Below are 288,358 nucleotides of genomic sequence, written 5' to 3' on the forward strand. Positions count from 1 at the left end.
ATACTGAATAAGACGATCACGACCCTTTACTGAGTCGGCTAATAAGCGGCATTCACCTCTACGGCCAATCTGATAGGTAACTTTAACGTCAGAAACAAACGTTGAAAGTTCCTTTTTGAATACATTAAATTCAGAAGAAATAGTTACCACAATAGGTGGAACTTTCTCCTTTTTTAAAGATTTTATATTTTGTATAGTTTCATTATTAATAACTTCCATTTCACCAGCTTCTTGCTCAGGCAAAATATCAAAAGGATTGTCACTACAGACACTCGATGTGTCGAAAAGAGATGCGTCTCTTTTCCTCCCCGCAGCGATGCGAGGTTTCTTTTTCCGTCCAGCCATTTCAGGTGATACGAAAAAAGTTAAAACATATGTTAAATTCAAAAGTAGGTAGTCTTGAGAAAGACTGATGGGAAATAACTTTCAGGTAGTCTTTAAAAGACACACTGACAAAACACAAACTTTGAAGCTATAGGCAGTCAAAGACCAGTCCACAAGCAACCGAAAAAATGTCTGATCTGTAGGACAGTTCAAGACGCACTGAGAAATTTGTGTTTGATTTGTATAAGAGCCCTCCTATCAAGAAGTAGGAGAGGTGTCGAACCACCATGAAAATATTTTTTGCCCCCAAAAACCTCCACATGCCAAATTTGGTTCCATTTACTTGATTATTTCTCGAGATGTGCAAAAATTTGTATTTCATTAGTGTGGAACCCCTTCCTTCCAGAAAAAGGAGGGGTGTCGAAACATTATGGACATGTTTTTTACCCCTAAAAATATTTTCCTGCCAAATTTAGTTTTAATATTTTGGTTAGTTTTCGAGAAGTGCAGAAATTTGTGTTTCATTTGTTTGAGGGGTATCGAACCATTATGGACATATTTGTTACCCCTAAAAACATTCACATGCCATATTTGGTTGATTGGTTCTCGAGCTGTGCGAAATTTGTGTTTCATTTGTATGGAACCCCTACCTTATAAAAGAGGGAGAGGTGTCAAACCATTATGGATATATTTGATACCCTTAAAAACATCCATCTACCAAATTTGATTCCATTTACTTGGTTAGTTTTCGAGATGTGCATAAATTTGTGTTTCATTTGTATGGGATCCCTCCCTTCCAGAAGAGGGAGGGATCTCGAACTATCTTAGTCACCTTTCTCGGCCCCTAAAACCCCTATATACAAAATTTCACACCGATCGGTTCAGTAGTTTCCAAGCCTATATGGATCAGACAGACAGACATATGTTTATATATAAAATAATAAATACATATCTTAAAAAATTTCCTCATTTTTAAAGTCACAACATTTGTACAGTTCAAAATGACACCAAGATATATTTTTGAAGTTTGCCCCAGAAAGAACGACGAACAAATGTAAACGGAATACATCAGGTTAGGATGAAAAATCGAATCATTATTTCATAGAGGAAATTTTTCTCCACAACTATCATCAAACTACTCTTGATCCGTCAAAGACCTGAAAAAGTCTAATGCTAAATCGCTTTTTTAGACGATATCATGGGCGCAACTAAGGAAAATTTCTAGAGGGGGGTCTAGTTTTCATACATGTTATTTAAAAAAAGAGGTAAAATGTGCATATTTCATACGTATAAAATAGTGTCGTAAAACTAGAAAAAAACATATCAATCGGGGTTGAATCTCCGAATAGAATTATTCTATTATTAGTATTGAATATATTTTGATCACAGCGTCAACGTCAACCTTTTTCAGCACCGCTGATTCGATATTGAGGAAAGCTAGGTTTAGGAATCGATCCTGGGTGCTGATCGTTCGAGGCCACGTTTTCGTGGCATTACTGAGAAGCTTCTCTCCGCACTTGTCGAGCTCACGGGAACCGTCAACGAAATCTGAAGCATTATATAGATCATGGGTTTCCAATTAGTGCTCTGTGAAGCTTTTGCAAGTGCTCCACGGCGGCCCAGATTTTTTGCTCGGCGAACAGTTTTCTAAATCAAAATTAGTAGAGCGCCGGCCTTTTAAAAACGATAAGAAAATTTGTACATAAAATGTTTGTAATCCAAAAACTTTTTGAAGAAAATGCATGACATATTGAACTCCGGTGTTGACCAATATTTTTTTTTAAATCAAGTCTCAGATAAAAAATCACAGAAAGTCTAATATTTAAAAAAGTAGGAGGGTGGTATCCAAGACACGACCGCATAGTTGACATAGGACTACAATAGTTATATTTCCTTTTGAGGCTCGGTTCAATTTTGGCACACATGTGCCAAAAACGAGCGATTATGTTTATTCACATTTTTCTAGTTTTCTCGATTTTTTTTAACCAATTTAAGCACAACATCCCCCAAAAGAAAGATATTTTGGTTCTTTATGTTGCCGAAGCGGATGGAATCGTTAAAACGGTTCCTGAGAAATGACCGGAACATGTTCCGGTAATATGATGATCATAATCAAAGCAGCCTCTAATTACTTGGATGGTAATATCAGTATCTAGGTCGTCAGCCCAATATCATCAAGCGACACCTCAAACGACTTAGAACTATAACTAGTTTATTGATGGCCATATCTACTGTTAATGTCGTCTTTGGCCGTTCAAAAAGTAAAAAAAAGTCATGAAAAGAGAACTGTTCATTTTTGGCATGGTTCGATTTTGACAACAGAAAAAATTCTGGCGTGTTTCCAAAATCGAACAGGGTCTGTATTTTTATTTTAATATTGATGAATACTTTTCATTATAATACATATAGAATTTTATAAACATGTTAACACTCAATTCAGGTCAATTTGAACAGTTTATCAGTAAATCAGTTTTTTTAATTGGAAAATAGAAATACAAATGTGGGAACTCTAATATCAAGATGAAATGAATTTGGTTTTCCTCTCGCCACCACGGTATGCAAATAGGATTGTCATATTGAATTAAATTCATTTAGCTAGCAAAATATAATCATCAGTACAGCTCGTTTAATTACCTTTTGAAAAATCTGTACGGGGCGTTTTGGTTTTGGGTCTTTTAAAAACTCTATATTTAGCTATTTCAATAAACCTAAGAAAAACGGAGTGTAGAGTTCAAAACTAAACAACGTATTTTATCTGTACAATGCACCGAATTTATATAGGTACTCTGCTATCTACCTCTACCGACACGTACAGAATTTTGTTGTCTCCGGTGGCGCAGCGTATTTTGCGGCACCCGAATAATCATATCGCCGGCTTCGTACAACACTGGCACAACTCAAAACTATGCGAAATCTAGTTAGGTTTCATCCTACGAAACCTCGTTTCAAAATTCCCAAAAAATCCAGAGTTATGAGCAGAAGTGCCTTTGCTGCACAAATTGGAATTTCTCCATAAAGTTAGTAAAAATAAGGTTTTAACTTGGACAACGTGCTCATAATATGTGCATAACAGACCTAAAAGTGTTAAATGAGGATAGATAATCTTTAACTTCAAAGTTTTCTTGAAAATCGAAAAATAAATTTTCGCCGCAAATTTTCAAACGCGTTTTTCGAAACTATGATTTTTGAGTTGTGCCAGTGTTTCACGAAACCGACGACATTGAATACTGATATTTGCTACTTCACGAAACAAGAAGAAGGAGAAAACAATTCAAACGGCAAATCGATTGTGTTCCAGATTCCAAAACGACACCTACGCGTTAACCCAACTCACCTTACTGTGCGTCGACAGCAGCAATGTAATCTTTTGGCTTGGCTGCACACAAATGAATATCGAGTTCTTCTGCACTGAAAGATGCAAGTGACCAGCGCTCTGTTCATACATTGCTCGGTGCAGTACAGTTGCCTGTACCAGCATGTCTTCCTTCAAGACATCAGTTTTAAAAACATTCTAACAGCAGAACGTAAAACTGCCTGATAGTGGAGGTGGTTACGAAATTTCCGAAAAAGCTTCGCTTTCAAAATAGTATAGGCTCATAGAAACAAACGTTAGTTGACCTATTGGGACGGGGAGATTCTGTCAATTTTTTTTGCCGCTGTTATACGGGATATCAAGCAGGCAGTTAGTGTCTACTCATGAAGTCTGTGCCAGGCGTGCTTGCATGTGATTGGTACATCGTCGTGAAAATTCGACCTTCAAACTTTTATGAAATGTTCACTGTTTAACAATGAAGTGATAACAATAACTGAAGAATCACAAAATTGTCCATCGTTTTATCAATCTAACGAAATATTGATTATTGTGATCCATCCTGTGGTTACATCAGTATTACCGTTTAAAATCTTTCATTCCAACGTTACACCTTGGTTTTAGTTTCCGCAGAATGTATCTCAATCAGTGCTGATAAAAGTCATTTTCCCCAGCAAAATTCTTCGAAAATTACAGCAAATCATTTTCAATTTTCACTTCCAATTTCGTCCTAGATAACCGTCCTAGATTTTCGTCCTAGTAACGTGCAGTTATACTCAGATGAAATAGATCGCGCGCATCGTTCACGGTTACGGAATAAAATTTGACGACAAATCCAACCAAATGATCTTCACTTCAAAGCGAAAAAGAAAAACAAACAGTCCACTCAACCAAAATGAACCGCACCGAAACACTTTTTCACTGACACTGACCGATGCCTTGACAATCTTCGTTAACTGATAAAATGATTTTGTTGTCTTGCTTTCATCGCATGAAATATAATGAGGTGTTTTGACAGTTCACTTCCATGCAAAAAGCGGGAAGGGAGAACTCTGAAAGGATTGTAAAAAATAATGTTTATGGATGCTTTTTTTCACTTTCACTCAAGAGTGTCAACAAATATCAACCCTGATCTCAATATAGTGCGGTTAGACGTAGTCCTACGTCAAAAAGTTTGCTTCGAACATATCCTTTACGATTATTTTCGAATGCAATAATGCAAGCAATGTACTGCGTCAACCTTGCGGTCGTGGCTTTGCAATCCAATCTTCTAATTTTACCTTACCAGATGAATACTTGATTAAAACTAAGTAAATTGGGCTTATAATGATTCTATTGATTGTGCTAATTCTTAAACAACATTTTAATACTGGACTTTTTGAAGTTATTTTTTTTAAATTACAGAAACAATTGTTTTTCACTCGACAATAGCATGCCATGAGTACAGGTAGTCATCAAAATTGAAGAATAGGGGAGAGGGGGGCTGCTTCGGACACTTTTTCTTCCATGATTTTTAATATTTTTATGTTATCTTTTAAAAATATCTGATTTCATCCTGGCTGTTGCTTGGACATCAGAGTATCATATCAGCATGTTAGTATTGTGCGATGATGCGATTTCGATTGATTTATTTGAATTTTTCAAAATTGCTTTTTTGTTCGAATTTGCCCCGTGTGTGGGGTAGTTTCGAACAGTCCTGGGGCACTTCCGAACAGTGTTGAAAAACTTTTCTAGATTAATGAAAATTTTGTGTTTTTCAACTATTTCTTCCATATAAACAGAGACTGAGATCAGATGCTTTGCAAACTTCGAAACTCATCTTTTTATTTCAAATTTATTTCATAAAATAAAAATCGAGCAAACTGGCTATGAGGGGAAAGGATACAAGAACTATGCCATTTTCTCGGCAATATTTGATTGGTTCAAAGTACAATGGCATTCGTGATTGTTAAGCAACAGCAAAATTGTTTCACTTACGCTGCTTTCTGAACCTCATTCAATTGTTCCAGAACATTGAGAAACAATTTTTCAATCGCCTTGGCATACGGTACGTCAATCCATAATTCATATGGGAACTTTCAATCAAATATTTCTCTAGAAATGTTTCTTCCACGTTTGCATATATTTTGGTTTAAATTTGAATTGAAAAAACAGAGCGAAAAGACTGTTTTTGGAAACCAAATTTATTGTCTACAAAAAAGTTATTTTACAAAGTTACTTAGAATTAGTTGATCTACAAGTTTGCCAAAGAATGCTTACAATTATTTATGCAAATAAAAACAAGTTAGTTTGTTTTTATTTCGTTGATTTTAGGATCACCCTAATTTTCATTTGCACATAAATAGAGGACTATGTATACGAAACAACTTTTTACAAAAACTATGGCTTCAAACCGCAAACCAAAATCGCAACGAAAAGCTCATGTCCGTCTAATTTGCGTTACTGTACCACTGTGCAATGAGTTTAGTTACCTTTTTCACCACAAGAGGGGGTGTTCCCTGTCTGTCTTCACGGAAATATATGGGAAATTCGAGAGTGAACTATATTGTTATTTTAAGATATTTGACGTTTGTAAATACTTGTTGATCTGAGTTTTTTGACGAGAAGCTTTCTGATTTTTCTTTGATTTCTTTGATTTTTCAGACGACAGACCAAGGTACTTCTTTCAATTCCGCAGGTATCAGAAGCGTGTCTGACATTGTTCCGTTAGAAACTCTTCCCAGCTCATCTTCGTAGATGCTTGCTCTATCGGTTTTCCTTTTGTAGTTCCGAACCATTCTTAGGACTGAGAATAAGTCTAAATCGATATTTGTTAATAAATAACAATCAAACACAAATATGGTAAGTGTCCGAATGTGCCCCATGAACGATGTCCGAATATGCCCCACCACCGTTCGAAGACAAATCATAATTTTACCTAATAAATAAAATGTTTGCTTCCCCGTTGTTATCACGTTTTTTCATTGCATATTAGTTACGAACTAAGGCGGTGTACTTAAATTTTTGAATCGTTCACAAAGAAATTAGAGAAATACTTACAACTTTAAGCTCGAACGGTTGAAAACATGAATGAAAAATGGCACTGTGTTGTTTTAGTAAGTAATAAACAAACAAGAGCTATCAAACTATATGGTAGATGTTAATGGAAGGGCTGCCAACTTACTTATATTTTTAGTTTGGTTGGAAATTGCACCATTTGTTTTTTTAGGCTCTGTCCGAAACTGCCCCCTACTCTTTTCAATTGTAAAACAAATACACTTCTCCATTCATTTTGAATCAGAATAACCGATTTCAATTTGATTACGTTTGGCACCTGGGTATTTTTGCATGTGTTGCTTGATTGAAGATTAGGACAACGCACACTGGGAAAAAATGAACCAGAATTCCCACTAATTAGAAGCCGCTGAGCTGGCAAACCTGAAATATAGCATTTTTTATGTAAAATTGGACAATAAATCGATTGGTGATGTTTTAATTTTGTGCAGGGCACGTAAAATGGTCTATTTTACCCCTTTTCACCCTATTTTTGCGTATTTTGGAAATACAGACCTTTTCCGTGCCCTGCACTGAATGAAACCATCACCAATCGATTTATTGACCAATTTTACATAAGAAATGCTACATTTCAGGTTGCCAGCTCAACGGCATTAATTTAGTGGGAATTTGGGTTCGTTTTTTCCCAGTGTGCGTTGTCCTAATCTTCAATCAAGCAATGTACTCTCACGTCACAGTGGGGTTTACTGCATCAGTAAGAGATCGAAAAGCGCCAGTCTTACGAAACAAAAAGCCAGCCACCCAACAATACTCTCTACTGAGTAAATGATGACGAGCGATAAAGTGTACAAGTGATACAAAATAGCTATTTAGAAAGGCCGACTTATACGTCTTGCGGTGGTGTAATCGGAAACGCATCTGACCGGAGATTAGAAGTTGTGGGTTCGAGTCCCCACCTGCTGGACTATATTTTTCGTAAATTTCTGAATAACTATTTCCCCAGTTAGTACATTTTTCAATCGTCAGCTCCACGATTACTGCTTGAAATAGAAATAAAAATAGCTTGACTTGCATTATAGTAATTAAAAATAAGAAAGATAAATAATTCATGACGGACCAACACGTCAAGATGTTGCCGTTGGTAGAGACGGCAACAGACTGGCGCTTTTCGATCTCTTACTGATGCAGTAAACCCCACTGTGACGTGAGAGTTACGAAACAAAAAGTCAGCCACCAAACAATACTCTCTACTGAATAAATGATGACGTGCGATAAAGTGTACAAGTGATTCAAAATAGCTATTTAGAAAGACCGACTTATACGTCTTGCGGTGGTGTAATCGGCAACGCATTTGACCGGAGATTAGAAGTTGTGGGTTCGAGTCCCCCCTGCTGGACTATATTTTTCGTAAATTTCTGAATAACTATTTCCCCAGTTAGTACATTTTTCAATCGTCAGCTCCACATTTACTGCTTGAAATAGAAATAAAAATAGCTTGACTTGCATTATAGTCATTAAAAATAAGAAAGATTTGTCTGTAATGTATCAAAATGTGAAAATCACAAAACTTCATTATCTTACAAACTACACAACCGATTGAAACATTATTGGTATCAAATTAACGGGTTAGTGAAGGGTTTAGTAAAGAATTTTATAATGATTAGGCATGTGATTCAAAAGTTGTGAAAAGAAACATGTTCCGATGACTTTTCAAATTCATTCGTTTTCCCAAAGATGGCTGGATTAATTTCAACAATCTTAGTGTCAAATTGCCAAATCCAGAATACTTCTCCACAAAACTCGGTCTTGAGCTGCTACTCTCCAGTCTCCCCTTACACCCGCTGCTATGGCATCCTCGTCGACAGCACACTTCCAGCGCGTGCGAGGTCTGCCTAGAAGTCGTCGGCCTCTATCCGGTTCTCTGCTAAATATTATCTTTGCCGGTCGCTCATCCGCCATCCGTGCTACATGGCCAGCCTACTATAACCTGCCGTGTTTCATCAGCTTGACAATATCAGCGTGTTTGTATACTTCGTACAGCTCGTGATTCATGCGCCTGCGCCATACCCCATTCTCTAGTTTGCCTCCGAGTATTGATCGCAGGATTCTATGCTCGAAGACCCCAAGCGCTCGTCGATCGGCCTCCTTCCACGTCCACGATTCATGTCCATAGAGCGCCACCATCAGAGTCCTAGAGCGCAAATTTCGTACGGATCTGTAGGCTAAGGGATCTAACCCAAGCAGCAAAATTTGTTTCGATTATGAACTTTGTGCATCACAGTAGCAAATTCTTATGCGAAATTAAGTTGCAATTACATCTCAGTTTCTTATACAATGACAAAAAAAGCGCAGGAGGTGGAGCCAATTGCAACATTTTCGTTGTTTCAACACAAGTTTCAAGAATGAAACCGCAATGTTTATGAACTAATGCATGGAATTTGAAAACAACATGGTAAATGCTGCATGGTACAATTTCAGCTACGAAGATGCATCGTAGCAGCAACTAGGGCGCAATAGAAACTTCGTGGCGTTGTGGTAAGATTGTAAAATGGCAAATGGTCAGAATGGAAAGAGATTGTCTGTATAGCGATATATATTTAATTATTTTAAGAAATTTGAGGATTCAACTCCAGTTATCAATTTCTATTCACTTTTCTCGTTTGTACTATTTACGTCATTTGCTGTAGAAACACTTGCTAGTTCATGGCTCAGTTTTAAATATTGCTTCCCTTATCATGCTAATGGTCATTACCAGTTTTAATTTTGCTTTTTCAATTCGTCAGTACCTCAGCGTGATAATGAAATTCAAAGCAATTTATCACATTTCGTTTTAGAGACCCACACTTTTTGGACGACTTCTAGTCCAAGTACCCAAAGATTACAACGCAGTAAAAGAGCTCATCTCAAAAACAAACATAAGGCAAACGATCGAGCAAAAGTTGCTGAAACATGGCTTCAGAACAAGACAGCAACTTTTAGAAGTATTTTTGTGTGTTTGTTTTTTGTATCTCGCAAGCATCACGTTGGCAACCTATATGCTCCACCCACTAGATCTATTCAGTGAAGGTTAGGTTTTCAAATGCCGTTTACACGTTTCAACAAAAAATCCAACCTCGCGAATTACGTTGTTGGTGTGAAGATTTTTGAAGCAGCGATGCAACTTTAGTTGTAGCTTGTTTCTTTACAATTTCATCGTAGTAACAAAAAATGTTTCATAAAACCTCGGAATTTCATTAGCGCAACAAACGATCATAATTTATTTTTTTATTATGTTTCAATTGTTGCTTGGGAAGCTGACCACGCAATCCGTAATAAGCCCTATTCGTCGCCGCAATCCGCCTCTTCAACTCGCGGCTCACCTCGTTGTCACTTGTCACGAGAGTACCAAGATAACCAAATTCGTCGACTACTTCGAAAGTATTCCCATCCATCTCCACCGCAGCACCAACACCCGCAGAACTCTGCCACCATGTACTTCATTTTGGCAGTGTTTAGGGTGAATCCAATTTTCGCAGCTTCCCTTTTGAGAGCCGTAAAGGCCTCCTCAACTGCTCTACGGTTAACACCAATTATATCAATGTCGTCCGCGAAGCCCATAAGCGTGTGAGACTTAGTGATGATGATGCCGCTCCTCTGCATCTGCCCTTCGTATCGCACCTTCCAAAGCTATGTTGAACAGCAAGTTCGAGAGCCCGTCACCTTGCTTCAGACCATCCAACGTCACAAACACGTCCGAAAATTCGTCCGCTGTCCTGACGCATGATGTGAAACCGTCAAGCATCGCACGTAACAGTTTAATTAGTTTTGTTGGGAAACCATGTTCTAGCATTATTTACAAAATCTCGTTGCGTTTCACTGTGTCATACGCCGCCTTAAAGTCAATAAACAGATGATGCGTCTGAAAGTTGTGCTCTCGAAACTTGTCGAGAATCTGTCTCAAGGTAAACATCTGGTCCGTTGTGATCGCCCCACTCGGAAACCACATTGGTATTCTCCAACAAAGGCTTCCTGCAGCGGCCTCAGTCGCTGGAACAGGATGCGAGAGAGAATTTTGTAAGCGGAATTGAGGAGGGTTATGCCTCGATAATTACTACAGTCGAGCCTATGTCCCTTCTTGTAGATAGGGCATATGAGTTCTTCCAACCAGTCCATAGGTAGTTGGTCCTCAGACCCTTAGGATAATCTGGTAAATGGCACTACACATCCGCTCGCTCTCAACTTTGAAAAGTTCGGCCGGTAAGCCATCCTTCCCAGCGGCTATGTAGTTCTTCAGCTCTTTGCAAGCATTCTTCACCTCATCCAATGCTGGTGGGTGTACAGCTTGTCCGTCCTCCCCAATTTATATCCTGTTCCCCTCGACGACTCTCCTACCTTCGTCACCGTTCAACACCACTTAAAATGTTGCTTCAAACGCCTGGCCACCTGCGATTTATCGGTAATCAGGTTCCCCTATCATTGCACATGGCAGGTACTGACACGGTCCAGTTCCTGATTCCGTTGATCGTTCTATAGAAGCTCCTCGTGCCGTGCCTGATCTAGCAATTCTCCGCCTCCGCGAGGACGCGATCGTAGTGCTCATGTATCTTACGGCGATGAAGCCTCTTTTCGGCAGCTCTTGCCTCCCGGTATTTCGGTGGCGCGTTACACGATTAGCTGTTACTAACGTGTTGGCGTAGGCTGGTTTTTCTCCTCCGTCACCTCTAGACACTCAGCATCGAACCACCCACTACGCATGGTTCCCGTTGTCATGCCTATCACTTCTCGCGCTTTTTCGCTGACCGCATCATGGATGTACTTCCACTGCTCGTTCAGGTCCACTCCAGCTGGTTAACCGATCCGTCTATCAACTTTCAGAGTATACTCTGCAGCAACTCCTCCCGCTGATAACCTCTGGATGTCCAGACGGATCTTCCTCGCCGATCTTGATTTAAATACGTTGGACAACCGGGCGTGAATCTCGCCTACTACGAGATAGTGATCCGAGTCGATGTTTGGCCCTCAAAAGGACTGCACATCTATGACGTCTGAAAAGTGCCGGGATCAGCATGTGGTCGATCTGGGAGCAGGCCTCTCCATTGGGGTGTCTCCAGGTGTGCTTCCGAATGTTCAGACGTGCAAAATGGGTACTACAGATGGCCATTCCCCAGGCCGCGGCGAAGTTCATTAACCTCAAGCCGTTGTCGTTGGTGCTAGAGAGAAGGCTTTCCCTACCAATAACGAGAAAAAAGAACTCCTCTCGTCCGACTTGTGCGTTCGTATCTCCGTAATTCGTATCTCTGTAACTGAAGAATCTGCCCTTGATCCTCAATACGCATAGACGGTCATTTAGGCCTCCACCTAATAACACGCTTCATTTAGTTTCCAAGTAGCACGAAACCGACGCCCGTTCTGCTCTGTCGCCGCCAGTGTAGTAGATGTGATACGTGAAAGAAGTGTCCGCGGTCGGATCAACCGTCGAACAGCAGTAGTGAAAACCCGCGTCCAAAAAAGTAGGGTCGCCCTACGAGACCAGTACTGCTTTTGTACGCAACGTCGATTCAACAGCCATTAGATCAGATTAGAGGGGGGCCGTCTGGACAATTTAAAAATAACAGACGGTACGACCAAGCCGTCGTATAGAGATATGGTAAACTGTATGAAGGTAGGAATAATTCCAAAGAACTACCCGAGCACAGAATTATTCATGCAGCTGCTGATTGCAACGCAAAAAGCTATTCTGGCTGAGGTGGTATAGCAACGGAAAGAAAAAGTAGAACCGAAATTCGGTAACTGCTCATTCAGACCAGGATACCTAATTCTAATATGCAAAAACCGAGAAATATCTGACTGGATAAAAACCACTACTCCCAGTATAGTTCCGTGGGTTGGGGCAGAGCTGGTTGCGGTTGATGAAAACAAAATTCCGGAACCAGTAAGATAGGATTTTTCCCTATGAGCGCAGATGATAGCAACGAAGAAATTCTTGCTATCCTAGATGCGCAAAACGAAGGGCTAGTAACTGACAGTTGGAAGATATTCATGAGAAAAATTATTAATAAACGACATGTAGAACTTACGTTCAGTGTCGATGGAACAACGTTGAGGACTCTCAACAAATGCGAATTTGTACTAGACTACAAATGTAGGAACGCTCCTATAAAGAAAAAAGTCCCTATAAAGTCACAGGAGGAAAAAATGGACGTTGACCAAAACTTGGAGGCTATCCGTATTAAGGTACGGACCCACGGAACAGGTGACGAAACAGTGGCAGTAAATGCTACTAGTAATGATGTCCCTGGAACAAATGGAGTCTATAATGCGGTAAGGACTCTACCTAATAACAATGAGGCCAACAGTATCAGGACTCGTGATGAAACTACGATGGAAACAACACTTATCAGAAAGTCCCAGGGCAGATCGATGTCCAGAATACTGAAGGGACTTATTCTAAAAGTAAACGTAACAATAATGACTCTTCAACAGGCAATTAAGACTGGGGAATAGTCACTGTAAACTAAACAAAAAACAATAGAAATGGCCATCACATCTAACAAACATCATAGCATCAATTTCATCCAAGAAAATCTCCATCATGCAAAGGGGGCTAGTGCTGTTCAAAGCTAACTGGATATTGCTTTTATCCAGGAGCCATGGTCGAATAAAGAAAAAATTCTAGGTCTTGACATTAAATCGTGTAAGTTAACATATGACGAAACACATCAGTATCCCAGGGGTGCTATCTTATCTGGCAACAATATTAAAATGCTGCCTATTACAGAATTGATTAAACGTGATATTGTGGCGGCAACTATAGAAATTTCCACAACACATAGAAAAACGGAAATCTACATAGCTTCAGCATATTTTTCTGGAGACGTAGACCAGGCGCCTCCACCAGAAGTTTCGGCATTCGTGTCATTTTGTAAAAAAAAAACAAAATAAAGCGTTTATCATAGGTTGCGATACAGTGTGGAACAGCAACGATATAAATAGAAGAGGTGAGTGCCTGCTAGAATATATAACTAAAAATAATGTAGATATTAGTAACAAAGGAACTGATTTCACTTTAATGAACTCAATATGACAAGATGTTACGACCCCTTGGTCGGCGCATCTCACCTTTTTTTCTGTATGGACTTCCTCACTGCGACCAGAATCGTAGTTCTATTGGCAGATATACCCGGGTGTCTGCTGTATCCCGCACTTCTATTATTAGCAATACCGCTATTGAGAAATAGTATGCTTATTATTATTGTTTATCAGTGCTTGTGTGTAATGTGATACTCTTCCTTTTACCCGCTTACTGTTCTACTATACCGATGCTCGTTCCTCTTGCAAATATCACCAATTATAATTCCCTGGAGAAGTTTCGTAGTGCGTCCTTCTGGCCAGTTTTCAGTTTTATTAATAAGAGGAGCTTATGTATTGTTAAGAGAATGTCACGCAAAGGTGTTATAGATTTCAGCGTAAAGGAAGAGTAAGTGGTGGGGAGCCTGAGAATTAACCCATACTTTAAGTCCAGTTTTGACATCGAATGGCCTGATTCTACTAAGATTCGAACCCACGACCATTCGTTTGACAAAGCGGACTTTGTAACCTTGCAGCTCCTCTCGCATCTCAACTTGCATCTTAAGTGCTTTGGATTAAGCAGCGGTGGGGAGAAATGTCATCGCGCCTTGCTCTCGGCTGTTTTCGTTTGTCATCTTTCGTTTTGGAGTGTCATGCCGATTGGAACATTCTAGAATCGTACGGTGGCTATTAAACAAATTGCTCGAAATATTAAATCAATTAAATTATTAGTCAATAAAATTTTCTGCATAAATTATTAGTGCTTAACTTAGCTAAAGCTAAAGTGTTAAACGATACGTGGTAACGAGTGTAGCTTAAACCCTAGAAAATCAACTTATTATGTGAATTCATTAAAGGTAACCTAAAAGCTAGGGGATAAAGGAGAGGAAATCAGGGACATCGTGCTAGGACAGGAAGGATTAAAAAGGATTTTTTTAAGGATAGAGGGAAAAGGAATACTAAACGTATGTTACAAGACTATAGTGTATAAATTAAGCACACTCTTACTTTCAATTATACCTTTGTAAATAAATATTTAATTTCTGTTAAAAATACAGTTTTGGTTAATCGGAAACCGTTCCTTTTTTTCGCCTGCTCTTAGATGTAACACTTTGTAGTAACACCCTTTCGGAAAGAATACACAGTTGGCATGTTTCCAATGAAGTATCGTTATCCGACCACAGACACATTTTATTTGAATACAAAATATAAGATATTCTCAAAGAAACGTTCAAAGATCCCAGGAAAACTAACTGGGGGCTATACTATTCCAATCTACTAGCGGAAGTAAACTTCCCGGAAAACACCATAACCACACACAGAGAACTTGAAAAAGTCTCTGTTCAAGTAACAAATAGAATCATTCAAGCGTATAATAACAGTTGTCCGAACAGGACTCGATCAACAGACAGGGATGTTCCATAGTGGAATGCTAGATTGAATATTTTAAGGAAACAGGCACGAAAAGAGTTCAATCGAGCAAAGCGTACTTCACAGTTGGATACATATAGGAAAGCTCTTACTATTTATAATAAAGTAATAAGAATATCTAAACGCAAAAACTGGAGGTTACTAGTTTACAGAAAGTTTTATCACAGGATCACTCTAATGGTTTGAGCACTTTGAAATATAACAGTGGAACATACACTTTCACCGCCACAGAAACCTTAATGTGCGACTTCCTTGGAATGACATAATAGATCAGAAACGGTCAGCATGATTGATTCTGACGAGCCCAATGTTATTGCAGGTGCATTTGGGCCAGATACGACCAGAGAGCATATACAAGATCCAGTAAGTCGCATTTTTACTCACGAGAAAGTTACATGGGCAATAAATTCGTTTGAACCAGATAAGTCGCCAGATTCTGACGAAATTCGCCCAGTCATGATTCAGGAAAGTAGAGGGAGTTTAACTTCATGCTTAACTGAAATGTTTAAAACAAGCCTGAGACTAAAGTATTTTCCAAAAAGTTGGCGACAAGTTCGTGTTGTCTTCATTCCCAAAGCTAATAAAAAGGATAAAACGAGCCTAAAATCGTTTAGACCAACTAGTCTTTCGCCGTTTATACTGAAACTGATGGAAAAGCTTATTGATAACTACAGTGTAGAACATAAGCTAAGCAACTGGGTCACTTTTGCAAGTATTTATTCAATCCATATGTTACTCTAACAACAAGTAATTACACACCATTTTGTAGAATCTCGTTGTGAAAAGTTTCGTGGCAGCACTGTTCGAAAATATTAATATAGACTGTTCCGAAAATTATAAATACATCTTCTTTCTTGAATAAAACAAAAAAAAAAGGATTTTTCGGGTTATTTTATTCTGAAATATAAATAATAAGTGTTTTCTTTCAAGTTTCAATTCAACTTGGGATTATTTTTCGTAGGATACGCGAGTTCTCTAACTTTTCTCTTAACACTACTCATAAGCTTTTGCACAGTGTGTTCTCCGACCATTCTTACCACTTTAAGCCAATCTTTTTTAAATTTTTCAACATTGTCCGCTGGTTTGACATATTTTCTCGGCTTTGCCTTGGTCAAAGCCCAAAAAGTTTCAATAGGGCGAATTTCAGGGCAGTTTGGAGGATTCATCTCCTTTGGGACACATGTGACATTATTTGTTTTATACCACCCTTGTGCATCCTTAGAGTAATGGCAGGAAGCAAGATCGGGCCAAAAGATTGGAGGATTGTTATACTGCTTAACCATGGGTAACAACCTTTTCTGCAAACACTCTTTCACGTCAATTTTACCATTCACTGTGTCATTCGTAATGAATGGACGAGATATTTTCCCACATTCACAAATGGCCTGCCAAACCATTACCTTCTTGCCGAATTTTTCGGTGTAAATGGCTTTCACTGGTCCAGGGACATCCTTTCCCTTCGGTGATGTACAAAATTGCGGTCCTGGCAGAGTCTTATAGTCCAGTTTTATGTAGGTTTCGTCATCCATGATAACATACCCCATTTTTTTGGTCAGAAGTTTGTCATAAAGCTTCCGAGCTCTCGGTTTCACAGATTCAGCTTGTTTTGGATTTCGTTTTGGCTGCTTCTGTTTCCGACGGGTCTGCCGACCCATTCTTCCCTTGGCACGCATAACGTTACTCGCCGAGGTTCCAAGCTTTCTCGCCAAGTTCCAAGGATGCCGCTTGTAGTATTCCTTAACCTTTTTGTCCATTGTGGGATCAACAGGCCCGGGTTTTCTACCACGTCTTGGGGCATCAGTAAATGTGCACTCTTCACAATACTTCCGCAATGCGGTTTGAACTGCTCCGACACGACGAAGATTTTTTTTTAAAAGAAAAGATGGCGACTTATATAGCACAGTCGTGCGCGAAGTGCAAAAAGAACATTAATTCTCGAAGTGGAAAACCGTTACAGTGCGATGGGAAGTGTCGGCAGTGGTTTCATAAGGCATGTGCTACAGTGTCAGATGCGGAATATCGGGAAATCCAAACCGTTCCCGATAAATTTTGGCTTTGTGTTCCCTGTAAGGAAAGTCGAAATAAGAGCAGAAGAAGCACACTGAACATGGCTGATCAAACACTGTCCACTCTGCAACCAGTAACTAACACCGCTGCTAGTTCGTCAGGATTAGAGGTCATAATAATACGGATCGAAACGAAGCTTGACCAATTAATCAGTTGGCAGAAGGAAGTCGTTTCCTAAGTAAGAGGTATCCAAAATACTCTCGAAGAACTGCGAACAACGACGGAAACCCTAATGGACGAGCAGCAGCAATTGCGTGATGATAATTATGAACTGCGTAAGCAGCTAGATTGGTGTGAAATCGAAATCGATAGACAGAAACAGGAAAAGTGGAAGAAATCTTTCGAGATCTCAAATTTCCCAGTAACAGAAAATGAAGACCTGGGGAAAATCGCCGCTTATGTTTGTCAGGCGATCGGAGTGAATCTTGAAAGTGATGATGTGAAGGAAATCTTCAGGGCACCCAGTAATATGTCCACGAAGTCCCAATTTCCTCCATCAATTTGTGTTAAATTGTGCAACAAAAAGAAGCGAGATGAAATTATGGCGAGAAAGAAAGAGATGAAGGAGCTAACAACTGCAAATTTTAATATGGGTACTCACAATGCAAAAAACATCAACATCTTCATAAACGAAGTGTTGACGAAACGTAACAGATATTTGTTTAAACAAGCAAGGGATCTGAAACGAAACGGGAAAATAAAATTTGCTTGGTTCAGGGACGGAAGGTTGTTGATCAGGAAAACGGAAAAATCAAAAGTGAAAGAAATACTTTCCACTCAAACACTGAATGAATACGCTAAATGATCCTAACCTTCACCTACAGTTCCAACCAAGCACAAGAACAATAAGCTCAGTAAACGAAGTATATTTTGCCAACCAAAACAGTTTAGAAATTTTCTATTTCAACGCAAGAAGCCTAAAAGAAAAACTCACCGAATTGGAGTACTAGCTGGATGAACTGCCCAGTCCGGTTGAAATCATCTCGATTACGGAAGCATGGTCGCATGCAGATACGGAAATATCCATGTCATTACAAAACTATAAATGCTTCTTTGCATCACGATCGACAAGAAGAGGAGGTGGTTCAGCTCTATTTATCCACAAAAATATCCAATGCAAACTTGTCCGTGGCTACTGTGATGAGTATAACAGCATTGTTGCTGTCGAAATCGGCACTCGGAAAAAAATCACTCTTGTGAGTATATACAGACCACCTCAGACACTAGCCTCAAAGGTAGATGATTTCTTCGATCTTCTAGATGACTTTCTTTCTGGCCAACGTGCCAATACTTTCGTGCTAGGGGACTTTAACTTTGACTTGAACTCTGCAACGCCCGTTGTGGAGAAATATAAAAACATAGTGTTTTCGAATGGTTTTCACTTTTGTGACTCAACACCGACGAGATACGATGCATGCTTAGACCACATTATTACAAACAATACCAATATCGGGATCTCACTGCAACACCTGCAATATAGTCTTTTCGATCACAATGCGATATTTGTTGAGATCAACCATCCAACTGATAATGAACCTACACACCAAAAATTTTTTTATGGTTCAGCAAATTAAATTGCTGAAAGTGTATCAGCAAATCACTTGTTTACTTGATCACAGCATCTTTTTCAAAAGTCTACTGTAATTCAGTTCTACAATTTACTGAATTTCGTTCAGTAATTTTATTATTACTGTAAACCAGTATTTCATTGATAAATTTACTGAAAACCAGTTATCGATTCAGTGATTCGCAAAAATACAGCAAATCTATTTGCTGAACAGAAAACAGTAAATGAATGTTTGCTGGAATCCAGCGAAAGAATTGATATGTCAAAATATTTTACGTCAAGCTGACATTAGTAAAACGCGCCAAATCGCTGTGCAGCTGGTACGGGATCATCTCTAAGCTCCTGATAGCGGAAATGGGACCATAGCTAAGTCACTGTTGGGCTAGATGAACTTAAAGGTTGAAATGATAATCATACATCTCTAGCTCAACAGTAATTTGGCTATGATCCGATGGGCGAATGGAAGCTGGTGCCTGAGGGAAACATGGTTCCCTTGAACTAACTGGTTAACCAGTAAATTGATTTATGCTTTGCTGAACGTACAGCAAATTATCATAGCTGACAACCAGCAAGTTGTATTATGTTTTACCGAACATGCAGCAAACGGCCTGTCACTTTTATGAAATTGAGCATTACTGAATAATTAGCAAATTTCATTTTGCTGAACAGATTGCTGGAAACACAGCACACCAAAAATCAGCAAAATTTTGCTGGTTTCCAGCAATGAAAATTTGGTGTGTAAGCACTGCCAGCCCTATTCGAGAATAAACCTACCAGCTGTGAGTGAGTTCCTGCGTGAAAACCAAATATCAACATGCTGCTGGAGAGATGTCGAGAGCAATTATATTTCTCTTATCTCTGGTATCCAGGAAGGTGTCTCACGAGCGTCCACACACATCAAAATAAAACCAGCAAATTGTACACACTCAAAGCCGTGGGCTGATCAGGAGATGAAGATGTGTATACGAACCAAGAACTATTGGTACTCGAAACATAGACGTGATCGCTCGGATGAATTCACTCGACATATATATGGTATCTGGTGCAATAATGTGACTGAGATGAAACGAAAGAAGATGAAGAAATATTACGCAACAAAATTCGATTGTTACAGGGGTAACATTATTAAAACCTGGGACACCATCAAGGAAGTTCTGGGAAAAAAACCAAAACAATCCCACACAGTCACACAAAGTGGTTCTACGGTCGCAGAAAAACAGTCTCTGGTTGATGAAGCTAATGAATATTTTGCTTCAGTTGGAAAGTGTCTGGCTGAGAAAATACCCTATGCAGCACTGGACCCTATCTGCGAACAAACAAGTGTGGCGTTGGAATTGGAAACTGTATCTACTAATCATATTAAACAAACGATTGATGCTCTCCGTTCGTCCCCGTCGACCGGTTCCGACCAAGTTCAGGCGAATGTTTTCAAGTCATGTTCCAATGAAATAGTTGATGGAGTTACAGATGTTATTAATTCATCAATTATGCAGTCTGTTGTACCATCCGATCTGAAAGTGTCCAAAATCGTTGCTATCCCGAAGATACCTATGGCAAACACATCTGCAGATTATAGACCAATTAGCATACCCTGTGTCACAGATAAGATCTTGCAGAAAGTAATCAACAAGCAACTACTTGACCATTTAGAGCGCTACCATCTACTTTCTCCGAAACAGTATGGGTTTCGACCAAAATCGAACACACAAACTGCACTGTTTGACGTTGTTTCGGAAATCCAAATGCAATGCGATGAGAAGAACAAAGTGGCTGCAGTTTTTCTCGATTTGAGTAAAGCTTTCGACACATGCGACAGAAAAATTCTGTTTCGACGACTGAGTGAGTTAGAAGTAAAAGGTCGATCAATGTTGTGGTTCAGAAGTTTTCTCATGAATCGCTCACAATTCGGTTATGATAATCCCGTTAGTAGCTCAAATAGAGATGTTGAATATGGAGTGGTTCAAGGAAGTAGCAATGGGCGATATTGTATCGGTATCGGAAATATCGATACTTTTGAGACGATATTTCGATTTTTTGGATCGATACACAAGCGTCCGATACTCGACCGTATCGATACTGAAAACCGCGATATTTGTATCGATATTCTTTTATGCATACGGACCAGCTAGCTGACATGTAACAAGGGCTAACATCTCAATGTGTACACGAGATCACCGCCACTTTTGATACGCTATGTTATGCTGTCTGTCAGCGTCAGTGGAGCCCACACATCGTAGAACCGCTGCGATGTTGGCTGCGATAAAGCCAGGGGGAATCTATCTGTCAAATATCGTGAAACCGTGACCAACACATTTGGCAACAAGGCGTCTGCATGTTTTGTTTTTTGTCGTTTTGATCGAAGTAAAATGGAACGTTCTCTTTTAACAAAACTCGAGAAATCGCGGAAAACTTCTATTAATAATGCGTTCCGTAGTGAAATTTTGGAACAGCAACAAGTTTTTAACGAAAATTGGTGATGTTTTATCGTCACATTGGTAATTTATCTAACGTCATGGACCAACAAACTTCATGGACCAGAGTTGATCTGCGATAACGCACACATATATGAAATTTGACAGCGGTAAATCCCCCCTGGATAAAGCAAAGCAAATCGGATGGAGATGCCAGCTAGTTGATACGAGCTGAAAACCACTGAAAAGCTGCCACTGTCAGTATAAGTATCGCACAAGTCTATTTGACACTCGAATATTTGGCACTTTTTGACAGATAAAAATGTGGTCGAAGATAATTATTTGTCACTCTCCAATTTTAACATGAGGCAAACACGGGCAAACAACAACCATGATGTCAAATAAATTTGACCATTATGTCAGAAGGTCAAAAATTTGACCATTAGACAAAGAGTGTACTACAGGCTTTAGATGGAGAAATAGATAGAGAGAATGTTGTGAGCCAAACGAACTGTCAAAATCTGAGCCAATCGCAGCATAGGGCCAAATTCGAAATTTGTTTTACTTAAGCCACACATTTAAAGCCAAAAAGGAGTGCTCAATAATAACGTGTTCTCAAATACTTTCAAAAATAGGCATAGCTCTACGTTGCATTATTAAGGCACAAAACTTATATTGTTTCTCTGACAATTGATTAAAATATTGTTTGTTTACATTTATACTCAGCTTCATTTGTTTTTATTTCAATTAATTCTACTTTCTGCGTTAAAATGCATCCACAAACCCCTCAAACGAAATTCAACGTTATCAGAAATGATGTTTGGCTTCGATTTAGTTGGGCTATAACCCAACGAGCGGGAGCCCAACTAAAACGTAGCCCAACTAAACATAGCCCAACGAGCGAAATTTGACTGTATTTTAAAAAACAAATATAAGTTTTCTGGTTACACTGTTCAGATCGAATATTTGCAAGCCGAAACTAACTCATGCTTTCCGTCGACACAAGTTAGAGTACGAGTGAAAAATAAATTGCAATATTTATTAGTTAGAAAAATTCAGCGGTAGACTTCACTATCTTATTTTCGCTGACATATCTAACTTTTTTATGTCATCAACTTCCTTATCCATTAATATGAAAGTGTGTCAATAATTTATACAAATAAGACGGGAGCTTCACAGCCCATTGGGCTTGAAGATATAAGTTGTTTAATTCATTTGTTTGCCAAAGCTCAGAATTTCTGCATTACCTGTATGTATTTGTTTGTGAAGTCATTTGATTCATGCTGCTCTAGAGAATGCGGATAGATACCAGAAAAACAACAAAAAGTCGGCACATCAAATTTTCATTGCTGGAAACCAGCAAAATTTTGCTGATTTTTGGTGTGCTGTGCTTCCAGCAATCTGTTCAGCAAAATGAAATTTGCTAATTATTCAGTAATGCTCAATTGCATAAAAGTGACAGGTCGTTTGCTGCATGTTCGGTAAAACAAAATACAACTTGCTGGTTGTCAGCTATGACAATTTGCTGTTCATTCAGCAAAGCATAAATCAATTTGCTGGTTAACCAGTTAATTCAAGGGAACCATGTTTCCGTCAGGCACCAGATTCCATCCGCCCATCGGATCATAGGCAAATTACTGTTGAACTAGAGATGTATGATTATCATTTCAACTTTTAAGTTCATCTAGCCCAACAAGGACTTAGCTATGGTCCCATATTCGCTATCAGGAGCTTAGCGATGATCCCGTACCAGCTGCACAGCGATTTGGCGCGTTTTACGAATGACAGCTTGACGTAAATTTTTCGACATATCAATTCTTTTGCTGGATTCCAGCAACCATTCATTTACTGTTTTATGTTCAGCAAATAGTTTTGCTGTATAATGGGTTCAATGATGGCAATTTCGGTCACGAGTTTCTTTAAAACACGTTTTATTATGTCAAAGCCAACGTTTCAAGGATATATTTCCTCGTCCTCAGGGCAAAAACAAAACAAACAAGTTCTCGTCAAAATATTGTGCATTCGTGTAATTTCGTCAAAATATGGTGCATTGCTGTATTTTCGCGAATCACTGAATCGAATACTGGTTTTCAGTAAATTCAGGGTGGCCACTCAATATCAATTTTCAATTTCCCGGTTTTTCCGATGATATTTAGTGGAATTTCCCGGTGTTTTATTTTTAAAACATATGAGAAAAAAATCAATTTTCACATGCTTATTTGTGCCTTGCAAAAATAGTGTTACAAAACAATGAAAAACATTCCTCCTTCATCGTGTTTAGCTGTTTGTCGACTTTAGCAAGTACCTTCATGGAGATCTCCTGCACAATTTTCGCCCTCTTTATCTCCAAATCGTTGACAATCTTTGCCTTCTCGCGCTTTTTTGCTTCCTTCTGCATCTTTCTCTGTCAACCTTCTCTCGAGCTTGCAGTGCTTCTGTATCAGGATGCCAATGAAATGCGTGGGATAAATTCAAGAGTTGGGGCATAGAGTTTTTTTGTCTTCTAGAAAAATGTCCTCAGGCAAAACTACAAGCGGACTTTGGGAAGAAGAGCCTCAGAGTGACCAATGAAAAAAATGCACATGAAACTGTCTAGATGCATTATGCAAAATGCATGAAACGTTGAGATCTGTTATTTCAAAACAATTTTTTTTTCGAAAAACTTCGATCTTGGGACTTTAAAATTTTCGAGCTGGGGTCAATGTAATGTATAAGAAATTTTCTCATGGTCCGTAAAATAAATTCAACTGACACTCTGAATAAACAATTTGAAAAAAAAAATAATTTAGCTACTGTTTGTTTTTGATATAGAAAAAATCTGAGAAATCTTTAACAAATAGCTCTTCAAGGTGGCGTCTTTCCCCAACAAAATCAAGTAGTCAAAAGGTCCAACACAGAATGAAAAAATTTTTTTTGCTGCTTGTGGGTAAAATCATACCAAAAATCGGGAAGTACAAACCGGGTAGCTCCGTTCCGGTCCGGGTCGAAATAAAATCGAGACTCGAAGTTTCCGGTCCTATTTGACTTTTGACCGGATTCTCCCCGATGCGATGTCGAACACTATTCACAAGAAGTTTCAATACGCCTCCCGCGACGCTGATAACTTTTTGACTTCTTTAAAATCTGACAATATATGTTACGGAACAGTAAATTTATCCACCTGATCAAGCCTGATTTTATTTGACGCAGATCTTGCTGCGAAGCCGCTGTCGACTTTAACTGAAACCAACAACCAGCTTTCCCCTATCCGGCAGAATCATGCCAGTTAGGTAAACATAAAAAAAACAGGGTCTCATGTTGACATTTCCTCAGAAACTGTTGAACAAATAAAGCGGCAGACATGAAGGAGGATAATTTTCCCGGCGTGAAGCCTAATTTCCCGGTTTTCCCGTATTTTTTTCCCGGTGATTTAAAATTCCCGGCTTTTTCCCGCTTTTCCCGTTTTTCGGTAAAGTGGCCACCCTGAGTAAATGTATTTATCAAAAATTCAAAAAATGATCTCAGCTATAGCATCGATACTTCTGGTATCGATACTTTTTGACCGATATTTTGAGTATCTCGATACTTTTGGTTCTTCGGGTATCGATACTGAAGTATCGATACTCTCCGTCGTATCGCCCAATGCTACAAGGAAGTACATTAGGGCCAACCCTGTTTAACTGTTATGTGAATAACCTGAAAGATGTGCCCCTCCGTGGAACCCTATTCATGTACGCTGATGATATTGTGCTTGTCTATTCAGGACTAACGTGTGAACAACTCCAACAAGCCATCAACGACGATTTTCGTATGCTACAAGATTGGATGAACCTACACAAGCTGACGGTGAACATAGCAAAAACCAAATACATGCTGTTCAAAGTCCCTAAGGGTTTTACTCTGGACATCTCCTACAACGGTAATGATATAGAACGAGTAGATGAATTTATGTACTTGGGGGTGTGGTTGGACAGTGAACTCAAGTGGACCCCGCATATTACTAAAATGGGTGCTAAACTTGCACAAGTAGCAGGTGTATTCAAAAGAATAAATGACGTAGTTCCATTTGAGATTAAGCGAAATCTGTACTATACACTATTTCACAGTCACCTAGTATATGGTATACTTATCTGGGGAGCAGCAAACAAAACAGCAATAAAACCTCTGCAAGTCATAAGTCATCCAAAACAAAGCAATTAAAAGTCTTTTTGGGTATCCTCGGAGAACACCGACGGAGTTTATTCATGCTGCAAATCAACTACTGAAGGTCGAGAGTGTTTATACTACCATCGCTTGTCTGCATATTCATCAAATTCTTCGGGGGTCTGTCCATACTAATACCGTCCTAAGCAGAGTTTCGGAACGACACCAGCATCACACTAGAGGCAGAGACAACATATCCACCAACAGAAGTAATACTACCAGGTTAGGATAACACTCGGTGTTGAATAAAGCTACAGCCCTCTATAACAGTTTAAGTGAAGAGCTGAAATCGCTCGCTGTAAATAACTTTAAATCACGGCTGAAAAAACATTTACTAGTAAATCAATTCTCAAATATGTAGTCTAAAACCATACTGCAATAATCTAGTTTATAAACTGTACGGTAAAATTTAAATTTAAATAATGTCCGTTCTTTCGATAATGTTCTTTTATTGTTGTAAGAAAAAAAAGCCAAACATATGTTAATTGTCAAGCTAGTCAGTCTCTATGAGCCCAAGGCTCACAGACATCATTATTTGTAAATAAATAAATAAATAAACTTATACCTTCTTCTCTGGCTAATTTTCTTATAGAAAGACCACTCACGGTGCTCCATTTGTGCACAATTCGCTTTCTTTGTTCGGGAGAAAGGCCACCCATTTTAAAATTTCGCACTAAATGTTAGAAAAAATGACAGCATCTGTTTCTTCTGGATGTAGACAACAGGACGCAGCCAACGTTTGGTTGAATACTGCACGTTATTTAAAATGACGGTTGATCGTATGGGGTATTTATAATTATCGGAACGGTCTATAAAGTGCTCAAACTCGTGCGACATAAATTAAGCAACTGCAAAGGGATGCCACAGGGAGGCAAATTTGGTAAACTAAGTGGTCGATATAGGCTATCACGTGGACAATTACTACTGTTTTACAGTTCCTAACTTTCATACTTGATTAATTGATCAAATATTGTTGTATTTAGGAGTCTTTAACATTTGCTGAAGTATTGAGCAAAGTGATTCATAGAAATATCACGTAATGTGTAGAGTAACGACTTGAAACCAAAAATAGTTGAATTCATTCAACAAGGACGTACCCACAAAGAAGTAAGTGAACTTTTTGGTATTCACAAGTCAGTGGTATCCCGCCTACTGAAGCGATATAAAAAAAGAAATGGTTGTGACGGCTGCTCGTTCCGGTCGTCCGAGAAAAACTTCTTCTGTACTTACATAATGTTATTTTAAAATAAATAACTGCAACCTCTCTGAAATGATGTAAATAAAAAAAACTTTTTTCGAGCCCGAAAGCAATGAGTGTCGCTTAAATTTATATTTTTTGAGTCTGGTTTGCATACCTTAAACTAGTTGCTTAACTTATGTCCGACACTGTCTATAAAGTTAAAATATCTAAAACTAAAACCTTTAAATAAATACCAGTTTGCTCACCAAAGAAGCAAATCAACAGTAACAACGCTTCATGCGCTAGTAACAAAAATTGAAAAAACAATTGCGTTTCTAGACATCGAAGGCGCACTTGGTAATGCATCTCATAACTTAATGAAAGATGTAATGAAAAAACGTATTTCGACATAACAATCGTCGATTGGATATTTGAAATGTTACAAAAAAGAGAAATAACTTGCAATCATGGAAGCTCAACAGTCACAGTAAAGACTGCAAAGGGATGCACACAGGGAGGGGTTCTCTCACCCCTATTGTGGTCATTAGTAGTTGATGAGCTGTTGACGCAACTAGAATAACAAGGTTTTGACGTAATTGGTTTTGCGGACGATATAGTAGTTATAGTTCGTGGCAAATTTGAGCACGTAATCAGAGATAGACTTCAAAGTGCTCTTAATCTAACCACAATGTGGTGTGAAAAATAGGTACTATCGATAAATCCGAAGAAAACTAATATTATTCCATTCACACACAGGAAAAAACCTCAAATCCCTGATTTGTATCTCAATGGAACGAAATTAGAACTTTCTCTAGAGGTCAAGTACTTAGAGGTAACCCTAGATAGCAAATTAAATTGGAACTTACAAATAGACAAAGTAATAAGTAAGGCTACAAGTGCCTTATGGATTAGTAAAAAAACTTTAGGTAATAAATGGGGATTAAAGCCGAAAAAGATTTACTGGATCTATACAGCTATCGTTATACCGAGAATAACATATGCCTCCCTAGTATGGTGGCCTAAGACAAATGTAAAATATGCTCAGAAAAAGTTGGAAAAGTTGCAAAGACTTGCTACGATTTCCATCACGGGAGCAACTCGAAGTACGCCTTCGAAAGCATTAGATGCTATGTTAAGTATACTTCCATTGCATTTATTTGTACAATTGGAAGCTGAGAAAAATGCACTAAGGCTACAAAAGACAGAAAAGTTCTTTGAAGGAGACCTTAGGGGACACCTTAGTATTCTTAAAAACTTCAAGATCAATGCGCTGCTAACTCAGCAAGACTGGATGGATAGGCAGTATAACTTTAAACGACTATTCCAAGTGACTAAGCCAAGTCGTACTGAATGGGAATCAGGAGGGCCTATTATTCAACCAGGCTCAATAGGTTTTTACACGGATGGTTCTAGGCTGAACAACAGAGTTGGGGCTGGGGTAACATATCTATACCGATGGGTGAATGGCCAACTGTGTTTCAAGCAGAAATACAAGCAATAATTAATCGTGCTATTGTTTGTTTAGAACGACGCAACTATAGACATACAAATATATGTATTTTTTCAGATAGTCAAGCTGCTCTAAAAGCACTGAAATCCGCTTCCTGTACTTCAAATTTTGGAATTGGAATCGTATTCAATTACTTCAACAGGGCTCTAAAATAGTAAAGTGAACCTATTGTGGGTACCTGGACATCGTGGTATTGAAGGGAATGAAAGAGCTGATCTGTTGGCGAGAAATGGATCAACGCAACCATTCATAGAACCAGAACCATTTTGTGGGATCTCAGAATGTGCCCTCAAATGGAACTCAAGAAGTGGGAAAAATCAATAATAGATAACATCTAGAAAAACGAGGGGAGCTCCATAGCCGCAAGGTTACAGAGTCCGTCTAGGTAAGCGGGTGGTCGTGGGTTCGAATCTTAGTAGAATCAGGCCATTTGGTTGCCATAGGACTTTAGCATGGGTTTATTCTCAGGCTTCCCACCAAGTACCTTTCCTTCAATCAGAATTCTACACTACCTCTGTTGACTCTCCTTCTAACAAAAATAAGTCCCTGTTATAATAAAACTGGTGTGAGTAACGTATGAAAGTTCTCTCCAGGGAATTGCAATTAGGCGATATTGTTAGGAGGGACAGAGGCCTCGGTATAGTAGAGTAGTAAGCTTTAAACGGAAAGGTAAAAATTACACACAAGCACGGATATGAATGATAAGCGTATCACTTACTTCAATAGTGATACTGCCAATAATATGAAGTGCGGAGCACAGAAAACACCTGAGCAATATCACAATAGATCTAATCTCTGGTCGCAGTGATGAGTCCACACAGGAAAAAAAAAACTAGTAAAATAATGATACAGCTCGACAATCGAGGAGATTTATATCACTCAACAAAACAGTAACTCAAATACTACTCAATATCTCCAAAAAAGATCTTTGTACCTTCAGTGGCCTTGTGACGGGTCACTGCTCAAGCAAATATTACTCAAAGCAGATAGGTAAGTTGCAAGATGATGCATATCGCTTCTGTAACCTAGATAGAGAAACTTCGGAACATTTACTATGTGACTGCGAAGCACTCTTACAAAAGAGGAAACAATTGTTTGATAAAAACATATTACAACTATTAGACGTTTGGATGACTTCTCCAAATACGGCAGTGAACTTTATTCGTTCAATAACACCTTATTGGGACGATGCCTATAATCAGCAAGTGGAAACCACTCAATCAAATAGTGGTAGGACTCCCTGATGAGGCTTACATCAAACGGGGCCCACCACAATAGATCAAATAACTGGTCGCAGTGGAAAATGTACCCAAGAGGAAAAAAACTGGAAGATACTATCCAAACATTTAAAATGGCGTCTGAAGTTGATTTTTGGCCTCTGGGTATCATACTATTCCACAAATTCTCATATTGAATGATACTTGGTCTTTCTGGGCTGTTGTTCATCAGGGAAAATTTTCCTACTAAAAAAAAATGGAATCTAAAATGATATATAACCGAGTCAGACCTATACATGAGTACAGTGACGTTTTGATTATACCAGAAACAAAAAAAAATTGCATCATATATTTAAAACATATTTATTCCATGTTACTTCCGAAAGGTTCGGTATAGTTATGCTTCTGGCTACCAGAAATTCGTTATTTATAGTGATACATAAATTATAGTGAATACATGAATATATATTAATATATAAAGCAAAACTTGAAAACAAGAAACAGTAAGCGAAAATAAAGAGAAGAAAGAGAGAGACAAGAAAAAGGATAAATGGAAAGAAGAAACATGGAGAAGTAGAAGAGAAAAAAAAGAGAAACAGAAAGGGAGAGAGACATAGTTTCGAATGCAAGGTTCCAACAATAATCAAAATGGTAAAAATACTATGTTAAAAATGTTCCTTGATCAATTACTTGAAAATTCGATCGGTATGATTTAGAGGAACTCAGGCTCTGATATGACACACATATAAATAACATACTTACAAAAGGTGCGTTAGTATTTACGTCGCATACATACAAACAGCATATGAGCCGTTGCGGAACAAAGTGGTCTATGTGCCAAAGAGTAAATTTTTCAGAAGCAATTTTCGAAAAATCTCTGAATAAATTTCTGTTCAACGGATTCTTTCGAACAAAATGTTCTAATATAAAGGTTATGAAGTGGTTTAACATGGGGATACATAAAATTAACAGTTTCTTTGCGAAATCGGTGATTTTATCTCACCAATGTACATAGACCACTCTGACTTCATATATATATTCACTGGAATCCTCGAATCGTTTCGGAACAGAGTGATCTATGTACACAAACTTTGTAAATGACAAAGAAAATGACGGTAACTCGTATAAAATGGCTAGTGTCACATGTTATATAATACATACAGTATGTCACATGTAAGATGTCACGTGTAACATTGTATGTAACACAACATGTTACATATTACATAATATTTCACATGTTACATTTTCGTGTTACAGCACTACGTGTAACATGTTACATATCAAGTGTGACATGTACAGAACAAGTGACATGTTACTTGTCACATGTAATATGCTACATGTTACGTGTTACATGATAGTATTAAACCGATTTTTGTACATGGACCACTCTGTTCCGAAACGGAATGGCCATTCTGTTTCGGACGAAATTTCAACACCGTATAAATCAGCTTTAATGTTCGATTTTTCGAAATTTTCCTTATTTCCCAACTTCAGTTTTTTAAGTAGATGCGGTTTATGCAAAAAACTCATTTTCGAAAAAATGGTCTTTAGACCACTCTGTTCCGCAACGGCTCATATATACACACAACAACAAAAATACACACACATATCAGTTGAGTGTTGAGTTTCTCTATAGCGGACCCAGGTTCAGATGTATAGTGGACAGAAGTCCACTACTGAGAAAGGGAGTCCATTATAGTAAAGCTGCTACACATTTTTAAAACTAAAAATAAAATGTTCGTACGAAACGATCTAATTTCCAAACAGACTATATGTGCATTTATGAAAAACGATTAAAAACCAAAAAACCAGTAACTTTGCATGGATACGATAATAAAATCACATAAAATCAGTCATCGCTTGTACTAGGGGGTCCTTTATTAGTCAATTTAGGCTGTATGGTTTAAAGGTCTCGATAAGACACGAAAGAGTCTACCTCGGGAGGAAAAACCTCTTATAGCGAATTTCTTTATTCCACTGTGTGCGGGCAAAACTGCCGAGGAATAACAAAACGTCATCGCCATTTAAGACGCAAGTAAGAAAGAGATGCCAGACAGTTGTTTACGAACTTAGCACGTGCGTTGGTGGGTTGAAGCTGAAAAAATTTACAGTGCGCTTCAAAATTTTATTAAAAGTCATATAATTTATCAGTCGAAATCAAAATTTTACTATTAAAAGGTAGTAATCACAGAAACAAAATTTAAAAATAGCTTTGGTTTTTCATTTTTGTTTGCTTGAGCTTTAATTTTTTTCTTCGACGGTGGGTGCATTTAGCTTTTGTGCTCTTCTAGCCATTATCCAAAAGTAAAGGGTAGGGAACAAATGACGTACCCAGTATGCCATTTTCGGAGCGAATGAAGCAATAATGACATCCTGCTCATCACGCAGTACAGCTTTCAAAATTCTTTTGGCAACTATGCTGGGAGATACACCTGATGCTGTTGTTGAATCCAATTCTGAAAAGTAAAATACAATATTAGGGTAACGTTCCACAACAAATAGATGATTTTGTAAAAAAACGATATTTTATCACTTGTGGGGTAAAAGAACGTATCAGCCGAATATTTAACGGGTGGCTACTAAAAGTTTGGATTTTTTTGGGGCTCTCTTCCTCAACAACAAACACGCTCAAAAAAAGAGATTGTGATGTAAGCTCTCTTTCCTCTGTTCAAAATGGTTTCTAAACGAAAAGGATTGTACAAGCGCATTGGATAGTTGTAACTGAACTGCACAGAAATTTAGGCAAAACAAATGTTAAATCATTTTTTCGTTGATATGATAAATGTATCGACATGTGAGAAAATCGTGTTTTTATATACATAAGATGAGCAATTCTCGCTGAAATAGGCCACTAGGTGCACAAGGTCTTTCAAATTTGGTATAAATGCGCATAGTTATTAGAGAAAAAATGATAATGCCATTTTTGTTTGATCGAATTTGTTGACGCCTTGGTCATCAAGAAGCGGAACAGTTTTCAGAAAAGTTAAAATTCTAGAAATTCTTGATGTATTATTCGAGCTATATCTCCAAAATTCGTTATGTAAAGTACTACAAGTAGCACTTTTCTGTAAAGAGGAATGATAGGGCTTTCATTTGAAGTGGTCAGAATAAAGACCGCCCTCTTGAATTTGCAGCCATCTTGGATATCAGCAAAATGCAATTTTGACGGTTTTCGCAAATACCGATTTTCCGATCTGAGACCTGCACCTAGTGGCCTAGTTTCAGCGAGAATTGCTCATATACCTTATTCTGACAGCATTAGAAAAAAATCAGAATTTTTATCAATTTTAACAAATTATGGAAAAACGCTGCAAATATTTAGTTTTGAAGACGGATACGAAAACAGTTGAGGTTTCAAACTGTAGACCAATCAGTTTGCATTCTTTGATAAATAAACATCAGCAGTTTGTAATAGATAAAGCGAATCGACAGCTCGGATTCTTATTTAAAATCGCCCAGGAGTTCGACGACCCGCTATGCCTTCGATCGCTATATTTTGCGTTAGTACGGTCACACTTGGAGTCTTCTGCCGTCATTTGGTCACCGTATCATGCAATTTGGATTCGCAGAATTGAAAGCATCCAACGCAAGTTTGTTTGGTAAGCCCTTAGGAATCTACGATGGCTCAACCCACATGATCTACCTCCATTTGAAACTCGCTGTCAATTGCTGGGCATTACAACGTTGGAGAGAAGACGAAAGCCGTTTTCGCTGCCAAGCTTCTTTCATCTGAAATTGATTGCAGTTCTTTGTTAGAGCAGCTTAACGTAAGTGCCCAAGCTAGGCGTTTGAGATCTCGAGCCGGTTTCCTCCGTCGTCCACTAGCAAGAACTGAGTATCTTCAAAACTCACCTCTACATTCGATGAGCGCAATATTCAATGAATACCCGATCAGAAAGACAAAACAAAAATGTAACAAAAGCTGTTAGTTTGTTATGCGAAAAACCTTCCAGGTTGTGTTTTAAATTTGATCCCGTTAGGTGTTCAAATAACAGAAATTATAGCAAAAAATATTCTACTAATATCAAACTCATATCAAACTTTGTTACTAACGTATCAGCTTTCTAACAAAATTAGATAGCATATAGAACACTATAATAACAACCATTGTTATAAACAACAGGATTTGATAGAGACGAAGAAAATGTTATGAAATTTTTTAGTTATGCTCTTCTGATCGGGTACTTTTATCTCTTTGAATTTGGAGAGAGAGCTGAAGTATTTCGACGTAAGTTGCTTCAAGAGCCGAATTGACAATGGATATTCATCTAGCAATTTTAAATATTATGTCTCTAATTATGTTGATTTTTTTTTTAATATCTTGACTACGATTTATCTGTTGTGTAGAATTAATGACTTTCCTTTCAATAGTATTACTGTTTATAATAATAATGACTCGTATGTGTTAATCTCACCCAGCTGGTCTCGCGGTACGATGCTGGCCTAACAAGCCATTCGTCGTAGGTTCGAGTCTCGACTTGGGAGAGACTTTTAGTGTCAGTAGGATCGTAGCGCTAGCCCCGCAATTGTCCTGTACACTAACAGTTGGCTGCGAAGTCTGTGTACAATAAACAGAAGATCGAGTTCCGATACGGAATGTAGCACCAAGGCTTTGCTTTGCTTTATGTGTTAGACTTAAGTTCTGTACGTTATTAGGATTAAGCATTAAAAAGATATGGGGTTTTTATGCCAATTTTTGGCTTTTCCCCATCACCTTATATTTCATGTAGACCTTATGGTCGGATGGAAATGATGCTAAATAAATAAATAAATAAATAAACTGTACAGGATAGCTATTCTCAACAGGATGATGTCACACATCAATGAACATTGATTTTTTGATAGGGCTCTATGAATCGAAATGAACGTGAGATTGCGTTCAACTATTTGCTTACCGAAATAAATCGGCAACGCCAATAGTTACGGAAATTGTAGCATGTTACATTAGCATGTGATATTCAAAATCATCACGGTGAAAGCACCGTTAGGAGTAGACAAATCCTGCCTACCGGCGAACAACATTTGAAAGAATCATTACGTTCGCGCGAATGCAATCGTTTACGATGCTTTCGTGAAACATGCACTTTACATTGATCACATTACACAAAACAAGCAATGCTGAAACGAAATCACACCATACATACCATTTCTTTGCTCCAATTTTTTTCTTGCTTTATTTTTATTATGATGGGTTACTGAGACCAAAAGCGTATAAAGAGTACTTTCAGATATGATTCCCGAATGATTGTTAAGCGATGCGCCTTTTTTCCATTCTTAGTTCCGACAGTGAAATGTTAGATGTTTTTCTAGCATTCAGAGACATTTTTCACCCGTTTTGAGCTAAATTATAATTGAAATTTCTCGAAAACTACAACAGATAGAGAGTTGACCACGTTTTTTGTAAAACATCAAAATAAGTTTACAACAGTACTACTTTCGAACATGTAAAAGCTGAATCTGCGAGAAAATTTTCTCATCTTTTAAATAAACCAAAAGAATCGCTCTAAGTGATATACCATGGAACGGGGTGAAATTGATCAATTTTTATAACAATTTCCAATTAACTAGCTTCATGTACATTTTTTACCGAAATAGTATAATTTTAAAACAAGTACTAGTATGTGCTCCAGTAAACCTTTATGGCTATTGGTGAAATTTCTATCGTCTTCATGAAATAAATTCGATAATACTATAAGGTACTATGAGGTAAATTGGGGTGAAATTGATCACCATTGAAATCCATACATTCTTTTGGCAATGTGGTTTTTTTCGATATGCTAAAGATAAATGATGATTTCTGTACTGAGAAATATCATTTACAGCTAGTTTGGAAACGAAAATAATGATATTTCAGGTTAAAATTTGTTTATTTTGGTTCATGTGCTGCTTGTTGCTAAATTTACTCTTATTTGATCGTCGTTGGACCGATTTCAATTCGGTTTATTGCAAAAGTTAAGAAACTAGCTCTGAAATTAAAATCTTTGTGGTTTCCTGCGAATTCATCAGTATTTCATTAATAGTATTGAATAATCATTGTTGAAAATTACATTTTTTGAGCTTTTATCAAACATCACTCACTTCTCCAAATTTACCGTAATTAACCCTCAATTAAGATTACTTTAAGTAAATTCGATACTTTTGAGTTTTGACTGAGTTAGAAGAATTTTTCGGAAATATGAAAAATTGCACCGGGCATGCAAGGGCTGACTTTGACAGGTATGCGAATCATGCAAAAGTTGCGTTTAAGGACACGTTAACATTGCCTAGTGTTGTAAGAGCAATATCTGTTGATTAGTATTTTTTATCACGAATTTTCAGGTGATCAATTTCACCTCACTGATCAATTTCACCCCATTCCACGGTACTCTTGAAGTTAGGGCCACTTTATGGAAGAGCATCCAAGAAACTTAAGAGTTTAAGAAAAGAAAAGAAACTTAACAGTTGAAGATGAAGTAGAAAAGTTTTTTGTCAAATGTGGCTCTCTATCAACCTCTGAAATACTCCCAACAAGGAACCAATGTTCCTGTATATACGTACGAGTTATTACTAATAATTCATTTGTTAGTGCCATATCAAAAAAATCCCTTTTGAAAAAGAAACGTGATCTTATATAAACGGAATCAAATTTACAAAAACAGTATGCCACAAAGAATTACCTTGATGACTCAATAACTTACTTCCGTATTGTTCGCCAGTACCGGTAAGAGCGTTCACAGATAGAGCGGTTCTGATATAACTGGGTGATATCAGAGTTACCTTAACGTCGTGCTCGCTGATTTCCGCCCGCAAACTATCACAAAAACCTTGCAAAGCATGCTTGGAGGCCCCGTATGCCGAGCGATGAGGAATGCTGAATTTTCCTTGAACACTTGAGATACAGACGATTCTTCCCTGCTTGCGTTCAATCATGGACGGAAGGCAAGCCTTTGTCAGTGCCACTGTCCCGAAATAGTTGACTAACATCACCTTTATGTCCACATCCATAGCAGTCGATAAGCAATCCGACCGGATGCTGACACCACCATTGTTGATTACAATGTCAATATGGCCATGAATTTCCAACACTTCTTTAATTTTCAACGGAAGAGAACTGATATCGGAAAGATCCAAAGGCAAGATCACAGGTGAATGAGTTTCCATAGTCTGTAAAGAACAAAGGAAAGATAGTTAGAAATTTAATACACTGTGGTCTTTTTTACACGGTTGGTTGTACCGCGTTGAAAAAATCCGCGTATAAAAAAACGCGTAATTTGAAAAAATCGCGTAGAAAAAACTCCATTCAATAGAAAGAACCGATTAAAAATAATAGCACGTGAGTAAATATAAATTTGAAAAATGATATAAAAATGGTAACAAAACACACAAAATGAGTTTCCAAAATGAAAATTCATTGAAGAACAAAATAATAACTTTTTTATAATGATTTTGCCATATTTTTAAGCTGAGTCGTATCGTTACACAATTATTAATGTTTTTGTTTTGTTCCTTTTTCCCGAATCAACTGAAATTGCCTATTATTTGATAAGAATAGCAAATATATTAAAAATATGCATTACACTGGATTTTTTTAAGCGTTTGATGTGTCCTCGCAAAAAAGAGTCCCGTAAAAAAAGTCGCGTAATTTTCAACAATTCGTGTAAAAAAAGATCACGTCGTTTTGATAAAATTATCCACCACGTGAAAAAAAAAATCGTGTAAAATAAAATTACGTAAAAGACAATCGCGTAGAAAAAGAATCCAGTGTATTTAGATTGATAGAACAGAAAATCTTATCATAAACCATACGATCGATTTTTTACTTTATTAGATTTACTTATACTAAACTTATTTGATACCGCGTAAAAATAATCTTCCAAATCGCAAAAAAATAATCCACGTTATTGTAAAAAATCGCGTAAAAAAGCCGCGTATAAAAAAACGCATAAAAATAACCCGCGTAAAAGACCCCATTGTAATCGTAAATAAATATTAATAATAAGTTATTTATGCTTGGTTTTATTAGTTCTACAAAAGATAAGTTAGTAACGTTCTAAAACAAAGATCGGTAGCGAAAATCGGTATCGATAGACCAGAAAAGTATTTACGCGGGAATTAGTGTTTATGACGGTGATCTCGTAATATACGTATATAGATATGAAATGAATCGTTGAATGAACGCCAGAACTATCACCTTTCACCTCCTGGGCGAAAAATGTTGCCGGTCGCTTTTGACGCGGTTTTTTACGCAGGTTTTTTACGCGGTTTTTTTACGTATTTTTCACGCGGATTCTTTTGACGCGGCACGTATTCCCCGCGTAAAAAGCGACTTTGGTATATAAGACATTTGCGCGATTCTATCGACGCACCGCGTGACCATCTACCCAACCAAAACCATACAACAAATGTTAACGAATTAATTCATGACGAAACCGCGCAACGAAGGTCGCGCGTCCCCAGAGTTAATTTATGAGTATGAGAGCATGAGAGACATACAAATGTTAATGATGAGTATATGTATCGCGATTTTATCGATGCGAGAGCAACGCGTCCAATCATGAGAAAGCAAATTATTTTGGACCAAGCGAAGTGGTGGGTGGGGTGGTGAGGAGCTGAAATATTAGAAAGTCATCTATTTTACAAAATCTCAAGGCAAAAATTCATGTATGTATTTACTTGAAACTTTTTAGCGTTTTGTATGCTCAAACGAATTTGAATTCTTTAACTACAAAAATAACGTAAGTTTAAATTTTGTGTTTTTAATAAAATTATCCAAAGATTAACAAAAAATAAACCAGAGCGAAAATTGGTGTTCCATTTACTTAAGACTCTTCAGCACTTTGTTTATTTTGTTGACAGTTTGAGATAAATCATCGAACTATTGTCAAGATTCAACTAGGCAATTTACCGCTTCGTATGTCCCTATTCATAGGTATGCTCGTACCCATAGGTGTATACCTGATGCGGCTTTGCCGCTAATCGAGGGCAAGGGACTGTGGCGGCCCCCAAGGCCGGCACTGCTCCCGCAGCCCGAGCCGGCCACCGACCCGCCGTCGGAAGCGGCGGCCACGTGCACTTAAACAACTGATCTGTTGGATTTCCTAGGTCTATTCCAAACATAGGGGTGATCCCCTAGTTTACGTCCGAACGAGCGGTAGCGAGTAAGGACAGCATTCACCCCGGACAATCGAGTTGGCCATAGGCCACGAGTGTGTTGCATCATATGTAGTTTTTACTGTAAACTGATTTAAATGCAGAAATTGAGCTATTGAAAGTTCTCATAGACCGGAAGATGAAAATAGGGTCAGAATTCGTGAAACGGATCACTAAAAATCGCGATGTCTCATTTTTTCAAATAAATATCAGAAACTTCAAGAGTTTCGCCCGGGAAGTTGATTTTTCAATTTTTACTGAATTTGAGTAAGTTTTAAAATTGTTATTATCTTTGAAATTTAGGCCAACATGTTTTAAATAAACATATCTTTAAGAATATTGCATCGATTTTAATAAAATTTTCACAGCAGATGCATCCTAAGTTATAGTTTCTAAAAATATTTTTGTTAGGTCAAAAAAATTTTTTTAATAGTAACTATTTTAAACAATATGTTCAAAAACAATGTTTTGGGGCACTGAAAAATCTGAAAAAAATCCCAAGTATTTTCGACCAAATTTCGAAACTGACCTGGATATTTCGAGTTGGTGATATTTTTTGTTCAAAAGATATGGGGTTTCAAATTGGTGCCGCCACGCATTTTCAAGCGAGAAACGCCGCCAAACCCACCTTTCTTCAGTTTTCGTATCAAAATATGCAGCATATTCACCAAAAGCAATAGTATGGGCGCTCTTAATCCGCTGGTGCGTTTTGTACGGTAGTCCTTTAACTAAATTTTGCATTGTTTTTTAGTAAAGTGTGTAGATAGACTTGCGAGTTGTTTGGGCCATAAAGTTTATTGTCTTCGTTGTTAAATCGGGTAACAGACTAGGCATATTTTGACCGTTCTGCGGCTTAAAATCATTTCCATCAAACTTAGTTTACAAACCTTACAGAAGGAAAACATAAATTACAGTAGAACGTTTCTGTTGTGGTTTCCGGAAAAATAGTACATAGGCGTCGTACACAAATTACGTAACGCTAAAAATCTAGATTTCAGACCCCCTTCTCCCGCTATGTAACGATAGGTAACGTTCGACATGACTCCCCCCATCTGAAATTACGTAGCGCTGATCAGGCTGACCCCCTCTGAAATTTTGAATTTCGAGCAAACATCACAATTACGTAACTGTTTTTACTACCCCCCTCCCCCCTACGTAACAATAAGCAATGCAGACTCAACCCCTCTACCCCCCTTCATGCGTTACGTAATTAGTGGACGACGTCATACTCACTTACACACTTAATCTATCTCGGCAAACTACCCAACAGCTGATTAAGCTCGGCGATGTTTTTAACGAATGTCAGCAATATATTTCGACGAACATTCAGCAAATATATCGATTTACCGTAAACCAGCAAGTATTGACGTTTCGTTTGCCGAATTTGTTGAAAATTCTAGGAAAATAAATAGGAAAAGTGGTATTGAGAAATGAAAGTTTCCAATTTCATTACAACAGTGACTTGATGGAAGACAACGGTGGTGAAAAGAGGTACGAGTTGTTTTTAGCTAAGCAACTAATTTCGATTTCTTCTGATTTCTGACAATTTCAACATGAATCATCATTTGAAGTGAGCAGATCATCCATAGGAAATTAACTCTTTACAGAAAGCAGCATTGGTCAAAACTAGTATCCCTCTGATTGGCAAAACCAATAACCTTTCGGGAACGAACTTTCAGAAAAAGTTGCAGTTTCAGTGTCTACTTAAAATTAACTTTTGTGTAGAATTTATTTGAAACAATCTAGCATTATTTGATTATATGATGATTTTTTAACAATGAAAAGCTTGAAGAACAGCACCAAATATTTGTTATATGCATTGAAGAAAAAAATGGCCTTACTCAGGAAAACATTTGGTGGGAATGATATGCGATTATTTTTAAGATGGGACAATTTGACCTCACATTTTTTTCTGACTTTCTCAAATAAAACATACTTTTTGTTTCCTCAATCGACAGTAAAGCAAGAAATAGAAGGAATCTGATATTTAACTCAAAAACGATGAAAATTTATATGGGACCGGAATGCGATTATGAGCATATGGCACGAAGACTATTTCCTTTTACGGAAATGCTTGTGTCATTGCAGGACAGTGACTTTGTGCATTCTGGAGGCGAATCAGAAAGATCTGAAGTAAAAATGTTGTACAGGACTGGACCCAAGACTGAACCTTGAGCCACACCTGCTCTGACAGGAAATCTATCAGATGTATAATTCTGATAGACAACCTGTAGAGTTCGATCAGTAAGATCATTTTTTAAAATTCTGATAAGAAAAATTGGAAAATCAAAAGTTAGCAATTCCGCAATCAAACCTTTATGCTAAACACTGTCGAATGCTTTTTCTATGTCTAAAAGAGTAGCTCCAGTGGAATAACCTTCCGATTTGTTAGGTTGTATCATATTAGTAACCGATGACGTAAAGGAGGAGTTCTATGAGCTCCTCGAGAAAACGTATGAAGAGTGCCCACAAGTCGGACGAGAGGAGTTCTTTCGTCCCGTTATTGGTAGGGAAAGCCTTCACTCTACCACCAACGACAACGGCTTGAGGCTAGTGAACTTCGCCGCGGCCAGGGGAATGGCCATCTGTAGCACCCATTTTGCACGTCTGAATATTCGGAAGCACACTTGAAGACACCCCAATGGAGAGGCGTGCTCCCAGATCGACCACACGCTGATCGACGGCCGGCACTTTTCAGACGTCATAGATGTGCGGTCCTTTCGAGGGCCAAACATGGACTCGGATCACTATCTCGTGGTAGGCAAGATTCGCGCCCGGTTGTCCAATGTATTTAAATCGAGATCGGCGAGGAAGCTACATCTGGACATCCAGAGGTTATCAGCGGAAGGAGTTGCTGCAGAGTATACTCGGAAAGTTGATAGACGGATCGGTGGACCCGCTGGAGTGGACCTGAACGAGCAGTGGAAGCACATCCATGATGCGGTCAGCGAAACAGCGCGAGAAGTGATGGGCATGACAACGGGAACCACGCGTAGTGGGTGGTTCGATGCTGAGTGCCTAGAGGTGACGGAGGAGAAGAATCGAGCCTACGCCAACACGTTAGTAGCAGCTAATCGTGTAACGCGTCAGATGTGGGAGAAATACCGGGAGGCAAGAGCTGCCGGAAAGAGGCTTCATCGCCGTAAGAAACGTGAGCACTACGATCGCGTCCTCGCGGAGGCGGAGAATTGCTTCACCAGGCACGACACGAGGAGCTTCTATAGAACGATCAACGGAATCAGGAACCGGACCGTGCCAGTACCTGCCATGTGCAATGACAGGGAGGGGAACCTGATTACCGATAAATCGCAGGTGGCCAGGCGTTGGAAGCAACATTTCGAAGTGGTGTTGAACGGCGAGAAAGGGAGGAGAGTCGTCGAAGGGAACAGGATAGAAATTGGGGAGGACGGACAAGCTGTGGACCCACCAACATTGGACGAGGTGAAGAATGCTTACGAAGAGCTAAAAAACAACAAAGCCGCTGGGAAGGACGGCTTACCGGCCGAACTTTTCAAAGTTGGGAGCGAGCGGCTTTGTAGTGCAATTCACCAGATTATCCTAAGGGTATGGTCTGAGGAACACTAACCTGGTTGGGAGGACTCATATGCCCTATCTACAAAAGGGACATAGACTCGAGTGTAGTAATTATCAAGGCATAACCCTCCTCAATTCCGCTTACAAAATTCTCTCTCGTATCCTGTTCCAGCGACTGAGGCCGTTGCAGGAAGCCTTTGTTGGAGAATACCAATGTGGTTTTCGAGTGAGGCGATCTACAACGGACCAGATGTTCACCTTGGGACAGATCCTCGACAAGTTTCGAGAACACAACCTGCAGACACATCATCTGTTTAGACTTTCGAGCGGCGTACGATACAGTGAAACGCAACGAGCTGTGGCAAATAATGCTAGAACATGGTTTCCCAACTAAACTGATTAAACTGATACGTGCGACGCTCGACGGTTTCACATCATGCGTCAGGACAACGGGCGAAGTTTCGGACGCGTTTGTGACGTTAGATGGTCTGAAGCAAGGAGACGGGCTCTCGAACTTGCTGTTCAACATAGCTTTGGAAGGTGCGATACGAAGGGCAGGTGTGCAGAGGAGCGGCACCATCATCACTAAGTCTCACATGCTTCTGGGCTTTGCGGACGACATTGATATAATTGGTGTTAACCGTAGAGCAGTTGAGGAGGCCTTAACGGCTCTCAAAAGGGAAGCTGCGAGAATTGGACTCACCATAAACACTGCCAAAACGAAGTACATGGTGGCTGGCAGAGAGCGTGATAGTTCTACGGGTGTTGGTGCTGCGGTGGAGATGGATGGGGATACTTTCGAAGTGGTCGACGAATTTATTTATCTTGGTTCTCTCGTGACATGTGACAACGAGGTGAGCCGCGTTGAGAGGCGGATTGCGGCGGCGAATAGGGCTTATTACGGATTGCGTAGCCAGCTTAGGTCCCGTAGCCTACAGATCCGTACGAAATTTGCGCTCCATAAGACTCTGATCCTCCCGGTGGCGCTCTACAGACAGAAATCGTGGACGTGGAAGGAGGCCGATCGACGAGCGTTGGGGTCTTCTAGAGAACTAGAGAACGGGGTGTGGCGCAGGCGCATGAATCACGAGCTGTACGAAGTATACAAACACGCTGATATTGTCAAGCTGATGAAACACAGCAGGTTACAGTGGGTTGGCCATGTAGCACGGATGGCGGATGAGCGACCGGCAAAGATAATATTTAGTAGAGAATAGTGATGGGAAACTTATCGATACTTATCGATAATATCGATAAGTGCTTGACATCGATATTATCGTTAATTTTTTGACGTTAACGATAATTATCGATATTATAAGGGTGAGCACAAGTCAGTGCGGCTGGTTACTGGAGGAGACCCAAAAGAAGGAGACCTCACCTACCCTTCCCCAGGAGTTGCTTTTGCCGCTGGGTATTTGTTGCTATTCGACAAGATTCAGCATTGTTTGGGGTGGTGTAAAGGTTCGCCCCGGATGTCACTGAGTTTCTGAGAAATAATGGTAACTAAAAAGGTATTTATAGTTTTCAGTTTCCTATGAACAGATGAATTCGACAACTCAGTACTGGAGAACTTTAATAAAATATCCAAACTTTTCGCACCATCTCATAAAAAGCAATGACACGAAATTGTAATAAAATGCATTTTCTTCGGCTTGCCAACTCTTATAATATGATGGACATGCATAGCGGCAGTCTATTGGTAATTCTCTGGTAATTGTTCAGTTTAACTTGGAACTGTTTAAGTTTAAAGTATCTGTTACCCAACAAACAATTTTTAGTTCCACTAAAAATCCAAATCAACGAAATTGTTGCGCCAAAAAAAGTATCCTGATTTATACAGGGGGTGGAAAAAAATATTGAGATAAAAAAAATTCTCTCGAATTTTAAATGGCCAGAACTTTACGAAAAATGAATCAATTTTAATAACCAGTTTCATTCCACTGGCAAACAGTATTATATTAGTATTACTTGGGAACTTGGTGTGACCATCCTACACCGAAAATGTTCCGGATTTCAAGAGTGTGTGTCAAAGTGTACATTTTTGCAACGCAGAGAACGTTTTAGGCAACTAAATTGTCTATCTAAAATACTTCATTTAAAAAAATCTGAGATCACCGATATTTTCTAAAATAATTTTTTGTTTTTAAAATTATATTTTTTTCAGAGCAGGATCTTAAACTCATTTTTTTATATTTTTGAAGTAGGCTGACCAGATTTTCTCGGGATAAAAACGGGACAAACGGGTTCAAAAAACAGTACACATGTTAACATTTATTTTTGAAATTTTTTTCCAACCAAAGCATGCAAACAATTGGGACTGCTTCGATGAACTTACCCCATCCTGAAGAGTGCAATTTTCAGCAATGAGTTCCTGAAATTTGTCACATGATGATCGAAATTTTGACTAACAATTATCATGGTCTCAACTTTCAATCTGACCTTTTTAAATGTTAATCCAGATAAATTTTCAAACGCAAGTTTGCAAAGTTGCTTGGTTTAATAAGACCTACACACCCACAATGTTCGATTGAATTCTGCTAGAGTGCTGCAAGCTCAAAAAAAATTAGTACCCAACAGGGAAAAAACCGCCAAAATCAACACCCATAATTAATAAATTCATACCTCGATGATTCCTTGGCGAATTTTCAATCTTTGACTACCAATGAACCTGAAATAAATTCTGATTTATTGACAACATATAAACCTATGTGAAACAGAATGTCAGAAAAAGTTCTACGCGTTGCAAAAATGTACACTTTGGCACACACTCCGGAAATCTGAAACATTTCCAGTGACCCTTGGTCACGTCCAGTTCTCAAGTTATACTAGGAATCTAGGACAGTTTTCCAGTAAAATGAAACCTGTTTTGTCTGAATTGATTCATTTTTCGTGAAGTTTTGGCCATTTAAAAATTGACAGAATTTTGCCTGCTTCAATTATTGCCCTTATTACACAACCTTCAAAATGAACTTCGGCTTGAAACTACTCCGTAGAAAGCACTCCCGGCGTAAAACTCAAAGACTTTCCAAAACAAACTGTTTAACTCGTCGGGTAGTTTGAATTATCATTCGCAGTATCGTAAGATTTGTCATTCAAGGCCTTAACACAATGGATACGTTGCGGCTGCGTTTGCGGCAATTTGACAGTTAGCCCATACATTCACTGTCGAATTGGCGCCAACGCAACGCAAACGTATCCATTCTGTTTGGGCCGTTACTATAACCGCAATAACGTTGGCGGTAAAAAAATGGACAAAAATTGCCGATTTCATGGGTTTCAAAATGGCGTCAAAAACAGACATCATGCGGCACTTTGTGGACACCGGGGTATGCCGGTTCTGGCATCTACAACATTTTGACACTATTGGACAATGATCAGAGCATCGAAAGAAAACCCGGTTCTGGTCGGCCAACGACCCTGAGTGACAAGAAGCTTGCTGATAACCAAAAGGATGCTGAAGAGGAAGACCGAGGGAAAAGTGGCTAAATCGCTGCGTGCACTTGGCCGAGAGGTTGATGCATGCTCTAAAACAGTGAAAAAGTATCTGGAGAACATGGACATGCATACAAGAAGCTGCAGTCCCGACCACTGGTCTCGGAGCTGCAGGCAATGACGCAGCGACAGCGGTTGAATAAGATGGTCAAGTCGATTTTCCCGGCGAATCGCGACGTGACAGTGGTGATGGACGACTAGACCTGTCTCACCCTGGATGGCAACGACTAGCAGGGTTCTTCGTATTTTACCTCCCCCACGAAGGAAGTGAGCACCGAGGTAAAGTTTATTTCACAGACCAAGTTCCCCAAGAAGGTGCGGCTGTGGCTGACAATCAGCGAGAAAGGGATGTCAAAGCTACTCTTCTTTCGCTCCGGGCTGGCCGTGAACGGGGAAATTTATAGTACGAAGTGCCTGACAGACGTTGCGTCGTTCATCAAGAAATACCGTAAGCGCGAATACACGGTGTTCTGGCCAGGTTGACGTCGGCCAACTACTCGAAGCGATCGTAGGAGGAGATGGAGCGGCTGAATATCGATGTGGTACCGAAGTCGGCGAATCCGCCCAATGTCCCCCACCTGCTTCCCATCGAGAATTTCGGGGCAAACTTGAAGCGCAAGATCTATTCCAACAATTTTGTCGCGAAAACGGAGGAGGAATTAATAAAAAAAACGAAGAAAGAGCTTAAAAACATGGCTACACGCATGTTTTCGTCCGCCATGGCAAATGTTACGGTTAACTGCCGGAAGGCCGCACGCAAGGACGTAATATTTTTTTGCGAGGAAGCTAACATGATAACCTTGCATGGGAAATTCATCCAACTCAATTATCTGTCATTGTTTCTTTTTCATCACCATCTGAAATAGTTTTTTTTTCATCATCTGAAAAATTTTTTTTTTACCGCAAACGTTAGCTGTCAAATTATTGATACTTATCGATAATATCGATAAAACCCCCGGAATTATCGATTGTTATCGATGTACGTTTTGGGCGATATTTCCCATCACTAGTAGAGAACCGGATAAAGGCCGACGACTTCGAGGCAGACCGCGCACGCGCTGGATGTGTGCTGTCGACAAGGATGCCAGAGCAGCGGGTGTAAGGGGAGACTGGAGAGTAGCAGCCCAAGACCGAGTTTTGTTGAGAAGTATTCTGGATTCGATCCTATCTTAATGATCTGTCGCCATAAAAGTAAGTAAGTACCATATTAGTAACTCTAAGTAACTCTAAGTAGTGGAATGCCCGTGGCGAAATCCTAACTCTTCATTTGCAAAAACTGAATTTTCGTTGATGTGTGACATCATCCTGTTAAGATTAATTCTCTCAAACTGGTTGCTTATCGAAAAAAGCCAACTGATTGGTCGATAACGTGAAACCTTAGCTGGATTCTTATCCGGTTTTAAAATTGGAGTATTTTTTGCATTTTTCCATAATTTGGGAAAATGTGCAATTTTAAAAGTTATTGAAAATTTCAACCATGAACTCCATTGTGCTCTCAGGGAGATCAATATGTTAAAGATCGCATCATCACCAGGTGCTTTTATATTTTTGAAATTCGTAATAATTGATTTTATCTCATACAAGTCAACTTCAATTATTTCTGCAAGTGAAAAATCCTGGGAAGAAATAAAATCAAATTGACGTGTGACTCCATTTTCAATTGGACTCATCAAATTCAAACTTGAATTATGAACACTTTTAAACTGCCGAGCAAGTCTTTGAGCCTTTTGTTCCTTGGATACAAGAAAAAGTTCGCCATCTTTTGAAACTGGAATAGGCTTTAATTTTATTATTATTATTAGGCTTCTTTATCTACGACAGCTTCCAAAAGGGTTTTGAATATAGTTTTAATTTTTCAACTTTAGTCTCAAAATTTTGAGACTAAAGTTGAAAAAAGTTTTTTTTCAAATGTTTCAATAACTTTCGTCTCAAGATGGAGAAGAGCACGATGTTTGATTCGGTGATGGATTACAATTGCAACTCCGCCGCCAGAACCCTGAATAATGGCACATTATTTACTGTTAAAAATTTAAAAAGCTCATTATCATTGGCTTTGAATGAGCGAGCATTCCAATTTAGAATTTTGATTGATTTATTTGCAATCATTGTTGAATTTTAAATTTGATACGATATTGGGAATTGAATTCTGTCTACCTTGCCTTGCCTTAACAACAGCTAAACGGACTGGGCATTCATAATAATTTGGCATATGGTTACCGTTACAATTGGCACAGCGAAAATTTTTACTGACTGACTGACTGACTGAGAATTTTTACTTTTTAAGAAGAGAATCCACAAGTGAGGCATTTCTGGTCCATGTTACAAAATTTACATCCATGGCTATATCTTTGGTAAATACGGCATTGGGTGATATGCTTTTCACCACCGCCAAATTTTCTATACAACTTCCACTTAACTCGCACATTATAGATAGCATGTGCTTTTTCAAAAAAATCAAATTATTAACCTCAGTGCGGTTAAATTGAATTAAATAATTAACAAGGGAAATCCCAGTTCTCGGACTGTTTTCGCCCTGTCTCGTCAGGTTGGATTGCTCCTAGAGGTTCAGACATGACATTAACTATATAACCTGGGCCTAGTGTAGAAATAATGCACTCCGACGTCCAACTAGACAACCCACCCAAAAAATATTCTCTAACAATTTAAGCTTTACATTTTTTTAAAAATTTCAAAGTCACTGGTAAGTTTGCTTCGTAAAGAAATTGAACATTATATTTGAAATGTCACACTAATACCCATTTGCTATAAGTTTTTCATACCAGATTTCAGTATGAACAAAGACAAAATGCGCCGAGAATTCATTAGCAAGACATTTGGCATAAAAAAATCGATAGCAAAAATTTCATAAACTTCTTACTGCGCTTTTGTTCATTGGTTATAAAAGTAAAACTTCGACCGTTTTGAGGCATCAGTTCTAGTAACTGAAATTTTGCATGGAAACTTTTTTCGACAAGTAAAATTTTTGAGCACTACCGATTTTTGAAATTCGATGGTACCATATATAACACCCATATTTCCCACCGGCATTCTGATGCATAATTGGTCGGCGGGCAACCAGACTGAACCAAGCACCTTTTTTTAATAATTGAGTGGGTATGAAAATTTATAATCTCTCTTTCGTGAAAAAACGAAAGCAACAGTTCATAATGATATTGTAGTAAAAAATTTCTGTAGAAGTATGCAAGAAACATACGGGGTGGGTATACTTTTAGCTTTGATAATATTTTTGGCGCTTGGTTCGATTTAACTGCACGTCGACCAATTAGGAAATAAAAAAGGTGAAAAATGAGGCAACATAGATTCAACGAAAAAAAAAATCAATGCACATCAATGTGTAGGTTGACATTGTTAGGTATGTTATTCAATTGATTATTACGCCCACAATGCAAATTAAGCAATCTGTCATTCAACTAATCGCTCATCACTTATCAAGCCAACTTAACAAAGAATTCCTCCGTCAGCTTCATGCATGATGTTGCTTGATAATGTATTTCTTATCACTACTCTAGATAACAATATGGTTTACAGTTTAAATACAAATTGTGATTTTTCCACTGTTAACTGGACTAGTAACTTACCGTATAAAGAGCTAGTAAATCTTTTCGAACTCGTTCCAATTCATTTCTTCGTCTAGCACAAAGCACTACTTTGCAACCAGCAAGAAAGAAAACATGAGCAAGAGCCTCTCCAAGACCAGAGCTGGCGCCAGTAATTACCACTACCTATAATTAAAAAGCTGTTAGCAAAAACATTATCCAATATTTATTACACTACCTTTCCTGGTAGGCACTCTCGATAACGCCTTTCTTTAACAATATCGATTATTTTGAAAATGATATAAGGCAACGTAAATGGCAAACAAATAGTGGAGAACACCCTCCAAAAGAGACTACAATCTGAGCGGCAATTGGATTCCACACGATCCGCCATGGCACGGCTCGAGTCAAAAACTATTCAATAGTGCTCAACAATTACATCACTTCAAAGATCTCATATTTGAAAAGAATTAGATTTTTCTCTCACAGCGAATCAAATAGTTAAGTAATCTACCTATTTCGTAAGGTTAACAGAAACGAAGAACACGCTGCTCAAACTTCTGCTCCATAAACTTTAAATTTATAGGTATTGACACAAATGTTATCAACTTCCTAACATTAGATGCCAGAAAAATCTAAAAGATTTAGGACCATTAGTTTTTTTCTGGCATCTCTGCTGTTTATAGCTTCCGAAACGTCAACGCAATGCATGAGGTATACAAAGGTGAGGAAGAAGAAGACATTTGTCTGTATTAGTAACGAAAAAAAGGTAAACAGAAGCACGTGTTGGGGTTGCGACGTAGATCTCCAAAAACAAGAAAATGCCATTTGGAATTGTGTTCCGCATTGTTTAACAACGCAGGTAGGCATTTTCAGCCGTAAACTGTTATAACCTGTGCAAATTTTTTGAAAAAAATGTACGGAACATCGTTTTTTGGGTATTGTTTTTAGACTTTTACGTCATCACTGTTAACAAAAAAGAAGCCCTTTAAACCCGAGACACAAACCATCTCCGTACCTTTCTATATTCCATTGACGTCAACGTACAGTTGTCGATATCGATTTCGATCATCGCTTTTGGGAAAACAAAATCACGTTCGAAACGTAGGTGGCGTTTCGGTAAAATTGATCATTTTTATTCCAACCGGTCAAATTAGAAAAAAGTATTTATTTATTCAAGTTAATCGCTGGTTGAAAATTCTTTTATACACTTCTTAAAATTTTAGAATTGTTATATTTCGATTTAATCTGGGAAAACATTTACAAATGTTATCCAGCTTTTCACGAGTGGTAATGGCGGATGGATTTAACCACCCCTTTGGCATCACGCCATGTTTCAAGGGCTAACATCTCAATATATGTGTAAACGAAATAGCATAGCACCGCTTCTTTTCATACATCTCTATCTCACTGCTGACAGCGGGCACAAATTAATTTGAGCCCAGGACATGAGTTCATTGTCATTCACTGTTACTCGGTATAGGGATGCCAAAGGCTCGGATTTAACATTTGATGCAGGTTGTCAAACTGCTAGTTCATTGGATATTTCCTGTAAGAAGGTTAGATTTCTGAGATACTGGCATCACTGGGAAAGGTAGAAGGAAACGTTACGGTACAATCTAGTCTAGTCAGTCGTTAATAGTCCGGAGATAGAAGAGGATCGTTCTCTAATAAACTGCTTAAAACTGTAAGCCTACGGTGTTTTAATGCTGGATATCCGATACTTGTAACATGGTATCAGAAGTCAGAAGAATTTAAGAACGCAATGATACACATGTGTGGGTTAATCGCGAAAAATACGGAACGCATTCATTATAAAAAGTGAAGTCGAAATTTCTAGACGCGTTACCTAACCTTAATGTATGCTATTACAAATACTGACATCGGATGATGGGTGAATAAGTGAACCGTTAGACTTATTCGAACACGTATAAGAGCACCCAACAAACAGTTTTGTTGTATAACGCCTTGTTAAGCCATAGTTCAGCCAAAATCCACTGAATAATAGCTTATTAAGCTGTAAATCAACAAAATTGTTTGTTGGGCACCGAAGAGAAACTAACGAACGAGAGACAATTTTATAAGATTGTGTTGGTTGATTTGAGTGAATCGAAATGGAACAGCGTTTGCCACAACCACTGGACTGCTCGAACTTGGCGAAAGATTGGCCAAAATGGAAACAACAATTTATCATCTACATGATTGCTACGAATAAAAACGGAGAAGCAGAAAGGAATAAAATAGCTACCTTTTTGTGGCTGATTGGAGAGAGAGGGCTGGAAATCTATAACAATTTGTTCCCTAACAATGGAGATGTTGACAGTTTGTTCGGTGTTGCTCGGAACGCTGATGCCGTTGAAGTTGCCGTTGCTGTGGGTGCTGAAGGCGCTAATTATTGTCTTATTGTGTTATTGTCTCCCACGTAAAAACATCGCGATGGAGGCATTCAAGTTTAATATGATCACTCAAAAAGAGAAGCAACCGTTTGCCGATTTTGAAACCGCTTTACGCACACAATAAGCCTACTGTGAATACGAATGTGTTGCGTGCCATGCATCGTATGCAGACCGAATGTTACGAGACAGAATCATCATCGGGGTGCAAGACAAAAAGCTTCAACTGAAGTTGTTAGATGGGAAGGATGAACCACTGCTGAAAATTGTGGAGACCTGCAAGATCTTTGAGGCCGCTGCTGAAAACAAACAGTTACTCGACCGGAAAGTAGCACAGCGCGATGTGTATACAGTTGTTGAATCATCACATAGCGGAAAGGACGAGGTTGCTGTGGTTGAGGCAGCTGCATGTTATAACTGTGGTCAACCGTATAGCGTACGTCACCGGCGATACTGCCCAGCGATCAAAGTTACGTGTGATTCGTGTGGGCGTCTCGGGCATTTCAAGAGATTCTGCAGAGCGGCGAGAGCAGTAAACGATACCAACAACCAGGCTAATCGAGGTAAACCTGGCTCGTCAAAGCAGTTTACGACCAGTAACACAGTTTATAGTGTGAACTGGAAAGATGCAGGTAACAATTTATCTAAAGGTCAAGATAAGGTGGGGTTAGACAAAGACAGTGGGCTACTCTCTCGTTATAGAATAAACTCGAACACTATGTCAGATGAGGTTTCGCGCGTCAGGTGGACTAAGCGGTATCGTATCAAGAATCGATTCGTTTTTTTTTTAAACTGGACACAGGGGCAGATGTCAACTGCATTCCGTTGAATATTGCTGCAGGGTTGAATTGCTCTATATGTTGTGGATTATAATTCCAATAAAATCCAAATTCATGGTAAAGTTTCTCTTCCCTGTTATGATGTTGAGAAACAAACCACCCAGGTTGCAGACTTTGTTGTGGTCGACGATTATTTTGAACCTTTGTTGGGACTAGAAACCTGCCAGTCGTTTGGGCTAGTCGAGCGCATATGCTCAGTGCAGTCGATAAAACGTTTTCCGTCTGATCTATCAACTTTCGTCGAGCAAAATAAAGATTTATTTGTAGGTCTTGGAAAATTCCCCGGCACTTGTTCAATCCAACTGAAAGACAATTCAGTACCTGTTTTGCATTATAAAAAGCGTATATCATCTAGTCTTCACGATCGGCTCAAGAACGAATTGACATCGATCGTAAAGCAACACATTATCAGTCCCGTCGATTACCCTACAGATTGGGTCAACAATATGCAAATAGTCGAAAAGCCCAACGGTTCGTTACGTATATGTTTAGACCCTAAACCACTGAATGCTTGCATTAAGAGGGAACATTTTCTAATACCAACAGCAGAGGATATCCTGGGTCGTCTGAACGGTAAGCGAGTATTCACAGTGCTGGATCTACGAAACGGATTCTGGCAAATGGAGCTTGATCCCAAAAGCGCTGATCTAACTACTTTTATGACTCCATTCGGCCGCTATAAATGGAATCGCGTACCGTTCGGAATTAACAGTGCACCTGAAATGTTCCAGAAACGTATGGTACGGATTTTTGGTGATATTCCAGGTGTAGAGATTTACTTTGATGACCTGTCAATAGCGGGAACAGATATTGACGATCACGACAGAATTTTGACGATTGTTCTCGATCGAGCTCGGCAGAACAATATCAAGTTTAATCCGACAAAAATCCAGTACAGGAACAATAGAGCGAAATTCATGGGACATCTAATAACGGAAAACAGAGTTGAGCCTGACCGTTCGTATATTGAAGCTATTATTAATATGCCCAAGCCACAAAGCAAATCGGACGTGCTTAGACTCCTGGGTCTGCTCAAGTACCTCGGAAAGTTCATTCCTAATCTGTCGCAACGCACAGCGGGTTTGCGGAGTTTGACTCACAATAACGTTGAGTGGCAATGGACTGATGATCACGATACAGAGTTACATAGTTTGCTCAACACTACAAGTTCCAAACCCACTTTAGCTATCTTCGATCCCGATGCTCCGATAATTGTTCAGACCGACAGCTCCAAGGATGGTCTTGGTAGTGCTATAATGCAAAAGGGGGCACCTGTAGCTTATGCCTCTAGAACGTTGTCTAAATCAGAACAGAAATGGGCTCAGATGGAAAAATAATTGCTGGCGGTAGTGTTTGCTTGTGAGCGTTTTCACTATTTTCTCTACGGGCGCAATTTCCTAGTACAATCCGATCATAAGCCACTTGAAACACTAGTACGTCGCGATATTGACGATGTGACACCTCGTTTACAACGTATGTTCATGAACTTGTTGAAGTATCCGGGAATGTGTATAACCTATACACCAGGTAAAGAAATGTTAGTTGCAGACTGCTTATCGCGTGCACCACTTACAGAAGACGTTGACTATAGTGAGGAATTGTCTGGATTGGTCCATGCAATCTCCGAAAGAGTGTGTCTTTCACCTGAAAATCGGAACCTATACATGGAAGCTTTGAGAAACGACGAGCGGTATCAGCGTGTAGTTAAATATGTTGAAAATGGATGGCCTTCATACCATAATTTGGATGATTTGAGCCAGTTATTTCACAAGTATCGCGACTGTTTGCATTACGAAATTGGTTTGCTACTCAAGAATCATCGTCTGGTAATTCCAACGGCGTTACAAAAACTCATCTCGAAATGGTTACATGCTCCGCACTTTGGAATAGAAAAAAAACTTGCACGGGCTAGAAATAGTTATTTTTGGCCAGGAATGACAACTGATATCGCGGAGCTGGTCAAAAATTGTGGCGTATGTGAGAAATTCACGCGGAATCTACAGAAAGAGCCTTTGGTTCAAGAGGCTGCTTCACTGTATCCTTTCAACTGCGTAGGAACTGATCTTGTTGAGTATGCTGGAAAAGATTACGTAGTCGTTATCGATGCTTATTCCGGTTACGTGTTTGCTGAAGCGTTACATGAGAAGACTGCTCGGCATGTTGCTGATACGCTGGATCGAATTTTCCTTCGATATGGATATCCTACATACATACGATGTGATAACGTCCCTTTCAACTCGTCCGCCTTCATAGAATATGCCAATCGCACCAATGTTGAATTCGTTTTTTCGAGTCCCCGTTTCCCCCAAAGCAACGGTTTAGCAGAGAAAGGAGTGGCTATAGCAAAGAACATTTTAAAACGATGTATTGAAATGCGTGAACCGGAAAACTTTCAGTATCGGTTGCTAGAATACAATACAACTCCAGTTGCTTCGATGGGCCTTACACCAGCTGAGTTGTTTTTCGGTCGTCAGCTAAAAACGCGGCTCCCAATAGCACGTGAGCTTTTAATGAGAAGCAGTTTGAGCAATACGGATATTGCAAATAAAATGAATCGAAAGTACTCGAACCAGAAACGGTACTATGATCGTTCTACCAGACAACTTCCAACGCTTAACGTGGGCGAGAAAATTATTTTCAAGAAAAACGCGAAGGAATGGAAGTATGGGGTGATATCACGGCAAGTGAACAACCGTTCTTATATTATTAAGGATTGCTTCGGAAACTACTTCCGCAGAAACAGACGTTTTATAACTAGGTCGCAAAATTCAGGCTTCGACTCCATTGATCTCATGCATGAAGAATACTTACGAAGAAACTCTGACCAAATTGATACACCTTCTCAAACCGTTGTTCCTTCCGTCCCAACTCAAGCTGCACACGCTCAAAGAACGCTTCCAATGTTGATTGATATACCCTCAGCTAACCATCCAGATGCTGAATCATCAGATTCATCAATATATTTTGAAGCTAATATTGACTCAGACAGCTCTTTGGAGTGTCCCCGAAATTCTGATTCTTATGATGATATTGCCTCCATGACGCTTAGTCCATCAACGCGAAATGACTCTAAATTTTCATATACCACTAGAAGTGGTAGAGTTTCTAGACCTCCTAATAAACTTAATCTCTGATCAAAAGGCTCATTCCTCAAAATCATTTTCTTTAAAGAAGGAAGCGTGTAAGAAGGTTAGATTTCTGAGATACTGGCATCACTGGGAAAGGTAGAAGGAAACGTTACGGTTACGGAGATAGAAGTCGTTAATAGTCCGGAGATAGAAGAGGATCGTTCTCTAATAAACTGCTTAAAACTGTAAGCCTACGGTGTTTTAATGCTGGATATCCGATACTTGTAACATTTCCATTGAACTGAAACTAGTTTAATGGATTTGACATATAATGGAGGTTGTCCTACTATACTAGTTCAATGGTTTTTTTACTCCGGGTTGTTCTGGTACTTCTTCTTCTGCCTTTGTGGCCACTGTACACCTTGTCACTCATATTTAAGTACTTTTGAATATGACTCGAAGTTAAAAAGTATTGTGTATTTGTATTTTGTATTTTTTTATGTTCAATCAACTTTCAATATTAGGCTAACATTGTGTAGGTTTCGTACACACTTAACTGCATTATGTTTTCTCGGTAAAGTAAAATACCGTACTACTTGAAAACATTTTAGTTTACTGTTGTTCAGTAAAAAAAAACTGAGAAATCGCAAACCGAACGTGTTTTAAATTTGTTTACCGAAAAACCCGTGAGACCGAAAATTTCCGAGTTCAGTAAACTAAAATACTGAATCTCGGAACCTTAAACCGAGATTTCGTCGAACAAAAAATCTTATACCGAGATTCCAAAAAACTAAACTGTCAAAAAAACGCGTGCTTCACCAACAGTTTTTTTTTCGTGTTCCGGTTTAGAAAGAAAAAAGGAGCAGGTTTTGCGGCTGATTATTATTATGTGACTGCAGGCAGAATTGGCCACCATAAGGCGCGACGGGACATTCACGAAACAAGCCGCCAAGTATCACGGCATGCCGCGACAAACCTTGGCCCATTAGTTGTACTTCTACACAGTTCCAAGATATGTTCTAAAAGAGTGCTCGTTATACCCCGTGGGTGCTCATTTTGCCCCAGTGGAGTGCTTATTGTGCCCCACACATCGATTGATTGCTAGTTTTTGATGCATGAATCTAATTTGTGTTTTTCACCACTATACGATGAACTTTTCAATTTGCGAATACACTGGGGTCGCTTTATACGCGGTTGGTTGTACCGCATTTAAGGTGAAATCTCATTGAATCCAAAAATGGCCGACTTCGAGTCACCACTTCGAATTTGCAAAAGCACAAGACTCGGAAATACTTAATGCGTTTCCTATTAAAATGCTATTTTATGTTTGCTTCACCACAGCAAACATAAAATAGCATTTTCACAGGGAACGCATTAACTATTTCCGAGTCTTGTGCTTTCGAAAATTCGAAGTGGTGACTCGAAGTCGGCCATTTTTGGATTCGATGAGGTTTCACCTTAAAAGATTAGATTGGATATATTTATACTAAACTTATTTGATATCGCGTACAAAGAATCTTCCGAATCGAGTTAAAATAATCCGCGTTATTGTAAAAATATTCCGATTAAAAAAACGCATAAAAACGACCCGCGTAAAAAGCGACCCCAGTGTAGTGTACCCTTAATTATAGATAGTTAATTCAAGTTTTGCACTGAAGACAGCTTGAAATTTTTGTCATTTTCCATGCTTAAATCAGCAACCAAGTTAGGGTGCTCATTATGCCTCTATTCCTCCTACCATTAAAACAAATCGGTGGGCTGTTTTTTAGAAAATAAAAACTTTTTTCTCATTACTCCATGATCAGACAACCATAAATGTTTGACTAACCTTTTGTAGTTTTCATGAAAACACATTTTTTTAAATGAGTTTTCTGAGATAATCATTTGTATTTTTTTTGTTAATTTTTTTACTGTATATTTTTTAAAAAGACAAAATTATTACCTGCGATTTTGTCGAAGATGTCACACTGACCAAATGAACTTATCCGACTCCACAAATTATTTTAATTATTTTTACCTACACCTTTTTCAAAAATCAGTCGTCATACAGAAAAACACTAATAGCACAAATGATATCTTTAACCCATAGAAACATGCTGCATCCCGCCAGCTACACCTAAGATGGCAGTCCCATCAGCAGGATATAGGTATCGCGACCCTGGTAAGGTAGCATACCGAAACCTTTCTTAAACCACGAACTAAATTAGTTGTTCGTAATACGAAACGAATCAATCGACAAAGACCTAGGCTACGAACACAGAAAAAGATTAAGATAAACGATTGGAAATTGGGTACTTGGAATGTCCGATCTCTCAATGAACCGGCGCGGGCTAGCTTGCTTACTCGAGAACTACAGCAGCAGGGTGTCGAAATCGCAGCGATTCAGGAGGTTCGGTGGCCAAATTCCGGAGAAAGGCAATTCCGTGCAGTAGACCCTATTGCACGCACTTCTCTCAAGTACCACATCTACTACAGTGGCGGCAAAGCAGCGGAACGGGGCGTCGGTTTCGTAGTGCTGGGAAATCAGAAAACAAGAGTCTTCCGGTGGAGGCCCGTAGATGACCGTATATGCGTGTTGAGGATTAAGGGCAAATTCTTCAACTACAGTTTAATCAACACCTACGCACCGACAAACGACAAATATGATGAAGTCAAAGATGAGTTCTATGACAAGCTTGAGCGAATCTATGACGAGTGCCCAAAACACAACGTAAAAGTCGTCATCGGAGACGCAAACGCACAGATTGGGAGGGAGGAATTCTCCCGTCCGGTCATTGGAAGGCATAGTCTCCACTCGTCAACCAATGAAAACGGCCTGAGGCTGATAACTTTGCCGTGGCCAGAGGAATGGCCATATGTAGCTCCTATTTTCCACGTTTGAATATTCGGAAGCACACCTGGAGGCATCCAAATGAAGAAGCCTGCTCCCAGATCGATCACGTACTGATTGACGGTCGGCACTTTTCGGGTGTTACTGATGTAAGGTCTTTTCGGGACCAAACATTGACTCTGACCATTATCTCGTCGTTTGTAAGATCCGCGCACGGTTGTCGAACGTGCTGAAATCTCGCACAGAGAGGACGACGCATTTCAACATTCCGCGGTTGAAAGCTGATGGCGTGGCAGCAGAATACGCCAGAGAGCTGGATCAACGGATCGCAGAACAGCAGGAAGAAGGAGTGGAAGACATAAATGGGCTGTGGAGCAGTATCCACGGCGCCATCGAAACGACTGCGAGAGAGGTGGTAGGTACGACGCGTGGTTCGATGCCGAGTGCCAGAGAGTGACAGAACCGTGCCAGGAGCCGCTTGCTCACTGCGGCTACGCGTCAGAACAGAGAGAGGTACAGGGTGGCAAGAGCTGCCAAAAATAGAACCCACCGTCGGAAGAAGCGCGAGTACGAGGAGCAGGTGCTCGCAAGCGCATAGAACAGTTGGTCGGCGTGCGACCAGACCGAGCCAAGCGCCATTTTCTTTAAAAGTGAGTTATTAGCAACAGTGGATGTGCAAACTGATAATCTATGTTCCATTAAAGAATGAAATCATTTGAACAGTTCATAGGCGTGTGATAATAAAAAATCTCTGTAGCACTTTGTGAAAAGAATGAAATTGCGTTCGACCAGAGTGAACCGTAAACACAGATATGGCATCTAAAGAAAGTGATTGTTTGTGATTTGAAAGCAAACTTTGCGATTTATTTTAACCAGTAACTAATTTCTCTGCTTGGATAGCTCGTTAATACGACTGTCATCAGAATTAGATAAATAAACAGCCAGGTGGTTTTCGTAGAGCCGAACTTCGTTTCAATGGGCACATCACTTTTTTTCAAGATCTTGTTGAGCCAGACCAAACCAAGTGCATTTAATTTTTATTTGATATTTAAAAAAAAAATTTTTTTTCTTGTAACAAACGTCAGGACTGGGTTAATATACGTTAAATCAATAAAATTAGGCAATACCCGCTTCAAAATTCCAGAGCATTTCATATTGATACTATCTTAACACTTAGCACTTGGTGCGCTTTGGCACCAGGAAATAGAGCAACAGCTTTGCTCACAGACTAACAGACGTAACACTGGAACCTAGTCTCATCGCTACATAAAACGTTCAATTCAAATTTTCAATCGAATAACAGTCATCGCGCGAAAACGTCGTCTGGGGCCCTGTCATGCAATCTTATACATATTTTGTAGTTCCCCATTCGACACATGCAGTAACGCTGGCACTGATGTCGAAATACATGATGCAGCGCGAACACGACAGCAGATGGTGCTAGCACAGACTAACAGACATAACACGTTGAACAAATTTCCAATAAAATCATCGTTTGGATAATTCCAGTACTTTACGTTAGTGACACTAGCACCACAGACTAACAGACATAACACGTCGAACAAATTTTCAATAAAATCATCGTTTGGATGATTCCAGTACTTTACGTTAGTAACACTAGCACCATCTGCTGTCGTGTTCGCGCTGCGTCATGTATTTCGACATCAGCGCCAGCGTTACTGCATGTGTCAAATGGGGAACTACAAAATATGTATGAGAGTACATGACAGCGCCCCAGACGACGTTTTCGCGCGATGACTGTTATTTGATTGAAGATTTGAAATGAACGTTTTTTGTGGCGATGGAGCTAGGTTCCAGTGTTACGTCTGTTAGTCTGTGCTAGCACCATCTGCGTCGTGTTTGCACTGCGTCATGTATTTCGACATCAGCGCCAGTGTTACTGCATGTGTCAAATGGGGAACTACAAAATATGTATGAGATTGCATGACAGCGCCCCAGATGACGTTTTCGCGCGATGACTGTTATTCGATTGAAAATTTGAATTGAACGTTTTATGTAGCGATGGGACTAGGTTCCAGTGTTACGTCTGTTAGTCTGTGGTGCTAGTGTTACTATCGTAAAGTATTGGAATCATCCAAACGATGATATTATTGAAAATTTGTTCGACGTGTTATATCTATTAGTCTGTGAATACACCTTGATAATATTTGCAGGATTTATTTATCGCTCTAAATAAAATAAATTTGGTACACAACACCTAAACCACAGAATAACAGACGTAACACTGGAACCTAGCTTCATCGCCACAAAAAACGTTCAATTCAAATTTTCAATCGAATAACAGTCATCGCACGAAAACGTCGTCTGGGGCGCTGTCATGCAATCTCATACATATTTTGTAGTTCCCCATTTGACACATGCAGTAACGCTAGCGCTGATGTGGAAATACATGACGCAGCGCGAACACGACAGCAGATGGTGCTAGTGTTACTAACGTAAAGTACTGGAATGGGACACCGCCGCTAATTTTTGCTAATAAATCACACCAGTGAGCGCAACTGTTTGAGTATTGCCATCTATTAAAAAATTGCTGAAACTATCGATTTTTTCATTCACACCAGAAGTAGATATCGTTGCTTGGCTAAGAATATTAAAGCGGTTCATCGTCAGATGGAAATGTTGATAGCAGAGCCAGAACAAAATTTTATTGCTTCCATTTGAGCCCTCAAAAATCCTAAACTTATCGGAAGTCAATTACTGGTGACTCCGCTTATCATATTCCATTTTAAATTTGTATGAAGATTTCTAAGCGATAACTTGCTTTTTGCAACCTTGAACCACCTTAATGAGTATTGTGCGCATCCGCTTTTAACCACATGGCTCTCGCCCTAATTTTAAGCCGTTTTCAAAATCAATACCACGGGCTCATGGATGAATGGTAGTAAGACCAGACCGATGTCATGACAACAGTTTCCTGAAGCCGCCACTGATGATGATGGCGCTACTGTTGGAAATATGGTCATAAGCTCCGTTCATTGTGCCGCATGTGTTACTGTACGGATTTTTTGCGTCCTTCTAACTATATTGAATGTAGGGCTATCCGGAACGTGTTGAAACATGTTTGAACGTGACCATTTATGTAGTGCACAAAATCCATGAAACGTTCAAAACAAAACAATCGTTTTTCGCTTTCTGCATTGCTTCACACCCCTTGCAGCAACAGTTAATCTCGCATGAACGGTGCTTAATCGGCTGTTTCGCAAGCACTGACAGCCTTTTGACGGGTAATCGAGCCAGAGAGCCAGAGAAAAACGGCTTCAAGCGAAATGTATGGGAATGACGTTCGTGACAGGGATGTTAGTAAGACGCAATAAAGTTATATGGGAAAAAACATGTGTTTTGATAAAAATAGATTGCGTTTAATGAAAGTAAGTACCAGAAAGTTAGAATAAAATGTATAGAAGACATTTGATAGCTGTATTCTCGGTCAATGAGCAAACTACTCGGAGAAATTTTGATTTTACTACCACTGAAAAAGCGCCATCTCTTGCTATTGGATATTTTTTCAGGTGTCCTATTATCCAAGCGGTGATTTTATTGGAAATTTGTTCGACGTGTTATGTCTGTTAGTGTGTGCCTAAACTATACCGAATATTTGAAATATAACATTCAAACATATATGAACATACATTAACATATGCAAATAACATGAAATAACTATGTTTCAAATATTTACGCGAATTTTTTTGATCGTGGTATAATCGAAACGTAACTGTTCTCATATTAAGGTTTGATTTGACGCATATATCAAGATGGCTTGACAAAATAAATTTTTTTAACTCTTTTAACACAAATATTTAGTGGTTAATTTGTGAGTTCGAAATCCAATTTGTGGTAATTTGTGGTTGAGCGGTTTCCGAGAAATTTTCAAAAAACTGTGTCAAGCCATCTTGAAACATGATTTTGCTTCAAATGAATCGGACAACGATGATATATACATTAATCGAAAGCTCTTAATTTGTGGATCACGAAAATGTAATTTTAAGGTCATAATTACTAGTGTTTGTACAGAAATTTATGTTTTATTGTTCACGTAGTTCTGCGTTTTGTTTATTTTTTTGTTGACGCTGCTGGCCACTAGTGGCGTTGGATATTTTCGGTGTTTGTCACTGCTATACTGAGCGTGCGAGTAGGGAATATGGTAAATATCGAGATTCGGGGAACTAAGCCAACACACTTGCTATTTCAGGTAACCAACCAGAGGCAAAATGAATGTGTGTAAATTTTTTAGTAAAAAGGATACCGGTAACGAAAATGTACTTTCGAAGGAAAGCAATCCAAGATCGACTTGAACTGTCCTACAGTACGGTCGCATTTTACCAACAGCTCGAGGCTAAGTCTTAGACTACCGAGAGATATTGAAATTTTGTTTTTCGCTTTCAACAGGCAATCTTTTCAAAAGACTACCTGTTGAAACGCAAAGTAATAAATTTGTTTTCAACGGTAACGAGTGTTTAGTGAGTAAATTTGGTTTGAGATATTTCTACTTAAACTCTATAGTGAAGTGAAATTTTCCAGTTGTGCCTGGAAGAAATAAAAAAGCTCGCTTTGATGCGACTTCAAGGAAACGTGAGGCATCTCCTCCAAGTGACACTGAAATTTCGACTAACAGGTATGATATTCTTTCTTCCGTTGGGGATCAAGAATTTCAAACTTCTCATACTGAGCATGAAGCCGTTATGAAGAAGGTTAAAGTTCCACCACAGACAGACGTCCAAGCAAGAACCACATTGATCAAAATTTCCGTGTAAATTTTCAAAGTAAATTGCGTTATAAATCACTTGTACACTAGCGCTGCCTGGTGACCTTATCGCTACAATACATTTTTTTTCGCTGGTGTACGAGGCTGGCGGTACTGGTAGCGCTATCTGGTTACGGATTGCTACTACAAAAAACTTTATTCAAGTTTGGAACTCAGCTTGGACGTCTGTCTGCGGTTCCACCTATTGTGGTATTTGAGGTTTTTTGGTACTCGGAGATGTTCAGAATTTGAGCCCCCATTTTGCATTTTTTTAAGCAAACCAACAGTAGTGCTGCTAACCCAAAAATGGGTTTGCAGGACTTGTTTACTATTGAACTATTCAAGAAAATATTTTTTACATGGTTTTTAAATGTTATCGAAGACTTAAAATCGCATTTTTCAAGTTCGGAAGTTTTGTAGACTATGCAGATGGATTAACGGCAGCAAAAATATCAATATTCCAACCGTCTTGCAGGATACGCAGTGGTAACTGGCTGGTTCTAGCTGCTACTGGCTGAGTGTGTGTGCTACGATCACGAATTTAGTTCACATGAGATCGTATCAGCTTGCGATCGTTAATCTAAACGTTGTACGTTCAACAATTTTACCTGGGTCCCAATACCATTGATTTTAACGAAGATTTTTGCATACACATAATTACCTCGGCTATACTGACATTCTACACTAACATCACCGTTCGGAAGGTTTGCGAGGCTGACAACTTTGTTAGAGTATGCACTGATCGGTACTGTCCACAGGGAGAATGCATCTAGTAGGTCCAAGCAGATGAATTCGGTTTTTCACTACGTAAAACTGCCCTCGGCGATGACTGTTATTGATAAAGACGTCGCAGTCAAATTTGAAAAGAAGCTGCAAGGATCCCCTGTTGCAGTCGCTGCTTTTTCCTTAGCTGGCGATGTTAGTGGTTTGCCGATTTTCTCCCACGTTTGTTTGGAAACTATGCTGATGTCGGACCCAGTATCCAACTGTAACTGCACTTTAAAACCATTTAGGTGATTCACTTAGGCATTCACTGACAAGCTTACCGTATTTGTTTTGAAGTTTTCTGATGGTCTGTTTTTATGGTGCGCTGCTTTTGGACTTCGTTTCGCACTTGAACAATAACCTTCGCGGTGCCCAATTGTACCACAATCATTGCACTTGTGATTTTTGTAGGGACAATCTCTGACGAAGTGCATTCTACCACAATACCAACAAGGTGTATCTGGTAGATTTTCATTTATATTGTTGTCTGTTGGATATCTTGGGCGATATTGAGACTGCTGCTTACGGTTGATATACTGCACTGATGATGATGGTACAGATTCTATCATTGCCGTGTCCCGTTTTAAACACAATAAACGTTGGCAGCCTTCCGAAAGATGTTCCAAGGTAACATCGTTGCGCTCCTCAATTTTGGAAAGCAGTCGTGTACGTACCTCACTATTGTAACCACCGTTGTAGATCACAATGCACTTAAATTACTTTTCTTTAATTATATTTTTCTTATGAGTCTATAAATTTAAATGTTAATACTGTTTCAAAAAAATTATCGTTCAAAAATCTATAATTAAATATACGATTGAAGTTGATTTAAAGACATACCAAAATCCAACTCCTAAAATCCCTTCCCAACCACTCCGACAGTAACCGTAAACATTGGACAGCCTGAAACCCGGCACATTTGACGTAACTGTCATCTGTCAGATGAGTCAGCAGTTCCCATCGGCAGAATTGCTAGCGTATAAATACGCTGGAAAACCCATAGAGGTTCTTCTTTCTGGTAACAGACATCCAACTTAGTAGTCGTATAATATAAAGTGATTTTTTATTAATTATAAAAAAGGTGACGAAAAAGTGCAGAGGAGTTTTAGACTTCGGGCGGCTCGCTCGATAAAGTGCAAGACAGGACCAGTGATAGTGCAGCAGAGGAGTTTGGACTTCGGGCGGCTCGCTCGATAAAGTGATTGAAAGGACCAGGGATCGCGCTGAAGCAGAGCGTTGGACTACCCGCGGACAACTGCATGTAGCACGTTCGATTTCCAGCGGCATCGACCCGCAGACCTCACCTTCCGCTGGATGATTGTCGTCGAGAACGCACCCGTGACGCCCTCTTCGATATCAAGCCCGGCGGCTGTTAATCGTCCGATGATCTTCCTAATCAACGCCATCTACGAGTAATTGCATCTGCAGCAGAATCGCGGATTTAGCCGCAAGGTAGCATTAAGTTAAGCCCGCCGGATCCACCCATGCTAGACGAGGTGTAGGGTCGAATCGAATTATCGTTTCGGATGATGAGAATTATAACTATGCTACATTTTCCCCCATATTACCGATAACTATCAACGAAACAGTGATTTTGATTTAGTATCCAGTGTTTAGCGTAATCGTAATTATAAAGAATTTATTTAACTTCGTTCACATTACATCGTGGAAATAATTTTAAAATAAGTGAAGCAACGGGAAATGATAACCCGTCGACAGATGTGATTCTAGGGTGGTACCATGAGATGTCCGTGGATCATTTACTGGAAGATGAATTATTGTTCGAACTAACAATAAGACAAATCGTTATTAGTGACGATCCTTCATTTTCTAGAAGGCGTCGGAGCTTGAGAGAGCATCTGAAATGGGAAAGAGCAGAGAATAAAGTTTTTATTGCGCAGTTAGAAGTAGTCTTGGAGCAGGAAATCGAAATAGGCGACCAAAGTTAGCTGAAGTCTTAAACCTCGTTGTTGGTGGCGACAAATTTGTGAAGGCCAAATGCAAATCAAGACTGTTGCATTTAGGTCATAAATTTTATCAGTTACTCAAGAACACACAAGATCCAAACAGTACTGAACAGTTAAATTCTTTACTTGTTAAATGCGTGGAAAATCTAGAACTATACTTCTATCCAGAATCTAGGGAAACCCTGACAGATAAACAAGATAATGTGGGAGGAAACGACGGTGAAACAACAGATGAAAATTTAATTCCGGACGGCGATTCAGCGAAAAAAGATTTCGAGAATCAAAGTGAGGGAAATAGTTTACCGCCAAGTGTTTTAAATTTGATTCAGTCGATGCAAGAACGAATTAGGGAACTTGAACAACAAATCGCAGAAAAAGCTTGCAGTCGAGATAGCAGCACTCAAACAATTCTAAACTCCAGCCTCAACTACCAACAGAATGCAAACCAGCAATGGTCAAATCACCTACTGGAAGGGAACAGCGCCAACATAGTTTCTGTCACGTGTCACCATAATCCCATTTCAGCTTCCCAGCAAAAAAGTCAGACAACCTGTTCTATTACATCCCAAACAGCACCAATTCCAAGCAGTACGAGCTGCTTTCATAACTATTCTTCAGTTAACACACCACAAGTTCAGCAACCCTTGCACTCGAACCACTATTCTGGGTTTGTACCGACAACCAGAGGAGTAAATGGTTTACCAGATTTGAGCACATTTTACCAACACCCGATAGGTTCCCTTCCTCAAAGCAATTTTAACCCTGTACCTAACCCGACACCATCGTCATTGTTTGCGTTACCAACATCGAACCATTTTCGCAGAAGCCTACCGGTCTCCAAATGGTCGATCAAGAAATATGACGGCGAGGACCAAGGTCTCAAACTAAACGAGTTCCTTGAATTTCTACAAGCTTTAGCTTTAGCAGAACAAACGAGTGAGGTTGAACTCTTTGAGTCGGCCGTTCATCTTTTTTCCGGTGCCACTTTAAAATGGTATATGACCATGCGAACATCAGGACTGCTGATGAATTGGCAGCACTTAGTTTGGGAACTCAAACGTACTTGAATGCATCCAGACTTAGATGCCTTAATTAAAAAGAAAATCTACCGACGGAATCAAAACAGGAATGAATCTTTCCATGAGTTTTATCATGAAATGGAAAAACTTTTCCGCACCATGAGTGCACAATTAAGTGAATATGAAAAGCTCAAAATCTTAGAGCAGAATATGAGGTTGGAATATAAAGAGCAGCTAGCTTTTGTCAATATCATTGATTTGGCAAGTTTAGTTTCAGCGGCTAAGAAAGTTGACGCGTTGCTGTACCCGGCTTACTCCAAGGTCTTTGACGACGAGAAAGCGGTACACGTGGTCGAAAACGCGACTACAAAGAAGAGCAAACAGGTGTCCTCCACCCAACAATCGAATAAAGCAACCTCAGAAACTCAACAAAGCAGTCAGAGAAATCAGACAAGAAATTCTTCTGGCTCCTCACAGAATCAGTCCAAAATCATCTTCCAGAACAATCAACCAACCTATTCCGCGTCGGGTCAAAGTCGTGTCCCGATTACCTTAGAAACCCTTATTGATTCTCATCGCCCACCCTCTTACAATCAGTGCTTTAACTGTAGCAAATATGGTCATCAGTTGAATAATTGTAGGATGCCGAGAGGTGTAATTTGCGAAAATTGCGGTTTCCGGGGCTACCCCACCAACAACTGCCCCTACTGTATAAAAAACGCGTTGTCAGCGAGCGAAAACCGCCGCCCGCTGAATTTTCCTCAATAAATGCGTATAAGAAGACGACGGATGTGCCTGCCATTTTTGAACCAGCAACTGAAGATATCTATGATAAAGATCCCATCGTTTTATCTATTTCCTATCCTAATTCGGGTGATAACCGACCCTTTATTACTGTCGAGTTGTATGGGTGGAAAATTCAAGCTCTACTAGATAGCGGTAGTAATTTGACCCTAATCAATAACTCAGTTTTTTCCAGATTCAGCGCTAAAAGATTAAAGTCTCTCCAAAAACCAATCGTGCTACGCACAGCTAACGGGGAACGGTTAGACATTCTTGGCCAAATGGACTTACCTTTTTCTTTTAATAACAATATTAAAATAACTCCGACCTTAGTGGTTCCTAACTTAGTGGTATTATGTGGCATGGATTTCTGGGAGAAATTTCATATTCAACCCACGATTCAAGACTGTGCTTTATTTAACACAGCCGACGAAACTGTTAATGACACACAAATACGACCTGTAGCTTTATCATCTACAGAGCAACAGACGATGAATCATGTAAAACAGCTTTTTCTTCCCGCACGCTCAGGGTGCTTATCAATGACCCCACTGGCGGAGCACCAGATTTCCATTCAAGAAGAGTGGAAAAATAAACCCCCTGTTCGACAATTCCCCTATGTGATGTCCCCTAAGACGCAGTCTTTAGTAGCTGACGAGTTAAAACGGTTGTTAAATGCAGGAATAATCGAACAAAGCCACTCCGAGTGGTCACTCAACTGCGTGCCCGTGATAAAGCCAAACAAAGTGCGCTTTGGCTTAGACGCACGAAAAATTAACGAACGCACTGTTCGCGATGCTTATCCCTTGCCACACCCTTGTAGAATTCTAAGCCAGCTTCCTAAAGCCAAATATTTATCAACGATTGACCTTTCTGAAGCCTCCCTGCAGGTGCCTCTTGAAAAATCCTCTCGAAAATACACAGCCTTTAGCGTTCAAGGAAAGGGGCTGTTTCAGTACACACGAATGCCTTTCGGACTGGTTAACAGCCCCGCCACCTTAGCTCGGCTCATGGAAAAGGTTCTGGGACACGGGATGTTGGAGCCATATGTCTTCGTGTACCTTGATGACATAATCGTGGTCACGGAGACATTTAAACATCACGTCCAGCTTCTGCAAGAGGTAGCCCGCCGACTAAATGAAGCAAAATTATGCATTAATTTAGAAAAATCCAAGTTGGGTGTCTCAGAAGTTCCTTTTCTAGGATACCTTCTAAGCACGGCTGGACTTCGCACAAATCCCGACAAAATTAAACCCATTGTGGAGTATGAACGACCCTCCACCGTCACAAAACTTCGCAGATTCTTGGGAATGGCCAACTATTATCGGAGGTTCATATCTAATTTCAGCGATACAACCGCGCCCTTGACAGAACTTTCGAAGTCCTCAACTAAATCTATAAAATTAACAAATGAAGCAGAAGAATCATTTTGTGCCATTAAAGAACTTTTAATATCAGCCCCAATACTAGGTAGTCCTGATTTTCAGAAAGAATTTATCATCCAAACGGATGCTAGCGACGTTGCTGTTGCTGGTGTCCTAACACAACAGCAAGAGGAAGGAGAAAAAGGTCTAGCATACTACTCGTACTAACTTACTACACCACAGCGAAATTATCACGCTGCGGAGAAAGAAGCATTAGCCGCATTACTCTCTATAGACGCATTTCGCGGATACGTAGAGGGATACCACTTCACCTTGGTAACGGATCCCTCCGCGCTGACGCATATACTGAGCTCAAAGTGGAAGGTTGGATCACGATGTAGCAGATGGAGTTTGGACCTACAGCAATACGACATGACAGTGGTACACAGGAAAGGAAAAGACAACGTTGTTCCCGATGCCCTGTCACGAAGCATTGCTTCGGTCCAAGACACAACCGCTGACTCGTGGTACAACTCCATGAAGCAGAAAGTTTTAAAAAAAACCTGATGAGTACGTCGATTTTAAGGTGGAGAACGGTTTTTTATACAAGTTTGTTACTGCCAAAGACCAGCCTTATGACAGCCGGTTCGAATGGAAACTAGTTCCACCCCTTCACGATGTACAAGATATAATTAAAAGTAACCACGACGATATCCTACACACGGGATACGATAAGACACTAGCTCGGATCCGCAAACGATATTACTGGCCCAAGATGACCGCCGATGTCCGTGCGTACATTCAAAATTGTCAGACCTATAAGGAAATCAAACCCCCGTTCGTGCCAGTAACACCGGAAATGGGCAAAATGCGCTCCGCTGACGGTCCGTGGCAAATCATATCCATAGACTTTATTGGGCCTCTCCCCCGCAGTCGGAAAGGCAATCAACACTTACTAGTCATAGCCGATTATTTTTCAAAATGGGTCCTGATTCACCCTGTGAGAAAACTAGACAGCTCAGCGATGTGTTCAATTCTGAAAGATCAATGGTTTTATAGAAACTCTGTTCCAGAAGTGATTATTTCTGATAACGGTAGCACTTTCACTTCGAAGCATTTTAAAGAACTCATTGATAGTTTCGGAATCAAACACTGGCTAAACTCTCGTTATCACTCACAGGCGAATCCTGTAGAGCGGGTAAATCGCACTATAAATACGGCTATTCGATCCTATGTTAAGGAAGACCAACACGTTTGGGACAGTAAAATCCCCGAAATCGAATTAATGCTCAACACTAGTATTCATTCCTCGACCGGGTTTTCACCTTACTTTATCATTCACGGGCACGAGCTGTCGGAACAAGGAACCGATCATCGTCTTGTTCGACACAACGAAACACCCACAAAAAATGATAGGGAGGAGAAACGTAAAGAACTGCACAAAAAACATACGACATAGTACGGAAGAACCTAGTTAAATCCTACGAAATAAACCGGGGCAAATATAACCTCCGGCATAATCGAGCGGCCAAATCTTTTGCACCTGGACAACTAGTATACCGTAAGAATATGAAAGCCTCCAACGCGGCAGAGGGGTACAACTCCAAGCTGGGGCGGCAGTACATTCCATGTAAAATAAAAAGAAAAATTGGTTCGTCGCCCTACGAATTAGAGGATTTGTCCGGAAAAAACGTTGGTATCTGGCCCGCGACTCACGTGAAACCCGGATGAAACGGGAAAATTCACAAGAGGAAAACATTTATTAACAACCGCCAACTGCTGAAAAAACCTAAAACGAAAAGAAATATCAAAAATTAACTAATTTTACACTTACCTGCAACCACATCGTGCACATCAAACAATGTAAATAATCAAACATAACTGAGATGGTGTCATGTAGTTTGACGTTTATGTTGGTCGAGAGAGTCGACAAACCAGTATCTGAACGGAGCCCGATTTCAGGGCTGAATTATATTTTCGATATACTTCGTGAACGCGCTCTAAATGCGGCGAAAGTATTTTCGATATTCTTGAACAAAAAGTCTCGAGCAAAATTTAAGAATGTTTTATAAAGAAACCAGAGGTTTATTTAAATATTTCATAAAGAGGTAACCTAGAATCACAATTACGTACAATCTCGACGGAAAAGGTATGAATGAGCACGAACGAAAAGGAGAAGTGAATGGACCGGTACCAGTGAATGAAGATGGATGAATGAGAAAATATCTTGCAATTGTGATAAGGACAAGAAGAAGTTAAAATAAAATTCTATCTCCCCCATTAATAAACATAAATAAATTTAGACACCAAGGGTTGACTGTAAATCATCGTTCGTTGTTAGTTTATCGGTAGTTACGGTGTTGTAAAATGACGTTTTTCTGAAGAACCCTGATAGCCAGATTCATGAGTTTCGAATTTAAAAGAATTATTATATCCATGTTTAAGCAATTGTGGCGAGTCTCACTCCCAAAGATCAGTCTAATGTGTAGCAGAAGAGCTCCTCTTGAGGAAAAATCACTGCTTCACATTTCGTCAAATCTCTGGAAGAAGCAGGCCCATGAGAGCTTGTGGCGGATTAGCTTCCCAATGGCGAGTCTCACTTCCAGAAATGTGTCTAATATGAAGTGAAAGAGCTCCTTCAGTGGAAACAATCATCGCCTTATATTTCGCCTCAATTCTGGAAGAAGTAGGCCCATTCAAACCAATTACAAAAATATGGCGAGTCTCACTCCTCAAGATCTGCCTAATATAAGGGAAAAGAGCTCCCCCTAGGGAAAAATCATTGCCTTATATTCCGTCGGAACTTCGGAAGAAGCAGGCCCTTAGAGATTATAATAGCGAAAATATATCCTAATGGCGAGTCTCACTCCTTAAGATCTGCCTTTTTTTTTTTTTTTTTTTAAAGGTGGCGGGGAAATCTGCAAACAGACACCTGAGAAGAGAACTCAGGGTGTGGGGATGAGACTAGGGGAGAGATGCTGGGGTAGTTACACTCCCCCAGACACCTACTTATCCCTGTCCCGACCCACTAAAACCCCTCCAGTCTCCAGCCCTGGTCTTCCCGGAACGACGGTTAAGTATTACGTCGGGAAGTGGCTTTTGTGCGTGATGCACCCTCTTTACTCTTATAACCTCCTAGCTAACTACCTGGAGACTGGTAATTAGCTACCACTGGCGTGTTGGTGGTTGACCCGCCACACACGTTGCAGCTCCAGAACAATCTGAGAGGCGGCCGCACAGACCGCGTTCCAGATGTCCGGGTCGTCACACATCCTCCGGACTAGATTGTCCGGAGTAGTGCCAGGCCCGCTCACAGCCATCATGTTGCTCCGCGCTCTTACGAAACGGGGGCATACGAAGAAGACGTGCTCAGCAGTCTCCTCCTCCTCCACGCACTCGGGACACATGGGAGACACCGCGTGTCCGAACCTGTGCAGATATTGCCTGAAACAACCATGGCCTGACAGGATTTGTGTCAGGTGGAAGTTCACTTCGCCATGTCGTCTCCCGACCCAGCCGGATATCTCCGGTATGAGTCGGTGCGTCCATCTGCCCTTTGTGGAATTAGACCATTCCCTCTGCCAACGGAGCATCGAGAATGACCTTCTGGTACCTCGTATGCCCCTTGTGTCACGTTGGTCGAAACACTCTCTGTCCTCCTTGATGGCGATGCTGATGGGCATCATGCCGGACAAGACACATATTGCATCGTATGACACCGTACGATACGCACTCGCAACTCTCAGGCACATGAGCCTGTAGGTACTTTCCAGTTTGCCACGGTAACTGTTAGTACCTAGCGCTCTGGACCACACTGGCCCACCATACCTAAGTATGGACGAAACCACGCTGGCAAGAAGTCTTCGCTTGCTGCCATAAACCGCTGAGCTATTGGACATCATACGAGATAGTGCTGCAATAGCCGATGAGGCCCTCTTACAGGCATAGTCGACGTGACTCCCGAACGTGAGCTTGTCGTCCACCATAACCCCCAAGAGCTTCAGGGATCGCTTCGAGGTGATGGTGCAGTCTCCGACTCTGACCACCGCCTGTTGCTCCGATTTACGGTTGTTCACAACCATGACCTCCGTCTTATGATGCGCGAGCTCCAGTTTCCTGGAGCGCATCCAGTCCTCGACCTTGCGTATACAGTGCGCGGCCGTCAACTCGACCTCCTCGATAGACTCGCCGTAAACCTCCAGCGTTATGTCGTCTGCAAAGCCGACGATCACAACCCCTACAGGGAACTTGAGTTTTAACACTCCGTCATACATGACATTCCACAACACCGGGCCCAGGATAGAACCTTGCGGAACTCCTGCGGTAATTGGGACGCACTTCTGACCCTCCTCTGTGTCGTAAACAAGTACTCGATTCTGGAAATAATTTTCCAGAATCTTGTACAGCGACACCGGTACATGGATGCTCCTGAGCGCGAGCGCTATGGAGTCCCAGCTGGCACTATTGAACGCATTCTTCACGTCGAGCGTGACGATTGCGCAGTAGCGTATTCCCCTTCTCTTGCACTGGATTGCTACCTCCGCCGTCTTGATGACGGAAGAGATTGCGTCCAGCGTGGACCTGCCCTTCCGGAAGCCGAACTGGTTACTTGCCAGACCGTGTACACCCTCCGTGTACCTCACCAGTCTGTTGAGGATGATCCTCTCAAGCACCTTGCCCGCGGTGTCCAGCAGGCAGATAGGCCTATATGCCGATGGGTCCCCTGGCGGTTTCCCAGCCTTCGGCAATAAGACCAGTCTCTGCCGCTTCCACCTGTCCGGAAAGAGACAGTCATCCAGGCACCTCTGCATGACTGCCCTGAACAGCCCGGGGGCCGTTTTTATCGCCAGCCTGATCGCCAGGTTAGGGATACCATCCGGTCCCGGTGCCTTGCTCACCTTTAGGGATTTGGCGATCACGATGAGTTCCTCATTCGTAACCCTTGCCTCCTCCCCTGCCTCGACACGGCTGTCGTCGCTCACGGATTGGATGCTCGGCAGGTTGGCCGACCATCTCTGGTCTATGTCTGAGATACTGGAACGTCGGACGTGAGACTCGACCGCCGGAGGCCAAGGACTTGGCTCGTGGCGTAGAAAGAGTCCCTCGATGATACGCTCCAGCATCGCTGGTGATCGCTCTGCAGGCGCCAGCGCGCCTTTAGTCTTGGCCATTACGATCCTGTAGGCGTCACCCCACTTATATAAGATCTGCCTTATATAAGGGAAAAGAGGTCCTCTTGCAGGAAAAATCATTGCCTCATATTGCGTCAGAACTTCGGAAGAAGTAGGCCCATGAACACCAATTTTTTTTCAAAACCATGTAGAATCTGTGGTGAGTCTCACTCCCCGAGATTAGAAAATATGATGTAGAAGAGCTTCAGTAAAGGGAAAAATCACTACCACATATTGAGCCGTAATTCGTGGAGAAGTAGGCCCACAGCTTAATGCAAAAAAAAATAGAAGTCTCTATTTTTTTTTTCTCCCGGCCCGGGGAAAATTGTAACCTCCGTTGTAGATCACATTGCACTTAAATTACTTTTCTTTAATTATATTTTTCTTATGAGTCTATAAATTCAAATGTAAATACTGTTTCAAAAAAATTATCGTTCAAAAATCTATAATTAAATATACGATTGAAGTTGATTTAAAGACATACCAAAATCCCACTCCTAAAATCCCTTCCCAACCACTCCGACAGTAACCGAAAACATTGGACAGCCTGCAACCCGGCACATTTGACGTAACTGTCATCTGTCAGATGAGTCAGCAGTTCCCGTCGGCAAAATTGCTAGCGTATAAAAACGCTGGAAAACACATAGAGGTTCTTCTTTCTGGTAACAGACATCCAACTTAGTAGTCGTATAATATAAAGTGATTTTTTATTAATTATAAAAACGGTGACGAAAAAGTGCAGAGGAGTTTTAGACTTCGGGCGGCTCGCTCGATAAAGTGCAAGACAGGACTAGTGATAGTGCAGCAGAGGAGTTTGGACTTCGGGCGGCTCGCTCGATAAAGTGATTGAAAGGACCAGGGATCGCGCTGAAGCGGAGTGTTAGACTACCCGCGGACAACTGCATGTAGCACGTTCGATTTCCAGCGGCATCGACCCACAGACCTCACCTTCCCCTGGATGATTGTCGTCGAGAACGCACCCGTGACGCCCTCTTCGATATCAAGCCCGGCGGCTGTTAATCGTCCGATGATCTTCCTAATCAACGCCATCTATGAGTAATTGCATCTGCAGCAGAATCGCGGATTCAGCCACGAGGTGGCATTAAGTGAAGCCCGCCGGATCCACCCACGCTAGACGAGGTGTAGGGTGATGCACCCCAAACTGCAACCATCAGGTACACGGTTTACTTTTCCTTTTTCCTTTTCCCCTTTTTGCAAATCGTAATGTATAAAGATTGTTATAAAATAAGTATTCATTAGATAGAATATTCTTTTGATTAAAAGCCCCGTAGCCCTAAAAAGGTAATCTTTTGTCCACGTGCTTTTGTTCCTCCTCGGATTGACCTTCTGTCCGCCCTGAGAAGCCGGAGATACTACAAAATAGTTACACTATCTCCATCTGGTTTTAGTCCGCATACAAACATAAGACATTTGAACTGCTCCTCGGTGAGTTTGCTGAGCTCGAATTCAACGCAGGTTTTGTTTATCCGACATGCATATGTGACGTAGTCTTCGGATGGTTGTTTTGATACTGCAGGCAGCGATAACGTTTACTGATGACAGATTCAGCCGCACCGAAAACCGTTTTCAGTTTTGCGACTGTTGTTGTGAATGGGAAGTCTTTCGGAGCTTTAGGCAAAATGAAACTGATGTAACGTTCATGTTCTGCCGTTCCCGTTTTCCGCATTAGCAAGCGAACTTTTGCTTCCTCGTCTAATCGCGCCGCATCTTTTTGGAAAAGAGCGAAGGTGATGTTGTCTTCCGGACTTGAGCGAAATTCCTTGATTTTATTCGCTAGCGAATCGAGAATCATTTCAGGGCTTGGTGGAACCTGAACATGAATAGATGACATAATGTTCCGAGAGAAATCCTGCTGTTGGTGCATTAGCTGCTGCTGTTGCTGCTGCATGAAGAGCTGCTGCTGCTGCATTAATTGCTGGAAGGACTGGGCGTATGCATTGTCCGGAGCAGGCTGACTCGCTGGATTCGGAGTGTTGTGCAAATTATTCTTCTGCATTCCGGGATACTGTTGGTCTGCTGCTGCTTGCAGAAACCGTTGAAACTGATTTTCTCCCGGTGTCGGCTGCTCCTTTTGGGGTTATGTTCAGCTGAATCCCGTCTTCTGATACACGTGAGTGACGGAATTGCAATGAATAATATAATTCCGCGTTTAACTACTCGTCGCCACTGTTACGATCAGGCATGGGGAAAACACAGCACTCTAATACACATGGGGCCCCTCCGCTAGCAAACACGCCACAGAGGGTATTTCGATTTCCACTCCCGTGCTGGCTCAGGACCGAACACGCGACGCCGTCGGCAAGCCCGAGAGCCGAGTGTTTTAGACTTCGGTTCACCGTACAGCCGAGGGCTTGCAGTTTCGGAAGGCACTCAAGCTTGTTTTACAGACGAATCGGTCGCCACTGTGGGATCGTTATAGTATAATACTAGATAACTTGACGGCAGCCATGGCATAAAAACACCTCGAATTTGTTTTTTATACAAAATTTGTCGATAGAATGTGTTGCAAAACAAATGTAGGGGAAAAATAAAACTACGAGCGTGTGGCTGGAAAATGTAAAATCCGTGCGGTTTGATTACCAGTAATCTCCGTTAAGATTATTTGTTGAATATACTTACGCGCTGATTGCCAAATTTTTTGTTCGCATAGCTTGGCGTCTGACGTCTATGTTATTAGTGACAAAGTTGGAAAGTGGTTTTGGGTTGCTCTATGTAGTTTACATTAAAACATATCGTAAAATCGATTCGAACTCCGACCGCTCAATTATTTCTTGTATGTTTTCAAATATTGGACTCGTTTTGATGTGTTAATATATTTCGGTGTGCAAGGAAGTGTTACTAAATATTATCATGACAATACGCTTTCTTCGCGTATTATTCAAATTAAAGGAAACAACATATAAATAGGTATGCTAAAAGAGGAAAACCGGGCTGTTTCAATGCGACTTTTGTTTAGTATGAGAATGAAACTACAGGATAATTAGTTTAATTTACGAATTGTATAAAACTGATGTATTTCTCTGAAAACAAAAGAACAATGAAAAATTATTTCTGTAATGAGCTATCAATCTTTTCAAAAAGTTCACTATTTAGTTTAACGAATAAAATGTTGGAAAGGTTTCGCTTACTTAACCACAAACGTTTACCAGTCAGTACTAATCCCAAAGCACTGAATGATCTCTCAGCCGAGACTTGAGTACAAGGCACCGCGAGTGCAACTTGTGCCAGAGAATACAAGATTGGTTCGGTTCTTTTGTTGTGCCAGTAATACTGCATGACCGACTCTGATGACGGCATTCGATGACGAAGCGAGATACTTTTTAATTTTGTATCAACTGATTCTATTGACTGATCGGTTGAAGAATCTATTTCTTGGAGCATTGCTTCTACGCGTGTAACAGGAGTTTTTGAAGTAGTTGGACTGTCACAGGATGTTTCTAATTTATTCGAGTCCGTTTTGATATTGTTCCAGATTGTCATTAGGTGCTGTAGACCTATCCTTTTTTGTTCTTCTGTAAGGAATTTCGACTTGACAAAATTAATGCGAGGATCGAGGTACATCGCTGCTAGAAATGCTTTTCCTTCAAATAACACTGTCTGACGCGTTTGCATAGCCAACACTGAAGCACTAGCCCTTTTGCCGCCTTTAATTTCCTCTAAATGTAATATACAGTCCAACAAAATAAAGAAGAAATCCCCCATTACTAGTGTTTCACTTTGCAAGCGAACAGTTGCGGTGTAAACAGGATTGAACGACTCAACAAATTCATTTATGAATTGCCAATCTTCTTCAGTCAATTGAATTTGGCTGTTGTCTTCTATCAGATCTCTGAGAAATTGCTCGTTTGTAGCAAAATACTTCAGCATTATATAAGCGGAATTCCAGCGTGTCTCGCAGTCTAATTTGGGTACGCTCACTCCGCTTTGTTCGAAAATACGACGAAGCCTTAATGTATAAAGAAAAACATATTAGGGGTCTTCACATCGAGCTCGTATACGAATACCCAGCCGTAAACTGTGTATCTTCCATTACTCGTCAATGGAGGTGAGTATTTTTACGGCTGGGTATTTGTTTACGAGCTCGACATGAACACCCATATTATAGTTAAAAAGAGTAAAATGGATACAGTAAATCAGTATTATTTTAGCCTGCACCCTGCAATTTTTTTGTTTTGAGTGACTTAAACATTTTTGTTTAGTTGTTATTACACTAGACGGGTTTTGCGTCATCTTGACTAGGACTAGTAGTACATGAAACCTTTTCAAATAACGATAAGAGCAATAAAAAGTTGAAAAGCAGTGTTTTTTTTAATTGTCCAAATTAAAAAATCTTTTTAATTAAATTATGACAGAGAAAAAGGCCTTGGTGCTCCATTCCGATTCGATGGATTCGATTTACTGATGACAGATTCAGCCGCACCGAAAACCGTTTTCAGTTTTGCGACTGTTGTTGTGAATGGGAAGTCTTTCGGAGCTTTAGGCAAAATGAAACTGATGTAACGTTCATGTTCTGCCGTTCCCGTTTTCCGCATTAGCAAGCGAACTTTTGCTTCCTCGTCTAATTGCGCCGCATCTTTTTCGAAAAGAGCGAAGGTGATGTTGTCTTCCGGACTTGAGCGAAATTCCTTGATTTTATTCGCTAGCGAATCGAGAATCATTTCAGGGTTTGGTGGAACCTGAACATGAATAGATGACATAATGTTCCGAGAGAAATCCTGCTGTTGGTGCATTAGTTGCTGCTGTTGCTGCTGCATGAAGAGCTGCTGCTGCTGCATTAATTGCTGGAAGAACTGGGTGTATGCATTGTCCGAAGCAGGCTGACTCGCTGGATTCGGAGTGTTGTGCAAATTATTCTTCTGCATTCCGGGATACTGTTGGTCTGCTGCTGCTTGCAGAAACCGTTGAAACTGATTTTCTCCCGGTGTCGGCTGCTCCTTTTGGGGTTATGTTCAGCTGAATCCCGTCTTCTGATACACGTGAGTGACGGAATTGCAATGAATAATATAATTCCGCGTTTAACTACTCGTCGCCACTGTTACGATCAGGCATGGGGAAAACACAGCACTCTAATACACATTGGGGCCCCTTCGCTAGCAAACACGCCACAGAGGGTATTTCGATTTCCACTCCCGTGCTGGCTCAGGACCGAACACGCGACGCCGTCGGCAAGCCCGAGAGCCGAGTGTTTTAGACTTCGGTTCACCGTACAGCCGAGGGCTTGCAGTTTCGGAAGGCACTCAAGCTTGTTTTACAGACGAATCGGTCGCCACTGTGGGATCGTTGGCATAAAAACACCTCGAATTTGTTTTTTATACAAAATTTGTCGATAGAATGTGTTGCAAAACAAATGTGAAAAAAGACAATGCTGTTGATTCTTGTTCCTGCATCTGTCTTGTTTTCGGAACCTAGAAGGTGTTAGCTCCACCGACCTTCCAAAGACCCTTTGCAGAATGACTGAGTACTTGCAGCGCATTCCGGAGTCAATTTCCATTCGGTAAGCCCCGTCTCAAAATAATATTAGAATCTATTAGATTTTATTATTATTCTCAGACTTTCAATTCATTTGGCATATCAATATCAAAAAAATTGACCCGTATTTAATATATATATATAGGGTAACTGACGGCTTCGTCAGGTGATATGCGTTGTGGGCAGGATTAAGTTTGCCAAGCTCTACTGCTTATATTCCACTCAGAAACTCAATTTGTGTTAACTTACCTTGAACGTTGAAGTTTTTTTGTTCGCATGAATGAATCACTCCATTAAAAACTCAAACATTTTTATTGTTTTTTTTTTTTTAAATTTAAACTGCCACTTTCACACATCTAGATATTTTTCCCGGCCGAAGAAAACTTCCACGTAACACATCTTTGCCGCTAGCGATATTTGGTTACGATTTTCTCGTGAAATATCAGGGCTAGTAGCAAAATAATAGTGACTTTAGTGACTTTTTTCATTAAAATATTGACCAATTAGAGACCAGATAGCGACCAAATAGTGACCAAAAATATACAAAAGAGGGTTTTGAAATTTATTGTTGAACCATAAATAAACCAAAAATTCTAACTAAAATCTGTATCATAATCATTCAAAATGCATCTAAAATATTATTCGCTTAAAGCTAAATATTAAATCTAGATGAGCATGAGCATGATTGACCGCCCGCGGTTGCTACTCCGTTATTGCCAGATCAGCTGTAATTACACAAAGAACCAACAGATCATGTTTGGGACCAACATGCATCCTCAATGTGTAAAAACAGGTGACCTAAATCTTTATATTAGGCAATACCAGCGCCGGCCGCATCCGAATGCTGGTTAAAGAAGGAGTTTGTATAGGAATATGTTGACGTGATACTCGCTTTATGGAAGCCGAGAACACCTCTGCACTTCCACGAGAAATCACTGGGATGTTGGATAAAGGGGAAGGTATACAGCAGGGTTCGTTTTGGTAAACGATGCGCTAATGTCGGGTTCTTCAGAACATGTGCCGCGTCTACAAGTTTATTACATCCGCCACTATATTTATAATGTGATTCGAACTTATTTAGTTTGACAATGTAACACCGCAACAATAAAACGTACGCGAGGATACAGGATTTTTGACTAAACCGAGACAACCTCAAATTACCGTATATCTCCTCGTAAGGTTATGCTCTTTATACCTAAAACTATTGCGCGTTGTTGATCCATCTGTAGATAATACGACCTCATGGAAGGTACCGACGCGGGGGTTGAAATGATATTTATCGACTGAACGAAATCTACTTCGATTTCCGATGTAATAATTTAGATGCAACGCGCGAGCCGTCTCCGACTTAACGTTGATGGAGATGAGAAAGATATGATGAAATATCTGGGTTCACTTCGCGAAATCACCACACGCCGGAAGTCCATATATCAGCAAAACTCGCCCGGGCTGAATACGCGTTTACACCGAAGCGTTACGAACAACCGCTTTAATCCCCCCGGCCGACACATACGCGCAGGAACTCGGCGTTTACGTCGATTATCTCTTAACAATGTACGCCTAATACGCCTAATAAATATGAAAATTGGCAATGTTCCATGCATCCAAAGCCTCAACAATTTAATAAAAGCAAATATACATATAAGCCTGAATATATTTTTAAATTTATTGACAAAGTGCCGAACTAGTCATAAATATAACAAATTATGTAAAACAACTGGTCAAAAGCTAGAACAATCAAAAAATCAAAGCATATGATTCCTGAGAAACACATACTCCAAACGCTACAAACCACACTAACACTTTGTGGACAAAAATAAAACTTGTTACTGAAACCCTGCGGAAAAAAATACCGCGCACACAATTTCAACGATGAAATCAAAATCTCTTTGTATCTGTTTTCTCACATAAAGTAAAACTAGAAAAAAGCATCAAAATATCACTTTACAATACAGACAAGACAAAACGTATACTTAGCTTTCATCTCTTCATTTTCCAGTTGTTTTCATCGTTTTTGGACTTTTCTTTAAATGGAAGTACAGTGGCAACATGCATGTATGCCTTCACACACTCGTTTAATCCATACAACATTTTATTCGTTGAAAAGAGATAGCACATAAACACTGTAAACGGGGCGATGCATGGTTTTGATCTTATTGGCAAATTTTCACTTCAAGTTTAATTAGATACAAGCCAAATATAATTTGCACTATGCCAATGAATAAATCCCTAATGAGCATTCAATCACTATAAAACTATGTGGAGCAGCTGCTCGAAAAACACTCTCCTTATTGTATGTAATAGCACCACACACTCCACACTTTCAAACCGTCGCCAAGAAAAATTTCAAAAATATGAAAGCATCTGGTGACGATGGAATCTTTAATATACTAATCAAACATCTCCCTGAGAGCACAATGGAATTTTTAGTGAAAATTTTCAATTGCTGCTTCAAAATTGCATATTTTCCCAAATTATGGAAAAATGCAAAAATTACTCCCATTTTAAAACCGGATAAGAACCCAGCTGAAGTTTCAAGTTATCGACCAATCAGTTTGCTTTCTTCAATAAGTAAACTGTTTGAGAGAATTATTCTTAACAGAATGATGTCACACATCAACGAAAATCCAATTTTTGCAAATGAACAGTTTGGATTTCGCCATGGGCATTCCACAACTCATCAATTGCTCAGAGTTACTAATATGATACGAGCTAACAAATCTGAAGGTTATTCCACTGGAGCTGCTCTTTTAGACATAGAAAAAGCATTCGACAGTGTTTGGCATAAAGGTTTGATTGCGAAATTGCAAACTTTTAATTTTCCAATTTTCCTAATCAAAATTTTAAAAAATTATCTCACTGATCGAACTCTGCAAATTGTCTATCAGAATTCAAAATCTGATAGATTTCCTGTCAGAGCAGGTGTACCTCAAGGTTCAGTCTTGGGTCCAGTCCTGTACAACATATTCACTTCAGATCTTCCTGATTTGCCTCCAGGATGCACAAAGTCATTGTTCTGCGATGACACAAGCATTTCCGTAAAAGGAAAAAGTCTTCGTGTCATATGCAGTCGATTGCAGAAAAGTTTAGATATTTTTTCTTCCTGCTTGCAAAAGTGAAAAATCTCTCCCAATGCTTCTAAAACTCAAATGATAATTTTTCCGCATAAGCCTAGGGCTTCTTTCCTCAAGCCAAACAATAATCACGTTGTCAAGATGAATGGGGTTATTTTAAGTTGGTCCGACAAGGTTAAGTACTTGGGACTAATTTATGATAAAAAACTTATTTTCAAAGAGCACATTGAGAGTATACAAGCCAAGTGCATCAAATATACGAGATGTTTATATCCTCTCATTAACAGGAATTCTAAACTTTGTTTAAAGAACAAACTTTTGATTTACAAACAAATTTTTAGACCAGCAATGCTTTATGCTGTACCGATCTGGTCAAGTTGCTGTTCAACAAGGAAGAAAACGCTCCAAAGGATTCAGAATAAAATTCTGAAAATGATTTTGAAGCGTCCTCCTTGGTTTGGTACACTCGAATTACATAGACTTACTGGTGTTGAACCATTAGAAGCTATGTCAAATAAAATTATTAACAATTTTCGACAAAAATCGTTGCAATCCTCAATTGCTACGATAAGCTCTCTTTATAGCCAATAAGTTAGCAATTAAGTTAGTTGTAAGTTTACTTCCCCTTTTCTGACAAGTAGGTTTAAATCCCTACGAATGATAAGTCCTAATTGCGAAAGCAAACAAATCCTAACAATTAAAATTACAAATTTCTAACAGTGTTGAGAAGTCACCATTTGTGATTGGACACACATACTCATTATTTACTAATATTTATCATAAATACTTAAGCTACTAACAAATCCCCCCTTAAAAAAAAAAAAAAAATAAAAACCGTCGCCAAGACAGCGATAGAAAAAAAACAAGAAAAAATAAACACTTTGGTGAATCTAAAAAGCAACGCAATAATATTCAATTTTCACAATTAAATTCACTTTTTTCTGTGGAACTTCACACTTTTCGCACTCAGCACATTTCAATAGAACACCTGTATATATGTTTAACAATTCTTTAGGCGTAAAATAACCGAAAATCACCAAACAATGTGATGATTTCAAAGCAGGAACCAGCTGGCCAATCTTGATCACGGCCCCGCACAACCATCCGCGAACTTTTCCAAGAAAAAACAATTTTAAATTTAGAAAATAAACTCACTCCGCGATAACATCTATAACGAACATGCACAACTAAATTAAACAATTTTTCTTCCGATATAACATGCGAGCGAAAAATTTTTGCGTCCGATTTCGGTCATGGCTTGCTTCGACCTCTCAGAATGTGTTGCAAAACAAATGTAGGGGAAAAATAAAACTACGAGCGTGTGGCTGGAAAATGTAAAATCCGTGCGGTTTGATTACCAGTAATCTCCGTTAAGATTATTTGTTGAATATACTTACGCGCTGATTGCCAAATTTTTTGTTCGCATAGCTTGGCGTCTGACGTCTATGTTATTAGTGACAAAGTTGGAAAGTGGTTTTGGGTTGCTCTATGTAGTTTACATTAAAACATATCGTAAAATCGATTCGAACTCCGACCGCTCAATTATCTCTTGTATGTTTTCAAATATTGGACTCGTTTTGATGTGTTAATATATTTCGGTGTGCAAGGAAGTGTTACTAAATATTATCATGACAATACGCTTTCTTCGCGTATTATTCAAATTAAAGGAAACAACATATAAATAGGTATGCTGAAAGAGGAAAACCGGGCTGTTTCAATGCGACTTTTGTTTAGTATGAGAATGAAACTACAGGATAATTAGTTTAATTTACGAATTGTATAAAACTGATGTATTTCTCTGAAAACAAAAGAACAATGAAAAATTATTTCTGTAATGAGCTATCAATCTTTTCAAAAAGTTCACTATTTAGTTTAACGAATAAAATGTTGGAAAGGTTTCGCTTACTTAACCACAAACGTTTATCAGTCAGTACAAATCCCAAAGCACTGAATGATCTCTCAGCCGAGACTTGAGTACAAGGCACCGCAAGTGCAACTTGTGCCAGAGAATACAAGATTGGTTCGGTTCTTTTGTTGTTCCAGTAATACTGCATGACCGACTCTGATGACGGCATTCGATGACGAAGCGAGATACTTTTTAATTTTGTATCAACTTATTCTTTTGACTGATCGGTTGAAGAATCTATATCTTGGAGCATTGCTTCTACGCGTGTAACTGGAGTTTTTGAAGTAGTTGGACTGTCACAGGATGTTTCTAATTTATTCGAGTCCGTTTTGATATTATTCCAGATTGTCATTAGGTGCTGTAGACCTATCATTTTTTGTTCTTCTGTAAGGAATTTCGACTTGACAAAATTAATGCGAGGATCGAGGTACATCGCTGCTAGAAATGCTTTTCCTTCAAATAACACTGTCTGACGCGTTTGCATAGCCAACACTGAAGCACTAGCCCTTTTGCTGCCTTTAATTTCCTCTAAATGTAATATACAGTCCAACAAAATAAAGAAGAAATCCCCCATTACTAGTGTTTCACTTTGCAAGCGAACAGTTGCGGTGTAAACGTGATTGAACGACTCAACAAATTCATTTATGAATTGCCAATCTTCTTCAGTCAATTGAATTTGGCTGTTGTCTTCTATCAGATCTCTGAGAAATTGCTCGTTTGTAGCAAAATACTCCAGCATTATATAAGCGGAATTCCAGCGTGTCTCGCAGTCTAATTTGGGTACGCTCACTCCGCTTTGTTCGAAAATACGACGAAGCCTTAATGTATAAAGAAAAACATATTAGGGGTCTTCACATCGAGCTCGTATACGAATACCCAGCCGTAAACTGTGTATCTTCCATTACTCGTCAATAGAGGTGAGTATTTTTACGGCTGGGTATTTGTTTACGAGCTCGACATGAACACCCATATTATAGTTAAAAAGAGTAAAATGGATACAGTAAATCAGTATTATTTTAGCCTGCACCCTGCAATTTTTTTGTTTTGAGTGACTTAAACATTTTTGTTTAGTTGTTATTCCACTAGACGGGTTTTGCGTCATCTTGACTAGGACTAGTAGTACATGAAACCTTTTCAAATAACGATAAGAGTAAAACAAAGTTGAAAAGCAGTTTTTTTTTAATTGTCCAATTTAAAAAATCTTTTTAATTGAATTATGACAGAGTAAAAGCACAGCAAGGCCTTGGTGCTCCATTCCGATTCGATGGATTCGATTTACTGATGACAGATTCAGCCGCACCGAAAACCGTTTTCAGTTTTGCGACTGTTGTTGTGAATGGGAAGTCTTTCGGAGCTTTAGGCAAAATGAAACTGATGTAACGTTCATGTTCTGCCGTTCCCGTTTTCCGCATTAGCAAGCGAACTTTTGCTTCCTCGTCTAATCGCGCCGCATCTTTTTCGAAAAGAGCGAAGGTGATGTTGTCTTCCGGACTTGAGCGAAATTCCTTGATTTTATTCGCTAGCGAATCGAGAATCATTTCAGGGCTTGGTGGAACCTGAACATGAATAGATGACATAATGTTCCGAGAGAAATCCTGCTGTTGGTGCATTAGCTGCTGCTGTTGCTGCTGCATGAAGAGCTGCTGCTGCTGCATTAATTGCTGGAAGAACTGGGCGTATGCATTGTCCGAAGCAGGCTGACTCGCTGGATTCGGAGTGTTGTGCAAATTATTCTTCTGCATTCCGGGATACTGTTGGTCTGCTGCTGCTTGCAGAAACCGTTGAAACTGATTTTCTCCCGGTGTCGGCTGCTCCTTTTGGGGTTATGTTCAGCTGAATCCCGTCTTCTGATACACGTGAGTGACGGAATTGCAATGAATAATATAATTCCGCGTTTAACTACTCGTCGCCACTGTTACGATCAGGCATGGGGAAAACACAGCACTCTAATACACATGGGGCCCCTTCGCTAGCAAACACGCCACAGAGGGTATTTCGATTTCCACTCCCGTGCTGGCTCAGGACCGAACACGCGACGCCGTCGGCAAGCCCGAGAGCCGAGTGTTTTAGACTTCGGTTCACCGTACAGCCGAGGGCTTGCAGTTTCGGAAGGCACTCAAGCTTGTTTTACAGACGAATCGGTCGCCACTGTGGGATCGTTATAATATAATACTAGATAACTTGACGGCAGCCATGGCATAAAAACACCTCGAATTTGTTTTTTATACAAAATTTGTCGATAGAATGTATTGCAAAACAAATGTAGGGGAAAAATAAAACTACGAGCGTGTGGCTGGAAAATGTAAAATCCGTGCGGTTTGATTACCAGTAATCTCCGTTAAGATTATTTGTTGAATATACTTACGCGCTGATTGCCAAATTTTTTGTTCGCATAGCTTGGCGTCTGACGTCTATGTTATTAGTGACAAAGTTGGAAAGTGGTTTTGGGTTGCTCTATGTAGTTTACATTAAAACATATCGTAAAATCGATTCGAACTCCGACCGCTCAATTATCTCTTGTATGTTTTCAAATATTGGACTCGTTTTGATGTGTTAATATATTTCGGTGTGCAAGGAAGTGTTACTAAATATTATCATGACAATACGCTTTCTTCGCGTATTATTCAAATTAAAGGAAACAACATATAAATAGGTATGCTGAAAGAGGAAAACCGGGCTGTTTCAATGCGACTTTTGTTTAGTATGAGAATGAAACTACAGGATAATTAGTTTAATTTACGAATTGTATAAAACTGATGTATTTCTCTGAAAACAAAAGAACAATGAAAAATTATTTCTGTTATGAGCTATCAATCTTTTCAAAAAGTTCACTATTTAGTTTAACGAATAAAATGTTGGAAAGGTTTCGCTTACTTAACCACAAACGTTTATCAGTCAGTACAAATCCCAAAGCACTGAATGATCTCTCAGCCGAGACTTGAGTACAAGGCACCGCAAGTGCAACTTGTGCCAGAGAATACAAGATTGGTTCGGTTCTTTTGTTGTTCCAGTAATACTGCATGACCGACTCTGATGACGGCATTCGATGACGAAGCGAGATACTTTTTAATTTTGTATCAACTTAATCTTTTGACTGATCGGTTGAAGAATCTATATCTTGGAGCATTGCTTCTACGCGTGTAACTGGAGTTTTTGAAGTAGTTGGACTGTCACAGGATGTTTCTAATTTATTCGAGTCCGTTTTGATATTATTCCAGATTGTCATTAGGTGCTGTAGGCCTATCATTTTTTGTTCTTCTGTAAGGAATTTCGACTTGACAAAATTAATGCGAGGATCGAGGTACATCGCTGCTAGAAATGCTTTTCCTTCAAATAACACTGTCTGACGCGTTTGCATAGCCAACACTGAAGCACTAGCCCTTTTGCTGCCTTTAATTTCCTCTAAATGTAATATACAGTCCAACAAAATAAAGAAGAAATCCCCCATTACTAGTGTTTCACTTTGCAAGCGAACAGTTGCGGTGTAAACGTGATTGAACGACTCAACAAATTCATTTATGAATTGCCAATCTTCTTCAGTCAATTGAATTTGGCTGTTGTCTTCTATCAGATCTCTGAGAAATTGCTCGTTTGTAGCAAAATACTCCAGCATTATATAAGCGGAATTCCAGCGTGTCTCGCAGTCTAATTTGGGTACGCTCACTCCGCTTTGTTCGAAAATACGACGAAGCCTTAATGTATAAAGAAAAACATATTATAGTTAAAAAGAGTAAAATGGATACAGTAAATCAGTATTATTTTAGCCTGCACCCTGCAATTTTTTTGTTTTGAGTGACTTAAACATTTTTGTTTAGTTGTTATTCCACTAGACGGGTTTTGCGTCATCTTGACTAGGACTAGTAGTACATGAAACCTTTTCAAATAACGATAGCATAGCATAGCATAGCATAGCATATTTGATCGCCCGTGTGTTGCCCGCGATTGACCAGAATCAGCTGAAATTGCACAAAGAACCGTCAAAATGGTGCCTAGGAGTAGCAAGCCATTTTCAGTGTACAATTCCTGGTGATTTTTCTTTTCACTGGTCAATAACGTAGCTGGCCACGCCCAATGCAGACCAATAGAGGAAGGGATATCGGGAGTGTTAGTTTAATACTTGTTGCTACTAGAGACCGAGGAATCCTCTGCATCATCCACAAGTATCAAAGGAAGGAATCGGTGTTAGTGGAAAGGAATTGATCTGGATCCATCGAGGTTGATGGTGCGATCTTTTCTACACAAATTCGCGCCCGATATGGATATTTCTCGGTCTCTGCGCAACCGGCCATCAGAAGACGATATGAATAGAACCGCATCACGATCGCTGTATCGGCATATAGGAGAATCGAAGTTTCTACCAATCGTTATTATCAGCAACCAATCGTTAACAGTCTGTATCACACCAAACTTCGCGTTTCATCCTGTGAATTATTAAAATTTACCTCGAAACGAATGAATTTCGTAAAACGCACCGCACGCCGAATTCAAACTACTACTGCTCAAAGAACCGATAGAGCGAGTAAAAAAACCCACAGGGCACACTCGAGCATTATACGATTTAATGGTCATTGAACTCCGAAACCGCTGTATTAAGATAGTTACACTGAGCGCTGTCAAAATAACGTGCGCGAAACTGAGCTGACCTCCCCGAAGCAAACTATAGCGTGCCCACTACACTCCGGAAACCCTTAGATAAACAAATCTCACCCGGGACGATGATGCGTTTCACCGGGGCATTATGCACAACCGCTCCATTTTCTCCTACCGACGCATACGCGACACGACGTTTCGCACCAAAGCCACCTACTGAGTATAAAAACTGACAAAGCTCCATGCATTCATAGCCCAAAAACTTAAAAAATGCAAAAAAGCATATTAAACAAAACAGAGTTCCAAATTTATTATTAAAATGCCAAAATAATTGCAATCAAAGTTCAGTTGTCGTGAACTATTTTCACGCTCAAAATGATTTCAACATAATTAAATAAAAGTTACTTATGTATATCAACATTTGTCCAAAAGCTAGGGAAATCATAAAACAAGAACATAGACCTGAATAAAATGTCACTGCCCTGCCAGGACTCACAATTGTAGACGATGCATCAATCGCATGCCGCATTGTCATGCTCGAATGATAAATTTTGAAACTATATTGTAAAACTGCCAATTTTGACCTGTGAGAGTGCATCGCACAATCTGGTTTGTGAATATAAAAAAAAAACTCTACCCGCAACCGAAAAGCTACCACACTTTGTGCACCTAACAGATGACACATTTACACTTCTGACAAAGTCCAAAACCCGCTGAAAACCACTACACACAGAGCCTATGCATTCTTAAAATGTTTGATACAAAAACTTATACTCATCTGTTTTATTTTGGTTATGCCTATGCCAGCGAAACAAACGCCGACAAGCACAGCGCAACACTACTCTCTTCGCTCTCTCTCTCCAGATATTATCGTTCTCTTCGCTCACACCGCCATGCATTCCATTTTCGCATGTTAATAACGAATCGCTAGTTAGCGCGACGCACAAAGTAGGCACTCACACTCACGCAACTTAGCTGGCCTTACAATTTTCAATTGCAATTCGAGGAAAAATTATTACTTTCACGCAAGGAACACTGTGTTTTTCACAAAACCTTCACTTTTCTCACTTAGACATAGCATCACAGATCACAACTTGACACTTTTTAACAAGTTTGGCCACTTAATTCACCTATAAATTAATAACTTAAACGGATAGCTTTCGGGGCACGTATTATTAGTTAGCCGTGATGCCAGCCTCCCCCCTGAAACCTTTTCAAATAACGATAAGAGTAAAACAAAGTTGAAAAGCAGGGTTTTTTTTTAATTGTCCAATTTAAAAAATCTTTTTTATTAAATTATGACAGAGTAAAAGCACAGCAAGGCCTTGGTGCTCCATTCCGATTCGGAACTCAATAACAAATATTTTTAGAGCCAAGACGGTTTTTTTAATCGGTGTGACGTCTTGGCAAACTACAACTTTGCCAATTTTGACTTTCTGAAAAAAATATACACTCTCCAAAAAAAAAAATTACAAAAAAATTAAAAGAAAAATAAAAAATAATTATCCTAAAAAGTATATTTTCGACATTTGTTTAATTTATTTTTTTTTATCAAGAATAGAGTGCTCTATTGGTGATTATGAAATATTTTTACATCCAAAACGGTTTTGATTGGCATACACAAAGACAAAATTATTATCTGCAACTTTGCTGAAGACGTCACAAAGGGTAAACAAACCGTTTTGGCTCTTAGAATATTTATAGTCATCAATACTTTGCCAAAACAGCATTTTTAAATAGCTTCCCAAAAATAAGTCATGCTTCACAAAAAAAAAAGCACTTTTAAAAAAGGCATCTTTTACCCATAGAAACGTCTATGCAAAATTTCAGCAAAATCAAAAATGACAAATTAAAAAAATATAACTGGGACACCTTCTGTGGAACTGTTCAAGAGTTAGAGTTTTCAAGGAACGGTTTTCAATACAGACGTTCAATATTTGAACAAATAAATTTGAGATCTATCTCATAGCTGGAAAATATTCAATCATAAAACATAGATAGGTTTAAAAGAGTGATTGTTTCATTTTTCCTAAAACTTAAGTTTACATACAACCACATTAACCTGATCACTCACATATACACATTGATATAGACATACACACCCCCCACACGCGGAAATCACATAATAATTATATTTCCTTCATAATACTTACTGTTTCGTTCGAAGCTGTTTCGAAGTATTTTTTATCCTGTCCAAAAACAGTTTCAAACTTAGTTTCTTTATTGTATCGTGTACGCAGAGCTGCAACGTATGTGCTGCACATCTCACGCTATCTGAAATAGCGTTTGTAATCGCATCTAAGCATTTTTCCTCTTCCAAACTTTCGTCGTAATCGATATATTCGCCCAAATTTCCAACTTCCAAATCATAATCGATATCGTAATTTCGTCTTTGGGCTTCACGGATTAATTTAGAGGCTTTCAAATAATTTGCGCCATTGTCTGTTGTCACCGAATATATTTGTTTGGCGTCAACTTCAAAATCGTTCATTACCCGAAGAATCTCATCTTTCAAAGCTTCAGAAGTTTGCGGAGCATCAAAATCGATAACTGCTAGAGTTCGCAGGACAAACGTAACCTTTTCTATAAATTGCACGCAAATACTAATGAGGTTTCTCCCTTTCCGTGTAGCCGAGTCGACCTTCACGCACAACATCCTTCCTTTCAGTTCCCTGATTATTTCTTTTTTAAATTCTAACGCAGTTTTTCCAACTTTAGCTGGAATGGTCTTACGGTTAATGCTGGGGACCTTCAACGCTTTTGTAAGCATGTCAAGCAAATTAGCTAGGCCTGGTTGATCAAGCATATTAAACGCCAACCCTCCTTCCGTTACCATTTTCACACAATATTCGATAAGCAATTTGTTATCAATCGGTACGGAAACTGCGGGAATCTTCCGTTTTAATGGAATGATTTGGCGTGTTACGTCATTTGCAATCGTTTCGTTAAACACGTCAGCATGCACTAATTGTAAGTGCCTTTTCAAGTTATAAAATTTGTCAACAGTTAATTGTTTTAAACATAAAGTACACCGTGGAAAAGATCTGTCTCCTTCCCTCGTAAAGTAATCGGTGATAACCTTCACCGTATCCTTTGACAACTTAGCACGTTTTCCTTCCGACATAGTACTTCTGGAGCAAATCAAAACAGGTTATTATTTATCAAAACTTTCAACTCAACTAAGTCAATGAACCATCCTCATCCCACTTGTTTTGTATGTAGTGTTAATGAATGAATGGGATGAGAAAGAGAAACAAAACACACATCGTGTTCGAGGAAACGCGTGTTCGCCCCCATTTAGCTGAAGGGCATCCGGCGTGAATTCACGAAGTCAAAACACTCGGGCCGAGGGTTCCCGAAGTTGCCGATGTGGCGTTTCATTCGGGACACTGTAAGCAGCGTTGCCATTGTGCCAGATAAATCTGGATTTTGCCAGATTTCTGTTTGTGCGCCAGACAAACAGATAAACCTCAGAATCTGCCAGATATTTGTAAATGAGCCAGATATTTGCCAGGTTTCATCCGCGTCGTCTTGTAAAAAGGTCATTACTGCGAGATGGGCCGTGCCTGGCCTTTACCTACCAACACCCGGCGAGAGCAAAAAAAAAGGTCATCACTTTCAATTCTGCCAGGAATTTTATCCAAAAATGAGTGACAGATTTTTGCCAGACTTTTTATTTTCGTTTTGCCAGATTTTATTCAAAACTAAGTGGCAATACTGACTGTAAGTTTCAGTTTTGTATTGCCACTGGAAGGGTAATAAAAATGCCCCCGCTGACATTGCTTGAAACACTCACGCGGGCGTGAGGTGGGTTTAGACATGCCTGGTTACGATTCGTGGTAGGCGAGATAACCGATAAATAAAACACGAACCGTACTTAAAACAGATTAAAACTATTTATTAAACAACGAGGTACAATGAATATGCTTGCTACATTTTCGCCTTTAGAAAGGAAGTGATTATTAGCGAATTCCTTTATTCCACCAGATCACCTCGTTTTGACCTGGAAGCGCACTAACTGCTGTCAAAACCCTTCTTTATTCGCTCGATATTGACCCAGTTTTGACCTGGCGTGCTGACCGAAGCGCACTGTAAAATTTGTCAGCTTCAACCCACCACCGCAAGTGCTAAGTTTGTAAACAATTATCTGGCATCTCTTTCTAACTTGCGTCTTAAATGGCGATGACGGTTTATTATTCCTCGGCAGTTTTGCCCGCACACAGTGGAATAAAGAAATTCGCTATATGATCACGCGTTAACTTGCGTCAAACTGGATGACAGCTATCACCGTCACCAGAGCGCTATACTGCCGCTCATGGCAAGTCCGTCCCAATTGCATTTTTGTCAATTTTGAGTTTATTTATGGAATCAATTCCTTTTTTATATCTACTTTCGATAAAACAAATATTTTTGAATACTTCGTTCTGAGGAGTTATGAAAAAAATAGCAAGTCGGTTTGTCCCATAGCAAAAGTGATCGCAAGTCGGTCCCACTGCAAAAATCTTCGCAATTTAACCCCACAGCTAAGAATGATTATGAAAAATGTGATATTTACCACAACTTGTGGTCTTCAGGATTAGAATTGGATGTACCAAGTGATATTCGATAGGAGGTTTGATTGAATTTTACGCGGTCTACATCGTGTGGTTCTAGCTGATAGTACAATGTTATCTTCAAGACAAAGTTTCCACCAGTAGCTTTTTCTAGCTGTTGTTAGTTGACAGTGAACGCTTTAGGTGTGTCTTTGTATTATTAGTTGAAGCATTCTTTAGTAAATACTACTTTTCGTATTTTATCCGTATTTTATGTAAAGACGTGGGCAAGAATTGTTCAATTATTGTCGCGAATTTCGTTTTGAAGAATTTGCCAGTCTATTAAATACTTCGGTTCGCTACTTAGCTGTTTTTTAAAGGAGCAAACATTTTCCTAAGCTATAGGTGTTCTTTCATATTTGCTTCCTCTGCTACGTGGAAGCTGTCCGCCGTCACGAACGTGTGACCGCTCTCAGGAAAATTTAGAACAAGTTTCTACACCTAAACTGATTTCGAATTTATCAGTAGTATCAAATGTAAAAACAAAATCTAATTTTATTTTGAGCGGCGCAGTTGGTACATTGTGCTATGCTTCTCACAAAAAAACTTATTTAATGAAGCACGAGAGAAGGTCATTTATGAATTGACCAGCGATGGATTCATTCCAAACGCAAGCTATAGCACCGCCGTCGATTTGCAGTAGTTTGTTTTTCATCACCGGTCGTAGCTGGCTATGGGACTGACTTGCTATCATTCTGGCTACGTACCGTAAAAGTAATCGCATGTGAGTCCCAGCTTATGATTTTCAACAAATTTTGATAAAGTTTCGGTGTTTATACAAGTTTTATGATGCAAAAGTGTTAGATTGTCATTGCTGTACTAAATTCTGTTGATGGTCTTGATTGAAAATGCATTCAAGTGCAAAATTTCACCCAAAGCGTTACGATTTTTAATTGCTGTTTTCTCGTCAGCACCAAAACGCAAATGGGACGGACTTGCTATGAGCGGCAGTATAACTGCGATGTGGTTTTTGGGATGTCCACGTCTCCAACAAATAGTCATATCGCTATATTTATTGCTCATGTTTTGTAAGATCTGGACCACTTTGATCTTTTGTGGTAAAACAAACGAAAGCAATTATTTTTCAGAGCTATTTACAATAAGAGCTCTACAAAACGGTGGTCATACTTGATTTTGTAAAAACAAGGAGTAACAAAAGTTATTCAGCTTGCATTAAAAATAGATGCTTTTAGGAATGTTTTCATAAAAGTTTAATTATTATCTGATTCGAAAAAGTAGAACCAAAGTTGTCAGAATTCCAAGCGCATTGCAATTTACAAAAGTTCTTGGTGTGTCGAAAATTCAATCTAGACCTTGAGCTTGTTCTTCAAAATGCTCCTGTGGCTTGTACGAAAACTTCATTCTAGGGTAAAAATACTGACTTGTACTTGTGTCGTAAAGAGAGAAACTCTAAACAATTGAGAGAATTGAACGTTGTTTAAATAAACAAACGTTCCAAAAGTAACTTTCGCAGTAAATTATGTTCATTTTTCCAGGCAATTTACGTACGCCATCAGCAATTCACAGTTTTTTGAATAGTTCTTTTGTTGCTTCTCTACAAAATTTAGCGATTAGCATTTCGAAGGCCAAAATTTTAGCGACGCTAACAGTTTCGCTAACCAGCTCAAAAATCAGCGAAATCGCTAACTGAATATTAGCGTCGCTAATTGGCGATTAGCGAATTAGCGGAATAGTGCCCACCACTGTATACCAATATACGTAATAATAAGTTAGCGATTAGCGAAAGTTGCGCTGATATGAGTTTAGCGTTTAGCGATTATCGAGCTAAATTGTCCAGTTAGCGAATTAGCGTCACTAAATTTTCGGTTAGCGGTGCCCACCACTGCATATAAGTATCATCATACCTTATTCAGTGCATTATTTTTTATTTAAAATCAAAGCCAAGGCTTTGATGTGGTCTAGCAGGGGTACATCGTTTTGTTCGCGGCAGTTGATTGCCCATTTTAAGTTTTTCTCCCTTTTCACCACCTTCTTACTGCCTTACCAGGGTTTCTTCATGCGTAAACCCCATATAATCAGCCGTTGTGGCCCGTTCCTCCTCTTGAAAGGTTTTCACAAGGGCGTAAAATTTATTTTCTCGATTGTGTTTTAACAACCCGCTTAGTTTGTTGTGAAACCCTTCTAAAGAGTTGCCTTTGGATTATTGTCCGAAGTATTGTCCCTTGCGGACCAGAATGCGGGTTCGAAACACGGCTTTAACGTTCTGGTTTCCGCACCAGTGCCACTTACCGTCCTTCCGATGTAATACTTCTCAAAGTAATCAAAGAACGGCGCCATCTTTTTTGGCGACGAAGCCCGAATGGCAGTAAAACTATCTGGCGCTTCTTGAACAAGATCTCACGAACATTAGCACCATTGTAATCTTTAATTCTAATTCTAATAATAATAATAATCTAATTCATCTCTGTTTAATTATTTTTTGTTCGAGATTCCCACAGCTAACAAAGAAAGCTGTCTCACTAACACTAATGCATCACACCAATACAGAACCGAATGGAGAACTCTATAAGTGACAGTTCTAGAATGTATGTTATTCACGTCGATGCATTAGTATTAGTGAGCGCTATGATTTTTTTCCAATTTTGTATGAGATTTAAAATGATTATGCATTTTAAACTAAACTTTTAAAACATACTTTCCTGAAAAGTTATAGAAATGATGTTGAAACATGTTTTATTTGTAAGAAATACACAAACATGCTGGGGTTTAGGTAAAATATGCTGTTTCCATCATTTTGCCGGTAACCTTTTTGCACTTTTCGTTTTTTTCTTGTATTTTAATAACGCTTTTAAATGGAGCCGCCTGTGTTTTATACAGTAACAAAAGTCATGAGCTATGACAATTACTAAGATTATGCTCCAACTATTAGGAATATAGCATTTTTATATATTTTAATTCGACATACTGTCGCAATTTTTCATACTAAATCTCAAACAATATCAATTTCTAGTGTGTTTTAACTGGAGATTGACTCTACAACCAAAAAAATTATATATAAAACAATAAACAAAAATGTTGCGAATTCCATACAAAACGCGAAAATTTTCATAACGTGATTTGTTTGTGTGCGTGGATAGACAAAAATGTAGCATGACGCAGCACGAACATAGCAGCAGATGGTGCTAGTGTTACTATCGTAAAGTACTGGTTTCATCCAAACGATGATTTTGTGAAAAATTTGTTCGAAGTGTTATGTCTGTTAGTCTGTGATGTTTGAAAAGCATGGATGTACGTATATTTTCATTTATTTGTATCAGTCTATATAAATTTCAAAAATACAATATAATTTACAGCGTTTGTATACTGAACCTAACATATGTATGTATGAGCGCAAAATAATACTATTATCAGTTATCACTCGTCGTGTAAGCTGAAATGATAAAAAAACGAATATTACTTCATATTATTCACTATGTATTTACTAAATATAATTTCAGTTGGGCGTCGTACACAAATTATGTAACGCTAAAAATCTAGATTTCAGACCCCCTCCCCTCCTATGTGACGATAGGTAACGTTCGACATGACCCCCCCCCCTCCTCCCTAAAATTACGTAACGCTGATCAGCCTGACTCCCCTTAGAAATTTTCAATTTCGAGCAAACATCACAGATACGTAACTGTCTCTACTACCCCCTCTCCCCCATACGTAACAATAAGTAACGCTGACTCAACTCCCCTCCCTCCCTTCATGCGTCACGTAATTTGTGTACGACGCCTTACTCAGTCGTCACTCTAGTGGACTGCTGGAAATTAGGATGAAGTTTATTTCTAAAAGGATTGCGGAATTCGTTCTATTAGGCAACAATTGATAGTAGAGCCTTCTTACGCAACATACAAAAAAGGATCACATTGTGTTGTTAGGGCAGTGCAGAGGACTAATAAGGTTAATATGAAACCAAAGCTATGCTTATGTATATAAATAAGTTATACGTTATTCGTACAAATGTTTTATTTTGCCGTAAATGTAGTCTGTTTTGTGCATCTCAAACTGTTGTTAAAATATACGCTATTTGCAATATTTATTTGGAAAATTTGACCCAGAAAAAAAAATTTACAGTTCTAGAACAGCAATTTTACTTTTTTATTGACTATTTTTCTGGTAATTTCCTGGCCAATCTTCAGTATTACAGTCAAGCCTGTTTTTTTACGAAGAATAGGGACCGCAAAAAATAAATCGCATAAAAAAAATCATTTGAAACTTTACGTGCAGCTATAAAACAATGTTTCCACATCATTATTGAAAAACTATTTTTTTTATACGATGGATAGGGATCGCATAAAAAAAATTCTCAGTTAAAAATAACTCGAAAGTTGATGATTCTAATTTAGAATACCAATGAGAGCAATTTTAAAACATCTGATTGATAAACGTACAGGGGATAGTCAAAATAAGTAGGATAGGCAAAATTTTGATGAAATTTGAAATGCTATAGCTTTGCTAAACGTTATTCGATTTTAATAATTCGAACACCATTGAACTGGAAAACTTTTGAAGTTTCATTTTCTGACCCCAGATCTGGCCTAGGTCACCGGATATAGGAAATATTCCTGAGTTCCGGTAGGCATGTCAAACCTGCTAATTTTTGGATGGATTTGGTAATGGGTTACCTGATAAAAATGCCCATTTGCATCATTGGCATAGATGACAAAATCATTTCTGAAGCGAATGGTTCATCAAGATCCGAAATCGGCCAAGAACTCATCGAGAAATGGCTTTTTTTCATCCGGAAGTCCTCAGAGGAACCTTTAGTAGAGGACATTTACGTTTTTGCACCAAATATAGCGTGTTACACCTCTATCTTCAGGATTTTTTATCAGGAATCTTTTAAAAGACATATCTGAATATAGGCTGCATTGGCCACTTCCGGAACGACCTGGAGGCCCCGAAGGAACCCGTAGTGGGAGAATTCACATTTCTGCATCAAAATATAGCATGCGACACCTCTATCTTCAGGATTTTTCATCAGTAATCATCCAAAAGACATATTTTTTTAAATACAGATTACGTTGGCCACTCCCGGAACGATCCAGATTCCCCGGAGGAACCCGGAATGGGGACATTTACATTTTTGCATCAAATAAAGCGTGCGACACTTCTACCTCCAAGACTTTTCATCAGGAACCATCAAGAAGACATATTTTTGAATACAGATTACGTTGGCCACTACCGGGATGATCCGGATACCCCGTAGGAACCCGGAAATGGGGACATTTACATTATTGCATCAAATGAAGCGTGCGACACTTCTATCTTCAGGATTTTTCATCAGGAATAATACAAAAAAAAAATTCCTAATATTGGCTGCATTGGCCACTTCCGGAACAACCTGGATGCCCCGAAGGAACCCGTAGTGGGAGAATTTACATTTCTGCATCAAAATATAGCATGCGACACCTCTATCTTCAGGATTTTTCATCAGGAATCATCCAAAAGACATATTTTTTAAATACAGATTACGTTGGCCACTCTCGAAACGATCTAGATGCCCCGGAGGAACCCGGAATGGGGACATTTACATGCGCACGCTTTATTTGATGCAGAAATGTAAATGTCCCCATTCCGGGTTCCTCCGGGCATCCGGATCTTCCTTCGGGGCATTCGGGTTGTTCCGGAAGTGGCCAATGCAGCCTATATTAGGAAATATTTTTTTTGTATCATTCCTGATGAAAAATCCTGAAGATAGAAGTGTCGCACGCTTTATTTGATGCAATAATGTAAATGTGCCCATTTCCGGGTTCCTACAGGGTATCCGGATCATCCCGGGAGTGGCCAACGTAATCTGTATTCAAAAATATGTCTTCTTGATGGTTCCTGATGAAAAGTCTTGAAGGTAGAAGCGTCGCACGCTTTATTTGATGCAAAAATGTAAATGTCCCAATTCCGGGTTCCTCCGGGGAATCTGGATCGTTCCGGGAGTGGCCAACGTAATCTGTATTTAAAAAAATATGTCTTTTGGATGATTCCTGATGAAAAATCCTGAAGATAGAGGTGTCGCATGCTATATTTTGATGCAGAAATGTGAATTCTCCCACTACGGGTTCCTTCGGGGCCTCCAGGTCGTTCCGGAAGTGGCCAATGGAGCCTTTATTCAGATATATGTCTTTTAAAAGATTCCTGATGAAAAATCCTGAAGATAGAGGTGTAACACGCTATATTTGTTGCAAAAACGTAAATGTCCCCTACTAAAGGTTCCTCTGAGGACTTCCGGATGAAAAAAAGCCATTTCTCGATGAGTTCTTGGCCGATTTCGGATCTTGATGAACCATTCGCTTCAGAAATGATTTTGTCACCTATGCCAATGATGCAAATGGGCATTTTTATCAGGTAACCCATTACCAAATCCATCCAAAAATTAGCAGGTTTGACATGCCTACCGGAACTCAGGATTATTTCCTATATCCGGTGACCTAGGCCAGATCTGGGGTCAGAAAATGAAGCTTCAAAAGTTTTCCAGTTCAATGGTGTTCGAATTATTAAAATCGAATAACGTTTAGCAAAGCTATAGCATTTCAAATTTCATCAAAATTTTGCCTATCCTACTTATTTTTATCCCCTGTAACTTTTTTAAACATACTAATCTTTCTAACCGCTATCCTTCGTAGGCTAGTAATACGTAACTTTTCCTTCGTAAAACTGGCTCAATTAGTAATTTTTAGACTCAACACTTATGTAATGCGTCGAAATTCATTCTGAAGATCGGAAAAAAATAAATGGCTGGAAATCATGACGGATGTGCTGCCGCTATTCGCATAATAGTCCTATGTAAAAGTTACGAATCCTATGTAAATTTTGCGAAAATGGGTCCATTTTGGCATGTTTTTTAAGAATAACCATTAGAAAAGTAAGGTTTGATTCCCACAACCTCGATTTTGATGTCTACTTTTGTAGAGCATGCCAAAATGGACCCATTTCCGCAAAAAACAAGAAAACATAGGACTTCTACATAGGACTGTTATGCGAATAGCGGCAGTGTGGTCCTTTTTCATATACTGCACGAATAAAATAACCGCATAAAAAAAGTCGCGCAAAAACAATTTTGTACAAAAACAGGTTTGACTGTACATTGGTTGTATGGTACAATCATCGTTGAGTTTTTTGAGCTTATATCAAACTTTAGAGAAATTTTATGAAAATATGTATATAAAATTGCCCCATGCATTCAGAGGCTAACTTTGGCTAGGTACGCGAATCTAGCTTAAGCTTGATATAGATCGATAATGGCGCCAGTTACGTCCTTACGGTCTTAGCTAGAGGACGAGTTTGCCTCTGCATCTCTAACGATAACATTACGGAACGGAGAAGGTCTTGTTATCACCGTGGTGACGAATATTCATACTTTTACCTTTCCCTCTGCATGCTTATAGACTCCCTAATGCTCTTCATTACCGAGCCTCGTTAATTACTTCTGCCAAGTATCGGCAATTTTAATTGCCTGAAAAAGTGTACTCTCATTCTACTGTGGGTTACTTTTTCTTCTTTTTGAATTTATCGTGCGGGAAGGGTCAACTTGGGGGGTTTGGGATGAAGCCTGAGAATAAACCCATACGTAAAAATCTCTCTGACATCGAATGGTCTGATTTAATTTATATTTGACCACAAGACCATCGCTTCTCAAAACGGACTTCGTAACCTTGAGGCTACGAGCTCCTCTACTTTGAAACTAGTGAAAAATGCATTTGATTTCAGTTAATTACAGCTTACCTGTTTTTCCATCCATTTTGCGGGATTCATTTCCATCACTTGATAAAACATTTATTTCATTGATGGTCTAAAAAAGAGAAAATTAAAACATAAGTCTGCAGAACAACAGATGTTATTTAAGGTTTTGACATTTCAATACCAATTAAAAAAAAAACAAAGGTGGTCCGGTCAACTCACATTATTCATTTTGTTGGATTTGTCCAGATTGTTCCTTATTTTTTTTAGCTGGTTCAAACTGATAGCTGAACGATTTACATCCGATACAGGAAACGTGGAATTACGGGACAATGTCACTGTACATACAGTCGGTAAGGAATCATTTGATTGATCATGCTGTTTAATTGACTTTGGTGAAGCAAATTGCTGACCAAGGCTAGAAGGTAAAACATTGACAGCGGATGGAAAAAATACGTTCGACCATAAATTGCAATCGTCTGCTATAGTTTTCTGAGATGTGGATGTTGAAGGTAAACTGCAATTATCAACATTTATCATATCAATCCAATTTCTAGGTGTATTCGAAGGATTTGATAAACAATGTGAACGCAAGTCCGTTGAAGATAAATGTTTCATCTCGTAAGTTGAGGAGCTGCTTTGATTATCCCGTTCGCGATCTCGCTTTGCATGTTTTGCAGGCGACGTGACGGAATGAATTCCTTGTTCGCGGCTCGGTGCATGAACATCTGACAAGTAGGAGCTTTCTCCAGGTTGACAACAATTGACTATATTCGCTTTAGCTATGCTCGTGTTGTTCAAGGGGGATAATCCTAAGGCTGCTCTTTGTCTTTGGGTTTTCTTGAGTATATTGTCATAACATTCAGTCGTGCCCTTCCGCAGAAACAATATAAATAAAGGAACAAAAAATAAAAAGTAAATGAATAAAATAACTGAAGCATAAATAAATACACTGAGGCCAATTCTTACCATTGCGTTCCTTGATTGGGAATTCCCTTTTTGTGTATTCGTAGAAGCGATCACTAAGAAAGAACAGAAAAAAATATGAGAGCCAACAATATTTTATACAATTCAGAATGGATAATGTTATATTCTTAGGCGGAAAATAACTCTCGTACAAATATATGCTTAGCAAATGGTAAAATTTTACTCTCAAAATTGTGATTGGTAATTATTTTATACGTATGCACTAGCAGTAACCAACTAGCGAAAAGTTAGTGTTTTTGTTTGTTAACTATCTATTAGCTTCGGTACGTTTTCACTTCTAGACTAGTTCTAGCTGATCTCGAGGTACGATGCTGGCCCAACAAACCAGTCTTCATATGTCCACGTTGGTTTTAGTTTAGAACGTCGAAAAATCTTCATGCTATTATTTACCGACAGCATATATGTTCAATTTGGCATAAATAAACAAATCCATAACAATCAAAGTGACGATAAATTTCAAGTCAAATGATTAATAATAATAATTATGTGTTATTTCTCAACATTTATTTGCATACACATATATTTTCATTGAAGTTATTCCTTTTTTCTTCCCTCGATCTTATTCATTTTTCGACCCCATCCCCCTTGGCTGACTTTGATAACCACTCTCTAGTGCCCAGGGCCGCCTTTAGACGGTCTTCCGTTGAACCTCTAAAAAGCTTCAATAAGAATTTAAAAAATGTTTATAAAGCTTCATAGTGATTTTTTCGAAACCCGTCTAAAAATTAATTTGGGCACTTAGGGGTTAAGCAAGTATTACACGAAGCGAATATTTGCTATTTTGGGTACGAATTATATTTGCACAAAATAATAAATATTTAAAGCAAATAAATATTTGCTTCGTGTAATACCTGCTTTAGACATAAAACCAGGCTGATATTATAGCCTTTTAATAAAAATAATCTATTTGATGTATTTTATTCTAATAAACACTGTTTCAGACTGCTAAGATTTTATTGTGACCAAATCTACCTTTACGCTTAGAATAAGTACTTGTTAGAACTGGCTGTACGCTTTTTTCGAAGACCTATTACAACAATATCGCACCGCTTAGCCTTGGGGCTAATAGCGGTCTCGATCAACTAGATTAGTTGAGAGAATTCGTTATCGATATCGTTTTTTTGCCACATTTTGCATGTGTAGGATAAGTACAACGATGCACCCGTGACCCAGTGCTGAGTCGAGAGAATTTCCAGCTCGAGAAGATCCTCGACTCACGCTTTTGATTTCGTTTTTGAAAGCAAGGCTCCTGATTTCTGCATTGAATCTACATTTGCTTCGTGAACCGTTCGCTGTGAACTAACGCCAATGTAACACGAACACGGGGGCGTACATGTGCTCGGATGAGTGAAACGATCGATTTGTGTCTTTCCCTTTTCCTGCTGTTTCTCATTATCCGCCTATTGGATACGGTTCAAAAAAATTCAAAATCATATTGATGCTACTCAGTAATTATTTGTATCGGTTCACCGTGGCATTGATAGATTCATCATGGCAAATCAAATCGGGACGAAGACAAAATAGCATTCGCCTCGAATCGTTCACTGAAGAGTTACATACCAGAATTTCTGAGCTTGTTCATACATTCGCTGGTGCTATGAGACATTAACATTAACCTGCGTACATTCTCAGCGCGGGCCGCGCTAGTATGTACACGGCCTTAAAGCGTTTGTTTCATTCGCCACTGCAAATGCTACGATACAAGCAGGACAAACTGTTTTGTTCATACAGCCTGGCAAAAAAAAATAAAATTTTTGTATCTATGTCGTGAAGATTCAATAAAACAGCGAGCATAGTCTCTTGAGAAGACAATTAATTTTGGAAATCATACAATATTTAGTTGAATTTGTTGTTGTTTTGTAAATTATTACAACTAATCATTTGCTCAATTTGCGAGGTCTGTCTCATTTATCTGGAATTTTTGAGAATATTCCTATCCGAATAATCAAATTTCTAAAATAACCGAACAGTTAGTTTGCTTATAAATAATTCTTGTACTCGGTAAATATGGTTACATAAATATTTAAAAATCATTTATTAATCGATGTTTGCAATATACGGTAAATAAATAAATTGTAACTTTCAATTTATTTATCTTGGAGATGAAAAAAAGAATTTGCAACCAACAGATTTTATTTAAAAGGTATAGCGCTTTCTTCAAAGTGTTCTCATTGGTCGGAAGTGGTTTTTCTTAGTTTTATTTTCGGGGTGAAAAATGCGATACAGAGAAATAATCTTTTGCATTCGCTTAAAGATAGGTTTGGACATAGGAAAATGAATGTTGGTTAAGAAAAACACAAAATGGCATATTTTAACAATCTTGCGTGCTGGATTGGCGTGCAGAAATACACTGTTCGAATAATCTACACTTTTCTAAAAGTTAGTTGCTACACGTTCTACGTTTTTCTGGTAACTGAGTTGCGATATGCTCCACATTGTTCGAGAAGCATATCCAGCCAATCAGCGCAAAGCAAACAACAGCGAAAAGGAAAACGACATAAGAAAGAATGTGCTATAAATACAGGGGTGCGTCGCGCATCATTCATTCAGTGTTTATCTTTTGTGAAAGACGAATCGCGAAATACAAGTTAGAAGTAAACGTTAACAGTTGCGTTTTCTTTCGGTGAAAATTACAGTCCACTATTGAAACTACATGATTTTTTGGTCCTTCGAGCCGGATTGTGTAGTTATTCGTGAGAAAAAATAAACTGATCACCTTGTGTGAGGGTGAATTCGAAGTGAAAGTGAATAGTAGAAAGCCAATCGAGGCGATTTCGAAAGTGAAAGTGTTCGTTACTTGAAAGTAGAAGATGGCTACTACTCGCACACCAGATAAGAAGAAAGTGGCGGGTATTGGTGATAATCCTAGTGACACGGACCCTTTGGCTATCAGTGAGCAACTGAAGCTGCAAAAAGAAAAGGAATCGAGAAGAAAAATGGAGAGTGAATTAAAAGTGCTACAAATGAAAAGGGAAGCTGTGGAAAGAAAATTGAGGCGTGTTCAAGGTGCAATTCGGAAATCGGATGAATCGAAGAGCAAACACTTCTTGCAGCTACAAATGAAACTTGTGGAAAGTGCGTACAGTGAATGCAATGAGTTGCAAAATGAAATATATAATTTGAACGTTGGTGACGAAGTGCGTTATGCAGAGGAGTTAAAGTTTATTGAGTTTGAGGGGTTATATTCGGATCTTTAAGTGAAATTGACCAGTTTAATGGAAGCTACGGTAAAAAATGAGTTAGTACCGGTAGTATCAGTGCAACCAGTGAATAATCAACCAAATATCCCTCCACTGAAAGCTCCACTGCCAACGTTTGATGGAAACTACGAGAACTGGTACGCCTTTAAGAACATGCTCGAGAATGTTATGGCCCGATATCAAACCGAGTCTCCTGCTATTAAGCTGTACCATTTGCGCAATGTTTTGGTAGGCAGTGCAGCAGGAGTGATAGACCAGGGCATCAATAATAATGGCGATTATGATGCGGCCTAGGCTACTTTGCGAGAACGGTATGAAGATAAACGAGTTATCATCGACAAGCACATTGATGCGATCTTCAATATACCCACCATGACGAAGGACAGTGGAATCGGATAACGTAAGTTGATCGATACTTGTTCTAAACATGTTGATGCTCTAAGAAATCTAGAGTTACCGGTAGACGGGTTGGGAGAAATGATATTGCTAAATGTCCTTGCGAAAAAACTTGATATGGAAACTCGTAAGGCTTGGGAGCTGAATCAACGTGATGGGCTACCTAAGTACTCTTCAACCATGGAATTTTTGAAGGAAAGATGTCGCGTATATGAAAAAATAAGTCGCACTGCAAAACCTACGATGGAATTGAACAGACAGTCGCGTCTGTCTGGTAAGACGGAATCAAAATTCCACAGTCTTGTATCGACTAATGAAAAATGTCAACATTGTAAGGGTGATCACGAACTATGGAAATGCGATTCTTTTAAAACAACGAACATTAGTGAAAAATACGCGACACTTCGTAAAAGTGGCTCTTGCTTCAACTGTCTGGAAAGGAGTCACATGGTGGCAAGATGTGAATCTGAACATTCTTGCAAGCGATGTGCGAAACGACACCACACATATCTGCATTTAGAAAATGCACAGTCTTCTGAGAGTAAAGTATCGATATCTAATACAGTATCGAAAAAGGACCTTCCCGAGGAAGCTGTAAGCTGTGCGAGTGCATCGACTTCCGATAGTGGATCTGCTCTCTGTGCTAACGTTAATTCTGAACAGGACACCCTTTTAGCTACAGCGACTGTTATTATCTGTGGTTCAGGTAACCGTGTTACTGAATGTCGAGTTGTTCTGGATTCAGCTTCGCACAAAAACTTCATTACAGAAGAGTTAGTATCGAAACTTGGGCTTAAACAGAAGCGAGCAAGTTATACAGTGGCTGGGATTGGAGGCAACCCGATGGGGATCCAATTTAAAGTACACACGCGAATAAGATCTCGAGTAAGCGAATACAAATCACCTTGCATGGAATTTCTTGTTGTCAAAAAGATTACCGGCGAGCTTCCGATGCAAAGATTTTCAGTTGACCATATGAACATCTCTGATAAAATTGAGTTGGCAGATCCAAGGTTCAACATTCCTGGTCCAATAGACGTTCTTATTGGCTCGGGGCTTTTCTTCAAATTGATGGAACAAGGACAGCTTAACCTGGATGATGATTTACCAACGATCCAAGAAACTCATCTGGGATAGATAGTGAGTGGATTTATACCGAGCGGGCATGTCAACATGGGGCATGCATTTTACACCATGGCCAGTGAAGATGATGTCGGTAAATTGTTAGAACGGTTTTGGCATTTTGATTCCTATGACGGCACAGCAGAGCAAGATAACTTTTCAAAGGATTATTGTGTGACTCATTTTTTGCAGACTAATCAACGTAAAAAAGATGGCAGATTTGTTGTACGATTGCCGCTTAACGACAAGCGACAATTATTGGGTGATTCGTTAGAGATGGCCAAAAAGCAGTTTCTAGCAGTTGAACGGAGACTAGATCGAGATCCAGAGCTAAAAAGGCAATACGTTCAATTTATGCGAGAGTATGAAAACTTGAACCACATGATAAGCATTTTACCGCAGCCAAGTGAAGGATTAGGAGATGCATTCTACCTACCTCATCATTATGTGCTGAAACCATCGAGCACTACTACGAAGCTAAGAGTTGTGTTTGATGGGTCGGCTGAGTCATCCAGCGGAATTTCGATGCTGCTATCAATGTTATTAGCAACAGGGTTGACAGAATTACTGATGCAGTGTGCAGTTTGGAAAACAGAAACGAGCTCATCATTAGTGGAATCCCCTTTCTGACGGGGGAAAATCTGGAAGTTATTTTTGCGGATATATGTAAACAGTTAGACCTGAAAGCATCAACAGTTCCTTTAGCTGACCTCAGGAGAATGAGTACTGGTAAGCAGTCGAATGGTAGTGAAAGCCTTATCGTTGCGCAGTTTGCTTTGCGGAACGCCCGAGATGACTTTTATGGTGCTTACCTTCGGACACGAAATTTGAATCTTAGGCACCTTGGCTTTGACTCAGATAGACGTGTTTATGTCAACGAAAATCTCACGGTTGCAGCACGCAAAATTAAGCAATCTGCTGTGCGACTCAAGAAGAATGGTGATGTGGCGACTGTTTTCACCAAGCTGGGAGTAGTATACGTTAAGAAGAACTTCGATAGCCCTCCTGTCGCCGTATACAGCACTGAACAACTGGAGCAGCTAACCAGAAATTAGCTTATCAAGATTAAAGTTTGTTTTCAATTATTTATATGTATTTAATGTATCAACGACGAATATTTGTATTTTTGTTTATGTGTAATTATAATAAGACGAAAATTGTTAGATTTAATATATTAGTTGCCCTTCAGCCCGTTGAAAAATGCTTCCTTAAGTGCCATGATCCAAACTAACAATCACACCAACGCAACAGCGAATATTCCTGGAGCAGTTATGAATACTGTGCTGCTCTCAGGAATGCTTAATATAGTCCATGGTAATGCCCAAAGCCTTTGCGCACGCAGGTTTGAAAAACTGGAAGAAATTAGGCTTGCACTTCAAAACCCTAAAATCGGAATCGCCTGTTTTACTGAAACTTGGTTGACCGATAAAAAAACCGACAACTGTGTATCTATCCCGGGATACTCTATGGTTCGCTGCGATCGTGGTTATAATCGTGGAGGTGGCATCGTTGTTTATTTTCGTTCTTACCTGCGCTGTAATAAATTGTTCTGCACAGATCTGACTGGTGACGCTGAGGATAAAACCGAATGCCTTGGCTTGGAGTCAACGTGTGCAACGAAAGGATCTTGTTACTAGTTATATACAACCCGCCCGAGAATGATTGCTCTCGCTACATGGCTGAAAAAATGTGTGAGCTCTCAGACGCCTACGAGAATATTGTTTTGATCGGAGATCTAAACACTGACATGTTGCAATCAGGTAGAAAACAAAGCAGACTAGCATCGGTGTTTCAGACTTTCTCTTTGGACTGCATAGGTGAGGAGCCTACTTTTTTCCACCACTCAGGTTGTTCTCAACTGGACTTATTCGTAACGAACACTAGCCCGAAAATTCTTCGGTTTGGACAAGTTGGTTTCTCCGGACTCTCACAACATGATTTGATATTTGCTACGCTGGATTTTAAGATAACCTGGACAGAGAAGAAAATCACCTATCGGGACTACGTAAACTTTGATGTTGAAGCCGTCTCACGTGCTGTTTTGACTGTGCCCTGGTCTGAGTACTTCGATATGACTGATGTTAATGAGCTCACCGACTTCTTCAACCACCATATAAAATCCATTCATGAACAGTATATCAGGCTTCGAGAAGTGCGTGCTCAGAAGAGATCCTTGGTTTAATGCTGATATTCGCAAATCTATTGTGGAAAGAGAACTTGCTTACAAGGACTGGCAACAATCTCCTCCACACCTGAAAGACACTAAGCGCCAACTGTTTGCAACACTAAGGAACCGTACCACTTCATTAATACATCGAGCTAAAAAAACTTATCTGGAACATTTCCTGAATGTAGAACTCAACAGTAGTGACTTGTGGAGGCGCGTGAAAAGCCTTGGTGTTAGAAGTAAAACTAAGCATGAGGACTGCAGCTTTGATCCTGATGAAGTAAATGCAATGTTTACATCCAGCTGTGCTCCAAGGCAGCACCATCGTCAGCCTACCGGAAATATAACGACTTCCGCTGAAGCCTTTGGTTTTCGACATGTCGAGGCGTGGGAAGTAGTCAATGCAATCTGGGAGAGTAAATCAAATGCTGTTGGCTCCGATGGTATTCCACTGAAATTTATCAAGATCCTGCTTCCACTAATTATCGAACAAATCACATATTAATTCAATACCATCATAGATACTACTATGTTCCCCGATACCTGGAAACAAATTATTGTACTGCCGCTTAGAAAAAAACCTCATCTGAATGCACTTTCAAACCTGAGACCAATCAGCATTTTATGCACCCTGTCGAAAATATTTGAAAAGCTTATAGAACAGCAGATAACTGCCTACCTTAGAGAGAATAAATTGCTCTCCGAACAACAAGCAGGATTCCAAAAAGGACAAAGTGTAAAAACGGCTGTACTGAAAGTAACTGACGACCTTTATGGCACATTGGATAAAAATGGCATTAGTTTACTGTTGTCAGTCTTGTTGGCTCTTATCTCATCAAACGTACACAATGTGTGTCATGTGCAGGTAAATTTCCACGTAGTGCGGAGCTATATTCTGGTATACCACAGGGATCCGTGCTTGGACCTCTGCTTTTCTGCTGTTACATAAACGACCTCCCCAATGTGCTCAAATATTGCTCGATTCAACTGTATGCTGACGATGTCCAACTGTATACTCTCCAAACGGGTGTACCTGCAGCTGAAATTGTACGCATGGTTAACGAAGACCTTACCCGAATATCATCATGGTCCAGGAAAAATTGTTTGCTAACCAACAGCTCTAAAAGTGTTGCATTGTGGATAAGAAAACGTAGGAATTATCGACTGGATCTGACTGCATTACCACCAGTTATGATGGATGACCAGCCTATAGAGTATTCGACCAGTGCGATCAACTTGGGGTTCCTGTTCCACACTGACCTCTCATGGGACGGAATGATCAACCAACAATGTGGCAAGATTTACGCGGCTTTGCGTACATTGCGTTGCAACACAACATCAGCGTCTACTACTATCAAGTTAAAGCTCTTCAAGGCATTAATTCTGCCACACTTCCTTTTTGGCGACGCTGTTCACGTGAAGCCTAGTGCAACTGCCATGCAAAGGCTACATGTGGCAGTGAACAGGTGTGTACGATATGTCTACGGACTGAGTAGATACTCTTCTGCTACTCATTTACAGGGGAACCTTTTGGGATGCCCTTTGAACGTCCTGTACAACCACCGCTCGTGCATATTCTTGCATAATCTCATCACGTCGCAAGCTCCTGCACCTCTGTACCGAAAATTAAATTTTCTCCGAGGACAACGCCGACAAAACTTGGTGGTCCCTGTAAACACGTCCTCGGGCTACGCCAATTCGCTGTTTGTGCATGGTGTGACTAATTGGAACTCTCTACCTACCTCATTGAAACGTTCCACGTCGAAAGCATTTTTCAAAAAGGGCTCATTAGATTTTTGGAACCGTCAGTAAATTGTTAGATTTAAAATAATTATTAAAGCGTGACTACGTCGACATTCGGAGATAGCAAATTAAAAAGGTTCGCCTTACGCTATTGGACAATAAACAATAAATAAATAAAAAAAAAATAAAAGTAGAGGTACATGAAGATGATACCCGTTTTCAAAGAATCGTTTGGAGAGAAGATAGTTCGCAACCGCTGAAGTTTTATGCTCTGAAAACCGTTACCTACGGGCTTGCTTCTTCGCCGTTTCTTGCGACAATGGCGCTTCGACAGCTGGCTACAACTGGTGAGGAACAGTTCTCTTCCTCCGCAAGTTCTCTTCCTCCGTAGGCTACGTTAGCATAGAGCTGCATGGATTTTCCGACGCATCTGACCTTGCATATGGTGCATGCCTCTATGCACGATCGATTTTTGATGATGGTAGGGCTGAAATGAGATTGATCTGTAGCAAGTCGAGAATATTACCGAAAAAGCAAGGTACGAAGAAAGAAATAACAACTCCGAGAGCAGAGCTTCAGGCAGCTTTGCTTCTTTCACGATTAACGGACAGAATTACCAAATCAATGAGCATCAACTTTTCGTCAGTTGTTCTTTGGAACGATCTCGAATTGTGCTCTGTTGGATACAGAGGTCACCCGAAACGCTTCAGATCTTCGTTGGAAATCGGGTGAAGGAAATACAAGCACTAACGAGTGATTGTGCTTGGCGTTATATGCCGTCAAAATCGAATCCTGCAGATTTGATTTCGAGGGGTATAAAAGAACCTAATCTGCTACTTCACCAAAATCTCTGGTGGCACGGTCCAGCTGCGTTGAACGAGAGGGAATATGAAATTCGCACACCACCATCGATTCCAGCTGAAGGTATTCCAGAGCTTCGGCAGACAGTTTTGATCAACTTGGAAGTTTCGAGAATGAAAATTTTTGATAGAATCAGCAGATTCTCAATTATTCAACGAGCCATGGCGTACGTCGTGCGATTTGCGCATTATATCAAGAGCGGCAGAAAGCACATTACTAAAGGACTTCCCACAGTCGACGAAATGAGAAGCGGCTTGTTGTTGGCTGTACGCTTGGTACAACAAGAATGTTTTTCAACCGAGATAAGGATGATAAGGGAAGAAAAAGACTTTAAGCATTCATTACGATGCTTGAATCCATTTTTCGATGAAAGCGACGAAGTTCTTCGTGTTGGCGGGAGAATAAGGAATGCTCATCTTCCTTTCGAGGCTAAGCATCAACTACTTTTACCGCATGGGCATTCGTTTACACTGGCTATTATTCGACATGTGCATCGAAGCAACTTACATGTTGGTCAACGTACTTTGCTGACGATTATACGACAACAGTTTTGGCCTCTCAGAGCTGAAAGTATAGTCCGGAAAGTTGTTCATAGTTGCATTCCTTGTTATCGACAGAAGCCAAAACGAGCTACACAATTGATGGGAGATTTACGACGCAGACTGACTTCGGTCTATAAGAGTTATCAGCATCAGCTGACTCTTCTGTGTGTGATGAGACATTCCTTTCAGTCTATAAATAACGCTTGCACAGCAGTGTGTGTAGTTAGGGATGAGCAATAGAATAAGTCGACAGCGGAATGTGATACGATATAGATTGTGGAACAGTACCACCGTCCCCCGTAGTTTAATTGGTCAAAACACCATGCCTGAGACAGGGAGATTGCGGGTTCAAGTCCCGTCGGGATGCGGTATATTTTTCCAAAATCTGTATCATATTTCCAGTTCGCTTATTTTTCGTTCTTCCTCTTCTCACATACTGTCTGCTTAATGAATTTACCCAAGTATCGAGTACAGGAAAGCCACATTTTTTCAAAGGTTGGAGTTGATTACGCGGGGGACCATTTTCATTTAGATCTTCAACTTCCATTAAGAAATCATTAATAACTAAAGGATATGTGTGTATTTTCGTCTGTATGGCCACAAGAGGCATTCATTTAGAGCCTGTTTCGAGTCTGACTACTGATGCTTTCCTAGGAGTATTACAACGGTTTGTTAGTAGAAGAGGATTACCCCAGAAGATAATATCTGACAATGCTACAAATTTTGTGGGTGCTAATAACGAGCTCAAAAAATTGGCGGACCTATTTGAATCAGAAGTACACCAGAAGCGATTGAATGAGTTTTGTGTGCAGAGAGGAATAAACTGGTCATTCATCCCTCCTCGCAGCCCCCATTTCGGAGGGATTTGGGAAGCAGGTGTAAAATCAGTCAAATTTCATTTGCGACCCATATTAGCAGAACACAAACTATCGTACGAAGAATTTAATACTGTGCTTTGTCAGATTGAAGCTATATTAAATTCAAGACCGTTGACTCCATCATCAGACGATCCGAATGATTTTGCTGCTATTACACCAGGACACTTCGTGATTGGTAGAGAATTTCAATCGATTGCGGAGCCCTCATACGGAAGTGTAAAATATGGCAGGCTTACTCGCTGGCAAATTCTTCAGGATTTGAAACAGAAATTTTGGCGTGTCTGGTCGAACGATTTTCTACAAGAGCTTCAGCAGCGACAGCGAGATTACAAGGTTACAAAATTCAAGATTGGAGCACTGGTACTGGTGGTTGATGATAATCTTCCTCCATTACAATGGATTCTGGCGAAAATAACTGACCTACATCCTGGAAAAGACGGCCATGTTCGTGTTGTAACACTACGGACCAAGGATTCGACCATTAAGCGGGCTATTAAAAATATATGCTTGCTTCCATTGGACGACGAGATTGACAGTTGAAATATGTTAATTTCAACGGCGGGAGGATGTTCGAATATTCTACACTTTTCTAAAAGTTAGTTGCTACACGTTCTACGTTTTTCTGATAACTGAGTTGCGATATGCTCCACATTGTTCGAGAAGCATATCCAGCCAATCAGCGCAAAGCAAACAACAGCGAAAAGGAAAACGACATAAAAAAGAATGTGCTATAAATACAGGGGTGCGTCGCGCATCATTCATTCAGTGTTTATCTTTTGTGAAAGACGAATCGCGAAATACAAGTTAGAAGTAAACGTTAACAGTTGAGTTTTCTTTCGGTGAAAATTACAGTCCACTATTGAAACTACATACACTAAGGTCGCTTTTTACGCGGTTGCTTACGCGTTTTTTTACGCGGTTTTTTATACGCGGCACGTATCTCTCGTGTAAAAAGCGACTTTAGTGTACAGCAAAATTATTTAAGCTATTTACACAAAATTACATTTGTTGCAAAGACAAATAAAGCTCATATTAATTTAACCACAGTTATGAAAAAAATATTTCAAAGTTCAATACTTTTATTGCTAAAAAGTAGCGAACATACAGACAGAGTTTCGCAATGATTATGAATTGCATAATTACGAATTTGTGAATATGTCCGCCATTTTGTATGTTTCTCTGTGTCGCTTAAAAACATCTCAAAAAAAATTAAAAGAAAACATCTTTTCAAAAGGAACAATCTATTCTATTTATTTGGACGGAACAGTTTGATACCCTCTACCTGTATCTTCCTGGTGACTGTTTCTGCGTCCTGGCCCAACAAGAGCCAACTAGATAAGCTACGAATCAAAGCAAATGACTAAGGTCGTGGACATACTGGAGCGGCCTGCGCTGCGAAGACGGCTCACCTTGCCGTGGATTAATGTACAGTCCTAAGTAGAGCTGTACATTAACCTGCGGCAGAATGAGCCGCCTTCGCAGCGCAGGCCGCGTCCATGGCCTAAGATTCAATCAGAAGCATCCCGACGGGCATGGTTATATATATTTATATATATATATATATATATATATATATATATATATATATATATATATATATATATATATATATATATATATATATATATATATATATATATATATATATATATATATATATATATATATATATATATATATATATATATATATATAATTTTAATTTAAGGAGTAAATGTCGTGCTGAAGATAGAAAATCAAACTAACTGAAAATATGATTGTAGAAACTACGAAAAATATAGTTCAGCAGGTGGGACTCGAACCCACAACTTCCAAACTTTGGAAGTTGTGGGTTCGAGTCCCACCTGCTGAACTATATTTTTCGTAGTTTCTACAATCATATTTTCAGTTAGTTTGATTTTCTATCTTCAGCACTACATTTACTCCTTAAATTAAAATTAAAAAATAGCATGACTTTGCTTAGAGTCGAAAAAAGAAAAGTATATATATATATATATATATATATATATATATATATATATATATATATATATATATATATATATATATATATATATATATATATATATATATATATATATATATATATATATATATATATATATATATATATATATATATATATATATATTGGTTTCTTCCTCAGCAATTTTTATTTGCATTCACCCCGAAGCATCATTGCAATTTGTAATACCATTCACAGTGAATATTCATCGGAATTGATCTGAATGACAAGGCTTCTGAAACGATGTATTCCCATCTGATCGCTCAATATCCCTTCGGATGACTTGAGTAAATCGTAGCCAATACAAGTCAAACACGAAGGTAATCATATTACGTTTTAATAACTATTCATCGCCCACAAGCCACTCGTAACAGTTCAGTTCACCATAGGCATTGTTTCCATTGCTGAGTGAATACACTGTTGCCACGTGTTGTTCGGCAATAATGAATGAATACGAATGCAACGAAGTTATACTCAGCAGCCCTGTTTGAAAGCACCCTTTCGAACAAATTTCTCAGATAAAGATTTTCTCCAAATTTAAGGTTTATTTTTGATCCGAAAAGCATATGTATTTTACACAAAAACTGGAATTATCGGTGCTCCCACAAACCATTATTTTCAAAAAATAAGCCAAAAGATCTGAGTACATCATTCGATTCATTATAACGTACTACACTGCCTATAATCGCATACCAGTCCCACCTGCATTCTTGTCGTTTTTATAGAGAAGTTATGATAAATCTCTATCTCATTATATTATGTCGAAAATATGAGAATAAACCACGCTCAACTACTGAAATAATCTATGCAAGAAAAATAGCTTTACGTGTTGTTTTCGCAACATGATGAAAATTAAGGTGGGACTGATATGCGATTATAGGCAGTACATCTCTGGTGAAAATTTCAAAATTGTCGTGGTACATACTGTACATTTTTGAGTAAGGCCCTTTTGAAGGTCGTAAAGCGCAAAAAGCGATATTAAAAACAACGAAATGCTCACTGTAAAGCACACGAAATAGCTTTCAAAACGATTTTTATACAACATCGTCTTTGGCGACAAATGTACGTACGCTAGCGCTGATGTTGAAAACAAGACGCAGCGCGAATGCCAACCAACGTAATGATATTATCCGAGCGATGATTTTATTGAACATTTGTTCAAAGTGTTATGTCTGTTAGTCTGTACTAAAAGTCTCTCCCAAGCCGGGATTTGATGATACGATAACTAAATGGAGCTGGACTGGACCAGCATCGTACGTCTAGAGCAACTGAGAGGTCAAAGTATGTTTGTAATTACTAAATAAATTATGTAAACTTACAACTTAAGTATCTTTCTCCTGAGTTGGATGCAATATTAGTCAATGGTGTAGTATTTAATCTAGGCGGTTCTAAAAGACTTTCAAAGACACTAGCTGATATTATTGGTTGACGGAGGCTCATCCAACCTGTAATAGATAAAATATTGAAAATCACATTGTTTACATACATTATATTCCTACCTGTACTAGTTGAATTATTCTTTTCTGTAGATTCAGAGATACTGTTTGGTAAATTCAAACTTCTAGAATCGTCAAACAAACTCAATAGCATAAGCTCGTCTTCAAGTACAGTGTGGTCTTCCGCAGAAGCTACTTTAGCAATCGGAACTGATCTACCGTTTGGAATACCATTTTTAGTGTGGTTTGAAGTAGGAGATTGCATTGCGGGTGTTTTCTGAGACATTGACAACTCAGCATATTCAACGTCGTTTTCACTGGATATTATGTCCTCAGCATCATTATCATTTTCTTCAACAGAATAATTATCATCGAAAGCTATCTGAACATCGGCAGTGTTAAGTTTATTTATGTTTTCGTTGTTACAGTGTTGTTCTTTATTTTCTGTTGTACCATTACCCTGCAAAGATTTAGCAGTTTTTTAGATGTGACTGGATAAATAAACAGATAGTCTAATTTGAATCACAACATATCTGCTATACTTTTTGACTTTATAGTATCTAGTATTTGTTAACAAGAAACAAACAGATAATCCAATTTGAATTAGAATATATCTGCTATAATTTTTGACTATATAGTATCTAGTATTTGTTAACAAGATGTGTGTTTGGGGCCCCAAACAATCCTAAACTTACCAAAAGTCGATTGTTTTTTTCTTCGCTTGGCGCATTGCATTTAAAACGTTTGGATATGAAAATTGGTAAGGAAAAACATTTTTTTTTTGTATTTCTTTTCTAGAGAGAGATCATTACTGCTTCAACAGTAAACTACAGCACGTTAAAGTGTAGTATTTTAGATGCTCAACAAGCTTAACGATTTTGCAAAGAAAGCTGAAAAACTAATAAGTCCCTAGAAATGCTATATCTGTTTAAAGTTGAATATGTCGTATTAAATGCTGAAAATCATTCTTTCTGCTAACACCAGCGGTATGCCGGCGCTAGTAGGGTTACTATCAGTAGTGATTAGCAATACTCAGACGGAAAGAATCTCGTGAGTCAAACGGAAAGAATCTTGTGAGTCAAACGACGTCAACAAGAAAGGTAACAATACATTGAGAGGTATTATTTACAATCAGGTACAATAAAGGATGTCTTCGCGGTTTTTGCGATGCACTCTATTATTCCCCAGTACTTCTATCGTCACCACTGATTATACGAGTCGGATGAAAAAGTTAGTCAACATTGTGCACAGGTACAGAGATCTGGCACCTCTGACATGTGGTACCCAGTTGCCAAATTGGCGGTTTTTTCAACACTTATCACTCTCTCTCTCTCAGTATCCCTAGTAGTAACCTCTGCAACTTGTTGTAGATCCTGGATACGCCTAGAATAGTTACCTACAATTAAGCCATTATAAGCTCTCTAGAAAGGGAAATGCAGATAAGTAAGTTTTCTCACACAATTTCGAAATTCAATGCACCAAGCAAAGACAAAACTAATGGACTTCCGATAAATTTTCAATCGTTTGGGGCCTCAAATGAAACAAAAAAACTTGGGTCTGGCTTTGTGAAATTTCTTCATATAACTACGCCTCAGTCCACTAAACATGCAACAACAATCTAATTTTTTGCCCATTCTTTACTAGAGATGGTCGGGTTTGATGTTTTTCAAACCAGTACCCGAACCGAACCCAAAACTTTTTTTTCGTTCAAACCCGAACCCGACCCGAACCCGAAAATTTTATTTCTTTGAAGCCCGAACCCGACCCAAACCCGAAATTGTGAAACCCGAACCCGACCCGAACCCAAGATTTCATAGTCGGGTTTCGGGTCTTCATACCCGAACCCGACCTGAACCCGACATTTTCAAACCCGAACCCGACCCGACCCCGAAAATATTTTTTTCACAAAACCCGAACCCGACCCGTACCCGACACTTGCAAAAATTTTCAAACCCGAACCCGTCGGGTACGGGTCGGGCTCGGGTTTCGGGTTTGAAAACCCGAAACCCAACCATCTCTATTCTTTACCACAGTTAAAGAGTCTAATGCTGGTTTATGTGCAATTGTGGCACCGTTAAATTTGATTATTTTCAAATCGACGTTCTTTGAACACAAAACCACCGGGAAAATTGAGCTTTTCAAACATCTTCTTTCTCAACTGCTCGAATAAAACGTTTCTGCTCCAAAGTCGATGGAATACGCTTTTTACGATTCTCTTGTTCTGGATTCCGATTATATTCTGAGGAGTATGGTGTAATGGTGATTGGTTATTCGAATGTGTCTTGATATTTTTCTTTGTTAAATTTTTTTTTCTCCCCTTAATCTTTCGGTCATTTTAACCCCGTCTCGTTGACCTGGCATGAATATATTTAAATTTACTAGTTGGGACGTTCGAACTTATTCTTCCGAGAGAAAAAAAGAAAAGAGCTGAATGATATCTTTGTACAACAAGAGGTGATGATAGTTATAGTGGGAATCCGAGAGACACACATGTCAGATTGTTCACTCGAGACTGAGCATTATGTCTGGTACAATGTAAATAACAAGGAGAACTCGCGTATCAGAAAAGGCGGAGGAACAACAAAGCAATTTATCAAGTCGAGAATTTCTACAAGACCAGCTCCAAATTTTGTTCATCACTACTTATGCCCGACCGGTTAACAGAGAAGACAACGGTAAGTTCTCTATCCTTCGTTACGTACTTCGTCTCCCTGCAGATCTCCAAAACATATTTATTATATCGGGTGACTTTAATGCACATCTCGGCAGCAGTAACAGAATCTATTACATCTTCAGTTCAATATAAACGGCCTGGAACTGAAGAATATTACCTTACATTGCCTCTGAATAAGATATTACATCACGTTTGCCAGACCAAAATCGGTTCAAGTAACTTGTTGCAAGAAGCAGAGCCGGATTTAGACGCTGGGGGCCCGGGGCAAATTTGTTTGTGAGGCCCTCTTTTCTTAAAACATTTAGAGGTCCTGGAAAGTGACGAGCAAAAAAAACCTTTGAATTGGGGGGCCCAGGGCATTTGTCCCCTTTGCCCCCCCCCCTCAAATCCGGTCCTGGCAAGAAGCTCGCTTTGACAAGCGAGTAGTCGTGGGTTCGAATCTTAGTAGAATCCATTTAGTTGTCAAATGACTTCACCATGGGTTTATTTTCAGGCTTCCCACCACATTTCCTTTCCTTTGAGCTAAATTCTACAATACCCCTGTTGACTCTCCCTCTAACAAAAATAAGTCCCTCTTATAAAAAACTCGTCTGAGTAACGTATGAAAATTCTCTTCAGAGAGTTGTAATTAGTCAATATTGGTAGGATGGAAAGAGACTCAGTATAGTAGTGCCGTAAGATTGAAATAGAAGGGTAAAATCCATACGCAAGCAAGGATATAAATCATAAGCCTATCACTTATTTCAATAGTGGTACTGCCAATAATATGAAAAATGGAGTACAGAAAACACCTGGACAATAGATCAAATATCTCTGGTCGCATTGATCAGTCCACATAGGAAAAATAGCTTGGTGCATTAGAAAAAGCAAATTGACCACATCCTTATGATCATCATGCCATTTCTCAAACGTCCAGACACCAGATGTTTCTTCCATCCACATTGATCCAGTGATCATAGAATAGTAATAAGATTCATAAAACAGAGACAGAATCAAGCACCTTGTCGGACCATAATCAGGGTGGCCAGCAGATTTCCAATTTCAAATTCCCGGTTTTTTCCCGGTTAGAAATTGATGTTTTTCCCGGTTTTAAAACGCAAAATATTTAAGTTCAACTACGTTTATTCTTTGACAAAATAAATTTGTGAGAGGATTTTATTTTAAATATCATTATTTCATTTCAAAATTTGAAAAAGGGCTAACTACTTCGGCCAACATCTACTTGCTGTTGATTTTTCGACTTTTCATGACTGAGGAATGCAACTCGGCCCATTGTGTAAATTCCAAACGAGGTATTATATGGTATTATCTTGTGTCTAGTAGAAAGGGCACACTTAGGGCTTTTCGAAACAAGTAACGTGCAGAAAATGTCATTCTCTCAAAATTTTCATTACTTCATTCAGCTAAAATCAAGATATCATTACGAATCAACTTGTTCATGTTTCAGAATATTTTCACATATACATTTAATTTAATTTATTTTGAACCGTTCTTTGGAACATTTTTTACGTAAATTAATTCCTGGTTTAAATAACTGTTTAACTAAAGCGATATTTGTAACTTTCTGCACTCTTTGGTTGCGATTTTCGCGTTTTGTAGAGCTGGTTTCTGCTTTTTCAAACCTTTATTATATATATTTTTACAAATTTAGAATTAAATTCAAAATTGTTTTGGCTGCTGTTGAGCTTCGGAAACGACAAATTTTGAAATTATTTTCTATCATTTCAAGCCTTGAGAAATTTCATCAATTGTTGATTTTGTCCTTATTTGTGCTTATTTAAAAATAAAATATAAAAATAATTTTTCACTAGTTCTGAATTGAATTTTAAATATGATTGTGGATTTCTTTAAATTCAATTTGGAATCTTCTATAGGGTTTCTTTTTTGGAATTTTCGTCAGATTTAAATTTAGCAACTTTTTAGCTAAATTCTTCATTTCTGACATCATTTTCTCTTTTAAAACTTGATTTTAAATTGAATTGACTTAAAAATTTATTGGACTTTACAAAAATTTCCATATATTTTTTTTTCTTGTTTCCTGTTAATTTTTCATAGTCATTTTTAGTAAATGAGAGTTTTTTTTCAGAGTTTTTAAAATAATTAGAGCACATTTTTTTGGCCCCGAATCGAGATATTTTTTTGCCTTGCCTAAATCTGCAATTAGCGAAATAGCCGTTTTTGGCAATTTTAAATTTGTTTAAGAATAAATTTTTGCATTTTTCAACCTAATTATTACCCATTTTCTGGTGTTCACACACTTTTCTAGATTCAGTTTTGAAATTGATTTTAAATTGATGTTGTTAGTTTCTTTTAGGCTTTAATACAATTTCATTGCTTCTAGAAACAGTTTTTGCCTTTTTGAGCTAAAGAAGAAGTTTGTTTTGTGTTTTCTGAATCCGCGTTCTAAATTTCAAAATTTTCAGCAAAAATCTATTTAAAAAAATTGAATTTATTACTTTTATAATTTAATTAATTTTTTTTATGTTTTAAATTAAAATCTGATTGCCGACTTTTATCGAAGAGCGTTAGAATCATTTGAACATATTTTTTATCTTTCGTTTCTGTAAAAGCTTCATGGCAATTGTGAGCTGAATTATAAACAATATTTCTGTCGTTCAAAATATTTTTTCCGTTTTCTTAAGGATCTCTTGACGCTCAGTTATTGCCTCGGTATATCTTTAATGAGTATTATAAATGAAGGTACTTTCGTCAGAACTGTCAAAATGGTTGCAGATCTCTATTCGTATACGTAACGAAAGGTTCAACAAATGAACGCAATCAATCGTACAAACAAACGCTGCATAATGTAAATAGTATGAAAAATTTGTAAGCTTACGCAATAACATGTACATTATACGAAATCAAAAATAACAGAACACAAAAATTTCGTTCAAGTAAATACTCGTGCTTCCGTTTTTTTTTTTTTGCTCGTTACGTGCAAACGTGAATAGTTTGTATGAATGTACATTCGTGAATTGTACAAATTATGCGTAAAGTTGCAACTCTATTCGATAACTTGCAGTACGAATGTTCTATACATCCAGCAAAAGTGCTGTACAATCTACGAATTTCATGTTTACGAAATGTGCGTGCAGAGAATAACGATAAAATATTTTCAGTGTAGAAAGGACTAATTTGATACCATTGTTATCCTTACGTGGTGTTGTTCCAAGTTTATTTTAGGCGAATAAGGGCCATAACCTTATAGTTTTGACTTTTTTATTTGGAAAATATGTCTTTCTGATTTTGGAGGATCATGCAAGCAATTTGAGAAAAAAAAACAAAGACAGGCTCTGTATTTTTAAGCCTCTAGAATACTATTTTATGTATTTTGAATTAAATTTTAAATTCTTTTCGTTGCCTCTGGTCTTTGAAAACGCAAATTCCTCAAAATCAATTTCTGAAATTTCTGGCCTCAAGACATTTTCTCAAGCGGATTTAAGCTTAACTCATTCCCGGTGGAGAAAAATCAGTTTTTACCTCAAACAATGAACTTTAAACTCTTATTACTAATCAGCTATATGCATAATTAACATAAACTGTACTGTATATTAAACTTCAATCTATTCTCTAACGATGCTGAATAGTATCGTCGTGCAAATTTTCAAGTATAATTGTTCAACTCAAATCAAAGTTTGAATGTCAGGCCGGGAATGGGTTAGGTTACGATTTTTTTTAATTTTTGCTTATTTTCCGTCGGTCTATTTCCGCTACTATTGTGTAAAGCGACTCCAACTAGAATCTTAACTAACGGACCGGTACCAACTTAACTTGACTAACGGACCGGTACCAACGGCTTCACTTTTCCATGCGATAGAAGAACCCAGAGATTTTTCGCCTCAGAAAATCTCCGGAGGATTGAATCTAGATCAGTTTTAATTGATTGTGTGTGGATAACGTCACCACACAACCATCGACACCTATGGCGTTGGGATTCGAACCCAAATCCAGCGTGGTTGGTGGAGGCGTTACTTGTTTCAGGTTTAAGATATTTTTTATCATAGTTTAGTTTTTGACTATTTCAAGTTAACATATAAAACCTTATTGGAATCATTCTTGACTTCTCTGGTCTTCAAAATATTTTTAAGTGATTTGAAGTTTTAACCTTCCCTGAGCTTTGTAGGTTTTTGTTGGCGATTTGTAACCTAAGATTCAAATCTTGTTTCTTTTCAAAGAATGTTTTTACATCAATTATGAATAATTCGGTACATAACTTTGAAACAAACAGAGACATAAATGACATTAGACGTTGATCCTGTAAAGTAGTGATTGTTATGGTGTTTGATCGCCACTTGCTGTTGAAGCCTTAATCAGTGCGAATGGGAAGGAAAACAAATTAGAGAAAAACAATCGCAGCCGAGATTCTTACATATGACGACTGGCTTGTTACACCAGCATCTTACCCCGAGACCTACTAAATGATTTCTTGAGTCTTCCAGTGTTCGTGAGATGGCAAAAATCACAGGAGGGTTGTGTGCAAAGCCACGACCGCAAGTATGAAGTAGAATACTTTTACAAGAAAACCCGGCTGCTTGCGTGTCAGTAATGTTTTAATTTGTTGTTCAATTTAATATCGGATAAGATACCGATCACATCTTGGCGTTATCACTGACAGTGCGAATAAAGTATTCCTTGTGATAAAATAAACAATGAAAAGCTGATTTAACACTCAAAACTAGACGTCTCATGTGTTGTCAAAATGAGCACTGCTACTGCTGCTGCTAAGGGAAGACTGCTGTTGTCGGTGTCTAGAACTATTATGAGCGGCTTCGACTGAAACAGGCTCTTATATAGGGATGAAAAACCTATCGATGGTAGTAGGAAATCATCGATAACTATCGATAGCCGTTTCAGTCGATAATTTCCATCCTTACTCTCATACAGACAAATAGCAAATTTAAAATGGCAAGGTCTATGATTCTGTCGACCGTGCTTGGGAAGCAATAATATTAACGACTAATCAGATCAGTCAAATTTCGCGCTTCAACAAGGATTGACCATTCTCAATAATATAGTTGCTTGTCATGATTTAGACTCGATAATTTTTGAAATTTGATTATGCGAAAAATTAATTTTTATGCTGATAATGAAAGCTTTACGGATGTTGTGCTCATGACTGAAGGAAAAGGTAATTCAGTACGTTCTGAGACACGTAGATAAAGCCAAATATATATGTTCCAAATTTCTTGAAAGTGTAAATTGATTTAAGAGAAAATATTAACTCTTCAATTAGGTTTTTATATCATCCTGAAAAGGACAATTTGTTGTTTAATTCAATGTTTGATAAGATGCCGATCACATTTTTGCGTTATCACTGGCAGTGCGAATAAAGTATTCCTTGGGGGAAAATAAACACTGAAAAGCTTTCCAGAACGTTTTTTTTTTCATTAGATGCATTTGCTAGTGTGTCTGCTATCGCTCAGAGACAGCATTTCACTAAAATGCCACACTGCATCAGCTGGACCTGCTTATCGATATAGATGATCGATATAGATATATCGATATAGATGCTGAGACCAACGTCAACCGCTGCGCTATCCCCGTTGCCACAGTAGTGGACGCTTCCGTTGCCATTGGTATCCGCTGCCCTGCATCACCTGGTCCTGCTATCAATGCTGAGACGCGTTCCGCTATCCGTTGCCATACCACAGCTGTGGCCGTTGTCCGCTGCACTGCTACTGCTGCTGTATCCACTGCTGCTGCTAAGGGAGGACTGCTGTTGTTGCAGTCTAGAATTATAATGAGCGGCTTCAGGTGAAACAGGCTCTTATATAGGCTAAATAGCACATTTCAAATGGCAAGGTCTATGATTCTGTCGACCGTGCTTGGGAAGCAATCATATAACGACCAATCAGAGGCCAAAGTTTTCGTTTTGACAAGGCTTGACTATTTTCAATAGTACAATAGTTTGAAAAATAAAATGACAATTATCTGCATTTGGGAAGAATCTTAAAAGATTTTCCAATCTATTGCTGCAAGAACGAAGGAAATCCATCGAATACTAACCGATTTATTAGCATTTGAAATTGGACATATTTTTCACATTTTTCGGTTTTAGATTTTCATTTCACATCCCTATGTAGCCGAACTTCCTGAGAGAAGTATTCTACTTCAAAAATTTATAGCGTGTTGAACTAAAACAACAGATCCCAAGCATAAAGTAAATGATAAATAATGTTCAAAATAAACATGACAAATTTCCCGGTTTAATATTGAAATTCCCGGTTTTTCCCGGTTCATTTTCGAATTCCCGGCTTTTTCCCGGTTTTCCCGGTTCGCTGGCCACCCTGATTTCAGGATTTGATGAAGACTTCGATGAGATACGTTGAGATCCACCGCCAAATTACGGGGCGCTTCTTAGCGATCTACATCATGGCAGGTCTCACCACAGTAGCTCGACGTCCCGCTCATATCATTTTTTTGTGTACTTTCGGTCTCCAGGTATCTTTTAGCTGTACGATATACAAAACATCTGCATACACCAGTTTTACAGTTCGGTCGCATCTTAGAGTTGGTGGTAATTTCAAAATGTCTTCCATTGTCGTTTTAGAAGTTAATGGGCTCTTCGCAGCATATGAACAATCCAGTCTCCAAATATGCGTTATTTCTCGATTGTTAGCGTCATCTGGCCGGAAAGAAAAAGCAATCTGTGCTTTTTCTTCTCACTTGATCGAATTTCTGATCTGGGTACACCTTAGAGCATGCTTGCATCATCAACATCGATTTCGTGATTGCGTGTTTTTGAAACGTAATGCGTATTATTTTTAATCATGAATGTAACATATTAATATAATATGGGTATTCATGTCGAGCTCGTAAACAAATACCCAGCCGTAAAAATACTCACCTCCATTGACGAGTAATGGAAGATACACAGTTTACGGCTGGGTATTCGTATACGAGCTCGATGTGAAGACCCCTAATATATTTAGAACAAGCTTTTGTTTTGCACACTTCAATTACAATTGCACAAAAAAGACGAAAACTGATTCAAACAGATAATTCAATTCAGTGAACTAGATTTTGCCCCAGACTAACTTTGATCAGTTCTATGTACAAAATATAATTTAATTCTATTCCTACTTACCGAGATTAAACTAGATACACATATATTAGATTGAAGACTTGGCGATGAATAGGAAGTAAACAAATGTTGATTCTTCATTGATTCAGACAAACTGGTATTTGGCTCGAATGTTGCAAGCGTTTCTGTGTTTGTATCACTTTTTTGAGACGTGGGTGAATAATTGTAACCATTGTTGGATAACTGCGTATGTTCAGATTGAAGAAACATGTAATCTGTAACAAAAATTAATATGGAAATTTTCATTTGTGAATATCATTATTATTATTTACCAGTCGATACATTTCCTTTATTACTAGACGCTCGTACATTACACATAATATTGTTACTATTACTTGGCTTTTGATTAGACGCTTCGTCGTATTTCATTTGACTCAAATTAGAACATATTTTAAACATGGATGAATTATCCATTTTGTGACTGCTGCATTTTACTGTAGGAGGCATGCTGCTCGTTTGAAATGTTGAAAATTTCGTATCTGCAGGTATGTTGGACTTCACCTGATTTTTCTCACTAATTATCCGCTCCGCGCTCTCCAGGCGATCATTCAATGCTTTAATTTCAGCCAAATGAACTGCCTGGGTTCGAAGTAGATTGTTTATGTACCATTGTTGATCCCGACATTTGTGATGAAAAGTTGACGGGCGTACTTGGTACCGCAGTTCAAGAGTATCCGTTACGATATCTAAATATCCTTCATTAGCAAGTAAATCTAGTCGAAAAAATCGGTTGTAACCCCAGCACTCTCCTATCTCGAAATCTGATACAAATTCTCGTTGGATAATTTTCGAAGAGTTGTGGTGTATCATTTGAACGCGATACTCGTACCTTGAATAAACAAAATAAATGAAACCACCAAACAAATGAACAGAACTTATTTTAATTAAATTGATATTGAGAGCAGTCCATTATATATTACTAAAACAATCAAGTTTTTAAATCGATGATTTTGTTTTCAAATACCGACTATGGAATAAGCGTCCCAACAGTGCTGTAAACCTTTTTGATACCTGTATTATCACAAAATCTCAGCTCGTCTCAAGGTACGATGACAACAGGCGATTACAACTAACAAGCCAGTCGTCGTAGGTTCAAGTCACGACTTGGGAGAAACTGTTAGGTAGTGTCCCAAGTACCTGGTACGTTTCAGTAAACGAAACGCCAAACACTTTATGCGAGGTCCCAGGTGCCCGGCCGGCAAGCAACAGGCATGAGAGTAACGCAACTGAATTTGAACCACTGCTACGCGGCTCAATAGCTTCAATACCAAGCAGCCTCTGAGTCGTTTTCGGGCATCGCTATCGTATCGAACTCCTACCGCATCCCTTCCGAAAACGGTTACTGGATTGCTGATAAATCCATTAGAGTGGCCATTATTACAGACGACGAGCGGGCTCCTGCCTCAGATGTAACCTCAAGAAAGGCTGCCAAGATGAACGAAGTGCTCTACTGCAGTTGTTATACTCCGCCACGCTGGTCTACCGAATGGCTCACCCACATGGTCGACCTGGTATCTAGCAAACGGGCCTAACGCCATTGGTGGTGGCGAGTGACTTTAACGCTGGGGCTGTTCAGTGGTGAAGTCGCTTTACGAACCAGAAGGTTCAGATCTTGTTGAAAGCTTTGGCAAAGCTCAACCCGAATCTGGCCAACATTGTTACCAAATGTACATACGGACATCAACTTGACGTTCTCCAGCCCAGGACTGATCATGAACTGGAGGGTGTAGACAACAACGTCGCGGGTGAACAACATCGTATTTCGATGCCGAGGTATCCGAAGAGGCAATGAGGAGAGAGCGCGAGGGTGGCAGTTGGCTCCGCCCGACTGCTGATCAATTAGTCCTCGGACTATCGCTGACGTGTGACGCCACCATGCCTAGGATTCGCCAACTTAGGAATGGGAAGTCACCGGTTTACTGGGTAACTGAGATGATAGTGAATCTTCGCAATGCGTGCATCCATACAAGACGAAGGATGCAGCGTGCGCAAACCGACGAACAGAGGATCTCTTTTCACGCCACGAGTCAAGTACTTGACCTCCGGCGGTCGAGTCTCACTTTCGACGTTCCATCAGTATCAGCATCGCCATTAATGAGGATGTAGAATGCCTAATCAACTTGACACAAAGGCCATACGAGGTAGCAGAAAGTCATTCTCGATGATCAGATGGCGGCGGCAATGGTCCAATCCCACGAAGGGTCGATGGACGCACCGACTCATTCCGGAGGTATCCGAATGGGTCGGAAGGCGCCATGGAGATATGAACTTTATCCTGCCACAGTTCCTGTCAGGCCATGGCTTCCTTAGGCAGTATCTACACAGATTCGGGCACGCGGGGTTCTCCAATGGAGTCATGGAGATATGAACTTTATCCTGCCACAGTTCCTGTCAGGCCATGGCTTCCTTAGGCAGTATCTACACAGATTCGGGCACGCGGGGTTCTCCAAGTGGCCCTCGCTTCGTGCGTTCAAGAAGCGATATGATGGTAGTGAGCGAGCCAGACACTACTCCGGACAACTTAGTTCAGCAAAAGCGTCAAGACCCGGACATCTGGAGTGCGGTTTGTGCAGCCAGATAGCCCTGGAGCTACAACGTTTGTGGCACGTCTATCACCATCACGCCACTGGTAGCTAACTGTCAGTCTCCAGGTCGTTAGCTATGAGGTATGAGAGTAAAAAGGGTGCCTGAAGCACAAAAAGCCACTTCCCGACGCAACACTTTACCGTTGTTTCTGGAAGATAGAGGCTGGGGACTGGAGGGGTTTTAGTGGGCTTGGTTAGATTTAGCCCCACTCCCTGAGCTATCTTCTCAGGTATCTATTTCCCTTCCATCTTGCAAAAAAAAGATGCGAAATAAGGGCCCCCAAGTAGAGCACAGGACAGAAGGGATGAAGTTATTTAATCCGAAAAAGAAAACACTTGGAATTCAAATACGTTTCCGACAAAAGATATACGATTGAATTTGTGCAAATCTGTTCGAGGTGGCAACACTGGTTGTTTCTGGTTGACATTGAAGAATTTTCTCCGCGTATTATTTTTTAATTTTTAGTGCATTATCTCAATTTAAATCCAAATAAACATTTACTCAATAAGTGATCACGTTACTGATTCGAGCCAAGTTGTGTCTAAGTGAAATATGTATAAATAATCGTACAGAATAAATTCATTTGGGCTAGGGAATTCGGTCCTTGAACGTGCCCATTGTTGTGCTTCATTACGCTTTATCTCGGCTCGTGGATACTGTTGGTGCACTACTGCTGCTGTTGTTTAGAAGAAACCGCTTGGCAAAATATTTCGCTTAGAGTAGAAGTCGATTGTAAGTACGCTTATAGACACATTTAGTGCATCGCTGTACCCTTCGAGAGTTTTTCGAGTTATTCTCTGCCGCCCAAACGGAATGTTGACAAACGAAAAGCAATTGTTGGCTAACAGTTCGGTACACATATTTGGTCTCGCTCCTAGGGCAACGGCATGTTATTTGTTATACTTACCGCCGCTCAAACGGCTACTTGACGAGCAAACCGCTTGTGTCGTGGTTGACTGAGTTTGGTCTGTACGCTGGAAAGCAAACTTCAACATGCGATCTATGAATAGCCGCCAACTTGAATCTATCTGCAGTAATAGTTTGCCACTACTATTGCTGTTGTTTGTTCTGAAGTTTCCCCCACGGGACGGGACTTTTTCTGGACAGTTTATACTGGCAACATTTGTTCTGTTATTATTCAGTACCACTTTTTCTTTTACCCAACTGACTTCGTTTATTTTTATTTTGTTAGTGTGTGTTGCTACTCTGATACAGTTTATTTACTTTTTTATCTAAAAATTATTTTCAGCCTAACTTCAGCTTGTTTTTTTTTTCACTTTGGCTCCCTGCCATGGAAAAGGAAGATGAATTAATCTGCATAGCATGCAAGAAAAAAGAACCTGATGCCTCAAAAGTTTTAACGTGCATGTACTGTTTCTCAAGTGCCCATTTAAAATGTAAAAACATCGTTGGTAATGCTGCCCGACGAATTAGAGAAATTGATTACTCCTGCTCAGCCGACTGTTCTGCAATATACCAGCGAATTGTAACAATGCAAAATAGCAATAAATAGCTGCTGATATGAAAGCAACACTTTCTGCCTCTGTTGTCAAGGAAATGCAATCAATTTCTACTGAGGTTAAACAAATAACTGCTACCATTGAAAAATCCCAAGAATTCCTATCTGCAAAGTTTGATGAAATTGTGACCGATTTCAAGGATTTAGGCAGGAAAACGAAAAGTTAACAATTGAAATAAATCGTTTAAAAAAGTCGCACAATCAACTAGAGGGTACGGTTAATAAACTGGAACTGATAAACGGGATAAAACTGCTTTTTGCAATAATGTAGTGGTTTGGGATATCCCGAAATGTGCTGACGAAAATGTGGATCAGATTATACAAAAAATGCTTTACAGTTTAGGTTTCCGTGAAAATTCTTAAATTTTTATATCTGCTGAAAGAATGTTTGCTAATACCAAATCTAACAGTGCCTTGGTTCCTAATCGAATTGTTTTTTTTTTTTTGTAACAAAGCTTTAAAGGAGGACGTCTTGAGCGGAAAAAAGAGTTTGGAAAACTATTATCCACTATGATTGATGAGAAATTTGTCGTTGATGGTAGACCAATTAACGTAACTTTGCGCGATGAGTTATCTCCATTATTTCTGGAGTCACTCAAAGAGCTTAGAGATTCTCAAGAATTATTATTGGGCGGTGTTGTGCTAACGAAAAAAGATGATAATAGTAAACCAGATTAGAAACAGAGAAGATCTTAGCCGTGTTATGAATATTTATTTGAAATCAGCACATGCTGAGGTTGCTGGAAAATCTCCCTCGCCCAAACGGAAAAAAAATTTGAAATAATATTTCGCAGTTGAACTATTGTTATTAATAAGCAAAAATGGATAATAAAACTGGGGTGTCATTGCGCATTTCGTTCCGAGTAACTCGAACAAAACTCAATGATCGCTGGTGGGCGTTATGTTTCGTTTTTCGTATTTTTTTTAGACTTTGCGGGTTAGATGAGCCGAAGGACAATTGACAATGACAGCTCCTTTTGAGCTTAAAGCAAAATTGGCTGTATGTGACGTACTCGAAAATAGCGCAAATCGTTCGAATCGAGCTGCGCAATGCCATCCCTGATTTAATTTTGAACAGTTATTACGATAACTTGCATGAATGTAATTCTGAATGTTCGGTTGGCCCCAGCTCGTTAAACATTATTCAATGGAATGTAAAAAGGTATAAACACAGATAACAGACATCCAAGCTAATTAAGCTTCATGTGTAAAAAGACGCAACGGTTTTTCAACAGGTCGCAATACACAGTATGGTGGCGCTAAGAACACTTAGTGGACAATGATTTGATAAAATCGATAGTTTTCCAGCTCTTATCGATATTATCGTAATAAGAAAGGTTGCCGTTTTTTAATGTAGAATTTTTGAGCAGTCGTAATTTGCACATAATCGACAATTTTATTCAATCCCAGTTTATATTTGCGATAAATTTGTTTGTTTTAGTGTTAATATGAAAAAAATTACAAAAACCTCACACTGTTTGTGTTATATCGCTGCAAAAACAGCGACTCTATAATCTGTGAGAATTTTCATGCGCCTGGCAGCTTTGACTATAATCTAGCGCTGCCATCACTAAAGTTAGTAAAGTCGCAAGTTGCAGAAAGATGTCGTTAGCATTCCAAACGAGTAAGAATTTGAAATCTTACACGCGATTTCTGGAGTTTTTTGTTCTAGCTTGGATGTCTGTTATCTATGGTATAAATAACTAAGAAAAATTTGATGAAATCATATACTTTGTGAATGAATGTAAGATTGATGTTGATATTATTGGTGTCGGCAAAACTTGGATAAAGAACGAAATTAGTTGTATTTATGATATTTCTGGTTATCGCGCGTATTTCTCATGTCGTGACAACTCTTCAGGTGGATTAGCTGTGTTTGTAAAAAGTTCTTTGAAAAATAAATTGATTGCTACACAGACAAAGCATGGGCGGCATTCTATGCATTTGGAAATTAAGCAACTTGGTAATCTGTACAATGCTATTGGTGTGTTTATCGTTTTCCTTCGTTTGATTATAACGAGTTTCAAACTACCTTAGGCTGGTTGTCAATTGCTACTCCTTCTAAGCCAATGTTGATCGTTGGTGACATGAACGTCCCAGTCAATCTTCACAAACAATATAGTAACTAGATACAAGAATTCATCAGAATCGTACGGATTTGTATGCACGAATACGTCCCAACTCGCCCATCAAGTAATAATATTTTAGACCACTTCATTTGTCCATTGGACTTGGCGTCAAAATTAAAAAATAGCACTATATCTAGCGAAATGAGCGATCATCTTCCAATTATTTCGTCTCTCGTTCTGAATAGTGGGAGAAGACAACAAAAATTGACAATGAATATCGTTGATCGTGCTAAGCTCCAAGACAGATTTTCTTCATATTTGAATGAATTTCAAGTTACTGAAGATCAATACACCTATCACAACCTACAACAACTTACTAGTTGATTGCACCTTCACTAAAACTGTCCGAGGAAAAGGTAAACATTGTCCTTGGATGACATTTAGCCTCTGGAAATTGAGTCAAATTGAAAATAATTACCTCGAAAAAGTAAAATGTCATCCCAATGACACACAGGCAAAAGAAATGCTGATTCATGGGTCTAAAAAAGTATTAATTCCCAAAAAAGGTGTAAAAAGAATACTATGACAACATACTCAAAAGCTCCTGTCATTCTAATGTATGGAAAAAACTAAATGAAATTTTTGGTCGAAAAAAATGTAATGAGCAAAAAATTAATAATATTAATTGATAACAAAACTTTGCACACAGATCACGATGTAGCTGATGTGTTCAATCGCTTTTTCTCTAGCATTGGAAACAATCTTGCTAAAAAACTTCCGGAAAACAATTTTGAGGTTTTGAAACCTATCAAACCTGTCTGTAATTCTATTTTCTTGAGACCCGCAACTGTAAACGAAGTAATCATCTTGATTAGCCAGCTCGATGTTCATAAAAGTAGAGGGCACGATAATATCCCGGCAGACCTAATGAAAGCTAATATAGGACCCTTATCTAACGTATTCGCTAAGCTGTTCAATAAAACTATAGTTTTTGAGTTGTTGCCTGATATCTTGAAAATCGCTAAAGTTACACCGGTATACAAATCTGGCGACAAGCTCGACCCCACGAACTATCGCCCATTTTCTACATTATCAGTTATAAATAAAATCATGGAAAAACTTTTAACCCAATAAACTTTTTAGATGCCAATAATGTATTTTTCAAATTTTCATTTAATTATTTATTTTAAACTTTTTTTATTTTTTTATTTTTATTCATTTTAAATGAATAAAACTTGATAGATGTGGGATACGAGGAATAGCCAATACCTTAATAGGAAGTTATTCATCAAATCGTAAGCAATTTGTAACAACAAACGATACTCGAAGTAGCTTACGTGAGATCGATATTGGTGTCCCTCAAGGGAGTAACATTGGACCTTTATTATTCTTGTTATTGTTCATCATGATCCTGGGAACCTAAAACTTCGTGGTACACCAAGACTTTTTGCAGATGATACGGCTTTGTTCTACCCTCTTGTTAGTACACTCTCAATCCTAAACGATATTGAGACAGATCTGCAGGCTCTTGAAGAATATTTTAATGCAAATCGTCTTTCGTTAAATCTAAGCAAAACAAAATACATGATTTTCAACTCATCGCAAAAAAATTACTCAACATCCTGAACCTTGCACAAATAATATACTCATTGAAAAAGTCGAGTCCTGTAAATACTTGGGTTTGCATTTAGATTCATGCCTTACTTGAGACAAACACATCAAGAAGGTGTCGAGCAAAGTTTCTTCATTATGTGGTCTCATGAAAAGGGTACGGTGTTTTGTACCAAGTGATGCATTGCTACGTTTTTATTTTACGTGCATTCACTCTGTACTGCAATATTCAATTATTGTTTGGGGCCATGCTGCAGAATCAAAACTAAAAAAACTCAAACTTTGCAGAACAGGTGTATAGAAGTCATTTTTAATTTACCTCCGTTATATTCGACAGCTTCGCTCTACTCAAATTTATGCCACAGAATAATTCCAATCCTAGGTTTGTGTGATATTCAAACGATTATTTTTGTACACAATACTGTGTACAACCATAGTTTTCACCATAATATTGTTTTTTCAGGTAGAAGAGCTCTTTAGAGTACGAGACATGCTAATGAGTTTTTGTAGAAACAGAACATACACAAATTTGGGTCTAGGGCGTATTTCAAACTACGGTCCTTTAAAATTTAATTTACTTCCTGATGATCTGAAAACAATAACAAGCAACGTTTTTCTAAAAAGCAAGCTGAAGCAGTTCATAATTAGAAAAGTAAATGAATACATTCTTTGAACGTGTCAACCAGATCGGACGTAAACAGTTTCGCTCGCGTCATGTTTCAGATGAAAATTCAGTTCTATCTTATTATAACTTGTGAATTATAAGTATTATCACAAATTGAGATTTCTTAAATTTGTTGGAGTTGTTGGCAGTGTTTGAGTGTTGGAGACGTGGACATCCCTAAAATCTCGTCGCAGTTAAAGCTCTCTGGTGACAGTGACAGCTGTCATCTAGTTTGACGCAAGTTAACGCGTGATCAGAGTCGCTTCCTTTTCTAACCGCAAAAATGTAGTAAGCATAGTCATTGTACCTCTTTGTTTTAATAAATAGTTTAAATCTGTTTTAAGTACGGTTTGTGTTTTATTTATCGGTTACCTCGCATACCACGAATCGTAACATTGAGTGTTAATTAATTGCTAATTCACGGTGTCGGCGGGGGCAGTATTTTTGCGACGTTTTGGCCAGAACAGGAGTCATTGGTGAGAGCATTCCATTTTATGAAGTTTCAATTAGTTCGAAGAGATTTTGGAGAGAGATGGCAAAACGTTCAGATGCTTTAGGGCAACTTTAGGGCTATCCTGAAACAACTCACCCGGGTCGATGCTTCGACCCGGGTAAGTTTTTTTTTATGGTGATTTCTCAAGGTGACCGCTGAGAGTGTCGAACATTAGAGTGATTTTTCGAACCGTATTCAATATTCTCGAATACAAGTTGTTGAGTATTTGTTTTTTCCATTCCTTTCGTATATTAGGTATATATACAGAAGTATAAGTGGGAGTTCTTACTATATCTGCACTCTGCACTCAAAAATATGCAAGGTGTTTGTTGTCGGTCAGGTGTGTTTTGTTTTTGATGCGCGATGAGGCAGTTTCGGGAATCGCAGCAAAACAGTTTTTGGCCGGTGATAGCTCTTGCACAATATTTAAACGTCTTAAATTATGTGGGGTTAAAAGAGATCTCGTTTTTTAAACCATAAAAAGGTACAATGCGACATCTTTTTTAGGGGACCGTAGAGGATCCGGTCGGCAACGACTTTCCAAAAAAGGTAACGTTCAGTTTGAAAACTTGCCACCGATCTGAATATATGTATTGAATCTGTCCACAATATTTTGGCAACTGACCTTGAATGTAAGATCTACAAGAAACGTAAAACTCCTGGCGTTTCAGAGTCCTCTTAGAAAAGAGGTTCGATAGAACTAAGAAGATACTTTTGCGAGTTATTTTCTTCTGATGAGAAACTCATTGTCAGTGACTTCTAAATGTATGGGAAAAATGTTTGAGAAAATGCTGTTAAGATACATAGCAAACCCCCTTTTTCATAGTAAAAATGTTTTTATTGTTCTGGACTATGATATTTATTGTAAAATATATGTATTTACAATAAAAAACATAGTTAACTTATGGTATGACCACAGACAAACAGACGTGCCACTCGATGACGATTTCATCGACCAGAAAAATAACGATAATTTTGAAATTTTGCTAAGTGGGCAATAATGCCGGTGGGGTCGCTATAAGCAAGCGTGCACATTCATTATCAAAGACAAAAACCACCAGTAATGCCGCTTGTGTTGATTTAAGCTAGCGTGCACACCCATTAGCAAAGACAAAAACCGTTTTACGAAAATAAGTTAGTAGGCAATAAGCTCACATAGTGGCGCATGAGTGTAACATTTCGAATGAGGACGAAGATTTTTCAAGATTTTTGTTCGAAGAGGCACGTCTGTTTGTCTGTGGTATAACTATGTACAATTACAGCAACTTTTAAGGTTTTTTTATAATTTATTTTCTTACGCGGGTGTATAAGATGAAGAAATTCTAAACTTAATCTTTGAGAACTTCACGAGAAGTAAGCCAATATTTCTTTCATATATTGCTATATAAATACATACTATGAGTACTCACAGAAATTATCAATAAAATCAACTAAATAATTAAATAATTTCTTTGAGTTTTTGTTTTTCGATTTTCAAGCTTTTGGTTAAATGTTTCAGCTGAGTTGTTTCAATAATTATGATTACACTTTGTGGCAGCGTGACATGAATTCACGACAACTGTTTTATGATAAGTTTGGCGGTCTGAGCTGGAATTTAGAAATATGTTTGGCGTGTTTGCATTTTTATAAATTCTTAAGGCTTTGGATGCATGGAATTTTGCCAGTTTTCCAATTTCAATAGATAGTTTTTGCGTCAACAAGTTCCTGCCTAACTTCCTCAATCCAACTCCGTAGTACTTACGGGAGTGTCACTGAGTCGGTGGCCTCTCATTAAGTAAGTATTACATCATCAATATCCCCACGCTACGGTAAAGATAAGCGTGGCCAGCAATGATGACTATCGGGCCTACTTCATCTCAGATTGGTTTAAATGTTACTCCCAAACATTGTACCTCATACAATCCGAGTGGAAGCGTTAGTCATCAGTTTTTTTTTCTCGCTTATTTTCCGTCGGTCTAGTTCCGCCACTGTTGTGGCCAATCACCGACGCCCAGGGAGGCGACTCCACACCCAGGACCCTAACTCACGACCCGTTTATTAACGGACCGGCGCCAACGGCTTTACTTCCTCATGCGATGGAAGGCGTGATCCCAGAGATTTTTCGCCTCAGAAAATCTCCCGTTGTCGGCTAGGATTGAATCTAGACCAGTTGGGTTGGTTGTGAGTGGATCACGCCACCTCACAACCATCGACACCTATGTCGGCGGTGGGATTCGAACCCAGGCGTCGAGCGTGGTTGGCGGAGACGTTACCAACCACACTAGGCCCCCGCTCTAGTTTGCAATCTACGAAATATACCGTGCTTACGCTACGCTACATTCTTTGAACGTGTCAACCATTCGTATGTGCAGGTTTTCCACTGGCTGCTACAGTTTTTTTCCCTGCACTATATATCTTATATATATATATATATATATATATATATATATATATATATATATATATATATATATATATATATATATATATATATATATATATATATATATATATATATATATATATATATATATATATATATATATATATATATATATATATATATATATATATATATATATATATATATATATATATATATATCTTATAATTTTATATTCATTGTAGTTAATTAAAAGTGTAAAATAGATTGTTAAATTTCAAATACAAACGTTATCACCTTTTATATAAGACTAGCTGACCCGGCAAACTTCGTCCCGCCCATTTTAAAGTTTAATTTGATAAATTTAAACATTTCAAATTTATTGATTCCTAGCAATTTGATTATATCGTTTGAAATGATTGGTTTTACCAGAATGACAACATCCTCGACTTTTGGCTTTTGTACATCACCTCTATTCCGGAAATGTATTGGGTGCATTTCACTTATTTTCGTTGTTTTCCAGAAATTGAAAGTGGTCATCTTCGAATTCAAAATGGTGTCCAGGGTCAATGCTCGGCTTCTTTAGGGGCCATCCACATACCACGTAGACAGCTTTGGGGGGGGGGGGGGGTTGGTTAATGTCCACGGTCCATACGATTTTTTAAAAATTTATATGGGCAGTTGTCCACGGAGGGGGAGGGAGGGGGTCAAAATCGTTAAAAATCTGTCCACGTGGTATGTGGATGGCCCCTTACATCATTTCGATTACGGACATTTCCATATGTAGTATTATTCGGTTATTTTAAGCTGTTTACCAGAAGTTGCCATTTTACAATTCAAAATGGTGTTTGAGGTCAATTTTTAGCTCCCTGCATCATTCTGGTTCCGGTGATGTCCATATTTTCAGAAACCGTAAGTCGCCATCTTGGATTTTTAAATAGCATTTGGAGACAATTTCTGGCCCCTGAGCGTTATTCTGGTTTAAGAAACACCCATATTCGGTGTTATTTGGTCATTTTCGGCTGTTTTCCAGGCACCGGATGTCACCATCTTAGAATTCAAATTGGTGTCTGTGATCGATTCTAGCTCCTTTGTATCATTCTGGTTCCGAAAATACTCGTATTGTATGGAAATCGGCCATTTTTGGCCGTTTTTAGGAAACCGGAAGTTGCCATCCTACAATTCATAATGGTGTCTAAGGTCAATTCTCAGCTCCTTGCATCATTCTGGTTCCGAAGATAATCATATTGAGTGGTATTTGGTCATTTTCAGCTGTTTGCCAGCTACCGGAAGTCGCCACCTTTGAATTCAAAATGGTGTCTGTGATCGATTTTTAGCTTCTGTGCATTATTCTGGTTGCGGAGATACTAATATTGGATGGAAATCGGCCATTTTTGACTGTTTTCCAGACACCGGAAGTTGCCATCTTATAATTAAAAATGTTGTCTGAGGTCGATTTGTGACTTCAGTGCATCATTACGATTCTGGAAACACCCATATTGAATGGTATTTGGTCATTTCCCGCTGTTCTTCAGAAACCGGAAGTCACCATCTTGGATTTCAAAATGGCATTAGAAGACAATTTCTGGCCTGTGAGCATTATTCGGATTAAAGAAACATTCATATTGGGTGGTATTTGGTCATTTTCGGTTGTTTTCCAGACACCGGAAGTCACAATCTTACAATTAAAAATGTTGTCTAAGGTCGATTTGTGGCTTCAGTGCATCATAACAATTCCGGAATTACCCATATTGGGCCATCTTGAATTTCAAAATGGCATTTGAAGACAATTTCTGGCCCCTGAGCGTCATTCTGGTTTCAGAAACACTCATATTGGGTGGTATTTGGTCACTTTCGGCTGTTTCCCAGGCACCGAAATTTGCCATCATACAATTCAAAATGTTCTCTGAGGTCGATTTGTTGCTTCAGTGCATCATAACAATTCCGGAAATACCCATATTGGGTGGTATTTGGTCATTTGCCGCTGGTTTACAGAAACCGGAAGTCGCCATTTTTCATTTCAAAATGGTATCAGGAGACATGCCAGAAGAAGGAAGGGTGTCGAAATATTATGGACATGTTTATTACACCTAAAAACATTCACCTGCCAAAATTGGTTGTATTGGCTCGAGCTGTGTGAAAAATGTGTTTCATTTGTATAGGATCCCTCCCTTATAGAAGAGGGAGGGGTATCAAACCATTATGGATATATTTGTTATCCCTAAAAGCATCCACCTGCCAAATGTGGTTCCATTTACTTGATAAGTTCTCGAGATTTGCAGAAATTAGTGTTCCATTTGTAATGAACCCCTCTCTTCCAGAAAAGGGAAAGGTGTCAAACCATTATGGATATATTTGTTACCCCTCAAAACATCCATCTGCCAAATGTGGTTCCATTTACTTGATAAGTTCTCGAGATGTGCAGAAATTAGTATTTCATTTGTATGGCACCCCTCCCTTCCAGAAAAGGGAAGGTTGTCAAACCAATATGGAGATACTTAATGCTCCTTAAAACATCCACATGCCAAATTTGGCTCCATTTGCTTGGTTAGTTTTCGAGATGTGCATAAATTTGTGTTTCATTTGTATGGAACCCCTCCCTTTCAGATCTTAGTCACCTTTCTCGGCCCTCAAACCTCTATATACAAAATTTCACGCCGATCGGTGCAGTAGTTTCCAAGCCTATATGGATAAGACAGACAGACAGACAGAGCTGCATTTTTATATGTTTAGATTCCATTTTTTTACTGTGATTCCCTTTAAAGGAACAAAGTTCCACTGGGATGTCACACTATTTATTTTGTGGTTTAGTTTCTCCGCGTTTTAATGTTAATTTTAGTAAGTGTACACTAACAAGGGGCTCCATGTGAGCTTTTTGGTGTGGGGGTCAGTGGAGGGTATTAATAAAAAAAAGTGCTTTTGAACAAGAATTGGCATTGATTATTACAATGATTAGGAGGAGCATATACCTAGTCACGGAGAAATAATAAGTATTCCACTTACTCTCATTGTGTGTATCGCTAATAAAAAAAGTGCGAAAAACTGCGAGCTAGAGTGCCTATAAATATAACTAGAGTGGCGCCATGTCATCAACGTAACGCTGATAACACTGAAAATCCTTTCTCTTTTTCCCACACGAGTTTAATAGGTTGTTTGCTCAATTAGAATTACACTGACAGATAATTTTCATTCCAATTTTGACAGTGTCGCCACTTTATATATATTTACAGGCACTCTAACTCGGCCAATACTTGTATTTTGTATTTGTCTCCATTCCATTCGACATTCTGTATCGATGAACCTAAATATAATGTAAAACCAGTTATCTAAACATGAATTGCGATAGTCTAGTTTTGAACTCATTGAATGTCATATTAAAATCAAATTGGTGTGACACATTGTTGACTTCGTTCGTCATCGATTGAATCAGTTCGACTTAATAGCAATCGTAGGAAATCGGCTCTGCGGAGGGAGTATCCTGAGATAGCCGCATAATCAATAACCATAACAACATGCCTAACAGTCTATTCGGGGTATAGTCCAACCTGCATGGGTTATTGTGAAACTATATAGATTATCGTCCGTTTATGGTTCCTTTTTATTATTTTAGCATTATTTTTATTATTTTGGCATATTAGTGCAAGAAAATTAGGCGCATCTATGTCTCCGGCTCAAAAGCTTAGTAATAAAAAGGGCCGTAGCACGTTTTCTTCTTTGTTGCAAAATTTCCAAACAAATCATGGTAGGTTACGTCGCAAATCTTATGAACCTCTTTTGAACTAGCGTTGCACCGAATAATAGGGCTGGGAAAAAGTTTTTTTTTGCGGAAAGTACCGAATTTTCAGTTTACAGAATAATGGTTTTAACTTGAGCTTGTCTATGGTAATTCACTTTATGTCGAGAATAATGTTGAAAATGAACCACTCGAACGTCCCTTTAATAGAATTCCTTGCTTCAACGTATTCTATCAAACTTCATACTTATTTTACTGTTTCATTTTCGCCTTCTTTCCTGATTATATTGACGCGAGGTTGTAACCAGGCTTCGAAACCTTCGAAACAGTCAGCATTTTCATTTTATCTCGTTTCCTTAGCGTGCGTCACAGTAGGCTTTCGCTCGTTAATGTAAAACAACCGTCGCCTCCCAAACAAAGAAAAGGAAGGACACTCACGTATCAAAGAGATGCACACTGTCATTCGTTTGTCGATGTTATTTTGGCCTATTTCTGTCTACTTCGTTCTATTTATGTTGAGAAATATTATTACAAGATCAATGATATAAATAATTTCCAAAATATCCGCACCCAACGCGCGTAATTCTCATTTCTAGAAAAAATGTCAAAATATGTTAGAGGAAAAAGATTATCGCAGTAAAAAGTGCTTCTACCGTGACCTTTTCGAAGCCTGGTTGTAACTGAAGTTTTCAAGAGGTGACCGGAATTGGTAATCAATCAGAGCGAGCTCGAAAACTGGCTGACTGCGTTTTCTTTTCAACAAGATGAGCACGAAAAAAGTTGTTAACTATGACATTACACGAAATGACAGGGAAATGCTTTTTCAATCGTGCCATTGTGATTGGGTCGAAAATGTGTAGCCCTGCTGTAGAGTTATGGTAATTTTATTAAATAAATAAATCACCGAAGCAGAACCCAGTACAGACCGCACTAGGCTGACGTATATTGATTTCCGTGTATGCGAATGCTGGAATTCTTCAGTAACATCAGTAACGAATCTAAGTAAATGACGGGCTTTGCCGATGATATCCTCATGGTGATCTTACGTAAGGCTAGTATCTAGAGTAACGCCAAGATCCCTTTTTGCAAGTTGTTCAACCGTTCTCCGTTGATGTCATAATCAAATAACATGAAAACTTTTTTTGTTCACACAAACGATGAAATGTAATGATACAACGCTTTGATAACGTAAGCGTTAAAAATGGAGTTTTTTCGGATGGTGATAAAAAATAACTAAGACAGATAATTGAGTTTGATAAATATCCCATGGAAGGTAATCATGTTAACTTCCTCGAAAAAAAAATGCACGTCCTTGCGGGCGGCTTTCCGGCAGTTAACCGTAACATTCGCCATGGCGGGCGTAAACAAGCGTGTTGCCATCAATTTCTCTTCAGTTTTTGCGAAAAAATGGTTGGAGTGAATCTTACGCTTCAGGCTTGGCGAGAAATCCTCGATGGGACGCAACTTGGGGCTGTTGGGCAGGTTCGCCAACCTGAATACCACATCGACATTCAGCCGCTCCATCTCCTCCAACGATAACTTCGAGTAGTGTGTTGACGCCAAATCCGGCCAAAACACCGCGTCTTCGGCCTTTTGGTATTTCTTGATGAACGACGCAACTTCCGGCAGGCACTTCGTACTATAAATTTCCCCGTTCACGGCCAGTCCGGGGCGAATGAAGAGCAACTTTGACATCCCCTTTTCGTTGATTGTCAGCCAAAACAGCACCTTCTTGGGGAACTTGGTGTGTGAAATAAACTCCACCTTCCTTCGTTGAGGAGGTAAAATACGAAGTGCCTTGCCAGTCGTTGCTATCCAGGGTGATACAGGTCTCGTCGTCCATCGCCATCGCCAAGTCGCGATTTGCAGGGAAAATCGATTTGACCATCTTAATCAGGCGCTGCCGCTGCGTCATTGCCTGCAGCTACAAGACTAGTGGACGGACCTGCTGCTTCCTGACATGTATATCCGTGCTCACCAGGTCCTTTTTCATTGTTTGGCCGATTGCACCGACCTCCTGGCCGACTTCACGCAGCAATGTAGCCACTTTTTCCTCGGTCTTCCTCTTCAGCATCCTTTAGAGCTTCTTGTCGCTCAGGGTCGTCAGCTGTCCGAGACCGGGCTTTTTTTCAATGCTCTGTTGTCCAATAGTGCCAAGATGTTGTAGATGCCGGAACGGGTATATCCGGTGTCCAGGGGCTGCCATACGATGTTCTTTTTCGACGCGACGGGGTACCGTTCTTTAAACACGCACACTTCTGAACGGAGTAGCTTCACTGTTTTCGCCGTCACGGTTAGAGTTCGACTGATAGAGCTGTCAATTTTTTTTTCTGCTGACTTATGGGTTAATATGATTGATGCTGCATGCATAGTTTCGTCAGTGCGTGTAAAGGTAAACCCATGAAAAATCGTCAAATTTTGTCCATTTTTTAACGCAAACGTTATACTAATTTCCATTCCGTTGGCAGTGCACCATTTCGAAAATTTATCAAGTGAAGCTTGGAGCCTATGACAATCTTTGGTGCTTTTGACAGTGATGAACAGCTTCAAATCGTCGACATGAACAAAACAACAACCATCTCCAAGGTATGCAATTACGTCGTCTATGAATAGCGAAAATGAACTTGAACTATTAGTGACCAGCGTGAAGAAGATCCACCCAGTTTAACAGTTAACTTTCTTCTAAATACGACCGAGACCCAGGCATGTCCAAACCCACCACACTACTGCGTGTGTGTTTTAGGCGATGTCACGGAGGGTATTTTGTCGATCTCGTCGTGGCGACCAATGCTTGTGTGTTCTTCGAAACTGCGAGCCCTCGGTTGCCTCATGTGCCGAAGTTAAAAACCCTCGGCTCGCGTGTTCACGAATGGCTCTCCAGTGTTTTGTCTTCAGCTAGCGACGGAGGGTAATACGGATAGCCCTGCGTGGTGTGTTTGTTAGCAGATGGGCCCTACGCGCTTTGGTGTGCTGTGTTTTCCCCCATGCCTGCCGAAACCATCCAATTTTGCTTAGCATGTTTTGACGTAGAACTACGTCTCTCAGGAAGTTCGGTTACATATGGATGTGAAATGGAAATCTAAAACTGAAAAACGTGAAAAATATGTCCAATTCCAAATGCTAATAAATCGGAAAGTTATTTCGATGGATTTTTTTCGTTCTTACAGCAATCGATTGAAAAATCTTCTAAGAATCCTTCCGAATGCAGAAAATTGTAATTTTATTAGTCGAACTATTGCACTATTGAAAATTGTCAAACCTTGTCAAAACGCAAAATTCGACCTCTGATTGGTCGTTATACGATTGCTTTCCCAAGCACAGTCGACTGATTTTACAGATTTTTGAACTAAAAAAAGCAATACAGAATCTGTATTACAGAATTACAGAATATGACCAAAAATACAGATTTTACAGACTTTTTTGATATTCCGTCGAACTGAAATCAATTGGTTGAATTCGATTGAACGATTTCCAAACTTTTGTGAAAAAACCTGATGCTGTTAATGTTGGATGCAGAAAAAGTGGAATGTGGCTTGGAAGAAGCGCGAAAACTGGTGAGTGTTTGTCAGCATTTCTTCGAACAATTTGTGAAAGAAATTGCAAAGCGATTCAATTTCATCGATCCTGTTGTAAAAACTGCAGCAATAATTAATCCTAAAACGGTCCTGAACTTGGAAAATATAAATGATTTGATGCAACAATTCCCCATGTTTGTAACAGTAACTATCAAACAAGGACTGGATAACGAATTTCTCATGCTGAAAATAAATTTTTTGATTCATTGAAACAGATGACTTAACTTGGTCTGAGTTTTTGAAAACCACCAGGGGGATGGTAATTCATGATTCCGTTACTAAGATCATTGACGAGATTTTTTAGTAATTCCACATTCTCCGGCTTGTATACAACGTATATATTCAATATATAATTGCAACAAGTCTAGAGCCAGGAATCGCATGACCTCTAAGCTAATGAGTTCAATTTTGAAAGCTAAAGCTACGTTGCAGTCCATACTAATATTAATTTGAAGAAAATTTTAAACGGCGAATTTGAAACCAAGAAAAATGAAGCTAAAGCAAGAAATGATGATTTTTTTTTTCAATATATATCGCAAGGAAGAATTTTTCCATCCAACATTCTATGTTTGCTCGATATAGGGAACATATTCTATGTAGCTTTAGGAACCGCCTGTGTATTGAGACGAAATACTCGAAATGTGTTGGGTGAAATTCAAACAGTAGTATATCAATCTGTTCTCTATCTTTTTCTCTGTTAAAACTTATATTCAGATTGTAAAACTAAGTTAGCAAACTTTAACAATAATCAACTAAAGTTACCAATCGAGGGACACTATTCCAATCACCCCGAACCTATTTTAAGCAGTTTCCATGTTTTGCAGGCGTTTTTTTTTAGCAACCGAAGTGGCTCCTGAATGGCTGCAATATAGGTCGATTTGTTTCAATTGGTGATTGTTCACAGATTCCTTTGTGATTAACGGGATTTCTTATATTCATAAGACAGGTTCGTGTATACATTTCGGGTGTCAGCTCGTTGGATGGGGCTTACACGCGCTTTCTCGAATGCATCAAGTCAGAACCACTCGGCTTGCATGTAAGCCGACGGCGTTGCGTGTATTGTCTTCAGCTTGCAGCGGAAAGTAATACGAAATGCCCCCTGTGGTGTTCAAATCCTTCAATATCGGATTAAAGGCAAGTCTACTGCAACTGTTTGCAGCCGAGGTAATCAATTTAGTCGCGATATCGTAAACTTTCCTCATTGTAAAACGGGTTGTGTATTTTGCTTATTAAACTGTCAACATACCAACACAGTCGCATACTATATGTTATCAATGGAATAAGGTACGGAGATGGTTTGAGTCTCGGGTTTAAAGGGCCCAAAAATCAATGTTCGGTACCATGGAACGGGGTGAAATTGATAAATTTTTATAACAATTTCCAATTAACTAGCTTCATGTACATTTTTCCCGAAATAGTATAATTTTAAACAAGTACTGGTATGTGCTCCAGTAAACCTCTATGGCTATTGGTGAAATTTCTATCGTCTACTCCAGCGGTTCTCAACCTTTTTTTGTTCGCGTACCCCTTGGCGATATTTTTCATATCGATTGTACCCCGTGGCTTGGAATGTTCTCGCAGAGTGGAAGAAAATAGTGGTAGATCATGTTGTGGTAGTCTAGTTCAAAAAATTCAAATTGAACTAACGTTTTGCTACAGTCATGTTTTAAGAGCAAGATTGAACAATAAATGAAGTATTATAAAGAAAAATTGCTTTTTCCGCCATTACTGATTTTTCTTTCGCGTACCCCCTGAAGGCTTTCGAGTACCCCCATGGGTACGCGTACCCCAGGTTGAGAACCGTTGGTCTACTTCATGAAATAAATTCGATAATTCTATAAGGTAATATGAGGTAAATTGGGGTGAAATTGATCACCATTGAAATCCATACATTCTTTTGGCAATGTGCTTTTTTTCGGTATGCTGAAGATAAATGATGATTTCTGTACTGAAAAATATCATTCACAGCTAGTTTGCACGGGTAGAAATAAAATCTCGAAAACGGGCGAAATGACTCATGATGATTTGGATGTATTTCATGATTTGGATGTATTTTCATGGTATGAATATACACCATGAATAAAGACTCATGGAATCATGAGCCAATTGTTCGTAACGCACCCCGTGCACTATTGTTTTGCTGACATCATGAGCAATTTGGATTGAAACCATGATTTATGGGTCATGAAATTTGACTCATGAAATCGGGCGTTCAATTTATGAAATCTTCCTTTGACTCATGGAACCATGATTGTGATTTATGAAATCAGGAAATGCGAGTCATAAAATATAGCATTTGGCTCCGGGAATCGAGTGTTTGATTTATGAATTTTTGCTTTGGCTTATTCTAACCCATGAAATTATGAGCTGAACTCGTAAAATCATGAGTTACGAGTCATGCAATTTAGCATTTGACTCCAGGAATCGGGTGTTCGATTTATGAATTCTTGCTTTGGCTACTGGAACCATGATTTTGATTTATGAAATCATGAGTTGCGAGTCGGGACATATAGCATTTGACTCATGGAATCGGGCGTTCGATTTATGAATTCTTGCTTTGGCTTTGGAACCATGATTTTGATTTATGAAATCATTAGTTGCGAGTCAGGACATCCAGCATTTGACTCCGGGAATCGGGTGTTCGATTTGTGAATTCTTGCTTTGGCTACTGGAACCATGATATTGATTTATGAAATCATGAGTTGCGAGTCAGAACATATAGCATTTGACTCTAGGAATCGGGTGTTCGATTTATGAATTCTTGCTTTGGCTACTGGAACCATGATTTTGATTTATGAAATCATAAGTTGCGAGTCAGGACATATAGCATTTGACTCATGAAATCGGGTGTTCGATTTATAAAACCTTGCTTTCATTTAGGAAACCATGAATTGAACTCATGATTGATTGGGCTAGTTTCATGAAATCATGATTTGTGCGATCCGATTCACGAAATTGCCCAATCCGCACGAGAGTCACAAATAAAATAAGACTTTTTTTTACAATTGTCCCCCGAATGTTTTAAAAATAATATGGAAATAGTTTTTGGACGCGAGTAACCATTACTTTTTATAGAAAAACTTGTGTTAGTTTTCTTACAAAAGACACTAGCGCTATGATTATAAAACAAATTTTTCTTTTATTTTGTCTCTGTGATAATTGAACTAAAATTTATTTATTCTTCTCTGAAGGGTCACAGGCGAAATTATTCCACTTGTGAAACGAAATTATTTTGTCCATTAAGAAGTCACGGTGATAATTTGAAGTACAAATGGTATGTTGTTTTAGAATAGTCACTAAGTCATTAAAAGGTACATTTAATTTTTTCTGATAACTTCATGGTGACCTTCATAGGAATATTTTCCCCTGTTGGTCACTGTGACTTCTGTGAGAGAATATTTGTCAAAAGTTTTGTTCAATAGAATTTGTGACCTTTTGAAAAAAACTTATATGTTATTAACATTGTCGCAGTGATTTTGGTAATCATCTCTTCTAGTTTAAATAAATATCAGAAAAAGTGAACATCGGGCTTCAATCAACAAATGTTACTTATTAGTCACCGTGACTTTTGTAAAGAATATGTCAAATGTTGTTATGAATATGTGGTCTTTTCAGAAATTTTTCGGAATTTTAGTAACTATCCTTTTTAATCAAGTAGCTTCGAAACGATTAGTTGAAATTAATAAGGTCACATATTTCTTGAAACTAACGTTCGATTAGTCTCAAAGAGTCCCCGTATTAATTGACGTTTATTGAAGAATAAAGAAATGATCCATAACCGTTATTAAGAGGAATGCATCTTTTTTACGAAAGTCACCAAGAATTGGCGACGAGCACCTAAAGTTTGTTGGCTCACTAAAATGGAGGCAATGCTTGACAAAAGTAGTACATATATTATAAAATTAAACCATAATATGATTTAGAAGTTTTCCTTGATAATTTTCATATATTTTGTAACAAAATTACAACAAGAGTTATCTATTAACAGACAGACGCTTAAAATAACAATAAATTTCATTTTTAGTGTTTCCAAAATATTTATAATTTTACGAATACTATCTAAAACTTAATATTTGGGAAGGCGCGCGAAAATTTTATAGGGTAGGCGACATACTTTCTCCATGAAAATGGGATTGCATTTGAAAATAGCTTTTGGCATTCATCGCAAATTCAACTTGTTCTATGTTATTGCTAATATGTACACGTTCAATCATTTCTAAATTTTATCGGCGAAACAAAAAAAATAGCAATGTTCGGGAGTTGGTCACGAACAGTATATTTTATTTTAGAACTTTGTCACGAAAAATATTCATGAGTGTGTTGATAAAAATACGACTCGCGATGACAACTTAAAACAAAATTAGAAACGTTTCTGGTTTCTCCTATAAATATCACACAGTTGAAAACATGTAAATGCAGAAAATTGTATAAGGCTCTAAGCCCCGCCATTTCGACGCTTTTCCAGCATTCCTGACCATTTACAGAATATATTCCTAATACGAATATTAATCTTCTCTTAAAGGTCACCAACATGTCATTTGTGCGGACTGGGTGTACATTTAATTTATGAAACTTCACTTTGGTTCATTAAATCTTAATGTCATGATTTATCGATCACGAAACTGAAAATATAATTCATGTGATCTAGCGTTCCACGAATGAAATTAGACATTATATTTGAATTCGTGTTTTGGTTTATGAAGTCAGTAATTTATTTCATGAAACTACAATAAAAATTCATTAAACTTAGGATAAAGTTCATAAACTTTGAATTAGATTCATCACTCTAAGTTGGAATTTGATTCATGATTATGAATTGTTGAAATTATAATTTTTCAACTTAAAACTAAAAAGCGTAAAAGATCAGATTTTGTTCACGGTCTTAGATGCCAAACCGTTACGGGTTTGAGGATTTGCGTTTGTAGTAACAAGTTCGACAGTCAGTGCTACGGCAAAACAAAGTAAAACATAAATTAATAAGTTTTCTTTGGTAGCTTTTCTGCAGCAGTATTATGCAAAAACCTGCCAAAGACGTTCGATACCCTAATCAATTTATAAAAACATTTCAACCATTTTTGATCGTTTTTCCTAACGGATTTTATTTTTTATGAAAAAAGTACTGTAAATCTTTATCGATTTAGTGGTCCCCGTGGCTCTGTGGTTAGCGATGTCGGTCGGCTAGCTCTCCCACACGGTTGTGATATCGGGTTCGATTCCCGATCGAGTCAAGGAACTTTTCGAGCTGGAAATTTTCTCGATTCAGCACTGGGGCACGGTGTATCGTTGTACTTATCCTACACATGCAAAATGTGCCAAAAACAATATCGATAACGAATTCTCTCAACTATAATCTAGTTGATCGAGACCACTATTAGCCCCAAGGCTAAGCGTGCGATATTGTTTTTTAAATCTTTATTGATGACATTAGAGAACACAAAATGTTTCTCATCTATTTTTTTTAAATGTCATTTGCATAGCATTGCATTTTCACTTTGCATAGATGTTCTTATGGGCTGAAGATGTCATTTTGTGCTATTATTATTTTTTGTTTTTGGTCACGAATAATTTGGCGGCATCCATAAATTACGTAATACTTGTAGGAGGGAGGGAGGATATATTTCTTGGCATTATGATTTGTTATATAGGGAAAGGGGAGGTAAGATCAGCGTTACGTAACAAAAAATCCATGGGGAGACTTTCCAAATATGAGCATTTTTATTTGGCATATTCTTCTACAGCGTTACGTAATTTTTATGGGGGGTAGGTTTTGGCGTTACTTTTCGTTACATATGGGAGGGTGGGGGTCCAAAAATTGGGTTTTTAGCGTTACGTAATTTATGGATGTTGCTAAGGCAATCGACTAGACAGGTGCGGTCAGCTGATTTCAGTTAATTTTCAACTTTTGACAGCCTTAGGTATGTTCGAACGGTCGCAACTTGGATGCAACCCGGATCGAAAAGCACGAAAAACAAACGATCGGTTGCTCCAGTATGGTTAGTGACAATCCTTTACCCAATAATAAAATATCACTTTAGATTTTTTTTCCGGCATTAAAAGATTTTGTGTTAGGTTGTGTTTTGGTTTTGCAACTTGAAAAAACAATTACAAACGTACAAGCAGTGAAACGTCACCCGTGGATTGCCTTATGGATGGTTAAAACATATTTTTAGAGACAGAACGGTTTGTTTAATCGGTGTAACTTCTTCAGAAAAGTTGCAGATAACAGTTTTATCTTACCGATAAAAAAAATTATTTTGCAACACAAAACAAGGAAAACAACTTGTTTTAAAGTTTTTTTTAACTACAAATGGTTTATGGTTGTATGCTACAGTGTTGCTAAACTCGCTCTAAAGAAGCATGCAATACTCCAAGTAGTGTTCTCACCGCTACCGAAATCACACACACAATGGAGTACCTCCACCATTCGAACTGTCTCTCGTTCTTTCACACCTTCTTTATTTTACACCACCGAGTGTTGACGCTTGCGAGTTTTTTTCGCTCCCGAAACCATGGACACACACTCCTATTTACGGTTTTATTCGCGTGCACTCCCCTACTCGCGAGCACGATCAGCCAAAAATAATTGTTTTTTTTCAAGACGCATCGGAATGGCGTGGCGTGATGCAGAGGATCGATTATAGTTAGGTAAACTGTGTAAATGTAGTAAAAGCTGTTCCTATCAGATGCTTAAATGTTTATAGGTTGTCGTCAAAATGTCGCCTCAAATTCTCTCAGAAAGCAATATGTTGAACATCATGGACATCCTGAATAGTAGAACTAATGTTTGACGTTGATGGTTGCTCTAAACTGGGCTCCTTCGCATTATTGTGGAAAACATCAACAGGGTCTACTTATAAAAAAGTTGGTCACTCAGTTATTTGTTCCTTGGTGCACATTTAAATTTCGAACTTGTACTGAGACATGAAGATCATATCGAATTCACAATCGTCTATATCAAGGCACACCAACATTTTGATTAAGGTGTAATGTATGAACGACAAAATTTTAACTTTTCAATTGACTATTTAGTTCATCCTCAAAAGGACAATTAGTTTTTTAATTCAATTTTGGATATGATGCTGATCCCATCTCTGTGCTATTCCTGACATTAAAAGCTGTTTTCGGACTAAACATTTGACGACAGACAGATTTTGATTGCCAACACCCCCGTTTGTGTGTTGCCAAAATACGGCAGTTTTTCACTGGAGGAATTGTCGCTACCGCACATAAACAGCTTTTTACTAGAAAAGGTAATACCGTTACACTTACCGCTGACGCTGCTACTACTACCGCTACTGGTACTCGCTATCGCTGCTGCCCGCTGCTACATAGTTAGCACCCATCCTTCACTAGTAAACTGATTGCTTTTTCAAGACTTTTTAATAAATTTTGTTTTATTTCTTGTTATTTTAACACTTTTCAATAACAATTTCCAATAGTAGGGTAGTGAAAGGCTTCGGCAGGTTTTCTGGAGCAATCTTAACCACTGCCGAAGCCGTTTGCTACCTACAATAGTTCAAATAATCAAATTACAATTGTCTGTATTTGGAGGCTCATGCGTGGATAATTTTCAATTGATTGCTACAAAAAAGACGGGAATGCGTTGGAAACTAAGCGGCTTATAATCATTAAAAAACACAAATTTTGTCCCCTTTTCCGTTGTTATATTTTCATTTTCACCCCAATGTAGCCGATCTTCCTGAGAAATGTAGTTCTACGTAAAAAAAAAAACAAGTCTTAATTATGCTCAACTTCAGTGATGTGTCAAGATAGTTTTCAGTTCCAAATTTCCGCTAGCGAAAGTTGTCAGAAAACCTGGTTGGAGAACACACAGGTATTTCACCAATCTGCAGTTTACAGTTCATGCGAAGCGAATAAAACCACCACCTAACTGATTGGGGTGCGGGGGTGATAGATGCAACCGAAAGATCTTTCAAATCGATCGAGTAACTGCTGCGGCTTGCAGAATTACGTACACACAGCTGTTTAAATTGAACAACATTCGTTGGCACAGCCGGCACATTATCTAGTTTTTCGGCAAAATAGGCACGAATTCTTCTACCGCCTAATTTATCTTTACAGGCGGGACAAATAAGCATTGACTTCCCTTGTGCGAACAAATCCTTGTGGGCACGACCGTTAATTTCACAACATTGCTAGCCGATGTGACAAAAGGCATCGCAGAAACCGCGGGGCACTGGTTTCAAATCATTAACAGGCAGATGACACTCGCCGCACAGCTTCGTATCCATCAATTCTAGCAGCAATCGTATGTTCACTGCCACAGTTGTTTCAGTTTCAACCGCACTTGATAATACTGTGTTGAGTAAATTTATGCAACCGGACACTCGTCTTATGTTTTATCAACACGTTCACTCGCGAAAACCTTGTTTTGCACATGAAATACGCTAGTCCACCTACGGTATTATTCACGGTTTCTAAACTTGCAATCACTGAATATACCGGCGCACAGTTTGACAGATATGTGTTACGTTTTTAGCAGTCATGAGTCGTATTTTTAAAAACGCTCTGAGTAGCTCATGATATTCAGAGTCCAACTCAAGGTATCATGAGTCGTGACTCATGATTCTATGAGTCCATGCGACAGCGATGTGTTACGCTTTTAATATCCATGAGTCACATTCTTGAAAACGCTTTTCATAGCTCATGATATTCGGGATTGACATCATGATATCATGAGTTATAGGTCATGATTCTGTCGGAAAACAAAATATTTTTACCCGTGTGGAAACGAAAATAACGATATTTCAGGTTGAAATATGTTTATTTTGGTTCACGAGCTGCTTATTGCTAAATTTGCTCCTAGGCCGTTACAAATTTTATTTTCATTTTATGTTATTCCCCCCCCCCCTCTCCTTCAAAAATCTTGAATATTGGAAGGGGAAGAAAAAAAAGCTTAAGCCGTTTTGTTCATTTTATTGGTTTTGCGACAGCATAAATGCTTTATTTAGCAACAAACAAGTCCAGTGACAGCGAGAGTGTCGTCAAAAGACAAGCGAAATAACTAATAATAATAAAAACTGTAATTTTTTCAACATTTATTTGAGTGCAAGTTACAAACGTCATAACTTGCACGCAAACTTTGATCAAAGATATTTCTGTTTTTTTTTGTCTCGTGTTATTTATTTTTTGCCACCCCCTTTGCTAACTTTGATAACCTTGGACGTAAAAAGAATTCGAAATTTGTATCAGCCTTATTCGATCGTCGTTAGACCGATTTCAATTCGGTTTGTTGCAAAAGCTCAAAAACTAGCTCTGAAATTAAAATCTTTGTGGTTTCCTGCGAATTCATCAGTATTTCTTTAATGGTATGGAACTATCATTGTTGAAAATTACATTTTTTGAGCATTTGTCAAACTTTACTAACTTCTCCAAATTTAACGTGATTAACCCTCAACTAAGATTACTTTGAGTAAATTCAATACTTTTTTTTTGTTTGGAAACTTGTTTGATCAAATTTGATTGAGTTTTGACTGAATTAGAAGAATTTTTCGAAAATATGAAAAATTGCACCGGGCATGCAAGGGTTAACTTTGACAGGTATGTGAATCATGCAAAAGTTGCGTTTAAGGACACGTTAACATTGCCTAGTGTTGTAAGAGCAATATCTTTTGATTAGTATTTTTTATCACGAATTTGCAGGTGATCAATTTCACCCCGCTGATCAATTTCATCCCATTCCACGGTACTTTCTTGTTTTGGAGATCTACGTCACAACCCCAACACGTGCTTCTGTTTACCTTTTTTTCGTTACTAATACAGACAAATGTCTTCTTCTTCCACACCTTTGTATACCTCATTGATGTGTTATGACCTCCTCAAATGAAAACACTTCTTTAGAATAAACACACACATGCTTACGTACTGTGTGTGGTGATCAAATTGTCAACATTCAAATTGGTTTCACTTCGTCATGTGTAAACAATCAGTGTAAATGATGCGATTATTGAGCTTAACTAAGTTCGAAACGCTCAAAACTACAGCGCTGCGTTGTGGCTGAATTCTGAACTATACTCTCCTCCAATCACAAGCCCTTGTCCTCCTGAGCAATGTTGCTGAAGACCACAACTCTCTAGGTTTCCAGAAACAAGAGATAGAGTTACATTGATCTGCCCATATCAAGTGATGCTAAACTTTTCGGGGTGTTGCAATAATCAAACTGGGTGTTGCAATACTCAGTAAACCAATTCCAAACTTATGACGAGTAGTGTATGTGCAAACTGGGCGATGGCGGTGGTGGTGGCGGTGCCGCACGCGCTATAAACATGTACACACGCGCTACAGGCATGCATACACGCCATAAACATACGGTTTCGGGCATTGGGCAGTCGATTCCCCGTAAAAGCCACGGCCACCCGTAAGCAGCTTCGACGGAGCGAGAAGTGCCGCTCCCATCACCCAAATGCACTAACCTGCCTATTGGGGCTGATACCAGTAAGGTCCCAATTATGGTGTACTGGTCGCTGTTTTAGGTTTTTGAGAGGGAATACGATTTCATACCACGACGTTGGGCTAGCACCTGCACCGAGCTCCCTTAGTAAAGTCGTGTGACAACGGCTTGAAACGGCGAGGTGGCATACGGCTGCAGGGGTCTCCGTCCCGTAAAACCTGGCAGGCCTTCCAGTACGTTCCGCGGCCATTGCCTGATGGGAATCAGGCAGGAGTGGGATCAGATGCCCTTTCCTGACTTACGCCGGTCGGGAGGCGTCATAGTTGCTCATGAGGGGCTATGACGACCTTCACTAGCCATGACCTCACTGCTCCGGCATAGACCACCATGGGACCATATAGGCGACCACTCCACCATGACCAAGGATAGCGGCTGGAAGGGGGACCCTTTTAACAACAATGTTTTCTTTTAAAATTGATGAGGAAGTGAAGAGAGCGGAAGGGGCGGACGGGTTTATAAACCCGTTTGCCAGGCGGGGCATCGCCCGGTCTCCACCGAGACTGGCCGATGCCGGTAAAGGCGGCGCACAGGTTGGTACACCTTTTGCGACGCCGACAGGGGAGTTCCGAGTTGGGGCGAAGGCGGGCACGCCTAAGCCAGCACCAACCGGAACGGCGAAGACTGGGGGCAAGGTGGAAACACCCAAAACTGCCAAGGAGCGGGAACAGATATCTGGGTCTATGCTACTCTCTGCGGTAGAAAGCCACATGAATAAGTTCCCGAGTGTGGAGGCGGTGTCCGTACAACTTGATGAAATACTCAAGTTCACGGACGAACGTAGCAACATATCAAAAGACTTAAAACAATGTCTTCTGTTGCTACGTATGAACATTTGCAGCGCGAAGTCCGAGCTTTCGCAAGCCCTTAAACAGCTAACGATGCCGAAAGCAAGGCACTCGCGCTAGAGGCGAGGCTTAACCAGCCTAAAAAAGGGAGTGCTGCAGCTGTGTCTAAATACACACAAACAGCTGCAGCATCGTTTGCCGAAGTCTGTTCAACTGAACCGACTGGCAAACGTGCGAAGGGGCTCTCCGGGGGAAACGGCCCCCAGGACGCAACGAAGGCGGTTGTTCGGTGACAGCCAGGAAGCTGGCTCGTCGGTCCAGCCGAGCAAAGAACCGGCAAACGGCGAAGCCACGGATTGGACCACCGTGGTGAATAAAAAGCGGCAGAAGTGGGAACGACACGCGAAGCGCGGCGACCGCAATAAGAAGCCGCAAGAGACAAGTAGGCGGAGCAAGGGTGACGCGCTCATTTTCAAGACGGATGCGTCTAAGTACGCTGAAGTCTTGAAGGCCATGAGAGGCGAACCCAAGCTCAAAGACCTCGGCGCAGACGTCAGGTCAATTCGTCGGTCACGCACCGGCGAGATGATCCTCGAACTCCGCAAAGAGGCGAAGGGCAAGGGCTGTGCCTATAAAAAGTCGGCCCAGGAAGTGCTAGGCGAGGAGGTTCAAATCCGAGCCCTCACTCCTGAAGTGACTCTCCAGCTTAAAAACCTGGACGAGATCACCGAAGGGTGCGACATAGCACAAGCCTTCGAACGCGAGTGTGGAGTGGTAGTGACCGCGGAGGCAGTTCGTCTCCGCAGGGGCCCGGCCGGCACCCAGGTTGCTACCATAAAACTTCCACTAGCGGAGGGTAACAAGGCCCTGAAGAAGGCCACGTTGAAGGTGGGTTGGTCGGTCTGCCCTCTGGGCACCTTCCAACAGCCTGACGTTTGCTTCAGGTGCTTTGAGCGGGGGCATAAATCCTGGTCGTGGAAAGGGCCCGACAGGTCCAATTTATGCCGCCGCTGCGGTGGCGCAGGCCACAAGGCACGGGACTGCGGTGCACCTCCCAAGTGTCTGGTATACACCGGTAAACGGGACGCCAAACACGCCATGGGAGGCCCCAAATGTCCGGCTGCACGGCCGGCTACTAAGCCGCAGGTGGTTGCGGGTGACTACAACGCTTGGGCTGTCGAGTGGGGAAGTCGCTGTACAAACCAGAGGGGCCAGGTCTTGTTGGAAGCTTTGGCAAAGCTCAACTTAGACTTGGCTAACGTTGGTACAAAATGCACCTACAGTAGAAATGGTGCCGAATCGATTATCGATGTGACGTTCTGCAGCCCGGGACTGATCACGAACTGGAGGGTAGACGACAGCTACACGAATAGCGATCACCAATCGATCCGCTATGAGGTAGGCGTGCGGAAGCAAGCAGTGAGTAGGGCCAATATTCCATCCTTCTACTGCTGGAAAACATTGCATTTCGATGCAGATGTTTTTGGACAGGCAATTAGATGGAAGCACGAAGGGGGCGAACCGCTCCCGGATGTGGACCATCTAAATTCGATGCTGTCATGGGCGTGCGACGCCACGATGCCTAGGTCTCGTCCGCCTAGAGAGGGTAGGCCACCGACATACTGGTGGAGCGATACGATAGCAGGCCTGCGCAATGCATGCCTCCGTGCAAGACGGAGGATGCAACGCGCACGTTCCGACGAGAAAAGAGCGGAACGCGGTGCCGCATTCAGATCCGCTAAAGCAACGCTTAAGAGCGCAATCAGAGCCAGCAAACGAACCTGTTTCGAACGACTCTGCGCCAGTGTCAATTCGAACCCGTGGGGTGACGCCTGCAGGATCGTTATGACCAAGACTAGAGGTGCGCTAGCCCCGGCCGAACAATCACCAGCGATGCTAGAAACGTTCATTCAGGGCCTCTTCCCAAGCCATGAACCAAGTCCCTGGCCTCCGGCCGACGAGTCACCACCTACCGTGAGTGACGGCAGCCGTGCAGAGGCAGACGATGCGGTAAGGGTGACAGAAGATGAATTGAATGTCCCTTAAGCTGGAAGTACAAAGTCAGCAGAACAAAGAGTTAATAGCATGAAAATTAAGTGCTCATTCGATGCTCATTTAATGCCATATCGCCGAATTTAATGCTTAATCATTTCTTTGAAAAATTCTCTTGTTTGCTAGCTTAAGAAAACAACTAGCAGACAATATACCAAAATAGCATTTTTAGTCACAAAACAGTTCTATAAAGGTCAGAAACATTTAATGCTCATTTAATGCTCTTGAAAAACCTGATTTTCATGATAATTTTATTGACTTTGTATCAGTGGCGTCGGGTCCACCTGTGCAACATGTGCACTGCACAGGTACCCTATTCCCTAATATTCGAGCATATGCAATTATCGAAATATTATAACCTGTTAAAGCAAGTAAGCATACTAGCAAAACCCTTCAATTTGAAGCATCAATCACTTTGGTTTGATTTTCTCATTTCATTTTAGGAAAAAAAAACTTGAATAAATGTTTGGTGCACATGTAACGAAATCAGCCACGCGACGCCTCTGCTTTGTATAAATTTTTCAAAAATATGATAATACATGAATAGCATCAATTTTTTCAAATATTTTCCTCTGAAAACAATCAGAATCCTTTTGATACGATTAAATACTAATTAAATGCTTTCATATGCGAGCAGTTTCAATAATTTAGGTGCATTTTTCATTAAATATATTTTTTTTTCAAAAATATTGTTCTGCTAGCTTGAGAAAAAAGTTAGCAGAACATTGGCCAGAAACAGCATTTTCAAACAATAAACTGTTGTGGAACGGTCATAATAATTTAATGCTCATTAAATGCTCTTGAAAAAACCTGGTTTTCATGATAATTTTATTGTTTTTTTCTAAATTTTCGAAAATATAAAAATATGATTTCCATCCTGATTTTCGATTTTTATTTTTATCAATTCTTTAGTCCTAAAAAAGTCGGAAGGATCGTTTATTTTACGATTTGTTTGTTTCGATCTTTTGAAAAATTATTTTTCAGCGTGCAAAACATTTTTTTATGAAATTTTGAGTGATTGTCAGGTATCGTGTACCATTTCCAATGTTGTCTTACCGGTTTTTGAATAGTTGCGTGCGTTTATGACATCATCATCTGTTAAAAAATCTTCGTGTCATATGCAGTCGATTGCATAAAAGTTTAGACATTTTTTCTTCCTACTTGTAAAAGTGGAAAATCTCTCCCAATGCTTCTCAAACTCAAATGGTAATTTTTCCTCATGAAACTAGGGCTTCTTTCCTCAAGCCAAACAATAATCACGTTGTCAAGATGAATGGGGTTATTTTAAGTTGGTCTAACAAGGTTTAGTACTTGGGACTAATTTACGATAAAAAACTTATTTTTCAAAGAGCACATTGAGAGTATACAAGCCAAGTGCATCAAATATACGAGATGTTTATATCCTCTCATTAACAGAAATTCTAAACTTTGTTTAAAGAACAAACTCTTGATTTACCAACAAATTATTAGACCAGCAATGCTTTATGCTGTACCGATCTGGTCAAGTTACCGTTCAACAAGGAAGAAAAGGATTCAGAATAAAATTCTGTAAATGATTTTGAAGCGTCCTTCTTGGTTTGGTACACTCGAATTACAAAGATTTGCTGGTGTTGAAACATTAGAAGCAATGTCAAATAAAATTATTTACAATTTTCGACAAAAATCGTTGCAATCCTCAATTGCTACGATGAGCTCACTTCATAGTCAATAAGTTTGTAATTAAGTTAGTTGTAAGTTTATATCCTTTATTTGACAAGTAGGTTTAAATCCCTACGAATGATAAGTGCTTATTGAGAAAGCAAACAAATCTCAATAATTAAAATTACAATTTTTTTATTTAATTTTAATTTAATTTGATTTTTTAAGTTTTTGAAACTGCTCGCATATGGAAGCATTTAATTGGTATCTAATTGTATCAAAAGGATTCTGATTGTTTTCAGAGGAAAATGTTTGAAAAAATTAAAGCTATTCATATATTATCATATTTTTGAAAAAATTATACAAAATCAATAAAATTATCATGAAAATCAGGTTTTTTCAAGACCATTTAATGAGCATTAAATTATTATGATTATTCTACAACAGTTTATTGCTTGAAAATGCTGTTTCTGGCCAATGATCTGCTAACTTTTTTCTTAAGCTAGCAGAACAATATTTTTGAAAAAAAATATATTTAATGAAAAATGAACCAAAGTTATTGAAAATTTTCGCATATGGAAGCACTTAATTGGTATCTAATCGTATCAAAAGGGTTCTGATTGTTTTCAGAGGAAAATGTTTGAAAAAATTAAAGCTATTCATGTATTATCATATATTTGAAAAATTTATACAAAGTCAATAAAATTATCATGAAAATCAGGTTTTTTCAAGAGCATTAAATGACCATTAAATGTTTCTGACCTTTATAGAACTGTTTTGTGACTAAAAATGCTTTTTTCGTACATTGTCTGCTAGCTATTTTCTTGCTAGCAAACAAGAGCATTTTTCAAAGAAATGATGGAGCATTAAATTCGGCGATATGGCATTAAATGACATCGAATGAGCACTAAATTTTCATGCTATTAACTCTTTGTTCTGCTGACTTTGTACTTCCAGCTTAAGGGACATATGAATTGATCGAGATCGCAAACTCCCTGAAGGTAGGCAAGGCTCCGGGACCAGACGGAATCCCGAACTTGGCCATCAAGACGGCCATCAAAGAAGCCCCCGGGTTGTTCAGGGCGGTCATGCAGAAATGCCTTGACGACTGCCTCTTCCCGGACGTGTGGAAGCGCCAGAGGCTGGTGCTGTTGCCGAAGGTTGGGAAACCACCAGGTGACCCATCGGCATACAGACCAATCTGCCTGCTGGACACGGCGGGCAAGGTGCTTGAGAGGGTAATCTTCAATAGACTGGTGAAATATACAGAAAGTGAGAACGGTCTATCAAGCAACCAGTTCGGTTTTCGAAAAGGTAGGTCCACGGTGGATGCAATTCTCTCCGTCACCAGAACGGCTGAGGTTGCAATCCAACGCAAAAGGAGGGGCATTCGTTACTGCGCGATCGTCACGCTTGACGTGAAGAACGCGTTTAACAGTGCCAGCTGGGACTCCATAGCCTTAGCGCTACAGAGTGCCGACGCCGGTGTACAAGATTCTGGGTAACTACTTTCAGAATCGAGTGCTAGTGTATAACACAAACGAGGGTCAGAAAAGCGTTCCGGTTACCGCAGGTGTACCGCAAGGTTCCATCCTGGGTCCGGTACTGTGGAACGCCATGTATGACGGCGTGTTAAAACTAACACTCCCTCCAGGGGTGGTGATCGTGGGCTTCGCCGACGACATAACTCTTGAGGTCTATGGCGAGTCAATTAGAGAGGTAGAGTTAAAGGCCGCGCTATCAATACGCGTAGTGGAAGACTAGATGCACTCCAGGAAACTGGAGCTAGCGCACCATAAGACTAAAGTTATTGTTGTAAATAACAGAAAGTCGGAGCAGGAGGCATCGATTAGTGCTGGTACATGCACTATGGCCTCGAAACGCTCGCTGAAGCTTCTGGGGGTTATGATCGACGACAAGCTCACGTTCGGGAGCCACGTCGATTATACCTGCAAGAAGGCTTCCATGGCTGTGGCAGCGCTATCTCGTATGACGTCCATACTCAGGTATGGAGGACCAGTGTGGTCCAAGGTATTGAGTACCTAGTGCCATCGCGGCAAACTCGAGAGTACGTACAGGCTAATGTGCCTAAGGGTCGCGTGCGCATACCGAACAGTGTCGTACGAGGCGGTTTGCGTCCTGGCTGGCATGATGCCCATCAGCATCATCGTCAAAGAGGATGTAGTGCTTCGACCAACGCGACACGAGGGGTATACGCAACACCATACGGTCATCTTCAATGGCCAGGTGGCAGCGGGAGTGGTCCAACTCTACAAAAGGTAGATGGACGCACCGACTCATTCCAGAGTTAGCATGCTGGATTAATAGGCGCCATGGGGAAGTAACCTTCCATCTGACACAGATCCTGTCAGGCCATGGCTGCTTTAGGCAATACCTGCATAGGTTCGGGTACGCCGAGTCCCCTATGTGCCCCGCGTGTACGGGTGCGGAAGAAAACGCGGAGCATGTGTTCTTCACATGTCCCCGTTTCGAGCGGGTATGGTACGAAATGCTGGCAATAAGTGGGATGTACACCACGCCAGAGAACATCGTGCGTAGGATGTGCGAAAGTAGGGAAATCTGGGATGCGGTCATCACGGCCGCATCACAGATCGTTAGTATTTTGCAGGGCACCAATCGACGGGAATCCATCGATGTGCCCCAGTTAGTTAACGGTTAACTAACTGGCCTGTATAGGCTGCTCTGCTACCCATAGAGGTAAGTGCGAAAAGCACGACGGGCCCTCTCCCTGAAGAAATGCCTAACGGCGGTCCCGGGGAGACCAAGGGCTTTAGCTGTTCAGCTTAAGGTTGCTCAGCATGGGTAAAAGCAAGCCACACACGGTTGTCACACACCTTATATATTAGGGACACACGATTCAAATATTCACACACGTTATGTGCATACACCCTGTATATATATACGCTGGATGATGGTGGCTTCTCAATCCACCTGGCGGTGCGAGTCTCTTTCAGTTCGGGTTGTTTTTTGCCCAACGATATCTGAATCGGATTACCGCTGGTGGGGTCCAATTCAGATCGAAGGGGAGCCAAACTGAAAGAGGTAGGACTGCAGCTAACCACTACCACCGCCGCTGTTGCCCGCTGCTGATCCACGCTGCCTTCGCCTACTGCCATCGGTGTTGATGTCCGATGCTGCTGCCTACTGCTAGTAAACTGATTTGCTTGAGGAGAAACAGTCTCTTATATAGCCCAAAGAGTGCATTCCCGGCTAACTAGGTACTCCATTCTGTCGTCCTATTTAGGGAAAGGCAGCAAGCGACCAATCAAAAATCGACATTTGCGTTTCGACTATGTTCAACAATTTTCAATATAACAATAGTTTGAACAATCAGATTACAATTTTTTGCATTTGGACGGGTGCTTAAATGATTTTCCAATCGATTGCTGCAAAAATTATAGAAATCGGTTGGAAACTGACTGGGTTTAAAACGTTTGAAATTGGACAATTTTTGTGACGCTCTCGATGTTTTCGGTTTTGAAATTGGATCCCTGTATTGAAATTGGGTCCCTGTATTGAAATTGGGTCCCTGTAATTGTTGCCGTAAGACGTATTCTACGTCAAAAAGAAATGACATTGCGATTTACGACGCAAGGAAGAAAGAGATAGCAGTTTTTGGTTATGAACTAAGTCTAAGGTAGAACCACAGACAAATAGATGTACCACTCCATACAAAATTCTAAGAAAATTGTGGTTCAGACTAACTTGGGCGAAACCTACTGAACATATTCCACAAAAGATAATCTTTCAGCCTTTTTGCTGTTTTTGGCAGCACGGCCCGCGATAGCTGTCAATTGAGTTCAAAGAAAAAAGCACATAACCGACCGTTATTTTGATGCACGAAAATGAATTTCATGATACGTCTTTTACTTGTGTACACATTGACGTAACTATGTCTAGGGCACCAATAAGAAATGCTTTGAACAGAAGACAAAATTAACAATTTATCATATATGTAAATAAAACTTGTATGTACTGCTCATCACAGTCTAACTAACAGTCAGACTAACAGTCTGCATAAATCTCTCGTGGGCTTTTTATGAATTTCATTGTAGACTCTATGTAGAACGAGCTTTCGTCTATCAGCTGTGATTGCTCTGTGATAAAAACATGCACTGATTCATGTTGCAATCCGTTGAAAACAAATCGCTATATTGCAATTCGTATGATTCGAAAGTGTTGGAGTGAAATAAACTGTTGACATGTCAGACACAATAAGGAATAATGATAAATACCTTGGCCGTCTTAGAATGCGTGGAGACTGATATGCTTTTATTTTTTGTGTATAGAGAGAAAATAAAAGCAAACGAGTCCCATAATTTATTTCCAAGCCTGGAATTCATGCAAAAGTTCTTAGAACTCATGGAAATATACAATGTTCCACCCCATGAACATTGGATAAAACATACTTTTAGTTGAATCATAGTTATTTCACCATAAATTCAAAATTAGAACTTCATTTGCAATTTTCTCAATTGTGAGCATTTCCATATGGGACTCTTATGCTTTTATGGGCAGTTTATGAGGTTAATCTCAAGTGATGAAAATTCAAATGGAACTGTTATGCATTTACGGGCAGTGTAGTCTACTCTGATTGATGAAAAGAATAAATAAAAATTCTCTTTCCAATTGAACAATATCTCCAATCAAGAAAATTTAAAGAAATTGGGAATGAGTTGGTTTTGACTGGTTATTAGCAACCTTTAATTAAAGACTAAGCGCAATCAGAAAAATCATTGATATTTCTTCTTCTATATCAATAGCAGATATTCAAGTGGGATATTCTAGCAATAAATGTTATAGATAACGAGAAAATATTTACTTCGGTAATAATTAAAATTTTCAAAACTGCTGAAATTATTGAAAAATATTACTTCGTCATTGGGACCATTTAGTCGAAACGAATTATCATATTATCAGTTTGACAGAAATTCTAACAATTTGTTATCTTCATGATTGAAATCCAGTTGCCAAAACTATGATACAAAGTAACTCACTTGCTAGTTTCGGGATAGCCAACGGTCAACTCTAGAAAAACACTCAGATATTCTTTACGAACTGCTCCATTTCCTCCTGGATATACTTTCAATCGCCAACATAATCCGTTCACGTATAAAGGACTAGAATAGACTGGTTCAGCTTTCTTTTGCAATCTAGAGAAATTTTGCATCACAAATGTTCCAGTGTCGTAAGCTGGTACTACTTCACTGCAAAAAAATAAAAACTATATTAATTTGACATTTTTGAAATCATATTGAGAATAGCTTATATTATGCATGCATGTTATGAGGTCAAATTAAGGAAAAATATGTTGAATATAATTAGTTAATGAGGTAGACTTCCTACTGTAAAAGTTCCATATTGATTTTATTCCATGATGAAGATTTCTCTTTTGAATAAGAAAAAAAAAGTTGGTTTTGATTGTTGTTCATCATAGAAATACGCGTTTTTCTGTAGCGTTCACTAAGAAAACTGCATTCAAGAGTGTTGTTTTTCTCCCCACATCACTTTTTCGCGGCTTCTATTGATACTTTTATATTTTTTTAGTGTAGGGTCAATCCAATTTCAAAATTAAATATTTTCAATATTTTTGATGAAAATTCGGACAAATCCTTGGAAGCACCACCCAACAGTTTTTCTCTAATTCTCTCTCTCTTTCTCTCTCCATCTCTCTCTCTTTTTCTTTTTTTCTATCGCTATTTATTTCTAAAAGGAAATAAACAATCATCGATAAATTTGCATAATTGCTATAATCTTCGCAGTGCGTCTCAACTGGTGTAACTAAATGAACCTTTTGTTTTAATTTTCTTTTTCTCAAAAATTAGAAATAGATTTCAGAGGAAACTGCCATACTTACTTAGCTCCTGTTCTCACATGCGAAGCTGCCGTTCTCACTTCTTTTAAAATATATATTAAATTGTACGTAGAACCCAGATTTGCGAAGAGCCAGAATCATTTAACGTATGTATATGAGAGCTCTAGATTTCCACTTTATGCCACTATTTTTTGTCTTGTTTATGCATGCTCAGTTAGGTTCAAAATGGCATCCAAACAAGGAGCATTCCGCAAGAGCATTGTACAACTGCACAACTGCACAACAATTTTGGCAAAAAGTTCATGGTAAACCATTTTGAAAGCGAAAATCTTCCGGTTTCTATTGTGTATGGTTTCCAGCAAACCTCAACTTTAATCCGCCAGGAAGGTAGTGGAAGACCAGCCAGAGTAGTGGACAGAAAAGGACCTTTTCTTTTTTGTCAAATCATGGTACAAGCCTAATGGTTTGGCTATCAATCAAAATACATACCAGAACGAACGTTTGAACAACATTATGATTCCATTTCTTCCAAAACACCATACAGATGAAAAGTATGTGTTTTGGCCATAGAAAATATCATAATAGTATGTAAAAAAACACAAACGTTTCGAAACAATGCTCTCGTTACGACATCATCAGAAAACTTCGTTGGGAGGCTGGCAACGGACCTTTCTCAAACGTTCAATATTTTTTGTTAATTCACAATGAATGTATCTTCATGAGAATTAAACCAGTTTTTCTTCAAATTCTTCCACCTTTTCTGACAGCTGTAGAAAAAAACCCAAATTTTTAGTTATCCCCGTTACAGCTTTGGGAATCAAGCATTGTAGCAAATCTGACCCTACAGCGTGCAAGTGTAAGACAATTAGCGACCCAGATATTTTGAAAAGCTTTACCAAAGATGTATGATATGATACTTATGTTTATACAAGATATAAATATTGCTTTCTAATTTTAGACTCAGTGCAAACAGAGTATCCATGTTAACCAACTTCTCGCTATCGCAGCAAGTTTTCTGAAGTTCTTGTTTCGGACCTTGTTTAGACCTCCAAAAAGACTAACGTCCTCGAGTACACTCTGAAAACCCAAAATCCTTGATTGTCGCGAAAAACCTTCATTTTCAGATAATGCATTCGAAATAAAATTGAATTGAAAACTTTCATCAGTAGTTATATGCAATTCAATGAAATATGATTTATTTGATTCATTCATTTAAAAAAATGGTTTGTGATCGGAAAAATAACACTGATATACATTAGGGTGGTAATGGGATAAATTTTATTTATTTGCTCAAAGTATTACCATGTGTAAAATTTCAGCTTAATCAGACATGATTCAGAGGTGCCAGGGGTTTGGTGTTTTGACCCTCGAAAATAACATCCCCAATGAAAAAATATGTTTAAGATGCCTAACATTAAAATGAATATAAAATGTTTATCAGGCATCTTGAACTAGATTTTCTATAAGGGATGTCCATTTTCGAGGGTCAGAACATCAAAACTTTAAACACTTTGAGGCACACCTAAATCATGTCCGATCGAGCTGAAATTTTGCACAGATCGTTTTTTAGGTCAATAAACAAAATGTACATGGTCGGTTTCAGAAATTGAACATGACTATTTTCGTTGCCACCCTAATATACATCAGGGACACCAGATGTGCAGATTTTTAGAGTACGTGTGCAGATTTTTATTGATTCGCAGATATTTGCAGATTTTCAATAGTTTCTGCAGATTTTTGTCATAGTCTACTTATATTTACGCAGACTTTCTCAAAATGTGTGCAGATTTTTGCAGACTTTTGGCTGCGCAAGCGAATTTTTTCGGATTTCGGATAGATTTTTATTTTTTTCAGATTTCAAGCAGATTTTTCTGGTTTTTCGAGCAGTTGCAGACATTTTTCAAAAACATCTGGCATCTCTGATATACATACTCCAGTGACAACATTCGGAATATTTGTAAAAACCTAAGACAAGACGCGACAGCTCACGGCGTGTAAAAAGAACAACTTTATTTTAAAAAAATGGGCATCGCCAAAATCTTCACCATTTGAAAATATAGCTTTTTACCTTTCATTTGAGACCCTCCGGAAAATCATCCATCGCGGGCTTTCGAACAACTTTTTTTTTCATCAAAAAGTATTCTGACAACAAAGCGTTTAACTACCGAAAGAATAGTACGGTGCCACAAATAAAAATAAAAATGCTAGAACTTTTGAAGTGACACAGTGAAGGTTGTGAGTTTAGTCGAGTGCAACTTTCGCTCGTACTAGAATTTTTTCCAACACCCCTAAAATTTGAAATTATGGTCAAAATGCCGTCTTTTCCATCTCAGCGCATGAAAATTATTTTTAACTCATCTGGTTTCCAACCGATTTTGAATGCTTAGCCCGTTTTAGAAAGGAGAAAAATACAGTTTTCAAAATAAATACAGGTTTGTACTAACTTCATTAAAATATGTGAGTTATTCGAGCGTAAATCTAATTTTTTAAACTTCTCCACGCAAATGAGTTATATGTTTCTTAAGAAAATCAGAATTTTTCACTCTTATCGAAAAATAATCTTTGGACTGTTTATTTTAGGGTGCTATAAATTTAAAAAATGCAAGTACTTCTGATGTGACCAAGTGTAGGTTGTAGCTCTAGTCGTGTGTTACTTACGATCAAACTTGAAGTTTTTCAAATACCCTTAAAATTTGAAGTTATTGTCAAAACTCCGCCTTTGAACCGTGGTTCACATGTTTATTTTCAACTCTGTCATTGTTCCATGAATTCTTTATATAGAGATCGTTTTGGAAAGGGAACATCCATAAATGACGTAGCTTTTTTACCCCTCCCTATCGTAGCAGTTTTCTTAGATTCATATTTGCTACGTAGTTTGGGTTGATCCCCCCCCCTCTTCCCCCCGACAAATTTCGTCACAAAACTGCAAACCCCCCTCGAATGCTACGTCATTCATAAATGTTCCCAAAGGCGATAAATAGGGCTTTTAAAATGTATAAATAAATCTATAGATATGACTTAGGTGTACGTGTAATGAGTAATTTAAAAAAAAAAATATAATATATTGTATTTTTTTTTTTAATCTGAGAACAAATTTTCACACATCTTTATAAAAATGTACTATAAATGCTCTATAATTTGTTACAATCTACACTAGGTGGCATCAGAAGTTGTTGCATTTTCTTCCATTTGTAGCACCGTTTAATAAACAGCCTAAATATTATTGTTCGATGAAAGTCAAAAATTCGGATTTCCTTGAAAAACATGTTACTCAGTGAATTACCAGCCGATTCACAAACAAAAGCTTCTATTTTATAACGTTTTTGAATATAGTTCCAAACTACTAGTGTACTTGTAGTACTTTCTTGCAAAAATAACTGACAAATTTCAAGTGAAGTTGAAAATTTGCGTGGAGAAGTTTAAAAAATTAGATTTACGCTCGAATAACTCAACATATTTTGATGAAGTTAGTACAAACCTGTATATGTTTTGAAAACTCTACTTTTCCCCTTTCAAAACGGCAAAAACATTTAAAATCGGTTGGAAAACAAATGAATTAAAAATAATTTTCATGTGCTGAGGTCAAAATACCGGCATTTTGACCATAACTTCAAATTTTAGGGGTGTTCGAAAAAATTCTAGTATGAGCGAAAGTTGCACTCGACTAACATACAACCTTCACTGTGTCACTTCAAAAGTTCTTGCATTTTTATTTTTATTTGTAGCACCGTACTATCCTCTCGGTAGTTAAACGCTTTGCTGTCAGAATACTTTTTAATGAAAAAAAAGTTGTTCGAAAGCCCGCGATGAATGATTTCCCGGAGGGTCCCAAATGAAAGGTAAAAAGCTATATTTTCAAATGGTGAAAATTTTGACGATGCCCATTTTTTTAAAATAAAGCTGTTCTACGATACACGCCGTGAGCTGGTCACCGTCACATGCAACCAATTGCGACCAGGCTGCTGATTGACTGAATCCGATAACGCAATCATCAGGTAGGAAATACAACGAGGTTACTTTTCACTGTAACCAAAAATGACTAGAACAAGATACCTGACTCTTGAAGAATTCATCGGACATGATTATCGCTGCGCGTGAGCAAAAGTCGCACTTATTTATACACTGTTAATATGATGTATACTTAACGTCAGAATCAACTGATGACAAGGCCAAAACATGAATGTTGAAAGGTAAAACAATTTTTTCAGTATGTGTATGTAATGTGTACGAATGTTTAGTTCTCAAACATGAAACTTTCCGGAAGAATCAAGAATTATCGGCGCAACATTAAAAATTAAGCGTACCATAAGAACTTCCTGATAACCCCCATGAGCACGCTCTACAACCAAGTTGTACACTTTTGCCAAGGTTAATAAAGCAAAAATCGGGTGTTCCGGTGAACCTGACCATATACACAATGGTTCTGAAACCTGGCTTGCGACATATCAAACTTTATGTTTTGGTAGAATGGGACCTAAAAATAAATATAAACCCCCACTCTGACTGTCAATTTCACACTTTTCTTTCGTACTTTGAAGTACAAAAAATATGACAATAGCATTAAGTGCAAAAAATGACAATATCATTAACCTGCATGTTATCTTAAGCGTCGAGCTGACCAAACTGCTACATCTTTTTCATATATAATCTTGAACAGCTCAACGATCGATGATGGACTATGCACGATAAATCGGTTTTGCTCATAGTTACAAATGAGAATTAAAGTCATCAGATGGCAGCACTAACCGTCGGAAATCGGTCGTGTTCAAAATGAACATGAACATGAACATGATTGACCGCCCGCGGTTGCTACTCCGTTATTGCCAGATCAGCAGTAATTACACAGAGAACCAATAGATGATGCTTAGGACCAACATGCATCCTCAATGTGTAAAAACTGGTGACCTTAATCTGTTTATTAGGCAATACCAGCGCCGGCCGCATCCGAATGCAGGTCAAAGAAGGAGTTTGTATAGGAAAATGTTGACGTGATACTCGCTTTATGGAAGCCGAGAACACCTCTGCACTTCCACGAGGAATCACTGGGATGTTGGAGAAAGGGCAAGGTATACAGCAGGGTTCGTTTTGGTAAACGATGCGCTGATTTCGAGCGTCGGGTTCTTTAGAACAAGTGTCGCGCCATTACATCTGCCACGATAATCATAATGCGATTCGAACTGATTCAGTTTGACAATGTAACACCGCAACAATAAATCGAACGCATGGATACTGGATCTTTGACCGAATTGAGACAACTTCAAATGATTGGATATCTCCTCGTAAGGTGATCCTTTTTATACCGAAAGCTATTGCGCGTTGGTGATCTATCTGAAAATAAAACGGCCTCATGAAAGGTATAAGCACGGAGTTTCTAGGGGTTCGGTCAACCGGATATTTTCTATCTAACAGATCGACTAACGACGTCTCTCGTATTCACTTCGTCTGTTCTAAAAAGAAAACAATCCCGCGAAAAACACACCTGAAAAACGGAATATAGAAATGTTGCGCGCTTGTTACGGAAACGAACCATGAGTATTTTTCTTGCCAAACACCGCGATCCTCTGCGTACGACGCGCGTGAAGTAGCCTTCGCCACTTGTAGCAACCAGCTATTTGTCAATCCCGAGTACACGTCGGCTGACGTGATTCTTTGGAAGCTATACATCGCGTTTTCGTTAGTTACGATATTTATCGACCGAACGAAATTTTCGGCTGAATGGTCACTGTGAGACATGAACAAGTATTCTGGGTATACCCCGCGATATCACTTCATTTCGAAAACGTTCATATGAGCAAAACTCTCTCGAGCCGGTTTACACCGAAGCATTACGCACGACCGCTAATTTCCCTTCTACCGACGCAGACGCTCGGGGACACGACATTTCGATGCGAATGTTACCTATTAAATAGAAAAATTGGCAAAGTTTCATGCATACAAAGCCTTCATTATTCAAAAACGCGGATATCCAAATTGGCCAGTATATTGAGTTTATTAACAAAATGCCGAACTAGTCAAAATTGAAACACAGTATATAAACCAAAAGCAAAAAAAATCGAAAAAGTGAAACATACACACTTAGTCGTGCATTCATGTAATCCCTATTTACAAAACTTTGAACACACAGTCGTGCATTCATGTAATCCCTATTTACAAAACTTTGAAATAGTCACTCAAAAATCAATATTTGTTCAATAGCTAGAAAAATCTTGAAATGAAGCTTGACGAAATACCAACAAAATTATGTGAAAGTTTAAGTATTTAAATCTTGAAAGTATAAGAAAAGATTTTATAAAACTAGCTTATATTTGCTATTTCCCGGAAGATATAAAAATCTACTCAAGTTTCGAAAAAAAATCACTCAACCACTGAGCGAAATAATAAAATAAATCTCGCGTAATTCTTCAAAGGGACCTAAGTAACAATGACAGATTCTCTCTTCTCTCACTTTGTTTCGTTAATTACGACGTCATTATATATATTTTCTAAGCTTTCTTCCCCTTAATCGAGAGATAGTAATACTGTCTTGCTTACTATGCATTGAGTGTTATGAAATATGGAAAAAATAACATAATTATTGATCAAAGAGAAAGTAAACAAAGAGAGTCTCTCAATGTTAGATAGGTCGCTTTGAAAAATTACGCGAGAAATGTTTTTTTGTAAATATAAACACAATGCACTTATCTTATACATCGAGTCAGCATTCAGCGCACAAAGCATTCCGTTACTTTTTTTTCACCACTCGCACATAAACAATCACACCGTTTCCTTGGTGATTGTGAGCACTTTCGAGGAAGCGCTCCGCCACCGGATGAAATGGCTGCTTCCAGAAATCATCATATAATTTTACTGGATCATGTCTGGCACAATGTACACTAATCTTCACACATTTATGATTGCAGCTTTAATTTCAAACTGCATAACAATATTCATAACTACACTTTTTCTCTGCAGATGGACGGTCCGAAAACAGTGATAAACGAAGAAGATCCACGCACAACGAATAGAATGGGGATTGTAACTCTCTTCAAGTTCTTAGGCACTTAAGCACGAGAAACCGCAAAAAAATTGCGAATTGACACTAAAAAATCACAAGCGAAATCTTTTTACATTCACTCGCGATCGCAGCTTGCTACGATCTCGTCGGAAATCGGTCGTGTTCAAAATGTATGAAAAATATGAAAGTTAGGTATCGTGTTCTAGTTATCTTTGCTGTAACGCAGTGTTGCTGGAGAGTCATTATTTAGGTATTGTAATTGTTTATAAATGATGATGCAAAAGTATGCAAGGTACATGACATTACCGAGTAATGTATTTTACTGTTCTAACTTTAAAAATGCATTGATTAATCGATTCTTACTATTTCGGTTGAGCTCAGGGGGTACCAAGAAACTTAGGAAGAAAAAATTTAATAGTAGAAGTATGCTTTATTGAACATAAAATAATAAATAAAAATTGAGTATTATTCGCCTATATATATTACATTTTTAATTTGTTTTATTTTCATTGACCTGCAAAAGTTGTTAAAAATAATCATTCTGGCATCAACTTTGTGGAACGTTCGAAATAATTTCAACGGGGATGACGGCCGTTAAGAAAAGAAAAATAAAAAGCCAGCTGTCGCGTCTTGTCTTAGGTAAAAACCACGTCAAACTTTGATTCAATGATCGTATTTTGGTCACCATCAGCAAAATTATCTTATACATTTCATTGAAATCGGCTTATTACGTTGGTATCCGATTTGTGATTTACTGGCACAATAAGCTAATAGAAAATAGATGGTATAACAAAGGTTTTTGGGCCACTAGGTAGATTAATTTTCTCCCTGAGAGTGCCACCTTGATTCCTTCAGAAGAGTTTTAGGAAACCAAATTGTTCGCCAAGATAAATTAAAAAAAGTATGGAATTGCTTGGTTTAGTAAGGCTACACACTCAGTTTATTGAATTCTGAGAAGGAGCTATTCACATCCGGTTGAGTTAGCGCAAAATGCGTCAAAGGAAATACAGCCCTTGTTTACCATTGTCTCTAATGTTCTTCCGATATGGAATTAATTGTTTTATGAAACATTCAACGTTGACTGGAAAAGTCAGATATTCTTCAAGCGTTGTATTTTGGAGTCACTTGCGCAACTTATTGATCAAAATAAAATGATTATGAGACTGACATGGTTTTATTTTGCAGCTGGCGTTTGTGAATAAATACATATGCAATTCTAAATAAGAAAACTATTTTGGAAAGATAGGCTGCGTCAATTTAACTTCTCATTCTCAGTATATTGCCCAGAAGACAATAATTCTATACTTGAGGAACATAACAATCGAAAGAACGTCTAACATCAAAATCGCTGTTTCTCCTTCTTAATTTTTATCCAAATGGGACAGTTATGCTTCTATGGGCAGTAATGTTGAAATGAATATTCAGCTGGATATCGATCATTCATTTATTTTGTCCATTTGGCTGAATTTGGCTCACCAAAACATTACTGTGACATTTCGAGCAAACAGGTAAGATATGTATCATTTTAAAAAATATTGAATTAATAATTAAATTTTGAGGCACCATTTTTTAAAACCAAATAAACAAGACATTCGTAAGAGTTATTTTAAAATCAACAATCAATTGAAAACTAACCTTAGGAAATCCGCTGCAACAGGAACCGTAACGTAACTAGACATTGGTTTAGTTCGCACTTGATTGATCATCTTTAACAAATCAGCCGATTTGATAATTAGTTGGGATCTGCAGCAGAAATGTTACGGTTACTAATACAGTCGATGAAGATTGTTGTATTCATTACTTAGAGCACGTGTTGAGTTGATGGTCAATTTCATGCAGTAGATGTTCCAGTTGCTCAGTCTCTTGATTTAAAGAATTTTTTCGACGCATCAAAGTCAGTAATTTCCCTTTCAGTTGAGCATCCAATCGTCCCACAATTAAATTGACAGCAGTTCTAATTTCAGCAACTTTTTCATCCTTGGCGTTCCGGACGGCTTCTACGTTTTGTTCCACATCCTGAACTAGGCCGATCAATTCTAGTAACCTGCTCTTGAGTTGTTGCTGCTCCTCTTTAACCTGAGCCAGGTGACTTTCATAAACTAGTTCTAGAATATTATTTTTTACATTCATCCACATTTAAAAAACGAATATAATCAAATACCTAACTGCTTGAAGGAATGTCCAGAATGGGTTCCGCCCCACAGTGCACATTGATGACAAATACATTTCATACATGTCCAACAAAAAACACTTAATTTTTCTTTGTGAGGTAAGCATTGATCTTGTTGGCGATAGTTTTGGTTAGGAGTTTTAATATTTTGACAAATCTGTAATAATGATAACTGGTCAGAAAAAATGTATTGCACAGAATTTGGCAAGTTATAAGATTAGTCAAGTGGGCAATGTATGTAATTTTTACGAGGATGCGAAAAATGAACAAGGTCAGAAAATGTGACATCCTGAGGCCAGTCGATTTCCAGTTTCAAATTCCCAGGTTTTTCCCGGTTTTCTCGGTTAACAATTAACGTTTTTCCCGGTATTCAAAACCGCAAAAATAAATAAGTACAACAACGTTAATTTATTGGTGAAAGAAATTCTGAAAAGAATTTTAATATTATTATCATTCAATTTTAAAACTCTTTTAAAGTTTTTGCTGCAAGAACCTATTGCTATTTCTGACCCTAAATTACAATCCGATTTTTGCCGATTCCGGCCTTCGAAACATTTGTAGCAAAGATCTTCGACACAACTTGAGCATATTTTTAATTTTTTGCTAGTCTCTAGTTTCACGATAATTACGAGCTGAATTAAGAGCGTGTGTCCTTTCGTCATACAAAGTTTTCTTCGATTTCTAGTTCAATTTTATTGTAGTTTTTAAAAGGATTTCATAGTTTTGTAACATTTTTTTTAAATTTAATTTATTTTAAGGTTTAATGGTCTTAAAATTTTCTAAGAATCTTTTGTACTCAGTTTGAAATTAGCTTAATACAGGGTGGCGGAAAAATTTTCAAGATGAAATTCCCTAATTTTCCCAGATATTCCCTGAAATATAAATAACTTCCCTGATATTTTTCAGCATTCCGCACAAAAAGGTGCAACGTAGATTAACGCAACTCTGAAATCCCAGTGGAAAAAGTATTCAATCGGATATGGAACCGAATCGTAGAGGTCCCAGAGTTGGCATTTCGCACAGGCGATCTACTGGCGTGCAAGAATCGTACGCACAAAGAGGATACAGAGCATTAGGGGAACAACGGGCAAGACGATCACCCTAAGGAAATCATTCATTATTCTGCTCAAAACACAACATTGCCACCAACGATATTCATAATATTTGACATTGACTAGTGCTTTTCATAAAATAATGCAAACCTTTCCTTTTTAGAGTGATTTTAAATTACTTTTCATTAAAATAAAAACAGTCTCGAAAAACCACTATTTCACAACGTACATATGAAACGGGCCGGCTGTGCTGGTAAGACTATAGCAAATTTCTTTTCTATACGGGACGACGCGCTGCGCAAAAAAGCACGTGTTTAAAGCTTACCGTCCGCTGCGCAGATGGAATCATTCACATCATTTACATGTAGCATATTAACAGGTTTTAACAACGTTTCTAATGATGATTTGTATTTCAAATGAGAGTTAATGACTTTAAGTCTCATCTCACGTGCTAAGAATGCTGAAAGAAACAATATTAAATGGTGCTATCGTCGTTTTCTCAGACTGCCCATTTTGCGAACACAAAGACTGACCGTCTTGCCCAAGAGGCAAACAATTTTTTGGATCGGTGTGATTTCCAAAAAAATCATATTTTCACTAAACTATCTTCACCCACATGTTTCAAATATGCTTAAATATTCCAATGTCATTGGAAAATAAAATTTTTTGAAGTTTTACCGCAGCAGTAGCTCAAATTCGGCACGGCAAAAACTACGTCACATTGCTTTGCTGTTGAGGGTGAGCTTATTTTTATCATTTCTCAAATAATTAACTATTGTTTCAATCTACATAATATCTCGAAACTCACAGAATACTGTTGGTATGTAACTGGCATAAATGATTTGTGTTAATTTCAATGGTTTATATAGAAATGAGCAACGGACCAGCTTACCCGCCCTGTCCGTGTTGCCCGTTGTTCCCCTACTCACCACACTGAGAAAGGAGCTCTTTTCCTTTGGTGATGAATATGCCGCATGAGAGTGTGCGCTAGTGCTTGATTGACAAAGTGCGAGTGCGTTACATTCTCTTTCAAAAAGTTGCTCTCTTGCGCTCTCGTCTATATTCACCCGTGCGCGGCGCTGTAGCGAACACTGGTGCACTGTACGTCATACGGATTTGACCAGATTGCAGCAATTTGGTTTAACGCGTTCCAGCGCCAGTCAAAACATAAGTCGATGTCAAGAACACTTATGTCATGACATGGGCGTAGGAAGGATTTGGATCATGGGGGCAAGCTTTTTAAAATTGTAAAAGTAAAATGGAAGTTATTATTTAAAAAATGGATGATCGATGTATTCAAGTGGCTCTTTACGCGGAAGATACGTTACTCGTAAAAAAACGCGTGAATCCAGAATCGCGCATTAATAATCCGCGGGAAAAAAGGGCTCTAATTTCGAAATCCACGTAAACAAATCGACTAAAGTGTACTAAATCGCTGCTCCGCCAAGGATATTTTTTAACGCCAATAACTGTGAATGCTAATTTCTGTTCATTCCTGTTGATTTTCCTGGTGGTTTGTGAAAATTACCGAGCACAGATTTTACCTATGCAACAGTGTCATTATTTAAAAATTTAATGTGGCATACGTGGCATAAAACATTTTGAATTAGTTTACAACGAATATAAAATACTAGATATATTTCCTCACTCTTATCCAATCGCTAAAGAGTAAATTTGTATGGTTCTACTAGATATTGATTCGGTGGCCTTTTAATTACAACATAAAATTCGATTGCTTGAAAAATGTTGCAGAATGTTTTTCTCGCAGTAAACGAAAAAAGAATGGAAAAGCGGAAACGGAAACAGAAACGAATTCAATCGGGAGAAGAAAAATGAACATTTTCTCAGAGCAAAATTGACTTTAGTTACAAAATAGTGTGAAATCGAAAATATTTTTTGTCAACCAACGTTTATAACTTTCATATCTCAATAACTATTTCAATCGAGATTCAAGCATCGACTTGCTCGACTTCCGGTTTCTGGAAGAGATTCAAAAATGGCCAAATACCGCCGAATACCAGGCCTAAAGATAGTAGTAAGATTCCATTATATAATCAGGGTGGCCACTCATTTTACATTTTCGAGTTCTCGCATTTTTCCCGACTTTTTCCCGCATGATTGAAAGAAATTCCCGATTGTCAAAAACGGTACCTAGGTTATGTTATATCGACGGTTGAACGTCAATTTTTAAACCTTAAATTGGAAGTAATAGCGCATATCACTTCTACCGAATTTGCTCGGGACATTCTACACAAACAGTTGATTAGTTACATAAAATGCAACTTTTGCCTTTCCATGGTAGACAGGTTAAATATAATTTTTGCGATTATCTCAAATTTGCAAATCTTCCATTAAGCAGTCAATAATCGTATTAGCTATTTTGTGCATTCATTATGTTTGTCTATCTGTCTTCTCCAAATATGATATAGGCATCGTTTTTATTCAACGCATAACAACCTATTAGGAGAACAACAACAAACAAAACAGCACTTCCGTTGTTCAAATCATCAGCAAAAGTCATGGGATTTGCGTTATTTTTTCTCAAATTAAAGATAATGTTATTTTACGTTCAGGAAAAATATTGCCATTTTACTGTATTTCATTTATCACGCGTTACATAGATTTAAAACTTTTCAGAAGTGAATCCACAACTTTTTCAGCATTTTGATTTGCTAGTCCATCAAAGTTGCATCTCTCTGCTCATCTGCCAATATCTTCAACTTGTTTGCATCCAGCGCTCAAAATGGTCAAGCTGATAAAAAAATGATATTGGGGACTAACATTTCAAAATAAGTGATTTTGAAACCTAAAAAAATAACCTGGAAATCAGAGAAAAGATCTTAAATTATTATTTTTCAAATTAAAAGTCTTTTACTGCACGAACATGTCTTGCAGAAACCGTTGAAAAGGAAACAATTTTTTTTTATTTTTTTTTTAAACTTTTCAAGAAAAAAAATGTTTCCTGAAATTTTCCCAAATCCTTTTTATTAGGATTTTTTCTAAAGAATTTTAAGTTTTTATTTCTCCACGATCATTAATGTTCAGTTTAGGTTATGATGTTTTTAAAAAATATAATAATATTTTTCAAAAATCACCTCTTTGAAATGTTTACTTTAGAATATTTTTAATACTCAACTACTGCCAACAACTTTGCCGAAAACATCGCACCAATCAAACAAATCGTTCTGGTTTCGAAAAATAAATCTTCAGAAATTTTAACTTCTTCCGTGTTCTAATAATCAACGTTTGGCAACTTAGAATTCAGCATTTGGCAACTTAGAATTCAAAAACTTAGCTTTTTGAGATACTCAATCAATTTTTTAAATAGAACTACCATCTACAGCTTTGCCGGAAACATCACACCAATCAAGCTAATAATTTTGGCTTTTAGAATATTTAAAGTATTTTTGTTTATTGTCCACAGATTTAGCAGCCAACTGTTTAGTGCACGGGGCGATTGCAGGGCTAGCGCTACGATCCTGCAGACACTAACAGTCTTTCTCGAGCCGAGACACGAAACGACGACGACACTAGTTAAGCCAGCATCGTACTCTAAGGCCAGTTGCAAAACAAAAAGCATGTAAAAAGTCGTATGCAGCAACAAATAATGTTTTTTTCCCGGTTATAATTCGCTTTACCATCTTGAGAAGTCCCACAGAGTCCATTCAATTTTTATAGATAACACCAGATTTCGACGTTTTATGCTATTCTAAGACATTTGGTGTCAACATTTATTTCATTTGAAAAGCAGGACTGATAAAAGTAGTCAGCTGGCCAGCGGGTAAAAAAAAGTAAGCTCAGTGACTTTTGGTTAAAAAATTGACTGCTGAAGGAAAATGTAAGAGACCAACTTGCAGTCCTGCACTTCCAACTTCTCCATCATTAATAATTGCATCATACACAATACTTTGAGAAAATCTTGGTAACAAAATCCCGAGTAAATAAAAAAATTCCCGACTTTTTCCCGATGTTATTCAATTCCCGACTTTTTCCCGTTTTCCCGATTGAGTGGTCACCCTGTATAATTCCTCCGTTTCGGAACATATCCCGAAAAACCGGATTTCCGGCAATGAGAAAATACTTTCAGAAAAAAACTATGAAATTTCGTCCTGTGAAACCTAAAAAGGTACCCGGGTCCCCCGTCGAGCACTAAACGGTTAAAGAAATATTTTTAATTAGCATAAAAAAAATATAAAATACGAGGTTGGCTTTGTGAAAAGAATCTGCCAAAAAAGTCTACCCTGTGATTTTAATTTAATTAGACTACTGTTTTTTTCACGAGTACATTGCTTATGCCTGGTTTCTAGACTCTGTCAACGGTAATGATCATTTGGGCTCCTCCTGGTATATCCGAGAAAAGCATGTATTAGAAAAATTACCATTTTAAAAAAAGGCGAAAATCAAGGAACTTCATTTTTGAAGTTGACAAGACACCCGGATTCATGTCTGATATTATGGCGCGTAAAATGCTAAATAAGAATGTTTCTAGTAAAAAAATAATGGGGCTTATTACGGATGTCACCTCACGGTCCGTCATTAATGAATTCATTTATCTGGAATTTCCGAGCTCTGCAACGCTAGAAATCAAGGGGGGGGGTTTATAATCGTTAAAAATCGGGCCACGTGGTATGTGAATGGCCCCTTGGGAAAATTGAGAGTAGCTTTCTACACTGTAGCGCAGTCCAGCGTTAAGAGCTTTTTATTTGTTTTTTATTTACACTCATTGTCGCGCGCGTACACAGAAAGCGTGGTGAGTACGGACAAGAGAGAAGCGCTGTCGTTACAGTTCGAAGAGTGTGAGGAGAAGTTGGAATTTATCTTCACCGCACAGAAGATACGGACAACTCTGAGAGGTCCCAAAATAGCCTTTTAAGCCGAAAAAATCAGTTTTTGCGCTAAAGAGTCGGTTAAAAAAGAATCGCGCCTCGGTTAAAAATTTTCCCCTGAATATTATTTTGTTTTCCATGATATTCTCTGAGCGAAAAAAAATTTCCTGACATTCCCCGATTTTCCAGGTTTCCGACACCCTGTTAATAATATAAGGAGGACTATTATAATGCCTTTTTTCATCCTTACGGTTTGGGTTTCCAGGTTTATTTACAAAAAGTAACGAACATTTTTTTTATTTATTTACAAAAAGTAACAAACATTTTGTTTATTTGGTCTTTTGAAACGCCAATTCTTTGAAATCATTTTCTGAAATTTATGGTTTAAAATTTTGCTAACAATTTAAAGCTTAAGTTACTTACTTTTCTTTACTTACTTACTTTTAAGGCGACAGACCGATTATCGATCCAGTGCCGAATCCAGAATACGTCGCCATGTCCCTCGGTCTTGGGCTGCTATCCTCCAATCGCCCCTAACACCTATTTCGCGTGCATCCTCGTCGACAGTACACATCCAACGAGTGCGGGGTCTACCCCAAAGTCGACGACCTCTATTCCTGCTAATATAGCCCTCGCTTGACGCTCATCCGGCATTCTCGCTACATGCCCAGCCCACTGAAGCCTGCCGTGTTTTATCCGCTTGACTATATCCGCCGATTTGCATGCCTGGTACACTTCATGGTTCATGCGTCTGCGCAAAACACCATTTTCTAGTTTGCCGCCAAGGATTGAACGCAAAATCCTACGCTCAAAAACACCAAGAGCTCGCCGATCAGCCTCTTTCAGCGTCCATGATTCATGGCCGTAGAGAGCCACCGGAAGAATCAGTGTTTTATAGAGTGCAAGTTTATTACAGATTTGCAGACTGCGGGACCTTAGCTGGTTACGTAATCCGTAAAAGGCCCTGATTGCGGCTGCTATCCGCCTCTTTATCTCATGGCTAACCTCGTTGTCACATGTCACTAATGTTCCCAGGTAAATAAATTCGTCGACTACTTCAAATGTTTCCCCATCTAGCACCACCGCAGCACCCACCTCCGACGGACTACCACGCGCTCTGCCAGCCACCATGTATTTCGTTTTGGCCGAGTTTATGACAAGCCCTAATCTCGCAGCTTCCCTCCTGAGAGGTTCGAAGGCCTCTCCCACAGCTCTACGGTTGATACCAATGATGTCGATATCGTCCGCAAAACCGAGAAGTATGCACATACTTCGTAATGATGGTGCCGCTTCTCTGCACACCAGCCCTCCGTATAGCACCTTCCAATGCGATGTTGAACAATAAGTTCGACAGCCCGTCACCCTGCTTCAAACCATCTAACGTCACGAACGAGTCGGATATCTCACCGGCTATCCTGACGCTTGATGTAGAACCTTCAAGGGTGGCACGTATCAGCCTAAGCTTAAGTTCCGATTTTTATTTTCGCTTGTTTTCCGTCAGCTTAGTTCCACTACTGTTGTGTGAATCATTAAAGTCCGGGAAAGCCACTCCACCCAGGATTATAATTAACGACCCGTTGATTAACGAAACGGAGCCACAAGTTTCACTGCCGTATGATGGAAGGCATAGCTCCGAAGTTTTTTTCGCCTCAAAAAATCTGGTATCAGCTAGGACTCTTGACCAGTTTGGGTTGGTTGTGAAAGGATCACGCTACCCTACATTTTTTCTACAACCATGTCGGCGTTGGGATTTGGATCCAGATCACCAGCGGGGTTGGCGGAGACGTGAACAACAACGCTAGACAAACGCCTGAGACGCCATTTTGAAATCCAATATGGTGACTTCCGGCTTATGACAAACAGTCTAAAGCGGCCAAATAACATCACATATGGGTATTTTCATGGTCGGGATGGTACTCAGAAATTAGGACTCGAATCCAGACATCATTGAAACTAAAATTGTTATTTGAATGCTTAGAGAAAAAGCATGAAGTAGTTGTGGTAAGTCTGGCTGAAGGTCATGAAAACCCTGTGCTAGCTTTGTGTAGCTCTATAGCAATTCACGTCTTTATCAATGTGAATCAAGTAAACAGTTTTTGAAGTCGTTTATATCTGGAAATGGAATCAGTTCGTTTTTTTTTTGTATAACTTATTTAAATTGCAATTACATTAATTATCTATAGATAAATCGTCCAGCTCAAACCTTTGTAGGGGTATGTGGCGGGACCATCATCATCATCATCATCATTTTGTAATCCAAGATGGCGGCTTCTAGTCACTGGAAAATTGCCTAAAAAGGCTGAATATGCCACTTAAGATTTGAACCAAGCAGGCCGAGTTATATAGATTAAAGTTTGCAGTTCGGGAATAGTGAAGTTCTTGCAACCATCTAATAGCACAGAGAACAGACTAACAGGCGACGAACAAACAGTCTGAAAAAAGTGTGAAAAATTTTGCATGTGTGCCACGAAATATCCTCCGAATTAAACCCCTCGTCATGCTAAATGGTAAAGTAGAGAGTGATGTCGCTACAGTCGCTAAACAACCTGCATGTTCATCAGTGTATGTACTTTTCACTCCCTTTGGTACTGACGTTGAAATATATTTACTATGCCGCTCGCTTCACGGCGACGGTAGTGTTCGACATCGGACCGGGTAGGATCCGGTAAATGTCCGGTCCGGTCCGGTCCGAAGTCTGATCGGACCGAAACCTTCAAAGTCCGAATAGTTTCCGGACCGGACCGGAACGGAGCCATCCGGACTTCGGAACGGACCGGGTAATGCTTTCCGGACCTCGGCATTTTCGGTGAAAAAAAATTTGTTCAATTTAGGTCATATAACGCAGCAAGTTATTCATTCTTTTTGATTTTCCTCACTGCTTTTATCAAAAGTCACCCCATATGGCTTTGCTCGCCTTTTTAACCTGTAATATATGCTTTAATTGATCACATGGTTATTATAAATTTAGAAAGACATTGATTGTTACATTTTTTTGCTATTTCAATTTTGCTCCTGCTATCACTTCGAATCTAGTGAACACAGGGTGGCTAGCAGATTTCCAATTTACAATTCCCGGTTTTCCCGATTAGAAATTGATGTTTTTCCCGGTTCAAAAACGTATAAATATATAAGGTCAACCACGTTTATTCATTGACAAAATAAATTTGTGAGAGAATTTTGCTTTTAATATCATTATTTCATTTCAAAACTCTAAAAAGGGCTAACTACTTCGACCAACATCTATTTTTTAATTGAATTTAGAATCTTTTTTAAGGTTTCTTTCTCTGATTTCTCGTCAGACTAAAATTTTTGCAATTTTTAAGCTGAATTTCCCATTTCTGGCATCACTTTTTCTTTTAAAGCTTAATTTTAAATTGAATAGACTTTAAATTTTTTTATTGAATCGACTTAATTTTAAACATTTTTAATATTTTTAATTTTTCTCTTGTTTCCTGATAACTTTTTCATAGTCATTTTAAGTGAATAAAAGGAAACATTCTAGTTATTTTTGAGAGCTTTTGAAATAATTAGAGCACATTTTTTGACCCCGAATCGAAATAGTTCTTCGACTTGCTTGAAAATGAAATGATAGCCGTTTCTGGCAAATTCAAATTGGTTTGAGAATAAATATTTGCATTTTTCAACCTAATTATTACCCATTTCCTGGTGTTCACACACTTTTCTAGATTAAGTTTTGAAATTGATTTTAAATTGATGTTGTTAGTGTCTTTCAGGCTTCAATACAATTTTATTGCTACTTAAAATTTTTTTTTGCCTTTTTGAGATCTTCTTATTTATTTGTTTTGTGTTTTCAGAATCCGCGTTCTAAATTTCAGAATTTTCAACAAAAATCTATTTTAAAATTGAATTTATTACTTTTTCAATATAATTGAATTTTTTATGTTTTTGGTGCATTTCTGACTTTAAATTAAAATCTGATTGCTGAATTTTATCGAAGAGCTTAATAAACATTTGAACATATTTATTATCTTTTTCTAGTCTCTGTAAACGTTTCATGGCAATTGTGAGCTGAATTATGAACAATTGTGTGTATTTCTGTCGTTCAAAATATTTTTTCCGTTTCCGATCCTTAAGATCTCTTGAGGCTCAGTTATTCACCTTCATTCTTGTTAACGTTCGTATCCAACATTCGTACGAAAGTATGGATTCGAATGAGTTCGAAAATGCCATTCTTGTTTACGTACAAAGGCCATACGAATCCATTCGTATCGCATACGAATGCGATACGTATACGAAAAAGGTGGATGTCTATGCAAAAAAGGTTGATGTCTAGACTTAAGGGTTAGAAAAAGTTTGAACGTCAGGAGAGAAATGTCAAGTGTGTCAAGCCGATTGAGCGAGGCTCCTGACGGCAAACAGTTTTTCACTGAATGAAAATTAAATATTTTTTTATTATATTTAGCATCATAAAAATACTTTGTTCTTAAAAATATCGTCGGTAAACGTAAGCATAAAACACAAGAAAATTCCGGCTACTCAAAATTACCTTTCCAGGAATGAAATTTGCAAGCGAAATATGAAAATGGAACCAAATTTGGTGCAAAAACATTAGATCGTCATGGGCCTGCGTGAAGCAATAAAACTTAAACTATTTACATTTTTTGTGCAGTTTGGGTTGTGTTTTATAGGAAGTTGATTCTGCTTAATTCTAGTAAATATTTGTAATAATAAGACGTGTGGGCAGGTGAGAGCCGATAGATTCAAACTGTGATTCGGCAGGAGTGATAGTTTTTTCTCATATAGGAGACTTATAAGCATGGTTGATAAGAAAATAATCCTGGTCTACAAGCGGCCTGAAGAGCAGGTAAGTTTGCTAATGGAGGCCTGAAGAGCAGGTAAGTTTGCTAATGGAAATGATTACTTCCACTAGCCGAAATCAAACTGATACCGATTTTCTTGTGCGCAGCTGTTTTTAAGTTTTTTTTTTTTGTTACAGAACCTACAGTCGACGACGTTCTTCATCTACATTCAGGTCCCGATCGCAATCTCGACGTCGCACAACGTGTGACTTAAAACCCAACAGCAGTGATGGGCTCTGGCTACATCTGGAATTGATTACGACAATTAAAGTTTGGTCCTCAATGGATAAAGATATGACTCGTTTCGATCGGGAGGCAGCCACCAATGTAAATAATTTCATACAAAAAAAAGGTGTTTTTTGCCTAGTAATATTTTTTTTTAGCTCATAGAACGCAACGCAGTGATGCTGGAAGAAGCCAAGGACACCATTACGGCGCCGGCCTCGTTTATGATACAAATGCTGGCGTGTATTCATTAGCTACGGAATCGCCGCAGTGCGACCCAAGCCGCTGCGGCAGGCAATGATAGTGAAAGTGATAATGCCTCACGGGAGGACAACAATAATAATGACGATATGACGGCGGCGACCTATCCCAGAACCGACTCGTCGTCCGACGGTAGATCGCCGAAACACTATCTTCAGCTTTAGGTTAAGAACGGGAAATGTGTTATTACACACGCTTGAGGAGCCTCTAATTTTTAAAACTGCCTCGCCCTCGCAATTCCGCACGGGAAAGTGAAATCTAAACTGATTCGCTTATATAATGGTTTGTGTATTAACATCCCAGGCGACAGCGTAGGCAAGAATGATGTGATTTTGTTGTATAAATATTTATATAAATAAAAACCAATAATAACCAAATGTAACTAGTGTTAAGTTTTAGCAATTTCATGTTTTGCGTAAATTTGGGTTCCATTAAGCTTTCTTTAGATTTCATTTCATATTGTATGTGAATTGTTGGACTTCAAATGGTGAGTTGACAACCTCGCTCCTTCGAGGTTTAATAAATGATTTGTGATTTGTGAAATGATAACAGATTTGTAACAATTTAAGACGCCACCCCCTCCCCCCCCGTGGAGGCCACTGCCCATATAAATTCTGAAAATTTTGTATGGACCGTGGACATTACACAACCCCCCCCCCCCCAAGCTGTCCACGTGGTATGTGGATGGCCCCTAATACCATTGGAATGCAACTTTCATTAGAAATGTGGAAATTAGAAAAATGCTCTGAAACTTAACCTCCAGGGAAAATGTTTTGTTTAATTTCTATATCCTGGATTTTTTGCCAAATTTTTTTAATACGCTAAGTTACTAAATATCAACTCTGTTTTGTAAATAAAAACTCTGTATTTATTTGTTTCACGTCAAAAACATGTTTTTACTATGCATTATTTGTTTTTCACATTGAATTTTCAGACAGTTTTTTTTTGTACAATTGAAGGTTTATGGGCTACATTGCTTTGAAAAAGTCTGTACCAAAATGCATTTTACATCTTTAAGCAAAAAAAAAATCCCGCTTACGACAAGTACTTAATTTGCTAAGTCGAATACGTGTTGAAGTTTCCGAGCCACCGTTATTGAGAAAGTCTCCTAGTGGTCCGTCAATATTATTTCCAACTGTTGAACCAGTCAGAAGAGAATCGTAACAATGTGCGCCACAATCCGCTATTATCAGCTGTCTCGGCACTGGTTCCCATAAAAAGCCGATATTGGTGTGATCGACGAGGTATTTCAACCGGTGCTGAATCTAAAATGTAAATCTTTTAGTTAACAGAAAAATAGTTCTTTCTATTAAGCTTACCTTTTTTCTAATAATTCGGTTTCACCAACGGCTCTGTATCCTGACCGCTGAAATCGATCCTTTTGCTTATTCGGCCTGCCTCGTAAATGTTAATAAATCCATAGTCAATCAGTGATACAACAACTTTGTTCGTTGGCATTAAATGTATAAGCGTTTGCCACGACTTTCGCTGTTTACGTGAGGAAATAATCTACTATGACGGTTTAACGTAGGTAGTTTGCTGGCTTTTAAACAACTTGATTTTCTCTAGGCCAATAAGAGCGGTTATGGATCGATTCAACGCAGCTAGATCAGGGAGTACTTTTTGGTTAACAAGTTGCAGTAAAAATTATTTCTTCTCCGACGGCCACTGCAGCAGCCTTAGCTACTTTCATTGTGATGTTCGTATCCTGTTGCCCATATACTACTTGCACTAATCACAATTTGTTTGGTGACTGACTCTTGCTGATATCACCAACATCTAATTACCCGGCACCGTCACCAACACTTTTTTTTTCTTGATGGTAACGACTTTTTTGCTTTTCTTCCGCTCAGAATTTCCCCGTAGCTTGTGATAAACCTCAATCACTTACTATCGCTCTGTGCTTCGCTTTCAAGCTAGGAGGTTTTCACGAAAAAGAAGTTTTATTCAACTTAACCGATTTTTTTTACACGAAACAACCAAAACAACCCGCGGCGACGGCGATTCGTAGAGCGATCTGCAACTTTCGACTGACGTTGCTGTTCCGATACCAAAACTGGATTTAAAAATAATCGATTGTCACAAATGTTTTGCATTAAACACTTCACAAAACAATACATTTTCTTCGTCTTATTCAATTTTGTCAAAAAACTAACACCAAACAGCAGAAAAACCAGAAAAAAACTACCGGCGCCGGCGATTCGTACAGCGATTCGCAACTTTTGACTGACGTTTGCGAACGAGAGCAAAAAGAATACGGATACGCATACGTACGTAAACAAGAATGACACGTTCGTACGAAAGCAACGATGTTCGAAAGCTCGAATTGGTTAGAACGAATCGGATTCGTATGCGTTCGTATCGCATTCGTACGGCGCTGCTGCTTTCGTACGAAAGCGATACGGCCGTAAACAAGAATAAGGGTGATTGCCTCGACAATATAGAAAGGACTAATTTGAAAACCATTGTTATCCTTACGTGGTATCGTTCCAGGTTAATTTTAGGCGAATAATTTTCGCTATGGCCCTAATAGTTTTGACTTTTTCATTTGAAAAATATGTCTTTCTGATTTTGGAGGAGTAGGCAAGCAATTTGCGAAAAAAAAACAAAGACAGGCTCTGCATTTTTAAGCCTATAGAATACAATTTCATAAATTTTGAATTGAATTTAAATTCTTTTCGTTGCCTCTGGTCTTTGAAAACGCAAATTCCTCAAAATCAATTCTGGCCTCAAGCCTCAAGACATTTTCTCAAGTGGATTTAAGCTTAACCCATTCCTGGTGGAGAAAAATCAGTTTTTACCTCAAACAATGAACTTTAAGCTCTTATTACTAATCAACTATATACATAATTAACACAAACTGTATTGCATATTAAACACCAATTTATTCTCTAACGATGCTGAATAGTATCGTCGTGCAAATTTTCAAGTATAATTGTTGAACTCAAATCAAAGTTTGAATGTTAGGTGATGTCATATGGCATCACTCGCCGGGAATGGGTTAGGTTACGATTTTTTTTTTGCTTATTTTCCGTCGGTCTATTTCCGCAACTATAATGTCAATTCCCGACACCCGCGGAGGCGACTCCAACTAGAATCTTAACTAACGACCCGTTGATTAACGGACCGGCACCAACGGCTTCACTTGCCCATGCGATAGAAGAACCCAGAGATTTTTTGCCTCAGAAAATCTCCGGAGGATTGAATCTAGATCAGTTTTGGTTGATTGTGAGTGGATAACGTCACCACACAACCATCGACACCTATGGCGTTGGGATTCGAACCCAGATCCAGCGTGGTTGGTGGAGGCGTTACTTGTTTTAGGTTTAAGATTATTTTTTATCATAGTTTAGTTTTTGCTTATTTTAGGTTAACATATAAAACCTGATTGGAATCATTCTTGACTTCTCTGGCCTTCAAAATATTTTTTTAGTAATTTGAAGTTTTCACCTTCCCTGGGCTTTGTAAGTTTTTGTTGGCGATTTGTAACCTAAGATTCAAATTTTGTTTCTTTTTGCAGAATATTTTTACTTCAATTATGAATGATTCGGTACATAACTTTGAAACAAATTCAGACATAAATGACATTAGACGTTGATCCTGTAAAGTGGTGATTGTTTTGATGTTTGACCGCCAGTTACTGTTGAAGCCCTAATCAGTGCGAATGAAAAGGAAAACAAATTAGAGAAAAACAATCGCAGCCAACTGTTAGTGTCCAGAACAACTACGGGGCTAGCGCTAGGATCCTATTGACTCTAACGGCCGTCTCTCTTAGCCGAGATTCTAACATATGACGACTGGCTTGTTACTCCAGCATCTTACCTTGAGACCAACTAAATGGTTCCTTGGGTCTTCCAGTGTTTGTGAGATGGCAGAAAATTTATAGCATGTTGAACTTAAACAACAGATCCCAAGTATGTAGTAAATGAAAAATAATGTTCGAAATAAACAAGACAAATTTCCCGCTTTAGTATTGAAATTCCCGGCTTTTCCCGGTTCATTTTCGAATTCCCGGCTTTTTCCGGTTTTCCAGGTTTTCCCGGTTCGCTGGCCACCCTGTGAATAACTGGTAGATTCGCACAACTTGTTCTGAGTTTGAGCTTAATTGAATGTCATCGGCATTCATGCTCAGTCAGTTTGAGAATTGAACATTGAGAAATAGAGTCACCGGTAGATAGCATCGAATTTTTTTTCGATAGAACTCTATCGGCACTCGGCAGACGTTTTTCTGATATCAGCGCGGCAGTCTTCAGTTCGGTGTTTGTAATCTATGCTATCAGTGGAACGTTGATTTCATTGTATTGTGGCATTGTCGACGACAACGGTATACCTATCAAATGTACTTTATTTCAAACTAATATTACCATGTTATATGTACATACTGCCTTATGCATTATGTCCAAAAATCTGTTTACCTGAATCCTGTTTCTACAATGTTCCAATTTCTATCAAAACTTTAATACTTCGAGAAAATAGCGATAGATAGAATTGTTAGAAACTTGACGGAACGTTCTGAAATTAAGTTTATTATATTAGCTAGCTATAGCGTTGTCCTAATCTTCAACCAAGCAACACATGCAAAAAGATCCAGGTGCCAAACGTGAACAAATTGAAATCGATTATTCTGATTCAAAATGATTCAAGAAGTGTACTTGTTTTACAATTGAAAAAAATATCCATCAATTTTGATGACTACCTGTACCATATTCAGATGGGCTTTAAAAAGTAGAGGTCGAAGTCATCAAAACGGAGAATTGTCTCATGACAAGCCATTGTTGAGTGAAAAACAATTGTTTCTGTAGTTTGAACAAAAATAACTTTAAAAAGTCCAACTAAAGAGTAAAAATGTTGTGTAAGAATTAGTAAAATCAATAGAATCAGTATTAGCCCAATTTACTAAGTTTAAATCAAGTAAGGTAAAATGTCGATTTTGCCCCAATTCCCCTACAATACAAAAATAGGTTTATCTGCTGACATTTTACGTAGATCGGACACCTATCATTCGATTTCTGAGACTGTTTTACTCAAAATAAGATATAATTTGACTACCACTTCAAGATATTAGCGAATTACCATTAATGCTAAGAAATAATCGATATTATTTTGCTTTGTGAAATACACTAAGGTCGCTTTTTACGCGGGTTTTTTACGCGGATTCCGGAATTTACGCGGTTTTTTTTTTCGCGGATTCCGGAATTTACGCGGTTTTTTTTACGCGGATTCCGGAATTTACGCGGTTTTTTTTACGCGGATTCCGGAATTTACGCGGTATTTTTTTCGCCCGGATTTCGGTTCCCCTTCACTCGGAATGCAAAATTAACGATGGTTTTTTACGCGGATTCCGGAATTTACGCGGTTTTTTTTCACGCGGATTCCGGAATTTACACGTTTTTTTACGCGGATTCCGGAATTTACGCGGTTTTTTTACGCGACACGTATCCCCCGCGTAAAAAGCGACTTTAGTGTATACTAAAACCATGCCAAAACCGGTTTCTTAGAATCATCGTTTTGAGCTCAGTTTTTGTCCGATTTAAGATCTGTTTATTTTTTTTTTTTTCAAAAGATGGGTAAAAAGATGCTAATATGTGGACAAACTCTTAGAATTTTGATATTTGGTCTTAGAACAAATTGGCGTCAAAAAAACATCAAAAATTACCGGTTTCTCAAAAATTCAAAATGGCGCCATTGTTGCCCCTGTTGGTATCGATTCCAGAATGATCATATTACGCTATTTTTCAGCAACCCGATGTTGCAATTTCAGATAGCGTATGTAGTAATTTTTTGGTAGTTTCCGGCAGACGTCTAAATTTGTTCTCCGGTTTCCGGACTTCATCGATCCTGAAACGAATATTTTTGGTGCTTTTTCCGCAACCGCAAGTTGTCCCTTCGGATTAAAAAATGGCGTTAGGAATCGATTTTTGGCCTATGTGCATCGTCTCGATGACGAAATATTTATATTGGTGATATTTGGTGATTAATGGAAACCGGAAGTTGCCATCTTAGGTTTTGAAACATCGGAACACTCATATTGGGTGGTGTTCGGTCATTCTTGGTTGTTTTTCAAAAACCGGAAGTGGTCATATTGGATTTCAAAAATTATTTGATTCCAAAAATAACCATACTTTGTAGTATTTGGTCATTTTCGGTAACCAGATGTCACCATCTTGGATTTAAAAATAGTATCTAGAGTTGATTACAGGTCTCTGGACATTATCTCTATTCCAGAAGTACCCATTTTGGGTGGTATTCGGTCATTTCCGGCTGTTTTTTGTAAACTGGAGATTGGCTCTATGAATTTCAAAACGGCGTCTGTAACCGTTTCGGTCTCTGGGTAGTTACTAAAACCGAATGTCGCCATCCTTGGATTTCAAAATGGTGTCTAGATTTGATTTCAAGTTTCGGCACTGTTCTGGTTTAAGAAATACATATTGGGTGGTATTGGATGATTTTGGAACGTTTTCTAGAAACCGGTGAATGGCACCTTGACATCCTGGGTCGATTTTCGGCCTCTAGCTATTACCTCGGTTACGAAAATACCCTCATTGGCCTTCTTTCAGTTCTAATTGGTCGAAATCTGCGATCAAAACATGTCTCGACATTTTTAATAGTTCAATAATTCCCGTCATGACATTACAACTTTGCCGCATATTGATGAAGGCGTAGTCTCCAATCCACTGTTGCGAAAACGAAGATAATCTGTTGGAAACCAACTTCATGAAAGCACCTTTGAGACTTTAAACACCTTGCAATTGAATTAAATGATGATAAAAATTAACGATCTCTGCTTTGCATTACAAAAAATTCAAATTGATCAACTATTAGACGATAATGAAGGTTGTTACAACAAAACCCCCCTACCCCCGACTCTTCAACTACGCAACCGAGATACAGAAAAGTCAATATCACGGGATTTGTATTTGTACAGAACAACACGATGATCATCCTTGGTGTTTGGAAGTGTTCTTGTTTGGCACTTAAGAGTTTACAATGAATGAACAAATTTGTAGTTGCTACCCCCTCATATCCGCTTTATCCCTCCCTACATGAGATAAACATAATTTAAAGTTTTTGAAACATATACGCTACTTTACGGCCTGTATTTACCGAATTAAGTAATAATCGGTTAAGCGGTTTAAAAATTAATAAAGATTGACCACATTCATCTACCCCCCTTTCCTCTAAGTACGCTACTGAAATATAACAAAGTCTCAGATGACAGAGTGTCACAAAACCACGTCTCATATTCGAAACCACCTGTATATAAATTTTCACGATGTGCATTTTAATAATTTGCAAATAATAAAATTGGTACATCCTCCCTTACTACGCCACTGGGATACAGAAAAATCAATGTTATAAAAACACACCCATTAATCGAAATTGCCACGATGAGCAAGTTAGGTGTTGAGGAGCTTACAAATAGTTGATTTCCCCTCCCCCCTTCTTGCCACACTAATGGAATAAATGAAATTCAAAGTCGTTGAAACTCTAATACCGAATTTAAGCTGATCAATCCAGCAGATTTAAAATCATTAAAGGTTAATATCGTTCACCCCCCCTTCCCACCTTGTCTCTGCAACGTCCTGAGATAAAGGAGGTCTAACATCATACAGTACCTTCGCAGAAAGCTCCCAACAGTTCAGCGATATCATTGGAATAGAAAGACCCGAAATAACGCGAGAAAACCGACTATCCGACGTAGGTTACTTGACTGATCCAGAACGCACAGCCTCCTGCACAATGGGAGCCTCAAATCCACCCGATCAAGTCGTGTCAGCTTGTTGTTTCAGTCATCATAGTCGTTCTGGTTTTGAGATCGAGGTTGGTAATGGGGTCTCCCAAAATCATCTCTCTGGCAAGTATATGTGCGTTACAAACAACTTCTGGCCTGATTCATCTCCGGGTTCTAGCTCTCAACGTGATAACACAAGTTCCTCGAAATCTCAACTAACAACACTAGGGCGCACCGTGTACAGCATTATGGAAGCTCCTAAACCACCCGACGCAGTCGTGCATGTTGTGACCTGCCATCAAAGTCGTCCTGGTCCTGCGGTCGAGGTCGGTGAAGGAGTCTTCCAACCTGTGTTTCCAGGCAAGTACCATTCAAATAATGACGTCTTCCCGCCTGATGCTTCTCCGCATTACAGTCCACCAGAGCACCACGATACGGTGTCCGCGACCATCCATTTATCATCAACGCTACAGATCTACTATCAGAACGTTCGTGGCCTAAGAACGAAAATCGACCAGGTTTTCCTGGCTACTGCAGAACTGGATTACGATATCTACGTATTCACTGAGACCTGGCTTGACGACAGCATTCAATCTGCTCAACTGTTCTGTAACGACTACCGTGTGTTTCGTGTGGATCGTTGCACTACAAACAGTACCCGTCGACGTGGTGGAGGCGTGCTTATAGCGGTCAAACGTAAATATGGGTCATCAGCTGTTCAGAATTTACCTGTTACCACCATTGAACAATTATGGGTCAAAGTCACCATAGAACGTGTGGAATTGTATATTTGCGCGCTGTATATTCCACCCGATAAGAGCCAAGATTGTTCTTTCATGCAACTTCATTTTGATGCTATATCGGCAGTTGATAGTACTCGGAATGATGCCAGTGCGATTGTCATGCTAGGTGATTTCAATCAACCACGATTGGTCTGGAAGGAAACAACCAATGGTTATGCCTTTGTTGATCCGTTGCACTCACAGATTAATGTGGCTAGTCAAATTCTTCTTGACAATACCTCGTACCACGGACTACGACAACGTAATTTGGTTCGAAACTGCTCGAATCGCATATTGGATCTCATATTTTCAAGTGATACGAGTATGACAAACGGTGTCGTAAAAGCTGCTCAAGAACAAATTGTTCCTATGGATCGATACCATCCAGCCTTAACTTACTCTGTGTCCTGTCTACCATCTCTGTTATATGAAGATGATTACGATTATGACGCACTTGATTTCCGCCGTGGTGATTATCATGCTCTGAATCGACTGCTTGAGCAGGTTGATTGGTCAGAAATTCATCGCAGCGACGATGTCGACAGTGCCACCGATTGCTTCAATCGAATTCTACTAAATTGCATCACTCAAACGGTTCCGCGCAGCAGACCTCCAAGAAAACCAGCTTGGTCCAATCCCCGTCTTATTAAACTTCGTCGAAAACGCTCCAAGTTCTCGAAACTTTACAGCCTTCAAAGATGCCCGATCTTTAAACGCCAATTTGATGAAGCTAGTCGAATCTATCGTGGATACAATCGCTTTTTGTATAAACGTTATGTAAGGCGAAAACAGGATGATCTCCGACGTAATCCCAAAAGGTTCTGGAGTTTTGTGAACTCAAAACGCAAGGAGAGTGGCCTTCCCACAATTATGCATCTAGGTGAAGTGTCAGCCAACACTACACAGAGAAAATGCGATCTATTCTCGCAACATTTCGCGGGTGTTTTCGTTGATCGTATCCCAACGTCAGAAGAAGCTCTTACTGCTGCCAATGGTGTTCCCATGGACGCTATCGATTTTGACGTTTTCGAAATATCAAATGCGATGGTTGAGTCTGCGATACATAAACTTAAGCCATCATTCAAACCTGGCCCAGACAATATACCGTCATGCGTATACAAGAGGTGTCGCGCATCCCTGGTTCTGCCTCTTCAAACAATATTTAATCGGTCGCTACAACTGCAACAGTTCCCGTCTGTTTGGAAATCTTCCTACATGGTTCCGGTGTTTAAGAAAGGTGATAAGACTGAAGTTTCTAACTATCGAGGAATAACATCACTATCAGCAGGTTCAAAGTGTCTGGAAACCATTGTTAAAGATGTGTTATTCAGCTCGTGCAGAAATTACATCAGCTCATCCCAGCATGGATTCTTCCCGAAGCGATCAGTTGAAAGTAATTTATGCGAATTCATAACGACTTGTATCGGAGCTATGGATAACGGTGCACAGATTGATGCAGTGTACACTGACATCAAAGCTGCATTTGATACTGTGAATCATCATATACTTCTTGATAAACTGTCTCGACTAGGAGTATCTAATAGGATGTCCAACTGGCTTCGTTCATATCTGAGCGACAGATTTCTCTGCGTAAAAATTGGTCCTAAGAAATCAGCGCCTTTTTCGCCATGTTCTGGTGTGCCTCAAGGAAGCAACTTAGGACCCCTGTTGTTTACGCTCTTCTTTAACGACGTAGTAATTCTTCTGCGAAATGGTGGTATACTCATCTATGCCGATGATTTGAAAATGTATCTTGTGGTACGATGTGAAGCTGACTGTAGAGAGTTGCAGAAACTAATAGATCGTTTTGAACATTGGTGCACTTTAAACTTTTTAAAATTGAGTGTTGCAAAATGTTCCGTGATAACATTCCGAAGACGTAAACAACCCATTACATTCAATTATACGATCCTAGGTGAACAGTTGAACCGAGTTGAGAAAATCAAAGATTTAGGTGTTTTGTTGGATTACCAACTCTCTTTCAAGTCCCACTACTCGGCAATAATTGACAAAGCCAATCGGCAAATGGGATTCATTATGAAAATTGCCAAAGATTTCAACGATCCCACATGTGTGAGAGCTTTATTTTGCTCTTTAGTGAGACCGATCCTGGAATATGCAGCTGTTGTGTGGAGTCCATATGAAACGACTTGGATCACGCGGATTGAGTCGGTGCAACGTAAGTTTGTTAGGCGTGCTCTTCATAACCTGAACTGGCGTGATCCACTGAATCTCCCGCCATATGAAAGCCGGTGCGCATTGCTCGGTATCGAACCACTTCACAGCAGACGTGTAATCAGTCAAGCAGTCTTTGGAGCAAAAATACTTAAGGCTGAAATCGACAGTGCTGAATTGTTGAGTCGTATGCGACTTTATGCACCCACACGTGTTCTTCGGCCTAGGCAACTTATTCAAGCCACTGCTAGGAATACGAGATATGGTTCAAATGATCCCATCAACTCTATAAGCAGAAGATTCCAGGAGGCATACGATTTGTTTGATTTTAACTTGTCAACTGTTGCTTTTCGTCAGCGTTTGTGTTCCATGTTACTTTAAGTTAGAATAAGATTATTTCATAAAGACCCAGATGTCCAATGATTTTAAATTATAAATACAAATAAATACAAATACAAATACATCTCAGACTAAAAAACATATACAGTATATGTTTGCACGGTTATTGGGGAGGATGTTTTCACGGTCATAAACCACCAATCTACTAATATTGTAGTGTAACTCCCCGTTCTCGAAAACCCTTATGTACAAATTTTCACGGTTTAGTAGGTTTAGTAGTTTTTGAGCCTATAGGGAACAGACAAACAGACACAGACAGACTGTCGCATTCATAGATATAGATTTATATTTAATAAGTTATTGAAACATATATGCTACTACACGACCTGTATTTACCGAATTAAATGATAATCGGTTGTGCGTTTTAAGAATTAATTAACAACATTCATACCCCCCCCCCTCCCTTCTTCTTTAACTACGCTACTCGTCTCATATCCGAAAACAACTGTATATAAATATTCATAAAGAACTTTTTCATAATTTACAAATAATGAAATTCAATACACCCCCTCCTTACTACGCCACTGAGGTACAGAAAAATCAATGTTTTAGAATCATACCCACTAATCGAAATTGGCACGGGAATTGAGTTAGGTGTTGAGAAGTTTACAAATAGTAAATTTACTTCCCCCCTCTTGCCACGCTAAAGGAATATACAAAATTCAAAGTCGTTGAAATACATCAGCTACCGCCTGCCGGGGTGAGATTAAGCCACGGGGGTGAGATTAAGCCAAAACGGGGAATGTTTGTATGTTAAATTACTTGAGATTTCTAGAACCTAATACCTCAAATTCAATAATTTATGAAACGTGACATATTTATTCACAAGTCTACGCACAACAGCTTGAAGCGGCACTACCCACGGCAGAGGAGCTCGGCGCAGCTTCTCTCGAGGATGGCTGGACCATGATCCGCACGGCCATTAGGGAATCCGCGACAACGACACTAGGAACAGAGGCGCCGAGTGGCAGAAACGACTGGTATGATGGGGAATGCCAGGCAGCGGTGTCAGAAAAAAACCGGACCTGGGTAAATTACCTGAGGGTAAGGACGAGAGAGAACCTAGTCAAATACAGACGGGCAAGGAACGACATGACCACGATCCTGAGACGTAAAAGGCGCCAGCAAGAGGATCGTGACCATGAAGAGCTAGAAGAGCTGTTCACTGCTAATGAGACGCGAAAGTTCTACGAAAAGGTTAACCAATCCCGTAAAGGCTATGTGCCGCGAGCCGACTTTTGCAAGGATATGGAAGGTAACCTCGTCACGAACGACAGCGAGGTGGTCGACAGGTGGAAGCAGCACTTCGATGAACATCTGAATGGCGATGCAGCAAACGGAAGCGGAACTGGAACGGACCTGGGAGTGCCAGCAGTAGATGACCGGGTATTAGCCCCCGATCTCCACGAAATTCAGCGATAGATTGGGAGGCTGAAGAACAACAAAACCACCGGCAAAGACGGCCTGCCGGGCGAGCTCTACAAACATGGTAAAGAAACGCTTGCTAGAGCACTACGCTGGGACATTTCCAAGATCTGGGAAGAGGAAAAACTGCCGGAAGAGTGGATGGAGGGAGTCGTCTGCCCCATCTATAAAAAAGGCGACAAGCTGGAGTGCTGCAATTATTGTGGCATTACGCTTGTCAACGCTGCATATAAAATACTCTCCCAAGTTCTATTCCAACGTCTAACACCTTTAACAAGGAGGTTCGTGGGGCAGTACCAGGCGGGTTTCATGGGAGCCCGCGCAACCACGGACCAAATTTTTTCAATCCGACAGATTTTGCAAAAATGTCGTGAGTACAACGTTTCCACGCATCACATTTTTATCGACTTCAAGGCAGCCTATGATACAGTTGATCGAGAACAGCTATGGCAGATCATGCACGAGAACGAGGATATCTTCCCGGATAAACTGACGCGGCTGATCAAGGCTACCATGAACCGTGTGATGTGTTACGTGCGTGTCTCGGGGATGCTCTATAGTCCCTTCGAGTCATGCCGAGGATTGAGACAAGGTGATGGACTCTCTTGTTTGCTTTTTAACATCGCCCTCGAAGGTGTTATTCGAAGAGCGGGCATCGACACGAGTGGTACGATTTTTACGAAACGGGTTCAGCTTAACGGCTTCGCTGATGACTTCGACATAATAGCACGAAACTTTGCGACGGTGGAGGAAACTGCTAATCAATGCGTCGAAAACTAAGTATATGAAGGGAAGAGGCTCCAAGGAGAACAATGTCAGCCTCCCACCCCGGATCACCGTAGACGGCGATGAACTTGAGGTGGTAGACGAGTTCGTGTACTTAGGATCGCTGGTGACCGCTGACAACAACACCAGCAAGGAGATCCGGAGACGCATTCAAGCGGGAAATCGTGCCTACTTTGCACTTCGTAAGACATTGAGATCCAATCGAGTGCGCCGCCGTACAAAGTTGAAACTGTACAAAACACTAGTTAGACCGGTAGTCCTCTATGGGCTAGAGACAACAACACTGCTCTCAGAGGACCTCAACGCCCTTGGAGTTTTCGAACGGAAGGTGCTGCGAACCATCTACGGTGGAGTACAGACTGAAGACGGAGAATGGCGTAGACGCACGAACCATGAGCTGTACGCGCTGCTAGGAGATCCCCATTGCACATCTGATCAAAGTTAACAGATTGCGATGGGCCGGACACGTCGCAAGGATGCCGGACGACAACCCGGTTAAAACGACCCTTTTCAGTAACCCCTCCGGCACCAGAAACAGAGGAGCACAGCGTACACGATGACTTGATCAGATTGAAAGTGACTTACGAGTGATAAGACGCCTAGGAGCATGGCGCCATACAGCCCAGAACCGAGTTGAATGGAGACGACTTCTTGATACAGCACGAGCCACCCCGGCTCTAGCCTGCTAGGTAAGGTAAGGTAATGTTTCAAAATACAGGGTGAAAAACATGCGCAAATAACCTTATCCAAAAATGTCCCAGGCAAACCAACCCGATCAAAAAATCACATCAACTTACTGCTCAGTTGGTACGTTAGGATGTCATCTCCAATGTTTTGACGAAATATTATGCATTGAACCTGTGTTGGCTCAGAAAATAATGTTTTTCCAAACTGTATACTTTTCGACCTCTTTTGGGGTGAGAATGTGCCAAGCTATAATGAACGGTACAGTTTGCGGAATTCACATTCACGACAAAATTATACCAGTATACACCAAAACACTTGCTTTGTTTACATAGGGTGTGTTGTCTAGCTTTGGTATTATTTGAAATAATGACTAAAGGTTGAGAACAGTAAGCTTACAACTGTTAGATGGAAATTTACAATGTATCAGTCTTTGTAAATTACTTATGGAATGTAACAAAATTATGTACACCTATTCTATATAAACTGATGACTTTTAAAGCGAGGAAGGACGGTTGTGGGTACGTTTTCAGCGGTTTTGAGATCTCCAATGAAATATATAGTGGTCAATGTCACATAATAATTGAAACGAAAAGTCTTCTCAGGCTTTATGTCTTAACGTTTTCCCTTTCTAAGCTACCTGGAGACGCCACTATGTATATAGAGACTGTCCATAAGCCATGCTCTTATAACTAGTTACTCCAGATATCGATTTGATATAGTCATGCATTTTTCTATAATTCATATGAAACGTAGTTTCTGGTCAACCCCCTACAGCCCCTTAATAGCCCACTCTGTTTATGGTCATCCCTATACTTACTGTTTTATCATGTTATTCATGTGAATATGTTAAGCGTTGTTTGACCAATAAATAGTTAATGGGTTCAATGATGGCAATTTCGGTCACGGGTTATTTTAAAACACGTTTTATTATGTCAAAGCCGACGTTTCAAGGATAGGGGAGAACCGTACAAGACGCACCAGTTGGGTAAGATGGCCCAGGCTATTGATTCCCCAAAATACTCACACATGAGGCTTTTTATGACGAAATTCTTCGCTTTTCTCATAAAAACCCAGCTTCCCTACAGTTTTCATATAAAAAAGTGTGCCATAATGACTAATATACTCAATAAACTGTGCTGTGGCTCTGTCCAACATGTAATTATTCATGAATTTTATTTATTTATTTATTCATTTCGTCAATCAGAAGTAGACAATATACAATATTCTAATATTCTAATACAATGTTTACTTACAAACTATATTTTTCAATAAGCGTTGCGATTGCGTATTGAGCTAAAAAAGTGTTTAAGTTCATGCCGAGACATTGTAAAGTCAATGGTTTCGCAGTATTGATTGTAAGTGGCCATCATACGATTCAAGGGTTCGAATTTTGCATAATTTGTGCGGTAATGATTGGTGGCAAACGTGTTTCGATTTCGAAGTTGTCGTAGAAATTTAGCTTAGATAAAAGTGTAGCTGAATCAATGCGCTGCGAAACGATGTCGTTTACAAATGACACTATTGCGAATTCACGACGCTCTTTCAATGATTGTATGTTTATGAGCATGCTTCATATGATGGAAGAGGAAATGATGTCCAACCTAATTTACGAAGAGCATACAATAGAAATTGCTTTTGTACCGATTCTATTCTTTCTTCGTGTGTGATTGTATAGGGTGACCATACAATGCTGCAGTATTCCAGTATCGATCTTACATAGGCTGTATATAATGTTTTGATGGTATACGGATCCTGAAAGTTGTAACAAAAGCGCTTTATAAATCCTAGCATGTTATTAGCTTTGTGGATTATTGTGTTGTAGTGGTCAACGAAGGTTAGTTTGGAGTCCAAGACAACTCCTAAGTCCCTAACTCTTTCACAATTTGCTACAGTTTGGTTTCCTAACGATATTGTAATGTTTGGTGTTGTTCTTTTTCGATTGGTTAAATATGATTCGAGCCACTTCAGGAGTTCTGGCTCAAGTCCCATTTTTTGCAATTTGAAAAGTAGCATTGATATGTCTATGCAATCAAATGCCTTACTGAAATCTGTGTAAAGAGCTTCTACATGGTTTTCATTATCCATTGCATTTAATGAATAATTTATAAATTCAAGTAAATTGGTCGATGTTGAACGGCTCTTGAAGAAGCCATGTTGCTTCTCAGTTATTCGGTTTTTAATTTGGGAAAATATTTTTTCATTTACAATTGCTTCGAATAGTTTAGGAATGCAAGAAATTAGAGCTATTCCACGATAATTACGTATGTCGGATTTCCGGCCTGATTTGAAAATAGGCACTAGAAACGAGCTTTTCCATTTTGATGGGAAGCATCCATATTCCAATGACATGTTGAAGAGCCAGAACAATGGAGCTGTAAGTTCCGTTGCAAGATTTTTCATAAATACTGGCGGAATTCCGTCAGGTCCAGGACCTTTAGAGGCATCTAAGCTATTCAACGCCTGAAAAATATCCTGCACATGAATTTGGTTCACACCAATATCCCTCGAGAAGTTTGGATAAAATGCAAAATAATCGTGGTCGCGATCCTCTTCAAAAAATGATGTATAGATTTCTTGGAAAAAATTCGCAAAAAGATTGCAAATCCTTTCCGAGTTATCCCCGACATTTTCGTCAAGATGCATTATAGAGGGAAAATTGCCAGATTTTAGTTTAGTTTTCACGTAACTATAGAAGTTCTTCGGACAGGATTTTATTTCAAGTTCAGTTTTTGCATTATATTCATCAAACGCATTACTAATGGCAAAATTCAGTTGATCACATATATCCAAATAGATTGCTAAATTTTCACTACTGTTGTGTCTTTTATAGATTTTATGTGCTTTTTGTTTACGGTTTTTCAAATTTTTGATATGACTATTATACCAGACAGGATTTTTTGTATTTCCAGTACGTCTCCTTTTCTTCAGAGGCATTTCCTGTTTAATTATATCAAATAAGATTTCATAAAAAGTATCCACCGCCACGTCAACATTTCCTCTATTCTTAAGAATAAATTGCCAGTTAACATTGTTTAATCTATTGCGAATATTTTCATAATTAGCCTTTCCATATTCAAAGACTTCCTCGTATTCATAGTCGTTGGGTTTTTGGTGCGCATGTATAAATAAAGAGTATTCGATTGCCGTGTGATACGCCTCATTTTTCCATAGAGGATTCAATGATTCAGTCACACAGAAATCATCATAAATGTTTGTAAATAAAAAGTCTAAGTAACAGTTCTGTTGATTTTTGATGTGGTTGATTTGGTTCAGTCCGAAATTTGCAGTGTCTCATTGTCCCCAACGACTGAAAGAAGAATACATTCATTTTCTGAGTCCTTCATGAAATCTGCATGGCGTTGATCAAAGTCTCCATAAATATGGATTTTAGCTTCGGGAGGAAGTTGTGACAAAATTTGTTCAGTAATTTGGAAGAAGGTTTCATAAGTGGTTTTGTGAGCCTGGTCAGGAGGAAAATACACTGAGGCAAACACGTGTATTTCACCTGCTATGTGGGATTTAACCCACACATGCTCAAATTCCTTAACTTTTGTTGTTTTGATAGTTTCGGAACTATAGTTAGACGAAACAGCTATCAATACTCCGCCGCCTGACTTCTTTTGGGACTCAACAAAACTCCTATCATCTCTGAATACATTATAGGCGCTACCAAAAATTTCTTCACTTTTTATACTTTCATCCCAGCTGGTTTCAGTAGCCAGAATAATAGAAAAGGATGCGCTAAGTAAATTTTTATAAATTTCCTTCATTTTTGCAGGGCTTCTCATGAGATTGAAATTTTGACAATAAATCAAAATTTCATTCGCATTCTGTTTCAGTGAAGAAATTTTGGGAAGTAGGTCGATTGACTGAGAATTGTTTACCTCTTTCGGTCTATAAAATTTGTCGGCACTTTCCCTTGCGCGTTGCAGGGATTGAATCCTCTGATTGTTCAAGTGTCTACTATAAGAATTAAGGTCATCGGAAGCCGCTTGTTTCGGTACGCCGAATTCTTCATGTACCTCGAAGAAAAATTTCCTGAGCTCCTCCGCGGCTACTGGTAGTCCCTCTGATGCCAAAGTAATTTGTATGCTGGTTTTCGTCATACCGTCGTAGCAAACCGTTGGGTCTTTGTCATGCATGTACGCAAGGTAAAGACGTACAAGGTGCATAATTTTTGGATCTCGTGAACGCGCCTTCAGAAAACGCCCGTCTCCAACAGCTGATTGTTGTGTTAGGTTGACAACAGGAGGCCGCATGGGATCGAGCGACCACGATGTTGGGTGCGATTCTAATGTTGCTGACGAAGTAGTGTACTCATTTGGTGGCGATTCAATATTATGTTGGTTCTGGTTGTCTGAACGGTAAGGGTTTATGGTTTCACCCTTCCGGAAGTTGATGAAATTTGGAACTGCGAGGCCTGTTATAGGGTGGTCAATAGTTGATGGTGGTCCGGCAAATTTAACTTTGGCGGTTGCCAGTAATTGTTTATCCGATCAATTGACACGGATCTGGTCGTTTTGGTAAGTGTGTGTGAAATTGTGGTTGTTGTTATCATGAGTCGCGCTGAGATTTTTATAATTTGAAAGCAGCTTATGGTTTACTTCAAGCGTCTTTCCGATATTTTCTGAGATGTTTCTGAGATGAGATGTCAGAGCCTTAGATTTAGGTCGGTCACGAACTTTTCCTGGCAGTCCTGACATAGCGGCAGCATAAAAGTCCGCAGGATTTCCTCGTGATTTCTTTGTGCACCTATGCACGCAGCATGAAATGTTCGGTTACAGATTCCGTGACAACGCCAGAGGTTGCGATTGTCACCTTGCGCACAGTTTACGATACCGCACTTCATTGCACTCGCGACGTTAACAAATGACCGTATCAAGTAAAAACAAATAAACTACTTTTGAATGCTTGCGCGCGTTCCAGACGTCGTCGGTTGGATGAAAAAAAAAATGTTGAGGTACAAAATAAAGTTAAGTAGTAAAAAAAATTTATATTTATACTATAGTGCAGCACGCGCGTCCGAACTCGACGACGGTCCGTAAGAGACTCCTTAAGCTTTTATGATTAACTGACTAGTGAATAATACAAAAAACTATGGTTCCCCTAGCCTTTACACTTTTGGAGTTTATAATACTGAGTATTTCAAATTATTTCACTAACTTCGTCAACTTTTACCTAAAAACAATCAAAATTAAAATTGGGGCAGAATGCACTTTGAAGAGGTTGCAGGAGATTGCTTGACAACTTAAAGCATGTTCCATTATTTTTTATTTTACTTTCGAGACTTCAAGCGCTTTTCACTTCGCGTGCTGATTTCTGCTAGTGGCATATTAGCCACCTGCTTTGGAGCATACTGACCTTTGTTATGGTGCGTTTTGGTCACGGGCTTGTTTGGCGGCAATGGTAATTTTTACCAAAAAAGACATTGAAATCAAGTATTTTATAATAAACTAAGTCATAAATATACAATAAATAGATCCTACAATCATCCTACACGTTCAATGTCGCTTTGAAATGATTTGAAGCGCTGTAAATCGCGAAAATGCTTAACTGGTGCGTTTTGTACAATCCTCCCCGATTTTCCTCGTCCTCAGGGCAACTACGATTAACAGTTTACAATTTACATAGATAAGTCACACGAATTAAGTTATTACATACACAACTTACAAACAAAACAAACAAGTTCTCGTCAAAATATGGTGCATTGGTGTTAAATTGCTGTTGGTTAACTACACTACACTGTGGATGTCAAATATGTAAAATAATTATTGGTTTGTGACTTTTCAAAATTTAAAAATGCAAACGGATGAGCTACACTTACACAATATCTTCCAACACACATCACACACGATTAAAGCCGTCGGGAAATGCTGCGTCAAACCAGAGAGAAATAATGTTGCAAGACAGAGAAGAGAGTGCTAGAGACTGTAGTAGTCTGCATCAACATGTGAGAGATTGCAGCGTGCCGGAGTAAGCGATGCTTAAGTTGTTCGTGTCCGTTCTATAATTTATTGCGGATCTGTCACATGCGATGTAACACATTTCTAACACCTGTAATGCTTGAATCCTGTCATCCGAAGTTAAAATTCTAGTGTTGGCTATATTGAAACTGTGGTTCTCTTCTATCGCATGCTTCATTAACGCCGTCTTTTTAAACTCATATTCCCTTCCCTCCCTCTCAGTGCTAGAATCTCTATACTGTTCGTAGCGTTTCATGAGAGAGCGGTGCGCGGCAGAACGGTTCTTCGGTTGCTGTGTAGTCATAACAATGTATGAGCTACCGCAGTCTGCACACGGGATACGGTATATTACGTTTCTTTTTGAAAGATGCGAAGAAGAGTCTTTGAGTTTCGTGAAAAGTAGTCTGTTGGCTTTGACGCATTTGAAACTCAGCTGATATTTTCATGGTTCTTTTTGATACTGCGTGCCAGTACGGGTGTGAGGCCGTCAACATGGTGCAAAGATCGATATACTTTCGGTTCCGAGTTTACTTCCTCAACAACGTTATTCGTGCTTCGGTTGATAAATCTGTTGATTAACCGATTTATCAGTGAGCTCGGATAGTTGTTGGTAAGCAAGTGCTCGCGCACTATCTGCTTATTTTCCGTGAGCGATTTGTTCGTCGATAATCGAAACACTCTCCCAATAAAACCGGTTGCCGTGTTCAATTTCTGTGCCAGCGGGTGCATCGAGAGAAAATTAAGAATTCCCCCGGAAGCAACAGGTTTCTTATACCATTCGGTCACGTTTTTTTGTTCGCTGGTTCTAATAAGAACCATATCTAAATACGGTAATCGGTTATTATTTTCTACCTCATATGTGAATTGAATATGTGAGTCGAACCCGTTGAGAGCGTTCCTCACATATTCAATCTTGTCCGCTGGGAGAGCGGTGAACAAATCGTCGACGTATTTTTAATACATGGAATGTGTACATCGATCTTCGCAAGCACATAATCAAGTAATGTAGTCATTACAAGATCAGCTAAATCAGGTGACAAGGGATTCCCCATGGCTGTCCCCTCCTTTTGCCGGTAATAGGCCCCACGGAAAGTGAAATAACTGGACGAGATGTTTAACTCAATGAGCTTGATGAAAACATTTTGCTCTTTGATCGTTGTATTTTTCTCGATCAAGTTCCAGTTATTTCTCACCGCTTGTACCACCAAGTCTCTCGGTATGCAAGTGAACAGGCTTACTACATTAAACGATACCAATACATAGTTGGGGGGAAGTGTGACGTTGTTAATAAACGTACAGAACTCATATGAGTTGCGTACGTTATATTTCTCGTGGTCTATCGAATGATGCAGAATGCTTGCAAAGTAATTTGAGAGATCATATGTTGGGCAATTTATGCATGACAGTATGACCCTCAGTGGATTGCCGTCTTTATGAATCTTAGGTAATCCATAAATTTTAGGGCAAGTCGCGTTGTATGTAGTTAGCCGATTCTTGGTGGGTTGATCAATCATTTTTTGGTCGAATAGTGATTTCACCAGCGTGTTATTTTTCGTTTGAATTTTGTTTGTCCAATCCGCGTCGATCCTTTCGTATGTGTCGATGTCGTCGATAAGGGTTCTCATTTTTGACTCATAATCTTCTCTCTTCATTATAACTGTTTTATTACCCTTATCGGCGGTTACAACACATAAGTCTGGATTTTCTCGGATGAACTTTTTGCTGACGTGAAATGCTTCGATCAAAAAACGATTGATAGTGTCTGGTGGCGATGTATGACCACCGTTCGTTAGCCTGTTCATATGATTTTGAATTATGTTGATGTACTGATTGCGACAAACCATTTGCAAACTCTCATCTCGTTCGGACTGTAAAATTGATTCCAAGTCCGCGATAATCTTGAAATATGGAATTTCTTGATTATTTTCCAACGGCAAGGCGAACTTGGGACCATAGCCCAAAAGAACTATTGTTTCTTGGGGAATAACAACATCTGTGATGTTTTTAACCCAAGAATCGTTCACTTTGAGTTTGTTTGCTTTTTCAATCTCAACCCTTTTGTAGAGACGTTGAAATTTGCGGCTTGTCGTAATCTGAACGATTGACATTTTCTTTGAAAGAATGTTTCCTGGCGCTCGAAGAAATGTGCTTGCGAAGATCGATGTACACATTCCATGTATTAAAAAATACGTCGGCGATTTGTTCACCGCTCTCCCAGTGGACAAGATTGAATATGTGAGGAACGCTCTCAACGGGTTCGACTTACATATTCAATTCACATATGAGGTAGAAAATAATAACCGATTACCGTATTTAGATATGGTTCTTATTAGAACCAACGAACAAAAAATCGTGACCGAATGGTATAAGAAACCTGTCGCTTCCGGGGAATTCTTAATTTTCTCTCGATGCACCCGCTGGCACAGAAATTGAACACGGCAACCGGTTTTATTGGGAGAGTGTTTCGATTATCGACGAACAAATCGCTCACGGAAAATAAGCAGATAGTGCGCGAGCACTTGCTTACCAACAACTATCCGAGCTCACTGATAAATCGGTTAATCAACAGATTTATCAACCGAAGCACGAATAACGTTGTTGAGGAAGTAAACTCGGAACCGAAAGTATATCGATCTTTGCACCATGTTGACGGCCTCACACCCGCAATGGCATGCAGTATCAAAAAGAACCATGAAAATATCAGTCTGAGTTTCAAATGCGTCAAAACCAACAGACTCAAAGACTCTTCTTCGCATCTTTCAAAAAGAAACGTAATATACCGTATCCCGTGTGCAGACTGCGATAGCTCATACATTGGTATGACTACACAGCAACTGAAGAACCGTTTTGCCGCGCACCGCTCTCTCATGAAACGCTACGAACAGTATAGATATTCTAGCACTGAGAGGGAGGAAAGGGAAGATGAGTTTAAAAAGACGGCGTTAATGAAGCATGCGATAGAAGAGAACCACAGTTTCAATATAGCCAACACTAGAATTTTAACTTCAGATGACAGGATTCAAGCATTACAGGTGTTAGAAATGTGTTACATCGCATGTGACAGATCCGCAATAAATTATAGAACGGACACGAACAACTTAAGCATCGCTTACTCCGGCACGCTGCGATCTCTCACATGTTGATGCAGACTACTACAGTCTCTAGCACTCTCTATCTCTGGTTTGACGCAGCATTTCCCGACGGCTTTAATCGTGTGTGATGTGTGTTGGAAGATACTGTGTAAGTGTAGCTCATCCGTTTGCATTTTTAAATTTTGAAAAGTCACAAACCAATAATTATTTTACATATTTGACATCCACAGTGTAGTGTAGTTAACCAACAGCAATTTAACACCAATGCACCATATTTTGACGAGAACTTGTTTGTTTTGTTTGTAAGTTGTGTATGTAATAACTTAATTCGTGTGACTAATCTATGTAAATTGTAAACTGTTAATTGTAGTTGCCCTGAGGACGAGGAAATATATCCTTGAAACGTCGGCTTTGACATAATAAAACGTGTTTTAAAGTAACCCGTGACCGAAATTGCCATCATTGAACCCATTCATGTGAATTATTCGTAGATACACTACTGTTCATTCAACAGGTATGAAATTCAGCTTTTTGTTTTTGGCACAATCTCACCCCATAGAAGGGGTGAGATTAGGCCAAAGTTCACTTAATTTTAGCAAAATTATAATTTATTGTAACTTAACCATATTTGCGGCAGTCGTTAACTAAACATTTGAGTGTGCATTGACGTGATTTGGATCAAACTCATTGCCTAAATGTGCATATCAAAAGCTAAGGAACAAAAATGTATCCTTTTTTGGCACAATCTCACCCCGGCAGACGGTACTATAGATTCTACATACCGAATTTAATGCTGATCGGTCCAGCAGTTTTAAAATCATCAAAGGTTTACATTGTTACCCCCCCCCTTCCTCATCCTTGCAACGCCTCTGAGATACACGAAGGTCTAACATGACACAGGCAAAACTACATCTCAGACACAAAAACATTCTTGATATAAATTTGCACGGTTATCGGGGAGGAAGCTTTCAAGTTCATGAACCAAAAATTCACCCCCCCCCCTTGCCTACGCTTATGAGATAGAGCAAAACTAATATTTTAGGATTACTCCCCGTACTCGAAAACCCCTATGTATGAATTTTCACGGTAATCGGTTCAGTAGTTTTTGAGTCTATAGGGTACAGACAGACAGACATTCGCATCTCTAGATATAGCAAAAGATTATTCCCCCTTGCTTACGCTTATGAGATAGAGCAAAGCCAATATTTTAGTGTTACTCCCTATCCTCGAAAACCCCTATGTACAAATTTTCACGGCAATCGGTTCAGTAGTTTTTGAATCTATAGGGAACAGACAGACAGACATTCGAAATTATAGATATAGATGAAAATCTTACACCCCCCCCCCCCTTACTACGCCACTGGGAAACAGAAAAATAAATGTTATAGAAACATATCCACCTATCGAAATTGGCACGGTGATCAAGTAAGGTGTTGAGGAGTTAAAAATAGTAAATTAACCCCCCCCCTTGCCACGCTAATGGAATATATAAAATTTGAAGTTGTTGAATTATAACAGCTCCCATAGACTCTACATACCGAATTCAATGCTGATCGGTGCAGCAGTTTTAAAATCATCGAAGGTTGACATCGTTCAACACCCCCCCCCCCTCATCATTGCAACGCCTCTGAGCTTTCCGAAAAGTGTAACATGGCACAATAAAGTCGCAAAACTACATCTCAGACTCGAAAACATCTGTATATAAATTTGCACGGTCATCGAGGAGGAAGTTTTCACATTCATGGACCACAAATTCACTCCCCCTTGCCTACGCTTATGACGGAATCAAATTAACAGTATTTCGGAACTCAAAGACGAAATAGTGAAGAATAACAAACAAGTTACCCAGTTTGCTGACAGAGTTAACACCGCAACTCCGTTGCCAGCGAAATTTCGTGATCGTCCTCCGAAACGCCACCGCGGGGAATTAGAGACTCCGAATAAACCAGCATGTGGTGTAAGAGCTGTTAGTGACATCGAGCCCCTCCTGGCCGATCCCAAGCCTGATTTGTTTTGGATATATCTTTCTCGTTTTCACCCAACTGTGAGTGTTGATGTTGTTGAAAAACTTGCACGCGATGGTCTGAAATCTTGCGAAACCGTTAAGTGGGCTCCTTGGTCAAAAAAGGTGGAAGCTCCCAATTCCTCTGACGCAGTTCTGCTTACTGCCGCCTTCGTTCACCATATCGTTCCGATCCTGTTGTCAGGTGTGGAGAGGGAGTCTTCCAAATTTCCAACCACAGCGAGTATCCGCTTAATATTTCTTTTCACAATCCGCCACATAATATAGCTGCGGCTTCCAGCAATGTTACACAACTGGAATTACGGAGCCACTCCATGGGATCTGACACTCGAACTCGCTCATCCGTCTCGTCCGACTTGCTGCTGAAATACGGTGTCGAATCAACTGAATCGAATCGATGAGTCGTATGCTTTATACAGAGAGGACCAGACCTTAACTAATAGTGATAAACGTTCAGGGGGTGATGTTTTGCTTGCCATTCGCTCTTGCATCAAATCGCGTCATGTGTTCCCTCCAAGTTACTCCGAAACAGAACAACTCTGGGTTTCGGTAATCTTGTCTGACGTGCACACCTTCATCGGCGTTATATATCTCCCGCCCAACCGTGTCAATAAGCTCGCAGTCATAGAGAAACATATTAACTTACTTAATTCTCAGACAAATGCAACGGACAACATTATCGTTATCGGCGACTTCAAGCTTCGCAGTATTACATGGCAGTCAAATCCAGAAGGCTTTTTCTATCCCGAAGTCACCCGCTCTGGAAATAGCTTTACATCCGGATTTTTGTTGGATGCCCTCTGCACCGCTTGCCTTAGACAGCTAAACAGGGTTCTCGATAACAACGGTCGTTTGTTAGACTTCTGCATCGTGAGCGACGAACCGGGTACAAATTGTAGCGTAATGCGGGCCCCATGTTCGTTAGTAAAAGATTGTAGGCATCACCCACAACTACTATTATTAATGCGCGACAGTTAAAGCGTTTTCGTTTATGCTAGCGCGAAGCAGTTTATTATGACTTTAGCAAAGCCGATTATGAAGAGTTGAACTCCTTTCTCATGGGAGTTGCCTGGGACGAGTTTATTCGAGATCATGTTGTCAACCTAGCCGTTTCTACTCTCTGTAACGTGCTACTGTATGCCATTGATCAGTTTGTTCCGAAGAAGTTTACAAAAGAGTGCGACGTGAAGAGCGCGCAATCTTATAGCTAATACTCAGCACAGAAGTATCAACAAACAGTTGTTCCATGCACACCTTAATCATTTGCAACGTGATCTGAGACGGAAGCCGAAGGGATTTTGGCGCTATGTTAGTATTCAGAGGAAGGAAACTGGTCTTCCTACGAGTATGCGTAATGGCAATCGCGAGGCTCCTACCATGGAAGAAATAGCCTCTCTTTTTCACGAACAATTTAGCAGCGTTTTCCTGAAGCCGGTCAGCTCCGTAGCTATCACCAGCGCTACTGCGAATGTTCCTTTTTTACCAGATATTGGTCCTCACCTCTCGATAACTAGGGGTGATATTATTACAGCAGCCAAACGTTTGAAATTTTTTTCCAGTGTTGGCCCAGATGTTGTTCCAGCCGTTGCACATAGGGGTATTTGTGTGCAAAAGTTGTAAAAAATTGCAAAACCTAAAATTATTATTGAACCATCATAATCAATACCACTAGACTCATAGATAGTGGGGGTATCCCATGGCAACTATTTCGCTTCAATTTGTTTTGTTCTTGGCTCACAACAGCTGTCAAATTACAAGGCGAAAGCAAAGCAGATTTTGAATACGGAATTTTGTGATATTTTCGGTGGAATTCATAATATTGGTGATTTTAGTTGACCTGTTTCAAATATGGATCTTCAAATGAAAGGTATGCATTAAGTTTTGAACATTTTAGATGGAGGGTTTGATGAGTTGTTTACTGTTTTTCTTTGCATTGCCAGTTTTGGAAATTTTACCTCCCGAATTGAGCTTCGAAATTGTTTTTTTTTTTTTTTTTCAATGTTCTGGATGTTTCTGTGCGCAAACGAACTCATTTTTAAGTAGATATGGGCGTCCTTTAACACGTCCCGAAAAATAAACTTGCGCATGTTTGCGCATTTATGATATATCATGACTTTATATGTACAATCCTATGCAATGTTTTTTTAATTTATAATTTTTTTTTCAAATTGCGACGTGTTTTCAGACACTGAAAAAATCTTTCAGAAGAATCTTCTTTGGAAATGGCTCCAAGAATCCTCTGCCACATCGTGGATTAAAAAATTTGAGTTTTTGGAGGCGGAGTTATTCCGAATAATGAAATGTTCATTAAAATCGCGGAAGATGCTTAAACAGCGAATGAGTATTTTTAAAGCAGATTTCATGCGCAGGTGGACAGCATCTAATCGTCACAAAATATGTTTCTCTACAATTAATGCGAAATGGTTAGGTGGATGTGTGAGCTTCCCAGCTTGCAAAGGAATTTTTAAAGTCGGTCGTCCGGTGAAAAATTTTGAAAACTTGAGTAATAGAAGTAAGCGCAACAAGACAAAGGAACTGAGAGACAACGTTTTCCCAGACGAATTAGTTTTCGCCACCCATATGAGTCAACGAGCCATCGGAAATGTCTACGTTATAAAAGAAATAGCTAAGGATCCATCAAAAGCTTTAGATGTACGAAGTACAATATCTTCCTGCAAACCCGACGAAGTTCAAAAACATTCACCCGAACAAGCATTGGCTATTCTTGTCGAAGCTAACCTCAGTAGAAGGCAGTGGAATGTTATACAGAGTGCAAATAAAAATGTAAACCCGTGTTATTCCATTCTGCAGAAGACAAAAGCTGAATGTTACCCAAAAAAAAATAGCGTCACGGAAACAAGCGCTGAAATACGTCTTCAATCTTTACTTGACCATACTACTTTAAGATTATGCAAATATTTGGATGAAGTATTAAGGCAGGTTAATTCTGAAGAATTGAAATATTTAGAGCTTTATTCGAAGTGGGGATGTGACGGTTCACAACAAGCTGAGTATAAGCAAAAATTTATAAACATGGAAGCCAACGATTGCAGTATCTTTCAAAGCTCCTTTGTACCGCTAAGGCTCACAAGCACTTTTAACGGAAATTCAACAATTTTGTGGCGAAACCCTGTACCTTCATCGCCTAGATATTGCAGACCAATTAGAATTAGGTTCGTGCGCGAAAGTACTGACATCACAAAATCAGAAATCAAATATATAGAAGATCAAGCGAAAATGTTGAATCAAACTAAATTATACACATCATATGGAAATTCAGTGTCCGTTACACATGTGTTAATGCCCACTATGCTCGATGCCAAGGTGTGTAACGCTGCCACTAACACCACATCGACTATGAAATACTATATTTGTAACGAAACGTCCAAACATTTCAATAATCTAACGATAACAAAATTGAATCCGGAAACTTTTAGATTTGGTCTTTCGACACTCCATGCGAGAATTAGTTGCTTCGAAACCCTGTTACATGTTGCATACAAACTACCAATTAAGAAATGGCAAGCCCGTACTAACCTGGAGAAACAAACTGTTTCTGCAACAAACAAACGATGGGAACACACCGCGCAGATTCTTTGGTGACCCTGTAAAGGCTTCGCAAATAACAGGAATCAATGTTGATTTAATTAATAAAATAAAAGTTATACTGGAAGCTGTTTCAAGTGGATACAGTATTGACCCGGAAAAATTTTCATTGCTCGCTTTACAGACAGCTAAGCTTTATGTGCAACATTATGGATGGTACCCTATGACGCCAACTTTGCACAAAATTTGCATGCATGCAATTCTACCAATTGGACAGCTTTCAGAAGAAGCAGCTGAAGCAAGTAACAAATACTTCCGCAAATACAGACAAAACTTTGCGAGAAAAACATCGAGAGTAGAATGTAATCATGATGTAATTAATAGGTTGTAATTAAGTTCCGATCAATTTCTTACGAGTTTGCGAAAAATGCCAAGAAAAACATCCTCGCAATTTCGTCCAGACTTTAAGTCTCTCGGTTCCATAACAAGTGAATTGCTCTGAAGATGTCGTTGTAACATTTGAGCACGATTTTGATGATGAGTTCGATGAATAAACGTTTTTCTATATTACTTCGTTTAACTGTATAAAAATGAAATATGAAGAAAAATAAATTTCCAGCTAAATCTGTTTCTGGGCAATCGTTTATTTTTGTGCAGTCTGTATCAAAGGCGTCAGCATTAAAGCAAACCCTCAGTGCTACATTCTGATTTGGATCTTGATCTTCTGTTTATTTTTATTAATCATTACTTCGTGATCAACTGTTTGGTGTACAGGTAAATTGCGAGGCTAGTGCTACAATTCTATTGACGCTAACAGCCTCTCTCGAGCCGATGTATATATGATTTTGAATAATCTATATAAGAAAAGTTATTTATCACTGATACGTAGATATTATTTGTCTTTCAACTGTGATTTTCATATTGAAGACATAAGAACTGCTAAATATAAAAATTTAAATGTTATTGCGCCTGAAAATAATTGTTTCCAACTTTTCACTTGAAATACCCCTATGTGGCGTTGTCCTAAAAAACTACATCTATGCTCTTGCATCCCTGTTAGCAGTGATTTTCAATTCCTCGCTTACTCATGGTGTCTTCCCAAGCTGCTGGAAAAACTCTTTTGTCTTCCCGGTTCACGAAAAAGGATGTAAGCGTACCGTTTCCAACTATCGAGAAATTACCACCTTGTGTGCTTCGTCAAAGCTTTTCGAGCTGATTGTTCTGAGCTTTTTGACACAGAAATGCCCGCAGTATATTTCGTCAGACCAGCACTTCGTATCATTCACTTCGTTCATCGTACGGCATATGGAAAAAGGGTCGCAGGTAGATGCAATTTACACAGATCTTTCTGCTGCATTCGACAAAATAGATCATGAAATTGCTTTAACTAAATTTGAAAGATTAAGCATTGACGGTAGTCTTCTTTCTTGGCTGCGCTCGTACCTGACTAACAGGAACACTTCTGTTAAAATAGGTGATCATGTTTCGTTCCCATTCCAAGTGAAATCCGGCGTTCCACAAGGCAGTCATCTCGGACCATTCGGACCATTCTTGTTTCTGTTGTACATGAACGATGTAAACCACGCCCTGAAATGTCCAAAAAATCTTACGCTGATGATCTGAAACTTTACTATGTTATTGAAAAACCAAGTGATGCCCTCTTTCTGCAAAATGAACTAAACGTCTTTGCGGCATGGTGCAAGACGAATCGAATGGTCCTCAATGCTCCCAAATGCTCTGTGATATCCTTTGGGCGTTAGCGACAGCTTGCCTTTACCGACTACGTCTCAAGCGGCACTGTTATGAAACGCGAGAGCACCGTGAAAGACCTGGGAGTACTTCTTGATTCTTCACTGACGTTCGAAAATCAAGTGTCATACGTGGTTTCGAAAGCATCATCTCAGTTAGGATTCATCTTCCGATTTGGCAAATACTTCCAGGACGTGTACTGCTTGACGGCTCTATATCGTGCTTTAGTACGGTCAACGCTCGAGTACTCAGCCATCGTATGGGCGCCATATTATCAAAAAGGAATCAATAGAATCGAGGCGGTCCAACGAAAGTTCGTACGTTTTGCGCTGCGTCATTTGCTGTGGCGTGATCGGAATAACCTTTTCAGATAAACTAAGCGCTGCAGGTTAATACATCTGGAGGCTCTCAACGTCAGAAGAGATGTCGCTAAAGCTTGCTTTATCAGTGACTTGCCATCTTCTAATATAGATTGCCCCGAGCTTCTCAGTCGTCTGGACGTAAACACCCGTAGACGTGCTCTTCGGTCCCATACGTTTCTTAGCAAGGCAGATCCAGGACGAACTACGGGATGCACGAACCGATGGAATGTATGAGTCGCGTATTCGACAATTGTTTTGAATGTTTCGATTTTAGTTTGTATAGACGTGTAATAAGAAATAACTTTTTGAGAGTGTTGTCTGTTCAATTTAGTCCTTACTTGTTAATCTTAGTTTTAGTCATTGGGGTCGTGTCTACCTGTTGACTGTACAAACAAATAAATAAAAATAAAAATAAACCCTTTTTATTCTAAGCAACGCTAGGTATGTTCAATAAGTGGTCAATAATATAAAATATGTGATAACCCTTTCTGACGGGCCCATATAATTGCGGAAGTAGAAAATGACTAAACCCTTTATAAGGCCGTGGAAATCGCGCTAGGAACCGACAGTTTCAGTAAAACATAAATAAAATGTAAAAATTATTCCCAAATTAACATTGCACACTTCTAGCAGTTTGAGAAAACTTGGAGTATTGTAATATATCCTTGGAAGTCCGTGTTTAAGCAAAATGTATAAACAATGTTCTTGGTGCAGCAAAAAAAAATTGTTTTCGTAGGTGGCAATATAGTTGCCACTGCCATATAAAGGGTTAAACAAAACCTCCTCTCTCGCTTTTTTAACGTCCTATTCATTGTTTCATTGCTCATAACGCCAGTGTCAACATCGCAGCTGCTACAGAAAATTGAAAACCGAAGCAAGCAAGTGTTTTAAGACTCTAATACACTCTTTGACCATGTGTCAAATATTTGTCTCTTTTTGACAGATAAAAATTTGGCCAAAGATAATTGAGCCGTTGCGGAACAGAGTGGTCTAAAGACCACTTTTTTTTCAAACAAACAGAAATGGCCATTCTGTTTCGGAACAGAGTGGTCTATGTACATAAATCGGTGTAATACTAACATGTAACACGTAACATGTAGCATATTACATGTGATAAGTAACATGTCACTGGTTCTGTACATGTCACACGTAATGTAACACGAAAAATGTAACCTGTAAAACATTATGTAATATGTAACATGTTGTGTTACATGTAATGTTACACGTGACATGCTATATGTATCATATAACATGTGGCACTAGCCATTTTACACGAGTTACCGTCATTTTCATTGTCATTTACCAGGTTTAGGTACATAGACCACTCTGTTCCGAAACGATTCGAGGATTCCAGTGAATATATATATGAAGTCAGAGTGGTCTATGTACATTGGTGAGATAAAATCACCATTTCGCAAAGAAACTGTTAGTTTTATGTATCCCAAAGTTAAACCACTTCATAACCTTTATACTAGAACATTTTGTTTGAAAGAATCCGTTGAACAGAATTTTATTCAGAGATTTTTCGAAAATTGCTTCTCCTGAACAATTTGCTCGATGGCACATAGACCATTCTGTTCCGCAACGGTTCAACTGTTTGTCACTCTCCATTTTTTACATGGGGCAAACAACAACCATGATGTCAAATAAATTTAACCATTAGGGTAAATGTACCAATAGTGGCGCAAATAGTAGCTACTTCTGAGAAATTTTAACGAATCCAATTGAGACTCAAGTCACTTTGGATGTATGAACATATGATTTGATAGACAATTTAGTTGTTTTGCTGATAAATAATTCGTTGTGCATTTTTAAAACTAATGAATTTGAAAAAAATCAACAATTGTTATCATAGCTTTTGTACCTTTAGTGGAGGTACTGTTCCTATAATGGTGGTACCATGTACCTATAGTGGAGGTAGTTTTAAAAACTTGAAATTTCTATAAATGAAATGGATGAAGATTGTACATTTTGAAGTTTGTTGAACAGTTACAAGTTTAGGAAACAAAAAACGATGAGTTTAAAATAAATATGGAAATCAATGTGAATATTTTATTACACAAAAAATGGGACATACGTCCGTCACTTTCTATATAATCTACAGTCCACTGTCTATAACTCTGCTGAACATTTTATTTAGAATTGTGAATGAAACTAAAAAGAATCTGTGAAATTTTGGTAATATTATAATAGGTTGAGTTTAGATATAATTCAAACTAGAAAATCGAGTTGACTGGATTCATTTTCATTTTCGCTCATTTTCTATGCAATTGAAATTTAATGAAAATAAGGGATTTATTAACCAGTAACCATGGAGCATTTCAAATGCATTGAATACAAAGTCAATGTATTCAAAAGATAGCTTATATTAAAAGTCAGTTAAAATGATATAACAAAAAAAATAACCTGAAAAAATTCATCAGACGACAATTATCTCTGATGTTTTAGCTTCAGTGCCTCGAGTGACTCGATCTTTTGCTTTTTTTCTCGATTATTTTCCATTAACTTCTTACGTTTTTTCTCCTCTCTCTCCTTTTTCGTAGTTCAGCTTTTTTCTGTTTTTTTTTTCGAAGTTCTTCTCTTTTATTCTTACGATGCTCAGCTTCCTCTTGTTTTCGCTCCCGAATTTTTGTTTTTTCTTTCTTCAGTTGTTCTTTTTTTATTTAAGCAAGCTCTCTTTCCTCTACTCTGGCTTTTTTCCTGGCTGCATCATTTTCTTTTTCTTGTTCAAGTCGTCGGATTTCTTCAAGCCGCTCTGAGGCCGTCAGTACCGGGTGGAATTTTCTTTTATAATTCCTGTGAATGTTGCTCCGACGAGGAGTGGGCGGAGTTTGAAGCAATTCGGTTATGCTTATTTTACGGCTCGGAATGTTGTGTCCAGTCTTCTCTTTCATGACACTGAGTGGAATACTGTCATCTGATATGAAACTATTGTTACCTACCTCCTCATTAAATGTTGGATTATCCTCTGGAGAGATATGTAGTCACTTGACACAGTCATCTCTGGAGTCGTACTGCTCAATAACTGCGAATCAATAGGCATCAACAGCATTTCATATAGCTGCCGGATGATTTCTCCTCCTGCAGATAAGACAGAACCGCTACTAAAGCTGTTAATGCGCTCCCTACCAATGCAATCTATAGCAGTTTTGATTATTGAAGTTGGAATGATAACCGAATCTTCAATAATTACATCTTGTCCTTTTTTTTCCTCATTCAATTCAGGATTGACCTCTACTGAATTGAAGGTGGAAAGTTCCTTGTCTGTTTCTTGAGCTACTGGTTTATTAGGGTTTTCGCTAGTTGACTTGTCGTAATCCACATTTTCAGGACCAAAAGAGAATAATCCGCAAACTCTGAACCCGTTCTTAACACTGGCCGTTTTGATTCCTTTGTTCATAGCCTTTTGCAGTACGTCAGGAAAGTGTTTCAGCAGTATATTTTCACCTCCATTTTCCAGCCGCCACTCCGATACGGCAGTCTTCCAGGCACTTTTCAATGGTTTAAAAATGGCGACGTCTGCTGGCTGAGTTATTCTCGTAGTGTTTGGATATAAAGCAATCAGCACAATACCCAAATCCAAGCACAGATCGGCCACCTCCGCAGTCGTGTGTGAAGAGTGACCATCCACGAAATACAGCACTGGGAACTGCACTTTTTTACTTTGAAGATGAGGGTAGAAAACGTTCCTGACGTATAGCATAAAGTTGGCGGTATCCATCCACCCCTTTGCACTTTTGCTAATACCCCACTCTCCGGGGAACTTCTGCAATACTTCCACAGAAAGGGGCTGCATAGGAATAACAACTACTGGAGGTACAACTGATCCGTGTGCTCCGAAGGTAAACATTACTGTTATGTTTTTGTGCCCGTCTGCATGCTCGCATTCATACACATTCTTATTGCCACGGCTAGCTAGCACGGCTTTAGTTTGTGGGTGTAGGTAGAATGACGTTTCATCGCCGTTGTATATGCGGGTTGCATCCGATGCGGCTGACATAAGGTTGTCTTCCTCGAGATATGATGCTACGTTCGTGAACCATCCGCGAATGTCTGCCTCTTTTACTTTAGAATTTGCGGAAGACACAGTTTCTGGCGTGCGGAAAGTGATTTCACGATGCCGGCGAAGGAATCCTTCCAGCCATTTTCGACCTATAATCGATAAGATGTTAACAATTTTTCAACTGATTTTTATTATAATGAATACAAACCTGGGACATTGTTCGTGAACGGATTGGGTCGAGAATTCGTTCCGAAGAATGTCTTCACTTTATGCAGAAGTAATTCCTTAACTACCGGAAATCCTTTCTTCTCCATCGTTTTCAAATATTGCACGAGTTTCTGTTCTTCGTCTCCTGTTAGAACAGTCGGTGGCCCTTTCCGGGCTTTTCTGGTCCACTTGCCACTAAGTCGGTAACGAACGGTAGACTGAGGGATGCCATAAGCTTTGCATGCTGCGTACAGTGACTTTTTCTTAGAGAGGACCAGCTCCATGCAGCGGGTGATAGCTCCTTCATCGTGTTTATGTGTTTTTTTTTCGCTGCAGAATCCATTCTGTAATGAGTTATGAAGCTAAAACGTTTTTTTGGTACAAGAATTCTAGAGTTTTTACCTATATGTGGACACCTTCGTCAACGCGTAGAGGCGGGTAAGCGAGTGGTATCTCTAAAATAACGGCCAATAGGATCGTCGCTGATCGTTTTGCGTTCTGAGTGTCACACGGCACAAAGCGGAGGACGAAACAAGAAAAAGATGCGACAATCGCACACACGGCGAGGCGCGAATGGACACACTGGTGAGCTGAGGTCCAATGCGCACTTTTGGCGGACCCAAGCAAATTGTTTTAAATTAATGAAACATCACGGAGTGCATTGACTTATTTTTCACTTTGAAACACTTCTTTAATCTTTTGTAACTGAGGATGTACACTCGAAAACGGTTGAAAACAGAATGAAAACTAACTTGCGCAAATGTGCCGTATTTATATCGGTTTAATAGCGTCGCAGAAAGTTCTCGGCTCTTTTTTCACCTTCTTCCATGCGGTTGAATGAACTTGGTGGAATAGACTGCTGAATGGCCTTTGTTCCAGTGCAAGTGTCAATGAAATGTCCTTTAAAATGTTGTTTTTATTCGTAGCTTAGAAGTAGTGAATAGGAAGGGCATTGTCCTGCAGCGATGATGTAACGATAAAGCTCAAAACCTGTTCGTTGCGCAAACACTGTATATGCGCTGAATATTCAAAAATCTGAACTGTGAACGATTTGTTTTCGTTTGACACTTGTAAACATTCGAATGCCTCCACTATGGGAGCAACGGTGTTTCTGTGTACCAATAATGGCGCAGTTGAAAAAAACGGGGTTAAATCAAACAAAAACGATTTAAGTGCTAATGAATCTTTAAATTGATGAGTTTTCTACACAATAAGTACTAAAAATTATATGAGACTTTGTTTTAACTTAATAAATATCCCTTAAATAAAATCGAATGCAGCTTAAGAAAACACTAAAAATCAAGCGGTATTCAGCTAGTGATTTGGAAAAACGTTTTTTCCCTTTAGTGTTTCACTGTAAAAAGGGAATTTTTCCCTTAAACATTACATAAAACCCATACAAACATGTTGCATTATACTTTTTTTGCCAGTCTTACTCAAAATAAAAGAAAAAACTCTCTATATCGCACTACCTCCACTATTGGTACTACCTCTACTAAGGGTACATTTACCCTACATGTTTTCCCATACAAAAGTATTAATTTTTTTGCGGAAAATAGGGATAACAGTCAAGTCGCTTCACGATGCTAAGTCAAAAGTGACAAAAACTAGTATTGGACAGTTATGCAGTGCAGGTACCGGCAAAATAGGAGTGTCAAATAAATCATTCAAACATTTGATATTCAAAGGCAAGGAAAGGACGACTTTACTTATCTCCTTTCCTCACCACTACTTATAATCTATTAGAATAAAGCTTCACGTACTACAAATGACATCGATGCCTTTAAAGCTGATTTAGCAAATTAATTAATTAATTGACTATGTACAAATATGAAATATACCTGTTGAAGATTTTCTATGTGAACAGCTACTTCCTCGAACCATCGGCAATTCACTAATTCTGAAACGTGTAGAGTGGCACGACAATGAGGGCACTGATGACGTTGTTCGGTTAACCACCGTGAAATACACAAATAGCAACATAATTTCGAGCAATGTGGACAAAGATGTGCCTCTTGCAGTTTTTCCATGCATATAAAACACCGGAATACATCATTGATAATCTGGAAATGTGTATCTCAGCTTTCATAAGGTTAATATTTATGCTTGACTTACTTCCGGAAGTTGTTCGTTGTTAGTTTCAGCCGAAGCTTTGTTTGAAGCAATCGGTATAATGCGTTTCGCCATGAAAGATTCTGCAAGTTTTTTTCAACTAAGAGTATATTAAGGAACACAAAGCATAGTAAGCGCAAATCACACACAATAATAATATTATCTCTCTAAACGCATGTTCAGCGACGACGATATATCTTGAATACAGCAGTTGTAAAATACAACAAAAATAACAACACAAACAAAACACAACAGGGATGAGCGATACTTGTATCGATACCAACGGTATCGATACATGGAGCCGAAGTATCGAGTATTTCGGCATCGATACTCGATGCTAGCGATGAGTAGCGGTATCAGAGATACCAAATGTGCAGATTTGTCTGCAAAACGCAGATTTTTGGAGCCCGTGTGCAGATTCCTAGTGAATTGCAGATATTTGCAGTTTTTCCACGATTTCTGCAGATTTTATCAGAGTCTCCTTATATTTGCGCAGATTTTTTTAAAATGTGTGCAGATTTTTACAGACTTTTGCCCGCGTGAGCGAAATTTTTTCGGATCACGGGTAGATTTTTTTCAGATTTCGAGCACATTTTTCCGGTTTTTCGAGCAGTTGCAGACATTTTTCAAAAACATCTGGCATCTCTGAGCGGTATCGATACTTTGCCAACGATACTTTGAAACGATACCGATACCACCACTTCCCTGACACCGTAATCCATACCTACGATGCCTTCTATTGGGGATAGGCGATACCAGTATCGATACCAACGTTATCGATACTTCGGCCAAAAGTATCGAGGGTTTTGGCATCGATACTTTCTATACCGATACCACGATACTTGGTATCGTTTTGTGCAAAAGTATTCGAGTACTCAGGTATCAATTAGAGATCCTCAGAGGGAGAGATACGCGATGAAAAAAACCGCTGATTTGGCAACTAGGTTTCACTTGAGACTGTGTTATAAAGAGATACGCAAAGAGAAAAGCAGTCATTTTAAACAATTCTGGCAACCACATTTATTTTCGTATGACTTTTCATACGCACTAGAAAGTGTAATGAAATTTGGAAACTTTGTAAGGATATATTACTGAGTTTCAGTGCTTGCTCATACAATTATAATAATTTACAATGCATCACTCATAACATGAGCATGACGAACACATTATTCGTTGAAACCGTAATTGCACGTGATTCACAGAATTTAAACTGATCGCAACACACATTCTATACGAAAAGTAACACGCATGAGTTTGTTTACTTTGCACACTTGGAGCCTCGATTTGACGGTTCACTTGGAGTTTTCGACCTCACTCTTTGCGTATCTGTTCATAACACCGTCTGTAGGTTTCACATATCGGAGGTGCCAGATCTCTTCTCAAAGCGCAATGTTCACTAACTTTTTTAATCGGCTCGTATAACTGATGGTGGCGGTGAAAGTCCTGGGGAATAATAAAGCGCATCACAAAAACCGTGAAGGTGTTAAATTTTATGTTTATGTTTAATTTTATTTACTTACATCATTATACTGTAGACCATACAAAGGGTTTGTGAACCACCAGTTGAAAATCACTGTGATGAAGCAACTTTCGAGCATTCTCAATTCATGTTTTAGCAATAAATCATGAAAACCGTGTAAAAATAAATATATTCTTTGTTGAACCTTATTGCAATACCTTTCAATGTGTTACCTTTCTTGTTCATTTGGCACGAATTTTGACATGTTCGTTTGGCTCACAACACTCTCTTCGCATATCTCTCCCTCTGAGTATTGCTAGTATCAATACTTCAGACAGTATCGCCCATCCCTAGAACACAATAATAATGTGACGTTTCATTGAGCTGCACATATAAATAAAAATACCCAAGTATGCGTATTTTTGACACATATCAGCCCCATCAGCCCTTTTGTGCGGGAAGGTACACGGTAAGAAAAGAAAACCCATTAATGGATACTTTTTCAACCATTTCGCCAAAAAGTGAGCCAACCCATTTAATGGGTAAACTCGATTTAACCATTACCGGGTATACCCTATAGTCACTGTATTCTTTACTAGTCTGGCGGACTGGATTTCGGGAACCAGTGTGAACTGTCAAAACGGGAACCAGTCGATAGTGTGTCGATTTTCGCATTTGAAGTATTGTAATCGTGCCGTCAAAAGATACAGAATAAATTAGACTCAATAATTGGACTTTTTGTGACAATTATTGTTTTTTTTTTAGATTAGTTATTGTAATGAATTAATGATCACAATAATGTTAAATTTATACATGTAAGAAAATCACAAGGAATATTTTCTTTCGTCGCATCAATAACGTGCTCTTTTTATAATTAATTGTTTATTGATAACATTATACTGCCATACATTTGCTGACCTGTCGCTTTTCACTCTGTACTACTGTACGGGAAATGCGCAATCGAAACAAAATGAATTTTTTTATAATTTTCTCTTTCAACGAATGACATGTTGGAATATGCACTGCCGGAACCATTATCATTAATTTAAAAAATTCTTGATCCAAGCTAAAATTAATCGTTTTGAGACGGTCGAAATTTGATTTGAAAATTTGTTCTAGTTCCAAGAAGAAATTGAAAGTGTCTATGTTAACGTAAACTAGAGCACCTCCCGAATAATCTCCAAGATGTGTAAAAAAAGTTACATCGTTCAAAAGTACATCTTGACTTAGACAACAACTCATGCATGCTCTACAAGTTTGAGATCTTGTGATTAACTTTCTTATTATCATTCCAGATAAGTAATATATCACGTTATGTTCAGAATATCGATTGCACAATGTATCAACCTCCTCAATAAATTCATTGTCATCCTCAGAGTGCTCATCTTCTTCACCACGGTAGGATTTTGGTGTGGCGTCTAGATCAGTGTAATTGCTTTCGTCTCTGCTCTTGGTTACTTCAGACATTTCGAGAAGCCAGCTGTTATCTTCCCAGTCATATGACGTCTGTGCTACACTGTTCAAATATTGTGAAACGGATATTAGTTGCAAACTGTCCTTTAGTTGTAGCGCAGTTGGTCTGATATGTCGACTTCTTATCTGTGAGAAAATGTTCTCTAACGGGTCTTGCGTGAGCCTGCCGCCGAGAAAATAGTCAAAATTTTCGACTCTCAAAAAATAATTCTGAAGCCTCAATACACCATCTGTAGCCATAACTGCCGCGGATTGCCAAGGCTTGCTTTGACTTTTTGCACCTACTTTACGGAATTAGTACTAGCAACAAGAAGCTAAAAAGAAAATTGAAGAACAAAATATATCACAGGTGACGATCAGTACCACTTGCTTACAACGGAACAAAAAAAAGTTAAAAAATGGTCGAACCACAGCATTATTGAAGGCTTACGTACTAAATTTGTTTGCGGCCATACCGCTTATGAGGAAGAACGAAAAAACGGTTCCTACCTAGAGCTAGAACGCTGCGAGAACGGCTGCAATTTTTGCATTTTGAAAGCGGCATTTTGAATGAAATTTTTGAACTGTTAAAGCATAAAGCTGTTAGCATGGAGGAGCCAAATAAAAATTGCGCCTTATTATTCGATGAAATGGGCATCCAATCAGTCGAAAGCTTTTGCAACAATATCAAACAATATGTTGGAAAGATAACACTACCAGAACGTGAAGGACTAGCCAATCATGGTGTTATGCTGGCTGGTCTGCGGTCGCGTTGGAAGCAAGTAGTAGGGTACTCTTTTAGTGGTGATTCAATTAAATCCGGAACAATTAAATTAATTACGGATAACATCATCCGAAAATCTGAGGCGTGTGGTTTTCGTGTTCATGCTGTTACTAGCGATTGCAGTGGTAATTTGTTCAATTTGCATTCACTGCACCTAAAATTCATAGTGGGCTATGAGCGATTTGATTATTTTAACTAATTTGATATGTATTATTACAAAAATTTCTTTTCTTTATACAGGATCTAACAAAAGGTTTTGGAACGACTGTGGCGTTCAGCATGCTAGGGGAAACGTTTTACGCAATAAGCCTCTCGTTCATCCAGTAGATGCATCTCGTACACTGGAACTGTTACCAGATATCGTTCACGTATTCAAAAGCATGGTACAAGGTTGGATTGCCAATCGTATCATCGAGTTGGATGAACAAACGACAAACGAAAACGGTCTTGTCTCCAGAGTGGCCGATATTTCCCATTTAAAAGAACTCGTTGCTTACGAACAAGACTGCGACTTGAAGTTAGCTTGTGGATTGACACCAGAAGATGTAAATTTCGAACGAACCAGCTCAAACTTCGACAAAATAAAGGTTAAGACATCAACAAAATATGTCAATCATAGTGTAGCAGCTGCGCTTGAAGTTTTCGCTTAAGAAAACAACAGAGAAGATGTCTTGACAACTGCCTTATTGATTGATACTATTTCTACTTGGTTCACAATTGTTACATCGCGATCTATGCAACTATCGTTTAGTAGGGTGTACGAGAATGCGTATGATAATACTATCGATAATTTAGTATAGTTTCGATCGATAGTATTCAATTGTAGAGTAGGTGCAAAAAGTCAAAGCAAGCCTTGGCAATCCGCGGCAGTTATGGCTACAGATGGTGTATTGAGGCTTCAGAATTATTTTTTGAGAGTCGAAAATTTTGACTATTTTCTCGGCGGCAGGCTCACGCAAGACCCGTTAGAGAACATTTTCTCACAGATAAGAAGTCGACATATCAGACCAACTGCGCTACAACTAAAGGACAGTTTGCAACTAATATCCGTTTCACAATATTTGAACAGTGTAGCACAGACGTCATATGACTGGGAAGATAACAGCTGGCTTCTCGAAATGTCTGAAGTAACCAAGAGCAGAGACGAAAACAATTATACTGATCTAGACGCCACACCAAAATCCTACCGTGGTGAAGAAGATGAGCACTCTGAGGATGACAATGAATTTATTGAGGAGGTTGATACATTGTGCAATCGATATTCTGAACATAACGTGATATATTACTTATCTGGAATGATAATAAGAAAGTTAATCACAAGATCTCAAACTTGTAGAGCATGCATGAGTTGTTGTCTAAGTCAAGATGTACTTTTGAACGATGTAACTTTTTTTACACATCCTGGAGATTATTCGGGAGGTGCTCTAGTTTACGTTAACATAAAAAAGCAAAGCCTTGATGCTGCATTCCGATTCGGAACTTGACCTTCTGTTTACTATACACAGACTTCGCAGCCAACTGTTAAGTGTACAGGACAATTACTGGGCTAGCGCTACGATCCTACTGACACTAACAGTCTCTCCCGAGTCAAGACTCGGACCTACGACGACTGGCTTGTTAGGCCAGCATCGTACCTCGAGACCAGCTGGGGAGGCGTTACGTTAACATAGACACTTTCAATTTCTTCTTGGAACTAGAAAAAATTTTCAAATCAAATTTCGACCGTCTCAAAACGATTAATTTTAGCTTGAATCAAGATTTTTTTAAATTAATGCTAATGGTTCAGGCAGTGCATATTCCAACATGTCATTCGTTGAAAGAGAAAATTATAAAAAAATTCATTTTGTTTCGATTGCGCATTTCCCGTACAGTAGTACAGAGTGAAAAGCGACAGGACAGCAAATCTATGGCAGTATAATGTTATCAATAAACAATTAATTATAAAAAGAGCACGTTATTGATGCGACGAAGGAAAATATTCCTTGCGATTTTCTCACATGTATAAATTTAACATTATTGTGATCATAATCATAACTAATCTACAAAAAAACAATAATTGTCACAAAAAGTCCAATTATTGAGTCTAAGTTATTCTGTATCTTTTGACGGCACGATTACAATACTTCAAATGCGAAAATCGACACACTTTCGACTGTTTCCCGTTTTGACAGTTCACACTGGTTCCCGAAATCCAGTCCGCCAGACTAGTAAAGAATACAGTGACCATAGTACTCCGATACAATAACGTAAACACGGCGTATAGTAAAGGTAGGGATACCATCCGTCCTGATTTAGCAGGACATGTCCTGATTTTGAGAACCATTTGGAGCGTCCTGAATTATTTTTCATATTTTAGCATTTGTCCTGATTTTTCTGAATGATGCCGGATATTCAAAAAGGGAGAAAATTGCTCAGTACTTTCATCTTGACTCCAGGAAGAAACGAACTCATTTCGAACGATTTTTTTCTTTGGTTGAATCTTGATGAGAGAAATTGTCTAGTCGTTGAAATCGTTAAACGTTTTTTGACAATTAAGTTTATTTCAAACAGTTTACTAGTGTTGCATTTTTTAAGGTATCTACACACTTAAAACTGGATCTCGAGCTCGGCAAAAAAACATCCAAGTTCACTCGGCAACTTTGGATTCAACCGGTATTTCAGCAAAAAAATGCCGGTTGCTGACAGTTGTCAGATCATTTTGCCGAGACTTCGTCCGAAAAACTAAGCTTGACGAATCTCGTCTCTATTTTTTGCCGAATTTATCGTTAAACACTGTTGATGCCGAGGTCAGCAAAAACATTACTGGTATCTCGGCACCAATTTTACCCGTTGCCGTGTTTCGGCAATACAGCTGTCATTCTCATGAACGAGTTGCCGCCATTTTTCTTAGTGAAAATTTATGCGTGTTACGGGTGAGCAAACAGGAATCGGATAAAAGTTTGGCTGAAATTTGTGCAAATTACAAGTGTTTACAATCCAGTAGCCGAAAAAAATGTAGTACAGTTTAGGGGGAAGTGGCTGGAGCTCAAAAAGTGTAGTTTCAAATCGTGTGAATACAATATTGTATTTGTTTTAGGGATAGGCATTAGACGTAATTTTAGATTAGATGTTTAGCTCAATGCCCTACTGGCGAGCAAGATAAAGATAAGTATTCAAGATTTAGTGTAAATAAATTTCTTTACTTACTAAAACTCATCGAGCTTATAATTTATCTTTTGAAAGAACTTTGCTTACCTGCTTCATAGCAAAACTATTTTCTGCGATTGGATTCCACTGAAAAAACGGCTCTTTACTGTGCCGAACATTCAGCTTATATAACCGAAAGGTCGTTGGACGGGTTTGCCGCTTCTCGGTTGGATTTGCCGAGAGTACAGTCAATTGTGTACCGCGATTCTCGGCATAAAATGACATCTGTCAAATATTGGTTTTCCGAGATTCTCGGCAAAAGAGATTCAGCCGAGATGGTTGCCGAGCACTCGGCTGTCCAAATCTCGACACAAACAATGCCGAGATTCGGCGAAATTTTTTAAGTGTGTACTAACGCCTAATAAATCAAAGTTGCAAAATTGAATCGTTCGAGAAATACGTTAACCCTTAAAATCACCTAAAAACATAAAATCTTCGTTTAACAGGTTAACTGCTCTTAAACTAACCAATATGCATAAAAAAAATTGAAAGATTTACTTTTTAAAGTGCAAACATTACCATGTTGTTTTCAAACAACACTGTGACTTTATCGCAGAATAAAGTCGAAACAATTACTTTTGTTAACAGTAACTTTAAAATTGACCTTTTGTTAGTATAATTACTGATAATTCAGACATTTCCACTAACCACTAGCCTTATTTTAAAATTTATTTACAAAGACAGTCAGCACCAGTCGGGAATCTCGCCATGTTTTATTTTCGTTTACGAGATTTTGACAGCAAAAATAAAAACAAAACATTCAAATACAGTACTTCCAGCTGTTGAGTTTTTTCGTTAGAGTCAAGAGAGCTGGTCTAATGAATTATATATTTCTAAAAAATACTAAAACACGTAAATTTTAAAAAGTTTTTAGTAGTGTTGTTTTAAAGCAACATTGCGCATTTAAGGGTTAAATATGCGGTTTTTGGCGTATTTTGAAACGCAAATCTCAAATTACGTGTTTTATTTATTGATAACTCAAAAAATAACAATAGCTTAGAATAAATTTTTGCTGGAAAAAAATTGTCCTGATTTTTACCTCCGACGAAATGGTAATCCTAAGTAAAGGGCGATACTGTCGAGCAGTTCAGAATAAGGCGCAATGTATAGGGCGATACTGTCGAGCGAATCGAAAAAGGCGCATAGTAAAGGGCGAAACAATTAATTCTTGAATATACCAGGTAAAGCGACTGAAATTCATGTTTTAGGTTTACCATGTACAAAACTAGAGCAATTTTGCTTTTATTAGAATATTTGGATGACAAACATATTGTTCAATAGTTATTTAGGATTTGAATTAGTGATTGAAAACTTCGATTGCCTTTTTTGAGTTTTGTTGTCATTGTAATATTCATCCTAATCACGAAGCAGTCCTGGTGAAATACTTGCGTGTTCCACAAACGGGTTTTCACGACAGATTTCGCAAGCGAAAATTTACGCTTTTTTCTCTTGTCAATTTTTTCACTTCGCCTAGGACAGGACGTGACAAGAGAAACCAAAAATCACCCAAAGTTCTGTCAAAGCGAAAGCCCTCTTTGATTGGTCGATTTTATTAAGCGCACTATTACATTTTATTATTATTCGGTACGGTTGGCCGTGCTGCGAAAACTATCGATATTTTTTGTTTACACTGTTTTTGCTTACCAAGTGAATGAACAGCTTTTGGTTTAACAATTTTTTTAAACTTTTTCATACACTAGACTGTGTAATGATAAGATTATTTAGTCCCTAGATAAGTAATGTCGCTAGTGTGTCCATTGTATTCGAGGCAAATCATGTTGCATAAAAGATTCCAAGCACTAGAATCGATTTGTCGCGATTCGACTTGAAAACTGCTTTAAGAATCATGATCTAGTAGACCTACCTCTATTTTGAGCCTTGTTATGGGCAAAAACTGCCAAAAGAAAAAGCAGACTACACTGAGCCAAATTGCTCGTACATAAATGTGTTATCATTGCTTGACATTAGCTTTTAACGATTGTATATCATTTTAAAACTGATTATCACCCTTTGCTTGCACAGTTCAAGCAAAAAAGGGCGACACGAAACAGTTAAAATTATTGTTATTAACTATGGAAAAGTTTATGGATGAGCACATCGAAAATGAAACGGTGTCAAACTGAATCGTAAAACAGTTCATGTATGTATATGATTTCCTTAACCCATTCCCGGCGGAGGGTAATCAGATTTTACCTCGAAAAATGACCTTCAAACTCTTATTACTCAGCCACTGCGCGTACAATTAACACAAACGGTTCTCAAACCGTATTTAATAGTTTAATCGTTCAAAATATCAGGTTTAATTGTTAAGTTGTAATCCAAGTTCAGATGTCAGGTGATGCCATAACACTTAGATAATATCACCGAGTATGGTAAAATGAACTACCGAGATTTCAACAGCTGAGATCTCGGTAATACATCAGAATACCCAGATTCTGTAAAATCAACAATTCACAACTTGTCAAACTTTAACGAAATTCTCGGTGTTATTTTACCGGGACTCGGAAATTTCAACTGTCGAATTATTACGAAAAATTCGTTAAAATTTACTGAAGTACGCATTTTGCGATTTCTCAGATAAATCCAGGAAATGATGAAAACGATTAATTATCCGTATAATTTTATTAATTATTTTGTCAAATGATTCAACTTATTACAGCATTGGTAGAAACAGGAGAGTTGTGTTGCTTCCTGGAAATAAAACAACATCCATCACGGCAACTTCCATCCTGCGAAGTGAGTCGTTAACCTACAAAATCGAGTAAGGAAAGAATTAATTGTTTACTTCTAGTATTATATTTGCAATAAACACAAACAAGATCTGAGAAATAATATTGTATACTTACTCCACATTTTAGATTATTCTGAATATTACAGATTTCTCCGGAATGATGATCAACCGCGAAACCTGTTCCTTTTACATCTAAACCGAAACACGAACAAAATTGATAGTGAAGCTTTCGTTATTTTGACAGTTCTATTTTTCGGAATCTCGGTAAGAGCTTTTTTGGTTCAACGAGATCTCGGTTAAATGATGTCAAGCTTCCGAGATTCGGTATTTTAGTTTACTGAACTCGGAAATTCGCTGTTTTACGGATTTTTTCGGCACACAAATTTACGGTATTCCGGTAAACACATTCGGTTTCCAATTTCTCAGTAATTTTGTTACAGAACGGTAAACGAAAATGTTTTCAAGTAGTTCGGTATTTAACTTTACCGAGAAAACATTATGCAGTTAAGTGTGTACGGCATCACACACCGAGAATGGGTTGATGGGGCTGACATGGATGATTTTCTTTCACATATGCGCTTGAATTCATGTTGTAAATTATCGACAACTATCACTGAAAATATAAATGCAAAATTTTTCATTGATGATATTTTTTTACAAGTGTGCATAGCGAATCATATAATTTAATGTGAATTATTAGTGCATCGAGTATTTCATGACTTTTTTAATTTCACCCGTCTGATACTTCTGAATAATAAATTCTCTAACAAAGACTCGACGATTCCGTTCAGTGTAACGACGATTGACGTTACGTTCCTACACGCTCGTAAATAATAACTCATGAACTGAGCAACTCTGACTCAGTTTAGAACGAGCCTTTGGCATCCCTATACCGAGTAACAGTGAATGACAATGAACTCATGTCCTGGGCTCAAATTTATTTGTGCCCGCTGTCAGCAGTAAGATAAAGATGTATGAAAAGAAGCGGTGATATGCTATCTCGTTTTTACATATGTTGCGATGTTAGCCCTTGAAACATGGCGTGATGCCAAAGGGGTGGTTTAGAACGATGTTCGTAGACATCAAAAAATGAGTAGAAGTCCTTTTGGATTTTGAGTAACTTTGACTCACTTTTTGGGTTCCCTTCATATAACTTCTTTCTGAGTAACGTCGCATATAACTACGTCCATTTTGAAAGATGATTAAGATGTGCTTCAGTTTGTGACATATGTTTTTCAATTGCTTGCGCCTCAGAAGGCATTATAACTGTTTACTTTTATTACAAGGTAATTATTGATGAACATGTGGTGTCGTTTATTGGCCGTGGCGGATTTCTAGCCAGTAATGAAACTAAACTGTATCCAAAAAACGAGTAATGTCGTACTCAAATTTTGAGTAATAATGACTCATTTTAAAGACGCCTAGTGTTACTCAGTTTTGAGTATTTGTGGAGTTACTCCATTTAAGAGTTGTTCCACTTTTTACAAAAATGCGTCAAATGTTACTCATTTTAGAGTTATTATGTACGAGCGTGTAAGCAGATCAACTACATAACCTGTAAAAATCCAGCGACGCCAGCGACATTACTTATCTAGGGACTAAATAATCATATGTGTAATGTCTATAAAAATTAACATTCGGAATGTTTTTCATGTTTTTGAAACTACGTATGATGAACAATAGCAGATTCATCTCATGAGAAGCAAGAGGAATCCGAAATGAGTTGAAATTATGGCTAGTTTAAATAAATTTAACATATATCTTTAAATTAATTGTAGATTTAATGTACTAGCATTATCAAATGAATTAATAAAAATTGAAATTCAGAACTTGGACAATCCTTGATATTGATATTTTCTTTGTTAAACATTTTTGAATACACTGTCAAGCGTCGTGCCGAAAAATCACAATGTTTTATGAGGGTAATTTTGAACGAAAAGAAGAATAACTAGAAGCCACTTGTCACGTCCTGTCCTAGCACTTCGCTTGGAACTGTAAGGGCATCCTTAACAGTGCGCTTCTATACCCCGTTTGGGAGCGCTCTATCATCATTTCATACCGTACCGGTCGCTGCTAAACGCACTAGAGAAATAGTAGCCGGGCCTCCGGGAAGCATCGCGCTCTCAAATTTGGCAGCCCGGTAACAGCGCTGCTAAAGGTTTATGCTGAATGAAACGTCAAACAGAGACGATAGCAACGACCGGTGTGAAAACGGGTGAGTGCGTAGAATAGCCGCGCTGTACACAGTCGCCATAACAACTTAAATAGTAGCGCACTGTTAAGGATGCTCTAAACTATGCTTTAATGGGTAAAAAATTACCCATTTTTTCTAAGGACATGTCTTCCTAACGCGTACAATTTTACCCATTCAACATTTTTAAATTTCCCCATTTTTTGACACCCGCATATGACAGTAAAAAATGGGTACACAGGGTGGCCACTCAATATCAATTTTCAATTTCCCGGTTTTTCCCCGGTTTTCCCGATGATATTTAGTGAAATTTCCCGGTGTTTTATTCTTGAAACATATGAGAAAAAAATCAATTTTCACATGCTTATTTGTCCCTTGCAAAAATATTGTTACAAAACTCTGAAAAACATTCCTCCTTCATCGTGTTTAGCTGTTTGTCGACTTTAGCAAGTACCTTCATGGTGATCTGCTGCACAATTTTCGCCCTCTTTATCTCCAAATCGTTGACAATCTTCGCCTTCTCGCGCTTTTTTGCTTCATTCTGCTTCCTTCTCTGTCAACCTTCTCTCGAGTTTGCAGTGCTTCTGTATCAGGATGCCAATGAAATGCGTGGGATAAATTTAAGAGTTGGGGCATAGAGTTTTTTCTTCTAGAAAAATGTCCTCAGGCAAAACTGCAAGCGGACTTCGGGAAGAAGAGCCTCAGAGTGACCAATGAAAAAATGCACATGAAACTGTCAAGATGTATTTTGCAAAATGCATGAAACGTTGAGATCTGTTATTTCAAAACAATTTTTTTTTTTGAAAATCTTCGATCCTGGGACTTTAAAATTTTCGAGCTGGGGTCAATGTAATGTATAAGAAATTTTCTCATGGTCCGAAAAATAAATTCAACTGACACTCTGAATAAACAATTTGAAAAAAAAATTAGCTACTGTTTGTTTTTGATATAGAAAAAATCTGAGAAATCTTTAACAAATAGCTCTTCAAGGTGGCGTCTTTTCCCAACAAAATCAAGTAGTCAAAAGATCCAACACAGAATGAAAAATTTTTTTTTCTGCAAAACACTTAATGTGGAGAATGTTAAAAATAACAAAGTCTTGATTATTTATATTATTACGAAATTTCAGCAGATATTGACCTGGTTTCCGCAACATGACAGACGAACACAGTTTGTTAAAAATATTTGATATATATTCTCTTTGAAGTATGTCACTTGCAAATGCAATTAAAATGATCCGCATATAAATGTGCTACTTGTGGTTAAAATCATATCAAAAATCGGGAAGTACAAACCGGGTAGCTCCGTTCCGGTCCGGTTTGAAATAAAATCGAGACTCGAAGTTTCCGGTCCTATTTGACTTTTGACCGGATTCTCCCCGATGCGATGTCGAACACTATTCACAAGAAGTTTCATTACGCCTCCCGCGACGCTAATAACTTTTTGACTTCTTTAAAATCTGACAATATATGTTACGGAACAGTAAATTTATCCACCTGACCAAGCCTGATTTTATTTGACGCAGATCTTGCTGCGAAGCCGCTGTCGACTTTAGCTGAAACCAACAACCAGCTATCCTCTAGCCGGCAGAATCATGCCAGTTAGGTGAACATGAAAAAAACAGGGTCATGTTGACATTTCCTCAGAAACTGTTGAACAAATGAAGCGGCAGACATGAAGGAGGATGATTTTCCCGGCGTGAAGCCTAAATTCCCGGTTTTCCCGTATTTTTTTCCCGGTGATTTTAAATTCCCGGCTTTTTCCCGTTTTTCCCGGTAGAGTGGCCACCCTGGTACGGTCCATCAATGGGTCCATCCATTAATGGGTTTTCGACTCTTACCGTGGCATCATAACGCCGGGAAAATAATCAATTAGGTAATAATCGATTAGTTGAAAAAATCGGACATCACTATCTGGAACCAGTTTTTCCCGAGCCTTCGGCATCGCTATACCGAGTAACAGTGAATGACAATGAACTCATGTCCTGGGCTTAAATTGATTTGTGCCCGCTGTCAGCAGTAAGATAAAGATGCATGAAAAAAAGCGATGATATAGAGATAAGTGACTTTTCACCTACGCACATTAGTGAACGTGTAAACCCGTGTAGAGTTGCTTTTGTTTCCTCCAAAGTGTAAATCACAGCAGCTCGACTTTTTATCACTTTTTACCATTTTTGGTCGATTATGTTTGGCAGCTTCTTCCGATTCAATGAGAAAATTATTCAAAAACGAGTTTAGAACTTATAAGGGAACATTCATAGATGACGTAGCATTTGAGGGGGGGGGGGGTTGCAGTTTTGTGACGAAATGTGACGAGGAGGAGGGTGGGGGTTCAAGCCAAGCTACGTAGCAAACATGAAACTAAGAAAAAAAATTGGATTTTTTCTAATTGTTCTTTTTTATCACTGTTTTGTCTGCTTAGGATCATTTTTATTCCTTCCTTGTCTTTTCTTGTTCATTAGAGACTCAAGGTATGTTTTGGATAAAAAAATTTGCAAAAAAAATATTATGTGGGATGTGGGATGGATGTTCCCTAATTAGTGTTCAACTGAATATTTGTCGAGCTTCTAAAAACATAGCATAGTAAACAAAAAAGCGATTTGTGAATACTTTCCTCAACGAGTGGCACTAACACATTCGTACGTAAAAAGGTTTACAGAGATAAGTGACTTTTCACCTACGCAAACTAGTGAACGTTTAAACCCGTGTAGAGTTGCTTTCGTTTCCTCCAAACTGTAAATCATCGCAGCTCGTTGCTTCGACTTTTTATCACTTTTTACCATTTTTGGTCAATTATGTTTAGCAGCTTTTTCCGATTCATGACCACGAATGAAGAATTTATTGAAAAACAAGTTTACAACTTATAATATGTGTTCAACTGAATATTTGTCGAGCTGCTAAAAACATAGCATAGCAAACAAAAAAGCGATTTGTAAATACTTTCCTCAACGAGTGGCACTAACACATTCAAGAAACGGATACGAAGCTGTGTGAGTGTCAAAATGAACCAGAATGAGCTGTCATTGACTGTCAATTTGAACCAAGGAAAAAAAGCATTTTTTTTTGCAATGAGTATTGTTATAACAGAACGGTATCGCGTTGCTCGAAAATATATATATTTTACAAAATATTTTGGTTTGTTTTGACGTAAAAAAATAAATTTCATAAGCTTTAAGTAACAATCATGCTAGCGTACTGCGATTATTTAACATGCGCTTCTTTGGATTTAAGGCTTTGGTTACAATTTCAAACACACTTTATCACGGTCGAACTCAATACTCTGAAGAAACTTTTATACAATGGCAAATTGAAAAAAAAACACAGACTCGGAGAATTAGTTTGTAAAATTTGCATATTCAGTATTCCTGATGTTTCTAAAAAATTCGTTTGAGTCATGCATGTGTTACAGCAAGAAGATAGTTACACGCTATCAAAAAACGACGCATCCCAAGTCCCAAGTAACAATTTGGAAGCCTTTATAAAAGCAAATGTGGAATAAAAGCAGTGTAGAAGCAGTCGGCGCTGAATAAACAACTCGTTGAATTATTTGTTGTACAAACGTTGCAGCATTTTTTGTTGACGCATTTATCCAATGGTGGAACTCTAGCTTAACAGAAATTAGTCAAAAGTTTGCAAGTGATTACGAGCAACAATAATAAACATGTGCTGCGTTGAAGCGCTTTAAAGGTCCCCATTCATCAGTGGCGTTCTCGTCTGATAAAAGCTATTGGAATGTTTCAAACGGCAACCAAGCAACTATTATTCTGCACGTGTTGTTCAATGCTGCATACATGCGAAATACTTCAATTTCAATGAGCAATTTACTAGCTCTTATAGACGTGAACGCTAGATAACCGGTTTTATGAAGCATCATTCTGAACGCGTTTATATGATTGGTTTATTGCAATATAAACCTTTTTTAAACCACTAAAAGATTCAGCAACTTGTACTTTCAAATCATTTACAGCATTTTGCAATTATTGGATCACTTTTATTAGGATATAGTTAAACAAAAACCGGAATGGAAAATAAAAAACCTCTGTTCAATGGTTGTTCAGTTAAATTTGGAGAAATTATCCGACACACAGTTGCTTAGAAACGACGAAGAGAGTTTTGTACAACAACAGCAGAATATTTCATTCAACACTTGTTAAACGACCTGTCGAATAAAATAGTTTTTAAACATCTGTTAATTCGTTGCTCGACTGTTGAAATGCTCTTGTTAAATGAGTCTTTATTAACAATAATGTTTGCAAGCATTTGTTTCGCGCATTAGAACATGCTTATGCAGCACACAGTGTGGTGTATCAGCGTGAAAAAACCTTTAATCGACATTGAGTCAGCTTTTCTAGCACAAACAAACTACAAAAATAAAGATCGATTTTTTATCATAATTATTTTTTTAATGTTAATTATTATTTTTAGATTTATTAGTTTTTTACTTGTGGAAATGACATGGGTGAATTTTTATAATTTATATTAAAAGGCAACAACCACCTTTTTTTGGGTTGCGTTGAGATTCGAACTTGCGATCCTTTGCTTGGTAGTCATCGATTAATGCATGTGAGCTTATCTGTAATATGACGTTTGCTGTGTTTAAAAATAATATGCTTCTAAACATTCTGATCTTATAAATCAGCGGTTCTCAACCTTTTTTTGTCCGCGTACCCCTTAGCAATATTTTCCAAATTAATTGAACCCCTTGGCTTCTAATGTTCTCGCAGAGTGGGAGAAAGCAGTGGTGGATCACGTTGTGGTAGTCTAGTCCAGATTTCAAATTGGACTATAGTTTGTTTTACTGCTACAGTCATGTTTTGAGAGCAAGTTTGAACAACTGAGATATCACAAAAAAAACATTGCTTTGTCCGCCATTACTAATTTTTCTTTCGCGTACCCCCTAGAGGCTCTCGCGTACCCCTAGGGGTACGCGTACCCCAGGTTGAGAACCGCTGTAATAAATGTTGAACAGGCATCGTATAACTACTGGTATAAAAGCTTCTTGCATGCCACGGTTGCTTCTTGCAAACCATGGTTATGTCAAATCTACCGGTACGCTTTGTTTAGAGGTGCGTGCAAGAAGCTTATATTCCAGCAGTTATAAAATGCGTGTGCAACATTTATTTGACCAGAACGTTTAGAAGCAAATTGACTTTAAACACATCCCACGTCATATCACAGATTAGCTCACATGCATTCACCGATGACTACCAAGCAATGGACCGTGAGTTCGAATCTCATCAGAGGAACCCAACCAACAAAGATGCTTTTGAAAATGGTGGTATGTGTGTGTGTTATCTTCCAATAGCAATTAAAAATTTACCCATAGTATTTCCACAAGATAAAAAAAAAACTAATAAAGCTAATAATAATTATAATAAAAAATCAAAGTTTATTTTTGCATTCGTTTGTACTAAAAGAGTTGAATTAATGTCGATTAAACTTTTTTTCTACACTGTTATTCAGCGTGTAAGCTGCATAAGTATGTTCCAATGCGCGAAACAAACATTAGCAAACACTATTTTTAAACACGCGTTTAACTAGAGCGTTACAACAGTCGAGCAATGGTTTAACAGATGAATAATAAATATTTTATTCGACAGGTCGTACAAATGCAGAACAGTAGCCTAGTAAATGTTTACCGGTGCATCTGTTCAGCGCTGGTTTAACAAGTGTTGAATACAATATTTTACTGTTGTTGTTCAAAACCTTTTCCACCGCTCCTAAACAACTGTGTGTCGGATAATTTCTCCAAATTTAACTGAACAACCATTGAACAGTAGTTTTTTATTTTACATTTCGGTTATTGACTGTAGCCTAATAAAAGTGATCGAATAAATGTTTAGGCAACAATAATCGTTACTTGGGATGTGTCATTCCAACGTTACACCTTGGTTTTAGTTTCCGCAGAACAGGCCTGTAGGTACCGGGGGGGCTAGGGGGGGCTTAGCCCCCCCACGCATTTGTATTGCCCCACCACGCAATTTTCTCATGTATGTGATTGATACTAGGTGAAAAAATCCAACAGAAAAATCTGAAATATTACCAATAAGCATTATTGAATAGTCACCAGTTTTTTTTTAATGTTAACGGTATCAGACAATTTTTTGGTCGAGCAAATATGCCAAAAAGGATAAGTTCTTCAATCTTTCGGTGAGCCAGTATCCTAACTTCCTGCAATATGATCTTGTGATTCATGTTCATGTTCAGTTCAATATATTTTAGCCAGACTTTTCCACATCTCGGAAGCATAACCCAGACCGCTACCTGGCCCGAACAACTCTGTTCCGGTTCGGTCCGAAATAAAATCAGACTATATAAATTGTAGTCTGACCGGACTTTGAACTAAGCATTCCACACTCTACCTGGTCTGATGGTAAACACTGATCAAACAAAGGCTATCGTAAAATTTGGAATTTGGGTGGCGGTTGAATCGCTCCATTCTCTCAGTATTTCTTCGCGAATAGATTCTCTCAGTATCGTTAGTTGACATCGGTTGGCGACTCTCGAAGCTGGATTTATTCGAATTTCGTTTAGCGATAGGGCTCAAAAGTTTCGTCTTCTCGAGAAAAATCATTCAAAAGAAAATTTTCCGATAAGGTGCACCAGATCTCGACGTTTCATGCATCTTTTAGACATTTGGCATAAAAAAATTCGATATCGACGATATAATGAACTTTTACCTGTGCATTTCATCAGTCAGAAAGTTGAAACATTGATCGCTTTGAGGGACGTGTTTCCAAAGGCCGATTTAGCTGTAATTTTCCATGGGGACTTTTGAACCCTACCGCTAAACGATATTCGAATGACCTTTTTCATACAACTCACTGGCGCCCTACTGTATATCTTTCACTTTTCCTCAATTGAGGTAAGTATTTTTACGGCTTGGTATTTGAATACAAGCTCGATATGAATATAAAGTAAATGTACGAAGCTCATACTCAGTTAGAGTAAAACTAGCTGAACCTGCGTAAAAAATTGGTCCCCTGAAACTTAATTACACAATGTAAACCTGCTCTTTTAAGTTAGCAATTTGTAGATTTTTTTTTCTTTAATAAGGAGGTTTTTAACCACAAGCTGGCTCGCCACTTTAAGACAGAAATGATAAAGTTTATATCCCTGCTTTATTTCTGGGAAATTCCGGGAATATAAACCCGGAAAACCAGATTTTCGGGAATAAGAAAATTTTTACGGGACACCCCTAACGCTTATTTGAAAATAAATGAGCTTCTGAATCTTTAGGTGCTAAAACAATCGAAATGGGACGAAAACTGCAAACGGTATAAGAATTTTAATTTGTGAGTACTCGAGAACTCCGTTGGACGCGTAAAGATCCTTTTTTTGTCGAGCACATAACGGTTTTAAACTGCTTACTCCACAAAAAATAACGTTTTATCAAATAAAAATTATCTGCCCCCCACGCGAAACGGAATAGCTACGGCTCTGCGCAGAATGTATCTCAATATAGTGCGGTTAGACGTAGTCCTACGTCAACATGATTGCGATGAACGATGGAAGAAAGTATCCTCTAATAAAGAGAAATCTAAAAAATCGCTTGAATATTCGTCTATTTGCTGATTTTTACCAACATGTAACTGGGCTGTAGTTGCCAATAACCTAACACTTGGTTCGTTCTGACTGCACACTATGATTGCTTTTCTTTGAACATTCAGAAAAAAATATGCCGTAAGTTTTGCTATTTGAGAGATAAATCAACTCTGGTTGTTGTGTGATGTAGCTTAAGTAATTCTTGATTCAATGCTGTTATTAACTCGTTTTTTCAATTTTGCGACTTGGTCCGGTCTGACTTAACACCGACCAATTCTGTTGCAGGTTTCTTCGTTTGTGCGTGTATGGATTTTTTTATCCTTGTATGTTTAATTAGAGTAATTGCGTTAGACCATGGCATGTTCCGCAACGTTGCCTTCAATAACTATTATACTTGAAATTGGTGAACTGTCATTAATTGTATTTTGTACTTTGCGCTGTCTCGATTCCTACAATTTGCTATTAATATTTGAAAATTTGCAGCCAAAAAAAACCCGGCAATTGTTCTCGAGTATTTGATTGATTCTAGTGACGAAGAAAATAATTCCGGAGTGATTTGCGATAAGGGCGCAACTGGCAAAAGATAAACATTGGGGAATATCAGTTTGAAAATTTGCAAGTACATTTTCAAATCGTAATTTCAAAGGAAGTGACTAACATTAACATAAATACCAAAAATCGACGTAAAATATACCTGGCTCTTAGTTTCCCAAAAATACTACATTAAACTTGTGCATTTATGGCTGAAATCTGCACTTTTCTTCTAACCTTTTTCTAATGAGCCTTAAAGCATTCTGACAACGAGATTCGCCCATCTCTATTTCGCCTTACACGCTCACTCTGGGCTACTCAGCGGCTGAGTTGAATTTTAATCATTTTTTTCAGTTGTTCGAAGACGTCAAAAAATGAGTACACGCTCACTCTGGATAACCCAAAACTGAGTCAAAACCTAATCAGTTTCGCTGAAACCGTATGTACTCAAAATTGAGTAGAAGTTGTTTTACTCATTTTTGAGTACCACCGAATGTTATAAAAATTAAGTAAATATTTCCCATATTACACCTGATGCGCGATGCGTAAAAGTTACTCATTTTCGACTCAAAAATGAGTACTTTAAGCTTCAATCAGGGAATTTCGGAAAAATTATCATTATTGACTCGATATTATTATATTTTGCCTTTTTAATGAATTTTATTTAAAAAAAGGCTTATTTCAAGAAATTTACCTTTGTGCGCCGGGACACGGGAGATCTTTGAACTTATTCGCCGTATATCCAACCAACGAATCCTGGTGAAAAAGGAAAATTGGCATTAGTTGCAGTCAATTATTTCAAATTATGAATTACCTACCGACAACAACTAATTTCAAACATTTCTATTTCTTCCTTTTTTCAGACGATTTGCTTTGTTTGCTGTTTGCTTTTAATTGCGAAAAAAGTTAACAAAAACAACACGTAAGCACCAGTTACTCAATTCTGAGGAAATTTGCCGCCATGATCAAATTAATTCTACTCATTTTTTGACGTCTTCGAACAACTGAAAAAAATGATTAAAATTCAACTCAGCCGCTGAGTAGCCCAGAGTGAGCGTGTAGAATTAAATTGATCATGGCGGTAAATTTACTCAAATTTGGGTAACTGGTGCTTGCGTGTTGTTAATAACTATTTTTGGCAATTAAAAGCAAACCAAGCAAACCGTCTGAAAAACGGAGGAAATAGAAATGTTTGAAATTAGTTGTTATCGGTAGGTGATTCATAATTTGAAATAATTGACTGCAACTAATGCCAAATTTTCTTTTTCACCAGGACTCGTTGGTTGGATATACGGCGAATAAATTCAAAGATCTTCCGTGTCCCGGCGAACAAAGGTAAATTTCTTGAAATAAGCCTTTTTTAAAATAAAATTCATTCAAAATGCAAAGTATAATAATATCGAGTCAAAAGCTGCTCATTGAAGCTTAAAGTACTCATTTTTTAGTCGAAAATGAGTAACTTTTACGCATCGCGCATCAGGTATAATATGGGTAATATTTACTCAATTTTTATAACATTCGGTGGTACTCAAAAATGAGTAAAACAACTTCTACTCAATTTTGAATACATACGGTTTTAGCGAAACTGATTAGGTTTTGACTCAGTTTTGGGTTATCCAGAGTGAGCGTGTAAAGCATTCTGACAACGAGATACGCCCATCTTTCTTTCGCCTTGTTTTTATTTTTTTTCCAGTTGCGCCCCATTAAATGCGCCTTTATTTTGAAAACAAAAGTTGATCCGCCCTTTACTGTCGCCTGTTTACGAAATATTTCACAAATAAGCCCGTTGCTTCAAAACAATGTAAAGGGCCTAGTTCCAAAGTATCTTTTGTTTTGGGTAAACTGCTTTATCGCCCTTCACTAAAAGCTTGATTTAAATAATTTTATCGATTTATTCAAAAGAAAGGATTCTTTTCATGTATTTCGTAAGTCTTTTCAAACTCAATAGTGTAATAAAACCATTTGTTCACATTTTGTTAGTTGAGCCCTAATCGCGAATCACTCCGGAATTTCGCGGAACAAATGTTTTTAAACGCGAGTATGGAAGAGATTTTTGGAAAGATTAGGGGTGGCTCTCAGCCTGGAAAACGGTGAAATATTCACCGCTATGCTGAGGAAGTTGCCACCCAGCGTTTTAACAATGTTTTTTTTTCGGAAACACCGGTCTATACCGATAACCAATTCCGACGCCACTGTCGAATTCGTCTTACGTTCTTTTCGAAGAATAAAACCCTGTAGATGCTAAAAATGGTTTTCTATTCAACACCGGACGCAACGGGAAAATTGAGACATGCCTTCAAAAGTCAGCAGCAATAGTCGGTAATACTCCCGAGCAATTCGCTCAAACCTTCCAGGTTTATTGAAATATTGACATGGTTGACCAATCTTGTGAGAACTTGAGCTTTATGCTTCGTGTAGATTAGAGTGCCAACCAAAATGGTCATCTCGAATTTCAAAAAAAAAAACATGTTAAAAAAACACTGTGCAAAATTTCAGCTCAATCGAAATTAAAATGAAGTGGCTCACTGGTTCACGTCGTTACTTGCGTCCTACGACGTGTTCAACCAAGGCAAAGCGCTTCGTCTTCCGGGGCCGACCAATTATGTTCGAAACACTCATTATTTTCATAATATTGTTACGAACATTTACTATCGAGCACAACAAAACAAACAACATTGTTCATCAAATAGCAACGATGTGGCACGTTGCTATCGCGTTGCCAAATTTAATAACTCGCTACTAGCCCAGGTGAGGATTGCTATTTCCCAAAAGGGGCGACATCTGGCTTCTTACTATTCTTCCTCAGCCACCTCGATGATCCCTGTTGTATTTTTCGTAAGTGATGCCATTCACTCGGAAAATACTTGAATATTTTAATGCTTTTTATAACCATTATGCACAATTCCTCCTGTAGGCGATAGTTTTACCGTCTGAGGGTTACCGGAGAATCTGCATCTTTAATATACTTAAAATCGAACGTGTCATCCAACAATGATTATCTGAGAGAGAGGCGCCAGCTGGCTTTGTTTTTATGCTCACGAATGTCATCGTGAACCAGACAAGAAATGTCATTGGGAACCGGTAGGCCTGATGAAATGAAATATGGAGAGTATCGTAGTCGATGTAAATTAATCCGGCATTTATTTTTTCAAGATAATTTTTGAAATAAATATTTCTGAAAGATAAATTATTGCTGTTCTATTTTTCGCCTTGGTTTATTTCCAGTCTAATTAAGTTGTAAATGTGCTAATTTTTTTGCTTTGGTGATTTAAGCGTTTTTACGAAAGCTCTCACTTTATCAAAAGCCTGCATATCAATATTTAACCAACGTCGCTCAACCATAAATTTGGAATTAAAATACTGTATAGTTTATTTTCAATTTACAAGTAAATATGAGCTTTCACTCTGTAATCAATATTTACTGTATTCCTACACGCTGCTTTATTTTAACTCTAATTTGATTAGGATCTACTCAGTTTGGTATTCTTATGCAAAATGTCAAAAAGTGAGTTATCGGGTACTGGATAATTGAGTAACATTTACTCAAATTTTCATAACTACCATGTTTACTCAGTTTTGAGTTATTATCCATGATGTTTACTCACCCCTGAGTATATGTATATGTCGCTTTTTATTCGTTTGCTAGCAGTAAGTATTTGATCTTTCATCAAATCAATAATTTCCTAATCAACTACATTACAAACAACATGTAACAATATTCCATAACAATTTCAGCTCAACATCATTATTGCAGAGGATTTGAAAACATAAAAAACATCTCTTCAAAATGAACAACCGCATGTTGTGTGTCCTGCGATGCCGTTTTAAGTCAGGCTTTTATTCGTGATAATGAACGGAAACATTTGTATCGATGTACAGTGCCCAATACATGCAATCGATACAATATAAATCCTTCGCAGTGTTTGGTGACGGATGATGACGGATTTTCTGGTGTGCGTACTGTGCAAAAACATGAGCCACAGTTCACGGGCAACTGTGAACCGGTTGGTTGCCGCATTATATAAAGACACGTGAATGATTTAAAACTTTTATAATGTTTCGATGAAAAATAAATCTGTTTCGATTGTTCTGAATTTATTTTATTTATTGAGTCAGATTTACAAAAACCTGAAATCATCAAATTTCCAAATTTTGGCAAACTGGGTAACTTGTACTCAATTTCGTTAATTCCTGGTTTGCATAAACAGAGTAGATTCTAATCAGTTTTTGACGTATGACGCCCTTACTCAGAAGTGAGTAACCGTAAAAGTACTCAAATTAGGGTACCTCCACTTTTTTCAAAAATGGGTCATATCTAACTCACTTTAGAGTAACAAATAATGAGCGTGTAATTATTATTTGAAATTGAAGGTGACGTTAATATCTCTTCACATATATTCAAAACTATGTTGGAGTTTTCTTTAGTAAAATAATATATATATAACCATCTCCTAACATGATGTAGAAATTGGAATAAGCCCAATGTAAGAACAATAATAATAATGACACCCACAGTATAGAAGTAAAACTCATATAGGCGGGATCTCACTAGGCAATGATGGCACAGTTGATATCGGAAACAATCTGCCTAAACTTTTATTTTTACCTCGAAGGCACTGTTGAAAAGCACTTGCATCAACCAACCAAAAACAATAACACATTGCTGGTGCCTGTCACTGTGAAATTGAAATTCTTTTGAATTCGTATCATTTATTCGCCTGAAGAGCATTGCGCGGAAGCGACACATCGACTGGATTGGTTATTATTATGAGCTGGTTAACATGCGTTGCATACCTTCAATGCATTTGTCCGTTTCCAACCGCTTCTCACGTCACTGAATTCTATCCACCGCGTTAAAAATAATGGATCAATCGAATGTCGATGAAAAAAAAGTAGACAAATCCCATTGCAGCCTAACCTTAATTCACAGAAGATTATCAGAGCTACTAATTCTTAATTGCACGGACGGAAACTGAATCCATGAATCTACTTTCGCTACATCAAAAATATATTAGAATATTCAACCGATATGACAATCATCTCAAGTTTGAACATATTTTTGAATAATATCATCATCAAAACGAGAGACAGATGCGCACGCTGACTTGATTGAAACTATTGTGAAATATTTTTCTTGCACAAAAACGAAAACGAAGTAGACGAAAACAAACTTGAACTGTCATTGAGCTGGCGCCTCTCTCTCAGATGATTATGATTCATTCAATTCCATCTGAGTTGTACTCTCCGCACAAGCAATATTCCTCAACAAGTATGTTCCAAACTTAATCCAGAACGGATTCAAAAGTAGAAATAAGCTCACACTACACTATTTACTCCCGACATTGAGCAGCAGTATGCTGCTCTTGATCCAAGTCTAATCTCATACTACGCCCGTATTTGTACGCTTTGTACTTTTTTTTAATGTTCGCTTGAAATTATTTTAGATTGTAACAGGTGACATCATTAAAAAACATAAATAAAAACAACGAACAATGTTGCTCAGCAACACTGCCCGCAAGCCTGATGATAAATTTTAACGCACTCGGGGTTTTCAATCTCAGCCAATCAGCGAGTGGTTCCCAAAGTCGATGCAAATCTATACCCAGTTGTCTCCCCTTAGTCCCAAACCAACATAGCAACGCCCGGTGCGGTTGTCGCGTTATGGTGGGAGTTGCCAAACTAGCTTTAAAAACTTCAATTTAGCCACTGGTGGGCTTGATCTAAGTAGCCGAACTTCCTGAGAGACGCAGCTCTACGTCAAAACTTTTTCTCGATTTGTGGGGGCCCTAAAAAGTTGGGGTCTGGGGCCCGGGCCTGCCTTTAAATCCGACTCTGTCGGTAAAAGAAACTAATACCGCCGTTCACACTACACCGCATATCACCTGATATCAGGCGATTCGTGTTATCGAGGCCATATCACCATCCATATCACCTGCTATCCCATACAATCGAGCTGTCATCGGATATCTCCTCGGCTACATGCTATCGCGGATAACATGTTCGAAAACCAATAAAAACCATATTTGTAGCAGTTGGCAACACGGCCTAAAGACATTTGACGCAACTCTACAAATTTCGAAATTTGCGTTGCATGCGAAAAACAACAAAGGAATTTTTGCTCTTTTCATCCCGAACATTTTGACAATTGCATATGAGAGTTCGCGTTGGTGCGAGCCAATTATCTGACATCTCTACTCTAATTGCAATGCTCTTGTTGTCTTGTTTTTGCTTTGATCTGTTTTTGTTTTCTTCTCTTTTCAATTGCCAAAGCAAATGTCGCGCACAGCCCGCACAACCAGAGTTGCCAATAAAATTTTCGACTTAACTGGAAAAGGGCTGAAACAAAAACTGGAAAAAACTGGATTCCAAATAAATCTTTAAACAAAGCAAAAAAAATGATTGTGAGAGAGCTTTTCTGTTATGGGGACTGAATCCTGTGTCAGTTTTGAATACAGCAACTAAAGAGATAATTCTTCGCAAAAAATTACTCATTCTAATCAGAACTGTTATGTTTCGGGCTTAAAAATGTCCTCTAACAGCGGCAAAATTTAAAATTACGCAATCAATCTATCTCTAAATTAAAAAATAGAGCTTTTTCATTTACTTTTATCTTTAACAAAAGTTAAATCAGTGAAGTTTAAATTTCAATTATTTCTGACTTCGCTATCTTTTGCTATCTAATTCTTCTAACAATTTTTCAACTGCTACGCAACAGAAAATAAATAGCAATTTTTTTCATGGTGTGGTAAAATCTATTTGTTTGGTTTTATCTCAACCATGTCATGCAGTCTTTAATCTGACCGTGTTTCGTGCGAGAAGATAGAACACTGAAAATGCTGTTGAGAATTGTCAAAATAATTTATCAATCTACAAAATTTACATTTTGAAAATATTTCCGGAAACCAATCAGAGCTTGAGTGAATGAAAACTGGATAAATCTGGCAAATATCTGAAAAAACTGGAAGATTTTGGGAATAAACTGTTTGACTGGATCACTTTGAAAAAAAAAACTGGAGGAATCCAGTTTAAACTGGAACATTGGCAACCCTGCGCACAACACTCAGCGGGCCTTGTTGCCAGTCCCGACAATTGCCGAAAATCCTTCATATTTGAAAAACTACCTTACGAAACAGCATTAAAATGTACCACTGATTGCATAAGGTTGTAGCGTGTAAAAGCCACATGGAAGCCACCACGTGGTTGACTACAAATTTTCATTGGCACAAGACTCGAAAATAGTTAATGCGTTACTTATGAAAACACTGTCTTATGTTTTCATCACTATAACGAACATGAGGATATGTTTCACATGTTACGCATTAACTATTACCGAGTGGTATGCCGCTGAAAATTCGAAGTCGATCACGTGGTGGCTCGAAGTCGGCCATTTGTGGCTTCAACACACTTCCACCATAAACTGTGCCGCCTTGATAAGATTTAATCCATTGTCATCATTAATCCACATTAATCATTCTAGATTGATTTTAATTTTTGCTTCTTCTTATTCTTTCATAGTGAAGAAACAGATCATTTGCTTTGGTTTATCCTTAAACTGCATTGGATAGCCGATTTTTTATTGTTCATAGGGGGTTACCGCGACGTGACGCACTTCTTCTGGGGGATCAATATCTCATGCGAAAATGAAATGAAAATAGCATATTCATACACCACTGATTAGGGAGTTTCTAATAATTAAAATATAGGAGCTTAAAGGGCTCTATTACGGAAGTCGAGAAGACTCGATTTGATGATGTATTTCTAATAAGATGAGTTGCTCAACGTAGCTTCTGTAATACGACTCATAATTGAAATAATTCGATTGAAATGTTTTTCAGGTAAATTATTTATTTGGAATTAAGGTAAATTATTTATTGGAATTCGCAACATACAACTTTATATCTTAATTTATACCAAGTTCACGAAACAAAACACAAATTTACCTATTGGTAATAACTTAATATATTATTGATTCATGAAATGCAGTTTCGAGCAGCTTTTTCTAAAAATCAAGCTGCCATATTTTCCATGACTTCGAACCGCAAATGCTTAATACATGTTATATAGACATGTTTTTTCTGACTTGTTTACTATATAGTTTACGAAATTAGTTACAGTGGAAATACATCGTTCAGATTAAAATTAAGACACAATTATTCTACATTAAAATTGATTTATAGTAAAAATTAAAGATTTCAATCTCGTCTAGATTTTCGTTTTTTGACTCCACCTTCTGGCTTATTTGCACTATAGACTTCTTCTGAAAACTCTTCTGATGCGTCCTTACCTTCAACGATTGTAACATCATCCTGATCGAGCTCATTTTTCTCATCTTCCTCACCTTCATTTTCATCCTCAATGTCGTCAAAATGTTTACCTTTGAATACTTCTTCATCATCAACATTTTCAAGGTTCTCACCGCCAGCTGAATTCAGATTTGATTTACCGCGAATATCACTTCCTTGTTCATCACTATCCGGTAAATGTTCATCCGTTTTTTTTGCCCGTGAAGTCGGCGATTGTGGTGAAGTCTAAGTGGAAATCAGATTTAATGTTGTGTACGTTGAATTTTAATATAAGTTATAACAACCTTAGAGGAACAAGCTAGGTAAAAGAGGATAGCTAGCGGCAAGCCTACAACTATTATAAGGACAGCATACATCCACGGATTTTCGTTGGTATACTTCAATATTCGGGTAATAAATGTTTCCTAAAGAACAAAGAGGGGTACACTTATCAACTATTTTTCAAAGCTATGTTTCAGTGTTGCTAAGGATAAGGAGTGAGCCAATGTCGGTAAATACGTAAAACTAACTATTGTCAGAAAATTATGGTACAGTTTCGAACCTCATATTGATTTCGACGCCTCAATAAAAACCAAACATATGCAATGAGAGGAATAGCACAATAAACAAAATAAGCCAACCAGTAACCAGGCTTATGTCCCATGTATTTCATCGCACGGTCCCAAAAAGTGTGCTGTATAATCGATAGAATATAAAAAGAGTAAGTTCTAGTCAAATAATTTCATGCAAGTGTAGAAAATAAAAAAAAAAGGAAATGGAAATGAAAAACATTATTTATAAAATAAAGATTAATAAAAAAAACTATTCAAATATGGCTTCGAATGCGCGTCTTCCACTGGTCACCTCGTCACCAAACGGCACATCCCACCTAACCTTATTTTTTCAGAGTTTTCACGCTAAGCGTTTTGAGTGGAAGACAGTGGGTTATAAAATGTCCAACAGCGTTTAGTTCCATCCTTATCTAAAATAAATCATTTTGATCCCATTTCTTGATTTCACTCGCTCATATAGTTAAAAAAACCTAATAAGTGAGCGTGATTGATAGCACTGGTCAACACAGGTGTGGCCCTGAAGCTCAAACTGAAAAAATGAAAGATTATAGCTTTTTAACCATTCCTGTGAATTTTGGTGTTCCCAACCAACAACATTTTTTTCCAGAGGGGATTCACTGCTGTCAAATTTCATATATGTGTGCGTTATCGCAGACCGGGGGGATCTATCTGTCAATAATCGTATAACCAACATATTCGGCAACATGGCGTTTTTTTTGGTTTTTGTTCTTTTTGGTCATGAAATTAAACGATGTGCAATACTATAGAATTGGAACGTTTTTTTATCAAAGCTCGAGAAAACGCGGAAAACTTTCATGAATGTGTTGTGTAGTGATTTTTCCCCCATCATTGTTCATAGTTACAAACATCATGGACCAACAAACGTCATGGATCAGAGTTGATCTGCGATGTTTTTTTCAGAGACTTAAATTAGTTTTCACGTAAACATAACGTTGAAGCGACGAGCCCGGTGAGCAATTACTATGCAACATTTTAAGGCATTTTTACACTGGCTAGTGACACAAAATTTCACAGGAATGGTTAAAAATCTATAATCATTTCTACGCATTTAGCTATAGCATTCCTAGGCCAACTATTCTGAGCTTTAGGGCACCATTTTTTCGCTTTTGTCGACCAGTGTATCTTCAGCATTTCCTTTTGTTTTGTAAGACTTTTGAGATATTGCGGTTGCCTTTTGTTGAAAAGTTACATAATAACCCCTAAAGTCATCAAGTTTCTAAATCTAAACATACATTCAGAAACTTTTTGTCAATGTTGCGGGCTATAGATCGCGGTACATTAATTCAGTTTATGGATACATCGGAAGGTGCCCTCGGTAAGGTAGGAATTTTTGCTCTTGCAACTTGGGAAAATGTCTTTTTTGTCGATTGCATATCTGCCGCTATTTGCATAAAAGTCCTATGTAAAATTTGAGTTTGCATGTTTTTTACTGGAATAAATTTATTTAACGGATTAGCGAATAAAAAAGTAAGGATTGTTCCACACAACCTTGTTTTTTTTTTTGTTCTCAGGATGGACTACGTCCTTATTATTAGCATAACGGTTCTATATTTTCATTAGCATATAGCCCTTCCTTAAAACAGGGTGGCGTAAAAGTTTTAAAAATCAAATTCGCCGATTTGTCCTGGTATTCCCTGGAATATAACATTAATTTCCCTGATATTTTTCAGTCTTCGGCACAAAAAAGTACAACTTAGGTGACCGCAACTCCGAAATCCTAGTGCAAAAAGTATGAAACCGAACAGTAGTTGTTCCGAAATAGCCCTTTGTGCTGAAAAAATCAGTTTTTGTCCTAGAAAGCCGTTTAATAAAGAATCGCGTCTCGGTTAAAAATGTTTTTCCTGAGTATTTTTCAGTTTTCCCTGATATTCTCTGATTTCTCTGTTCGAAAAATGAATTTCCTGACATTCCCTGATTTTCTAGGTTTTCGCCACCATAATGCATAGGGTTTGCAGCCCTATGCATTTGCAATTAAGGTTGGAATGACAGACCCTATGCATTACAATTAAGGTTGGAATGACAGACCCTGATCATAAAATGATTTTTTTTAAGATCGATAGGGTCCTTCTCTGAGAATATATTCCCGAATATTTCTTGGCTCAACTCTCAGATTCTCGAATCGGCGCGGTCAAGAACTAACTAATAACCGTCCGCCGCGAGCTGTCATACGGGACTTTTAAGAAATCCGCCATTTTCAATTTTCGTAGTTCAAACATGAATCTAAATTCATGTATCGAAGAGATCGCGAAAAAAATCGCCAAATTATATTTTTCGACGCTTTATAGGAAAACCTTCCCTTATTTATGTCTAGCATAATGCTGTTTACTCACCGCTTCACTTTCGATTAATTTTCGCTTTAAATCGTATGTCTGTGCTGCCCACTCGTTGGCAACAGATTCGTCATCCGTGATAATCAGATTATCAAACAAAATGTCACTAGACATGGACCACAATTCGATACCAATGGCACCCTAAAAACGATATTATTATTTTTTCATTCTTTTACCAATTACTAATAGTTAATAGTTTACAATAGTGGACATTTTGAATGGGTTCATATCTTCGAAAAAGTCTGGATTTGGTATTTTTCTGGGAGCCCATTTCCCTTGATAGTTGGGATTGTCAATTAAAGGAGCCCGCCATTTGCCTTTATAGTTTGGATTTGAAATCATCGGGGCTTTCCAAAGACCACAACCCACAGCTTTTTCACAAGCAGGGTTTGCGATTAATGGTGCTTCCCATTCACCATCCATTTCTATATCCCAATCAGCAGGTTTTGCAGCGTTCGGATCGGAAACCATTTCTTCGACGTTATCGAGCCATCCTTCTGGTTGTGACGCATTTGGATCAGGAATTTTTGGTGGTTCATCTTCATTCCAGTCGTCAGGTTTTTCGGCGTCAGGGTCTGGAATTTTTTCTCTTTCGTCCCAATTTTCTGGTTTAAAATCATTTGGATCATCTATTTCCCTAGCAGGGTTGACGGGAGGTGTAAAATCAATCAAAAGGGATCCTTCATTGATGACTTTGTGATCAAATCGAATGGTGTACGTATTATCAGGGCGCACAATGAGTTGATAGAGATGAGGCTGCTTATCTTTGAAAGCATCATCTAGTCGATCCCTACAAATATCAGAGAAAAACATGTAACATAATAAGTTAGGAATTGTCGAGTAGAGCAAAACCATGCCAAATGACCTTTTGATTTGAATGAAACGTTTCTCACTATCTGACTTAATAAACTTTTAAAGCATTTTCGCAATTCCAACATTTTCTCACGACTTGAATTTTGATCATGTTAAATAATTTGAATAACTATTTTAATTCGAAAAGAATATAATGATTGACTTTCTAAATGCATCCGTCTTCAAGTTATTTTGAATTTAAGTTGGGAAAATTAGAATATGAACATCTAATTACATACTATATTAAAAAGGGTTGAATTTTCTCTTCAAATTTATTTTTTGTTAAAACTTGACATTATTCCATAACTTGTGATAAAACATATTGCATTCTTAGAACTTGATTATTGTTAAAAATGTTAAAATTGAAAAATATTTTGAAACTTAACCATTAATAAAAAAAATTGTCTCGCATTTCTCAAACCAGAACTTTTCATTAAAAGTTATAAGAAAATGTCAAGTATCAAAAAAACAAAACGTAAATTTGAAGAGAACATTTTACCCTTTTTTGATTTAGTAGGCCCAATGAACTCTTTTGTAAATTTACTGCTGCAATCAGGTGGATTCCGACTAAACTAAAGTTCAATAAGCGGCTAAACAACGAAATTGTTTGTTGAGTAATTTGGTGTTCATTTTTTAGTTTTCTCAATTTAAGTTCAAAACAATTTGAAAATGGATGCATTTAAAAAATTAATTTTTTTACACAGTGTAATTTTTTACAGATCATCATTCGTTCCCCACAATTCATTCTCGGATTGTTTTCTTTACAACCAAAGGTTTCTGTGCAACATTGCTTTGAATGCTTTGAAATGAATGCCTATGCTAAAATACATACGCAGTTTTACGTGTACAATGTTTTATTCAAAACAGAAATGGTGGATTAAATTTTTGTGTATTTTCAGATCATTTGGCATGGTTTTACTCAGTACAGTTATGCTGAAAGGGTCATTTATTACTTGGCTTTTCGGCAATGCTTCTCTGTAATCGTTCCGTTAACGGGATTAACGTGACGGAAAATGAAATGTAATTTAATATCATTTCCACACTTGTCCGGGCCAAACATAATTGTGTAAGGTGTTTTATCCTGAAACTAATAATGAACAAATATTATGACTGAATGATGGAGCATTTTTGCAGAAACTTTTAGGTGCTATTCTTGTAAATACAGCTATTTGAAAAAGTTGGAGGGTGGTTATCGAGACACAAACCGCATGGTGTTACGCAGATCTACTGTAGTTTGCTATTCGGGTTTGCAGCTTGTATTCAGAACAAGTAAATAATAATGGATTGTTGTGCAGGTATTATCTTAAGTAACCAAACTAGTAGCACTTAGAAATAAACTCATCAAAGCTTTGAGCGGGGGTTGCAAGACCTTTTGCTCGGCGGAGCACTTTTCCAGGTCAAAATATTAAACACCTGCATTCTTGAATCTATGAGAAAAAAATTGATAACTTTCCACCATCTTGTCGTTTACGTTAATGTGGTAATAGTATTGTCATCGTAATCATTAAAAGCAGTGAAAAATACTCTTTGATCATTTTCAGTTCTATTTTGCAAATATTGATCAATAGAAACGACTTATTATTATTATTATTATTTATTGCAAAGTATACTTGTAGAGTAAGGCATTCTCTTTCTTCAATTCTACAACTGGATTGAATGTAACCACATCTTAAATATTAATTAATTATTTTGAACTCATTAACTTAAGATCCAATGATTTTTACTTTAACATTTTTAATTCCTTCCTTCTAGCCAATCTATACACTTGCGCATGAACCTCCCTCGTAAATTAATATTTTAAATGTCGGCTGGGAGCTGGTTCCATAAAGTAATTGCTCGCACGAAAAACGAATCACGATAGTGGCAAAACAAAGCTTCTGGTACGTGTGCCTCTGAAAAACCTGAGTTTTTCTGAAAGATAACGGGGACCATGATAGGTTATTCTAAATAAAGTAGATATAACCGCGATTTTAGGAAAACTTGAAATGACCATCCCAGTAGTTGACTATGGAGATGTGAAACTCGAGAAAAGGTATTAATATTAAAAATCCAACGGACACATCCATTTAGCGCAATTCTTAATCTGTCGAAAGCAGCAGCAGAGGCGTTTTAAATTAATTCTAACCCATAGGTAAAGTGGGGAAGTAGAAGTGTTTTGAACAATCTAATTTTAACCGGAATAGACAGCATGCTTGCAGTTAGCCTTAAGTGACGTAAACCTGCGTAGATTTTTGAGCACTGGGTATTAATATGGGCATCCCATTCAAGATTGTGCTGAAAGGTGATCCCCAAATTAGAGATCTTATCAACATAATCCAAAGTTTCACGGTTGAAAATTATACTCGGTAATGTAGACGGAATTTCTCGACGACTAATAAACATAACTTTTGTTTTGGAAGCATTTACAGAAAGAAGATTTCGTTCTGACCATCGGCTAACATTTTCAAGATCCGAATTAACGAGTAAACCCATTTCATCAACTGAAAGATTGTCAGAGCAGAAATAAAGCTGAACATCGTCAGCAAATATATGTATCATGCAGTGCCTGAGAACTGTTGGCAAATCATTAATAAATAATGAAAAAAGTAAAGGCCCGAGTACTGACCCTTGAGGAACCCCTGATATTATGTTGACCGAATTCGATAGAGTTCCTTGCGTTTCTACTAATTGAGATCGATCACAGAGGTAAGACCGAATAAGGTAAACTGCCTCTCGTGAAAAGCTGAACTGGTTTGATAGTTTTTGCAGTAATTTGGCGTGGGAAACCCTATCAAAAGCTTTTGAAAAGTCTATTAAAAGCAAAAAAGCTACTCCTTTCTTGTCCACTATCTTGTGAATGTCGTCTTGCACCTTTAACAAAGCTGTAGTGGTGCTATGACCAGTTCTAAATCCTGATTGATATGGTGTAAGCAGGTGAAAAGTGTTGATGAACTCTTGTATTTGTTTTTTGGCAATCTTTTCAAAAGCCTTGGATAAAACACAGAGTAGGCTAATGGGACGTAAATTATTTAAGGAGTTAATTCTAGGTTTTTTTGGTATTGGAATAACTTTTGACGCTTTCCAGGAACGAGGAAACTTAGAAGTTGAAAAGATAAGGTTGAAAACGAATGTAATAGGTGTAATAATGAAGGGTAAAATCAATTTTATAAATCTAAGAGGAATTCCATCTAAGCCTACCGCGTTCGAAGTGAAAGAATCGATAACTTTTCCGGCTTCAAACTCATTACATGGAACAAATTTTAAACCATTTGGATTTTCGGGAGGGGTTGGGGGTATTTCATGATCACGAGTAAAGTTTTCGCTGAAAAAAATATTAATTTCATCACTTGAATGAGATAACTGTGCTTGATTATTTACGGATTTAGTAATATTTAGTTGCTTAAGTTTAGCCCACAGTTGCTTGCTAGAGTTATTAGAATACAAAGCTGAGGAAAAGAAATCAGCTTTAGCTTTGTTTATTAAATTATTCACGCGGTTGCGCAATCGTCTGTACTGAGCATGATCGATATCGCTTTTACTGCTGGTCCATTGACTATACGCAGCATTCCTCGAAATCATGGCATTACGAATTTCTTCTGTAAAATGGAAGTTGATCGCTGAAGGACGGTAAGCACGAACTGGGACAAACGTATCAAAATGTTCTAAAAGTTGAGTATTCAAGAAATTAATTGCGAGATTATATTCGTGCATACTGTAAAGCAAAGACCAGTCGATTTGATCCAAACTATGATATAATTCTCCGTAGTTAATACGTCCATAGTCTCTGAAGTATTTTGGCCGATCAGCGGAAACGCGAGATATATTGAGGGATGAAAAAATTATGTCATGCCCAGAAAAACCAGGTGCAGATACTTGATTGAAATTAACAATGAACTCGTCATTATTTGTTAATAACAGATCAATTAGAGAGCAACCCCCTGAATAAAAATGAGTGGGCTGATTATTCACACAGCTAAATCCAAAATTGACAGTTACATTGCTAAAATGCAAACTTTTACTATTTCTTTTGTTTAAGTTCGTGTTAAAATCACCAATCAATATGATATTGGTATAAAGAAGCGAAAAATCAAATAGCTTACTGTTTAAAACGGCAGCACAGTCTTCTCTAGGCGGACAGTAAAAAACGCCAAACAAAAACTTTTCGGTGACATATTGAACCTCAATAAACAAATATTCAGTACAATTGCTGCCATCTGCACCCACATATAAAGTAGAGCTCGATAGGATTCTGCATCGCAATTCAGGCTTGAAATAAACGCAAATGCCTCCGCGACGGCTGTAAGAACGATCATGTCTATGTAGGTTATAACCAGGAAGTGCAATAGAATCGTCGGAAATTGAATCATGAAGCCATGTTTCAGTCACACAAATCACGTCGACTTTACTATTTACAAATAAGTCTTTAAATTCTTCAAATTTGCTCATTCCACGAGCGCATAAACTCTAAATGTTCATATGACATATATTAATGTTATCGCTTTTGAGTGCCACATTCATCACGGCACGCGGGATACTGGCTATATCATTATTTGTGCGAGCAATGCTCACTTGATTAACCGACATCATCGAAAAAGAAAGAGAGGAGCAAACGCAAATGAACTAAACTAACTAAACGAAAGGAATATAATGCTAAGACTAAAAAACCAACGTATAAATTTCATTCATCATAGTGATTATTAATACTAACTGTAGTTATGTACTTGGAGGTTTGTAGAAGTTGTTGATTATCATCGAAACTAGGGCATTGAGAAGCGTAGACACTACACCATGGTAGCAACAGCAGCATCGAATCCTCAGCAGCAGCGGCAGCAGCAGTAGGTCCAACAGCAACACCATCAGCAGAATTTTCAATTTACTTTTAGGAGGGGAATAATCAACGGACAATAAAGGAGTGGAAACATGGAATATCATAAAAGGAAAACGATTTGACTAGGAAAGGTTATATATTTTTCGAACTAAGCAGTTTTAACTGATCCTGGTTACGTATAGCCTCGGCTGGAGAATCGGCATTGGTTCTAACGAAGACGACCCCATGCTTGGTAAAAACCTTCTGAATCCGGCCTTCCTTTTTTAGTTTCAAGGCATGTCCTTTCAGCTGACGGGCAGATTCACTCAGATTTTCGTTAAGGTAAACCCGTTTGGTAACCTAGAATCCAAGCTGCGACAGATTGAGATTCCTTTGAAACAGGTAGCGATGAAAGAAGTCATCTCTAGCCGCTTTTATAGCAAACTGGAAAAGTATAGGTGGTGAAGAGCCAACGGCAATGGGAACCAGGGATGCCACATGTACAGATTAATCTGTATTTTACAGATTTTTGGCCGAAGTAACGGTACAGAATCTGTATATACAGATATACAGATTTTCGTCGAAAGTACAGATTTACAGATTTTTCGAAATTGACATCATTTTTTATAAACACTCCAAATTTTATTTCATGAAATATTAAGCAAATTGAACATATTTTTAACTCCTCACACGTTTTAAGCTGAAAATTTTGTTTATGTACCATAAAAACTTACAAAGTTCTTTATGTTTAAACAATACAGATTTTTTTTACAGATATTTTTGTTCCAGATACAGATGCTCAGATTTTTTCAAGGGAAAACACAGATTTAAATGTGGCAACCCTGATGGGAACTCGGGCCAGTCGCTTCGAAAAGACAACTGGAACATCCGAGTTAGAGTAGCCCAGAGCAGAAGCAACTTTAAACGAAAAGACACTCGTTTTTTCTGACGGGTTGTACGGTACACCAGTAAGCAGGAGGTCAGCTGAATTTTCTAGTCTCGCGATAGCATCTCTATTTGTTCCTACGTCTAGCTCCGTCTTCGTAAACTTTTCTGTTAACTGATTGATATCACGAGAAGACGAGACTTATTCAATTGAACCACTAAGTTTTCTTAGATTACGAAAGCTATGTAATATATGATCTTATTTGTGACAACTGTAGCCGGACATCTCGTTCAACATTAAGTCGGGATCGTACTTAGTCTTTGTGATATAAACTCTACTCTATCGGACAAAGTTTTAAATCCATTTTTCGTCTGACACCAAAATTTCTCCAGCGATATTTGGATTGTCAAATCAATCAGGTCATATTTGTCTGATGCCAATCAGAAATAGATGTTTTAGAAAAATGTCTGCGACTGCTCGAAAAACCGGAAAAATCTGCTTAAAATCTGAAAAAATATCTATCCGCGATTCGAAAAAATTTCGCTCACGCAGGCAAACGTCTGCGAAAATCTGCACACATTTTGGAAAGCGTCTGCGTATAAGGAGACTCTGACAAAAATCTGCAGAAGCTATTAAAAATCTGCAAATATCTGCGAATCAATAAAAATCTGCACATGAACTCTAAAAATCTGCGTTTCGCAGACAAATCTGCACATCTGGTTTCCCTAACATGATTCTGGCTTTACTGATATCAAGCAAGGCTCATGTCATTTGTTCGATTTTTTGTGGAACTCATCGGGGGAGTATTGTTCAAGAGACACTAATGGCCGTTCCTGCCCGAGTTCTTCGATATGCCGCAAGCCAGGTTTTCCGGAGCTCGGCCAGTAGTGCTCAAAACGCGTTCAAGTGGCCAAATACCAAAATTTCGAAATGTCCCCTATTGTTTAAAAAACTATGATAAATTTGTGATCTTTTGAAAATGGTTCGATCAAATTCGGTTTAGATCTTTCGAAATGGCAGGTAAAAGAATTTTCTTTTTTCGGCTCTAGAGGGGTCAGGTACGCAGGAATTAAATTAACTCCCCAATGAAAAATTATTGTCGCTTAGAAAAGTTCTTGCTTCCTCCGATCTCAATTCAAACAAACGGAACAACGCCTTTCCACGAGGAAACCAACGTAGGTACTTCGATATGGAGCAGTAACGTTGAATACTATAATATGAATATGAGAAAGAAATTTCATTTGACAGCTTATGCTGCTATATACTACGAAGAGTTGCCCGTGTGAAAAAGGGGCAGTAGGTAGCAGTGTTGTACACTTAAGTAGGTAGACCCTTTATCTTGATGTCCGCTGGTTGGTCCTCTGAACGAAGATACTCAATGCGAATCCGTCCTTCTCTAACCAGGTCCTTCAAAAATTTAAACTTCACGTCGACGTGCTTAAGGTGCAACCTCATTGAATCCACAAATGGCCGACTTCGAGTCACCACTTCGAATTTTCGAAAGCACAAGACTCGGAAATAGTTAATGCGTTCCCTGTGAAAATGCTGTTTTATGTTTGCTGTGGTGAAGCAAAATTCAAAATAGAATAAAATCAAAAGAAATAATTATCGGTTTCTACTAGAAGTTTGGGAAATAAATATTGAAATTCAGTCCGCGCAAATATATATTTCGACTGTGACATACAGTCATCCTCAGTGCTTATGCAGTCCACATAAGCACTGCTTGGGGGGTGGAACCAACAACCACTACGCCGTCAACATAAATACCAAGGATTACCGTATCCTTCCCAATTTGCTACACATACAAACACTAGTCGTTTGCGCTTTTAATAAACCCCAGCCGTTTCACTATGAAGCCATCAAATCAGTCGTTCTATGCCTCAGTGGCCTGCTTTAGGCCATACAACGATTTGTCCAATCGGCACACCAGATTACCAGAGCGTTCGAACCTCTCGGGCTGTACCATGTATATTTCCTCGTCGAGTTTCCCGTTCAGGAAAGTCGTGGCCACATCCATTTGTTGGACCACCATGCTCCTATTACTGGCCAAAGCAAGCGTCGTTGGCATCAGATCGACTTGAACTGTCCTACAGTACGGTTGCATTTTACCAACAGCTCGAGGCTAAGTCTTAGACTACCGAGAGATATTGAAATTTTGTTTTTCGCTTTCAACAGGCAATCTTCTTGAAAGACTACCTGTTGAAACGCAAAGTAATAAATTTGTTTTTAACGTTAACGAGTGTTTAGTGAATAAATTTGGTTTGAGATATTTCTACTTAAATTCTATAGTGAAGTGAAAGTGTAGTGAAGTTTTCCAGCTGGTCCTGGAAAAAATAAAAAAGCTCGCTTTGATGCGGCTTCAAGGAAACGTGAGGCATCTCCTCCAAGTGACACTGAAATTTCGACTAACAGGTATGATATTCTTTCTTTCGTTGGGGATCAAGAAATTCAAACTTCTCATACTGAGCATAAAGCCGTTATGAAGAAGGTTAAAGTTCCACCTATTGTGGTATTTGTAGCAAATTTTAAAGCATTTCGATCAGAGCTTTCATCGTTTCTGTCGGATGTGAAAGTTAATTTTCAAATTGGCCTCCAAGGCGAAATTCGTATTTTGGCCGAATCTCTTGATGGCCATAAACATCTTTTACAGTATTTAACTGAAAAGATGTATAAATTTTATTCTTTTGATGCAAAAAACGAGAGACCGTTTAAGGCTGTTTTGAAAGGTCTTTCAAATGACCAAACTATTGAGGAAATTAAAGAATGTTTGTCAGAATCACTTGGTTTTGCTCCCAACCAAGTAATTTTGATGAAACGAAAGGCGAATGCCAAAATAAATCAAACTGGAATACACCAGGAAAATTACTTAGTACATTTTGATCGTACCAAAGTAAATAATTTGAAATGTTTGGAAAAAGCACGTGTTTTATTTAACGTGCGAATAAAGTGGGAGAATTTCAAGAGACATGGAGAAATCCATAATCTTACTCAATGTCGGAATTGTCAAGCCTATGGTCATGGAACTCGAAACTGCCATATGGCAGCAAATTGTATGATTTGTGGTGACACTGGTCACACGAAAGATATCTGCCCCGTGAAAGAGACCACTAATAGTTTCAAATGTGTAAATTGTGGGGGAAATCACAAATCTAATTTCTTTAATTGTCCTGTAAGGTCAAAAATTATTGCTTCCAGACAACGTAGGAATTCTAAGCAACCTGTTGTCAATGTGGGTATACAAAAGACTTTCAATACTGTTCAGGCATCACCAGCACTTTCATTAGCAGGTGTGTCCAAGCATGGAAAAGTTCACTCCCTAGCAATATTTCATGCAAATGTGTTCTTTGATTTATCAGTTATCGTTCAACTATTTCCACTCGCGTACAAGTTTTCCATAGAAACGCTGCTGATTGTTTTTCGCTTCTAAGAGTGTCGAATACCATAGAAGGAGACTGAATGATTCAAACACGATAGTATTTATTGTATCCAAGTTCACTCGCATTCAACATTTTCGCGAGAAGCTTTGAGATATTATCGCCAGTGATACAAAATTATGAATCCAAATGAACGTTAGATTGCGTTCAATTGTTTGCTTGTCGGAGCAAATAGGTATCATCAATGCTTACGGAAATTGTAGCATGGTGCATTAGCATCTGATACTTGAAATCACTAAGAATCATCATGGTATATCACGGTGAAAGCACGACGTGGAGTAGCCGAATTACGCCTACAAGCAACCAACATTTGAAAGAATCATTGCGATCGCTTGAGTGCAATCGCTTACGATTCATTCGTGAAACACTCGCTATATGTTGCTCGCTCCGCCTAAAGCAGGCAATACTGAAACAAAATCATCAAAGAAAGCTACCATATATTTCTTTGCTCTAAGTTGTCTCTTGCAAGCTTGAGAATGTATAACTTTTAATAGCGATGGTTTGCTAGGATTGAAAGCTTTCAAATAGCACGTTCAGAAATGATACCCAAATGATTGTTATGCGATACGAGTTTTTCCATCCTTGGGTGTGTCTGTAGGTAATAATTTAAATTCAGATAACAAATTTCAGACAAAAAATCCTGTTCAGGCAACACCAGGGTGTTCATATGCCAGTGTCCTTACAGGTAATATTTCAAATTCAAACAGTAACAAACCATTCGTGTTTGGTGCTGAAAAGTCAGCCAGTATTGATTTAGGTAGTCCAACTCCAGAAAAGATTGAATACCTACAACAATCCATGCTGCAGCTAATGTCCGTTTTGTTGAACTGTAACTCGATGTACGAGGCTGTTCAAGAAGGTATAAAATTTACAACTAATATTGTTATGAAATTGAAATTCAGCAATGATTTTGAATAACGCTGTAAATTTTCTAAATTGGAATGCTCGCTCTTTAAAAGCGAAAGAAGATGAATTTTTCAATTTTTTAACAGTCCACGATGTGCATATTGCAGTTGTGACTGAAACGCTTTTAAAGCCAAATATTAAACTAAAAAAGAACCCAAATTACATGGTTCATAGGTTTGATAGAATTGATGTTGCCGGTGGTGGAGGTGCAATAGTTATCCACCGTCGAATAAAACATCGTGTCCCCATCTTGAAACCAAAGTTATCGAGAGTTTGGGAATTGAAATTGAAACAAGTATTGGCATTTTATTTATAGCCGCAGTGTATTTGCCTTTTCAATGCACTGGTGAGCGAAAAAATTATTTCAAGGGAGATTTGCAAAAACTCACAAGAAATAGATCTAAATTTTTAATCATCGGTGATTTTAATGCGAAACATCGATCTTGGAATAATGCTCAAAGCAATTCCAATGGAAAAATATTGTTTAATGATTGCTCGGCTGGATTTTATTCAGTTTTATTTCCAAATGGTCCTACATGTTATTCTTCTATTAGGAATCCATCTACAATTGATTTGGTACTAACAAATCAAAGTCATTCATGCAGTGATTTATTAACTCATGCTGACTTTGATTCTGATCATCTTCCCATAACATTTTCTATTTCCCATGAAACTATTTTAAATCCCACTAGATCTGTGTTAAATTATCACAAGACTAATTGGGATATATATCGTTCTACGATCGAAGAAAATTTGAATGATGATCTTATTTTACAAAATAGTGCTGACATTGACAGAGCATTAGATAATTTTAGCAGCTTAATACTCAACGCCCGGAATTTATCAGTTCCTAAGGCTCGAGTGAAATTTAATGCACCAATTATTGACAGTGAACTTCAACTTCTTATACGTTTGAAGAACATACGGAGACGTCAATACCAAAGATCTCGTGATCCTGCTTTGAAAATTATTTTTCAAGAATTACAAAAGGAAATTAAACATAGATTCACTCTCTTGCGAAACCTTATTCGAAACCATTCTGGAAGCTTTCGAAGGTTCTTAAGAAACCTTCGAAGCCAATCCCAGTCCTCAAAGACGGTGATTGCATTTTTCTAACGAATGAACAAAAATCTCAAAGACTTGCTCAGCAGTTTGAGAGTGTTCATAACTCCAATTTGAACGTAGTAAGTTCTATTGAAAATGAAATAAACCAAAAGTATGATCAGATCACCACCCAAGAATTTCTTTCTGAAGAGGTATTGGAAACAAACTTGAATGAGGTGCGAACTATTCTCAAAAAATTCAAAAACATGAAAGCACCAGGAGATGATGGGATTTTCTATATCCTCATCAAAAGACTTCCCGAAAACTTTTTGAATTTCTTGGTAAAAATTTTTAACAGATGCTTTGCACTAGCACATTTTCCTACGAAATGGAAAAATGCCAGTCACTCCAATTTTAAAACCCGAAAAGAATCCAGCTGAAGCATCAAGTTATCGACCAATTAGTTTACTTTCCTCTATTAGTAAACTTTTTGAAAGAATAATTCTCAATAGAATGATAACACATATTAATGAGAACTCAATTTTTGCAAATGAGCAGTTTGGTTTTCGCCATGGGCATTCCACTACTCATCAGTTACTTAGAGTAACAAATATGATTCGAACTAATAAATCTGAAGGCTATTAGACTGGAGCAGCTCTACTAGATATAGAAAAGGCATTCGACAGTGTTTGGCATAAAGGTTTAATAGCTAAAATGTCAAATTTCAGTTTTCCGCTTTACCTTACAAAAATGATACAAAGTTATTTAACTGACCGCACTCTTCAGGTTAACTTTCTAAATGGTAAATCTAATAGATTGCCTGTTAGGGCTGGTATGCCTCAGGGGAGTATCTTGGGCCCAATCTTATATAACATTTTTACTTCTGATCTTCCTGATTTGCCACCAGGTTGTGAGAAATCTCTGTTTTGTGACGATACAAGCATTTCCGCAAAAAGAAAAGGCCTTCGTGTTATATGCAGTCGGCTACAAAAAAGTTTAGATATATTTTCTTCATACTTGCAGAAATGGAAGATTTCCCCTAATGCTTCTAAAACACAGTTAATTATTTTTCCTCATAAGCCAAGAGTTTCATTTCTCAAACCCACCCATAACCACGTTATTAAGATGAACGGTGTGGTCTTAAATTAGTCTGATCAAGTTAAATACTTAGGGCTAATTTATGATAAGAATCTTACTTTCAAGGAGCACATTGAAAATATCCAGTCAAAGTGCAATAAGTATATCAAATGTTTATATTCTCTTATCAACAGGAATTCTAGACTTTGTCTCAAGAATAAACTGTTAATTTACAAACAAATTTTTAGGCCAGCAATGTTATATGCAGTTCCCATCTGGACAAGTTGTTGTACAACCAGGAAGAAGACACTTCAAAGGATTCAGAATAAACTTTTGAAAATGATTTTGAAGCGTCCTCCCTGGTTTAGCACGAACGAGCTACATAGGCTCAGTAATGTAGAAACATTAGAAAATATGTCAAGCCAAATTATCTGCAAATTCCGACAAAAATCGTTGCAATCCTCAATTGCAAAGATTAGCTCACTTTATAGTCAGTAAGATAATTTTAAGTTTTGTTTTATTTCTTTTTTTTCCTTGACAAGTAGGTTAAATAATTTTTCCTACAATTACATTAACTTAACTGCGAAAGCTAATAACATTCAATAATATAAAAAAGCGTACAAATATATAATAGTGTTGAAATGTCACCATTTGTGGCAGAACACATAATATTGATTCTGAATAGATATTAGTACATAAATAAATCATTACAAACATTCCCCCCCTATTAAAAAAAAGCGTCGTTGGCAGTGCATCAAGCTTTGCGACGGGCGAAAAAGTTTCCGTGTAGTCGAAGCCAAATTTTTGACTAAGGCCCCTCACCTCCAGCCGAGCTTTATAGCAATCGGGTTCGCCGTTCAGTCCCCGCTGAATGCGAAACACCCACTTGTTTGTTTTAGCCGAGCGTCCTGGTGGTAACTTCTCCACATGCCATGGTTTTTTGACAGGGAGTCCATTTCGTCCATTATGGCAGCCTTTCATTTACACCAATCATCTCGCTTTTTAGCTTGCGCAACGGTCGTTGGTAGGTTCTCGACGTAGTCTATTGCGTTAAGTGCGTACCCAGCGTATTACACCTCGAAGTCATTATGCCACGCAGGGGCACTTCGATGCCGTTGCGGTCTTCTTTCCTCTACCTCGTGATTTGAAACCAGTTCTGTCGTATCGTCGTCTTTGAAACTTCTTAAATCATCACTCGATGCATCAGACTCTGAATTATTGGTTCCTTCCTCGACATAGCTGTTTTCAGGACTTTCTTGAACTAATGGGATTCTAACAAACCCGTTACGAAATTCGTTTCCTTCCGGTTAATTTTCATTTCTTCTATACAATCCACGTCACGCACGTGAACTGTTTTCTTTGCTCTAGGGTCCCATACACAGTAACCGTTATGCGTGTACCCCACAAAGGTTCCCTTTCATGCCTTTGCATCCAACTTTTTGTGATGCTCCCTCGGTATATATATGAACATAGGATAACCGAACACGCGCAGTTTGCTAACGTCAGATTTCCGATCTCCCCAGAGCTCGAAAGGCGTTATAATGCAGTGCAGCTGAAGGGCTGGGATTAACCAGGTAGGTTGCAGTATGAACAGCCTGTCCCCAAAACCGCTTGTCCATTCTCGAATCCTGCAGCACAGATCTCGCCTTTTCGAGGAAAGTATGGTTCATCCGCTTGCTTACGCCGTTCTGTTCCAGAGTGTGAGGAACCGTCCACTCGACCTGAATGCCTTTTGCTTCACAAAAGCATTCAAACTCATTGCTCCTATATTCTCCACCGTTGTCACAGCGAAGGCGGCTTACTCGCTGCTCTAACTTCGCTGTCACGTAAGCCTCGGATTGCCGAAAACACTCGAAAACTTCTTTCTGGGTCGCGATTACAAACGTCATGGTAAAATGCCTCGAGTCGTTGTAACTTGATTCAAACTCGTTGTAACTTGATTCAAACTCGTCGCCTGGCCCTGACACTCTCGCGAATAGCCTTCTGAAACAGTTCCAAGGCGAGCTTTTGGTCCCTCCCACGTGTTTGTTCAACGCGTCACTGGCTTCCGGTTACTTTCCCTCGATCTAGAAAATTTCACACGTCACACCTGTTCATAAAAAAGGATCTCGATCAGATGTCGAGAACTATCGTGGTATAACCATCCAATCCGCTATGCCTAAGCTCTTCGAACGGCTAGTGTACGACACTCTCTATGAGGTAGTCGCTGATCGCATTTCTCCCGTGCAACACGGGTTTCTAAAAAAGAAATCCGTCACCACAAATCTTTGCGAGTTTACTTCACTGGTAACCGATTACATATCTAGAGGATTTCAAGTCGATTGTATTTATACAGATATGAGCAAGGCATTTGACGCGGTTAAAACGGACAGTATTCTTCAATCTTTAAGTGACTTCGGAATTGGCGGTCCACTCTACGACTGGCTACAAACATATTTAGTAGGAAGAGTCCAGTATGTGAAAATCAAGAGACAAGTCTCGGTCTCGTTCACTGTAAATTCCGGTGTACCTCAGGGAAGCCACTTGGGACCGCTGTTATTTGTACTCGTGATGAATAAACTTCCAGACTACTTGACTAATGCCATAATCCTGATTATGCTGATGATGTAAAAATTTTCCTGCCTATCAAAACAAGCAGTGACTGTCTTAAATTACAACTGGACATGCAAAGTTTCGGACAATTCTGCTCGAATAGTGGCTTAAATGTCAACGCGGACAAATGTTCAGTCATGACATTTTCTCGTAAAATATCTCCGCTCATGTTTAGGTTCCATTTAAATGGAACTGAACTAACACGTAAAGAAACAGTTCGCGATCTAGGCGTTATATTTGACCGATCGTTTTCGTTTACTAACCAAAAAAAGTTTGTGCGTTTTGCCCTACGGAACCTCAGATGCAATCGAGATCAATTACCTCCCTATCACGAATTGTGCGCATTAGTCAATATTGACACAGTACATTGCCGACAAAGGATTGCTGATATAGTGTTTTTCACCAATATATTAGCGGGACGGGCCGATAGTCGTAGTCTCTCAGCTCGAATACACCTGAATAGCAGCCCAGTTACGCTAAGAAATCCAATAGTGTTCAACCCTCCGCAACGAGCTCGGAATTATTCACAACACGAACCTACATGCCGTTTTATGAGATCTTTTAATGAATTACAGCACATTATCAATATCGACATGTCTCCAACAGTTTTGAAAAATAGATAAAGTTTATATTTAAGAGGACAACTTCGTGACTGTTAATTGTTTGTATTGTTGTTTTTGAATTTATTGTATTTTAATCTTAAGTGTGGATAACGGGCTTATAGCCTATATTTTCCTGGACGATAAATAACTGGTCGGCCGAATCGCTCCCCGATGATAAGCGGGTGGCCTCAATGCGCCATTCTCCTAAGAGAGACCACCCGCCGAGATTTTATTGAGAGACCACCAGCCGAGATTAGATAGACCATCCGAGAAGAGGTACTTTTTATCCCGTTTCGGGAAGGAAAGCTCTCCGCTGACCTTTCTTTGTCTCGCTATACTCCGCAAAAGAAACGCGTCAAATGACTTGCCTACGTTGCAAACCTAGTCCTTAAAGCGCGGTACTTGATTTCGCAGAAACAAAACCAATGGAAAATAAATTCTCATCACTGGCCCAATCCACTCTCGCAGACCTCGACTGGTCTGTGCCGATTCGTGAATTTCCTGGGCTGATTTCGGAGTCAGCAACCCCCGTTAAAAGAACAAAAAAAAAAAACGAGAAAAAACTACTCGAACTCCGGAACCAGCGAAATGCCTAACTCATCTACCATAAAAACATAAAAACAGCCGTTTTCTACTGTCCAACTACCAGTAGTTTATTCGAATGCGAGATTGATACCTTTTATCACATTAATATCTTGGACACGACAAAATTGAGTTTTTTGTGGAACACCCCTCCTTGAATTCAGTTTTTTGTCTATAACTTTTTCTATGATTGTCAAAACAATAAATTTTATAAAGTCTTGAGACAATCTTAGTTGAATGAATAAAATCTTAGAACATTTTGCATTGTTTTGACCATTACAGACAAAATTATAAACAAAAAACTGACTTTAAGGAGGGTTGTTCCACAAAAAACTATTTTGTCGTGTCCAACGTACAGATAGGACATCGCAGTTTCCGACAATTGTTTTTCTTTCAAAATTTTCCGCAACTTTGCTGAAGGAAGCAATCTGGTATATTGAAAATTAGAAATAATATTTTTTTTAACTAACTGTTAGGTGGATTGATCTAAAAACTAAAAACGCCAGAAGTAAGGCCTTGTTCTATGAAACAATTTTGCTGAAGACATTGAGTACATAAAATCAATTTTTCACAGTCAAATCTAGAAAGATCACGATATTTCGAGTTTAGACCGCTGTGCACTGTGGAGTTCAAATAAATCTTTCCACCAATTGTTAATGTCTCGTAATATAACCCTTGGAATGTGTAGAAACTATTTTGGAAGTTATTTCATAAAATGATGGTTGAAAAACGTGCTTTACAATAAGTATTTCGTTGGTATTATATCACATTTTTGTACTTTACAACCTTCAAAAGTTCATTCCGTCCCGAACGCTCGATGAAAACGGACGCATTAAGTGGTTGTCTCGCTATAAAGTCGCTACTGTGTGAAGAAGAAAAGAAGCATTGCTTACTCGGTCGTGTTTCAAAGAGTGCGAAGTGCGGTGTAAAGACAAACTGATAATCCGAAGGTCATCCTGCTATTGTGCTATAGCTGTGCCGCTGCGAAGCTGCCCGTTCCAGCACCGAAAGATTCGGTGATTGTGCTATTGAAGACAACAAAAAAGAGGTACGTGATTCTTTGCCACTGTACTGTTGCGCTAGTTTGAGCGCAATGGATGTGGATCCCTTAGCCCCCGATCCCCCGTCTCCAAACCCACCCAACCCTGTCCCTCCTGTTAACCCCCCCCCCTCTGTCCCTGCTTTAGTCAATCCTCGTCCCAGGCTCTACCCAGACGGATCAACGGGTCCACTGGTTCTCTACATGAGGCCCAAACCAGGAGGAAAATCACTGAACACGTTACAAATCGCGAAAGATCTGACGTCACGATACAAGGCCGTGACCGAAATCGCAAAAGTCAGACCAAACAAGCTCCGTGTCGTGGTCAATGATCTGGATCAGGCCAACGATATAGCTCGCTCTGAGCTCTTCACACGCGAGTATCGCGTGTATGTACCTGCACGAGACGTGGAGATCGACGGTGTAATAACCGATTCGAGTCTGACTGTTGAGTGTATTCTGGGAAGCGGCGTCGGCTGCTTAAAAAAATCCACTACCGAGGCGAAAGTATTGGATGTTAAGCAATTACGGTCCATGTCGCTCGTCTCCGGTAAAAAAGTATACACTCCGTCAGACTCGTTTCGCGTTACGTTTGCCGGATCTGCACTCCCTAGCCACGTTTCTATCAACCAGGTTCGTCTGCCTGTGCGTTTGTATGTGCCCCGTGTTATGAATTGCACCAATTGCAAGCAGTTAGGCCATACAGCTGCCTACTGCTGCAATAAGGCACGGTGTGGCAAGTGTGGGGAGACTCATGCGGAAGATTCTTGCAGTGTAAACGCTGAAAAGTGTATTCACTGCGGAGAAAATCTGCATGAGCTTTCCGCATGCCCGGTGTACATGCAACGCAGAGATAAAATTAAACGGTCTCTTAAGGAGCGCTCAAAGCGTTCTTACGCTGAGATTCTTAAGAAGACCGTGATCACTTCTATCATAACATCGAACCCCTTTGATCTGTTGTCTTCAGATGAAACCGACTCTGACGAACCACTAGAGGGAACTTCTTTTGTCTGTCTTGGGGAGACTAGAAAGAGGAAAAATCTTTCCTCTCCTAAGCTTCCCAGGAAAGGACCTAAGGTTTCTCAAGATGGAATGAATAATACGAACAAATCTAAAAGTGCTGCGGAAAAGCCGAAGCAAACTCCTCCTGGGCTTGCAAATTTAAAGTCCCAGAAGGAGTTCCCAGCACTTCCTGGAACATCTAAAACCCCAGTTGTTCTTTTTTCACACCCAGATAATCAAACTCTGGATTGGTGAATTTTTCTAACATCGTGGACTGGATTTTTGAAAACTTCAATATACCTGATCCAATTAAAAATTTCCTCACAGTACTTCTCCCAACAGTTAGATCATTTTTGAAGCAGTTGACTGCCCAATGGCCCCTCCTTGCAGCGATTGCATCCTTCGATGCCTAATTCAACTGCGTATATGAAGGATTCTATCTCTGTCTTACAGTGGAATTGTAGAAGTATTTTACCAAAAATTGATTCACTTGAAGTTTTGATAGATAAAAACAAATGCGATGCATTTTCCCTTTGTGAAACTTGGCTTACTTCAAATATTGATCTTAACTTCCATGATTTTAATATTATTCGCCTTGATCGAAATGAAAAAGTGCTATTCTTTCTATCGTATTAACCTCCCCTCGATTCCAGGCATCGAAGTTGTCGCATGTCAAATGACAATACACGGTAAAGAGCTTTGTATTGCCTCAATATATATTCCTCCCAGAGCACAGGTTGGGCAACGGCTGCTCTTTGATTTAATAGAACTACTTCCCTCGCCACGTTTGATTTTGCGAGACTTCAACTCTCATGGTGTGGCTTGGGGTTCCCCTTACAATGATACCCGCTCCTCTTTGATCTATAACCTTTGCGATGACTTCGACATGACTATTTTGAACAACGGTGAAATGACACGTATCCCGAAACCTCCAGCGCGCCCAAGCGCTTTGGATCTATCCTTATGTTCGACGTCGCTACGGTTGGATTGCACATGGAAAATAATCCTCGATCCTCACGGTAGCGACCATTTGCCTATTCTTATTTCAATTACTAACGGTTCAACTCGCATGCGACCAATTGATATTCCGTATGACCTCACACGGAATGTCGATTGGAAGTTATACGAGGATATGATTTCCAAAACGGTCGATTCGATTCAACATCATCCACCGCTTGAAGAATACAACCTCCTCGCGGGCTTGATTCTCGACGCCGCGTTACAAGCCCAAACGAAGAAATACCCTGGCGTAACGATCAAAGAACCGCCTCCCACTCCGTGGTGGGACAAAGAGTGCTCCGATGCCTACACGCAAAGATCCGACGCGTATCTGACCTTCCGGGATACAGACGATGCCGACGACTTTAAACGTTATTCGGAGCTTGATACCAGGTTTAAAAGCTTGACTAAGGCAAAGAAACGCGGATATTGGCGTCGGTTCGTAAACGAGACGTCGAGGGAGACATCAATGAGCACTCTTTGGAACACAGCCCGAAGAATGCGGAATCACGTAACGGTCAACGAAAGCGAGGAGTCTTCAAGTAGGTGGATATTTGATTTTGCCAGGAAAGTATGTCCGGACTCTGTTCCTGCGCAAAACCTTGTTCGCGATACGTCTCCGGGCCACGACGCGATAGAATCACCTTTTACGATGGCAGAATTTTCAGTTGCCCTCCTGTCCTGTAACAATAACGCGCCTGGGTTAGATAGAATCAAATTCAACTTGTTGAAGAATCTACCCGGCAATGCCAAGAGACGCTTGTTGAACTTGTTCAATAAGTTCCTGGTGCAAAACATTGTACCGCAGGATTGGAGGCAAGTGAAGGTGGTCGCCATCAAAAAACCAGGGAAACCAGCTTCTGATCACAACTCTTATAGGCCGATTGCAATGCTATCCTGTATCCGGAAATTGATGGAAAAAATGATACTCCGTCGCTTAGACCACTGGGTCGAATCAAATGGTCTGCTATCAGATACTCAGTTTGGCTTCCGCCGTGCCAAAGGGACGAATGATTGTCTTGCGTTGCTTTCAACAGATATTCAGCTGGCGTATGCTCGCAAAGAACAAATGGCGTCTGCGTTCTTGGACATTAAGGGGGCTTTTGATTCCGTTTCTATTGACATTCTTTCGGGCAAACTTCACCGACAAGATTTTCTCCAATTTTAAACAATTTTTTGCACAATTTGTTGTCCGAAAAGCATATGCATTTTACGCATGGTGATTTGGCAACTTTTCGAATTAGCTACATGGGTCTTCCCCAGGGCTCATGTTTAAGCCCCCTTCTTTACAATTTTTATGTAAATGACATCGACGAATGTCTGGCAAATTCATGCACGATAAGACAACTTGCCGACGACAGCGTGGTCTCTGTTACAGGAGCCAAAGCTGCCGATTTGCAAGGACCATTGCAAGATACCTTGAACAATTTGTCTGCTTGGGCTCTACAGCTAGGTATCGAATTCTCTCCGGAGAAGACTGAGATAGTAGTTTTTTCTAGGAAGCATGAACCTGCTCAGCTCCAAGCACAATTAATGGGTAAAACGATCTCTCAGGTTTTGGTGCATAAGTATCTTGGTGTCTGGTTCGACTCTAAGGGCACCTGGGGTTGCCATGTTAGGTATCTGATGAAGAAAAATCAGCAAAGAGTAAATTTTCTCCGTACAATAACCGGATCATGGTGGGGAGCCCACCCAGGAGACCTTATAAGGCTTTACCAAACAACGATATTGTCTGGAATTGAATACGGGTGTTTCTGCTTCCGCTCCGCAGCAAACACACATTTGATCAAACTGGAGCGAATACAATATCGTTGTTTGCGTATCGCCTTAGGTTGCATGCAATCGACCCATACGATGAGTTTGGAGGTCTTAGCCGGAGTTCTACCGTTGAAAAACCGCTTCTGGAGCCTGTCTTCTCGTATTCTTATCAAATGTAAGGTCTCGAACCGTCCTGTGATTGAAAATTTTGAAAGGTTAATCGAACTCAATTCTCAAACCCGTTTTATGACATTGTATTTCAATCACATGTCCCAAAATATTAACCCTTCTTTGAATATTCCAAATCGTGTCAACTTATCAAATACTTCTGATTCTACTGTGTTTTTCGATACATCCATGATAGAAGAAACTCGTGGAATCCCGGATCATTTACGCGTGCAGCAGATCCCTAAAATTTTTTCCAATAAATATCAAAACATCAACTGCAACAATATGTTCTACACTGACGGATCACTTCATTGATGTTGATGTCATTTTGACTTTTCAACAGGTCAATGAAGTCTTCAGAGAAATACCGATCACTTATTCCCACAATTTTCAACTTTGGTTTCGGAATTGTGGGAATAACAGCACTATACTTTTCTCCTAGATTGCTCTCTAGATCTTTTTTCACAACCTCAACATTATCCCCTGTTGCACACTCAGCAATAATCGAGCCATTCTTTCCGTTCCTAAAATTATTAATTTTGTGTATTTTTGGATCCAATTTTTCTTTCAAAAATAATCTAGTGTTTTCACTAGATTGAGAAGACTCGACTGATTTGATCACAATGACCGGCCGAGCCTTACGGTTCTCTTTTCTTTGATTTTTTCAAAAACAGTCCCAAACGGCTGGGTATTCGTATACGAGCTGAAGATGTGAAGACCCCTAATATTATCATTGTCATTTACGACTTTCGCTGCTATTTTTGTCAGTGGTGTGCAAACTCTATGGAATTGAGATTTGCATTTACCAACGCAAATAACAGGATTATCGCTAATGCGAATGGTATTACCACATTTCGCACAATCCATTATTATCCCGATACAAACAAACAGACGCCGCTGCAGACAAATACGCTGGTATCGTCCAGCAGCAACGGCAGAAGCTATAGGGAGCGAACAATGAAAAAAAAAACAACAATGAAATTTCAATCAGCAGCCGTAGCGTCTATGTGACATAGACGCGGTGATCGGCGCTGGCACAAATTAAATCAATCAAAAACAGAATAAATCAAAAGCATGCAAAGACACTTCTACTTATCCGTTAAGTTATCCAATTTGGCCGTCAGATCACTAGCGCTACATCACCTAAAGCACTTGATTTCACACAAAAAAAAAGCTTTTTATTTAGACACTAGTGGTACACAAGCTACCATGTTCACCATATCACCGTTGATGAATATTGAAGATAAACAATTTGTAAAATTAATACTATCATGCGTCTTGTACATGCGAATTAAATTAAAAATAAAATCAGTTATGATTTTACATTCCAACTACTAATCAACATATTCTAAAAAATAATAGTTCCCAAGGTACTCGTTACATCGTCTATGAAAGTAATAAAATATTTTGCCCCTTTAAGACTAACCGGCGTCACTGGCCCGCATACATCGGAGTGTATCAACTCCAGCGCCCACGATAAACGTTTCGATTCACGTACCGCGAACGGTTTCTGGGTCTGCTTCCCGCAACGAGCTCCGATCCCTAATGGATCTACACTTCACCGTTTTGATACGTTACTTTCATACCGATTTGATCGACTCTCATTACGGAAAAAAAACTACAACGCAGCTCCGGTACGTAGAGCACATTGTTTACATAACACTCGGTGAATTTACCTTTAACGAGGGCCAACACTTTTACTGTTTTTGAATGCTTTGCCAAAATTGTCTCTCTCTTCTTCGCTACGGCAATTTCCACTGGAGATTCCAATGGCTCGAGTTTCTCGAATAGTGCCCGATCATTTAGAAGATGATCCGAGCAGCCGATCTTCAGCAGTCAATACCACAAAACAAGTACCTGCTTTATCACCTAAATACGCTCTAGAATTCCGTTTTACATTTTTGGTTTCATTTTCCTTCTTTTTCGTGCAGTTCGCCAGCTTGTGGCCTTACATACAAAGTATTTGAAGTTTTTTTTCTTCTTCTCTTGGTTTCTGCAGGAAAAATGCAGCTGAACCACTTTTTGGGATGATTGATTCATCGCCTATTCCCTTGCGCTTAACCTCCTCATCAAGCAGCCGGCATCTGACAAACTCGATGCTTAGTTTATCTTCTGGCATGGTCTCGATGGCCGTTACCGCAGTCGAAAACGATGGCCCAATGTAATAAGCAGATGACAAATAATGTCGAGCTCCTCCATCTCCACCCCGGTTACACGATACTCCCTAACGAGCCGGTCGAAGCATAAAAAATGTTTATCAAGCGAACCGTTCTCGAGCCTCAGACCCAGCATCCGACGCTTTAAATGCATTCAGCTTGTGATGCTCCGCCGCTCGAACACACGTTTGAGCCATCCCAAATTTCCTTAGGGGTCTTCTTTTCCTGGACGTATTCGAGTTAGTGTCATTAATCCAGGAAATCAACAGTGACCGACACTTCCGGTCCTGCCTACGTCTCTTCTCTCGCAGTTTCTGCTTTTCGTCTTTCTGCTGCTACGTGTCGCCCGGTGATTCTTGCATTTCCAAAATATCGTCAACTTCCATCTCCAAACACTCAAACAAGTCATGCTCCTCCAGCAACACCTGTGTGCGGAACTTTCACGCCATGAAATTACCACCGTCGAACATATAAACGCGTTCCGTTTTTCCATTGTTATCCATCGCGAAAATTCTAATATTATTCATTTACGGGATGTCCGAAACACTGGGCCTATAACCTAACAGTGTTATGGAAGGCCAACGAAATAAAATAACTCGGTAAAACGATTTTCAGTATTAACTCAGGAAAAGTGATTAATAGTTTTAAGGTAACAGAACAGGAATGAGAAAGAAGTTTCATTTGACAGCTTATGCTGCTATAGGTCATTGCACGATGACGTCATTTGACAGTTCTAGAATGTAAATTTTATTTCCGATGGAGTCGAAAAAGGTTTTTGTTCTAAGGGAGCATGCATAAATGACGTAGCTTATTTTAAGGTTTTTTGGTTCCCCACCCCTCCCACATCGTAGCATTTCGTCACAAAGTCAGACCCCACCCCCCCTCTAGATAATCATGTAGCTTTATAACAACGTGTTACGTGTTCACATGGTAATATTTTCTTTGTGTGTAGGTTTCACATGTAAGAAGTGTCAGATCTATTCTCAAAGCGAAGGGAGAGATACGCAAAGAGAATGTTGTGAGCCAAACGAACATGTCAAAATTCGAGCCAAACGAAAAAGAAAGGTAACACATTGAAAGGTATTGCAATCAGGTAAAATGGGACACCCAAAACAATGTTCAATGCTAAGAGATGGCGCTGTAGTGGTATTGGTAGTAAAATCGAAATTTCTACGAGAATTTTGCTTAATGACCGAAAAAACTGCTATTAGTTACCCTGTTTTTATACTATTCTAACTTTCTAGTAGTTACTTTCACTATATGCAATCTATTTTTAACAGAAAACTTTTTTTAAGGGGGGGGGGGGGGTTGTTAGTAGTTTAAGTATTTATGATAAATATTAGAAAATAATTAGTATGTGTGTCCAATCACAAATGGTGACTTCTCAACACTGTTAGAAAAATTGTAATTTTAATTGTTAGGATTTGTTTGCTTTCGGAACTAGGACTTATCATTCGTAGGCATTTAATCCTACTTGTCAAGAAAGGGAAGTAAACTTACAACTAACTTAATTGCTAACATATTAGCTATAAAGAGAGCTTATCGTAGCAATTGAGGATTGCAACGATTTTTGTCGAAAATTGTTAATAATTTTATTTGACATAGCTTCTAATGGTTCAACACCAGTAAGTCTATGTAATTCGAGTGTACCAAACCAAGGAGGACGCTTCAAAATCATTTTCAAAATTTTATACTGAATCCATGAAGCGTTTTCTTCCTTGTTAAACAACAAATTGACCAGATCGGTACAGCATAAAGTATTGCTAGTCTAAAAATTTGTTTGTGAATCGAAAGTTCATTCTTTGAACAAACTTTGGAATTTCTATTAAGGAGATGATATAAACATCTCGTATATTTGATACACTTTGCTTGTATACTTTCAATGTACTCTTTGAAAATAAGTTTTTTGTCGTAAATTAGTCCCAAGTACTAAACCTTGTCAGACCAACTTAAAATAACCCCATTCATCTTGATAACGTGATTATTGTTTGGGTTAAGCAAAGAAGCCCTAGTCTCATGGGGAAAAATTATCATATGAGTTTTAGAAGCATTGGGAGAAATTTTCCACTTTTGCAAGTAGGAAGAAAAGATATCTGAACTTCTCTGCACTCGACTGTATATGACACGAAAACTTTTTCCTTTTACGGAAATGCTCGTATCACCGTAGAACAATGATTTTGTACATCCTGGAGGCAAATCAGGAAGATATGAAGTGAATATGTTGTACAGGACTGAACCTTAAGACACACCTGCTCTGACAGGAAATCTATCAGATTTTAAATTCTGATAGACAACCTGCAGAGTTCGATCAGTAAAATAATTTTTTAAAATTTTGATTAGGAAGATTGGAAAATTAAATGTTTGCAATTTCGCAATCAAACCTTTATACCAAACACTGTCGAATGCTTTTTCTATGTCTAAAAGAACAGCTCCAGTGGAATAACCTACAGATTTGTTAGTTCGTATCATATTAGTAACTCTGAGCAATTGATGATTAGTGGAATGCCCATGGCGAAATCCAAACTGTTCATCTGAAAAAAATTAATTTTCGTTGATGTGTGACATCATTCTGTTAAGAATAATTCTCTCAAACAGTTTACTTATTGAAGAAAGCAAAATGATTGGTCGATAACTTGAAACCCCAGCTGGATTCTTATCCGGCTTCAAAATTGGAGTTATTTTTGCATTTTTCCATAATTTGGGAGAAATATGCAATTGTGAAGCAACTATTGAAAAATTTTACTAAAATTTCCATTGTGCTCTCAGGGAGATGTTTGATTAATATGTTAAAGATTCCATCGTTACCAGGTGCTTTCATATTTTTGAAATTTTTAATAATTGATTTAATTTCATTCAAGTTAGTTTCAATAATTTCTGTAGGTATAAAATTCTGGGAAGAAATTAAATCAAATTGATATGTGACTTCATTTTCAATTGGATTCACAAAATTCAAATTTGAATTATGATCACTCATAAACTGCTGAGCAAGTCTTTGAGCCTTGGATACAAGAAAACGTTCACCATCTTTTAAAACTGGAACAGGCTTTGAAGGTTTTTCTAGAATCTTCGACAGCTTCCAAAACGGTTTTGAATATGATTTCAATTTTTCAACTTCAGTCTCAAAATTTTGATTTCTCAGGAGAGTAAATCTATGTTTAATCTCTTTCTGTTAATCTTTTTAATTTTAAAAACAGGGTCACGAGAACGTTGATATTGACGTCTGCGGACATTTTTCAAACCAATTAGAAGTGGAAGATTATTGGTGAATCAAATTTCACTTGAACCTTTGGAACAGAATAATTTCTGGCATCAATAATTGCACATTTCAATGCTTCCAAAGCGGAATCAATATTCACTTTGTTTTGCAAATCTAGCTCATTATTGAAATTATTTTCAATATGAGTTTTATATCTTTTCCAATTAGCCTTGTGATTATTAAAAACAGTGCTTATAGGGTTTAGAATTGATTCGTGTGATATGGAACAAGTTATTGGAAGATGGTCAGAATCAAAGCTAGCATGTCAATTCACTATATACATGACTTTGATCTGTTAGCACCAAATCAATTGTTGATGGATTTCTTACAGAAGAAAAACATGTAGGACTATTCGGATACAAAATAAAATAGTAACCTGAGGAACAACCATTGAATAAAACTTTCCCATTGGAATTACTTTGAGAATTATTCCATTATCGATGTTTAGCGTTAAAATCACCGATTATGAAAATTTTTGAACGATTTCTGATGAGGTTTTGTAAATCACCTTTAAAATAATTTTTGTACTCGCGTGTGTATTGGAATGGTAAATATGCTGCGGCAGTAAATAAAATCCCAAGTTCAGTTTGAACTTCAATTCCATAAGTTTCAATAACTTTCGTCTCAAGATAGGGTCTTCCCCACGATGTTTGATTCGGCGATAAATAACAATTGCAACTCCACCGCCGGAACCCTGAATCCTATCATATCTATGAACCACCTAATTGGGATCATATTTTAATATGATGTTAGGTTTCAAAAATGGTTCAGTAATAATTGCAATGTGCACATTATTTACTGTTGAAAAATTAAAAAGCTCATTCTCGTTGGCCTTCAATGAGCGAGCATTTCAACTTTAAATTTTGCTTGTTTTATTTAAAATCTTTGCTAAATTTTAAATTAGAAACAATTTTATTTGTAGAATTTGTTCCAATTTGAATGGTTTCAAACAGGGATTTTGCCTGCAACATTAACGTTCATAAGATCGAACATTGCCTGTTGCAGGAAAGAAAGTTTACCTGTCGTAATAGGCACCAGGCAGTTGACATTAGAAAAATTTTTTTCGGTAGCAATATTAGCTGGGATAATAGGTGTATTTTTGTTTTCTACCGTGTTTTGCTTACCTCCTATATTACCGGTCATTTTCGAACTACCAACATTAGGCGGTAGAATGTTCGAACTACCTGTAACCTGTGAATATGTTAAACGAGTATGCAAAGGAGTAGAAAGTGGGCGGTACTGGTACGCTTGGAGAATTTTGTTTTGAATGGTAAATTGAATTTTGTTTATCTTGCCTTGCCTTAACAATTGCTAAACGGACTGGGCATTGATAAAAAATTGACATATGGTCGCCGTTACAATTCGCACAGCGAAAATTTTTACTCTCTTTCACAGGACTAAAATTGTCCTGTGAGAAGAGTCTCCACAAATAATGCATTTTTGGTCCATGTTACAGAGTTTTGAACCCTGGCCATAACGTTGGCAAATACGGCGTTGGGTGATATGCTTTCCACCTCCGATAGACTTTCGATATAATTCCCATTTCACTCGCACAATATAGATAGCATGTGCTTTGTTAAAAAATTTCAAATTGTTAACGGTGCGGTTAAAATGAATTAAATAATTAACTAGGAAAATTCCTATGCCAAGTATTTCTGTTAAAGTAAGTTTGATCTCATCAACGGTTTGATCGTTGGTGAGACCTTTTAATACGACGTTGAACGGCTTGGCGCCTCTAGTGTCATATGTAAAAAAAATCATACATCTTTTCATTTAAATACTAATTAAGACGATTCCAATCTTTCAATGTTTGGACCAGTAAGCGGCATTCGCCTCTTCGGCCAATTTGATAAGTAACTTTGACGTCGGAGAGAAACGTAGAAAGTTCTCTTTTAAAAATGTTAAATTCAGAAGCAATAGTTACCATAATAGGTGGAACTTTCTCCTTTTTTAAAGAAATTTCACTTTGAATAGTTTTATTTTCGAATATTTCAATTTCGCCGGCTTCTTGCTCAGGCAGAATATCAAATAAATTTTCACTGCATAAGCTAGTGTCAGAAGGAGATGCCTCTCTTTTCCTCCCCATAGCGATGCGTTGTTTCTTTTTTCGTCCTCCCATTTCAAGTGATACGAGAAAAGTTTAAAAATAATATCAAATTTGAAGTCTTGAAAAAGAAAGAAATAGGTAGTCTTGAGAAAGACTGATGTAAGTTAACTTCCAGGTAATCTTTAAAAGACAAAGCACGAACTTTGAAGCTATAGGCAGTCAAAGACCAGTCCACAAGCAACCGAAAACGTTCTGACCTGCCGGGCAGCTCAAGACGCATTGATTAACAGAAAACTTGATTTTCCTATACAACTTTATTGAGTCAATGGAGTTGTATTGGAAAATAAAAATTTTTTGATAAAAATTGATTGCATATAGTAAAAGTAAGTACTGGAAAGTTAGAATAATAAAAAAAATGGTAACTAATAGCAGTTTTTCCGGTCATTAAGCAAAATGCTCATGAAATTTCGATTTTACTACCACTACAGCGCCGTCTCTTTTTTGGGTGTCTCATAAAGCATATTTTTATTTCCACACGTTATTCATGTTCTATTACTAAGCAATGAATTGAGAAGCTCCAATATTGCTTTATCACAGTGATTTTGAACTGGTAGTTCACAAACCTTTTGTATGGTCAACAAAATAATTAATAATTATTATCTAGAAAATTAAACCTAAATATCAAATTGAACACCTTCACGGTTTTTGTGATGCACTTTATTATTCCCCAGGACTTCCACCGTCACGTAAAAAGTGATAAAAGTTGAAGCAACGAGATGCGATGATTTTCACTTTGGAAGAAACAAAAGCAACTTTACACAGGTTTACACGTTTACTAGTGTGCGTAGGTGAAAAGTAACTTATCTCTATATAGACCATTTTACGATACGTGTCTGAACTCAATTCATGAATGAAATTTTAACAGCTCGGAACCGCTCAATGAGTATTAAAGAGAGGTGAGGAGGAAACTTACTAACACTTGCACGCGCCCCTCTGCTCGCCCTCCTCTGTCCAGATTTGATGCGAAATAGTGACGTAGCTATTTGGGTTTACCATAAAGTTCGTCTAGCTGTTTACATTTGAAGCATTTACTAATACTAGAAAAATGCACTCTCCTCCTCACCTCTCTTTTATGCTGATTGGAAACCGCTGATATAACGCACGTAAAAGCAAGATCAATATCAGCAGGATCCGTGATACCTGTCAGTTCGTAAAATAATCTATAGAGATAAGTGACTTTTCACCTACGCACACTATTAAACGGTAAACCCGTGTAAAGTTGCTTTTGTTTCTTCCAACCTGTAAATCATCGCATCTCGTTGCTTCGACTTTTATCACTTTTTCATCATTTTTGGTCGATTCTATTTAGCGCCTTCTTCCGAATTCTGATCACGAATGAGAAAATTTATTCAGAAACAAGTTTAAAACATATAATGAGTGTTCAACTGAATTTTTGTCCAGCTGCTAAAAACATAGCATTGCAAACAAAACAGCTATTTATAAATATTTTTCCCAGCTAGTGGCACTAACACATTCGTACGTAAAAAGGTCTATACTACACAGTGTTGCCCATGTGCAAAAGGGTAGTAGGTAGCAGTGTTGTACACTTAACAAATCTAACAATTTGACTGCCTTAAATTTTCAGCAAAAAGGCAATCCACGAGATAGTTGCGATCGTTTGATTTCAGTTCGTTTTCAACTTTTGACAGCTTCAGGTTTGTACGAGCGATCGTAATTTGGATACAATGCGGATCGAAAAGCGTGAAAAACAAAAGTTGTCCGATCGGTTGCTCTAATTTTGCGTGGGGCAATCCTTTACACAATAGAATACCACTTTAGATTTATTTTCCGACACTAGAAGATCTCGTGTTCGGTTGTGTTTTGGTTTTGCAACTTGAAAAACAACAATAACAAACGTACAAGCAATGAAACGTCACTCGTGGATTGGCTTAAGGGGTTATATACTTTTTTGGACGAGAAAAATGAGTGAAGTTTGAATTTATTTTTAAGTGCATAGCACCATTTTCATTGCATCAAAGTGGTATTTTTCTGAAAGTACAGTTTATCAACAACAAGAAAATATTTGATTTTGAGATATACCAATTATTACTGGAGTAATGGCCGTTTCCCCGAAACGCTATTTTTTTGCAGAGGCTTGCGGTGATCCTGATAGAGACTCAGCGGATCAACCGAAATCAAAAAACTCATATTATTTCATTAGTTTAGAAGTGTGCCGGGTCCTTGAACGATCACTTTTATGGGTATTTTGTTTTCAGTGCAAACGGGAACGTTTTTCCCAAAAAATGCACGTTTTGAGCGCTAAAAATTGCATTAAAAACTTTTTTGCGGCAAAATGTAACTGAATGTTTCAAAAAGCGATCGTTCAAGGACCGGCGAATTTTATAACGAAAATTAAAAAAAAAGATGGAGGAAATCGGTTCAGTAGTTTTCCCGCAATCAGGATCACGGCAAAGTCATTTTCCGGAAAAAACTATTCCGAGATAATCGCGTGTAAAGTTTCAAGTTTAGCTTATGCGGCCGTAGCGAGGCGCGTTGCAAATCGCTCTAACTTACTTCCTATTGCTCAGATCTTTATGAAAATTTGTGGAAATGTTCTCAAGATGTTGTATTCAAAGATAATGTAATAAAATTTTTTCCGGTTTTTTGAAAACTAAAAAGGTATATAACCCCTTAAAACTAATGTCGTTTTCGTTTTTGCGGTGTAGCTAACCCGCGAACTACACTTTGTCCTATCACTGTTTTTTACATTTTCCGGACTACCCATTTTCTGTCCCGAACAGTCCGCGCAAGAAACAGAGTGCAGTTTTGAAGACACCAACACATTCACACGTAGGTATCAAAATAAAAAAAAATGTGTCAAAATCGGTTTGCTTTGATTATCGTTCTTCGCGTGTCAAACATCGGGTTGAATTTCATTTATTTTATTTTGTTATTTTGTCATTTTTCAGTAAATTGGCAAATGTTTCGTACAGTAGCACAAACGCGATAAAAGACAATAGCGATAATGACCAAAACAAAAGTGACAGCTACCTCTGGCACACCATTACAACTGCTCGGAAAGTGTTTTTTTTTCAGCTGCAAAGCGTAGTCCGGGACGGGATAGTCCTGCCGTAAAAACGAATTCGACATAATATGCTTTTCGTGATTCAGCCTTTTGTGTTTGAGCCTTTTGAGTTTCAGCCTTTCGTAGTAGAACCGCCTATTCTATATATAAACTGATGACTTTTGAAGCAAGGAAGGAGGGTTGTGGGGATGTGTCCAGCGGATCTGAGATCGCCAAAGAAATATACAGTATTTAATGACAAATAATAATTAAGGTAAAAAGTTTTCTGAGGCTTTATGTCCTAACGTTTTCCCTTTCTAAGAAACCTGGAGACGCCACTATGTGTATAAAGGCGATCTATTTACGCAATTTACGACGCAAGGAAAGGTGCCAGAGAGATGTTTACGAACTAAGCCCATGCGGTGGTGGGCTCAAACTGACAAATATTACGGTGCGCTTCAGGTAACTCGCAAAATCAGGTTCAAAATCGTTTAAAATCTGTCCACGTGGAATGTGGATGGCCCCTAAGCGAAAAACGATATTATAACAGAATATTCACAATGACCAATAAGAAGTAAATAGAGTATGAAGCAAATTAAGTATAAAATAAATGTAGACACCTACTAACCTGCTTAAGATCAACATTTTCCTTCCCTGAAGATAATAGTTTTATATACGACCCACCACAGTCTTGCCCATCCTGTAAGTTAACCTCGTACTGAACTACTAGAGGTTTATTGGAAAACACGAAAGGTCGAGTTAGTCGAGATGCAATCGCTGCGTGTTTGGCTTTCGATTTTAATACTAATCCCATGTCGTTTGGCAACAAGGGTTTTTGCGGTAGTTCGACATTCCATTCGCCATCATACTTGGAAATTTCATCAGCTATGTCATCTTTCTTTGCTTGAGACTTAATCCATTTAGTTGCGAATTGAACGTCGTCATCAAAATTATCAGCAAAGTAAAATTTTGATGGATCTGCATATGGACTTTTGTATTCTATATCGCTGCGCAAACTGTTGGGAGACGTAATTACTTCCGGAGATTCCCCTTCATTATTTGCTTCCACGAGTTGTAACGTCAATAGAAAAATCAATTTGAAAAATGATTTCTCCTTCATTGCTAAAAAGTAATGCTGAAAATATATTAAATATTTATTCGTAACTATAAAGAGATTAGGTATATATTGTTATTGACTAGGCTTTATGTCCCATTATAACAATTATAAAACAATGTCCTCGTACAAATTATCAATTAATAAGCACCGGCTACTTGAAAGGCTTCCTTATACAGAACATTTATCTATTTTTTTTATTTTAAACGTTTTTGAAAATGATCACCTTTTTGATAGCCAATTAATACTTAAGTTTATCACGCTGTTTTATAACATCAATAATTTAGGAATACAATTATTCCTTCAATCAGAACTTGGCGTTATTATCTAATTACTATTTTCGAAAGTACAAGAAGCAAAATCTACTGACTAGAAATGGACGATAGTTGTATCGATACTAAGAAATCGATATTTATGCCAAGAAGGCAATCCACGAGTGACGTTTCACTGCCTGTGCGTTTGTTATTGTTGTTGTTTTTCACGTTGTAAGACCAGAACATGATTATAATCAAACACGAAATCTTTTAATGTCGAAAAAAAAATCAAAGGTGATATTTTATTGTGTAAAGAATTGCCACTCGCAATACTAGAGCAACCGATCCGAACCCGTTTGTTATTCACGCTTCTCGATCCGAATTGCATCCAAGTTGCGACCGTTCGAACATACCAGAGGTTGTCAAAAGTTGAAAACTCACAAAGTACACCAGCAAACAAACTTAAATCAGCTGATCGCAACTGTCTCGTCGATTAATTTTTAGACCTTATTACGTACGAATGTGTTAGTGC

General features: G+C 38.6%; 5 protein-coding genes and 1 long non-coding RNA gene across 12 annotated transcripts in view; 2 read left to right on the plus strand and 4 right to left on the minus strand.

The window, feature by feature from the left end:
* Positions 1–31,383: 31,383 nt before the first annotated feature.
* Positions 31,384–49,635, minus strand: LOC129727004 (dehydrogenase/reductase SDR family protein 7-like). Of its 3 annotated transcripts, XM_055684344.1 has the most exons (5): positions 49,467–49,635; positions 49,191–49,405; positions 48,995–49,138; positions 35,897–36,383; positions 31,384–31,696 (listed from the first exon to the last, which is right to left on the minus strand). In XM_055684344.1, the coding sequence occupies exons 2-5, from the start codon at positions 49,344–49,346 to the stop codon at positions 31,482–31,484; spliced, it is 1,002 nt and encodes a 333-aa protein (XP_055540319.1). In that variant the 5' UTR covers positions 49,347–49,405; positions 49,467–49,635; the 3' UTR covers positions 31,384–31,481. The 3 variants fall into 3 exon arrangements, with proteins under 3 accessions (XP_055540319.1, XP_055540318.1, XP_055540320.1); XM_055684343.1 differs by having other exon boundaries at positions 49,191–49,634; XM_055684345.1 differs by having other exon boundaries at positions 35,918–36,383; positions 49,191–49,631.
* A 47,180-nt stretch (positions 49,636–96,815) lies between these two features.
* On the minus strand, positions 96,816–231,714 carry LOC129727005 (E3 ubiquitin-protein ligase TRIM37-like). 2 transcript variants are annotated; one of them, XM_055684347.1, is made up of 15 exons: positions 231,651–231,714; positions 223,129–223,208; positions 222,855–223,076; positions 174,890–175,055; positions 174,530–174,833; positions 174,364–174,471; positions 164,917–165,126; positions 126,613–127,169; positions 126,344–126,555; positions 116,646–117,042; positions 116,466–116,591; positions 102,215–102,267; positions 101,468–102,118; positions 101,291–101,357; positions 96,816–96,956 (listed from the first exon to the last, which is right to left on the minus strand). In XM_055684347.1, exons 1-15 carry the CDS (start codon positions 231,697–231,699, stop codon positions 96,934–96,936), a joined length of 3,225 nt encoding a protein of 1,074 aa, XP_055540322.1. In that variant the 5' UTR covers positions 231,700–231,714; the 3' UTR covers positions 96,816–96,933. The 2 variants fall into 2 exon arrangements, with proteins under 2 accessions (XP_055540322.1, XP_055540323.1); XM_055684348.1 differs by lacking the exon at positions 231,651–231,714 and adding an exon at positions 223,275–223,334.
* Positions 185,407–186,454, plus strand: LOC129727007 (uncharacterized). The gene is made up of 3 exons (XR_008728456.1): positions 185,407–185,601; positions 185,734–185,923; positions 185,980–186,454. It is a non-coding gene; the product is annotated as an uncharacterized LOC129727007 (long non-coding RNA).
* Positions 219,732–222,130, minus strand: LOC129727006 (uncharacterized). Its single transcript, XM_055684349.1, has 3 exons — positions 221,416–222,130; positions 221,015–221,357; positions 219,732–220,955 (listed from the first exon to the last, which is right to left on the minus strand). Exons 2-3 carry the CDS (start codon positions 221,295–221,297, stop codon positions 219,742–219,744), a joined length of 1,497 nt encoding a protein of 498 aa, XP_055540324.1. The 5' UTR covers positions 221,298–221,357; positions 221,416–222,130; the 3' UTR covers positions 219,732–219,741.
* Positions 231,715–250,828: 19,114 nt separating the features above from the next.
* Positions 250,829–287,967, minus strand: LOC129727010 (calnexin-like). Of its 4 annotated transcripts, none has more exons than XM_055684363.1 (7): positions 287,799–287,967; positions 287,087–287,593; positions 256,014–256,147; positions 254,410–254,998; positions 254,209–254,349; positions 251,848–251,979; positions 250,829–251,531 (listed from the first exon to the last, which is right to left on the minus strand). In XM_055684363.1, the coding sequence occupies exons 2-7, from the start codon at positions 287,576–287,578 to the stop codon at positions 251,196–251,198; spliced, it is 1,824 nt and encodes a 607-aa protein (XP_055540338.1). In that variant the 5' UTR covers positions 287,579–287,593; positions 287,799–287,967; the 3' UTR covers positions 250,829–251,195. The 4 variants fall into 4 exon arrangements, with proteins under 4 accessions (XP_055540338.1, XP_055540339.1, XP_055540340.1 ...); XM_055684364.1 differs by having other exon boundaries at positions 287,724–287,967; XM_055684365.1 differs by having other exon boundaries at positions 287,703–287,967.
* A 93-nt stretch (positions 287,968–288,060) lies between these two features.
* The window catches only part of LOC129727008 (E3 SUMO-protein ligase PIAS2), a 73,662-nt gene continuing 73,364 nt past the window's right edge, over positions 288,061–288,358 (plus strand). Inside the window, exon 1 of the mRNA XM_055684355.1 lies at positions 288,061–288,120. Within this exon, the coding sequence (XP_055540330.1) occupies positions 288,100–288,120 (21 nt within the window). The 5' untranslated portion in view covers positions 288,061–288,099. The remainder of the gene's footprint in view (positions 288,121–288,358) is intronic.

The sequence above is a fragment of the Wyeomyia smithii genome, chromosome 3 (assembly GCF_029784165.1).
Source record: "Wyeomyia smithii strain HCP4-BCI-WySm-NY-G18 chromosome 3, ASM2978416v1, whole genome shotgun sequence".
NCBI lineage: Eukaryota > Metazoa > Arthropoda > Insecta > Diptera > Culicidae > Wyeomyia > Wyeomyia smithii.

Excerpts from the sequence above, each read along its gene's own strand:
- LOC129727005 (XM_055684347.1), bottom strand. The coding sequence starts at position 231,699 with ATGAAAAAGTTTAAAAAAATTGTTAAACCAAAAGCTGTTCATTCACTT. Across the intron at positions 174,834-174,889 it reads ACATTCCTTCAAGCAGTTAG|AACTAGTTTATGAAAGTCAC; the intron begins GTATTTGATTAT and ends ATAATATTCTAG. Across the intron at positions 96,957-101,290 it reads CAAAATGGATGGAAAAACAG|CTTACACGACGAGTGATAAC; the intron begins GTAAGCTGTAAT and ends TTATCATTTCAG.
- LOC129727004 (XM_055684344.1), bottom strand. The coding sequence starts at position 49,346 with ATGGCGGATCGTGTGGAATCCAATTGCCGCTCAGATTGTAGTCTCTTT. Across the intron at positions 49,139-49,190 it reads GAGAGTGCCTACCAGGAAAG|GTAGTGGTAATTACTGGCGC; the intron begins GTAGTGTAATAA and ends TTTTAATTATAG. Across the intron at positions 31,697-35,896 it reads TAAGTTATTGAGTCATCAAG|AATTGGATTCAACAACAGCA; the intron begins GTAATTCTTTGT and ends TTTACTTTTCAG.
- LOC129727006 (XM_055684349.1), bottom strand. The coding sequence starts at position 221,297 with ATGGAGCTGGTCCTCTCTAAGAAAAAGTCACTGTACGCAGCATGCAAA. Across the intron at positions 220,956-221,014 it reads GTTCACGAACAATGTCCCAG|GTCGAAAATGGCTGGAAGGA; the intron begins GTTTGTATTCAT and ends TATCGATTATAG.
- LOC129727010 (XM_055684363.1), bottom strand. The coding sequence starts at position 287,578 with ATGAAGGAGAAATCATTTTTCAAATTGATTTTTCTATTGACGTTACAA. Across the intron at positions 254,350-254,409 it reads CATTCAAAATGTCCACTATT|GGTGCCATTGGTATCGAATT; the intron begins GTAAACTATTAA and ends TATCGTTTTTAG. Across the intron at positions 251,532-251,847 it reads GGCGTCGAAATCAATATGAG|ACTTCACCACAATCGCCGAC; the intron begins GTTCGAAACTGT and ends ATTTCCACTTAG.